General features: G+C 33.3%; 1 protein-coding gene across 1 annotated transcript; it reads left to right on the forward strand.

Moving 5' to 3' along the window:
* The first annotated feature begins 112,539 nt into the window (after window positions 1–112,539).
* LOC129226095 (visual pigment-like receptor peropsin) lies at window positions 112,540–238,473 on the forward strand. The gene is given in 7 exon segments (XM_054860693.1): window positions 112,540–112,731; window positions 215,337–215,499; window positions 219,780–219,807; window positions 219,809–219,908; window positions 227,253–227,349; window positions 234,499–234,724; window positions 237,971–238,473. Coding segments are annotated over 7 exon segments (1,038 nt in total). The 5' UTR covers window positions 112,540–112,598; the 3' UTR covers window positions 238,262–238,473.
* The last annotated feature ends 49,885 nt before the right edge of the window (window positions 238,474–288,358 follow it).

The raw sequence follows: 288,358 nt of genomic DNA on the forward strand, positions 1-288,358 counted from the left end.
AAATCTCTGAAAATAACGGCCAAATAACAAGTGATCAAAATGCCAATTTACCGTTGTACCTCATACCGGTACTTCTAGCTATTTTGTTACGTCATATTGACAGTTTCTTGAGGCAAAGTACCGACACTCACGATATCAGCAATAAGTAGTTTTTAAACCTAGAGTAAAAAAAAAAAAATACATAGAGAGGCCCCGCATACTAAGAAATTGAAGCCGGAAGTTGCACCGCTGTATCCCAAGATCCTTAGCTTCTTGCTAAATATCTTGAGATACATTTTGATTTAAAACATTCTATTACTGAATTTCAATCGGTTGTCAATTAAAACTCGGATATTCTTGCTAGCTTATGAAGCAGGTTTTTGAAATTGCATTAAAACATGAGTTAAATCCGCTAGCTACTTTATTCTATCTCTTGACGCGATTGGTGAAAACTGTTCTCGTGAAGCGATCATGTTATCATAACACCGCTCATCATTGCACCGCTGTATCCTATAATTCCGGCTTCAATTTCATCTCCTTTTTGCTATAGACGGGGGTCTCTATGTAAATTTCTTTACTCTATGGTTTTAAAGCAGTTCTCAATTTAACTTAATTCATGTACTGCTACTTTAAATGTGCCTTTAGTTTTCGATGAGGCATTACTAAAATAATTCAATTGATTTCCAAATGCGGCTTTTAAAACACAAATTATACGATATCAATTAATAAAAATTTGCGGAATAAATATAAAATGATATTTTCAGCAGTAGATGGTGTGATAAATCGCAGTGCGTTTTAATGCACCATTTGTTTTCCACTTACTTCGTCAGTCATTTAAACGTTTCGTATACGTTAATTGCAAGTATGGTGGCACCCCTGATTACCTTTGTAATCAAAGTTCAAGAACATTCTCTAACATTCCCAACTTAATGAATGTCAACTTACGTTATTTAACATCAATACAATATAATTTTTATTGAAAAATCTACCTTTATAACCAAATAACGCTATAAAAAATATCAACTGTTGTCAAAATATGGGTTAAGACAAACTTAATTATATTGATTACAAATTCTTTGAAAGTTAAGCAATTCATATTTTTTTAAGTCTTTGCAATAGGGTTGTTTCCTTCAGTCAAAAGTACTACTTTTAGTCACTGAAATTGATCTCAGAAAATACTTTCATTTTCAAAACAGGTATTTTTAATTTTTTAAAATGTCAGATTTTTCAAACAAGGCGTGGTCTTTATGACATCACAAATGATGCACTTTGGCGCATCTTTCTACCACGTTTCCAAGTTATGATAATCAAAAAGCGAATGAAATATTGCGCTCTATGCTTGTTATCAACCATATCGTTGCCAATACACGTGAGTAAAGATGCGAATTAAATATTTTGCTCTGTGAATCAGAGATGGGCAGATTCGTATTCGTAAATCCGAATCCGAATTTGATTCACAGTACTTTAACGTGTCAATCCGAATTCGAATAGATTCGTATTTGCAAGTGTGAATCCGAATCTATTCAGATTCAAACCTATGAATCCAAATCATTTCCGATTCACATCTGTGAATACGAATCCAGTTGGATTCACACTTGGATTCACTGAAAAATTCAATTCAAAAGCTCAATATAAATAAAGAAATGTCTGTCTGTACCTCGCTACAGGTCGAGTTTTGGGTGCTAGTGAATTTCTGAAGAAAAATGATATTGTTATGGATCCAAAAATTTTAAAAGTGAAATTCTACCAAAGTAATGTAAATTGAAACTTTGATTTGTTAACATAATTTTACCTTAGATATGTAAAAGCTAAAAACGAACAGTAACACAATAATAGGATTAAAAAAAAATTAATGACCGTTCTAAAAAAATAGGGAAAAGACCCGCGGACAGTTCGAATTGCGGATAAAACGACCGCCGATAGTCGGGAGTTAACTGTATTTGTCATAAAATTGCTAATTAAATGGAATTCATTATAAAGCAGCCTAATTATTGATAACTCTTAATTATTATTTGTTATTGTAAAATACCAATACACTCCTATTTGTGATTCTGAGTGTTTTTAAAAAAAATAAATGACCTCAGAATTTATGCATGAGTTACACGATTCATTTATTTTCTTATTAGGAAAAGAATAAGTACAGTGAAACCTGTGTAAGTTGACCACTCGCGGTGCAATACTTTGGCGGTCAACTTAGACAGGTGGTCAACTTATAAAGGGCGGTAATGATTGTTTTTATTTTCTGTCATTTCTTGTGTCACCATGTATTCATTTTTTGATGAATTCACCCTTGGACTTTCTGTTCAACTCACTTCCATTGTTTAACACTATAAAACACTAATTAAAAATACTATTCAAATATTTTTGTCATTTTTTCCTTGTTTTCAACCATATTAGACACTAATTCTAGAAATTCCATATGCGCCCAGCTAATTTTCTCTGGTTTTCTTATTTCTCAATTAATTTTCATATTTCATACTTTTTATTAATCCCAAGTTCAGTTAACTTTCTTTTTGAAGCCTTTTTATAAAACTTATAGCAAAAAGAGCAACAAGTTCGACTCTCCCAGTTAATAAAGGCAAAATTAAAATGTCCTATCTCTTAATCCCTTGCACCAGAAATATGTAACTTTACTCTTCAGCAGGTCCAGATCTGCGTACCCGCAGTGCGGGGTCCACGTCCTTAAGGGGGCTAACGGCGATAGAAATTGGAAAAAACGAGCACTAAGACTTGTTAACTTTACAAATAGACACTGCTGGCTACTAGGGAGAAACCCCACATATTTTGTTGCCAGGGGGCCCAAAATTTATAGATCCGGGCCTGCTCTTTAGCATAATTCCAGTGTTGTCACAACATATTGCAACTGAAAGAAAAGACTTTGCACTTTTGTACTCACACCTATTTTCTTTGAACAGAGAGTAGGCTATCTTAAATAGAACAACGAATGAAAAACAAATTTGGATAACAGAATAAAGAATAGCATAAGATTTATGCTGCGGTTTTATTTAGTTAGTAAAATGCTAGTCTGTTAGTAAAAGCATTAAAAATTTTCTTGGAAAGCTATCAGAAAAAAAAGATACATAAATAAATAATAAAATATAAAATTGCTGAAGAAAGTTTTGAAAAATAAACCAAGTGGTCAACGTACAAAGGTTTTTTTTTACAATACTCCAAACCAAATTTGGTATATATTAGTGATCAATATAGACAGGTGGTCAAGATAGAGAGGTGGTCAAGTTACAGAGGTTTTCTTTCAATATATAAGATAGGACTAATTCCGTTCTTGACAAAGGCGGTCAACTTGGACAGGTGGTCAACTTACAAGGGCGGTCAATTTTACAGGTTTTACTGTAATGTGTTTTACCAACAATTGTGTCAATAATTCGCATAAATTTACACCGAAAATGTTTTAAACTTTTTAGTTAATTATAAATCAGACTTTGTTTTCACTGTGTGTTGACATTAGAATCACACAGAGCTAGAACATTTAGACGCTCTTGACTAGTACTGCCGTGCTAAGCATAAAAGTCGTATCTGCAGCCGAGCTCAAAATAAGAAACTGCTTTTCAAAGTTTTACGAACATTTGATTAAAGTTCCACTTTTCCAGGACTTTCTAAAAGATATTTCTCATCCACAAATAATCCCAAAGCATTGTACGTAGGTAAAATAAGTTGCGAACCACGTCGTGACAATAACTCAGTTTTGATAAAATGTACAGATATGACTTTTGTGCTTATCACGACAGAGTACTGCTTCTTAAACTGGCCCTTACTCGTTAAATATTAAAATTGTCCTTTAAATTGCCGTCATAAATACTGAGTGAGTATAGCTAGCATGAAAAGCAGAAAATTTGAAATGGACGTAAAAATCGTAATTTTAGGCAATATTTTGTAATGTTATAGGGAACGGAGTTTGGGATGCCTTCCCGAAAGTTTTTTAATATTGAAGTCACTATTAAACTGTCGTGATATTCGGGAGTCAACAGCTTCATCCGGTATTTTTCTCAAAACTTAAGTTTTTAAAACGCATTTTTAGGTTACTTTTGAAGCCATGAGGTGAGAAGTGCTGAGTAATAATGCTCAGATTAGTATACGAAAGGAAAAAGGAATTTATTTTTAAGTTTGAAAAGGCATTATTTTTATCTGTTTTTTAAGTTAAAAACTTGAAATGTGTGAAAAGATAACATTCAAGTCTGATGGAACCCCTGAGAGAGCTCCGTGGAACACTAGTGTTCCACGGAACACAATTTAAGAAACGCTGTGTTACAGAATAAATTAATAGTTTTCTTGTGAGGCTATGTGAGTTGAACTTTGATGTATCAGTTTTATGGGTTATTTTTATAAGTTTGAAAATTAAAAAAAAAAATGCAATTTTTAAGTATAGACATAACTTTGGTTACCTACCCTAACTGAGCAGCATTAGTTTGAATTCGTTTCACAATTCATCTCGACTGTGTAGCTGTGTCTCTTTTGGGCAAATTCATTTGCACCCAACTAATTCAGTTGAAATCATTTATTCATAGATTTGAGAAATTGCAAATATGTTCCACACTTGGGACACTGTTTAAAGTTAACCATAGTTAAACCATAGTGTCTGTAAAGAATATTGGGGGAAAAACTGTATAATTGTATTAATAAAAGCGTATGGATACAAAATTTTATAAATTCAGTGATATTTTGATGACAATAAATATGTCATACCATAACAAGACAGAACAGTTGTCATTGGCAAAAAAATTTAAACTATTCATGAACAAAAGACGTTTCGTCAAAACAATACATTTGTAACTTCTACAAATGAAAAAGTCTCTAAGTATAGATCAGGCTAATTCATTTGAAGTGAATTTAACGTTACTATGAAGGAATGAGAAGGAATGTGAAATGATGTGAAATAAGGAACATTAAAAGCTAAAAATAAGCTGTGCTAATAATTATTTGGGTTTATCAATTGCTTTTATGTTTCCAAGAGGGGAAAGCAGAAATATTAAATTCAAAAGAATTAAGAAGGCAGATTAGACCTTCAATGTTTTCAGAGGCAAGTGTACATTCTGATCATCGTTAAAAGTTTACAAGCTCTTATTATTTCTATCTAATGATATTTTTTTCTTTATTGGGTTGTAAAATAAACTTCTTTAAAATGACAGTCGGTGCCCCAAACTATTATCTTTTGCTGAATACATGAAAGAAAGATCAAAATAAAAAGTGTCCCAAGTTAGGGAGGGAAGTCCCTAATTTGGGACAATGAACATTTTTTTGGTTTATTTTTAAAGGCACAAATCTACACACTTATCACACTGTCTTGAAGGGACGTCGTAAGGCATATCCTGAAAATAGAATACTTCGTTCGAATGGAAAACGTATGATTAATATGCTACTAAAGGTAAAACAGGTTCAAAACTCCTAAGTTTGGACACTTGACTATACAAAAAATTAACTGAAATTTTTAGCGTTTATGACCATAAAATCATGATTTTTAACTTTTTATGGACTTCTAAAACCTGGGTCCAGTCGTATTCGACTTGGGGCTCCTAATAGTAGGAAGTTCATTTTCGGGTCAATTACTTAGTTTGACGCCGATAAATATACATCCAAAAACTCGCTAACACCCAAAACTCGAACTGTAGCGAAGTACAAACAAACATTTATTTATTTATATTGACCTTTTAAATTAAATTTTTCAGTGAATCCAAGTGTGAATCCAAATGGATTCGTATTCATAGATGTGAATCAGAAATGATTTGGATTTATAAATCTGAATCCGAATAGATTCGGATTCATAGGTATGAATCCGAATTTCGTATTCGGATATACACTTGCAAAAGTGAATCTATTCGAATTCACACTTGTGAATACGAATGTATTCGTATTCGGATTGACACGTTAAGGTGCTGTGAATCAAATTCGGATTCGGATTTACAAATACGAATCTGCCCATCTCTGCTGTGAATGGCAGCAGTAAATGGAAATCCCACCAAAAACATTCTGTAAAAAACTAGCCAAGTCTCGATGGAGCTGTTTGTTTATCTCTAAAAAGTAATGAAATCTAAACAAAGTCATGACAAGTCGAAGGTTCCTTACTGCGATTTCTTTATTGTTATAGTTAATGTTGTGTGACTTGGCCGTTAAACATTCTTTATACGTTAGTGGGTACAAGTCAATTTTGTTTACACGTTTTCCAAGTGGCAATTTTCCATCGTCAATGGGTAGCGGTTCTGGCGACAGATTGGTGCAATCGTGTCATGGAGCACCTGTTTTTGTACCCTTGTGTATACTCTTTAACGGCTAAGTCACACAACATTAACTATAACAATAAAGAAATCGCAGTAAGGAACCTTCGACTTGTCATGACTTTGTTTAGATTTCATTACTTTTTAGAGATAAACAAACAGCTCCATCGAGACTTGGATAGTTTTTTACAGAATGTTTTTGGTGGGATTTCACTTCTTTTTGTAGAAACATTTAATTTGTGTGATGTTCGAGTAGACTAAAGTTAGGCTAGATTAAATTAGAAGATGTGTCCCACTACGCTAGACTTTCGCAATGACAGTCGATTTTTTGATGTACCAAGAGTAGAAGGGGGCATTACCATATCTAATACAGCTGAGACCAGCTGAGGGTTCTTCATTAGATACTTCAGACTTTCGATTTTTGACATCAAATGAAGCGGCCCACCAAGTTGAATATTTTTTGTAAAGGCAGTTAGCCTAGTTTTTATAGTTTTCCCTTTATGTAGTCATCAAACCCTAACTCTGTACCAAATTTCAACTCTCTGAGTTTATGGGAAGTACTAGTTCTATTTTGATGATCGTGAGTGAGTGTCATAAATGCGAAACTTTGCTTTCGCTTAACTTCGGAACTAAATGACCTACAGACTTGAAATTTCGGATTTCCAGTGTGTGATTATAGCTTACTGGATGACGAAAATTTCTGCGTTCTGGTCTCATCAGAAGGTTCTCAAATAGGGGCCTGAAAATGCGACGAAATGGTTCCAGTAAAGATGGTACGGCAGTGTTTGCTTCGCGCTCGACTTGGCTGGGGCACTGCCGTGCCCCTCGATTCATCATTTGTGATGTCATCGGCAGAAGCGTAAACAATGAAAGCGTACCGGTTAAAGTAATTTTTTTAAAAATATTTAACTAAAACATTTAAAAAATGGTCAGATCCTATGTTTTTTAAGCATGCTCTTTCAGAAAAAAAAACTTCTAAAATTTTGGAAACGACCCCATTGTGTTGTCTAAAAGTTTGTTTCCCTTTCAACACAAGCATTTTATTTTACACAACCGTTTTCATAGAACTCTATTTAGTTGTTTTCTTACTTTGCAACCTTTTCTACTGCAAGACGATACAGCAAACTCCTGATTATCCGCGAGTCAATCAAAAATAAAGAACATGTAATTTTGTAGCAAAAAAAAAAAAAAAAAAAAAAAAATCCGATAACTGTTTTTTTTCTGTCGAAAAATTAAATTAAAACTCGGTTGTTTTTATTTATTGTGCTTTCTTCCTAGTACATACTTTTTTTTTCTATTGATGTACAGTTTTGTAGAGCAAAAATGCAAAATATTTTTTATTTCGCAATTACAGTAATTCCGATATTAATTTAATCTAACCATCAACTGTATTTGATTATATTTTAAATATTTTTCTCAAATGTCCTGAATTTCTTGAAACAACTTTTCTGTTTGTATATAAATTTCATTTTGTTTTTACCGGTATTTGCTTGAAGTTCAATCTGACGACGTAGGTGCTTACTTGGTGCGACAATGTTTTGCTCTTGTTTAGTGCCTTGAGTCTATCTATACAGATAATGCATAGTGGACTATAAAATGTTTTCGGATATTAATTTAATTGTAACGAATTTTGGTACGAAAACGAATAAAAAAAGACAGATTCATCCAAGTATATCGTAATGGGGTTGTTTCCTTCAGTCAAAAGTAGTACTTTTTGTCACTAAAATTGATAGAATAAGCAAAAAAAAAAACCCAGAAAATACTTTCATTTTCCCCAACAGTTTTTTAATTTTTTAAAATGTTCGATTTTGCAAACAAAGCGTCTTGATGACGTCGCAAATGATGCTTTTGGGCGCATCTTTCTACAGCTTTCCACGTTATGATAATCAAGAAGCGAATTAAAATTTCGCTCTACGCTTGCTATCAACCATATCGTTGCTGATACACGTGAGTAAAGATGCGAATTAAATATTTTGCTCTGAATGGCATTTCATCATTTGTGATGTCATCAGACAGAAGCATAAACAATGAAAGTGCGCCGATTTAAATATTTTTTTTAAAATATTAGACTAAAACAAATAATTTAAAAAATAGTCGGATCCTATGTTTTTAAGCATGCTCTTGCAGAAAAAATACTTTTAAAATTTTGGAAACGACCCCATTCTCAAGCCAGAGGGTTAATGAAAAACGCAAACCAATGCTGGTCACGAGGCAACTACTGAAAACTAATGTTGGAAAAGATTCGTCACTCGAAGAGAAATTACAGCTATATATAAAGACAAAATTTCTACACACGATACAAATGAAACGTACCCTCGATGAGGGTACGTTTCATTTAGTTATTAGAGGAGGGATATGAGTTAGTGTGTGTTTGTACCTTAAATCAACAATAACAAAAACATTTTTCATTCTTTTCTCAAGTAATTTTGATAAAAGTTACAGGTTGGAATTCACTAATGTATTGATAGAGAAAAATCACGGTTTGGGATTTTTCTGGCCGTTAGTTTTTTGTAAGATCGCCTAAAGTGCTAAAAAAAGCAAAAATTTAAGATTTAGTGCATAAAAAAACTTATTTTTCTCAGCGTCTGTAAGAACTAGATTGTTTTACTAGGTGTCATTTTAAAGGTCTTTGAATAGGCTTTCATACGAATTATCACTTCACAAGGCTCTGCGATATCAATATTTGAAGGTCACGAAAAACATTATTTAACATTAAATGCTTTTAAAACTATATTTTTCAAAAATTAATAATGTTTTTCTCAGTAATGTGGTGTATGCGTGGTAAAAGTTTCAGAGTGGCACAAACACCTTTATTTATAATAAATACTCAGAAATTATTTACAAAATTCAGAACTCAATAGTTCTGTAACAGAAAAATTTGAAAGGATATTTCACCCACGAGAAGAAAAATGACCAAGACTTCAAACGCATAGAACATGAAAGCGTCCTAAACAAAGCTGCAGTTAGCTCAGTTGGTACTTTGTAGTAAGTTATCGGCCAAATCCAGGGCCAAGGCAGAAATACTTAAAATACACCGCCAGCTCAGTTATATCATTCGAGAACTGCAGTTTCGTGCTTTTTAGCACTCATCAGCCCGGAATAGGAATTACCTGAGCTGGAGGCGGAACAACCTCTTAAGGGAGCCAAGAGAGCCAAAAAAATTGGTAGCTAATGTAGAATTAGCACACCAGATGAGTGATCGCAGCAATGGTGCGGTTCAACTCAAAGATTGATGGCAAAGCATGGTATTTTGTAGTAAGTTACCGCCCAAAGCCAGGGTTAAGGCAGATATACTTAAAATACACTGCCAGCTCAGTTTTTCCATCCGAGGACTGTCAGTTTTTGAGTTGAACCGCACCATTGCTGCGATCACTCATCTGGTGTGCTAATTCTACATTAGCTACCAATTTGTTTGACTCTCTTGGCTCCCTTAAGAGGTTTTTCACCTCCAGCTCAGGTAATTCCTGTTTCGGGCTGATGAGTGCTAAAAAGCACGAAACTTCAGTCCTCGGATGATATAACTGAGCTGGTGGTGTATTTTAAGTATTGCAGTTGGTATGTTTCTTGAAAGTGCGTTGAGAGAGAATTGAATGAGTGTTCTGCATTAATGAGTGGTCTTTCCATCTTTTTGCAATTATTGTTAAAATAAGTATTTTAGGACATTGTTTTTTCTTTTTAAAAAGTTGATAGCTACACATTTACTCTCATGTGTATTCTACTGTTCAACATTACGCGCAAATTTGGATATTTTAAAACTTGTTTTTCTTGCGGGTTCTTGTAATAACATACTAATAAAAATTTTGGAATTCCATTACGAAGTTATTTTTAAAAAAAGGAAGGAAGGTTGAGTGAGTGTCGCAAATTTCGTTGGCGATGAGAAGCAAGCAAAAGGACGAAACATTTTCCTCCTGTGAAAAAAAAAATCTTGTATTTTTTACAGCACCACAAACCGAAGTTCCTTTCGTTTGGTCGTCTTAGCTTATACGTTGGATTTGGTTGGATTAGCCACAACTTCCATTTCTGTTTAGTCATCTCCTGGTGCCTGGTCAGTTTTCTTTGGCTTAGTCGCTTCTTAACCTAATTTAGCCATCATCATGGGACTTTCCATTCCTAGAAGAGATAAATGTATCTTAACAAACAATGCAAATAATTTGTAGTATTTGTTTTTGAAACAGTACAATAGTTATTAAATACTTCCAAGATGTTGCATCTCACGAAGAATTGCTGATACACTTTAGTTATTAGGCTTCAGATTAATGTATATGCCTTTCACAGACATGGAAAATTCTTTTTTAATCGTCTAGGGGGTAAAAACGAAAAAAAGCACGTTTTAGATTATATTTCTGCATATTTTAACGGTTTGTGTTAGTTTTGTTTTCCGTTCCAAATATTTCTAGTGTTGGAATGAAAGTACTGAAACTATGTTAAACAGAAAAGTCCAGTTAAATTTAATAGAGTTTTGTTTCAACTTTAAATATTAGAGAACATCATACGCTAAATACAAAAGCGTATAATCAAGAAAAAAACCCTACCTATCTCAAGTTTGGATTTTAAAATATTTTTTTAGTACCTGGGAGTTAAGGGCACTTAGTCAAAACAATCAGGAGATGAGTTTCAAGTTTTTCTTTCGTAATAATTTATAATAGGGTCATTCCATTTGGAACGGGACATTTTTCAATATTGTTGTATAAACACAAAGCAAGATAGAAATTTAATTTTTGATAGCAACAGCCAGAATATGTCATAAGAATTCCGTAAAACATTAAACTTATTGTTTTTAAATAAAATAATTGACTACGCAATTAAATGCCCGTGACGGAATGGAATGTGCCAGGGGCGGGTACAGGATTTCATGTGTGTGTGTGGGGGGGGGGGTCGTGTCCAGGGGGTGGGAGTAGATTCAAGTGATATTTTTTGAAGACACTCTGAAATTTTATAAAACTACAAGAAAGTCCCCTCCCCCGTTAAAAATTCAAAATTGCATACAAAAACTATTGAAATAATCATAAAAAAATTTTTAAAATAATTTTTTAGGTTTTAGAATGTGTTGCCAGCCCTAAATTTTCGGAAACGGCAACCATAAGTTAGTCTCACGTGAAACAATTTTTTAAAACTTAGGTCACATTTAATTGAAATAATAATCGAAATAAATCACTTGACTTGACCTCCAGGATTCATCTTGTAAAAGTCATGCAGGCATAGTATATTTCCTGTTCTAACGGTGAACTTAGAATTTGTGCTGAAAAAAAGTTTTAATTCTGATTAAATTTACGTAGCGACTTTGAATAAAATGGACATCTCAGATACGAGGTGAAAAAACGAAGAGGGCTTGTTTGATATTTGTAGTGGAACCCGAAAGTTATAGATCTTTCAGGGAGGATTGTTTAGCATAAAAGTTGTGATTAGAGATGAAAACAGTCGAAAAAAAAGTTTTTCCCGAAGGTTTCCGCTCCTGTCCGGAAAAAATTATTTTCAACTTTTCAGGAAGTTTTAATTGAAATTTTCAGCAAAAAGTGATAGAATTAGAAATTTCTCATACTTAAATTATGCCATTTCCTTCTCCCCCACCCTTTCCTCGTATGTTAAAATAATATCGAATTTTGATAATGCAAATTGTTTTATGATAATATAATTTGCATATAGTTCAAAAAACATTTATATATTTTTTGCACAATTTTTTTTTTTCACAAAATTATCTCAATGATATCAATTAGGGTAACAGTTAGAGGTGAGATGATTTTTATATCTATTAGGGCTGTGCGTGATGTAGGAATTACTGCACTGTGATGCATCGACAACTGTATAACACGAAGTAAGCAGTGATGTTCCCATTAATGTTTCTCAGGGTATACTACCTGATATCCACTACGCACAATATGTGTATGCGATAATATATATAATATGTCATAATATGAAAATTTTTGAAGCTTGAGGGTATACGCTGTATGTCTAAAAAATGTTTGAGAGTATACGGCGTATATGGAGTATACCCTATGGAAATACCAATTTATGTAAGAATTATTTTTTAAATTTTAATGGCTTTACTTATAACTGCTTGTTTAAACTTTTAATTTTACATAATATATTCAAGATGAAAAAATATAAATTGCGCCCGATACCATAAACAGATTCACTCATCGAGAAACTGTCCGAAAAAAAAAAAAAAACAGCATTGACAGTGCAAGATAACAGAAAATATTACATGCATGTGTTTTGAGTTTACAATGAACCTATTTTTCATTGCGAAAAGATGTGAGCTCATGGAAACAGTATCATCTGCTTGCATTCAAAGCTTTGTTCATCAACAAATTTTCCATCAAGACTTCCGAAAAATTGTATTTCCTGCAAGTTTTGAAAAAAAAAATGGAGGTCTTGGTTTGTGCTAATGATGCTTCCACACAAAGAGCTTCTATATACTGAACATTCTTTAGCAAAACAAATATCCTTAGTGAAAAATTTATTTTCCTTCATGAAACAAACAAGCATAACTTTATTTACAGAACTAAGTTTCTGTTGACTGTGCGAACCAAATGTATAACTATCGTGATAAGCACAAAAGTGGAATCTACAGTTGAGCTCAAACTGAGAAATTGCGTTTTAAAGTTTGGTTCATCCATATATTTGATTCAGATGTCCTGTTTTTTTTTCCAGATTTTTTAAAAAATAGTTCTCGATCAAATAACTCTAAAACATTTTATTTAAGTAAATTACAAAACAGAGAACAACTTGGTTACAATAGCTAATTTTTGTTCAAAAGCGCAGGTATGACAACTTTTATTACTGTGCTTAGCACGGCCGTATAGTTAACTGTAGGCTTGCCAGACGTCCCGGTTATCAGACAAAATCCCGGTGTCCCGGCTGGTTTACTTAACGTCCCGGAAAAAGATAAATTTAATTATAGGTGACCACAAAGTCTAAAAATAGTTAACTGTGAAGGGATATTTAGCGTAATCACTTTTGCATTTGTAACATTGACGCGTACAATTGACATCAGATTAACTTGTGAAGATTTTTACAACGAGGTTAAAACAAAAAAAAAAAAAAAAAAAAAAAAAAAAAAACTTTCTGAAAAAGTCCTAGCCAACAAAAAAGTACATGTGAATACCCTGATCAAACTTTAATTAATTTCAACTGTTTCTTCTTTCTTACTTATGGTGACTTACAAATATAGCATGTTCCAAATAAAATGTTTAAATATACATATGCTTCTGTAATTTATTATTGGTCCTAGTGTAGGTTCGTAATTAGTAACTATCTATCAGCTTTTAAAACTATCCACTAAACCACTCTAAAAACCTATGCTCTTGAAGGGGGGGAGGGGGGACGGACGACACTCCGTTGTCCCGGTTGAACATTTCAAAAATCTGGTAAGCCTAGTTAATTGGAACTCCAGTTTAAATTTTAGTTCAGTTTTCAAAGTCATTAAGCTGATTTGGTTTGGGGTTTCTGTTAGAGAGATAAAGAAAAACCAATTTAATTTTGATGGGGACTTAGACTGGATTGAAAAAGATTATAACTCAATAGCTTTCATTTTCAAACAGTAAAGTTATGTTGCAAGGAAGATAAATCGTACTTATTTTCTTTTCAGAAAATATCAATCATGTTTGAAAGTCAATAATTATTATTTCAAGTTTCAAATGCAATCTGAAATAGAAAATGTAATTGTTACGATTAAACACGCCTTTCCCAATATTATTGGTTGAACAACGATTTGACTTATTTCTGGTGTTTGACCAAAAAATTTCTAAGGCTATTTTTTCTAATTAAACTTGTATGTGTATTTCTGCCAAGCAGAAGATGTGTGGATTGCATACATTTTTTAATGCTTAACCCTTTATATGTTCCAAGAAACCCAATGCTATTAAATCCTATTTTTATTCATTTAAAAAAAAAATCCAATTTTTTCAGGGAAAAAACCCCGTTAAAAAACTGGTTTTATTTCAAACAATAAATATTTTCCGGAAATTTTAGATCTCTAGTTGTGATTAAACATTAACTAACTGACGTAACTAAAAAGTTATTGCACATTAATTATAATAAGTAGCTATTAACTTAATATTTATTTTATTACGGTTTCTGCTCTTTTTCATATTTTATGTACTGATATCTCCGTAAAGAAGGTTCATTTCATTCATGTATCTGATTATGACACATCTTGTATGCAGAAATATACGATTAGAATTTCACTTAAAAATGAGTCGAAAATCTAATTAAAAATTAAATATTTTATGAATGTAATTTAGACATTGATTAAAACTCACCGACTGATTCTTTTCGGTGGTAGAAAAATCGGAGGTGGACGTGAACTTCGCATCTCAGAGGCTGATACAGGATTTCGGGATATGTTTCCATCGGATTTGGGTTCATCAGTTTTTTTTTTAAAGTTTTCAATAAAAGATAAGTTTTTTCACCCGAAAACTTCATTGTTTTTGGTTATAGGGAGTCCTTTTCTAACAAAACGCGGCCGGTTGTTCGGGGTTGTTGATGTCCTTCACTCCGGGTTCGTTGCTGCTGACACTAGCCTTGAACTCTTCACGTCCAGCAATGTAGTCGACCGTTTCTGTAGCGTCCATTCATATTAGTGTAACCATAGGATCCTCTCAAGTTTCCAAAATCGTCGGCAATTTCTTGTTGATTACGGGGAGCCATCGAATCAGGAGATCGGTAACCGAATGCATGTGGTCTTGGCTTGTTCTTAAAGTAAAAAAAAAGTAGGAAGTTATTTTTCAGAAAGTAAAGTTTTCGAATTTTTCTACCGGGTTTTTCAGTATCAAAGTACAAAGAATCTACTAATTTGCATTATTTTACTAATCACTATTATTTTTCAATAATTTTAAAGCTACTTTTTCTGATATCTTAAACGAAAAATCTTAGTTTCATTTTTTATAAAAACGCTATCGAGTCTGTTTCATTGAATAAAATATGTATGAAAAGTAAATTCTATTTGATTTGTATCCTTTTTCTAAAAAATCTTTTACGCGTGCTCTACCAATGTAACAAAAAAGTCAATATTTAAATGAACAAAAGAAAAATAATTAATTTGAATTTTGACATCTTGAATTCAAATTATGTTTTTCGCAATCACGAGTGTGTGTGCGGGGGGGGGGGTATGTGTGTTTGTGTGTGGGGGGTATGTGTGTTTGTGTAGGGGGTATGTGTGTTTGTGTGTAGGGGGTATGTGTGTGTGTAGGCATGTGTGTTTGTGTCTGTGTTCTGGCATAAGTGTGTGGGTAGTTGTGTATATGAATATGTGGGGGGGGGGGGTATGTGTATGGGGGGGGGTGTAGGCATGTGTTTGTGTCTGTGTGCAGGCATGAATGTGTGGGTAGTTGTGTGTATGTGTTTGTGTATGTAAGTGTAGGTGTATGTATGTGTTTGTGCGTGTTTATGTGTATGTGTGTAGTTGTGTATGTATGCGCATGTGTGTGTGTATGTGTGCATGTGTGTGTGTAGTTGTGTATGTATGCGCGTGTGTGTAGGACATGGATGCAACCTGGAGACGGCTTTCGCTATAGGAGCAGCATCGTGAGGACCCGGTCGACGGTGATGGTGCGGAGGGTGGCCGGTGGGAAAATAAAATGATAGGACGCCAAAAACAATCAAGTGAGAACAATAAGCAATCGTGATTGCTCAAAAAACGTAATTAAAATCCAGTACTAAGAAACCATCCACTTGCGTTCATTTGAAATTTGACACCTTGATTTCAAATTATGTTTTACGCAATTACGAACTGCGATAGGACCCTACTTGTTAGATTTCTTGTATTTAAAAATGGCTACTATAGTGATCATAATTGAAAAAACATTTGAATTCAAGAAGTCAAAGTTCAAACCATTGCCAGGAGCTGGATGTTGCTTACTGGTTGCTGTTTTATCAAAGGATGATTATGCCAATCGAGAGGGTCGGGAATACGATTCCGGGGGACACAGAAGCGAATGCTTAGTAGAACCCGAGAGCGAAAGCCGGTGGACCTCAAAAGTGACCCGGAATGCCACTTACAATCAAGTGAGGACGGGTGAAAAAAATCGGCTTTTCTGATTTTGTTTTCTGCACGAAATGATTTTTAATTTATTCAAGTAATGTGAACATTGAAATGGTTTTTTTTTCATTAATGATAAAGCAAATTTGAAACTTAATTCTGTACCTCTAAGCCAGACGGACGTAAGTCCAAAAATTGCGATCTTCCGTTCATTAGTGCATTGTATGTAGAAGCTTATTCTGCATCGAGCCATGTGAACGTAAGTCTTAAAAAAAATACCAATATAAAAATTTTTACCAGGGTTAAAAGGCACAAATCCCATTCTTTGCATGCGCCAGAAAGTTTTCCTTTCTCCTGTAAAATTATCATACAATGTAACTTACGTCCTTCTAGCTCTGAGGCACAGAAATGTAAATAGAGATAGAAAATGCATTTTAAAAATTTATTAGACAAGAAAACTTAGTGAGCCTTTTCTTTTATAAAAGATAGAATAGAAAAGGAAAACGCAGCAAATTACTATTTAAAGATATAAATGGCTTATAATTTAGCACAAATATTTCCTGGAAGGAGAAGACTTAAAACAAGAAGACAAACTGAAATAGTCTAATATGTTTCTTGCAGGAAACTTTGTATCTAACGCTGATACCAGTTTAGAAAGCAGAGCAAAAATAGAGGAGTAGTTTCCGGTCTGGTTTTTTGTTTTTTATACCAGGAAGCGCGTTAACAAAGATGTAATCAGTGAATATAAGCTGAGTGTTTCATAAAAAGACCGACTAGTCCGACGCTGCTCACTGAATAAGAGTTCTAACCTGTTGAACACATTCTTTAACTAACCATGAAGTTATGGATGACCAAAACGACTGATATTTGGAATTCTTCAGAACCAATCGAGTCAGAAGACACAGACACAAGACCCTGTTTGGCTACTTATGACAACACTTTGTTCTGTTTCTATAGATCAGAACAGGACAGCCTTAACTGCATTAAAAAAGCAGAAAATGGGGCTTGGAGTAGTTCAATTTTGGTTACAACTCTTCATGGAAGAGATACTGAACTATCAGCAGCTCCGTTCAAAGACACATTGTTCATCTTACTTCGAAATTTTGACAACACGCCTCACATGATATACTACAAGGACGGAGAATTTAAATGGGACGAGAATCCGCAACTTCCGGGCAATTTTATTTTTCAACTAAACTTGGTGGTTTACAAAGCAAAGCTTTACTTTTTCGGTGCAAAAGAAGATTCTAAAGAAGTATGTTTTTGCAACAGCACTGACGGACATAATTGGTCAGAAGTCATACCAGTTAAATACGGAGGTAATGGCATAAACTCAGAAGTAAGTCCTCAAGTTGCGAGTTACCAAGGTATGCTGTATTTATTGTACAAAGAGGATAATACTGGGTACAACTGGATGAAATATGATGGGGAAGGATGGAGCCATCCTATTAAACTAACCACTGACAATTACGAATCCTCTCCTGGATTGGTGGTGCACAATGGACTGTTGAAAGCTATATTTTCGGACAAGTCAAGCGAGGATAGAAAAACCTATCAATACTCTTACGACGGCAATCGTTGGAGCCTCCCAACGCCAAGCACAGTGCTTAGAACTTCCAAAGGTGTTGGAGTTGCGTCTTTTGAAGGAAATCTGTATGGAGTTTACCTCGGAACAGGGTAACTTAATTCAACTTTTGCATTGTGTCCTTCCATTTTTAAACTTAAAACTAATAAATAAACTTCATTAGGCAGAATAGCTAGTTTGGAAACTGAGTTGATTAAAAATGTAATTGTTAAAATTTACCTTAATGTTTCATCGATATTTTTACTTCCTTTTCCAAAAAATGAAGTACTGTATTCGCGAAAAAAATTTCACTTAAAATTCGGCCTTAATTTCCATTTTGCTCACCCCCGAATTAATGTTGAGTTTTTTTTTCGACCCAACCACACGTGGATATATGCGTAGAAACGTACAGACACTCGATATATCCATTTTGACGACCCCCGAGTTAATTCGTGACGTCCGTATGTATGTGCGTATGTGTGTATGTATCTCGCATAACTCAAAAACGGTAAGTCCTAGAAAGTTGAAATTTGGCACGTAGACTCCTAGTGGGGTCTAGTTGTGCACCTTCTCTTTTGGTTGCATTCTGATGTTCCTAAGGGGGTCTTTTGTCCCTTTTTGAGGTGAAATCATTGTTAATTTCGGTGTAAACTCAAGTGGTGTTATAATTTGTCGGACACGGCGATATATCGCCAGTTTTTTGATCGCCAATTTTTGTCGCCAACTTGGCGACAAATTTGGTGTTTTTTTTTTAAATTTGGTTTCACTTTGGCCACTGTTGGTGATATTTAGAGAGTAAACAATTGAATCTTATTAAAATTGCCAAAAACGTGGAAATGACATTAAATTGGAGTAAAAGGAAGTCATGTGATGCACACATCAGCTCGTTAAACTAGAAAATCGCCGTCAAGGCATAATGAGTCAAAATTGCTTCTACCTTTGAACAGATCAGTTGCCTGTTTAGTGATATTTTGATAATTTACATTTTAACCGTAACTCCAGTGGATTAGCCCTAAACTCCAGTAGATAGCATTCATTGTTGACCATTTTTTCGCTTCTTTATTCTCCTAAAATTAGTCTTACCAGAAAGACAGTTAAGTTACCGGATCCAGTTCAGCCTTGTCCTGCATTTCCCTGTACGTCAAACATCGCCAAAAAATATCAAATTATAAATAACTTACTGAATTTTTGGTGCTTCAACAATGACAATGTCGTCACGCATGCCATGGCGCAAATTTCATTGTTGATGAAATTAGAGCGTTAGTGAATTGGCTATTATATATAGGAGGATAATATGCAAAATTTCATACAAATATTTTTAGCTGAACAAAAGAAATTGTTTCTACTTGTTATTTTCAAAATGAACTTTTACTGGATATTTTTTCGTCGGTAAGTGCATAGTTTTGCGTATAAAAAGAACGCTAGTATACATCGCTGTCCTACCGATTTGAAATTTTAATTTTGCTTTTATGATTTTAATGAGATAACCAAGTTGCTCTATCAACTGCTTGTAGACCAAAAGGCGTTATTTATGACTTATTTGTGAAGTATTTGTATCCGTATTAAGTGTTCAATAGATTTGAGTAAAAATCTTGTGTTCTGAAAATATGGCAAATGAATTTAATGTTACACTTATAATAGAATATGACTTTAATCGTAAATATATTCTCTTACAATGTTATTAGTAATGAAAATTCTAATTTTCATAAATCGGTTTTGTTGAACCTTGTTTGTAATTATGTAATATTTTTATTAAGGATAATACAAAAAGATATTACAAAGAATTCAAATTGAAAAATAAATATCCAAATGTTATAAAATGGTAAACTAAAATGTCCCGACCAACAGTTAAAGGATCGATGAAGAATTCATATTACCTTTCGTATGGTTTTTAAACATAATTTAGTATTAAAAAAAAATAGTCAATTAAACAAAATATTAGACTAGCCTCAAGGCGACTCGCACAGCCCACCTGTAGCGGATTGGTGTACAACTCTGTTCCTCCGAAGTATCTAAGTATACCATTGTAATAAGTTCGCCGCAAACCTTACAAAAAAGAAGCTATGATAAGCTCTAAAAACTTTTATTTCCAACATATTCTTACAAATTTCGTAAATAGTAATTATTTTTATGATTAATTTGTTGTAATCTGGCTAAATTTGGCGTTTATTCCATTATTTTTCACCTAAAATTATCTTAGTAACGTAACCTGTAAATTGTTTTCTGCAATGTACATACAACTCCCTAACATTCGATTGAAGTATACGGTCCCCCAATTTCTGAATGATAAGATTTGTGAATGGAATAAAAAGAAAATATAAGAAATTTGTGGAACATTGTAGGATTTTCTGGATGTTTCTTCGCTGGGTATATAACTTTGGACGTCTTGTAAATGGGAGAATCAGTTTGCTTTCTAACTACAGTCGAGCCCGCTTAATGGAATAGGCAATTTGCCAGGAAAAATTATTCTAATAAGCGGGATATTCCATTATCCGGGATAAAAATAACACACACCAACGGTGTAGTACATTGGAATTTAATTACATTAAGCGGTTTATTCTATTATTCGATATTCCATTAAGCGGGCTCGACTGTATGGAGTCTCGTTTTCAGTGTTCCGCTGGAAGTGTGTATTAGTCTTGCGCTGTGTTTTTACGTATTCTGGTGTAAATACGTGTGTGACCGTTGAGTTTACGGTGTTAATTAATATTTGCCTAATTGCTATGGTTAATTTAGCAGTTGCTAACGATATTTCTTGTACATAGTTGTAAATAAATCTCCTGTGTTTTCTCAAGAACTGTGTCGTCATTTAAAGAAAGTTTAAAGTTGCATCTGAACTCTTAATAATATTTTCAAAATCGTTGATATATGTTCTAGGTTACAGCCAGTAAGTTATTTTGGTGATACCCTGATTCTCGTAAGTTGAAAAAAATATTTCATAGCCTTTTTGAAGATTTTAAATGTGTTCTTACAACTTCGACAAACAACTAAAATTTTTTATAAAATGTTATGCAAATATTTAAAAAGATACTCGTTATTTTATTTTTTTTTTTTTTCAAAATGAGAAATAATAGAATATGAGTTACACAGGCACGAACAGCATTGTGTGTCTCCAGTCATAATGACTACACTGAGATAGCTGAATAAGTGCTGAACTTTAGTGTTGACTGAAATTATTACAATTATTAGTAGGGGGAATGTGGGGCAAAATGAAATAGCGGGGCAAAGTGAAATGGTGAAATATTTACTTCGCTTTTAGCGCCACTTACCTAGTAATATTTAAAAAATGTAGTAACACATGTAGTCTATTCCAGTCAGGAAAAAATTACTTCTGAAATTTAAAGAATACGATAATACAAGCAATTTTCCAAAATTGAAAAATTATTTTGATATTATCAAATGGTAAAATTCTCGTTATTAGCATTTTAAATTTTAATTGGGACACTCTAATATTTGATGTAGTATTTATTGAGTTAATATTTAGCTTATATTTGTTTTTTTTTTTTTTAAATATTTTTCACAATTAGTCAGGTGCATGTGGAACAAAGTAGATGGAGCAAGTTGAAATAGTTCCTTTCGATGACTCATTCAATCATTTATTAAATCACTTACGTATTCAATTATCTACTAATTTATTTAAATTCCTACATTTAATTATTCACTTATTAATTTATTCTTTCACTAATTTTTTTATCCATTAACTATTTTATTAGCTCATTTATTTTTCCTTATATATTAATAAATTAGGAAGTTCAATATATTTTCATTTAATTATCCTTTTATTTACTCATTATTTTATTCAAAAATATTTTTCCCAGTCGAATAGAAAATATTTCATTCGATTGATATTTCATTTTTCACTTTGCCCAATAGAAAAAAAAATTAAGTTCCACTTTTTTTTTGAAGGCTCAATTTTACTGCCAAAAATAAAAAAGTAATGTTTCAATGCAAGTTTAAAAAAATACAATGTTCTTTCTGTATGTACTGTAATTTTCAAAACGAATTTCTTAATTGTTCATTTTGAAAAAGCTCAGTCATCTTAACTATTTCACTTTGCCCTACATTCCCCTACTTTATGTCTAAGGGTTTAGCAAAAATAACAAAATTTTTCACTTATTTTTGTTTTTTCTGATTTTTCATGTGGTTCTAACGTGCGCCCCTTGGAATTTAAAAACTGTTTAACAAAAAAAAAAAAAAAAGCAAGAAAAAAACATCGTTTTATAAATTTGCCTTCTTTGTAATCTTGTTGTTCGAAAATTTTTATTAGATTATCTCACATAACATATCAAACAATTTATTTTAGAACGTAAGCTTTTTCATATTTATATACCTTTGATTTTGCACGTGTTAAAACCTGCTTCACATTCTCAACCTCCCGTGTTGATTTCAGTCGCACTATTTCCCGTCTATAAACTGTACATACTAGCGTTGTTCAGGTGTTAACTGCAAAAAAGAAAAAAAAAAACACAGTTTAAAAATTCTATAACATACACTAAAAATGTTCCGGTTGTTGACGGTTTTTACCTGTGAATAATGCACTTTTTGGTTTGCAGATAATGCGCGAACTTTTAGAAAATCCAATGAGAATCAATTATTAAAAGTTAAAACCGTTTTCCTTTGCACAAATTTAATATAATTCGCAACTCCAGAGCTCGAATACGCTACCTTGCGGTGATTAACAATACTAAAGAAAAAGGTAAAACATTTCATTCCACGTGTTTTCTTTGGAGTAAATTACAGGCTTCAGACAGTTTATGGTGTAATGTAATTTCAGAAGAATAGCAAAGAAAGCTTCCAACAAACACGATGAAAAATTACTGTCATTCAATAAGCGTCATAGCAAGTTATAAGTTACGTCATTTGTTTGTTTTACCTTTTTCATCCGCCATTAGACAGTGACTGCAGCGCCCCCTATAGTTTGGAGTTGCGAATACCTTATGTTCTACAAGATCAGACGATAAATTGAAAAATAGATTAAAAACCGTCATCTTTTTTTTCATGTAAACAGTTTAACCATTTTTATCATTTGCAATTTGCGCAGACAGCATGCGAAACAACATATCACAGCCTGACCACCGATTAAATGGAAAGGCAAACATCCGGTTTACAGGCGGGAATTGACGCGTCTATTAGTTTGCAACTTTTGCAGATATATGTTAGCCTCGAAATTAAGAGTCGTTTTCAAATGAGCGAAACACGCGCATCAAATTTTTTACTTTCTCGCTTTACTCAGATAGTCTCGTCTTAACTGGACGTTTGCCAATTACATATAATCCGTGACCAAACTGTATCTTATTCAGCCGAATTGCACCATTCAAGAGATTTTTTTGTGTCAAAAAAGTGATCGTTTAAAACATAAAAGTTTACTTTAAACTATTTTATAAGTATATAAAAATAAAGTAAATATTTTTATTTTCTTCCCGTTTTTAAATTGAGATGTCGAATTTTCGTGAAAATTATGCTGCTGGTGTATAAAAGTGCACCCACTAGTAGTTTTAAGCAGTTAGAACTATACCCTGAATTTTGGCAAGAAGCTCTAAAACTCGAGGCGTTTTATAATGGGGGTCGTTTCTAAAATTTAAAAGCATTTTTTCCTGAAAGAGCATGCTTAAAAACATAGGATCTGACCATTTTTTAAATAATTTGTTTAAGTTTAATACATTAAAAAAATTACTTAAATCGATGCGCTTTCATTGTTTACGCTTTCGTCCGATGACATCACAAATGATGAAATGCTATTCAGTGTTACCATTCACGGAACAAAATATTTAATTCGCATCTTTTCTCACGTGTACTGGCATCGATATGGTTGACAGCAAGCTTAGAGCGCAATTTTAATTCGCTTCTTGATTATCATAACGTGGAAGTGCGATAGAAAGATGCGCCAAAAAGCATCATTTGTGACGTCATCAAGACCACACCTTGTTTGAAAAATCGGACTTTAAAAAAAATTGAAAAATAACTGTTGGGAAAATGAAAGTATTTTCTGCGTCCATGTTTTTTTTTTTTTTTTCTTATTCTATCAATTTCAGTGACAAAAAAGTAAAAAAGTACTAGTTTTGACTGAAGGAAACAACCCCGTTAAAATTCTTCAAACGCATTCTTAAATATTATTCCAAAGATGCCTACAAAAGGAATTAAGCAATAAGCATCTGAAAAATAATTTTCTAAATTAAGATTAAGTAGTTGGATAAGTTATTTTTCAAAAAAAAAAAAAATCAATTGCCTGAAAAAATATTATTATAGATTTAGATCTTAACTTCATCTCTTGTGAACGGTTCTCGAGGGGTTACTACTTAAGTTAATGCTTAGTTCTTGTTCAGAAAAGGCTCAAATATTAATTTAACTAAATTGTTTTATGTAGACTAAAGTTTATCCGTCATCACATTTATTAAATTCAACGTAACCCGAAAACGCCGTACAAATGCGAAAAATTAAATTACTTTCTAACTTGGTGTAACTTGGCATAGCATTTTAAGCGAGTTATTTTTCATATTTTCAGTACACATAATTGGTTGTGGAGTTAAATTCAGTATTTTCTTTCAAAGGGCTTGCAGAAGTTATTAGCTATTTGATGCGCTATTTCGCGTTAATATTAAAAGCAAATGCAATATTTTATTTCCGTTGAAAATAGAAGACATTCGATTTGGAGGATTTTGAATGTATTCAATAGTAGAGAAATGAAACTTGCCGTAGAAGGAAAGTCGCAGTATCTACAAAAATGAGTTTTTGATTCGTTTGAAGATACGAGTTTTTGATTTCCCACAAACAAAGTATTGGAATTAGAAGTTCTTCAATGCTTCATTTCGGCGGAGACTAAACACGTACGTACAATAAAACCAAAGTAATATCGATGAAAAAATAAAGAGGGGGGGGGGGGGGGGGGTAGTTTTCAGATAAAGCTCTTTACCTTCCCACTGCAGAAAGCATGTTAAGTGTAGTATAAAAACAAAAAGGAACATGTTTCGTGTAAAAATTAAGTCACGGGTGCCCGCAAGGGGGGAGTGGGTGTATATTGTGCTATTGAGATGGGGAGGGGGTTGCGGGGGGTTCGTTTAAGGATTAGTTGTCTCATTTGAGGGGTTCTCGCTCTTGAAATGATGCTGAGGAGCATTAAGAGGCGAAGGTGTGGTATCGCGTTTGGGGGAATGGACACACCTGATTAAATTCATGGGTATCAAATAAATCCAGTTTCGTTTTGATCAGTCAAATGAAGACAATGTGATATTAATTGTGCTTTTCACCAACTAAACTGATCGTCCAATAAAACTTCCAGTTTTATTTATAACTGCCGATCTAAAAATATCTTAACTGCTCTAAACAGTTATCTCGCAAATTTTCCCAATTCGTAATTATTATTTTACTAGAAAATATCCCGTCATGGATTGACGGGGTAAATTTCCTTTCATATCAGATATTGACTATCAAATTTGATGCATTGCAATTAATGTATGGATGCTTCACCTGCCAAATCGATTAACTCCATAAAACAAAAAGCCGATAAAAGTGACGAAGAAGATAGTGTTATCTAATAGGAGTGAATGGGCCCTCGTGTTACATTTTCTGCCATCGCAAGATCAGAAATGTACTGAACCAAAACTTTAATATAAATTCACAGTCTAAGCATTGATTAAGCACTATTAAAGAAAAAAGAGGATTTTAAAAAATTTGGATTTAATCGATTTGGCGACCTTAAAGCCAGATAAATGTGTCACATTTTCCTACTTTTCAGGAGAGCGTAACGTTTATTAACTTCACTCAAAGATTGGGACACGCCAGTGTTGGGCATTAATCAATTATTTTTTCAATTGCCTTGTTAATTGATTAAAAAAGTAATTGCAAATTAATTAATTGCAGTTAAATTAATTGTAATTAAATTAATTGCGATTTAACTATTAATTGCACTTTGCAATTAATTTTATTGGATTAATGTACGTTAATCGTTTCTTACGATTAAAATAATTGCAATTTATTTTTTAATTGTTTTATGAAACAATTAAAACTAACAATTAACTTTGCGTATCAAAGGTTTAGCGCAGGGTACAAAGTCGAAAGTATTATTCGATTTCGTATTTTCGTTCAGTGCTGACTGCTCGATCGCCACGTGAACTAGTCTCGTGTTGGCAAGCTTTTTCCATACGTAAATGTTTGTACGGGAAAAAATATTTTTGAATTTTTAAATGAAATATACCTTTTCTGAGGAAATTTTGCTGGAGCCATAAGATTTTTTGAGAAAAGTCATATATTGCAGTAAATAATTTATTGCTCTTAATAAATTTATTGTTGTGCATTTATCTTTTATTTGTTGTTAACATGTGTATTTACTGTCAGATTATACAATACAGTATATTATACAAAACCAGTAATTTTTTTAAGAGTTAGTTTTAATTAAATTTAAAAACAATTGACAATTGTTAATTGTAGTAAACTGCAATTAACAATTAATTATTAACTGTAGCAAACTGCAATTAATTGTTAACTGTAGTAAACTACAATTGTAATTTTTCACAATTACAATTGATCAATTGTTAGTTGTTGTGGTTACGTTTACCAATTAATCAATTGTTAATCTTTAATTGTCCATACAATTAAAATTTGCCCAACTCTGGGACATGCGATCTTGTAACACTGGTAACTTAATATAAAGTTTTTTTTTTTTTTAAACAAAATTACGTTGTTACGGCTTAATGTGGAATAGGAATCTATTTATAAAACCATGAAATAAGCAACACATCAAACGTTTTAAATTTCTAAGCATTTCTGTTTTGAAATTACAATTTCTTATTAGCGGTTGTTTTTCCCGGCATAAACTCTGTCCAGCACCTCCATGGCTTTACCTGCCTATCCATCTAGATTTCCTTTTCGTCGTCATCCGTCGTCTTTTGAGATTGAATTTTCGTTGGTACTCCTTAAATAATGTTCTAAAAATTAAACTATGTCATGCTCGAAAACTAAAACATGAATAAAATCACAGTGAAAAAAAATATAGAATTGAAAAATTAGCAAGCAGTTTCAGAAATAAACATTTTGCTTTTGAAACAGTTTTTCAAAACTGTTTCTTATTAGTCTCTTGTCACTAACTTTCAAGAAAATCTAAGATGAAAATTTCTTGAAAGTTAGTGCACTTCTTCACTAGAATTGTTATACCATTTTATCTTTAACTTACTATACATTTTAGTTATTCTACTGAGTTCTTCTTTTTCAGTTCTTTCTTTTCTTTATGTTAGTAATTTTAATGTAAATCTTCACAAATAATATTTTATGAACTAGTAAATAATGTACTCATTTGCGTTTACTATTTAAGAGCTTAATGAAAATACCTAAGAATAAAATATATGGATCGTTGAGTACTGGGTACAATCTTTACTAATAATAAAGCTGAAAGTTTGTCTGTCAGGATCTCTCTCTGTCCGGATATGTCAGGATTTCTGTGACGCGCATAACGCCTAGACCGTTCAGCTGATTTTCATGAAATTTGGCACAAAATTAGTTTGTAGCATAGGGTATGCACTTCGAAGCGATTTTTCGAAAATTCGATGCGGTTCTTTTTCTATTCCAATTTTAAGAACGAAATTATTATAAGATGGACGAATAAATTGCGAAATTATCATAACGTGGAACCGTAACATAAGCACAAGCCAGTTGGCGAGAAAATTCACCATACAATATTTGTAAATATACAGGCGAATCAAAAGATCTTTTAATTTTCTATAACGGGCAAAACCATGCTGGTATCACTAGTTCAAAATAAAAAAATAAGCTGTTAACAGGAGGGAGGGGCCAACCGAAAACGTGAATCGGCAAAAAACTGAAATTGAGAGTAATTCTGAGTGTTGGGAGCTAGTCAGGCAATGGTTATAGCCTTTACTCCTATATACTTGATTGGGGAGTTTCAAATAAACAGGTCAAAATGTACTTATGCTTATTTCTTTTCTTTTATTTTTTTTTGAGAAATGCATTTTTGTTAAATATATTCCCCTGATTGAAATAAAATGAATTGCATTGAATTTGATACCTGATCTAATCCTACACAAGTTGATAGATTTAGGAAATTCAAACCGTCAATTTTTCACACGAAAGTTAAACTAAATGTACAAGAAAAAATATTGTCTCACCGCATGCACTGGTCCCTTTAACCTACTTTATTCAATCTTATTCAGTATTGTAAAAAAAGTATGCTTACTTCCTTTTCACAATACAGCAACGCGGATAAAGACACCTGCGCATAACTTAAAAGCATATTATACATTATTCATGTTGATTATTTTAATGAAATTCGGTAATAAAAGTCGCATATCACCCGGAATTATTGGTGAGGTTTTTTAAGCTGGGGTATTCGTTACAGGAAGCAGCGATTACATGTTTCTAGGGAGCGAATTCCTTGAGTTTGAGCTTCATGGTGTCTCGTTACCGTTTCCTCGAAGATTTGAATGGAAATACGATTCTTGATTGGAAATTGGATAATATAATGAATTCGATGATAATATGAGGCAGTGAGAAGCAAAGGGATGTAAGCGGACATTTTCACGTTTTGAGTAAAGCGCGTATAAAGGTAATTTCTTAGGTAGGCTTCCATTGATTTTTTTTTCTAAATCATGCTGTATAGTAACAACTACCAGGGCTATTCAGGTCTTCAGACCACTCTGCGGTACTTATGACTTTTACATTTATGAAGTAATTTTATTACCTTTTGCTTTGTGCTTAGTTGAGTTAAATAATGAAAATAATTTGATTGAATTAGAAATAAAGTTTAATTTAGTGAAAGTGTTGGTGAAATTTATAAATGATATGAATTGTATTCAGCGATGTCAAAAAGTCATGAACAACGCTTATATTTAACCAAACTTATGTGTTTAACTTAATTTTACGTAATGAAATGATCGTACTATCTTTAATGTTGTTATTGATTCTTTTGACCTGTGAAATTGGAGCATACCAAGTCAACAAGATATAAAGTCATAATTAAAGCAAATGGTTAGCCCATACTAATGTTCAAACATGCAACAACCATTGGATTTCCAAACTGCATATTAACTATATCATATATCACATTCATTTGCAAATGTTCGTGCCATTTAACATTGTTCTTCTGTATTGTGTTAATGCATACAAACTATATATTGTTGTATTCAAGCAGTTCATGTGCTACAAAGCATAACTGAGGCAATGAGAAACGAAGGGTACGTGGATATTTTCAAGTTCTGAGTAAAGCGCGTATAATTGGAAATAATTTCGGAATAATGACAGAGACGATGTTGTAATTCGAAATAGTTCGAATCTTTTGTGTGTAGGATTTTATTTCAGTGACTTAGATAAATAATTTGTGGAAAGTTTCCAAAAATAATTAATTTTTTCATGTTTATTCCAAATTGTTCAATTACATGTTGAATGTGCACGTGTTTGATGAGAAAGAAAAGATAAATTTAGAATTGTTTTTATTTACTTATTTTTTAATTTTTTGTCTGAGGGTGAAATTGTAACTATTATCGCATTTTAATGAAAGCTATTTTGAACACTGATATTGAGATCAGTAAACTTTAAGTAGTATTTCATTTAGTACACTTAAAAATATATGCTTACTATTTAAAAAGTGCTTACTATTTTTTCGACTGTAACACAACAATGTAGCATAGTGTAAAAGCATTTATTTTCGCGAGCAGTAGAAAATTTTGCGAAACTTTTATGAACTGAAAGTTGAAAAAACCCGCATGATGTATTTGAAATAACTGTTTCAAACACGTCATTTTTGTTTCTATTGCTCAAAAGATTGGATAACCTAAATAATTATTTGCACAATAGTTCTAACATAGTTCATGTTTAATCGTGGTATAGCAAACGTCGCTGCATGTTGTAAATTAGAACCTATGCTCAAAATGCAATGTATGAAAGATATGCGTAAATTTTTGTTACTTTGAGAATGTAAAAACATTTATCCATTCAGAAACCTTTTTTTGCAAGGCTGTCCAATACAAAAGCCAATTAGGAAACCAAACATCAATTGGTTTATAAAATAATCTTATATAATTAAAAACTGAGCGTATGTATCTATGTATGTACCTATGTATCTATGTAGTCATCCATGTATCTATGTCCAAGTTTCTTCTCCCGAACGACAGTTAACTGACCATCAATGCAGGTATCGATGGATTCGTAATCTTCCCATCTTTATGTTTGACTGTTTAACATAATCCTCCGATAATAATTAGCGGAGATATCAGTTAAAAACTATCAATTAGGGCACTTAGATTTCGACATAAAATCTCTATTTTTCGAAGGCTTTCCTCCATTCAAATTATTATTCAGTGCTTCATCTCAACTTTCCGCAACGGTGCTTTTATTAAAATTTATAGCGTGAAGAAAATCATTGAGACGAAAGATCTGTTGCCATTTTTTCTTTCGAATATGAACAAGTAAAATTCTTGTTTTTGTTTCAAAGGCTTTTCCTGTAGTCGGGGGATTTAAAATGTTTACTTTTTGGTTATTTTTCCGCAATCTGCCGCAAAAATTTTACTGTTTTTTTTTTTTTTTTTTTTGTTCAAGCCCGAGTGTTGAACTCGCGTCACTTGACATAACTTTTATTTTCGAGGTGGAACGTGCAAAACTGGGTGACGCAGCTAGTACTCATTTAGTTGTTGTTAACTTGAAGCAGGGTTTAAGCTGAACAAAAAAATATAAATGGTAAATCATTTTAAGTATGAAAAAAAAGTTTGAATTTTGGAATCTTGAATTCAAATTATGTTTTTCGCAATCACAAACTGCGATAGAACCTTACCCGTTGGGTTTCTTATTGTTTCTACTAATTTATTTTATCGCAAATATAATTTGAATTCAAGACTTCAAAATTCAAATGAATGTCTGGGGTTGAATGCTGGATTTTGTATGCAAGATGTCAAAAGAGAATTTGTAAAGTCGACAAGGTCGTTTTAATTCAATTCATGGCACATGGACGTCTGCATTATAAGTATAGGGAAATTAAATCAAAGGACGAACGTAATTAAACGGGCAAATGAAAACAATAAGCAATTCGTGATTGCTCAAAAAAAAAAAAAAAAAGAGAAAAATAAAGGAAGAAAAGCAGTCTGGTAACACTGAGTACTTTAATATACTTTAATAATCTTCACCTGCATTTCAACACAAGAATGGTTTTCTCAAAGCAAGGGAAATACCGACTAAAGAAATATGTTTCAAAATATTTTCGAAACAAAAATGACGAAAATAAGTTTATTTTTAAAGAAAATCTAAAACAACTGGAGAATGATTTAAACGAGAAATAGACAAATGAAACTTACACAAGCAGAAATGACCCTGTATGTTTCTCGTAGTAACGATAACTACAGCCACTGTTAGCTCAAGCCTTTTTATGTTCACTTAAACTATTTCAAGGCTTTAGTGTTGCCATTTTTGGATTAACATTTGGAGTAATTGTCGATTGAATAGCAGATATCATGCAAGAAGTTTTTCTCCCATAACTTTAATTTTGTGAAAAGCGTAAAATTCTAAAGAGTCAACCCTTAAAGTATCCAAATGTTTTACAACGAAAACATTTTAAACATACTCTTAAACAATATTCTTCCGATACCCATAAGAAATTGAATATTTGAAAAGAAAGTTTATATATATATATATATATATATATATATATATATATATATATATATATATATATATATATATATATATATATATAGATATATATATATATATACGGATTGAGTAAGTGTAGAATTTTATTCTTTGAGATAAAAAAATAAATTACATGAAAAAACATTTAAATGAATTTAAAACTTATTTTAATTCCTCCTGAGGTACTCTTTAACATAATGCCTAATTCTTGTCAAGGAAGAAGCTCGACTAAATTGTTTTGTCCCGACTAAAATTTGTCCTTCGTCACATTTATTAGATTCAGCGTTCCCCGAAAATGCCGTACAAATGCACAAAAGTCAAGGAAATTGAATTAGTTACTTAATGCAATTCGGCACATCATTTTAACCAAGTTATTTTTCATATTTTCATCATGCATAATTGGCTGTAGAGTAATTAAGTATTTTCTCTGAGGAGGCTTATAGAAGTTGCACGCTATTTTTTCATTAGATGTTGCAATAAACAAAAACCCACTAAAATCCTTTTGTTTATACCGTAGAATCTCTTTAATCCGGGCTAACAGGGGAGCCAGGTCGCCCAAATTAATGAAAATACCAATCAAGCAAAATAACCTATAGCAGTGGCATACCTAACACGGGTGACACCCGGTGCGGTAATGTGGGTTTCACCCTCTCCCTCTAGAAACGCAAAAAAAAAAAAAAAAAAAAAAAAAAAAAAAAAAAAAAAAAAAAATCATAATCTTTAGAAACAACATTTGTGTTGTAACGAAATTTAAAGGCTGATGTGCAAAAGACAAACAAAAACTGTGAACTCTGTCTATGTAACTTGTTCCAGAGATGTTCAGGCCATCGAGAGCTCGAAAAAGTAAGTGGCGTATGTAATATTGATGCTCCTTAACTATTTCAAACGTATCTAAAACACAGGGAAAGATAATGGTGTTTATTTTTGGCATAAGAAAAAGTCACTACTAGGTCTAAGTTTAGACAATACGAACCTAATCCTATGCACAGTATTCACTCCATTATTGGGGAGGGAGGGAGGGTCCGGGGGGTTATCTCCCGGGAAATGTCTTAATTTGTAGTCTTAAAAATGCATTTTAGCTTTATATTTTTCAAAAAACTTGCAATTCTACTTTGGGGTGACATCCGGGGCGGAAAACTAAAATCAGCGAACAAAGTTGAACAGTCGAACTAACCGTTACGCATCTTATATTCAAATTGTAAAAGGTGAATGTCTCTAAAATTAACAATTTATTAGTTCTGACCAGGAAACCATACGATAGTGTACAAATAAAACAATTTAATTAGTAGCATTTGAAAGAGTATAGTAACACATGTTTCTGGATGCATAAGCTATCAACCCTTGTATCCCCGTTATCGAAATATAAGATCTGAAAGCCTGCCGAAATTTTAAGAAAAGCAATCAAATTTAACGAATTTCGGTGAGTAAAGATAGCGTTCCTTCAAACCACGCTGATGTCCTGCAACATGCAGACGGTGAAATCGTCGTTGAGATGCTGGTATCTTCACATTCTCTCCAAGTCTTTATACTTGGTGCTTTTCTAAAAATTTCGGCAGACTTTAAGACCGTATATGCCTAGAACCAACTCCCAAGGGCAAATAATTTTTGTGTCAAAAAATGATTCAATATGCTTTTTAGATTGAAACCTTTTATATTACGCTATTCGTGGGGGTTTCCCCGGTGAGGAGATTTCTAGTGAATGAAGCTGGAAACTAGCTAGAAGCAACTTTACAATGAAAAAAAAAGAAGCAGAATTTTAAGAAAATAATACTAAACCCTCTCGATCTAATATTTCTGTGAGGCAAAATTTGAATTAAAGATCCAAGGACGTACACCAAAGAGCAAAGAAAAGACAAAACGAAGAACTTAGGAGTATGACAACGAAATAAGAGTTGGAATATTGGTAAAGTTGACTAATAAACTCCAATACAGAGCAGGTTTTTTCCATAGCACAACGGATATAATAAGCAAAAGAAAAGTCAGAAGTAGGAACTAAAGTCCAAGTCTATAAGATAGGTAGTTCTAAGAAGCTAGAGGCTGTCAACAGAGTAATTTGCAAGAGTAGAGGATTTAATTTTAACGAAAGACATTAGGGTACGTTTAGAAGTATTGAAATTAAGACAGTGTTTTAAGGACCTGTCAAACAGAATATGCAGATCAGAATCTAAGAGATGGCAACCATTAAAATTATTGACTTTTTGAAATTGTTTTCCATCGTCTCCATAGACTAAGCAGGTTGCGCTATTAAAATAATTTGAAATGTCATTGAGAAACAGATTAAAAAGAAATGGACCCCAAATTGAGCTATGAGGTACACCTGAAGGCCTTGAAAAGTTTTAAGCGCCAATACCAGTAAAATGAAGTTTTACAGCGATCTATGCGATAATTAAAGATCAGAGTACAGAGAGTGAGAAAATAAATTCTGGTATATTTATTACACATTTGAGTTGAAAAACCTGATATTTATGACCACCTTACCACACTTGACCCAATAAACTTTGATATTAAATACGTAAATCAAGGATAATCATTTTTAAATTAGGATTTTATCTATTACTAAGACTTTCGGAAGAGGTCATTCATAAGTCTTTAGCATTCATGTGCAACCAGAAAGTAACATGCATTGAGAGGATGTGGCACACATCTTTACTAATAATAAAGCTGAAAGTATCTCTGTCCGGAGGATGTCTGGATGTCTGGATGTCTGTAGGATGTCTGTGACGCGCATAGCGCCTAGACCGTTCGGCCGATTTTCATGAAATTTGGCACAAAGTTAGTTTGTAGCATGGGGGCGTGCACCTCGAAGCGATTTTTCGAAAATTCGATGTGGTTCTTTTTTTATTCCAATTTTAAGGAAAAAACCATCATCAATTACGAAATTATCATAACGTGGAACCGTAACATGGGCACAAGCCAATTGGCGAGATACGAAATTATCATAACGTGGAACTGTTACGTCGGTACAAGCCAATTGGCAAAAAAATTCACCATACATTATTTGTAAATATACAGGCAAACCAAAAGACCTTTATTTTTTCTATTACGGGCGAAGCCGTGCGGGTGCCACTAGTAAGAAATAAATAAATAAATCATTAGCATGATTTCCATATATAGAGTTTATCTTACACAAACATTGACGTCAGCAGTATCGCAAAGAATGAGTTAAAGTAAATTCTTCAAAAGTCATTCTCTTCTGTTACCTTGCAATGAAAGGAAGTGAAATGAAAACTATCATTTTCTACAAAAAAAAAAGTGACGTCATGGGTGTCAAGTTAGCCGTTTCTGTTGCATATGATTCAGCGGAAGTGTGACGGGTGGGGCACTCAAAAGAGAAAAATAGTGCGTTCATTTTTTTTTTCTTTATGATAATTTTAAAGAAGAAAAGTCGATTTGTTTTCACTGTAGGGCGAGTTCGGGAAAAAGGAAACAGAATCCCAACTTTTCAGCTTGGATACTTCTCTTTCTTTCGGAGGAATTGAGAGATAAAAACCAGTTTTATACTTTACACTGTTAGACTTGCTGAAGAGGAAACTATAAGACAGTTTAAAATCATAACTTTTTTTGTCCGTGACATCTTTAAACAACGATGGCACCTTCAAATTACACGAAATACACCGCCAGTTCAGTCATTCTAGCTGAGGACTGCAGTTTCGTGCTTATTAGCACTCTTCAGCCCGGCATAGGAAGTGACTGCGCAGGAGAGGAAACCTATTAAGGAAGCCAAGAGTGCCAAATGAACTGGTAGCTAATATAGAATTAGCACTGACCAGACGAGTGACCAAAACAAAGCGACCGTATCTTCGAGTTGAAACGAACCATTGTTTCGGTCAATATATCATATCAGCTACTAGTTTGTTTGGCACTCTTGGCTTTTTTAAGAGGTTTTCCACCTCCAGCTCAGTCCCTTCCTGTGCCGGATTGATGACTGCTAATAAGCACGAAATTGCAGTCCTAGGCTTGAATGATTGATCTGGCGGTGTATTTCTGCCTTAGCCCTGACTACAGGGCAGTAATTTACTGAAAATACCTTCACAATCGTTTGGAAAGATACAGAACTCACAAAATCTTTTCTATATGTTACCTAGTCTGCACTCACCAACAGTGAAGTTTTAAAAATGCCATTCGTTGATTATTGAGGCAAAATTCTTTAAGTTTGGAAAACAATCTAAGAAAAATTCAAAAGTATATTAAAATTTAAAATAAAATTGTAATATAACTCTCCATCACTCTACTGGATCTTCCCGGATTAGGATTTGTCAACAATATAGCAAAGCATGGATTGGCAGCGAAGGAAGAGTACAATAAACGTCACACAACTAACAAGAAACAAAAGCAATAATCTTGTTGCCGCTAGTGAAGCAATTTAAAAGTAACTATTCGTGCTTGCATTCATTGTCCTAAAAAGTTTACCCTTTGATTAGTTTCTGAAGTTAATTTAATGTGTTTTCTGATTTCATAGATTTCATTAATTTTAGGTTGTATGAAATAATTAATAATTAGAATCGTTCTGAAATTTGCTAAATTCTAATATTTTCCAAAAATTAAAAAGTTTCCAGCTGCAGTTGCGACTTTTAAAAATAGTCTTAAAATTTTTTTAAACAATTAAAAAATGCGGTAATTCTTTTTTATAGACTTGTTCAAAGCCACCTTGAAACCCACCTGAAAGCCAGACTAACGCAAGTCACGTAATTGCTACTTCTCAGGAGATTGAAAAAACCGTCGCTTGGTGCTTACAAAGGATTGGACTAGCGCTATTTTATTCCTGGCAAATTATTACAAAGGATTTTTTTTTTTTGAGCAATCACGATTGCTTATTGTTCTCACTTGACCGTCCTTGATGTGGTTCCTTTTTCAGCCTAAGCAGCACCACCACCCACCGGTGGCGGTGCGGCTCCTCTGGTCCTGAGCGCTGTCCCCCGGAATCCGGTGGCGTGCATGTCCTACGCACATACCCTCTCAACACTCACACAAATACACACGTCTACGTGCATACACATAGGTCTACGAACACACACAAGCCTACACACACACACACAACTATACACACGTAACCGTCCAAGAGGAGGGGCAGGCCAAGGGGGACAGGAGCCTTTTCTAGGAACCATAACCCTAATTAGTAGGGTCCTGTCGCAAGTCGTGATTGCGAAACACATAATTTGAATTCAAATTATTATTTTTTTTATAGCATTGCGTTCATGTGACTCGATGTGGAACAGGATTCTACGTACTGTAATATTATGAACTTACGTTAGTCTGACTCTGTGGTACAGATTTTTGGACCACCTTTTTGGCGATACCCCTAAACTGGAATTCAGTTCAATTTTTCTTCATAAATTTTAAAAAATCGAAATACGCTCCAGACTTTTTACACTGCTCTAAGGTCAGGTACAAGGACAGAAAAGGATCTACAAAGATAATGTCAGTGGCAGTAAAAAATGATGATTATTCTGCTAATAATACGTGTGCCATATCGTTACATGGCAGAAACGTTGTCATTGGAAAATTATATGAATCTTCCGGTAAAGAGAAAACGGTTTGTCATAGTGTTGTAAATGTTATTTCTGTACTAATGAAGATAAATTCCCAATTTCCTAGCATAAATGAGGCCAATTTATCTGTCATGAATTTTACGCAAGATGAGGGAACGAGACTTAATGTGGGAAACAGCTTGTAAAAGAGGTTATTGAAATTAAGAAATGAGAGAATTAAAGATCATCTGCACGAGGAGCTAATTTGGCTCACCAAATACTTTTATGTTCCCAAATGTAGAGTGCGACGCAGAAACATTTCATTCAAAAGAATAAAGAAGTCTCGGGAGCCAATAAGTACTTTCGGGGGCAAGTATACATTTCTTAAACCAGTAAAAGTCGACAATACTGTATTTTTTCCATCTAATATTAGTTTTTCTTATGTACAAGGTCTTTCCCGAAAGTAATGCAGTTGAATTTCCCGGGCCGCTTTTAATGATCGGAATGGAATCAAACTACTTGGGTTAGGTCAGGGGACCTTAAGATTTCCCGGAAAACCGATCTTGATGTTCTCCGAGCTGTGGAAGTGATTGGACGTCAGTTAATGTTAACCTCTGCGCACAGACCGTGTCACGGAAGAAATGGGACGCGATTGAGTTTTGTTGCTAAACCAACAAAATCTCTTGAGGAGACTAAAAAAATGATTCGTGAGGCTTACGGGGACTCTTCTCTGTCCTACTCACAAGTTTTGAGGTGGTTAAAGACTTGTAAAGAGGGCCGGGAAAAGGTTCAAGAAGAACAACTCTCTGGGCGGCCATCAAACCAGAAAAACCGACAACAATGTGGCTCGTGTTAGTCAATTGTTAGACTTTGACCTTTGATTGACCACCATGATGATTGCCAATGGACTGAACATGTCGTCTACTGCCGTGTTTTGCATTGTTACTCATGATTTAGTGATGAGGAAAGGTCGTGCCGAAGCCCCTTGCCACAACGCGCTGTGAGTTCGCACGTTCCTGGCTAAACACCGGGTGAAAACGCTGTCCTGACCCCCCTATAGTCATGACGTCGCCCTGGTAGACTTCTTTTTGTTTCCTCGTATTAAGGCAGACCTGAAGGAATCCGTATTTCATCCATAGAAGAGATCTAATCAGCCGTGCCGAAGACCTTGGGTGAGGTTCTAAAAAACGTCTTTCAGGGCAATTACCAGTCATGGCAGAGACGCTGGAAAAATTGTGTAGAGGCCCAAGGACATTACTTTGAAGAATTTTAAGTGTTTGTGCAAATCTGTTCAATAAATTACTTTAAAAAGAAATAATTGCATTACTTTTGGAATGGACCTAGCAGTTGTAAAAAAGAAAAAAAAAACTTCTGTAAGCAACTATAGGTGTCCCAAGTTATCTATTGTTGCATACATGAAACAAAAAGCAAAACGTTAAAAATACCAAGTTAGGGATGCAGATCAACTTTGGACGATGACCTTTTGCTTCAGATTTTAAGAGACACATTATCTGCACAATGGCACTTGATTGTATAGTAGACATTGATCGTGAAACACGGAAACTAGTCGCAGCAAACAACGAAGGGATAGGCGAGCAAAAGCTTACAGAAGCGTATCCCTCCCCAGTTAGTATTGGCCGAGTACCTCATCAAAATTTGGCCGATTACCGAGTATTCGGCAAATTGTCCAAGTAAGCCGAAGTACCGAGTTCTCAGTATGTCTCTAATTTAAGCTATTTTTTTTATACTTATTGACAAAAAATGAAAGACGTATGCAATAGGTTACTGGCAAGGGGGACCAATCTGATAATAAATGCTTCAGCTATGGTGTATACGTCTGCCTTGCTACGCTTTCACTCATTCTCCGCTTTGTTCTTAATTTCGGGTTACTTATTAATTAGAAATTTTTTACTTACATTCAAGTTTTCATTTACATTTTTCACTATATAGTCAAGTAACATGCGTCTATCTTTCCATGCTTGTCTACTTGCACATTGCTCAATTTATTTTTAACTATACATTTGATATTTGTATGTGAAATTCGTTTTTCTTTAGGTTACTTCTATGCATTAAGTTACTCACAGTCAACTGTAGTTACAATTTCGTGCAAATAACGCAATAAATAAAAATAATCATAATAAAAGTAAAAAGAAAAAACCCGAACATATCAAATAAAACGAACAATGTTTCAACTGCCAAAATACGCAATAAAAGCTGCACATGAACAAAAATGTGATTTTTTTCCCCTCACATTAATATGAAAATTAAAGCACAGTAGGGACATCAAAGACTCAATTTGCATTAAACAAAAACAACGAAATAACGAAGCTGAAAATTAAGTATATATCTAAAGAATTAACTAGCAATTAAAGCACGTGTTTCACGTTAACAAGCCCAGCGATTTGGCGATATACGATAGTAAAGAAATCACATGACAACAAAAACCCTGTAGAAAAAAAAAAACCCGTAGCGCAATTAATATGAGCAAAAGCAGTTTAAAGACAAAATAAAGCTTAAAATTATAATAATAGCGAAAAAAAATTGAATAAGCGAAAGCATGGAAGAGGCAAACACGTAAACAAATCGCCGGTCGCCGGTAAAGCTGCAAGCAAGTTCTCTTCACTTCAAGCCCGAAACTGCTTAGTATGGAGCAAAAAAAATATGAAAAAAAGTGGTTCATAAATCATTAAATTTAAAAAATCTACAACGAATTAAAAAAGAAAAAAAATGCAGCATTTTCGGACAAACTATCAGAATATGAACTAGTGTTGTATTAATTTTCATTGTCGTGAATTGCTTAGATTTTGCTGGATTCTAGATTTTGCAGTAGGACAGGAAAGTTATTGCGCAATCAAAAGTTAATTTCATTTATAGATAGGTTCTTTTATGTCAATCGTATCTTGTTTTTATGGATAAAAATGTAGAAATAGTGTTCAATTAGTATAATTTTAATTCAAAAAGTAAAAATCAAAATTATGATATCAGTTATAAAAAAATAATTTAAATAAATACTTGATAAAGAAAATAAGTATTTGCAAATTTCTAGTTTCAATCTTCAAAAACATCAAAATTGCATTGTACTATCACAGATTATATACTTAAAACCTAAAGGACACCTATGTTCACAATAATTTCTTTAACATCGAAAAACTCCATTCGACATCAACATTTAATAAAAGAAAAAAAAGTGTAAAATTTCCCAAAGAGCTATTTTATGACTAAAAATTTAAATTTATATAACTTTGGATTTCTTACTTTTTTTTTTTTTAGAAACTCAAAATTTCAGTCATTGTAAAAAAAAAAGTGTAAACATTCTGTTTCACAGATTTTCTGGCGAAACGCCCTGGAGGGTCTATATCCCCCCCCCCCAGCGCAAAGGGGTGAAAACCCCTCATGTAAACTCCTGAGCATTAAGAGCCTGTTTCATATTTAGCAATGATCCGATGCAAACTGTGGATTAGTATTTAAAAAACTCCATGGGGGCGACCCCCCCCGCCCCCCACATATGGGCGAAAATCCACCTATGCGAGTTCTTACTGATCAAAGGATTTCTGTGTCAAATTTGTGAAAGATCCGACGAAAACAGATATTGTACAAAGAAGACATCTCAATGAGGGGGTCGCCCCCCTCATTAAGGGTCCCCCCCTCCCACACAATTCGAGATTCACCTTGCGTAAATTTCTGAGCATTGAACGACCTCTGTTCAAATTTAGCAAAGATCCGATGTAAACTGAATTTTTATAAAGCCCCCCCCCATGGGGGTCGACCCCCTACAGGGAGCAAAAACACCAATATGAGCTCCTCCTGATCAAAGGACCTTGGTGCCAAAATCCCTTTAGATCCGATGAAAACTGAATTTGAATAAGAAAAACCTTTTTCAATGGGGGGGGGGATAATCGACCCCCCCCCCCAACTATAGGAATGAGAGGAATCCCCCTCTGAATTCTTGAGCATCAAAGGACCTTCGCATAACATTTATAAAATGAATTTTCAAAAAAAAAAAAAAAAAAAACTTTAAAATTTCGAAAAAGAAAATCGCAAAAATCGTTGTTTGTTCGATGTCAATGGTATCTGCAGATTTTTTTCAGATTTTACTTTAGCGCCAAATTGTTTTTAAATTTGTGTAGAAATTCTTGAGACAAATTTAGCAAGCTGTGAATGACTCTAAAATGGTTCAAAAAATTCTTGAGATATTTTTGAGGCAAAACAAAATCTTAAAAATATCTTCACATTTTTGCAGAATTTCTCAAGAAAGCGGCACTTTCTAGAGAAAATTTTGAGATCCTTTTTAGTGGGGAGGTTAAAATATTATTCCAAAGATGCCTACAAAAGGAATTAAGCAATAAGCATCTGAAAAATAATTTTCTAAATTAAGATTAAGTAGTTGGATAAATCATTTTTCCGAAAAAATTAATTACCTGAAAAAATATTATAATGGATTTAAATCTTATCTCCATCTCTTGTGAACGGTTCTCGAGGGGTTACTACTTAAGTTAATGCTTAGTTCGTGTTCAGAAAAGGCTTAAATATTAACTTAACTAAATTGTTTTATGTAGACTAAAGTTTATCCTTCGTCACATTTATTAGATTCAACGTTCGTCGAAAACGCCGTACAAATGCGCAAAATTAAATTACTTTCTAGCTTGGTGTAACTTGGCACAATATTTTAGGTAAGTTATTTTTCGTATTTTCCGCAGTCATAATTGATCGTGGAATTAAATTCAGTATTTTCTTTCAAAGGTCTTGTCGAAATTATAAGATATTTGATGCGCCATTTCGCGTTAATATTAAGAGCAAATTCAATAGTTTATTTCCGTTGAAAATAGAAGACATTTAATTTGAAGGATTTTGAATGTATTCAATAGTAGAGAAATGAAAATTGCCGTAGAAAGGAAAGTCGCAGTATCTACAAAAATGAGTTTTTGATTCATTTGAAGATAGGAGTTTTTGATTTCCCACAAACAAACAAACAAAGCAATGGAATTTGAAGTTCTTCAATGCTTTATTTCTGCGGAGACTAAACACGTACAATAAAAACCAAAGTAATATCGATGGAAAAAAAATGAAATTAAAAAAAAAGGGAGGGGGAGGGGTTCAGATACCGCTCTTTACCTTCCCACGGCAGAAAGGATGTTAAGTGTAGTATAAAAACAAAAAGGAACACGTTTCGGGTAAGAATTAAGTCACAGGTGCCCGCAAGGTGGAGGGGGTGTATATTGTGCTATTGAGATGGGGGAGGGGGTTGCGGGGGATATGTTAAAGGGTTTTTGGTCTTATTTGAGGGTTTCTCGCTCTTGGAATTCACAAAACAATTGACAATTGTTAATTGTAGTAAACTGCAATTAACAATTAATTAATTGTTAACTGTAGTAAACTACAATTAATTAATTGTAATTTTTCACAATTACAATTGATCAATTGTTAGTTGTTGTGGTTACCAATTAATCAATTGTTAATCTTTAATTGTCCATACAATTAAAATTTGCCCAACTCTGGGACATGCGATCTTGTAACACTGGTTACTTAATATAAAGTTTTTTTTTTAAACAAAATTACGTTGTTACGGATTAATGTGGAATAGGAATCTATTTATAAAAACGTGAAATAAGCAACACATCAAACGTTTTAAATTTCTAAGCATTTCTGTTTTGAAATTACAATTTCTTATTAGCGGTTGTTTTTCCCGGCATAAACTCTGTCCAGCACCTCCATGGCTTTGCCTGCCTATCCATCTAGATTTCCTTTTCGTCGTCATCCGTCGTCTTTTGAGATTGAATTTTCGTTGGTACTCCTTAAATAATGTTCTAAAAATTAAACTATGTCATGCTCGAAAACTAAAACATGAATAAAATCACAGTGAAAAAAAATATAGAATTGAAAAATTAGCAAGCAGTTTCAGTAACGAACATTTTGCTTTTGAAACAGTTTTTCAAAACTGTTTCTTATTAGTCTCTTGTCACTAACTTTCAAGAAAATCTAAGATGAAAATTTCTTGAAAGTTAGTGCACTTCTTCACTAGAATTGTTATACCATTTTTCTTTAACTTACGACACATTTTAGTTATTCTACTGAGTTCTTCTTTTTCCGTTCTTTCTTTTCTTTATGTTAGTAATAATTTTAATGTAAATCTTCACAAATAATATTTTATGAACTAGTAAATAATGTACTCATTTGCGTTTACTATTTAAGAGCTTAATGAAAATACCTAAGAATAAAATATATGGATCGTTGAGTACTGGGTACAATCTTTACTAATAATAAAGCTGAAAGTTTCTCTGTCTGTCAGGATCTCTCTCTGTCCGGATATCTGTCAGGATTTCTGTGACGCGCATAGCGCCTAGACCGTTCAGCCGATTTTCATGAAATTTGGCACAAAATTAGTTTGTAGCATGGGGTATGCACTTCGAAGCGATTTTTCGAAAATTCGATGCGGTTCTTTTTCTATTCCAATTTTAAAAACGAAATTATTATAAGATGGACGAATAAATTACGAAATTATCATAACGTGGAACCGTAACATAAGCACAAGCCAATTGGCGAGAAAATTCACCATACAATATTTGTAAATATACAGGCGAATCAAAAGATCTTTTAATTTTCTATAACTGGTAAAACCATGCGGGTACCACTAGTTCAAAATAAAAAAATAAGCTGTTAACAGGAGGGAGGGGCCAACCGAAAACGTGAATCGGCAAAAAACTGAAATTGAGAGTAATTCTGAGTGTTGGGAGCTAGTCAGGCAATGGTTATAGCCTTTGCTCCTATATACTTGATTAGGGAGTTTCAAATAAACAGGTCAAAATGTACTTATGTTTATTTCTTTTCTTTTATTTTTTTTGAGAAATGCATTTTTGTTAAATATATTCCCCTGATTGAAATAAAATGAATTACATTGAATTTGATACCTGATCTAATCCTACACTTGATAGATTTAGGAAATTCAAACCGTCAATTTTTCACACGAAAATTAAACTACATGTACAAGAAAAAATATTGTCTCACCGCACGCACTGGTCCCTTCAACCTATTTTATTCAATCTTATTCAGTATTGTAAAAAAAGTATGCTTACTTCCTTTTCACAATACAGCAACGCGGATAAAGACACCTGCGCATAACTTAAAAGCATATTATACATTATTCATGTTGATTATTTTAATGAAATTCGGTAATAAAAGTCGTATATCACCCGGAATTATTAGTGAGGTTTTTTAAGCTGGGGTATTCGTTACAGGAAGCAGCGATTACATGTTTCAAGGGAGCGAATTCGTTGAGTTTGAGCTTCATGGTGTCTCGTTACCGTTTCCTCGAAGATTTGAATGGAAATACGATTCTTGATTGGAAATTGGATAATATAATGAATTCGATGATAATATGAGGCAGTGAGAAGCAAAGGGATGTAAGTGAACATTTTCATGTTTTGTGTAAAGCGCGTATAAGGGGTCTAATGACCTTTAACCTTCAAAATTTTCGATTTTCTGGAAAAAATATATGTTGTGCATATATTAATTCGAAACGATTTGATACCTTATTTATTATCATACGCAAAAAACTTTTCAAGTTATCGTAAAAATGTGTAAACTTTCCCCACAGAAATTTATGTTAACTGCAGTTGTTTAAGCCTCTTTTTCTCAGGTGCCGGTTTCGGTTTTCTCGTTTTGCGCGCATGATATCTCAGAAAGTTTTTTATATATTTCCGTAAAACTTTTCATACATGTTTATTTAGTTTATTTTTGTGATCTGAACCTTAATTTTAACCAAAAATAAAAGTTAATACTTAAAAAAAAATTTTGCCCAAAATTTTGGAAATTTTCGATATTAACTTATAAAATTTCAAAAAAATAAATAAATAATTTTTAAAAAATAACTAAATTTAGGTTCAGGTCATAAATATTAACCAGATAAACATACATTAAAAGTTTTACGGAAATATATAAAAAACTTTTTGAGATATCATGCGCGCAAAACGAGAAAACCGAAGAATTCGGCACCTGAGAAAAAGACGCTTAAAGAGCTGCTGTTAACATAAATTTCTACAGGGAGAGGTTACGCATTTTTACGATAACTTGAAAAGTTTTTTGTGTATAGTAATAAATAAGGTATCAAATTGTTCAGAATTAAAACATGCATAACATATATTTTTTTTCCAGAAAGTCAAGTTCTGAAGGTTTAGGGTCCTTAGAACCCATAGAGATAACTTCCTAGGTAGGCTTCTATTGATTTTTTTTTCTAAATCGTGCTGTATAGTAGCAACCACCAGGGCTACTAGTACTATCTCTAGTCCCAAGACGGAGGAGAGGGTCACCTACCATTTGTACTGGTTATATCCAAATTTTTAATTTTGCCACTTACATCCCTTTTCTTCTCACTGCTTCATAAATCGTCGCAGAACAAGATTTTTCTCAACTTGCACTCGGATTCATCGTTTTCAGAGAACAGTTTTCCTGGAGGAAATAATTTCGGAATAATGACAGAGACGATGTTGTAATTCGAAATAGTTCAGATCTTTTATGTGTAGTATTTTATTTTTCGGTGACTTAGATAAATAATTTGTGGAAAGTTTCCAAAAATAATTAATTTCTTCATGTTTATTCCAAATTGTTCAATTACATGTTGAATGTGCACGTGTTTGATGAGAAAGAAAAGATAAATTTGGAATTGTTTTTATTTATTTATTTTTTAATTTTTTGTCTGAGGGTGAAATTGTAACTATTATCGCATTTTAATGAAAGCTATATTGAACACTGATATTGAGATCAGTAAACTTTAAGTAGTATTTCATTTAGTACACTTAAAAATATATGCTTACTATTTAAAAAGTGCTTACTATTTTTTCGACTGTTACACAACAATGTAGCATACCGTAAAAGCATTTATTTTCGCGAGCAGTAGAAAATTTTGCGAAATTTTTATGAACTGAAAGTTGAAAAAACCCGCATGATGTATTTGGAATAACTGTTTCAAACACGTCATTTTTGTTCTATTTGCTCAAAAGATTGGATAACCTAAATAATTATTTGCACAATAGTTCTAACATAGTTCATGTTTAATCGTGGTATAGCAAACGTCGCTGCATGTTGTAAATTAGAACCTATGCTCAAAATGCAATGTATGAAAGATATGCGTAAATTTTTGTTACTTTGAGAATGTAAAAACATTTATCCATTCAGAAATCTTTCATTGCAAGGCTATCCAATACAAAAGCCAATTAGGAAACCAAACATCAATTGGTTTATAAAATAATCTTATAAAATTAAAAACTGAGCGTATGTATCTATGTATGTACCTATGTATCTATGTAGTCATCCATGTAATGTCCAAGTTTCTTCTCCCGAACGACAGTTAACTGACCATCAATGCAGGTATCGATGGATTCGTAATCTTCCCATCTTTATGTTTGACTGTTTAACATAATCCTCCGATAATAATTAGCGGAGATATCAGTTAAAAACTATTAATTAGGGCACTTAGATTTCGACATAAAATCCCTATTTTTCGAAGGCTTTCCTCCATTCAAATTATTATTCAGTGCTTCATCTCAACTTTCCGCAACGGTGCTTTTATTAAAATTTATAGCGGTGAAGAAAATTATTGAGACGAAAGATCTGTTGCCATTTTTTCTTTCGAATATGAACAAGTAAAATTCTTGTTTTTGTTTCAAAGGCTTTTCCTGTAGTCGGGGGATTTAAAATGTTTACTTTTTGGTTATTTTTCCGCAATCTGCCGCAAAAATGTTACTGTTTTTTTTTGGTTCAAGCCTGAGTGTTGAACTCGCGTCACTTGACATAACTTTTATTTTCGAGGTGGACCGTGCAAAACTGGGTGACGCAGCTAGTACTCATTTAGTTGTTGTTAACTTGAAGCAGGGTTTAAGCTGAACAAAAAAATATAAATGGTAAATCATTTTAAGTATGAAAAAAAAGTTTGAATTTTGGAATCTTGAATTCAAATTATGTTTTTCGCAATCACAAACTGCGATAGAACCTTACCCGTTGGGTTTCTCATTGTTTCTACTAATTTATTTTATCGCAAATATAATTTGAATTCAAGACTTCAAATTTCAAATGAATGTCAGGGGTTGAATGCTGGATTTTGTATGCAAGATGTCAAAAGAGAATTGTGTAAAGTCGATAAGGTCGTTTTAATTCGATTCCAAGGCACATGGACGTCTGCATTATAAGTATAGGGAAATTAAATCAAAGGACGGACGTAATTAAACGGGCAAATGAAAACAATAAGCAATTCGTGATTGCTCAAAAAAAAAAAAGAGAAAAATAAAGGAAGAAAAGCAGTCTGGTAACACTGAGTACTTTAATATACTTTAATAATCTTCACCTGCATTTCAACACAAGAATGGTTTTCTCAAAGCAAGGGAAATACCGACTAAAGAAATATGTTTCAAAATATTTTCGAAACAAAAATGACGAAAATAAGTTTATTTTTAAAGAAAATCTAAAACAACTGGAGAATGATTTAAACGAGAAATAGACAAATGAAACTTACACAAGCAGAAATGACCCTGTATGTTTCTCGTAGTAACGATAACTACAGCCACTGTTAGCTCAAGCCTTTTGTATGTTCACTTAAACTATTTCAAGGCTTTAGTGTTGCCATTTTTGGATTAACATTTGGAGTAATTGTCGATTGAATAGCAGATATCATGCAAGAAGTTTTTCTCCCATAACTTTAATTTTGTGAAAAGCGTAAAATTCTAAAGAGTCAACCCTTAAAGTATCCAAATGTTTTACAACGAAAACATTTTAAACATACTCTTAAACAATATTCTTCCGATACCCATAAGAAATTGAATATTTGAAAAGAAAGTTTATATATATATATATATATATATATATATATATATATATATATATATATACGGATTGAGTAAGTGTAGAATTTTATTCTTTGAGATAAAAAAATAAATTACATGAAAAAACATTTAAATGAATTTAAAACTTATTTTAATTCCTCCTGAGGTACTCTTTAACATAATGCCTAATTCTTGTCAAGGAAGAAGCTCGACTAAATTGTTTTGTCCCGACTAAAATTTGTCCTTCGTCACATTTATTAGATTCAGCGTTCCCCGAAAATGCCGTACAAATGCACAAAAGTAAAGGAAATTGAATTAGTTACTTAATGCAATTCGGCACATCATTTTAACCAAGTTATTTTTCATATTTTCATCATGCATAATTGGCTGTAGAGTAATTAAGTATTTTCTCTGAGGAGGCTTATAGAAGTTGCACGCTATTTTTTCATTAGATGTTGCAATAAACAAAAACCCACTAAAATCCTTTTGTTTATACCGTAGAATCTCTTTAATCCGGGCTAACAGGGGAGCCAGGTCGCCCAAATTAATGAAAATACCAATCAAGCAAAATAACCTATAGCAGTGGCATACCTAACACGGGTGACACCCGGTGCGGTAATGTGGGTTTCACCCTCTCCCTCTAGAAACGCAAAAAAAAAAAAAAAAAAAAAAAATCATGATCTTTAGAAACAACATTTGTGTTATAACGAAATTTAAAGGCTGATGTGCAAAAGACAAACAAAAACTGTGAACTCTGTCTATGTAACTTGTTCCAGAGATGTTCAGGCCATCGAGAGCTCGAAAAAGTAAGCGGCGTATGTAATATTGATGCTCCTTAACTATTTCAAACGTATCTAAAACACAGGGAAAGATAATGGTGTTTATTTTTGGCATAAGAAAAAGTCACTACTAGGTCTAAGTTTAGACAATACGAACCTAATCCTATGCACATATTCACTCCATTATTGGGGAGGGAGGGAGGGTCCGGGGGGTTATCTCCCGGGAAATGTCTTAATTTGTAGTCTTAAAAATGCATTTTAGCTTTATATTTTTCAAAAAACTTGCAATTCTACTTTGGGGTGACATCCGGGGCGGAAAACTAAAATCAGCGAACAAAGTTGAACAGTCGAACTAACCGTTACGCATCTTATATTCAAATTGTAAAAGGTGAATGTCTCTAAAATTAACAATTTATTAGTTCTGACCAGGAAACCATACGATAGTGTACAAATAAAACAATTTAATTAGTAGCATTTGAAAGAGTATAGTAACACATGTTTCTGGATGCATAAGCTATCAACCCTTGTATCCCCGTTATCGAAATATAAGATCTGAAAGCCTGCCGAAATTTTAAGAAAAGCAATCAAATTTAACGAATTTCGGTGAGTAAAGATAGCGTTCCTTCAAACCACGCTGATGTCCTGCAACATGCAGACGGTGAAATCGTCGTTGAGATGCTGGTATCTTCACATTCTCTCCAAGTCTTTATACTTGGTGCTTTTCTAAAAATTTCGGCAGACTTTAAGACCGTATATGCCGAGAACCAAGGCCCGAGGGCAAATAATTTTTGTGTCAAAAAATGATTCAATATGCTTTTTAGATTGAAACCTTTTATATTACGCTATTCGTGGGGGTTTCCCGGTGAGTAGATTTCTAGTGAATGAAGCTGGAAACTAGCTAGAAGCAACTTTATAATGAAAAAAAAAAAGCAGAATTTTAAGAAAATAATATTAAACCCTCTCGATCTAATATTTCTGTGAGGCAAAATTTGAATTATGAACTTAGGAGTATGACAACGAAATAAGAGTTGGAATATTGGTAAAGTTGACTAATAAACTCCAATACAGAGCAGGTTTTTTTTCCATAGCACAACGGATATGATAAGCAAAAGAAAAGTCAGAAGTAGGAACTAGAGTCCAAGTCTATAAGATAGGTAGTTCTAAGAAGCTAGAGGCTGTCAACAGAGTAATTTACAAGAGTAGAGGATTTAATTTTAACGAAAGACATAAGGGTACGTTTAGAAGTATTGAAATTAAGACAGTGTTTTAAGGACCTGTCAAACAGAATATGCAGATCAGAATCTAAGAGATGGCAACCATTAAAATTATTGACTTTTTGAAATTGTTTTCCATCGTCTAAATAGACTAAGCAGGGTTGCGCTATAAAAATAATTTGAAATGTCATTGAGAAACAGATTAAAAAGAAATGGACCTCAAACTGAGCCATGAGGTTCACCTGAAGGCCTTGAAAAGTTTAAAGCGCCAATACCAGTAAAATGAAGTTTTACAGCGATCTATGCGATAATTAAAGATCAGAGTACAGAGAGTGAGAAAATAAATTCTGGTATATTTATTACACATTTGAGTTGAAAAACCTGATATTTATGACCACCTTACTACACTTGACCCTATAAACTTTGATATTAAATACGTAAATCAAGGATAATTATTTTTAAATTAGGATTTTATCTATTACTAAGACTTTCGGAAGAGGTCATTCATAAGTCTTTAACATTCATGTGCAACCAGAAAGTAACATGCATTGAGAGGATGTGGCACACATCTTTACTAATAATAAAGCTGAAAGTCTCTCTGTCCGGAGGATGTCTGGATGTCTGGATGTCTGTAGGATGTCTGTGACGCGCATAGCGCCTAGACCGTTCGGCCGATTTTCATGAAATTTGGCACAAAGTTAGTTTGTAGCATGGGGGCGTGCACTTCGAAGCGATTTTTCAAAAATTCGATGTGGTTCTTTTTTTATTCCAATTTTAAGGAAAAAACTATCATCAATTACGAAATTATCATAACGTGGAACCGTAACATGGGCACAAGCCAATTGGCGAGATACGAAATTATCATAACGTGGAACTGTTACGTCGGTACAAGCCAATTGGCAAAAAAATTCACCATACATTATTTGTAAATATACAGGCAAACCAAAAGACCTTTATTTTTTCTATTACGGGCGAAGCCGTGCGGGTGCCACTAGTAAGAAATAAATAAATAAATCATTAGCATGATTTCCATATATAGAGTTTATCTTACACAAACATTGACGTCAGCAGTATCGCAAAGAATGAGTTAAAGTAAATTCTTCAAAAGTAATTCTCTTCTGTTACCTTGCAATGAAAGGAAGTGAAATGAAAACTATCATTTTCTACAAAAAAAAAAAGTGACGTCATGGGTGTCAAGTTAGCCGTTTCTGTTGCATATGATTCAGCGGAAGTGTGACGAGTGGGGCACTCAAAAGAGAAAAATAGTGCGTTCATTTTTTTTTTCTTTATGATAATTTTAAAGAAGAAAAGTCGATTTGTTTTCACTGTAGGGCGAGTTCGGGAAAAAGGAAACAGAATCCCAACTTTTCAGCTTGGATACTTCTCTTTCTTTCGGAGGAATTGAGAGATAAAAACCAGTTTTATACTTTACACTGTTAGACCTGCTGAAGAGGAAACTATAAGACAGTTATTTAAACTGTAAGACAGTTTAAAATCATAACTTTTTTTGTCCGTGACATCTTTAAACAACGATGGCACCTTCAAATTACACGAAATACACCGCCAGCTCAGTCATTCCAGCTGAGGACTGCAGTTTCGTGCTTATTAGCACTCTTCAGCCCGGCATAGGAAGTGACTGCGCAGGAGAGGAAACCTATTAAGGAAGCCAGGAGTGCCAAATGAACTGGTAGCTAATATAGAATTAGCACTGACCAGACGAGTGACCAAAACAAAGCGAACGTATCTTCGAGTTGAAACGAACCATTGTTTCGGTCAATGTATCATATCAGCTACCAGTTTGTTTGGCACTCTTGGCTTTTTTAAGAGGTTTTCCACCTCCAGCTCAGTCCCTTCCTGTGCCGGATTGATGACTGCTAATAAGCACGAAATTGCAGTCCTAGGCTAGAATGATTGAGCTGGCGGTGTATTTCTGCCTTAGCCCTGACTACAGGGCAGTAATTTACTGAAAATACCTTCACAATCGTTTGGAAAGATACAGAACTCACAAAATCTTTTCTATATGTTACCTAGTTTGCACTCACCAACAGTGAAATTTTAAAAATGAAATTCGTTGATTATTGAGGCAAAATTCTTTAAGTTTGGAAAACAATCTGAGAAAAATTCAAAAGTATATTAAAATTTAAAATAAAATTGTAATATAACTCTCCATTATTCTACTGGATCTTCCCGGATTAGGATTTGTAAACAATATAGCAAAGCATGGATTGGCAGCGAAGGAAGAGTACAATAAACGTCACCCAACTAACAAGAAACAAAAGCAATAATCTTGTTGCCGCTAGTGAAGCAATTTAAAAGTAACTATTCGTGCTTGCATTCATTGTCCTAAAAAGTTTACCCTTTGATTAGTTTCTGAAGTTAATTTAATGTGTTTTCTGATTTCATAGATTTCATTAATTTTAAGTTGTATGAAATAATTAATAAATAGAATTGCTCTGAAATTAGCTAAATTCCAATATTTTCCAAAAATTCAAAAGTTTCCAGCTGCAGTTGCGACTTTTAAAAATAGTCTTAAAAATTTTTTTAAACAATTAAAAAATGCGGTAATTCTTTTTTATAGACTTGTTCAAAGCTACGTTGAAACCCACCTGAAAGCCAGACTAACGCAAGTCACGTAATTGCTACTTCTCAGGAGATTGAAAAAACCGTCGCTTGGTGCATACAAAGGATTGGGCTAGCGCTATTTTATTCCTGGCAAATTATTACAAAGGATTTTTTTTTTTGAACAATCACGATTGCTTATTGTTTTCACTTGACCGTCCTTGATGTTGTGGTTCTTTTTTCAGCCTAAGCAGCACCATCACCCACCGACAGCGGCGCGGCTGCTCTGGTCCTGAGCGCTGTCCCCCGGAATCCGGTGGCGTGCATGTCCTACGCACATACCCGCTCAACACTCACACAAATACACACATCTACGTGCATACACATAGGTCTACGAACACACACAAGCCTACACACACACACAACTATACACACGTAACCGCCCAAGAGGAGGGGCAGGCTAAGGGGGACAGGAGCCTTTTCTAGGAACAATAACCCTAATTAGTAGGGTCCTGTCGCAAGTCGTGATTGCGAAACACATAATTTGAATTCAAATTATTATTTTTTTTATAGCATTGCGGTCATGTGACTCGATGTGGAACAGGATTCTACGTACTACAATATTATGAACTTACGTTAGTTTGACTCTGTGGTACAGATTTTTGGACCACCTTTTTGGCGATACCCCTAAACTGGAATTCAGTTCATTTTTTTTCTTCATAAATTTTAAAAAATCGAAATACGCTCCAGACTTTTTACACTGCTCTAAGGTCAGGTACAAGGACAGAAAAGGATCTATAAAGATAATGTCAGTGGCAGTAAAAAATGCTAATAATACGTGTGTCATATCGTTACATGGCAGAAACGTTGTCATTGGAAAATTATATGAATCTTCCGGTAAAGAGAAAACGGTTTGTCATAGTGTTGTAAATGTTATTTCTGTACTAATGAAGATAAATTCCCAATTTCCTAGTATAGATGAGGCCAATTTATCTGTCATGATTTTTACGCAAGATGAGGGAACGAGACTTACTGTGGGAAACAGCTTGTAAAAGAGGTTATTGAAATTAAGAAATGATAGAATTAAAGATCATCTGCACGAGGAGCTAATTTAGCTCACCAAATACTTTTATGTTCCCAAATGTAGAGTACGACGCAGAAACATTTCATTCAAAAGAATAAAGAAGTCTCGGGAGCCAATAAGTACTTCCGGGGGCAAGTATACATTTCTTAAACCAGTAAAAGTCAACAATACTGTATTTTTTCCATCTAATATTTTTTCTTATGTACAAGGTCTTTCCCGAAAGTAATGCAGTTGAATTTCCCGGGCCGCTTTTAATGATCGGAATGGAATCAAACTACTTGGGTTAGGTCAGGGGACCTTAAGATTTCCTGGAAAACCGATTTTGATGTTCTCCGAGCTGTGGAAGTGATTGGACGTCAGTTAATGTTAACCTCTGCGCACAGACCGTGTCACGGAAGAAATGGGACGCGATTGAGTTTTGTTGCTAAACCAACAAAATCTCTTGAGGAGACTAAAAAAATGATTCGTGAGGCTTACGGGGACTCTTCTCTGTCCTATTCACAAGTTTTGAGGTGGTTAAAGACTTGTAAAGAGGGTCGGGAAAAGGTTCAAGAAGAACAACGCTCTTGGTGATCATCAAACCAGAAAAACCGACAACAATGGGGCTCGTGTTAGTCAATTGTTGGACTTTGACCTTTGATTGACCACCATGATGATTGCCAATGGACTGAACATGTCGTCTATGCCGTGTTTTGCATTGTTACTCATGATTTAGTGATGAGGAAAGGTCGTGCCGAAGCCCCTTGCCACAATGCGCTGTGAGTTCGCACGTTCCTGGCTAAACACCGGGTGAAAACGCTGTCCTGATCCCCCTATAGTCCTGACGTCGCCCCGGTAGACTTCTTTTTGTTTCCTCGTATTAAGGCAGACCTGAAGGAATCCGTATTTCATCCATAGAAGAGATCTAATCAGCCGCGCCGAAGACCTTGGGTGAGGTTCTCAAAAACGTCTTTCAGGGCAATTACCAGTCATGGCAGAGACGCTGGAAAAATTGTGTAGAGGCCCAAGGACATTACTTTGAAGAATTTTAAGTGTTTGTGCAAATCTGTTCAATAAATTACTTTAAAAAGAAATAATTGCATTACTTTTGGAATGGACCTTGTAGTTGTAAAAAAGAAAAAAAAAACTTCTGTAAGCAATTATAGGTGTCCCAAGTTATCTATTGTTGCATACATGAAACAAAAAGCAAAACGTTAAAAATACCAAGTTAGGGATGCAGATCAACTTTGGACGATGACCTTTTGCTTCAGATTTTAAGAGACACATTATCTGCAGAATGGCACTTGATTGTATAGTAGACATTGATTGTGAACTAGTCGCACGGAAACTAGTCGCAGCAATCAACGAAGGGATAGACGAGCAAAAGCTTACAGAAGCGTATCCCTCCCCAGTTGGTAAAAAATTATGTTTTTGAGACATAGGGTAGATCAACCAATGATTGAACACCCCTCATATAATTAACAGTTCGTAATATTTTTTAAAAAATTAGGTTTCCAAAGATTTTTTCTAGATAAGTTGTATAAGATAAATTCTAAGATAAACCATAGAATGTTTACGATTGCGCATCAATCATTTTCTCATTCAAAATAGTACGGCTGTTTTTGTATATGCAACTACTTTGATGAAAACTAATTGTATTTAGGGTAAATAACTGGTTATACGTGAAAAAATGCTCGTTTGCTGAGGAAAAAGAAAATGCAGGAAGAATTAATGACAGCCAAAAACTTGTAATGTCTGGAAAAAAAAGAAACTATCAGTTAGGGATATTAAATAGCGCATCTTTTCTATCGTCAGTAAACTTTAACAAAAGGCCAGTAAATAACATTAGCGAGAAAACAGTATCAACATTAAGATGCAAGAATATTTATTGATTGCAATTAAAGGAAATAAAATCATTAACGAGTTGCCGCCTTTTCGATCGACTCTGAACTTCTAGAAAACGTCCGCAAATTACGTTAGCGAAAATATAGAATCAAAAGTAAGATGAAAAAGAAATTATAGCTTTCAAAAAATTGATAGCTAAATAAATAAAATGTTAAATAAAATAATTATAACATCAACAATGATAATCAAGTCTATATTATTAGTATAAAATAGCTGTCTTTTTCGATTGACTGTAAACGACTGGGGGCAGAGAAAAGAAAACAAGATGCAAAAATAATTAATTAAGATAATGTGAAAATAGTCTCAAATAAGTAAACAAAATACAAAATTTAAAATAATCAGCATTGGAAAAAGTTTATCGTTTGTAGAGAAAAAAAAAGAACGTAAAAAATAAAATGAAATGGCAAATAAATAAGCACATAAAACAATGGATCAGTGTTTAAATAACAAAAAATGTGTGTCAACTCTCGATAGCTCGAAGTTCCATGATACCAACTAAAACGTTCGAGTTATTGGTAGTTCGAGTTACGAGAAGTTTTCACTACAGTCTCAAAAGTTTGGTACCCGATGAAAACTTTGAGATAAAGAAATATTCAAGTTATAAGCTTTGAGTTATCGAGATTCTACTGTACATCTTTTTACATATGCCAATGACCAAGTAACGCTCCTGACGTCATCAACAGTATAACTCTCACCACGGCATGATAATTTGATAATATGTTTTGGTAATGTTTAAAATGCAGGGAAAGGCTTTATTGTGTCAAGGCTGAACTGGATCTGGTCATTTAACTGTTTTACTGGTAAAACTCATTTCAGTGGAAGAAAGAAACGAAAAAGTGGGCAACAATGATCTATCTACTGGAGTTTAGGGTTAATCCACTGTAGTTAAGGTTAAAATATCGACTACCAAAATATCACCAAACAGGCATTTGCTTTGTTCAAATGTAGAAGCAACTTTCACCCGTCATATCTATTACGGGCGATTTTCTAGTGTAAACATAAAACAGATCTCAAAAAAAACTTAAAGTTAATTTTTTAATCGAAATTTAATATGTTCATTCACTGCTGTTCTTTTAATGGTTGAAGGTGTTCATTCAGTGGGGTGTTGTGCTACTTTTCCTTCAAACATAAAAAAGAAAAAAAAAAAAAATCGGGGAAGGGGGGGGGGGGGGGAACCTGCGGGAACTTAAACTGTACCGACCATTTAAGTTCCCGCATTTTTTTTTTATACATGTTTTCATAGGTCAATTAAATTGAGAGTCAGCCTCGGGCTTCCTCCGAATCAGACGTGCTTCCACACGCTCCGCATTCCATTTGCCATAGCTACAGAAATATAGCAGCTAGAGAGTATTTTATACCAATTCAAAGATCTTGTTGAACCCTTCCCGTAGAGTAGCTGCACACGGATTTTGGACCATCCATTCATTTGCAATCCGTTAATTTCATCTTTGAACATGTCCCCGCCGTGTTTTAGCATATTGTCTGACTGAATAAAGAATTGGAAAACATCGCGGGCCACCTTGATCCACTTCCTGTCATCGCACCACCACGGACGACCTGTCAATGGAAAGCTTATTTTGCAAGCTGCAAGAGGATACTGGTTATTTTGCCCTAGCGCCAGGGGCCTAAACAGAAGGACACCTTAAATTATCGTTGAATCGCTAACTGAACATTATAGTATTTAAAACTACTTAGATTTTTTTAAAAATGAAATAGAACTTAAGTGCTCAATCACTGGTCGGTCTACCCTACCCTATTTACACAATGAGCATTTGATTAAACTGTAAAATTTAATCGTGAAACATGAAAACTGGACGAATTCAATGGAAAGGGAATCAATCATTGAAGGGGTAGACGAGCGAAAGCGAATAAGACGCGTAGCCTCTCCTCTCAGTTAGAAAAAAAATCTTAAGGTGATATAAAACGAGCTGATGTGTGCATCACATGACTTCCTTTTACTCCAATTTAATGTTATTTTCTCATTACTGGCAGTTTTAATGTGATACAATAGTTTACTCTCCAAGTATCACCAACAGTGGCCAAATTGAAACAAGATTTAAAAAAAAAACATCGCCAAATTTGTCGCCAAGTTGACGAGAAATACTTGGCGACCAAAATGGGGATATATCGCCTAGTGTCCGCCAAATTATAACACTACTTAAGTTTACATCGAAATAAACAACCCCTAAAAAGGGGCAAAAGACCCCCTTTGGAGCATTCGAACGCAACCAAAAGGAGAAGTGCACAACTAGACCCCACTAGGAGTCTAAGTACCAAATTTCAACTTTCTAGGACATTCCGTTCTTGAGTTATGCGACATACATACACACATACGCACATACATACAGACGTCACGAGAAAACTCGTTGTAATTAAATCGGGGATCGTCAAAATGGATATTTTGGGTGTTTGTACGTTCCTAGGCATATATCCACGTGTGGTCGGGTTGAAAAATAAACTCAACATTCATTCGGGTGTGAGCAAAATGGAAATTAAGGCCGATTTTTGAGTGAAATTTTTTTCGCGAATACAATACTTCCTTTTTTGTAAAAGGAAGTAAAAAAGACAAAGACATAAAACGCAAGAAAATAAATGAGTATTATTTCTCAAATGCGAAACACTTTTTATTTTTGGCATTACATCGTTAATGACGAGAGATAGCATAAAAATTTAAGAGAATTAAGAAGGATTACAAGTCACCTTTAGAAGATGATTGAGTCGGATGTAACCGCAACACCATAATATTGTAAGAACCATAAAAACTAGGATTCTTTCTTCCAGATAAAAGTGGGAAATACGATAACACTCGGAAACATTAAGTTAATGATGTTATTTTATCCGACATTATTTATCGAAATAACTTGGGCTACTGTGTAGGTGTATAATAAAATATTTGAGCCTAATTTGGGTCTTCATGTTACAGAGAAAAACTCCTTTTTAGCCTACTTTCCCAGTAAAAGTCAGAAAAAGAAGAAAAAAGCATGAAAGAAGGCTTAATCCATCTTAAAAATATCCCGAAAAACAAAAAAAAGTCAAAAATAAATAAAATAATTAAATAAATATCGAAAAATTAAAAATTGGAAAGTAGGGTATTGAGATGGGGAAAAATGTCTGTCGGTCTGTCTGTCTGTCCCCCCCTAATAACTTTTGAATGAACAGTCCGATTCGAACAAACTTTTTTTTGTTCGAAAGATCTCGGCAAGGACACCTCATTCCCATATTTCGCTTTTTGGTTTGAACTATTTTTTGTTCAATTTTGAACAGTTCAAAAAAACTTAACATTAGCTCCTACGGGGAAATTCAAGGCAATTCCGAACTGTGAGGCGAATTTGCTTCAAACAAACTTTGTAGGAAAAAGCTTTTGATGAAAAACTTGTATATAAAATATCTTTTTGGTTTGAACAATTTTCTGTTCAATTTTGAACAGTTCAAATCCCTTAACATTAGCGCCTACGGGGAAACTGAAAGTCAATGTAGATTCCGTACTTGAAGGCGGATTTACTTCAAACAAATTTTGTTGGAAATAGCTCTTGACGCCGAACTCCATACTCCGACTCCGAGAATTTAGGGGCACCTGAATCCGAATCCGACTCCTGTGCCCGCCAAATAATCGGACTCCGACTCCCCGACTTCGACTATGACTTCCTAGCTTTGGCAAAAATTTATACACGGACAAATGACTGACTCCGATTCTTGGATATTCGACTCCGACTCCTTCATCCCAAAATTAGATTGACTCCGACTCCGACACTATGGTTTTAACTGTGTAATAATTATTGTTGATGTGATTTGTTTTTATTTTAACGCTAAAGTTTTTATTTAGGTATTCAGTTTTCGGTGAATAAACTCGAAGTCATTTATATTTCTACATAAAGATACGCGCAGACGATTTTTTTTTTTTTTTGACAATGAAAAGTATTTCTTTACGTTGACATTTTATTGTTTTTATTTATCTTGATAAGTGCATTAATTCATTTAAAAAATTATTTTTGGCAACGGGGGAAAAAGAAACGATTTTTTTTTTTGATAGGATGTATTTATTTTAATGAGCTTATTAATTTTTATTATTATTTTTTTTCGTTTTGAAAGCTGTTGAAGAATTTTTTTTTAAATGTAAAAAAGTGTATTAGCTGCTTTGTTTAAAAGTTGCTGCTATTTTATTTGTTCGTTTTGTCTTTTTTTTTCTTTTTTTTACGCATCTAACTTTTTTAGATGTGTGAGGAATATTTTATTCCTAGAAAGTAGCTTAAAATATTGGAAAAATATGTTTGAAACAATTTGCGATTTTAGCTATTTTGAGAACATTGATCAGGTACTAGAAAATAGTATGGGTATACGGGAAAGTAGGCTCGTCTAGTTCTAGACAGAACTTCTTGTTAACGGAAAGGAAGATTTTCCCACACAGATTAATTTGATTATACTTTAAAGAGTTTTCCAGATGAAACAGATTGTTTAATACCGTAATGTATTAAACTGATTATTTCAGCAGTTGAACATCTGACAGAACGAGAACGCCATTCAGAATTTTTTTTTCGATTGTTATGTGGAAGATGCTACATTGTTAAACATTAAAAAAAAAAAAAAAAAACTTTACTAAGAGGAGGGGGCACGAACTTTACTAAGAGACGAGTGAAACCCCGGTTCACCCGGGGTTTCACTCGTCTGGGGGGGTTACACGCAAAATGGAATTGCATGTTTTTGAAAAATATAAAGCTAAAAGGCATTTTTAAGACTACCAATTTAAAGCTTTTTCAGGGGGGGGGGAGCACTTGGACCCTCTTCTCCACCACTCCACATCATGAAGTAAATGTCATACTCAGTATTAGGTTCATATCGTCAATACTTAAACCTAGTAATGACTTTCTCTGAAACCAAAAAACTAAACCCCATTTTCTTTCATTGAGTTTGAGATGCGTTTGAGAAACGTAAGAGGCCATCAAGTTTATACACTCCCTAGCATTTTCGACCTCACGACGGTCCTGCATATTATGCGTCTAGGGCAAGTTTTATAAAAAGCGTTCATTGTTTTTTTTTTTTTTTGTCTTTTTGTACATTAACCCACTTAAAGTTTCGTAATTCTCATATGTAGTTGTTTCTGAAAATTGTATAAATTACAATATTTCATGTCCGCACATAACATTAAAACCTTTTTTATTTTGTGTTTGTAAGGGGGAGAGACACACCACCCATTCTAGGTACGCCACTAGTACCACTAGTAAGTGGTCATAGTTTAATAATTGCAAACAAGAAAGATGGGTGCAGAGCATCATGTAATTTAATTATTACACACGGTGTACAAATACTTTCAAATCAAATGTAAGTGTTTGCCGTAATCTTGACTGTGTTTAATAGTGCTCCTCTAAATATTTGAGAAAATAATTCCTTTGATTACTTCTGAAATTTATTAAGTTTTTTTCCCTAGGAGCTTTATTCCTGGTAAATTTGTGGGTTTTTTTAATTGAAACACAAACAGTTCCAGAATTTTTTCGTAACCAAAACTCTAGAGTTTCTAGGAGACCCTCTCCCCTGAAGCACTAATCTGTATCCAACCCTTCATATTACGAACACATTCTCAAGCATAATTTGGGAAATTAGGCATTAAATACTAATATTTTGCTACGATGATAGGAACTATAATAATTTGCTTGATAACGGAAAAATAAAAAATAAAAAGTACGAAGACGTAATTGCAATAAACGCAATAAATCTTATTTCTCTTATCAAATGACACAAGAGAAAAAAATATTGTGAATTATTTCCTCGTACGGAAAGCGTATGGTTATTTATATCTTCCTACATTACCGTTCTATTGACGATATTTCTGGCAATGGATATTTGCGAAAATGACGAAGTATTACGTGGTATTTTGTTGTGACTGTTCAAGGCTAATATTTCAAAAGAAAGATTAAAGGTAGGTTAATTACTTGATGGTATAAACGCCCCTGTTTCGGAAACGGAAGGGGACGTAAAAGTTACAGAAAATGTAACAACAATAAATTGTATACATTTGCAGGGAACTGCAGACGCATGTTTCGAGGTTTCAATGAAACCCTTTTTCAATGCAAAAAATGGGCTTTGGGTGTAAAGGTATCAGCGAGAATGAACAACGGACAGCTTTAATAGTGAAAATAAGAAATTAACTGTACAAACTAGACAAAATGAAACTCGGAGACGAAATATATTACATAAGTGAATCGTATCTAGAAAAAACCTTTAAGCAATAAATTTCTCAAAAAAGCACATCATAAAAATATTTTGCTATCCAAATGAAACCCCTGATTAATAAATAAGCAATAAAATCCATATTCAGTAAATTACCGCCCAATTAGCCAGGGCTAAAGCAGAAATACGTGAAATACACCGCCAGCTCAGTCATTTCCAGCCGAGGACTGCAGTTTCGTGCTTATTAGCACTCATCAGCCCGGCATAGGAAAGTGACTGAGCTGGAGATAGAAAACCTCTTAAGGAAGCCAAGAGTGCGAAACAAACTGGTAGCTAATATAGAATTAGCAGACCAGACGAGTGCAGTCCTCGGCTGGAAATGACTGAACTGGCGGTGCATTTCACGTATTTCTGCTTTAGCCCTGGCTAATGGGCGGTAATTTACTGAATATACCTTGCCTCGAGTTCAATCTTCGAGTTGAACCGAACCATTGCTTCGGTCACTCGTCTGGTGTGCTAATTCTATATTAGCTACCAGTTTGTTTGGCACTCTTGGCTTCCTTAAGAGGTTTTCCATCTCCAGCTCAGTCACTTTCCTATGCCGGGCTGATGAGTGCTAATAAGCACGAAACTGCAGTCCTCGGCTGGAAATGACTGAGCTGGCGGTGTATTTCACGAATAAAATCCACGTTAGAACATTTTTGTAACGAATCAGCTGTTACATCCAGAAGAAGGTAGAATAATTTTGAACAAGAGTTCATGGGAGTAAAATTTATGTGTTACTTGTAAAGATTGGATTAAACTTCAACATCTTTTCTTCGAAACAGTCGCGTTCGTTTTTTCTTTGTTATCAGAACAAAGCTCAGTGTATCGGGTGAATCATAAAAAAATAATAATAATAACAATAAAAAACTCATCACAGTTGGAACTTTTTTCATTAAAAAAAAATAAAAATCCACGTACTAATCTCCAAACTTTTGTACTTCGGCAAATTTGGATCGACAAAAAATCAGTACATTTTTATCCTACTTTCCCAGTGAAAGTCAGAAGAAGAAAAAAGCATGAAAGAAGGTTTAAAGCATCTTAAAAATATCGCGAAAAACCAAAAAGAAATCAAAAATAAATACAATAATTAAATAAATATTAAAACATTAAAAATAGGAAAGTTGGGTATTGAGATGGGGGAAAAATGTCTGTCGGTCTATTTGTTCCCCTTAATAACTTTTGAGTTAATAGTCCGATTCAAACAAATTTCTTTTTATTCGAAAGATTTCGACGAGGACATTTCATTCCTATATTTCAGTTTTTTATTTGAACTATTTTTTGTCAATTTTTAAATGGTTCAAAAAAACTTAGCTCCTACGGGGAAATTCAAAGCAACTATAAATTCCGAACTTAAAGGAGAATTTGCTTCAAACAAACTTCGTAAAAAAGTTTTTGAAGAAGAGCATGTATTGAAAATATCTTTTTGATTTGAACAATTTTCCGTTCAATTTTGAACAGTTCAAACCCCTTAACATCAGCTCCTGCGGCGGAACTAAAAGTCAATATGGATCCAGAAGTATTTTTTACGCATCTATGTCTTCAGAAGAAGAAGGAATATTTTATTTCTAGAAATCGGGTTAAAATGTTAAAAAGGGACGTTTGAAATAATTTGCGATTTTAGCTAACTTTGAGAATATTAATCAGATACTAGAAAGTTAATATTGGTATATGGGAAAGTTGGTTCGTTTAGTTTTGGACTGAACTTCTTGCTTAAATATGAAAAATAATCTTAAGCGAAAATTACAAAATTCAACGGCTTACAATTAGTAAGGACTTTAAAATCACTATTTTTCAACCAACATATTTGTTGTAAGATGAATTAAAGCAAAATTCAAATACTGTAGCAACTTACCACTTGAAATCTATGCGCTGTTGTAACGTTGTAGAAAACTTGGCTTGAAAGGGAACAAAATGGTCAACGAAGTAGCTTGTGCTTGGGGTTTTATGTTTATATTTCGACTTTTCCATGCCTCTCTCAGTTTAACTATATAGCGAAAAAAAATAAATAAAATTGAATACTAAATCAGAAATTTTAGAATAAATTTATTCATGAAACTTTTTTTTTTCTGTAATGATCATTATTATTAGCTGAGCCCTTACCGTTTTACCTTTTATTCTTAATGTTTTTGGAAGAATCCGTCTAGAAATGAAGCTGTCTGAAAGGTTTTCTTCGCTTTTCAACGGAAAATAAAAACTAATATTAACTGAAAAGTGCAATTTAATGTGTTTTAAATTTCCAAGTTTTACCTTATTAGTAAATAACATTCTATTGGATCGTCTGCTTTTTAATGTAGTTGTAATTTTTTAACAGAGTGTGCTGCAGTATCAAAGAATTTTATTGAAGTTCATTATGTCATTAGATTAGCCTTATTTCAAAAGCAGAAATCTACAGTTCCGGTCATTTCGGTTTAATAGCATTTTTTGTCACAAAAATATGTCTATTTACAAGATAGAAACAAGAATAGATATGTTACTTAATTTTTTGCGTTTGCATAAACCATGTTTAGGTTTTAAAGGCGTGTGAAAGATGTGTTTCATTGCTCACCAAAACTCCCTAAATTTGTCAACTTTTTTAAACTTTCAGCAGATTTTAGGACCTATTATTTGAATAAAGAGGACACGAGAACCAATAATTTACACGTTCAGAAATGTGTTTTGCTACGCAGTTTGACTACAACGTTTTTGATTTTTTTCACTGTCACACTACGTATGTTTTCCTGGTCAGAAGCAACTTCAACTGAAAAACCGCAATGAAAAATCTGAAATTTTCTTTTTTTGCCCAAATGTTTAACATTTTCAACAAGCTTCTTACACCAAGAAATGGTTCTTTGCATTTCTAAAACATGTGAAAGCAATTTTTATGGAAACTTGTCCTTATTTAAGTTGAATTTTTTTCAACTATATGTATAATGTGATTAACATTTCTGATTCATGGCACTTCGAAGAATTTGAAATTAAGCATCCACCTACTGCAAAACGTCTCATTTGTCAAAGATCAACAGATTAAAATATTTTTGTAATGTGTTGTTTGCTTTCAGAGAATAGGAAGCTAAATATTTATGACAGCGCCGTGTTGCATGCATTTTTCTTTTTGTTAGAGAACCGTAATTGGGGCGTTTATGGAACGAAATTGGTTCTAATTATGTGACGTTTTATCTCACTGCATAACGTCAACTGTTTCTTTTCACAATGAGTTAGACGACATAGCATGGTCGCTGTGATACGTCGATTTATTAACCTGCTTCCTCCTAGATTAATAAAAATGTTTCATGATATGAGAGAAAGATCCAATACATTGTCAAGAGCATAAATTCAATCAGGATTGATTTTTTAAAAATTGAGTGTTAAATGAAAGTAGGGGAATATGGGGCAAATTCAAAGAGCTAAGATGATTGAGCTTTTTCAAAATGAGCAAATTTTAAATTTGTGTTGAATACTACAGTACATAAAAAAATAGCATTGTATTTTATAATAAACTTGCATTGAAACATTACTTTTTATTTTTGGCAGTAAAATTGTTCCTTCAAACAAAATGAGGAATTTTTCACTTTTTTTATTAATGGGGCAAAGTGAGAAATGAAATATTTTTCGAATGAAATATTTTTTATTCGATTGTAAAAATGTTTTTGAACAAATTAATGAGCAAATAAAAGGATAATTGAATAAATGAAAGGATAACGAAACCATAAACTAATAAAAAATTTATGAAATGCACAAGAAAAAATAATTGTGTGAATAAAATAGTGAATGAATAAGAAAATAATAACTGTGAATGAATAATAAGATAATTATTTAAAGAAGGAATGCAAATAAATTAGTTAATAAATGAATACGGAAGTTACATAGTAAATGATTGAATGAGTTAACGAAATAAACTAATTTCCCTTTGTCCCAACCACTTTGCCCCACATGTACTTGACTAATTATGAAAATTATTAAAAATACTAATAAGCTAAATATTAACTAAATAAATACTGCACCGAATATTAGAAGGTTATTATTTAAAAGGCGAAAACAAGAAGTTTATTAGCACGATTTAGCATGATTTAGACAAAAAATCAATGAAAGCCTACCTAGGATGATATCTTTAAACGCGTTTTATTCAAAACTTTTAAATGTTCACTAACAGCCCTTTGCTTCTCACTGCCTCATTTGATACAGTAGAACCTCTCAATAAGGGACACTAAGGGGACTGGAAATTTTGTCCCTTAAATAGAGGTGTCCCTTCTTCGGAGGTACATGAAATTATGCATGCAATATATTGTTTCAGTATAACTTCGTACCAAACAAACTATTAGTATAAATCATTTTCAGCATTTTATTTAAAATAAAATGCTGAAAATGATTTATACTGAATGCAATTCAAAAGTAATTAAATTTCAAATGTTATTCCTTAAATAATTAAAATTTAATTAAAAAAAATGGCAATGGTATAGTTTTGTTACATACATGAATTATTTTGAAGTAATTCCATGAATGAATATGAATGTATATCACGAACTTTTCGATTTCATGCAATTTCAAATTTAACATGATATAAATTTCAATTAGAGTTGACATTTCAAGTTTTATTACGCGAAGCTATTCGTGGGTCGTTGATTATCCTTCGGCTGTTAGCTTACTTGAAAAAAATACTAAGAGGGGAAAACATGCATGCACATTTTAGCACGAAGTTCACAATACATCATATTTGTACACGTTAATCTCTAACTTAATTCCAGTAAATTCAATACTTTGTATGATGCATTTGTACATTTACTGCTGTTAGTTTTCTCTGTAACTGTCCCTTAAATAGAGTGTCCCTTATTCAGAGGTAAACACATGGAGGTCCCAATTCAAAGGGACTGGGACCAGAAAAAATGTCCCTTAAATAGAGGTGTCCCTTATTTGGAGGTGTCCCTTATTTGAAGGTGTCCCTTACAGGAGGTACTACTGTAATATCGAAATAATTTTTAACTTGCAACGCAATATTACCATTTGAGTATCTATTTTTGAAAATTTCTTGCATTATCGTATGCTTTGATTTTTAGAGGGAATTTTTTCTTGACTTGAATGGACTATATATGTTACTACGTAGTTAAAATATTAAATCCATGAGAGAGAAAAAATCCATCGGAGAGATTCGAGAAAGAAGAAATAAATGTAAAAATCTGAGCAGGAAAACACTACAAGGTAAAACTGAGAACGCTCTTCAACGAATTAAGAGAGATTACAGCCTCTACTCACCAGGCCACAATGATAGGGTTTTTAATGTTGAAGATTCAGAAGATGTCGGTCCGGCTTACAAATTTTAGGAAATTTCTTGGAAAAGAAATTTTGCTGTTGAAGAATGGAATGGCCTCAGGTTTCCGGAGATATCTGTTGACGCGAGAGAAGTGCATGGAAATCATCACAAGTTTTGAGTGTGGCAAACAAGTGAGGAATCGTTTGTTTTACAAATAGTATTTTGTTAATAAAATTATTCAACCTTTTAAAAGATGACTGTTCTCCGTCGACAACTCGTGAGACAATAACTCAATTTAATTTTTTTTTTAAACTTTCTTTAAGACAAATAAGGATGACTCAAACTTCATATGAAATGTATTTTATTTCTTCAAATAAATAGATTTTCGTATTAACATAAGCCTTTCTTTGGATCTAGTTAGTTATACAGTGATTTTAAATTAGGAAAACAACCTTGGGCCAAAGTAACCCAAACGAAAGAGTACTAAATAAAAAAATAAAAAAAAAAAAACAATGGAAACGGTAATAAACACTATGAACAAATGGTAACTGTTCAAAAATTAAATTGAGAGTACTCTAGATGAGTTAAGTTTTCACAACTTTGAACTTGGAGGAGTATTAAAGTTATTGAAAAAAGATTTAAAACAAAAAGTTCCAAAACGTGGCGCAAAGTAGGCCGCATTTACGGCATCTATCTGTCGACTTCGAATTTTTAAAAACAATTATGTTGGTAGACTTCTTACATTTTAGTCAAGAATTAGCTCCACAAAAAGTTCAAAAGGCAATTAAATAAAGAAAAGAATTTGTTTGTTTCAGGAAAGTATGTTTTCCGGAAAAAAAGAATGGATACAGGATTTATAAAACTTAATCCGTGGTATAAAATAACTCCCATCATTTGTCAACTTTATTATGCATTTCATCTTGGCAATCAAACCGAAAACTGGGTCAAATATCATTTTTTCCATCAAAGTAGTAGACTCCTTTTTTTGGAAACGTATCAACAATTTAATCCCTTTCACTGAGAGATATATGGCTGTATTTTTGATTTTTTCTCTCTGTTAGATCATTCAGTATACTGCTCGTGATTTTCTGTGACAGTATCATGGATAGAGTAATGTGGTTCAATCCAGTTCCTCTGAAAGGATCTCATTTCGAAATGTCAGGAAGGTTCACAATTTCGTTAGTTTTTATTAAAATGCTGAGAAACATGATTTAAAATGACATTCAAAACGGAAGAGAAGAAATATAATGATACATTTTTATTCATAAGTCTTTCAAAACTTGATGCATAACAATAAGCGTTTTAAAGCTACTCCATCTATGCATTTAAGGAACTCAGAAAAAAAAAATCGAACTGATGTGTGCATCATATGACGCCAATTTAATGTTAACAGTGGCTTGGAGTAAGCAAAGAAACACTAAGTATTTTCACCCCTAGTTTGTTGCAAACCGAAGCAAATAAACGTTTTACACAGATTTATTTTCCCATCCTTGGCAATTTCAATGTGATTCAATGGTTTTCTCTCTAAATATCACCAGTAGTGGCCAAATTGAAATCAGATTAAAAAAACGAAATAAAATCTTCAAATTTGTCTCCAAGTTGGCAACAAAACTTGGCGACTAAAAGCATGGCGATATATCACCAAGCGTCCGCCAAATTATAACATCACTTGAGTTTGCATCGAAATTAACAATGATTTCCCCCAAAAAAGGTGTAAAAGATCCCTTTTGAAACATCCGAATGCAACCAAACGGGAAGAGGCACAACTAGACCCCTCTAGGAGTCTACTTACCTAATTTCAACATTCTACGACATACCGTTTTTGAGTTATGCGATATACATACGCACAAACATACATGCGGACGTCAAGAGAAAACTCGTTTTAATTTACTCGGGGATCGTCAAAATGGGTAATTCGTCCGCCCATACATTCTTAGTTACATATGCACGTGCGGTCGAGTCAAGAAACAAAACAAAAAAAACTCAGCATTCATTCGGGAGTGAGCAAACTGGAAATTAAGTCCGATTTTTGAGTAAATTTTTTTTCGCGGATACAATACTTCATTTACTATGTAAAAGGAAGTAAAAAAAAATTTTTGAAAAAAAAAAATAGAACCGACTTCAAAATTGCTCTAAAAAGTGAAAAATAATTTTATTCTTTAAACACCATCGATAATACTTTTAAACATAATTTTTGAAGTTGGCACAAAAAACGATCGATAAAATCATTCACAGCCATAATTTAACTACATGTATAAATTTAACCACGTCTAGTTTCTTCACTACCACATGCATTATGCATTGATGACAGCATATTTGAGTAACGATATAAATGTTTCGTTCCTAAGTTTGGATGATTTTTTGATAAAAATATGAACGAAGCATGGTTACAATGGATTTTACTTTTTGTTTTTGCGCCAACTTCAAAAATTATGTTTAAAAGTATTATCGATGGTGTTTAAAGAATAAAATTATTTTTCACTTTTTAGAGCAATTTTGAAGTCGGTTCTATTTTTTTTTTCAAAATTTTTTTATATCATTCTTTTTAGTGTAAATGTAGATATTTCAGTAAAAGTAAGAAGTTACCTAGTAAGAAGTGCGGCTCTATATCACTGTATTGCTTTAGATAAGCCTTTATTCAAAATTATCATTACAATTAGTATTAATGTTACAGTTATATGGCACCAAACCTTTATAACAATGAGTTTCATATTGTCGCGTAGATGAAGATAGCGAAGACAATGTGAAAGCTAAATGAAGCGAATACTCGTTAGTCTCAACTCGAGATCTTTATTCAGAGCCACGAATGAACGTTACATCTCCTTATATACAACTTGAAAAAGTACTGGAGCTTTCCAGACTTGAAAAGATACAGAAATTAATAGAACATTCGAGAAAATACGGAAAACAGTCGAAACGAAATTTTAGTAAAATTCACTTTGTCCTAGTCGGGATTTGAACCCGGGTTGCTCGTGTGGGAGACGAGAATTCTACCACTGAGCCACCGTTATCCACATATGAAAAGTGCGAACTTCACTACAATATCATTTTAATCATTTAATAGGGAAATTTACTGTTTTTTGCCCATAACTTTTTCTCTAAAGAACAAATATGGTCAAACAAAGTAATGGGACCTAAGTTGAGCCATCCTCTATCCATTAAAAAAAGAATCATCAAAATCGGTTCACTAGGTGAGACGCTATGAGTGGACAAAAAAAAAAAAAAAAAAAAAAACATACATACGGTATGAACTGATAACCGCCTCCTTTTTGAAGTCGGTTAAAAACAATGTGACTCAGCTTTATTGAGCTAATGTTGTACCCCGAAAGTGTTACCGTTTATAATCAGCATACTCCAGCTTATTTTGAAAAAAAAGAAAAAATGAGCTGATGTGTGCATCACATGACTTCCTTTTTACTCCAGTTTAATGTCATTTTCCCAATATTGGCAATTTTAATGAGATTCAGTACAGGGTTGGCAAGTTTCTGCCGAGACGATTAAAATCACTGGTAGAAACCGGTTAAAACCGGCATGGCAAAAACCACTTTCTGCCACATTTGCGGCAGAAACTGGCAAAAACTCACAAAATAACAAATTAATTCTTGATATACAACAGAAAATACATGGAAAAAATAATTAATTGTTAACCAAAGCACTGTAATTTTATTAAAAAATTATCACAATTCAAAATCAAATGTTACATTGTTGGGACTCTGCAATTGCCTCTTCGAAAAGGTGGTTTCAAAAATCTAAACAGGTTCTCAACTTAATATGCACAAATGAGAAACTTTAGGATATTCTTGAAACAGAAGAGCTAGCAGACAATGCATCAAAGAGCAAGCAATGCTCTTGATCATCGCTGTCATCTATTGTATAACTGGTCAACCTTATAGTAACTGGGGTTGTGGTAAAAATTTGACTAGAAAAATAAGTTTTGAGAAATGGGGCCAATTTGTTTTGCAAAGCTGTGACATTAGGTACAAAATTCTAGGCAAGTAAAATTCTATCACTTTCTTTTTGTGACATGATAATTTCAATCACAAACAATTTAGAGGAAGCATATAAGTAAGCCAATTAGAATCAGTAATGCCCTTTTAATTCTGGGTGTCACTCCTCTTTCCTAAGCACCCCTGTATGATTTTTTATCCTTTGTTTAATTAATCCAAATACTCCGAGCCTCTGCAATTGAAAAGTGCCCTTTCTGAACTAAATCAAGGGCACTAGCATTGGATTTTATTTTTTAAAATGATGAAATGATGTTTAATTTTTTAGTTTACTTAAACAAATATCATTTACTAGTTACTTGAGCTATTAAAGACACTTAAGATTTTGCCAGTTTCTGCCGATTTTTACCGGTTATAACCAGTTTCTGCCACTGGCACGGCAAAAACTAGTTTCTGCCGGCAGAAAGCCAACCCTGATTCAGTAGCTTACTCTCTAAATATCACCAACAGTGACCAAATTAAAACCAGATTTAAAAAAATAATAATCGCTAAATTTGTCACCAAGTTGGCAACAAAACTTGGCGACCAAAAGACTGGCGATAAATCGCCAAGTGTCCGCCAAATTATAGCACCACTTTAGTTTACATCGAAATTAACAATGATTCCCCCCCCCCCCCAAAAGGGACAAAAGATCCCTTTAGAAACACCCGAATGCAACCAAAAGGGGAGGTTCACAACTAAACCCCCCTAGTACTAAACCTACGTACCAAATTTCAACTCTCTAGGACAAACCGTTCTTGAATTATGTGACATACATACGCACATCCGCATATCCGCACATGCATACGTACATACAGACGTCACGAGAAAACTCGTTGTAATGAACTCGGGAATGGTCAAAATAGATATTTCGCTTGTCTTTACGTTCTTAGGTACTTATCCACGTGTGATCGAGTCGAAAAAAAAAAAAACTCAACATTCATTCGAGAGTGAGTAAAATGGAAATTAAGGTCGATTTTTGAGTGAAAATTTTTTCGCGAATACAATAAAAGAAGGAAAAAACTGCAATTAAATTGTTGCAGTCTTTAAAGTATTATTATCCTGCTAGTTATAATTATCACGTTATATTAACTGTATACACGTATACACTCAACTCTCGAGAAGTCGAAGTCACGATGAACCCGCTAAAACTTTTGAGTTATTGGTAGTACAATTATGAAAGTTTCTATAACCTTCTCAAGAGCTTGATCCAATGAAAACTGCGAGCTAAATAAATATTCTAGCTATACGGGTTTGAGTTATCACGGGTCGACCGTATTTGACTTCGAAAGAAACAAGAAGATCAATGCTGCACATAGCTAGAAAAACTATAATGTAATTTTTTTACTTTCGATTTTATAAAATCAGTAGCAAACACTGTATCCAACTATCATAATTCATTAATTCTGTAGTTTTGTTTTGAGATTGACTCTTGAATGCAGATTTGAAGTTGTCAAAATCCCTCTTCATACATTGCAATATGAGAAGCAAAATAAAAACTTGTAGAAACCTGTGATGATCTGAAATACGAGTAAACTGGGGAGTTTTTAATCATTCAAAGTCACATTACTTTTTACAAATAATTTATTTTGCATAATTTTTCTCACGTTATTCAAAGTTTTCATTGGTGCCACGACAAATTTGAACCATGCTTATAACTTGAATTTCATTTTGCATCACTTATACAGGATTTTCCTGTTTAACCCGAAAGAATTTCATTTTTGAAAACGTTAGTCCGAGATGCATACTTCCAATTGCAAAAATGTTCAGAATCAGATACAGAGTTAAGATATTGAAAGCTTGAAGCAAAAATAAAAAATACAGTAGACCCCTCGTTTTACGCGGTTTCGACTGTACGCGGCTTAAGCTTTGACACCTTTATTTTATTTTACGCGGATGAGTTTCGGTTTTACGCAATCATCAATCTACCCAGTTTTGGAGCGATCAATATCTGAAATACTGATCACTCAATCAATATTATCCAACTCATCATTTTTGGCATTATATGCAAACAAGTGACGATAATTTACCTGTGCGAAAACGTTGACGAACACAAGAAAAAATATGTTTGTTCAAAATTAAGAGTTCATTTTGATTAAAATATAGTCCTCAACTGTTTGTATAATTACATTGAGATTGGATGCATAAATTATGACATACTGCGAGTACCACCATTAGTCACCATCATTTCCAGCACCGACGTTCGCCTCGGGCAAATCAGCCGCCTGATTTGTGCCCCACGCTTGATGGCCCAGAAAATAGAAGGCTGTACTGAGAAGGCAGAGCTGCAAATACCCACAGTATTTCGATACTAAATTGTTTTCAGGAATCAAAAACCGTAATAATGGTTTCAGCAATAGTTGATTTCTTTAATGTGGAAATTATTCTAATATATTCGAACTTTTCTTTAAGCGTTTCATTACTGCAAACATTGGACGAAAATTAACTTCTTCAATTTATTAACGTTCGGGCAAACATTTACATAAATTTTAATGAGCGATTCATTTTAGGAAAAAATTGGACAATTTTGCTAGATGGGGGTCAAAAAAAAAGGGGTAGGGGGGCGGAAAGGAGGAGATAACTTATGGCTTTTTTTCAAACATAAACGAAATAAATAATTTTGGAGCCCAATGACACATAAAAAGAGCTTACAAAAAAAAAGGGGGGGGGGGTTGTATGAATTTCATGTTTTTAAAATAGTACCAAAACTGACGAATTTTATTATTTTGAACTTAGAGTCAGTAAAAAGAGAAGCTACTCATGAAATAAATTAGAATAACTAACCATGGAAAACGCAAAATCCTCTTTCAAACCAAGAAATTATCATTATTTTTTCAAAAAAACTATTATAATTCATCTTCGTGCCGAAAGAAAATTAAATATTTATTTCAATGAAATTGGCAACGCAAAAGTGTTGGCTTGAGTACTAATTTGTAATTAAGTGCTTTTTCTCTGTGTCTTCATTAACATGTAATATTAATTACTTATGATAATTCACACTTTCTTTCGATGAAAAAAACAATTTATGTTTTATTCTCGTCTTGAATAACTAAACGGAAATATAGAACATAATGCAGTTAAATTGTATAAGACAGAAAAAACACTTTCTTGGTAGTCTAATACATTTCTTAATAGAAATTTCAACATTAATTTTTCAGTTATAGGTCTGATGCTTGGGGATTAGAAGGGGGCAATCGCGCCCTATCGGCATTCAGAAACAGAATGCATTTACGTATGTATGTAGGCTTTTTACTGTTTTTCTCAATAATATGTTTTGAGTTTATACGTCTTCCTCTTTTTTTGAAATGACGAACCTATTTAAGAAAGGGGGGGGGGGGTATTAGATTAAACCGTCGTGGTAGTTTTATTAATCCATATATTTGAGAGTGTGGGAAATGGGAATTCTTCAGTATAGAGATGAAGATAATTTACAAAAACAGCAAAATACAAAATAAATATAATAAGTAGCCGAATCTGGCATCCCTTTTTTTCACTGTGTGCTGATTCTGAGTTCTGCTATTTGAAATAATTTAATTACATAGTTACTGGCATAAAAAGATACTTTTGAATGTTTGTTGTACACAGGTTTTAGACTGAAATAAAGTCAAATTAGTCTATTTTGCAGGGTAGTTAGGATTTTCAAGTGGAAAAGAAAGATATTGTTTGAAATATTATATCCGATCGGCATTTCAGCTATTAAAGATAAGCCGGTGCGCACGCTGCTCCTACGCATTCCGGCCCCATGCCACCCCTAATGGTAATAAACCTTAAAAAAAACCTGAAAATTGGTAAAGTTTCCTCAGACTTTATTTTTTTCTTAAGGAAACTTTCTATGTGTGTGCTGGTTTTCTTTTCTCACAATCAAGTCATTTATTTCTTTATATTTTTTAAATGCCGCGCACTAAAAATAGCGTTTATGCCATTAGTGCACGTGCTCCCCAATAGTTTTCAACAATAGAACTAAAACCACTAAGTGCAGCGCACACGTCCAAATGTTTCGCGGTCATAGAAGGACCGGAGTCACAGAGAGAAATATTGGGGAAAGTCCAGGGGCGGACTGGGTTCCGCAAGAGGGTGCCAACCTTGGCCTCCAAGGGGAAGAAAAAAAGTGCAAAAAGAAATTAAAAGGTGCAAAAAAATAAATGAACTAAAGAAGGAAAAAGAAAAAAAAAAGATGGAGCACAGGTTTACTGGTTTAAAGAAATGAGAGAGAGAAAAAAAGTTGTTAGCGCAGAAGAAGAAAAAAAGGAATTTGCCCCAAAAGATAAAAAAATAGAATAATTTTTTTAAAAAATGCAAAAAAACAAATTAATAAAAGAGAGTGTGCAAGCTTGAGGGTGCATAGGCGGGAAGGCGCATCGGCCCGCGGGTCGATCTGGGATCCAGTCTGCCCGTGGAAGAGTCACCAATTCCAATTTTGTGAGGATGTGACCGCAGATAGTCATGCCCAGTTAGCAAGCAATCTGAAGGCAGCCACAGTTACCTTTCTGGGGGCTTCAGGGACACAAAAAGGTTTCTCGTTCACAGCTTCCCAGGACTTGCCTTTGATATCTTCAGAGCATCCTGTTTAAAACTTTCTCATGATCAGCAAAAGAGATGACTTAAAACAAAACACATTTCATTATGACACATAAAAAAGACATTACATTCACGAATAATAATCTACATTATACCAGAGAATCTTTATGACCTAACATGGATAAAAATCAACTCAAATATTTCACTTACAACGTTCGAGCACGCAGAGTGTTAACTAACATAAAAAAAAAAAATTTCTAGTAGGACATAGACTAATCATTTTCACTTTAGCTATCTTTCTTTCTCTCATGTCAATTAATCCCAAGGGCGATTCTCGAAAAAATGTCCCGTTCGTAACGAAAAGTTTTTGAACACGCTTTTATTAGCTTCATCTGTATGTATGTATCTTGTAACGGAATCTTGCAGCTCAAATTTCGCCCACTTCCTGCGATCGGATTCTTTTGAAATTTGGCACGCGACCTCAGGCCCGATGACAATGCAATATTCTATAATCAAATTAACTCTTTTAATTGTTAGTTTCCTCCAGTTTTAATCAATATTTTGTCATAAATCCAACAATGTGAAAAAGGAAAAATTCAAAAAAAAAAAAAAAATACATTTAAAAATGCTCGCAAAAATAATTTAAAAATATCTACAAAAATCTTTAATTTTTCTGCATCAGACAAAATTTGTTCCAATGTTCCAAGGTAATTAGAAGATGAAATATAATTGTTTTTAACTAATTTCATGCCAAAATTTAGGTGAGCCTTCAATCGGAAATTCATTGCTGATCAGGCCATTGTTAAACAAAACTTTTATTCAAATGCATCTCAAATTTTCAAAGTAACATAAATATGATTTCCGCAAATATACATTGATGACTCACAGTAGCTTCTCATCGGGGTGCCCTTGTCTTAACTTCAAAATATTACCTCGCACTCGTTTTATAAATAATTTCGCCGCCTGATAATTCTCCAACATAAGACTAAAAAACAGAAAAAATAAAAGAATAGATTAAAAAACTAAAAAAAACAGGCTTTCGTAGCAAAATGAACTAAAAAGTGAAAAATAATTTTTGGATGATAGTAGTTGACCAATCACTTAATTTTAATGTAATACAAAAAAACGTGAGGGGCATTTTATCAGTTGTCTTGAATTTCTTCCATTTGTTGTCCAAGCAAAAATGTAAATAGACAGCACCCCACGCTTTTTTGTATTACATTAAAATTAAGTGATTGGTCAACTACTATCATCCAAAGATTATTTTTCACTTTTTAGCTCATTTTGCTACGAAAGCGTGTTTTTTTAGTTTTCTAATCTATTATTTTATTGTTTTTTCTAGCTAACCAAAGCCATCAAAAAATAATGCTGTTGGGGAATAATACGCGCTTTAATATATTATCAAAGCATAATAGTTAATCGCATGTATTTAGTTTATAGTTACTTGAATAAAATTAAAAACTCAGCATTATGCACGGGAAAGTTTTTCGAGAATCGCCTCTAAAAACATTGTATCACCCCTCGAGCACATCTTATTAAAATCTGAAAACCACGAAATTCGCATAAAAGATGTAAAGTTACTGCTGCATTTCAAGTATTCAAATAAGGTTTAAATATTTCCAAAAAAATACGTTCAGATTAGGATCTAAAAACATTTCCTTTTTTTCTAACTTGATTCCTCACAAAGTACGCATAAATACTTAATGACTGACTAATATGAAAGCTGAATGAATGTAAGCCATAAGCTTTCTAGTGCGTCTTCTCTTGAAACATAAAAAAACACAGGTTTGTTTGTTTTTGGGTTGTTTCCTTCCAGGGCCCTTTACTTTCAAGGATCAAAGGGAAAATATGTTCGATGCAGCAATACTCCGTTTTGTCGAGTAGTAAGGCTCGAGTCAAAATTCAATGATCAAACAGGCGGAGGATTTTTTTTTCTTCAGGAAATCGAATTTTGAAATGCATGAATACTTTCACGGAAGTTATGTTTGTTTTAAATCCACTAAGAGAAGACATTTTCAGCTGTGCTCTCGTTTTATGTTGGTACGATGAAAATTTAAAATCACATCCACTTTGTATTTCTACTTTACTTCTTCTTTGAAGTTTAAAATACGTAATTCGCTTTTCTTTAGTAAATTGAAACAAACTTTTTCGACCTTTTTATTAAGTATTTACATTAAATATGAAGATAAATTCTCTGTCAATAATGAATGAGAAAAACAACATTCGCACTCTATCAACGGATTCAAATTTTTCTATTTATATTTTTTAGCTTTTGCAACTCCAATAAACTATAGGGGGCGCCGCAGCCACTGTCTAATGGCGGATGAAAAAGGTGAAACAAACAGATACCGTAACTTATAACTTGCTTTGAAGCTTAATGAATGACAGTAATATTTCATCGTGCTTGTGGGAAATTTTCTTTTCTATTCCTCTGAAATTACATTACACCACAAACTCTCTGAAGCCTGTAATTTTCTCCAAAGAAAACACGTGGAACGGAATGCTTTACCTTTTTCTTTAGTATTGTTAATCACAGCAAGGTAGCGTATTCGAGCTCTGGAGTTGCGATTTGCCATTTCGAAAAAAAAAGCAGACGATAATAAATTAAATAATGGGATATAAACATAAAAGCAATTCAGCATAATAGATAATATCAAACTTGCAGCCCTAGAACTTGCATACGTTACCTTGTGATGTTTTAAGAAATTAGTCAAATAGGTAAAACAGTACAACTTGCTGCGGCCAGGGAAGATTTAAGATTGGAAAAGTTTAAGTGAGTTAGTCTTTGTTTTACCCCTTTCAGCAACTATTGGGCAAACTGCCGTGCCTCCTATAGTATATTGGAATTGCGAATTGATAAAAAAATAAATGCACAACACAGTACACAATAAAGTCAGCAACTGTAGTCTCACTTTATCTTCTTACAATTTTATTTATCTAAACTAATTTTTAACAGTAATTTTTAAAATTTCATTCCCTTTCCTAAATTTCTGCAAATTTTTGATGTGTGGGATGGAACTTAGCTCTGCCGTTTTAACTTACATACTTCTTCGGATTTGTAATTCTGTTCCTCAAAGCCAGACTAATGTAAGTCACATTATCGCTATTTTGCAGGAGAGAGTAAAAACGTTTGACTGGGGCATACAAAGGTTGGAACTCGTGCTATTATAACACTGGAAAATAATAGCAAAAGATTTAAAAAAGAAAGGAATAACGTTGTTATGTCTCAATGCGGAATAAGGTTCTACATACAATGCTGTGATAACATAAAAATCTCCATTTTTGGACTTACGTTAGTGTGGTTTTAAGGTACTAAAGTAAGTTAAACAAAAAAAAAAAAAAAATAATAATTTGAATTTTGACTTCTTGAATTCAAATTATGTTTTTCGCAATCACGAGTATGTGTGTGTATGTAGGCATGTGTGTTTATGTGTGCGGGGTATGTGTGTTTGTGTGTAAGGGGGTATGTGTGTGTAGGCATGTGTGTTTGTGTCTGTGTGCAGGTATGAGTGTGATGAGTGCGTGGGTAGTTGTGTGTAGGTGTGTGTGTATGTGTAGGTGTCTGTATGTATGTGTAGGTGTATGGTATGCGTGTGTGTGTGTGTATATGTTTTAGTGTATGTATGTGTTTGTGTGTGTGTAGGTCCGTGTATGTATGCGTGTAAGTGTAGGATATGGACGCAATTTGAAGACGGTTTTCGCCATAGGAGCAGCATCGTGAGGAGCCGGTCGACGGTGATGCTGCAGAGGATGCTGGCGGGAAAATAAAATGATAGCACATCAAAACAGTCAAGTGAGAATAATAAACAATCGTGATTGCTCAAAAAATACAAAAAATTGATCAAAAGAATGCAAAACAAGAAGATATTTCGAAGAAGATTTGCTCTAAAAGAACAGGTGAGATAAAAATGCAGTAAAAAAGATAGTATATCATTAGTTCTTTAAAAATAAATCTGGATTCTGCTGGTAATAAAAAATCTTAATTATTAGAGATATAATTGATTTATCCTCGGAAGAATCATTAGTTAAAAAGCTCTAGCTGATTGATTTAAAGGGTTTGTATGTAAAAATGTAACCCTTTAAATCAATGTAAAATTAAAAGTTTCATCTGAGAAAAAGGTATGTTTCTCAACAGAATAGAAAAAGAACTACTTAAAAGCATTTCTAAAGCATTTACGAAAATAATATACTTTTTTTAACCAAAAAAAGTCTCCTGCATTAATGAATTCAAGCCTAAAGATTATTTTTGTCTGTGGGTATATTTGATCAATAAAAGTTAATTTTTTATGTTTTTGTCGAAAACATAAAATTATTTATGAGAATGAAATAGCATTTTTAAAGTCATTGTTTTGGCAACAGTTTAATTAATAGGCTACTTGGGGGAAACGAGAGGTTTTTGCAAGCCTTGAGATTCAAGTCCAGCCGTAACTTTCTGCATGTTACATTTTTTAATTTTTTTTTTTTTGCATATGAAGTTTTGCGTCTTATTATTAATATTGGAATTGAAATCATACATCTTAACATTTTTGAGAACTCGACTTTTGCTATTACTACTTTTGCTATTAGGTCCTAATCGCTTTCCTCCATGATTAGCGGGAAATAAACTATCTACAACTTCTTTCTAATAAACTTTAACGAACTTCTATCCTCAATATCCTAACATAAACTTTTTATCTAGCTATCCAGATAAGAAATAATTGCAAAAATATCAGTTTGATTCTTTTTTATTAAGAAGGTTTTAATTTACCGTTTCTTAAAAAGTACAACTATAATCAATCTTTACAAAAATATTCAAAATGTTTACTTCAAAACAGTAAAACCAGGTTTCCAATGTCTTCGTGAAGCGAAACAGATTACATAGGATAGACTTTTGAACTGCGTCATAATTCATACAAAGCTTTACTTGACACAAACACACGCACATACACATGACGTTTGAACTAAGATCTATTTAAAATTGTAACATACTGTTACAAATTCTGTAAATAGTAATTATTTTTACGATTATTTTGTTGTAATCTAGCTACATTTGGCGTTTATTCCATTGTCTTTCATCTAAAATTGTCTTATTAACGTCACCTGTAAATAGTTTCTCGTAATGAATATACAACCCCCTTACATTCGAATGTATACGGTCCCCCATTTCTGAATGATAAGGTTTGTGAATGGAATAAAAAGAAAATATGAGAAATTGGTAGAACATAGTAGGATTTTCTGAACCTCTCTTTTGCTAGGTATAAAACGCCGGTCGTCTTGTGAATAAGAAGAGAGTTAGTTTTGCTTTCTAAGTGTGGAGTCTCGTTTTAGTCGTTGCTTTAAAAAGTGTGTATTAGCCTTGCGCTGTGTTTTTACGTATTCTGGTGTAAATACGTGTGTGACCGTTGAGTTTACGGTGTTAATTGATATTTGCCTAATTGATATGGTTAATTTAGCAGTTGCTAACGATATTTCTTGTAGTAGTTGTAAATAAATCTCCTGTGTTTTCTCAAGAACTGTGTTGTAATTTAAGGAATTTCTTGAAGTGGCTGGACTCGTAACAATACATTACAAAGTGTAGTACCGTAAAGATGCCTTACCTCAATTGTGATGCAAGTGATTTTGTAGAATCAATTTGTTCGATCGAAACTGTAGTACAGTGAAACTTGTGTAAGTTGACCACTTGCGGTGCACTACTTTAGTGGTCAACTTAAACAGGTGGACAATTTTTCAAAATCATTTTTTGAAATCAGGAAAATTTTTACTACTTTTTGTTTGCGAAGTTCTCTACAGATTAAGGACTAAATCTAATCAATCCAGTTCTTTGGGTGGTATGATGAAAACTTATGACTTTCTTTCAACTAAAGTTCGTAGGATTTTACTTTAAAAAGCATCAGAACCAAAACCCAAATTTTGAAAAAATGACGCTACAACCGAGGTCATAATTTAAAATATATCGTTAAAAGCGAGATAATTTAGAGTTTTTTTAACGACTATCTGTCGGGAACAGATGTTTTTTTCTGATCTTATAATCGATAGGGACATAAAAGCGGTGTCGCTATGAACGAGTTCTACTGTATATATTGTGTGAGAAATGAAGAAATACTTTGAGCAGAAAAAAGAAATAATAATTTGAACTTTACATTATGAATTCAAATTATGTTTTTCGCAATCACGAGTGTTCAGCAATCACTTCTTTTGCGTTGAAAAAGGGGTTCCTTGTAACGGCGAAACGCGTGTCTGCAGTTCGCTGCAGATTTGTGTAATTTAATGCTGTAATATTCTGAATGTTACTAGATCTTTGGGAGCTTTCGTACGGGGTTGTTTTATTGAAAAACAAGTATTTATTTCGTTTTATATAGTTTAAAAACTTGTATCATTATTTAAAATTAATTATCCAAAAAAAGAAGGGGAAAAAACCAAAACATTCCAGCTTTAACTTTATTAAAAACTTACACACTATTAAGTTGTTTCAAATACCGAAGTACAAAGAGCGCCGGTAATTAACAACCCTATTTTAAGCAAAATAAAAATCTTTAAATATAGAGGAACTAAAATAACAACAAAAATTGCTAAAACGAAGATATATTTCATTTAAGTTAAATCAGAGAGGAAATTAAGAATACCAGAGAAATCGTTGCAAGCATAATTAAATAATGAAGTCAAAAGAACTAATGCAAAAGAAAGAATAATATAAGTTTCTTTTTAATGACTAAGAACCCTTTTCATTAATGTAGGAAATTTGTAATTGCCAAAGTTAGGCAACATTGGCGATAACTGGGAGAAAACATCAAAACAAAAGGGCAAGAAATTTTCCTTTGCTATACTCGTAAAACGAAAAGTTGAATAATATATTTTTATATTCTTTTTCTCTGATTCACTCGGCAAGTTGTTTTTCAGTATAAAAAATTGTGAAGGATTTTCCAATTTTTACTTGTTGATTAATAAATATGCACGTTTGTTTAATTTACGTCTGTATTTATTTGGAAGCACAAACTCATGCACCATTGAAACTTTTTCATTAAAATAACTCATGTAAAATGAGCGAAGGGAACATCCAAAAATTGTGTCACGCTTTGAAGAGGGTGTGAAAAAGTGACAAAAGGGAGAAATGGGACAATAAGAAGTATGACATCACATGTTTTTCTATTAAGCTAGGTCAATTAAAAATAGTGTGACATGTGACAACGGGAGGAAAGGAGGTAAGGTGAAATGTGACACTTTGTTACAATAGGAGAAGAGTTCAAAAAGGTTGAAAAAAAAAGTGTGACATCTTTTATAAAGAGCCCCTAAGACATTTTATTATTCCTTTGGTTCATATAAGCAACGATTAATTTACTATTTTTTACCTTTATTTTCTTTTGATTGGAAGCTGTTCGCTCCTTTGTCTGCAGATACTTTTTTCTTTTATTTTTTACTAGTGGTACCCGTACGGTTTTGCCCGTAGTAGAAAATTAAAAAGTCATTTGGTTCGCCTGTATAATTACAAATAATGTATGATGAATTTCTCACCAATTGACTATGTTCATTTGCTTGCCCATGTAACGGTTCCACGTTATGTTAATTTGGTAATTTACTCTTCCACCTTGGGATAATTTGCTCGGAAAAATTTTCTTAAAATCGGAATAGAAAAAGATCAAAATCGAATTTTCGAAAAATCGCTTCGAGGTGCACACGGCCATGCTACAAACAAATTTTGTGTCAAACTTCATGAAAATCGGCCAAACGGTCTTGGCGCTATGCGCGTCACAGAGATCCAGACAGAGAGACTTTCAGCTTTATTATTAGTAAAGATAATACATATGATAATAAAAAACAGCCAACGTAAATGACATCCTTTGTCGTGGACCTTATGAACACGAGTACTATATGTTTTTCATTTTCTCACCCATTTAATCACTGCAGGTTTCAAGGTTTGAAATCAGTTTAGTATATGTCACTGGTCACCGCGAATGAATCCTAAAAGAACTATGATTGGTTGTAAATCTAATAAGCATGTTAAAACGCGTCGAGTGCTTGCTTAAGGTTTGAGTAACCAAAATTGCACATTGGTTCCACTTTTACGAGGGTTGGCGTATTTTTTATTGCTTCGTGATTGATAGATAGAGAGTCACGTGATCCGTTTCTTTTATGTGGTAAGCGGTTCTTAGATAAGGCGATTTTATGATGTGGCCGTGTAAACAAACCACGTTTACTTTATTAATTTTTTCAGACGATAAATCTTTTCGAATCTCATTGATTATTTTTTCATACAACGTTATCTACGGACGTTTTGTTGAAGTTTACACACCATCGAAAAAGTTTTTTTTTTTTTTTTTTTGCTAATCATTAGCAGGTTTTATAAAAGATAAATACTTTCAGATCTCAATGATTCTTATTTATTATTTTTTTTGCTCACTTATGCGAACGAACGTTTTGCTTAAGTTTGCAGCTGACAAAATAACACGATGCTACTTTTTCTGCTCACTAATGGTATTATCTTTCACTGAAAAAAACTATTGAAAAAAAAAACTATTTTTCATTAAAAAAAATCAGTGCAGATATTTTTTTTTTTGAAAACTATGTGCATTATGGTGTAACTTTCAAAGCACACCTATTTTTTTTTCTGGTATAAATATCCGTTATGGATAAAAAAAACTGAAAAAGTAGTCTGAAATTTATGCAAAAGTAACAATTTTACAAACGGAGAATAACTAAATTCATAGCATTGAAATTCGAGAGAAAAAAAAAAGAACAGATTCAATAGTCAAATGATCAATAAATCATTTCAAAAGTAAAAGATCGTCAAATAATAATAATAATAAACTAGCCTCTAATGCGACTAGATTAAAAATGTTTTTTTTCCTGTATTCAACCAATTGAGGATTAATAAATTTGTACAGGCCTACCTCTTAGGCAATCAGAACTGGAAGTTTAGAGCCCTTCGTCCTCTACAGAGCTGAAGGAAGCCTTTAGACGGTAAAGAACCATAAGTGCGGGAATTTACAAAAATTGCTTTTAAGCAGTCTATAAATTTTTTTTCTTATTAAAGGCGGGTATATTTAACTTCTCTCATGTCCAACGATAGCAATAGGATTAAAAAAAAGAATAATCGAATATTAAACCCAAAAATCGGTTTTGATCAGCACCGAAAACTAGGGAATTCAATATTATATTTTTCAAAACACTCTACAAAAGAAAAAAAAAATGTCCTCTTACGTCCTCTTTAATCAGTCATAAATGGTCTGTAGAAAGACCCTGAAAAGGAATTAGCTGCGTAAATCTGCGAACTTTGGACGCTGAGCCCAAACAAATCGAAAAAACTCCATAATAACATGCCTGTGTAAAAAAAAAAAACAAACGTGAAAGGTTTTAAAACATTTTTAAGCACTTTTTGCCGTTTTCGCTCCACTGTGCGGCGGGTTGATGTTGCCGAATTTCACACAAAATTTCGCAGCAATTGCTTGCACATTCAAATCCGTCATTCTAAAATACTCGAAACAAAAACACACACACACATTACTAGCATCTGCTTACCTTATAAACAAATATTGAAATTTTGCAATCAATAAACTGTTTTAAAATCAGCTGATCTGTACGAACGTGGTGGAACACTTAACGGATTCAAGTGGAACTGACTGAGCGTGCGTGCGCCTTCCAAACTATCTACATATTTTTTGAAACAGGCCTCTTACAGAAGGTTATGTATACATTAGGGTGGGTAGAAAAAATCGAATTTCTGCTGAGCACTTAGCCTAAGTGTGGAAAATTTATGACTCCCTAACAGTAATTACAGTGCAAAATTTCGTGACTCTGGGTTAATCCCTGGGGGTCTTCTGGGTTAACCCTCTCTGGGCTGATCCCCTCTGGGTTGTCCTCTGCTCTGGCAAGAGACTTAAATTTTTGAGGTTTTTAGAGAAACATCAAATAAAAAGAAAATTCACAATATAATTTAAATTCCGATAAACTTTAAGCCTTAGTGCGGTAATTTTTTAACTTCCAAACACAAACCAATGCGTAAAATTGCAAGCGTGAGAGTTAATTATTTCTGCTTTGGCAAAAGGCCGGAATTTTGAGAATTTTACATAAAACTCCTTAAATACGAGTGACACGTTACAAAGAAGCTTCATACCTAATACCCTGCAATAATGTGTCACTCGTATTTGAGGAATTTTATGTATAAATTCTCAAAATTCAGGCCTCTTGCCAGAGCAGAAAAAAAAAAAAAAAAAAAAAAAAACTCACAGGCTTGAAATTTTACTCAGTAGTTTGTGCTAGGAAGTTAAAAAATTACCTAAATAAGCTTCGAGTTCAACGGAATTAGAATATTTTGTAAATTTTCTCTTGCTGACCACCATACCAGTTGGGAGAAGCGAGTGAGGAGAAATACGGTGTTTTGTGCTTCGCACTGTAAGTTACGTGGTGTATCAGTTGGCGCTGCAACCGTTTATTTTTTTCGATAAAATTTCTGTCAATATTTTCTGTACTGTAAAAACTCTATTTTACAGTAATATTTACCATAAAAATTTCCCGAATGTTTAACAGTGTTCACAAAAGTAGTTTTTGCCGACAATATGCACTTCGTCTTCCGATTTTTGAAAAATTTAACACAAAGAAAAACGAGCCGATGTGTGCCTCACATGACTTCCTTTTACTTCAATTTAATGTCATTTTCCCATTATTGGTAATTTTAATGTGATTAAATAGTTTACTCCCTAAATATCACCAACAGTGGCCAAATTGAAACCAGATTTAAAAAAAAAAAAAAAAAAAAAAAAAATCCGCCAAATTTGTCGCCAAGTTGGCGACAAAACGGCGACCCAAAAAACTGCCGATATATCGCCAAGTGTCCGCCAAATTGTAACACCACTTGAGTTTACATCGAAATTCACAATGATTTCCCCCCCCCCCCCCCAAAAAGAGCAAAAGACCCCCTTAGGAACATCCGAATGACACCAAAAGGGAAGGTGCACAAATAGGTTCCACTAGGAGTCTACGTATTGGACATACCATTCTTGAGTTATGCGACATATATACGCACACCACACATACATACATACCTACGTACATACGGACGTCACGAGAAAAGTCGTTGTAATTAACTCTGGGAATGTCAAAATGGATACTTCGGGTTTTAATACGTTCTTAGGCACTTTTCCGCGTGTGGTCAGGTTGAAAAAAAACAAAAAAAAAAAAACTCAATATTAATTCGGGGGTGAGCAAAATGGAAATTAAAGCCGAATTTTGAGTGAAATTTTTTTCGCGAATACAATACTTCCTTTTTTTGTAAAAGGAAGTAAAAAAGGTAATATTTTATGCAGTTTTTGGCATTTTTAACCCAGTAGAGCAGAACTAATTGTTGTGTTATTGTAGTATTACAAACACCGAAATTGAAGTTAACTAACTGCATTAAGTTTGTAACAATGAAGTTTTTCACAAGAATATCAGTTGTTAATGTTTAATTTTACTTTTAACATCTTTCAGTTGTTGTGCCCGCAAATATGAAAACACGGCAAAAAATCTTCAAAATTAATATTTATCCATTTTAGTACACTTGCGAAAACTAAAGACTTCACCTCGCATTGAATTTTTCTGAGAAGGAGAAATCTCTCGGGAATTAAGTACCGTAAAACGGGGGAACACTGCTCCGATAACGTTGCTCCAAAAAGTGTAAAAGTTATTTTACTGGATTTTCGAGGACTTCAGAGACGAAGTAGTTGGCAATGCAGAATTTCTCTCAAGTAGGTAGAAGATACCAGTAAACAGATGAGCGCCAATTCAAGACTGTTATCAGTGGTAGAATTACGTTTTTTGCTTCCTTAATCAGGTTGTACTGTTTTCGATCTCCTAAATTTTTGCACCGCTGGTTCACACATTCAAGCGTTTTACGTAAATACCTTTATTTTATGCTACCTTGTGACCTTATGACGATTTTAAGGACAGAAAGATGCCTATAAGTATTTATTTTACGTAGTCAATCAACAATAATTCTGACTAGGGTTACTTTGCTCCAATAATGACTTTGCTTCCGCAGTCGAAGAGGAGCAAACCCTTTGCGATTCTAAACTCAATTGTGCCACTAAACAGAGAAATATTTTCTGATAGATATCTTCCATTAATGATTTTAACGGTTCTATAAAGAAAAGTTTTTATAATGTTTTATTACCTATTTCATTTAAAGTTTAAAACAGTTTTGCATTACATAACTGGAAAAAATGTTTATATGTTTCTTATTTTTCTTTTTTTGAGGCAATGGTTATTAATAATGTACTTTTTAGAAAGTACTGGTGTATTTTTCCCTAGCATTTGATAACACTGCTCTAAATAAGATATAATAGTCATACTTACTCAGTTTTATATATTGGTTCAAAGTTTGCAGAACTGAGGGTAAAATTGCACCAAATTTAACAAATAAATAAATATTTATCTTAATATATAAAAATGGAGTTTGGTAAATTTGTTCCCTAAGATCTCAGAAACTACCCGGTAGATTTGGCTGAAACTTTCACCGTTTGTTCTTTTTGGTACTGGGGAGGTTTGTAGACCAGTTCGAAAAAGATCCGATTGTTAGTTCCTTTTTTATTCTAATATGTCCAAATTTTCGCATAAATGCCCCAATCTTAATATATAAAAATGGAGTTTGGTAAATTTGTTCCCTAAGATCTCAGAAACTACCCGGTAGATTTGGCTGAAACTTTCACTGTTTGTTCTTTTTGGTACTGGGGAGGTTTGTAGACCAGTTCGAAAAAGATCCGATTGTTAGTTCCTTTTTATTCTAATATGTCCAAATTTTCGCATAAATGCCCCAATATGACGGTGAAAAAATACGTGCACATATTAAAATTATGTGTCCATCGAAAGCGCTTATTTTTCTGCTGAAGATGGCATCTGTTAGAAAGTTCTAAGCTGTATGAAAAACGAGATATGAGCTTTTTTTGTTCCATGTTCGAAGGCTCTCCTGAACCTAATTCATTATTTAGTGTATCATCTCAACTCTCAGTTGATAGCTAGGATTTTTGCGTTTCGTGTGACTGTTCGAGGCTTTTTCTCAAGTCAAAGCTTAAAGTAACGTTTTTTCACAAGATTGGCTGATAATAAATGGATTTGGCTGATTATTTTCCATTTAAATGTAACTTTAATGAAATTATTGTTATATTTTTATTATTTGTGCGATCAGACTCATGATCCAATCTACCAGTAGAAATCTCGCCAAGCTCTTTGCAAAGATTTCAGTAGCTTATGCGAATACATTTGTGCAATTTTTTCAACTGCCGCTGTTAACAAAATATCGCCATTAAAGGCATCTTTAAAACTTTTTTCAAGATGTAAAATAATCCACCATAAACTAAATTAGGCAAATCCATTAAAGAGCACAAAAACATCCATAAATTTTTCTTTTTGCACATTTTCAAACAATCGCCAAATTTTACTATGCATTTTGGAAACATTTTGGATGAAAATGTTTAGCTCCATGTTATGGTGACTAGAAGTATCTCAGGATTTGGCGACAATATCTTTTTGACGAAAATTAGTAACAGACCGTTTTAACAATTTTTGTTAGCCGGCCGAAGACATGGATTTTAGCTGTATTAATGAAGATTTTTACTATTAATTTTAATGTAATGGAGATTTTTAGATGAGCCGTTATCGTTATTTCAGAATGGTTGATGCTGATGTTGATTTTGAGGGACTGACGTCGATATTCTAAGATGACGTTTCGAGAATTCATTGAAAAGGGAGTTTTTTGAAGCTATTATGCTAATTCTGTTGGGGTTAAAAAAGGGTGTCTTCCCAGTTTAGCCGACATTTCGTCCCCCCCACCCGTTTTCTTATTTAATCATACCTTTTGATACATTAAAATATTAAAGGCGGGAGGAAGTTTGAAATGTCGGCAAAACTGGGGATAAACCAAAACCAAAAACAGAATGTTGATGTTATTTTGAATATTTTTCTTATTCCGAAGGGAGGGGGGGGGGGATGACTACTTTCCTTATTCAGATACATATTTTTAGAGGGACTGTTAACGATATTTTAAAACTGAAACCCTCATTCTAACTCAAATCTGAACGTTTTTCCACTTCATAAGTATTCAGGTTTTGAACGTTTTATATGTTTAAAAGTATAGTAGCTTAGTCTTATTTAAAAATACTTGACACCCGTATTGTTTTTCATAATATGCAGCAATATTGAAAATTATTTTAATGCCGCCTGGATTGGTATAAATTCAACGCTGAATGGGACACTCAAATTGATATCAACCTTGCCAAAAATGTAATTATTTTCTTACACGTTCTGTTGTTGATATTTTCAAAATTTATGGAACTCGCTTCTTCGTAATAGCTTATGCGAATACATTTGTGCAATTTTTTCAACTGTCGCTGTTTTTGAAGCCAATGTTTCTCAGCTTTCACCATGTAAACAAAATATCGCCATAAAAAGAATCTTTAAAACTTTTTTCAAGATGTAAAATAATCCACCATAAACTAAATTATGCAAATCCATTAAAGAGCACAAAAACTTCCATAAATTTTTCTTTTTTGCACATTTTCAAACAATCGCCAAATTTTACTACTCATTTTGGAAACATTTTGGATGAAAATGTTTAGCTCCATGTTATGGTGACTAGAAGTATCTCAAGATTTGGCGACAATATCTTTTTGACGAAAATTAGTAACAGACCGTTTTACAATTTTTGTTAGCCGGCCGAAGACATGGATTTCAGCTGTATTAATGAAGATTTTTACTATTAATTTTAATGTAATGGAATGATAATAATATAATAATAATATAATGATAATCTATGTCTTAATATATAAAAATGGAGTTTGGTAAATTTGTTCCCTAAGATCTCAGAAACTACCCGGCAGATTTGGCTGACATTTTCACCGTTTGTTCTTTTTGGTACTGGGGATGTTTGTAGACCAGTTCGATAAAAATCCGATTGATAGTTCCTTTTTTATTCTAATTTGTCCAAAGTTTCGCATAAATGCCCCAATATGACGGTTAAAAAATACGTGCACATATTAAAATTATGTGTCCATCGAAAGCGCTTATTTTTCTGCTGAAGATGGCATCTGTTAGAAAGTTCTAAGTTGTATGAAAAACGAGTTATGGGCTTTTTTGTTCCATGTTCGAATGCTTTCCTAAACCCAATTCATTATTTAGTGTATCATTTCAACTCCCAGTTCATAGTTAGAATTGTTGAATTTTTATGTGTTTCGTCTGACTGAGACTTTTCTCAAGTCAAATCTTAAAGTAACGTTTTTTCTTTTTTCCCCAAGATTGGCTGAAAATAACTAGATTTGGTTGATTATTTTCCATTTAAACGGAACTTTAGTGTAACTAATGTTTTTTTTAATTATTTGTGCTGATCGGATTTTTTAATCATTATCCAATCTAACAGCAGAAACCTCGCCAAAATTTATGCAGAAAGATTTCAGTAGCGAATGCATTTGGCAGTTTTTTCAACTGTCGTGGTTTTTGAAGTCAAAGACTACGTAATAATGTTTGTCAGCTTTCACCATGGAAACAAAATATCGTCAATCAAAGAATATTTAAAAACATTTTTTACTGTAAAATAATCCAGCAACTAAATTATGTAAATCCATAAACAGCACAAAAACTTCCATTAATGTGACTTTGTGCACAAATTCAAACCATCGCCAAATTTTACTACTTATTTTGGAAACATTTCGGTTGAAGTTGTTTAGCGCCATTTTATGGTGACCAAAAGTATCTTAGCATATGGGCGACAATATCTCTTTAACAAAAATTAGGGGGATATTTCGATAATTGGGAATTTGGCGCGGTCGTCTCATTTTTGGCGTAAATAATTTTATTTTGGTAACCCTGCTGATTTATAGTAACCCTATGTGAATAGATATTTCCGATCTCTTTGTTTTGATTTGCAAAGAAAAATACCTCTCGCGCAGGCGCTGGAGCCAAAAATTAACGCCAATGAAGAAAGATAGCCAGATTCCCAATTATCGAAATATCCCCAAAATTAGTAACATACCGTTTTACAAAGTAAGGAGGGGGAGCATTATCCAAGGCATCCCAAAACGATTCCCGCAAATTCGGCAACATTTTAAATCTCACCAAGAATCCACAATAATTGAAATTTTCCAAAATAACTAAAGCAAGTTTAAGGGGATCAGGAGCGCGTGGCTACATTTTTTTTTAAACAGTTCGTTCTTCAATAGACATACAGAGAAGGTAAGACTCTATGTAAAAAAAAATAAGTATTAACTGATAAATCTTTTTAAACATGTGAAGTTTAATTTCATATTTCGGAAATTCTTCAAATTTGTATATGCTTAAATTTGTGTGTTTTCGTTTCTAAATGAATACTATTTTGCTCTTTTTACTTATTGCTACTTTAGTTTTATGAGGAAAGAAGAATCTAGATTTTAAATCACGTCAAAAAGGTGTGTTTTAAGTTCTTTCACTTAAAACAGAAAACAAATGCAAGTAACGATTGTTTCTCATAATTATTGCTAACCCAGGCAACGCCGGGTATTTTTGCTAGTAAATATACAAAAGTGTAAAACAAAGAGTCTCACAAATAAATTACACTATATTTGAAATCGGTTTTAGGTGACTAAAAAGACATTTCGGTTGGTAAGTCCAAATATTGATGTATAGTTCCCCCCATTTTACGATACGTTTAATGCTAAGTAGTTTGTCACATCTAAAGTGTTCGGTCTGAAGGTATTGTTTTGTGAAACATACAAGCCTCGACATTTGAGTTTGCAAATTACACTGTCATCGAAAATTGATTTAGTTACGGAAACCGAGAGCTTTATACATTCTCTGGAGTGTCGCCGTTGAATGGGCTCCACGCTAAGTGGCAAAGGGAGACGATGCTGCGAAACGGATGCTTTAATTGCAATTGTGGTTCAAACGTACGTGATTGAAATCAACGAAAGAGCATTTGAAAGAGCTTGTGTTGAGCGAGAGGAGCATGAATGCTTAAATAGGGTTTTAGGAAACTCATTTTGCAAGTTGTTAATAAGCAAATAATACATGAAAATGAAGCGGGAAGGTTTTCTAAGAAAGAACTTTGGAACTGAACTCGTTCTTGACTTCAAAAGGTTTTCTGGCAAGACAGGCTGAACCTGTATATCGTTCTAAATGAGAGACGTTTGGAACCAAAATCAGCTCTAAGCATTTTTATAAATTTTACAGGAAAGAAAAAAACATTTGCGAATTGAGCGGCTTTTTGAAAAAAAATAAAAATAAATAAAAATAAAAACGGTGCTTGTAATCGAGGGGGAGGGGGGGTCGACTTGATTGAGCTGGATGCAATCTAAATCGATTTGTACAGTGATACTTACATACTTTGTACAGTGATACAGTGCTGTACAAAGTAGTACTGAATCACTTTGTACAGCGCATTTACTAAGTTTTTACTAAAAAGCATGATGTTATGAAGGGGGGGGGGGGTCTGAAAATTCATGGACTGAACTGGTTGTGATAATAAACGCCTCAAATATGAAACTGAAGGAAAAAAATAAAAGAAACACCGAAGACAACATCCAGAATCCAGTTCCTGGCATTCATATTCATTTGATTTTTGACGTCTTGAGTTCAAATTATGTTTTTCGCTATCACGAATTGTGGTAAGACCGAAGACCCTACTCGATGTGTTTCGTGTTCCTACAAATGGAATGGAATGGAAATGGAGAAGCTATTCCAACCCGCCATACACTAGTGGACAAAATTAAGATATGGACAACATTTTCCCAAATATTTCGAGAAATACTGGATAAAAATAAATGAAATTTGGAATGGATATAACTTACAGCATTACAATAATGTGTGCAAAGCAAATATTAAAGTGCCATTCACTGGCAAGATTTATTGCACACAATCCAATGTGGACAGACTTTCATGATGAAAGATGGCAATAAATGTGAGGCTTGTATGGTGTGGCCGCCTCTAGTATGGTGTGTGGTCACCTCTGACAGATAGACAGACGAGTATGCATGCTGTTAATAAGCGGGTATGTTGCATGCCCCCTGCCCAAACCATCACTCCTCCACCAGCATAATGGTCCCTTTCCATGATGTCACTGGGACGGTATCAGGTCCTAGAATACCTCCGCATGAATATTCGCTGATAATTGGATTGTAGACTGAATCTGGAATCATATATGAAAAGAACATTAGCCCACTGGAGCTGTGTCCAGTGTTGGTGCTGTCTACACCATTGTACACGCCTTCATTTGTGGGAGCGAGTGAGTGAATGGGATGCAAATGGCGGGCTTCCTGGCATACACAATCCTCTTTCACCGAGCCTCCTGGCAACTGTCTTTCTTGAAACTAATGTTCGTATGGCAGCAGCGAGGTCCCTAGACAGTTGTGTCGCTGTTGACGTCCTCTATCGCTTGGCTGTAAGTAACAAATACTGGTCTTCATTGGCATTGTTGCTCTCGGATGACCTTGTCCTGGTCATCTGGACACTGTCCCCCTGTTTTTAAACTTATTCCACAGATTCGAAACAACGCTTAGAAATACGCACAATTCCCTAGCAACCTGAGCTTGAGACTTTTCTGCCTCAAGTCTATCCACAATTCTCCACCTCTTACCTTCGTCTGAACGATGATGTTTACTCCTTTCACCTAAAATCAACGAAAAACAACAAGATTATTCAGGAAACCCAACACAAATCGCTAATTTTAGGTAGAGTGGAATGAGCTGAGCAGCTGGCTGAAAACTTTTATAAAAGGCTGCGTCAGCAACGCCCACAAGAATACGTCAACTCATCTCAGCGTTACCAGCGCCATAGTGGAATTATATGACAACTAACTATTTAGGTTTTATGTGATATTTTCCGAGAGATGTGTAAAAATGCCTTCCATCTCTTAATTTTGTCCACCAGTGTATTATGACTGGCGATTTTCTAGATTCGGCAATTCGAGGCATATCAACATTTTAGGAGGCGGTAATAAAGATATGATAATTATGGCAGGTTTTCCCCCATGCATTTGTGATAAAAATTATATTTATAGTTTAAACCGTTATTGTAGTTTTATTTCTAACCAATTTTAAATGATGGGAATCAGTAATCTGGAAGTTTCGTGTTTTGATGAAGTTATGCTATTTTAAGCTCACATTTATATTAGTGTTTTTTTCCGAAAAATCGTGATTTTAAACGAAAACCTGCTTTTCAATGTAATGTACGTCTGAGTTAAGCCTTGAAAAGAAAAAGGAAATGATTGAACGCAAACTGCAGAAGATTTATAACCATGACGACGAAAACCAGTCTATCTAAATAAATATTAAAAACAACGAGCTAGACTAGTTCTTGTTGCCATGCTTAATCTGAAAAATCAAAGGAACATCAATTTCGGTCAAGTGAGGGTGATAAGCTATTTGTGATTGAATAGAAAGAACGAGCTGATGGGTGCATCACATGACTTCCTTTTACTCCAATTTAATGTCATTTCCCTATTATTGAAAAATTTAATATTTAACAGTTTACTCTCTTAATATAAATAGTTTACTCTACTTAATATTAATAGTTTACTCTCTACATATCACCAACAGTTGCCAATTTGATACCAGATTTAAAAAAAAAAAATCGCCAAATTTGTCACGAAGTTGGCAATAAAATTTGGCGAAAGAAATACTGGCGATAAATTGCCAAGTGTCCGCCAAATCATAACACCACTTGAGTTTACATCGAAATTAACAGTGATTTCCCCCCACAAAGGGGCAAAAGACCCCTTTAAAAACACGCGAATGCAACCAAAAGGGGAGGTGCACAACGAGACCTCACTAGGAGTCTACGTACCAAACTTCTAGGACATACCGGTCTTGAGTTATGCGACATACATACGTACAGACAAACGTCACGAGAAAATTCGTTATAATTAACTCGTGAATTGTGAAAATGGATATTTCGCGTGTCTATACGTTCTTAGGCAGTTATCCATGTGTGGTCGAGTCGAAAAAAAAAACCTCAACATTCTACGGGGGTGAGTAAAATGGAAATTAAGATCGATTTTTGAGTGAAATTTTTTTTGCAAATACAATACTTCCTCTTTTGTAAAAGGAAGTAAAAATAGATTTATAGACTAACCACTAACAAAATGTATATCCAACGGTTTCAAAACATATTCTATTTGATAAATGTAGGAAGAATATGCTGGCCAAATTATTCTTTCGCTTCCTCTCGTTGTATAGGTCGGCGTTCAATGGCTAGAAAGATAGGATTTGTGTGTTGTATGTATAGACAAGAGTTTTGTTGTCAGTACTTCAATGCAATGCGTTTCGAATTATGTTACTGGAAGTTTCAACAAAGCATACATTTCCTAAATAGCGATGTTTGTCCTGAAATAAATGTTATAACTATGTGTTTTGAGTCAGATAAATTCCTCCGATGTTCAGTTTTTCTCTTTTTAACACGCTTTTATTAGCTTCACCTGTATGTATGTATGTATGCATCTCGTAACGGAATCTTGCAGCTCAAATTTCGCCCACTTCCTGCAATCGGATTCTTTTGAAATTTGGCAAGCGACCTCAGACCCGATGACAATGCAATATTCTATAATCAAATTAATTAATTAACTCTTTTAATTGTTAGTTTTCACCAACTTTAATCAATATTTTGGCACAAATCCAACAATGTAAAAAAGGAAAAATTAAAAAAAAATACATTAAAAAATGCTCGCAAAAATTATTTAAAAATATCTACAGAAACCTTTAATTTTTCTGCATCAGACAAAATTTGTTCCCATGTTCCAAGGTAGTTAGAACATGAAATATAATTGTTTTTAACTGATTTCATGCCAAAATTTAGGTGAGCCTTCAACTGGAAATTCATTGTTGATCAGACCATTGTTGAACAAAACTTTTATTCAAGTGCATCTCAAATTTTCAAAGTAATATAAATATGATTTCCGCAAACATTAATCGATGACTCACAGTAGCTTCCCATCGGGGTGCCCTTGTCTTGACTTTAAGATATTACCTCGCACTCGTTTTATAAATAATTTCGTCAATTAAGTCCCAATCTGATTCAAATTTTCATATACCGCGCAAAAAAAAAAAAAACCTTTGTCTGATAATTCTCCAACATAAGACTAAAAAACAGAAAAATAGAAAAAAGTTTAAAAAACTAAAAAAAAAAACACGCTTTCGTAGCAAAATGAACTAAAAAATGAAAAATAATCTTTGGATGATAGTAGACCAATCACTTAATTTTAATGTAATACAAAAAAGCGTGGGGGAGTTGTCTTAAATTTCTTCCATTTGTTATCCAAGCAAAAATGTAAATAGACAGCACCCCACGCTTTTTTGTATTACATTAAAATTAAGTGACTGGGCTACTATCATCCAAAGATTATTTTTCACTATTTAGTTCATTTTGCTACGAAAGCGTGTTTTTTTAGTTTTTTAAACTATTATTTTATTTAATCATTCACTTAAAAAAGGCCACATGAGCTACAATAATGAAAATATTAACAAAACGAAAGAGTATGCTTTCACACAACAAAAAAAAGTAAATAAAATGCTTAATTAACTTGAAAGGGGATTATCACGGAGAATGTAATTAAATAATGATGCCAGGAAAATAACGCACAGAAAAAAAAAAGAATGATGCTATATTTTCGCTTTAAAAATTAAGCTTATTTAGAAAATAAAAAATATTAATATTGATTCGATTAGACCCAAACATTGTCAATAAGAAAAATGAAAATACGTTTCTTTAATGAGTAAAATAATGTAATTTATAGATAGAAATTCTTTTCTGTGTATTTTTTGAACCTATTTGTTTAGTGTTTAGTTAAAAGGCATGTTTAGGGAGAATGAAATATAGATTTTTTGTTTTTGTTTTAACTGTGGGGCTGATAAGTAACTCTGAAAATATTTTCTCAGAAAAAAAAAAGTTACAATTTTATGCGAGAGCTTCGTAACTTTAGTTTTAATTCGCGTAATTGTTCAACGTGTCCCGGAGGACGAAATATGGATTTATGTTAATGCGAAATATAATTCAGGGGTTGATTTTGTATTCGAACCTCATTAACATGAATTTGAAAGTAAAAAATATTTTATTATAAGCTAGTAAAATTTTTCGTCTGAAGTTCAGGATACCAGTTACTTCAAAGTCTGATCGTCGTCCAAACTTTAATTCTTTAAAGCTTGAAACTTTCTTTTATTTTAGCCGAAGTTTAATTTTGACAGTTATTCCAAATAATTTGAATCGAAGCGAAAGTGACAAAATAAATAAATAAAAAAAAATAATTTGAATTTTGTCATCTTGAATTTAAATTATGTTTTTCGCAATCACGAGTGTGTGTGTGTGTGTAGGCGTGTATGTTTGTGTGTGTGGGGGGGGGGGTATGTGTGTGTGTGTGTAGGCATGTGTGCTTGTGTGTGTGTGCAGGCATGAATGTATGTGAGTGTGTTTGTGTGCGTATGTGTAGGTGTCTGTATGTATGCGTGTGTGTATGTGTTTGTGTATGTGTTTGTGTATGTGTGTAGGTGTGTGCGTGTGCGCGCGCATGTGTATGTGTAGTTGTGCATGTATGCGCGTGTGTGTAGGATATGGATGCAACCTGGAGAGGGCTTTCGCTATAGGAGCAGCATCTGAGGAGCCGGTCGACGGTGATGCTGCAGAGGGTGCTGGCGGGAAAATAAAATGAAAGCACATCAAAACAGTCAAATGAAAGCAATAAGCAATCGTGATTGCTCAATAAATAAGTAAATAAATATAAATAAATAAAGAAAATATGAAAAAGGAGAAGAGAAAGGGGAAAAAAAGAAATTTAACTATACTGCATGTACAGTACAACTTCGTTTATCCGGTCTAACTGTCTCCTAAGCTAATTCGGGTACAGGAAATTCCGGATAATGTGCAATGTGCGTAATAAGCAAAACAAATTCTTAAAAATAAACGGATTTATTTTTTTTTCATTGCACCAAAAAAAAAAAAAAAAAAAGACAATGCTTTATTTATAACAAAATTACATAGAATCGCTTCACGTAAATACTTTATCATTTATAGCGGTACCTGCACGGCTTTGGCCGTAGTAGAAAATTAAAAGGTCATTTGGTTCGCCTGTATATTTACAAATAATGGAATTTCTCGCCCATTTGCCATGTTAAATGGCTCGCCCATGTTACGGTTCCACGTTATACAATTTGGTAATTTTATCGTCCACGTTAGGATCATTTGCTCTGTTAAATGTTCTTAAAATTGGAAGAGAAAAGGAACAAAGTCGAATTTTCGAAAAATTGCTTCGAGGTGTACAACCCCATGCTACAAACTAATTCTGTGCCAAGTTTCGTGAAAATTGGCTGAACAGTTCAGGCGCTATGCGTGTCACAGAGAGATATCCGGACTGATATCCACACAAACTTTGAGCTTTTTTATTAGTAAAGAAAAGAAAGTTCACTCACAGTTGCAGTGGTTCAGACTGCTTATCCAAGGTATGCCATGCACAATATGTTGTACGTTCTATGCGGGAGTTGTGCATTTAATCATAATAAAAGAGAATATTTTGCGTATTTATAATTCCGTTCTTGTTAACATAATTTAAAATTGCTACTTAAATGAATATCTTTTTTTCAAAACTATTTTAAACAATAATTATAAAATTAAATATAAAAAACTAGAATAAATTATAACAAATAACAGGTAACAATGTATATTTTTTAAACTATGCAAATTGGATCCGGGTGAACCAAAGACCTGGAAAAATGGGGGCCGGATGAACAAGGTTCTACTGTGCTTAAAAGGTACAGAGTGGTCGTACGCCCTTTTATTTTCAGCATTATGTCAGATCTGGAGGAAGATTTTTTTCCCACTTATTTTGAAGTTTCAAGATTCATAAACATCGGCAGAACACCATCCAAGTAGTAACACGGAATGAATGGGGTTGTTTTCTTCAGTCAAAAGTAGTACTTTTTGTCACTGAAATTGATAGAATAAGCAAAAAAAAAAAAAATAAAATAAATAAATAAATAAATAAATAACATGGACTCAGAAAATACTTTCATTTTCCCAACAGGTTTTTTTTTAATTAATTTTTTTAAATGTCCGATTTTTCAAACAAGGCGTGGTCTTGATGACATCACAAATGATGCTCATTGGCGCATCTTTCTATTGCGTTTCCACGTTATGATAATCAAGAAGGGAATTAAAATTGTGCTCTACGCTTGCTAGCAACCATATCGTTGCCAATACACGTGAGTAAAGATGCGAATTAAATATTTTGCTCTATGAATGGCAACACTGAATGGCACTTCATCATTTGTGATGAAATGCCATTCAGTATACAGAAGCATAAACAATGAAAACGCACCGGTTTAAGTAATTTTTTTAATTATTAAACATGATCAAATTATTTAAAAAAAATAGTCGGATCCTATATTTTTACGCATGCTCTTTCAGAAAGAAATACTTTTAAAATTTTGGAAACGACCCCATTCTGCTTCATGTTCTCGCAGATGCCTTGTGGAGTTTCGAGGTTTCGGAATTTTTTTGCGCAAAAACATGGCGCAGAATGCAGTTGTGTTGCAATATGGATGGTGTTCTGCCGATGTTCATACTCTTAAGACTTCAAAGTAACCGTTTATCATAAACGTTCCCCTATAACTAACATAATGTTGTAAATGAAAGGGGGAAAGCCCACTTCCGGCCCCCTCTCTGTCTGTGATCATCACATATATATATAATAGCCAATTCACTGATCGAGTAACGCTCTGACGTCATCAACAATAAAACTCGAGTCATAACATGCGTGACGGCATTTTTTCATTGTTGAAGCACCAAAAATTCATTAAGTTATCTTTATTTTATAGTACTTTTTGACAATGTTTGACATGCAGGGAAATGCTTAGTTTTGAGAAGGCTCAACTGAATCCGGTGACTTAACTGTTTTACTGGTAAAACTCTCATTTTAGGAGAATGAAGAAACGAAAAAGAGGTCAAAAATGAACGCTCTATGAGAGTTTAGGGTTAATCCACAGGAGTTAGGGTTAAAATTTCAATTATCAAAATATCACCAAACAAAAATTGGCTTCGTTCAAACGTAGAAGCAATTTTTACTCGTCATATCTTTTTTCTAGTTTATAAGAACTGGCAAAAACAGCCCGGCAGAATACCACTGCTTAACTTGTTGCATCATTTCCGCGATTTCGCTTGCAAGAAAAACCCACGTGACATACTTTATTATTTGCAAAGAGTTACAGAAACATAAATTCAAAATCTCTAACTAAATCCTCTAATTTTAAGATTACTAGGGGGCTATCGCCCCCTGCTCGCTATCGCTCGCCAACCCCCGGAACTGCTTACGCAGTTCCCTGTGGATCGCTTCGCGATCCATGCTCGCTTCGCTCGCTCGCTGTATGCCAATACATTAGCCTAGCTAAAATTTTCCGTAAAAATTAAAGTTGGTAATTGCATTTAGGTCACCATCCATTTAACCAATATGAAAATTACGTTCATAATGTTAATTTGTCTGCTTTAGCCAGATTTTCGACAGTTTAACTTTGCTGTATGTAAGATGACTGCCTTGGCAATGTGCACAACTTTACCATTATAGATACAAAAGTGTCTGTCATTGCTTTGGAGAGATTGCACTTCTACCTGTTGGTCCGCGGAAGGTATTTTATTTCCCTTCTACCACCCATTGGAAAACCAATGAAGGCATTCCCCTATCCGCCACCTGGGGACGCGCCCTCTAGGGGTTACAGGCTCCCCCGAGGGATGTATTTACATTATTTACACTCTTATATATTTACATATTTACACTCTTATATATTCTAATCTGAGAAAACTTCCTCATATACACAATTAAAAATGTCCCGTTTGGGAGCCACAACTGACACTGCTTCAAAAGATCTTGTTCTTGATAATGCCACATAGAGCTGGCCATGACTAAAAACAGGCTCAGAGAGCACCAAACATATTTTCTCAAACGTTTGTCCTTCTTGTTGTTATTCTGAATCCTTGCCACGTCACGAACAAAAAATGGTTTAACTAAAAACGCGAAAACTCGCCAAGGCTACTTTGCTTGCACAATACTAAAACTACTATAACCCTAAACAAATTTGGCGAAACCTTTCAGCTGAGAATAAAAGGAATAAAGTAAATTCTTTCTCGGTTATTCATTTTGAACTGAACTGTCGTACTGAAGCAGAGAACAGACGACGCTCAAAGCGCCTACGCGTTCAAAACAACATTGCCGATGAACATGATTGTGGAGCAATGTGTGAAGAATGCGAATTTTGTGGTGCTCTTTATTGGCAGAAAGAGCGTAATACTGCAAATAAATATACTAAATGTTGCCATGACGGAAAGGTGCGGTTACCGGCATTGTGTGACGCACCTGATCTGTTGAAGGAACTGCTGACTGAAAATTCCCCAGCCGCTAAAAATTATCGGCAGCGAATCAGAGAATACAACTCTGGAAATGGCTCGTCTTAAATTGGATTCAAGAACGGTTTCCTGCCTTCTTTGAGCTTTTCTTTGCTGATTAAGGTTGAAATGGGCCACAGCCCGACTCAAACTCATCTCAAAAAAAAAAAAAAAGTTCGTTGAGTATTCTGTGATTCAAGATTTCAAAACAACGTAGAAGTTTGTTTACATGATTTATCGGCGAAGTGTTGCCAACAGAGGTTTAGAAATTCACCCCTTCATTTGCCGGCACGTAAGAGAATTATATATATAGATTATTCAATAAAATGTAAGGAATAAATTTTTAACTTGTACTGGACAGCCTGTGTTGAATGCCCGATGCACTATTTTGACGAAAGGGAAAAGTGGATCGTCAGATTAAAGTTTTAAGTCATGAAAATTCAGCGTTTTACAAAATCTTCAAACTGGAATTTGAACTTGCATTTAATGAGATGAAAAACATATGGGCAATTATAAACACTGAATTTGGTATGAATACATTTTGTTTCAAATTGCATTATTTTTCACTCAGATCAGTTATTTCTTTGCACGAGAAAATCAGTGCGAATTATCTTCGTTGCTAAGAATTACATTTCTGGCCCTGAAATTTGTGCAACTTTTTTAGGCATCATTAAGTCACATAACAAAAATATGTGCAGTATTTTTACAATTTTCAAACTACATATACAGTTCTGGTAAAAAAAAAAAATTGCAGCACCCTCGCATTTTCACAACAATGGGATGATGTGATAAGTTTTGGTCGACCGATTAACGATGAATGTATGTGAAATTCTGCCAAACTTATGAAATAAACATTTAACTGCAGGAATCCGATTATTGTTTACATAGATCGGGGCTGTTTCTGGGCCAAGGCAAACTGCTGATCCCATGCTCATTTTTCCATTTCTGGGAACTACTTTGATATACCCCCCCCCCCCCAAATCGGAAATTTGGCGACTTTTTTTCTCGCCAAGCAAAAAAATTAATGAAATCCAAAAATTGTTGCCACAGAACTTTAAAAAAAAAAAACTCAAAAATGGTACAAAATACAAGAAAATACTAATTTTGGCAATCAGCAAAAACCTAAAAGCTGAAAAAACCTAAATTGGCAACACCAAAATAAGAAACAGCAACCCTAAAAAGTCCGTAGGGAGTGCCAGATTTGGCGGGTAATTTGGGGGGGGGGGGGTATATCAAAGTTATACCCATTTCTGAACCAACGTGTGAGTTTAAAGGAAAAAAAAAATACCTCACGTCAATTTAAGTCTAATGGCAGGAAAGTCTAATGGCAGGATAAAGGTTTGAAATTGTTACTTACCAGTTTTGTCCAATGGCACGGAGCAGAATCATCCTATAAAATGACGTTTGGGACGTTGGATTTGAAGTAAAGTGATCCCGGATAGTAGGAAGCAATTTCTCCTCCAAAATGTCAATATACACCTGAGCGTTTACTGTTCCTTGCACAAAGTGAGGTCCACCAGCTCCTTGATCAGAAATACATCCCCAAATCATCTGGGATACGGGATGCTTAACTGTGTGTTGAATGCAGTCGGGATGATATTCCTCTCCTTTGCGGCACGGGTGATGCAATTTTTTTTTTACCACCACTGTAAACTATTTTATAAATCGAGAAAATTTTCTCCGAAATTCTCAGCAATCCTTGAAATTTTGAGAGAGAAAAATGAATAAAAAATACGTTATAAATTAATCATAATTTATTTTGTTTATAGTCTTTAAAAATAATCGATATTATGCGGTAAAACATTAAAAATCTGAATTCATGATCTTTTAAAATGAACATGGAATGACAGGATTTTAATCAAGTACTTTTGGTCCACTGATTTTAAAAATGGCAAACAATGGAAAATAATAACACTAGGATACTAATTAAATGAGTTAAAATTATTCTGAAAACCCCATAATGAGGTAGTTTCCAGAAATTTAAAAGTATTTCCTTTTCTGAAAGATCATGTTTAAAAACATAGGCTCTGACCATTTTTTAAATAATTTGCTTAAGTTTAATATTTTTAAAAAATTACTTAAATCGGTGCGTTTTTATTGTTTACGTTTTATGCCGATGACGTCACAAATGATGAAATGCCATTCACAGAGCAAAATATTTAATTCGCATCTTTACTCACGTGTATTGGCAACGATATGGTTGATAGCAAGCGTAGAGCGCAATATTTAATTTGCTTCTTAATCATCATAACGTGGAAACGCTATAGAAAGATGCGCCAAAATGCATTATTTGTAAAATCATCAAGACCACGCTTTGTTTGAAAAATCGGACTTTAAAAAAAAAAAAATAATTAAAAAATAACTGTTGGGAAAAATGAAAGTATTTTCTGGGCCCCATGTTATTATTTTTGCTTATTCTATCAATTTCAGTGACTAAAAGTAGTACTTTTGACTGAAGGAAACCACTCCATTTTGATTCTATTTTACATGGTAATCAAATTTCTTAAAATGCAGTTTTATCATATTGCATATAGAAGTTCACCATTTGCGATGCAGTACTTCAGAGATAAACTTAGACAGGAGGTCAAGTTATAGAATTTGATCTAAATAATGTAAGACTAATTCTGTACAACAGATTTTACTGCACTTCTATTCTGAAATTAACTCCTAAATAAATCTTAAATTATATGGAATAACGGATATAGAGCATAATATTGCGGGGAGGGTCGTATATGCGTCTAAAGCAAATTTTGCATAAAATACGTTCATAATTTCTGAGAATCTCAGAGCCAGAAGGACCCAAAGGGTGTAACTTCAAAAGGTGTAAACTTCAAAATTTTTGACTTTCCGGAAAAAATACATGCTATGCATATTTTAATTCTGAACAATGTGATACCTTATTTATTACCATACGCAGAAAACTTTTCAAATTATCGTAAAAATGCGTAAACTTTCCCCATAGAGAATTACGTTAACAACAGCTGGTTAAGCCTCTTTTTCTATGGTGCCGGTTTCTCGTTTAGGGTGCGTGATACTCAAAAAGTTTCTTATATATTTCCGTAAAATTTTGCATGCATGTTTGTCTGGTTTATTTTAATGATCTGAACTTAAATTGTAACTAAAAATAAAAGTTAATATAAAAAAAAATATTTTCCCAAAAAATTTTTTGAACATTTTGATATTAACTTATAAAATTTCAAAAACATAAACAAATAATTTTAAGAAAATAAATAATTTAGGTTCAGTTTATAAAACGGAACCAGATAAACATGCATTAAACGTTTTATGGCAATATATAAGAAACTTTCTGAGATATAATGCACGTAAAAAGAGAAACCGGCACCTGGCTGCTGTTAACAAAAATCTCTATGGGAAAAGTTTACGCATTTTTACGATGAGAAGTTTTTTGCTTATAGTAATAAATAAGGTTTCAAATTGTTTAGAATTACATTATGCATAACATATGATGCAGTGAGAAGCAAAGGGATATAAGTGGACATTTTCAAGTTTTGAGTAAAACGTGTTTAAAGATAACATCCTAGGTAGGCTTTCATTGAATTTTTATTCTAAACTAGTGGTACCCGCACGCATTTAAGCATACGGTACTCGAATTTAGACATGTGAAGAACACGCGCTCTTCATTGGTCGAATCGTCTGTCAATCAATCGCCTTTCGCTGGAAGTGATGCGAGAACGTTAAGTCCGAATGTAAACATCGTGTTTCTGTTGTTTATTTTTCATTTTTGAGCAATAAATTGTTTTGCTATCTTTTTATGTTTCTCAAAAGCATAGTGGCCGCAATTTTGTTCTGATTTTAAAAAGAAGGTTATGTTTGAGTGGCACCTATTTTGTTGTTTACATTGTGGATTTCTGTTGCTTGCGATTCGAGTATGCTTCTTCATTACCTTTTTCTTTAATGAATTTTATGCATAAGTGGCGTTTTGTTTTACGCATGGATTGGATCATTAAGAATATTCATTGTTATCTTATTGTTCAATCATTGCTAAGGTGAAATTTGCTAGAAAATAATCTTATTATAATTGTTTTCCAACGTTACTACGAATCGTTATATCAACTGAAACTCGAGTGATACTATAACTAGAAGCAAACTTAAAAAGAGGCATTAAAAAGACGACGATTTAAAGGCCTGCAAAATAGCTGAGAAAAGTTATGTGGAATAGTTTGCTAGACATATCCTTTATAGTATACTTAATTTCTGTTCCACGCTGTCACATACTTTAACGCTGATTTAAAGCTAGAATTGTATCATCATTGTGTGTTAGTAGGGACTTGTGTGTATCCGCGTTTTGTATCCGAGGGGGCGGCAACAGGAGGGGGCCATAGGAAATGCCCCCCCCCCCCCATTGACCACAATACTATCCATCCCTTGTGTTGAAATATTTTATGAATAAAGTGTAAGCAATTACAATAATTGACTCAATTCATGAATTATATTAAGTTGTAAAGGTTGAAACTTTTTTATTTAATTGTTCATAAAATTCATTCGTAAAGTTATTTCGTGCCTTATTGCTAGCTGATTTGGTGCTTTTTACTGACACCTAAGCAGTTTCAAAAAAAATTTGTGGTCAAAACTCTAAAAATTTGTCAGCATCATCATCTACTCCCCCCCCCCCAAAAAAAAGGTAGTTAGTAACCGCCCTTGGGTATGTGTTTTCTGAAATCATGTGATTTGACACAAATGAACACGTTTTTTAAAGTAAATTCTGGTTTAGTTAAGCTTTGAACAAAAAAAGGCACGCAACCACAGATAACTTGTAACCATCCTAACGAAAATTAATCTCTCTGAAGAAGGATTTAAAACAAAAAGCTACAGCTATTATTATTATCATGGTAATTATTTTCATAGGAACATTTTTTTTCAGTCAAGCATAAGCAAAAAATAGCCACAATGGCTAAAACATAAAAAATAACTCCTTTTTCTGTTTTAATTGCATTTTATAAGAAATTTTATACGTAATTTTGATGTTTGGCTGTGTTTCCCCTTTGCCAATTAAAACATTTTGCAATTGATTGATTCAACAATAATTTAAAATATTTTAACACCAATGGCAAGTTTTGTACTAATACATTCTGGAATACATCACTCTGTAGTTTAACAGTTTAATTAATCAAAATTTACTTTGAAATATATATATACTAGTCGACCCGTGCGGAACTCCGCACTGTGCTTTGAATCGTTTCATAAGGTATTTCGCTCTTTAAGAATTTCAAAGGAAGAACATTATGAAGAAGAACCGAAAAAAAAAGTAAGCGTAGAAGAGAAGGCATGTAATTTAAAGACATCAGTAACAAAACCTCGTTAAATACAACGTTGTGATAATTTGATCATCGCTCACCTTTTGGTAGTACATATTTTCAATTCAAACATAAATATCATTAAAAGTGTGGCTGAGTAGTGACTCGTGAAAAAGCAATAATTGTGCATGTAGAAAAACAGGTTGTGGCAAACAGAGTCCTGCCCATGTGAGCATCTGACGGGAAAAAAAAGAAATATTAAAGAGATATTTATTGGCACGGATTCGAATTGGCACCATTCTGAGTAACAGCCCGACACCCCAACAAACCTAGCAATTGCGCCTTCCTTTTCGAAAGCTATTCATTGAAGGAATGTGTAGTAAAAATCGGCAAAAAAGCTTTTTGCCAATAATAATAATAATAATAATAATAATAATAATAATAAGATCATGCTTCTATGTTTTGTCATTAACCAGCATGATACGATTTAAAATTATTCGAAAAGCATGGAATTTGATTAAAGAATGACGAAGATCTCACGTAGCGATTGAAACGAACATTCTAGAGAAGTAATAAATTAGATTGAAAAAAAGTGTTTTTATCTTTGAATATTGAACTATTTCACATAGAAGGTTGCTTTAACAGTTACGGCTTAAATGCCCGCACATATTTCTCTTTTAATCGAACACTTAAAATTCAAAACCAAAACCAGTTGAACTGCGTCCGTTTTTTAAGTGTAATTTTTCGAACGTGGACAAAATGTTTTTTTTTTCAGCAGAAAGCAGAGGAGTAGAAAATGATTTCTTGCTAATGAAGTTGATAATAATTTTAATGCTTTATATCGTATTCGCGTGAATAAATAAAAAAATTTTGAAAAAAAAAAAATAGAACTGACTTCAAAATTGCTCTAAAAAGTGAAAAATAATTTTATTCTTTAAAACCATCGATAATGCTTTTAAACATAATTTTTGAAGTTGCCGCAAAAACAAAACGTAAAATCCAGTGTAACCATGCTTCGTTCATATTTTTTTCAGAAAAGCATCCAAAGTTACGAACGAAACATTTATATCGTTATTCAAATATGTTGTCATCAATGCATAATTTATGTGATAGTGAAGAAACTGGGCCTGGTTAAATTTATAGTTGTCGTTGAGTTATGACTGTGAATGATTTTATCTATCGTTTTTGCGCCAACTTCAAAAATTATGTTTAAAAGCATTATCGATGATGTTTAAAGAATAAAATTATTTTTCACTTTTTAGAGCAATTTTGAAGTCGGTTCTATTTTTTTTTTTTTTTTCAAAATTTTTTTTATTTCATTCTTTTTAGTGTAAATGTAGATATTTCAGTAAAAGTAAGAAGTTACCTAGTAAGAAGTTCGGCTCTATATCACTGTATTGCTTTAGAAAAGCCTTTATTCAAAATTATTATTACAATTACTATTAATGTTATATGGCACCAAACTTTTATAACAATGAGTTTCATATTGTCACGTAGATGGAGATAGCGAAGACAATGTGAAAGCCAAATGAAGCGAATATTCGTTAGTCTCAACTCGAGACCTTTATTCAGAACCACGAATGAACGTTACATCTCCTTATATACAACTTGAGAAAGTGCTGGAACTTTCCAGGCTTGAAAAGATACAGAAATTAATAGAACATTCGAGAAAATACGGGAAACAGTAGAAACGAAATTTTAGTAAAATTCACTGTGTCCTAGTCGGGATTTGAACCCGGGTCGCTCGTGTGGAAGGCGAGAATTCTACCATTGAGCCACCGTTATCCACGAATGAAAAGTGCGAACTTCGCTACAATATCATTTTAATCATTTAATAGGGAAATTTACTGTTTTTTGCCCATAACTTTTTTCTAAAGAACAAATATGGTCAAACAAAGTAATGGGACCTAAGTTGAGCGATCCCCTATCCATTAAAAAAAGAATCATCAAAATCGGTTCCCTAGGTGAGACGCTATGAGTGGACAAACAAAAAAAAGAAAAAACATACATACGGTATGAACTGATAACCGCCTCCTTTTTGAAGTCGGTTAAAAATTAAAGGTTTACTGGGTGAAACTCGTAGTTTTAATTTGGCGTACTATTTTTTCATTTGTACAAAAGGTCGAACACTGCTATTAGAAACATCTACATTTCAGCATACAATGAAAATGTTTTTCTGCACAAAAAAGATTTCCTTTTGGTAAATCTAATACTTTTTTATGCTTACATTATGCTGAGTGGTCTAGATGTAGTCAAAGCTTAAAAAAAGGAAGAACACTCTTCGATTAACAGTCAACTTATCCGAATGATAACTGTAGCCTGCATAAAGGAGTCGAAACACCAAGTAGCAATCCCACTGCATTTATTTTATTACGTTTGTATGTTATGAGTACATGTAATGCGTAATACTAATATAAATTTGATATTCTTTCGGACAGCCCAAACTTGCCCAAAGTTCGAATAGTTTATAGCCGAACGCTCTACCGAAAAAAACTTATCAATTTAACCGAACAACTAAGTCCAGTGCTTTTAAGGTTTATTAAAATATGAACGCACACACAGGCTATTTTTTTTTTTTTTTTGCCGAAAGCGACGTAAAAAATGGAAAACTGCATTAGAACTTTGCTTTTAAAAAATGCATAAGAACTACAGGCAGCATCAAGGTTTTGAAACAGCAAGGGGCGTTTTCGAAAACTTGATTTTTCGACCGTAAGTCTATTTTTCTTCATTAGCCAGCCTGATAAGTTTTAAAATGAGAAGGGAATAATATATAAGATAAGATATTGAAGAAACATTTTTTTATTCTTGAAAATTTTTACAATTTTTTACCGCAGGCTGCTTGAACCGTTATGACTTAGATGGCAGCACGTGTTCATCATTTAATAGAACGGTTAAAATACAAAATAAATTGAACTATGCTCTTTTTTTAAGCGTAGCTTTTCGAATGTAGTAAAATTGTGATAAGCTATTTGTTTTTTTGCAAAAAGAAGAAAAAATATATATTTTACCCTTCAATTTGAGGTAGTAATTTTTTTATTTGTACAAAGAGTCAAAAACTCATTAGAAGAATATATATTTTAATATACGATTTATTATTTTTTTTCTGAACAAAAAACAATTCTATTGTAGTCTGAAATCTTAAACCTGTTACTTATATTTTCGCTTACATTATGCTTTAATTTTCTTACCAGAGCCAAAGTTTAAAAAGAAAAAAAAACGTACAATTCCGAAGTAATTTAGCACAAAGTCACTCCAAGTTTCCATACCAGCAAGGACCGTATTCTTCTCATTTATTCTATTCCTTCATAGTCGTTATTCACTTAATTAAGTGTTCATGTAATGCGCGATATTGCTCTAATTTTTTGTTGCAGATTGTCCGGACGTGGGCCCGAACGCGCATTCTCCTGGTTACGAAGAGAACGCTCTGCCGATCAAGCTATTCAGCTCTGTCGGTCATAGCGCAAATTAAAGTTATAAGTTTAACCGAAAACCTCATTCTGGTTCTTTAAAACAGGTTTTTCGGCTGAAAAAAACAATTTTTAGACCGTGGGTCTATTTTTCGTCAGTAGCCAGCACCATAAGCTTTAAAATAAGACGTAAATCAAAGAAATCGATCAAGAATTGAGGAAAATCTGGCGTAGAAACCAAAATCAGGCTACAGAAATAATATATAAGGATATATATATATATATATATATATATATATGTATGTATAAATTAGTCATAAATAATTGTTTTTCAATCATTTATTAACATTACAAATCTATAAAAAACGTAGCTGCACAATTTGATTTAAAAGTTCATAACATGTTTAAAAAAATCTTTGAAAAAAAATCAAGGTATTGAAAGTTATATTAAGTATTTTAAAAAAAGGAAGAAGGCAAAAAAAAAAAAAAAAAAAAAATTACCAGCAAACGAACTTTTGACCAGATGGGCATGAATTTCTCGTGTTCCACTTAGTATTTGTTTTCTTTCCAAATTATTGGACTCAAGTATCTATGTCCACCGTGGACGTGACGTTGCTTGTTATTAAGAAATTTTCATCATTTTCTACAATAATATTGTGAAACTTAGCTGGTAGATAGATGTTCGCTTTTTATTTTCATGGAGAACGAGAGCGAATCCGTATCGGCCATCTCAGAACAACATGGCGCGCGTTTCAGCGGCGGTGGAGCGAAAGGCAATTGATTGACAGACGATTCGACCAATGAAGAGCGCGTGTTATTCACATGTCCAAACTCGAGTAACGTATGCTTAAATGCTACCCGCACGGCTTCGCCCGTAATAGCAAATTAAAAGGTCTTTTGATTCGCCTGTATATTTACAAATGATGTGTAGTGAATTTTCTCGCCAATTGGCTTGTGCCCACGTTACGGTTCCACGTTATGATCATTTCGTATCTCGCCAATTGGCTTGTGCCCATGTTACGGTTCCACGTTATGATAATTTCGTAATTTATTCGTCCATCTTATGATATTTTTTTCTTAAAATTGGAATAGAAATTTTTTTCTTAAAATTGGAATAGAAAAAGAACAAAATCGAATTTTCGAAAAATCGCTTCGAGGTGCACACCCCCATGCTACATACTACCTTTGTGCCAAATTTCATGCAAATCGGCAGAACGGTCTAGGCGCTATGCGCGTCACAGACATCCTACAGATATCCTACAGACATCCAGACATCCAGACATCCTCCGGACAAAGAGACTTTCAGCTTTATTATTAGTAAAGATCATGCTGTATATCAGCAACTACCAGGGCTACTAGTACCATCTCTTTCCCCAAGATAGAGGAGGGGTTCACTTGCCATTTGTACTGGTTGTCTTCAAATTTTTAATTTTGCTACTTACATCCCTTTGCTTCTCACTGCCTCATATATTATTTTCTAGAAAGTCGAAAATTTTTAAGGTTAAGTGTCCTTAGACCCCTTAAGTCTAAAAAATGCGATTTTCCGTTTATTAAGGCATTGTATGTAAAAGCCTACTCCGCATCGAGCCATGCGAACGTAATTCTTTAAAAAAAAATAAAAAATAAAATTAAAAAAAAACCTTTTCAATCTTTTAGGTGGGTTAAAAGAGCATGCGTCCCATCCTTCGCAAGAGCCAGAAAAAACGTTTTCCTTTCTCCTGTAAAATTATCATGATGTGATTTACGACCTTCCGGCTCTGAAGTAGATTTATGCTTGTGTTTTCATATAAACTTCGGTTGCAGAAATAAAATTTGTTTTTAAAAATTGCATGAACTTCATTTTCACATAAAATATTAAAAGCTTTTTTATTTGAAGGGAAGGGGTCATCACAAATTACCGCCCCATATGACGCCCGTGATAGGAACATCATTGATTAAGGGCACTTAGGGGCTGTCCACAATGTCACCCTTTTTTCAATATATTTGACCCCCGCCCCTCTTTATCAAATGTCACGCTTACTTTCATAAACATTTACGAAAAAATGCGAGGTGTCACACTTCTTTTTACCCATTCTCTCCCCCTTACGACAAAGTGTAACACTTTCCTAAGCACCCCCCCCCCCCTTTTCTTCAAAACATGACATAATTTGTGAACAGCGCCCCTCCTCTTGTGCTTAAATTCAGTTCATCCAAAATTTTGAGGCGAATTTATTGATTGAATTTTTCTCTTACACAAATGAATTATTCACAATAACTGTCACATGAGTAACAGGATAAAAGTTCATATTACGTAAAAGTTCAATATCCCCCGTGCATCTCTCCCTCGTAATTATTGGCGCCAAAAGAGGGATACTTGGCAACCCTTCCGCTGGCAGAGTTAAGTAGTCCGATCTGAGGAGGGACCGCTCATCACTTCCTCCGTTTTCGCGGAGGCCACAAGTTCTTCCCGCAACGAACAAAAGAACACCGGAAGGATACCTCTTATCTGCCGTTCTATATGCTGCCCCGAGAATGGATGACAATGGATCGACGATCTTGGGGGGTATTTCTCCCAATTTGGATCAAGATGTGAGCTCTTCGCGTTATCCTTACCTTTTTCCATCCTCAACGCACGTGTTTGTGGGATCCTATCTTATTCTCGTCGGTAAGTGGGAACTTTTAAGATAACTGTAGAGTGGAACCCCGTTACAACGAATTCCAATGCAACGAAATGTCCGTTTCAATGAAATACATTGTTTGTCCCGATTGTATTCTTATTACATGCATGAATTCAATTACAACGAAACTTTCGTTACAAGGAGCAAAATCTTCGGTCGCTTTAAATTCGTCGTAACGGGATTTCACTGTGTTTTGTATACAATACAGTGAAGCACCGTTTCTCTTTAAAACATTTTTAAATTCGTCGTAACGGGATTTCACTGTGTTTTGTATACAATACAGTGAAGCACCGTTTCTCTTTCAAACATTTTTAAATTCGTCGTAACGGGATTTCACTGTGTTTTGTATACAATACAGTGAAGCACCGTTTCTCTTTAAAACATTTTTAAATTCGTCGTAACGGGATTTCACTGTGTTTTGTATACAATACAGTGAAGCACCGTTTCTCTTTAAAACATTTTTAAATTCGTCGTAACGGGATTTCACTGTGTTTTGTATACAATACAGTGAAGCACCGTTTCTCTTTAAAACATTTTTATCATTTATACGTTCTTAAATTGGTAATTGCAGACCTATTAACGTACACCTATTATACGTTTTTCCCTTTATACCCTTTTTTTCATAAAGTATCTTCAAAAAGGTGTAAACGGTGCTTGACTGTATTTACAGTTGAATTTCTCAAACCCAAAACCAACTTTGAGTGATAAATTTAAATTTTTTTTGTATTAATTGATTCTACTATAGAAAAATACAGTAAATGTTCAAAAAATTATCGAAAAATTTAATTTTGAGAAAATTAATTTTCTCCTAAAAGAGTGGTACTAAAATAATGGTGTTCTAGAACATTAGAAGCTAGGTTTGAGTGCGTGATGGATAATCTTACATTATAAAATACAATATTTAAGGAACTCATCGGAATGATTAATAATTTTCTAATATAAAGGTAACTAAAAATAGGGATACTTGCCGATGCACTTGAATATATATTATTTTTTCCTTCAGAAAAGACTATTTTCATTTGACTGTCAACAAACTATGAATACAAGTCTGTCAATGAGATACCTTTTTTTAGTATTGTCGTCTACTAACAAGAAATTTAACTAATGCTATCCAACATTGACAAATTTCATTTACCTTGCGGCATTTTTTGTTAATGTGTCCTATACGTGATGCCGGAACTGTGGAAGTTAAAGATATATTCTATATATGCATTCTAGAATTAATCAAAATGCATCCTATTTTTCTCTTTTGGCAATGAATAATTCGATTAAAAATGAAAGGGCAATAATATCACATTTTTATTACACACATTTGTAAATATGTGTGTGTGTGTGAGTGTATAAACATAGAAAAAAAAATTGACGCCCCTACAAGCGGATTTTCACGCTTTATAACTTAAATAAAAATTTAGGATTGGAGAAAAAGGGGAGAAAAGGTAATTTAAATTCGAAGGAAAGAAAGTTACATTTGTATGTTTTTAAAACAAAATTTTAAATTCAATGTGTCAAACATTCTAACTGTTAAAAAATCAAAATAGTTCCCAACTTTTCTATCCCTCCTATTTTCCATCTGGAAAAAATTAGAAAGTTTTTTTCTATGGAATTGATCACTTCACTCAGAATGTCGAGGAATATTTTCAGGCCTTGAAAAAAAAACCCCTGCAATACCCTTATATATTCACATGTTCAGAAATCAAAATGGCATGAAAACAGCATAAATTAATTGTAAATCTTGTTTGTGTAAATCTTTTGTAAATCTAATGCCCTTTTCTAGCAGTCGAAATTAAATATCAAATCTTGAACCCTTCATAAACAAATTCTGTTATAGTGGATTTGATTTTACGGAAAAACATACCGGCACTATGTGTCTAATAAATTTTACGGAAAAGAATATCAAACACGAAACTGTGTGCCTTTTAGTTTCACCATAAATGTTCTTCAAACACATAACGTTTTCATTAAATGTAAATAAAATGTTTACCTTTGTGAGAAAAAGGAAAAAAAAATTACCAGTGTTAAATAAAATTAGGAAAATAGCAATAAGCATCGCATTAATTTCGAGACTTCTAACAGCCCTTTTTTAAATGCTTAAAAGAAAAAATATTGTACGGATGAAAATTCGTGCCATTTTTGGCATTGTAAAAATAGGCCTTTTGCAGCCTCGAAACATGTGGGTGAGTAAAGAAAGACAAAACAACGTTAGAAGAAGCACAAATTTGTAAATTACAGCAGACACGTGTTTCGGCGTTACAGGGAACGCCTTTTTCAATGCACTTATGGATGAAAAGACATCCGAAGCTCTTTTTTTTTTTTTTGCATTGAAAAAGGCGTTCCCTTTAACGCCGAACCACGTGTCTGCTGTAATTTACAAATTTGTGCTTCTTCTAACGTTGTTTTGTCTTTCTTTACTGTTCAGCACAAAGGTATTTATTAATACCATGTGGGTGAGGTTTGTATAATTTTTGCATTGTTGTAATGTTTTTCAGTTGCACTGAGTTTCTAATGAAATGTGTCTTCTTTTAAATTCCGATTTTTTATTTTCAGTATACTAATGTAGATTTTACTTTACTTCCATGTTTTTTCGAGAAGTGTTTTCCATCTCTTAAAACAAATTTTATATATATTAAAAAACATTGATCGTAAATAAATAACAATAAGTAGTCTTTCGGATAATCATTCAAGTTTAAACATGGTTAACTTTGCGCTACTTCAAATCCTTTAGCACGCTCGAAAATCCGAATTTCAATAATTCATAACGTCAAAAATTCGAACGCACATTTTAAAACTTTCTCAGTCAAAACCCAGAGACATTTCAAAATGAGTTAAAGTTTCCTTACAGTAAGTAATTCAACTTGCGAGATGTCGTAATTTCCGAAAGTTCTCCCAATTTTCTTTCTTTATAATTTTTAATTACCTTATAATAGTTCTTCAACGAGTACATACAGTACTGTACATATTTTCCCTTATGTTCAGCAAACATTGGGAGTGAAATAATTGTTCGAAAATATAATTACAATATGTGCAACTGCATTGTACAGTGTGTTATGTTCATGCATATTGTATAACCACTTTATTTGATTAAATGGCATACTGTTTTCCTAAACGCAATTTTCTTGGTCATTTTTGAATCCAAACAATTCGAAAATGCGAACTACCCACGATCCCAATTATACTGTAACGGATCCGGCGAGACTCCCAACTTTCTTGAAAAGGACGACACAGTTCTTGATTAAAAACACAGAGAAGTTATTTACACTATGTACAGGAAAGATCGTCAACAACTGCTAAATTAATCATCAGCAATTAAGCAAATATCACACCACACCGTAAACTCAACGGTTACACACGTATTTACTCCCAAATACGAAAAACAACACTGCGAAATGCCTCGCAATAAACAGAGCAAATACGCTCTCAGTTCGAATTCTCAATCGAAATTAACTTTTTATCACGCGGGACGCTTTTATAAACATCGAAAGAAATCTCTCAAATATTTCACAAGATTCCAAACGCTTCTGGAAAATAGTAGACCGTTATCAAATTTTATCAATGAACAAAAAAAAAAGAAATAGGGGGTCGTATACTTTAGCCGAATTTATAGGGGTTGTATATTCATTACGGGAAACTATTTACAGGCTACGTTACTACAATAATTACTATTTACAGAATTTGTAACAATACTATATAAATTTTTGGCGTTCTACTATATGTGATTTAAAATTAAAAGAAAAAAAAAACCGAGAAGGTTCAGTGCTGTTGTATCCAGTTTAGGTTATGAAGTAAGTTTTCCACACATCATTTTTTTTTTTTTTTAAAGTTGGCAATATTATACATAGCTCCTTATACCTTTCAATAATTCTAAAGAGACTGTTTGGAAGCTATTTTTTAAATTGGTAAAAATGCTCTTCTAACATTGTAACAATTTATAGAAATATCATAAACGATAGAAACCTTGAAATTTTGTAAAGTAACAAAGAGGAGATTTCAAATATATAAAATAATAATAACAATAATAATACTTTGATGCTTTACAATTGCACTGCTTTAATTAAAATAATTAATTTTGATGCTTTAAAATTTGCACTGCTTTTATTAAAATAATCAATTTTTCTGCTTTTAAATGGCACGGCTTTTATTAAAAATTTTTTTTTTCTGCTTGACAGTTGCAGAGCTTTTATTAAAATAATTAATTTTGCTACTTTAAAATAACACAACTTTTATTAAAATAATTATTTTTACTGCTTTTAATATGCACTGCTTTTAATAAAATAATTAATTCTGCATCATACTTTTAACGTGGCTCAAAGGGTGACCCTAAATTGAGGATAACTTTAAACCAGGCTAATAGTTAATTTTAAATGAATTTAATAATAATTAATACTTAACTTTGGTTAACTATACAAAATGTTAGGAGTTTTTCTGCTGTTTTACACCAACAAATAAAAAAAACTATTGAAATATGAGTGGAGAAATTTAAAATAAAGAAATAGTGTCTCAAGGTTACGCCGCGGATGATTGTATTTGTATTGAGAATGAATCTAATCCCCTGATCACAAGCTGGGGGGGGGGAGCTCTTTTTAAAGTTTCTTCTCTGTTGCGGATTGTCAATAAAAGCTTAAAAGGACATTCTCACGTGGATTTTAGCTGTCGTTAAGAACAGGAGAGCAAGGCAAATTGCCAGTGAAAATACGAAATTATAACGCGCGGTTAAAACTTACTATTTCACTTTATTTCATTGTTGTTGCACTGCATTAGGAGTTTTCTGCAATTTTGAAACAGGTTTCAGTAATCTTAATCTTAATACGGTGTTTTGCTGGAGATTTATGCTATCCGCAATGGGGTCGTTTCCAAAATTTTAAAAGTATTTTTTTCTGAAAGAGCATGTTTAAAAACATAGGATCTGACCACTTTTGATAAATTTGTTTACGTTTAATGTTCAAAAAAAAAAATACTTAAATCGGAACGCTTTCATTGTTTACGGCTTCTGCCGATGACATCACAAATGATGAAATGACATTCAGTGTTGCCATTCACAGAGCAAAATATTTAATTCGCATCGTTACTCACGTGTATTGGCAACGATGTGTTGGATAGCAAGCGTAGAGTGCAATTTTAACTCGCTGCTTGATTATCATTACGGGGAAAAGTAGTAGAAAGATGCGACAAAGTGCATCATTTGTAACGTCATCAAGACCACCTTGTTCGAAAAATCGGACCTTTTAAAAAAATAATTAAAAAGAAAAAAATTGTTGGGAAAATAAAAGTATTTTCTGGGTCCATGTTATTTTTTTTTTTTTGCTCATTCTAGCCATTTCAATGACTAAAAGTACTACTTTTGACTGAAGGAAACAACCCCGTTATATATTCAGTAAATTACCGCCCAATAGCCAGGGCTAAAGCAGAAATACATGAAATACAGCGTTATAGTAAACTAACAGGAGATGCTGCTGATGGCGACTGAAAGAGGTATGACAAATATAGAAGTTGTTATTTATAACCAGCTTTTAAGCTTCGTGAATGCCAGTAACTTGCCATCGTGTTAATGGGGTTTTGTCTTTTCTATTTCTTTTTGAATTACGTTACAGCGAAAATGGTTTGAAGAGTATGTTTTACTAGAAAAGGAAAAAGTAGGACGGAATGTGTCTATTTCTTAGGTAGTTTCTTAAGAATATTTTCTTAAAAATACTTCACGAGATAGCGAATTCAAGCTCTCGAATTGCGAATTAGAAACAAATTTCTTTCGGACTTCAAATTTTATACGGAAGCATTCGAATACTCAATATAAGGAGGGCTGCGTTTTAAGCGGTTTTTGCCTAAGAGAACACAGAACAACGATATATTTTAAGAATTTTTGTTCATTAACTTGCAAGACGCGAAGCGGGAAATATTTAACAGATTTATTTTAAAACAGCACAAAGAAAAGAAATATCATCCAAGAAACCGGTGGGAATCGAACCCATGACCTCGTGTACTGTGCGCAGGTCCGCATGGCCACTCGGCCATGGAGGTCCTCGAAAGCAGACTTGCTACACTCTAAAAACCACAATTTCAAAAATGACGGAAAAGTACTCAAATTTAAACATATCGCAGAGTCAAAATGACTCCGGCTATGTGTACTCAAATTTGAAACATTCAAATACTCGAATAAATAAGTGCTCATTTTTGAGGTATTTGTGTGCATTTTAGAATATGTAATAAATTTAAAATTGAGTATTAACCGAATTATGTACTCATTTTTGACAATGAAATAATTCAGTGCACTATTTGGAAACATGGGTACTCATATATGAAACAAAAGGTTTCAAGAAAATTTGAAAGCATTAATGTACTCATTTTTAAAAACTTTTTCTCAGTGTACACTGTAAAAAATATTTTCGCAAGAAATTGGTGAAAACCGGTGAAATCCCGAAACGTTCCATGGAAGTTACTAGTAAGGTCTTAGAATTTCTTTTACAATGTATGAGTTTTTTATTCTTTACTATCTAAATTTTCTTAACTGTCGACTAAATGAAAACCCGAATCGCGCGGTAATGAGTATGACATCTTTATTTACGGGTGCATTTCTTACGAACAAAAGATTTATAGAACACCTTAACTATTTGTACAATACCTTAGCTGAACTTAAAGTACTTTCTTTCTCAACAAAAAACGGTTCTCAAGGGAATTATTTTTCTTGATCTATCAAAGAAGTTTTAAAGTCCATCGCAAACTCATTTCATTTCGAATAAGTGGAATTTTTATTGTCCTGTTTAAACGAGTTCCGAAGCATTCACATTTCCTGGGAGTGGAATACTGATTGGATTTTCATTTAGCTGAACAGCATCCTTAATGGGTTTTCATTTACCTGGTAAAGAAAAAACAGCATCCTTAATTTCCATCTTCCAATTGGAAGAAATTCCTTTCATTAAACGAACAGATTGGTCCGAAAGTGGCAATACACCTCCTTTGCGTTCAACAATATGTTAGTTTTCGTTGAATGTTTGTCATCCATAGTTACTTTGAAGTCATAAGGGTCATAAATATTGGAGATTACTATCTATAACATAGCTGAAAAAAAGCTATGTTAGTAGCGGAACAAGGTGGAGGGCATATCGAACAATTAATACGTTTAGCAGTAAGTCACGGCCCCTAAGCCGGTGGGCCGCTAAGGCCCCTAACGTTGCCGCCCCTAAGGGCTAAGGCCCAGAACTACAAGCGATATACCAGATAGTCCAGTTATCACATCCAAAGACTGCAGTTTCGTTTTTATTAGAACTCTTCAGTCTGGAATAATGAATAACCAAGCTGGAGACAGGTGTCATCTCATTGAATCTGAGATTGCCAACAAGCTGGTAGATAAAGTGAATTTATCTCTCCAGCGAGTGGTCGCAACATGGTGCGGTTCGACTCGTGAATTGAAGGCAAAGCTTGGTATTAAGTAGTAAGTTACCACCTCATAAGGCACGTGCAATATACCAGACAGCACAGTTATCACATCGAGAGACTGCATTTCTTATCAGAACTCCTCAATCCGGAATAGTGAGTAACTGAGCTGGAGGCAGATGTCATCTTATTGAAGCTGAGAGAGCCAATAAACTGCTAAATTCATCCATAAGGCACTTGTTTCATTAAGCTCACCGTTCTCTCCTGTCACTTCTTCGCTATACTAATTGTTCATTAACCTTTGAAATATATTGTAGCCTTTTGATAAACAACATTTCCGTGTTCGTCTTGACAGCGCAATCTATCGGCACATTTTCGAACTATTTTTTCTTCTTAACTAAACAAATTCTCATGGCCGCACGACTGCTCTGGTGAAATATCAAGTCTTTTCCGAAGAGTTGTTAAATAAGAGCCCTTTTGGATCCGGGACTTTAGCTTTTATCACCTTCTGCATTAAAATACAAATATAAATTAAGAACGTATTTTATGTGTAGTTAGCTCAAGATGCATATGTAACCGTCCCCTCCTTGTAATATCAATTTTAATTGATTTATTTTCCATAGATGTTTTAATTTATTTATTTTTCCCAAATTTAAAAATATCATTCTTACTTGGAACTTTCCACTTTTTCTGGCTCTGATTCCCTAACGCATGTTGTGGTATTACTTTTCCTTACAAAATCAATCGGCTTTTTTAAAAACACTTTTATTGCTCTTACAATTTAAAAGCGATTTTCATTTCTTTTTGATTTCCTTTTTAATGTGAACAAAACATTACACATCATCAACTTTTTTTGATGTTATCGAATTAAATAAGTTAAAGATGCGCCCGTTTGAGAATGACTTTCGTAATAACAGTGTTTTTTTTTACGAATTTCATTCACAATAAGTTTTTCTCCCATTTAAATTGAAGCTCGAAACTAGGAAAAAAAAAACAGGATTTCGGAGAAATTTGTGAATTAGGGCACGTAAAATTGCCAAAATCTGATGAATAAAACTTTTTCGAAACAGTACATTTTGATTTCCGGCGTTTATCTTTATTAGAACTTGGTATGGTAATCTGAGATCAGTGTGCTAGCCTCAATTTTAGCACAAAAACACGCAATAACAATAATAACATACATAGTTATTTATGATTTATAACTGCGATTTTCAACTATACAAATTAAAATAATTTACAAGTATAAAAAAAGTGAATTTTGCGTTAACGCATTCAATTTTATTAACTAGTTAAATATTATCCTCTGTGTAATGTTAGAAATATATATAAGAAAATAAAACATGAAGAAACAAACACTTTGAGTGAAGGAATTTTTTGAAGCAGCAAAATTGTACAGATTAATATGTTTATTTAAATTCAGCACTATTGTAGAGCTTATTTACTATAGACAAGCGAAAAAAAAGAAAAAACTTTTGGAGACAATAAAATCTATGAACAAATACTCAATCTGCTGAGCGAAAAAAAAAAAAATTCCTTTATTTTCTTTCACGGGGAGATGGTATTTTCCCCCCTTAAAAACTTGTGAAACGTTTATTTCATTTCTGATTCGATATTCTTTTTTTCGCTTGGGAACTAAAAGACCATTTTTTTTAAAGTAGCGGTATGTCATTTTTCATTTTTAATCGAATTTTATTTTTATTCTTAAACTTTAAAATGCTACTATTTTACAAATAAAATTTTCTTTCCATTTAATTAAGACAAAACTAACTCTTAAGAAGTTATTTAACGCATTTACTCTTAATTGAAAGAGTTAACTAGTTGATGCTGTTTTAGAACACATATTCGTTAATTAGCGTAGTTTAAACTAAATTTCTTAAATTTCTTTTTTAAATCTCTTTAGTTAAAAATATTGTATTACTTTTAGCATTTATACAAAAAAGAAAAAATGAAACCTGCTTGAAAAAGCGTTATTAATATGTTTTTTTTACCGAAAATAGAATTAAACATTAAATAATATATATATTTGAGCAGAAAAAAAGTAGGATTGTGATAAAAGAAACATTAAGACATTTAAATGTGCAATTACAGTAGCAGCTTTTGTGTAACTTTTCTTACCTAGATTTTCTATTTTGATTCTTTTTACACTGATGTTATTATCTACAGGCGCCGCACTCTAAATTAAAATCGTTAATTAAATTACATGAGGCAGTGAGAAGCAAAGGGATGTAAGTGAACATTTTCAAGTTTTGAGTGAAACTCGTTTAAAGATAACGTCCTAGGTAGGCTTTCGTTGAAAGGTTTTTCTAAATTATGCTGTATAAAAGCACCTACCAGGGCTACTAGTACTATCTCTTACCCCAAGACAGAGAAGAGGCACCTACCATTTGTACTGGTTATCTCCAAATTTTTAATTTTGGCACTTACATCCCTGTGCTTCTCACTGCCTCATATTTTCTTTTCCATTTACGTTTTTTTCTTTATCTCTATCTCTCTTTTTTAAGACTATTATAAGAACAAATTATTATGAATATAATTAATTATTTTTTTAAAATTACTGCTAAAAAATATTCAAAATATATTTAATATTGGACGAAAAAGCATGTGTTTTAAACATTTATATAATTGCAAAGAAATATTCAAAATGGAAGCTATTTTATTTTTTTTCATTGCTAGCTTCATTGAAAATTATTTAAAGGTGCGTGTATAAACGTTTAAAAAATGTCGAAAAGACGCATACACACACAAAGGGAAAAAATTTTTTGTGAAACTAAAATCTTTGTAATCAAGGATTGAAGTTTGAAAAAACCCTTCGTTATTTTTTAAAGATTTGTTATCTCTTTTCGAATTTCAACGTTCTGTTGTGTATTACTTCGCGTTTTTAAAAGTTAATGTTTGTGTAAATTGTAATCTATCTTTTAATATTTTTATTATATCGTTCGAAAAGACCACTAATAAGTTGGAATATTTTAAAGGTCATATCATGATTTATGAAGCGAGCATTAAAAAACAAATTATCTATGCAGTAAGAAATGTGCCAAGTTGTAATATTAAATGAAACGTATTAAAAAAAAAAAAAAAACTGATAAATAAATAAAAATAAAACTTTTGAAATCTTGAAAAATAATAATGAAATCATTAATGTGCAGTAAAGACGTTTTTCTGCTGTAAACATTAACACAACGTTCGTTAATAGCTTTTGCGAAAAGAAAGAAAAAAAAACAAAAACAAATCAACAAAAGTGAGAAAAGATTTATTGATTTCAAAAAGAGCTTCCTAGCGCCATAGGTTGCTTTGCGAATCCATTGGAAAACGGCATGTATGTAGTCTGTCCAATAAATACGCGAACTCATACAATCTTGCCGCCATGATGCGGATTATAGTCCCGCTAACTGTCGGTGATAGTTGCCTGACGCCCAATAAGCTGTCAGGGCTTGGCAGATCACCAAGCTGCGCGTATGTTGCAAGGTATGTTAGTTTCTGTTGTCCTTGTTTTACTGTTCTTCGAAAATGGAAATTGTAAAATCATGGAGCAGTAAATCAATTAGAGCTTGAGAGATCATGTGCCTTCACCATGACAATGCACCAGCATATTCAGCATTGATTGTTCACCAGTTTCTGGCGAAAGATTCAATCGCAATCCCTGATCATCCTCCTTATTCGCCAGATCTTGCACCCTGCGACTTGTTCCTATTCCCAAAATGCCAAAATGCGACGAGAGGACATCACTGGAAAGATTTGGACTCAATAAAGCGAGAAACGGACGAGACAACTAAAGAGCCTAACTGCTGAGGGCTTCCAAAGGTGCTTTAAAGAGTGGAAAAGGAGATTGGATAAGTGCATAGCAACAAAAGTCAAAAATCGATGTGGACTACATTTTGCAAAATAAATTTTTTATGGCCTCAGTTCGCGTATGTATTGGACAGATTATGGAGTTCACTCGCACTTCCAAAAACAATTATTGCTGAGAGTCAATGAAAGTTATAGGTAGATCACGTGTTTCAGGTACCCCACAAAGAAAACAAAAATAGAGTATACGGTGATATAATAAATCAAGAGCTTACGGTGACCTTATATGAGCGCTAATGCATTGATTCAGGTAAATATGTACGCTAAGGGAAACGAGATGATGTGTGCATCAGATGACTTCCTTTTACTCCAATTTAATGTCATTTTCCCATTATTGGCAATTTTGATGTGAGTCAATAGTTTACTCTCTAAATATCACCAACAGTGGTCAAATTAAAACCAGATAAAAAAAAAAATAAAAAATCGCCAAATTTGTCGCCAAGTTGGCGACCAAAAGACTGGCGATAAATCGAAAATTGTCCGCCAAATTGTAACAACACTTGAGTTCACGTCGAAATTAACAATGATTTCCCCCCCCCCCCAAAAAAAGGGGCAAAAGACCCCGTTAGAAACAACCGAATGCAACCAAAAGGGGAGGTGCACAAGTAGACCCCACTAGGAGTCTACGTACCAAATTTCAACTTTCTAGGACAAACCGTTCTTGAGTTATGCGACATACATACGTACGTACATACAGACGTCACGAGAAAACTCGTTGTAATTAACTCGGGAATCATGAAAATGGATATTTCGCGTGTCTGTACGTTCTTAGTTATCCACGTGTGGTAGAGTCGAAAAAATACTCAACATTCATTCGGGGGTGAGCAAAATGGAAATTAAGGTCGATTTTTGAGTGAAATTTTTTTCGCGAATACAATACTTCCTTTTTTGTAAAAGGAAGTAAAAATGAGTACAATCTTTTTGACACGCGTAGATTAAAGGCTTAAATTTTGGAACAACTCAAACGGCTTATAACAGCCGCTTGGTACTCGGTAACTTTTATTGTCTGCAGAAAAAAAAAGAGAGAGAGGTCAAATTTTGCCCTGTGTAGCTTCCAAACTTTTATTGTTATTTTTTTCCATGTGTGGAAATGTTGAGTGAAATATACTGCGGAAATCATGCAAGAGCCCATAGTTGTAAAAACAACGAAATTTTATTTGTATAAAACATGTTAAATAATAATTCAAAAAAAGTAAAGATAAATAAAATTAAATGCAAAAAAAAAAAAAAAAATCAGTTGATTCAAAAATTAATAAAATTAAAATGAACATGACAAAACTAATTCCCCGAAAAACGTTTTTGCTATACCAAATCAGCAAACATATTTTGAATCGTTAAATATTCGTTCTTTCGAAACTGTTTTTCTTCTCTTTGTTATTATAATATTCTAAAGATTTTTTAATGATTATTTTCAGTATTAATTGAGATCTACTAATATTCGGTGCAGTACCTATTCAGTTAACATTGGACATAGTTTAATTTTATGTCAACTGAACGCGGAAAAAGTGAATGGAGCAAAGTTAAATAGTTCATTTCGTTCAATTCTTCATTAATTAATTAAATCATTTGCGTATTAGATGATTTATTGCACATTCATTCATTTATTAATATTTACTTATTTATTCTCTTATTCTCTTACTTTCTTATTCTTTCGCTATTTTATTTACTCATTTTTCTGATATTTTAATTAGTTAATTAATTAAACTATGCATTTATTGTATCATCATTTGCTCATTTATGCATTCATAAGTATATTTTTTCGAGCATTTAGTGAAAAATGTTTTCTGTAATCAAAATTACAGAAATGTTTTATTTTTACCTTTGCCCCGTGAAGAAGAAAGAATCCACTTATTTTTGAAGATACTGCAAAGTTACTGCCAAAAATGAAAAATAATGTTTAAGTTTTTCATTATAAAATACAATTTTTTCTTTGTGTATTTTAAAGAGTAAATTGTCAATTAGTTTATTTTGAAAAAAATAAAAAAGGAAACTATCTTTACACACACACAATTTCCCTTTGCTCCACATTTCTCTACAACAAAGATTATTAATGCCATACATAAAATTTTTTCTTTGAAATATATGTGTATTGACGTGAAATTTGTGCTACTCCACTTCTTAAAATTTATACATTTGAAATGGACTTGTATGCTCGTAATTTTTTTAAAACCTCGATATGTTCTCTCTATTAATATGTAATATAAAACTTTTACGGAATTACGCATTTTATATTCATCTCATAAATATTACAAATCGTAAGTAAGATTAAGGATTGAACCAGAAAATTACTTTTGAAAAGTTGTGTTACATTTGTGAAGAAAAATATGTTCCATTAACAGAGCAGAAAAATGATGAGGCAATAAGAAAAATTTTTTCCCCAGCTTTTGAAATGCTAAACTTGCATGAGCATAAAACAAATATCTTCCTCTGAAATTTTTATTAACGATGTTCATGATGAGATTAAATGACGAAGGTAAGTTAAAACAATATCTGCTTGCGATTGTTAAAAAGCTTTACATTTTTTGCGAGTAATGATTGAAATATGCTAAAACTCGTTTCCGGGAAAGGAAAAGTGAATTAAACCGTAATTTTAAAACTCTGGACGGTTAATACAATTAAGAATATATTTCTGGATAAAAAGGTTTTTAATTTTTATTTTAGGAAGAAAACCGGCAAAAAAGCTTCAAAGCGTATTTAAAAGGAAATGTTGCTTTTCTTGATTGCTTTATTAAAAAAAGAAAAAAAAAAAAAAAAAAAACGAGCTGACGTGTGCATCACATGACTTCCTTTTACTCCGATTTAATGTCATTTTTTCATTATTGGCAGTTTTAATATCATTCAATAGTTTACTCTCTAAATATCACACACAGTGGTAAATTGAAACCAGATTTAAAAAAAGAAAATTAATTTGAATTCTGAATTTAAATTATATGTTTCGCAATCACGAACTGAGACAGGACCCTACTCATTGGAGTTATTGTTTCTAGAAACGGCTCCTGTCCCCCCCCCCCCCCCAAGTCTGCCTCTCCTCCTGGGCGGCATAGTTGTGTGTGTGTGTGTAGACCTGTGTGCATGCACGTAGGCGTGTGTGAGTGTATGTGTGTGAACGTGCGTGTGTGTAGGACATGGACGCCTCCGACCAGGAGAAGCGGATAGTTCAAAACCGGAGCAGCCGCGCCGCCAGCAGAGGACGGTGGGCGGTGGTACTGCAAAGGCTTCTGGTCCAAGTTGAAAAAGGCACGGACACCAAAAACGGTCAAATGAGAACAATAAACAATCGTGATTGCTCCAAAAAAAAAAAAAAAAAAAATCGCCAAGTTGGTGACAGAACTTGGCGACAAAAAGACTGGCGATATATCGCCAAGTGTCCACCAAATTATAACACCACTTGTGGAAAATCTCGGTAAGTTTGCCTGAAGAGGGCGCTGGAGTAAGTTTTATTGTCATTCGAACAGTTGGCCTCGAACGAGGAAGATCGAAATAAGATTTGTGCATCTCTTCACTCAAATGATATTTTATGTTGTGTAATGATTGTGTCCGTGAATAAAATTCTAATTGTGCTGTTATCGACTATCGAACGTTATCCACTGAACCACAATTGCACTATCGAACCTGTCGAACATTTCCATACCACTTGAGTTTACATCGAAATTAACAATAATTTCCCCCCAAAAAGGGGCAAAAAAACCCCTTTGGAGCATACGAATGCAACCAAAAAAGAAGATGCACAACTAGACCCCACTCGGAGTCTACGTACCAATTTTGAATTTTCTAGGACATTCCGTTCTTGAGTTATGCGACATACATACACACATACGCACATACATACGTACATACAGACGTCACGAGAGAACACGTTGTAATTAACTCGGGGATCGTCAAAATGGATATTTCGGGTGTCTGTACGTTCCTAGGCATATAACCACGTGCGATCGGGTCGAAAAAAAACTCAACATTCATTCGGGGGTGAGAAAAATGGAAATTAAGGTCGATTTTTGGGTGAAATTTTTTTCGCGAATACAATACTTCCTTTCTTGTAAAAGGAAGTAAAAACACTCATAGTTTAATAATCAACAAATCAATTTCAAATCAACTTTCTTTTTTGTATTGTAAATCAAAAATAATTTTATGATATACCAATATTGGGAAAAAGATAACACTTGAGGCATTTACTATACCGAAACAAGTTCAATCCATTTTTTTAACAGGAGAGACAAGAAAAATTTCACTCTCTGCCCACTTATTTTTTCCAAATTAATTAATTTTCATTCGAATAGCATTGATGTACAATTTCATGCTTGTTATTTTTTTAAAAGTAGCAGCATTGTCTGATTATTTACGGATGAAAACAATTTGGATTATATTTGTTTTGAAACAAATTGAATTCATTTTCTTTTCAAATTCCAGTTAAATTCATGTTGTATCTCCATTTAATCTCATGTATTAGCCAGGAAAATAAAAAAATGTGAGTTGATTAAGCAACTTTTTTATTATTACCTTTTTCATTTCTATCTTATCTATTTATAATTATTACTACTATATAATGTTATTTTTTTTCTGTAAGTCAAAAAATACCCAAATTAAAAAAAAAAAACGTATTAAATTGCTACTAAAACCTAAAAACTTATCAATTTGAATAAAGGCTTAGATAACTAATTAATGAGTAAAAGTATAGTTTTTTTTTAACAAGGACGGGTTTTTGCAATACTTTAAAAATAAACTCAATAAAACACACCGTCAGCAATCCTTCTTTGCAAACTTTAAAATCTTTTGCAACTAATAAATAACTCTTTGAAATGGCGAGTGGCGACCGTTAATTTTGATTTTTACTCCAAAGTATAATTTTTTTTTTTTTTAAATCAAGGACGAGTTTTTGCAATATTTTGAAAAGAAACTCAATAAAACACTCCGTCAGTAACCCTTCGTTGCAAACTTTAAAATCTTCTGCGACTAATAAATAACTCTTTGAAATGGCGAGTGGCGACCGTTAATTTTGATCTTTAGTCAAAAGTATAGTTTTTTTAAATCAAGGACGGTTTTTTGCAATATTTTGAAAAAAATCTCAATAAAACACTCCGTCAGCAACGCTTCCTTGCAAATTTTAAAATCTTTTGCGACTAATAAATAACTCTTTGAAATCAATTAAAGAAAATTGCGTTTCTCTTACGAAGAAGCCCCATAAAACTATTACTTGGCTCATAATTTCCGTTAAGTCTTAGAAGCGGATATTTCTTAATCCTCTGGATCTCATTTCCATCTTTTCTAATGACAAAATATTAATTTTCTCCAGGGAAACTTTGAGTTTGTTTATGAGCTTAAAGTAGGCTATTTCCTTTCAGAATCTTCGACGATAGACGCATACTAATTTAATAAAACTGGGTTTTAGTACTCTAATACTACGTTCCACAAAATGTTAGGAATTACTCCTTCTTTTTCTGAATAAAATGATGAATTTGTTGTCTTTCGCTTGTAACTACATAACACAGAGTGGCAAAAACGCATCAACTTTTATAGTTACTTTTGATATAACTTAAAAAGCTACAGTAGAACCTCGATTAACCGAATTAACTGCGACTGCTCCACCTTCAACAAATCAAAATTTCCGGTTAAAAGAAAATACTTAAATATAAATTTTTGGAGACCGGAAAAAGGTTACTCTCGATTTCAACTTGTACAATGTGCTCATTTGCAAAACAACTATTGAATGATATTTTTTCTTTATTTAAAATAATACGAAGATAAGGTCGCCAATTATTGCCATTCGAAGCTCCAGAGCCTAATATTTTGCTCATTTATGATTCATGCAGATCCAAATTTGTTCATTCATCAAATAACTCTCAAAAAATATGAAAAATATCATTCCATATGAAAATATAAAGTACTCATTATGTTTTCCAGCAGTTTGACAAAAAAAAAAAAAAAGACTCGTTGGCGTTATTAGGAACGAAGAACCCCAATAAGGTCAACTCCAAGAAACGCTAAAACGGTACAATAAAACTTTAAAAAAAAAGGTCTTCATTATCAGTTTGAAAAGATGTTAAACCACATTTGATACACTCAAAAACATAACCAAAATTCTATATTTACTTCAATGAGAAGGATGAAAATCAATTGTCATATTTGAGGCACTAATAAGGCGCGTTTTCCTGTTTTTTGGCCATAATTTTTGGCCATTTTTGCAAAACAAATAATCATTTAATTAAAACAATATTTATGATCTATTGTAATGTTATCAAGGCGACCTGAAGTTCAATGCTTAAAACTAATGCAAAAGTCGAACGAAGTTGGAAAATCTTTTTAAGGTTTCAGTTGTTTTTGATCTTTTATAAGGCTTCTCATAAAAGGTGATTGAGGAAAATTGTTAGCAATCGTTCTAAATGAATTTTGTGAATTTCGTAACAGCATTACATTTTTCATACAGCCAACATTTTTGATAGAATTTTCCTCTGACGAAACTAGTTTTTAGTAATAAACGATACTTAAAACTGAAAAATTTCTGGAGTTCTTCAAATTAGTATTAAAAAGTTTGTAATTGGTGTTGATGCCCCGTTGATCTAAGCTTAGAATAAAAGTACAATATGAGTTAATTAAACAAAAACTTAACAACAAAATATGACTGCTAGCCGAACAAAAGGTAAAAATATACCAACGAAAACGTGTAAAAAGAAAACAAAACGTGTATAAGCTATAAGTTTAGAAGTAATATTGTTATAAGTTGAAACTGGCCGAATGAAAAATTCACATCATATAGCATATAGCATTCTTGCCCCGAGTTCTTCAATTATTTTTTACAGCGAATTTAAAAATGGAAACAAAATGATGTGAACATCAAGGAATATTCAAACGAAAATTGATTCCTTTTGAAAGCACAAAAAGGAATCAATTCATAATCACTTTTGAAAGTACGCAGGCAAAGATCGAAATACTTTTTGTCTATCCTGTACACTATTCAAAAATAGAATGACGTGATCTGAAGCTAACCACCCCATTTACAATCAGACTTTTAATACTCTTAGTTTTACATGTTGTAAAGTCTCAACTGAATGAAGTCTATCATTTATTAACTGTACTTGAATGGTAACAACTTTAGTTTCCATCCAGTAGTTAAAACGTAATTCATTATGCTAATTTACGAAACGAATTAAGTGTTGACTAAGTAATCCGATAACAAACTACGAAGGACCATAATCTGTTTCTGAACATTTTCTTTTTATTACTTGCTTGGAGAGTGTTGTTGGTTTTAGGATGAATGAACTTTACTCGGAGTGCGATTAAAGCAACTAATTAAAGGTATTGTGCACCTCTGGCTAGTTGAGCTGTGACCTTGACTATGTTTACCTGTTTAAGGGGAGCTTAGTGAAAAAGAGACGTATTATTGGCTCGGATTTTAGTTAGAATATTTTTCGAGAACTACTAAGAAAGTTTCTTAACTCAACTTAGCGCCAATTACCCCTCCTTATTTTTGGAAACAGTGGTAAACATTGTCAGAGTTGGAGCTCAACTTCTCAGAGCCTCACAATAGAGTAGACAGATCATTGATTAAAGAGCTTGTAATTCTTTCAAAAAACAAGGTGTTAAAAGTTGTTTCTCAAATAAATTGGCAGTAGTAACTTCTTTCTATACATTTACAAAATGAAAATGGCTAAAATGCTGCGTTTTCCCACTGGGTTGGGATATTCATTCACGGGGTTGGTGCTTTGTTTTTTATTTCAACCCTACAAAAATCTGATGCAGAACCGAAAAAGTTTTTCCAATGGGGGTGTTGTATTTCGATAAAAATTGTATTTCTGTATGTTTTGAGCTAAGCTTAGGATATACTTTATGGACAACTACAATGATAGAAGAATGGATTTCATTTTTTAAATTTGAATACAAAACGTACATGTTCCGTTTTGCAACTGTTATAAAAATACTAGCTGCGTCGCCCGGCTTTGCACGGTCCACCTCGAAAATAAAAGTTATATCAAGTGACGCGAGTTCAACACTCAGGCTTGAACCAAAAAAAAAGTCACTGAAATTTTGCGGCAGATTGCGGAAAACCCCAAAAAGTAAACATTTTAAATCCCCTGATTACACGAAAAGCCTCAAAACAAAAACAAGAATTTTACCTGTTCATATTCGAGAAAAAAAAAATGGCAACAGATCTTTCATCTCAATGATTTTCTTCACGCTGTAAATTTTAATAAAAGCGTTCATCCGGAAAGTTGAGTTGAAGCACTGAATAATAATTTGAATGGAGGAAAGCCTTCGAAAAATATGGATTTTATTTTGAAATCTAAGAGTCATAATTAATAATTTTTAATTGATATCTCCGCTAATTATTATCGGAGGATTATGTTAAATAGCCAAACATGAAGACGGGAAGATGACGAATCCATCGATACCTGGTTCGATGGTCAGTTCACTGTCGTTCGGGAGAAGAATCTTGGACATAGATAGATAGATAGATACTCAGATTTTATATGTATAAGATAAGTCTCCTTTATTGCATTAGTAGGAAGTCTTGATGAGCATTTAATGCAACAAGAAGCGTAAACATATTGTAGTTGGTAATTTAAAGTACTGATTTACGAGGAAAATATGATTATTTTAAATGTAGTCAACTTGCTCTATGAATAAAACTGGTTACAGGTAATTAGATAAATTGTTAAGTAAAGATTCATATATATATGCATTTAGAATCATTAAAAAAACAAATAAACATTTAATAGTTTTTAGTAAAATATCTTCGGAACTTCACTACTCGATTAAATAAAAAAAAAAAACTTGAAAAGCTTATAAATGTGTTTTTTAGTATTCACAGAAGTATTTTAGCTATTTTCAAGTTAAAATATTAAACAACTAGAAAGTCGCCCGTCAAGGTATGACGGGTGAAATTTGCTTCTACATTTGAACGAAACAATTGCCTGTTTGATGATATTTTAATAGTTGAAATTTTAACCCTAACTCCAGTGGAACTGAACCTTAAGTTCCAGTAGATAGCGCTCATTGTTGTCCACTTTTTCTTTTCTTAAGTAAAATAGTTAAGTTACCGGATCCAGTTAAGCCTTGTCAATAGAAAGCATTTCCCTGCATGTCAAACATTACCAAAAAATATTATCCAATTATCATGCCGTGGTTCGAGTTTCATTGTTGATGACGTCAGGAGCATTACTCGATCAGTGAATTCGTTATTATATATATTAGGATGTTTAATGAAACTGCCGTGGGAAGTATCTGCATTTTTTTCTTTTTTCCTTTTTTGTCATCTATTGCACTTTAGCTTTATAGTACAAGATTGTTAATTTTGTTTCTTTTGAAAATAAAGCAAGAAAAAACCGTCAAATTCTTTCATTCCCCTATTGTTAGTAGACCCTATTGTTTGATGCATAAAAGACGCGTTTCATAAAATATCTCAAAAACCCATTTCCACAGATACTGCGCTTTACCTTCCCTCGGTATTATACTACCTTCCTGTTGTCATTTATCCTGGTGAACAAAATTTTAACTGGTGAAATACTTAAATTATTTTTAGTTGAATGTTTTTTAAAAAATGAAATTTTATTACGTAATTTTTTCTGTTATATATGTTGACAAAATCCTAGGAAAAGTTCCATGAAAAATATGTATTTGTTCTCTACAAATCATAAAACGAGCGAGAAGATTTAATGCATATTTATTTGTCTTCCGAAAACAAAATTTAAAAAAAAAATGTTTTTTAAAAAATTAAATTAAATTACGTTATTTTTTCTGTTATACATGTTGGACAAAATCCTGAGAAAGTTCTAAATTATAAAATATGCATGACAAAAATGTACATGTTCATCACAAAATCATAAAACGAGGGAGAAGATTTAATGCATATTTATTTGTCTACCGAAAACAAAAGTAAAATAAATGAAATGTTTTTAAAAAATGAAATTTAATGACGTTATTTTTTCTGCTATCCATGTTGGAGAAAATCCTGTAAAAGTTCCAAATTATAAAATATACATGACAGAAATGTATTTGTTCTCCACAAAATCATAAAACGAGTGAAAAAGTTTAATGCAATGCATATTTATTTGTCTCCCGAAAACTGCATCGAATAACAACTAAAAAGTTATTAATACTTTGTAACACTAAATTTAATTAGAAGCATAGTATTGCATAATTTATTTAACAATGACATTTTGCCCTGAAATAAGAATGTGTTCTTTTACCTTATAAGATCTTTTATTTCTCCGTTATCTCATAAGCCCAATGCATGGTGATTTCTTTCTCCGCTAGTTAAGTAGTGCTGAAACATTTTGAAGCAAATATGGCAACTATTTCTTCCGCATTTGATCGAAGCGACGTTTTGTGAATTACTTATCTCCTTTTCACCATTTTCTCTACTATAGGATATTGCATATATGCATTTACTAATTAAAGAGCTCTCGTGCCAGCAAAATTTGTATCAATACTGCTAATGCATTCTAAATGCTGGTGATATGCTTATATTTCCAACTTCGTTAATTATTAAGTTATTTCGCTAAGGTTTTGTATCCCGTAATATATTAACAAAGGGTATGTATATGATGTCTGCTAATTTATAGAGTTTTGAATTTATGTAACGACTTTATTGTTGCTCTGAGTTCAATGCAATAAATATATTCTAAGGCTTTTCCAGCCATATCGCAGTCTAACATTACACGCTGATTGACTGCCGTTTCGTTTTCACTGACGATCGAGAAAAACTCAATCATTTAAATTTCAACTGATGCTATTTCATTGTCTCCCTAGTTTCGCCGATACGCCCCGTGTTTTTCAGTTTCAATAACTTTTTTTGATACATTAAAAGGGGATTGTTTGTAGTACAGATTCTGGGGTTTTTCCGGCGACAAAATTTTTTCAGCTTTTCCTTTTGATCCTTCTTTCGTTAATTAATATTTGTTAATGGAGCTGTCAAACGGTCGATAGAGGTTTTATTTAATTTTGGAATTTAATAGAAATTTCTTTTACGATTCCGAGGCTGACGTCCGAGTGTCTGTATTTACTTTGTGATTGGTAGGTAGCGTGACACACGATCCATTGCTTTTATTGCAAACGCGATAAATGAAATTCACGAAATGAAAATTATTAAAGGAAAAAATCGCGCGTCTAGTAATTAATCGTATCGTCTAATTTTTTTCGCATGTTAGAATAATGTTTTTCATTTTTTTATTTAATTAATTTTTGACATAATTCTTTCAAATTGTATGCATTTGTTATTGTAATTACTTCTGCATATTAATGGAATGCTAATTAGCTTTAAATTCATAGATATACTAGTTATTAATGCTTATTCTTTAAGTCATATCAAACTTAAGGATACTTTATACCAGGTTTAGCTAACCTATTTAGAAGGACTTTCTGATGAATCTTAAGAAAATAGTAACTACTTCCTGATGCAAAATAAATATGCTTGCCACTTTTAATTTTTACTAAACACTAAAATAGTATATTTTAGCTATCCCAGAACTTTCTGTTGCATATTTATGAATGCTTAGATCATGCTTAAAATCGTAACTAAGATTTGGTGCCTTTTGAGCGTTTTAAATTAACGCAATACTGCTACCAGGTTGACGCTATAAAGTGATCGTAGATGAATTTCTAATCTGCGTATAGATCTCAGTTAGAATAAGAATAGCATAGGAGATCTCTATTAAATTTCAAAATAAAATAGAACCTCTATCGACCATTTGACAGCTGCAAGGAACAAACAATAAGTAACGAAAGAAGGATTAAAAGGGAAAGCTGAAAAGATTTTGTTGCGAGAAAAACTCAGAATCTGTAGTACAAACAATCTCCTTTTAATGTATCAGAAAATATATTATTGATACTGAAAAACAGGGGGGAAGGGTTGTGTCGGCGAAATTAGGAAGACACCGAAATTGCATCAGTTGAAATTTAAATGATTGAGCTTTACTCGATCGTCTGTTAAAACGAAACAGCAGTCAATCAGCGTGTAATGTTAGACTGCGATATAACTGGAAAAGCCTCAGAATCTGTACTGTAAAAAAATGCTAGTACTTTATTTGTTGACTAGTGGTACCCGCACGGTTGTTGAAATTTAAAGGCCCGTAGTTGAAAATTAAAAGGTCACTCGGTTCGCTTGTATATTTACAAATAATGGATGACAAATTTCTCACCAATTGGCTATGTTCATTCGCTCTTCCATTCCACGTCATAATAATTTCGTAATTTACTCGCCCGTCTTATGATAATTTTGCTCCGGAAAATTTTCTTAAAATTGAAATAGAAAAAAAAAATTGAATTTTCAAAAAATCGCTTCGAGGTGTACACCTTCATGCTACAAACTAACTTTGTGTCAAATTTCATGAAAACCTGCTGAACGGTCTAGGCGCTATGCGCGTCACAGAGATCCAGACATCCTCCAGGCTGAGAGACTTTCAGCTTATTATTAGTAAAGATAAAGATAAATAGGAAAAATAGTAACAGGTAAAATTGGAATGATTGAGCTTTTCTCGATCGTCTTTGAAAATGATATTACAATGTGTCTTCGCGTATTGCTGTAAAAACTCCGACAAACTCCGTGCTACAGTGTGGGTCGCGTGCCGTAGGTTGGCAATTGCTACCTTACTACCATGAATTCATTTTACATATGTTTTTCATTTTAATCCTTTCTGCTTCAATATGTACTTGTCATAAACTTTTTCTTTTGATTTACCCGCACTTCATACGTATTTGGACATTTTGGGCAGTTGAAAGAAAAATACTTATTTTTAAACAATATATTACCTTGGTTGTGTATTTTTTCACTTCAGTAATGACAGGGCAATAATTTAGAGACTTTTATTTCAAGAAAATGGGAATGTAACGTCAATTTTTGGAACTCAGCCATATTTTAAGCTTTCAAAAGCTTCATTTCTTACATTTCTCAATTTGTTTTTCAGAGATTCGTTGAAGAGTAAAAATTTGTTTTATCAACCATGAAATATGCCTCTATGCATCAACCATACTGGCGAAGAACATTAATTTGTTCGTATTAAAGTATTTTCCCCGGAGTTTTTGCGTAAATCATGGAAATATTTTCTAAAAAAGGAGGTTTAAGTTGCTCAGAAATTTATCACACTTTTATGCTCTTCTCATGGCTGAAAACAAATATGAAAAATTATAGCGTATTATTAACTAACAGTATCCGTATGTTTTTTTTTTTTTTTTTTTTGCAAAATGAGGAAGAAAGGAGGAAAATAAGAGAATAGAATTATATTGAATATAATATGAATATATTATTATTTAAAACTATGCAAATAAATGTTTCAGGAATTATACGAAAACTAACTAACTGATAAATAAATAAATAAATAAATAAATAAATATATATATATATATATATATATATATATATATATATATATATGTAAGGATCTCGGCTGGTCTAGGGGTATTCTTCACACAACAAAGCATGATGATGGCATCGTACACTAATAAACATTTAATAATTGACAGCACAAGACGAATACAGGAACATAGAACAAGAAACATTAAAACATCGAGAACAACACATCTTCCATCACACCTCCCATCTTCCTCTTCAATCCGCCAAAACTGGTCGCGTCACGCACAATCTCACTCCGCGCGTAGGAATACACAAGAGTTCGAGTTCTTAATAAAGTGTAATTGACAAAATGTTAAGCATTCGACAGCGTTTAGTATAAAAAACAGCTCAATATGTACATCTTCAAACATGTCTTTTAAATTCGATACTTATTTCATGGTCGATGCTATGACGTCACAAAGCGATTTGGAAGGAATCCTTCTAAATCAGGTTGAAAACCCCGCTGTCAAAAATTGGTTTTATTTCAATACCAGCTTATTCCATACATCTACTGAACAGTCACGGTATTTACGTAACAACATTTTGAATCAACCCTCATTTTTTATTTTCATTCATAAAATTGAGATATCGGATGAATTTTAATAAATTTTAAAACGAAAATAAAGGGAAAAAGGATGATTTATTTCAAAACCAGCCCAAACCAATATTCCTATTTATCTAAACTATTAGAAGATACAATTAGTTTTTAAAAAATGAAGCGAATATTGATACGTGCATCGCAGGTTTTTCGCAGAAAAATTAATTCATTTGGAATAACTAAGTGGTCAGAAATTGATATGTTTTGTTTTATGTTATTATTATTAGCAATATTGTTACTTTATTTCTTCTGCAAAATTTTAAAAAATGGATGTAGCGGGATTCTACGCCTCATATAGAAAGAGAAAGATGAGCAAGGCAGGTGATTAGGTCATAAATTTTACGATTTCAAAATAACCAACAAATAAACAGCTTATATAATTGAAAACTGAGCGAATGTATCTATGTATGTACGTATGTATGTACCTATGTATCTATGTCCAAGTTTCTTCTCCCGAACGCCAGTGAACTGACCATCGAACCAGGTATCAATGGATTCGTAATCGTCCCGTCTTTATGTTTGGCTATTTAACATAATCCCCCGATAATAATTAGCAGAGATATCAATTAAAAACTATTAATTATGACACTTAGATTTCGACATAAAATTCCTATTTTTCGAAGGCTTTCCTCCATTCAAATTATTATTCCGTGCTTCATCTCGACTTTCCGCAACAATGGTTTTATTAAAATTTGTAGCGTGAGGGAAATCATTGAGACGAAAGATCTGTTGCCAATTTTGTCTCGAATATGAGCAAATAAAATTCTGAGTTTTATTTTAAAGGCTTCTCCTGTAATCGGGAGGTTTAAAAATGTTTTCTTTTTGGTTATTTTTCCGAAATCTGCCACAAAATTTTAATGTTTTTTTTTTTTTTTTGTTCAAGCCTGATTGTTGAACTGTTGAACACGTGTCACTTGACATAACTTTTATTTTCCAGGTGGACCGTGCAAAGCCGGGCGACGTAGCTAGTATAGTTTATAATAGTAGAGAGATGGAGCGGAAAAATAATACATATATGTAAGTTTTAATGCACGAATCAAAACTTTTTATCATAATACACCCAAACCTGTTTTTATGCGGAGGATATGAACCGCATAAATATCGCATAAAAATTGTTTGAAACTTTTACGAGTATCTATTAAAAGTTGTTTTCGCACCGCAGTTAAAAAATATTTTTTTTTATGCAGCCCCTATCTACCGCATGGAAAAAAGTCGTAGAAAATAACCCAAAAACTTACGAAATAACTAGGAATTGCTTCTTTGATTAAAATGAAAAGAAACCAAGTAATGATAATTTTGCCGAATAGTCGGACAAAAATTCCCAAATAAGGAAATTTTTAGAAGGTGACCTCCCATCGCCCTTGTCGTCACTTGAAGATACTACCTCGCACTCGTTTTATAAATAATTAGTCGTACTCGCACGGCTTTGCCCGTAGTTGAAAATTAAAAGGTCATTTGGTTCGCCTGTATATTTACAAATAATAGATGACGAATTTCTCGCCAATTTGCTATGTTTATTTGCTTGCCCATGTTAACGGTCCCACGTTGTGATAATTTGGTAATTTACTTGTTCACGTTGTGATAATTTGCTCGGTAAAATGTTCCTAAAATTGAAATAGAAAAAAGAACAAAATTGAATTTTCGAAAAAACGCTTCGATGTTCACACCCCCATGCTACAATCTAATTCTGTGCCAAATTTTATGAAAATCGGCGGAAGGCGCTATGCGCGCCACAGAGATCCTGACAGTCAGAAATCCAGACAGAGAGACTTTCAACTTTATTATTAGTAAAGATTTCGCCAATTGAGTCCCAATCTGATTGAAATTTTTCATACACCGCACAAAAAAAAAAAAAAAAAAAAAAAAAAAAAAAAAAAAATCGTAGAAAAGTCGCTATAACAGAGAAGAACTTCGAAAATCCGAACTCCTTGGGACCACAGGTAGTTCGGATTTTCAAATTGTTCCGGTTTACGAAAATAATCCTAAATATACAGTTTAAAAAAATTGTATGCTAATGCCATTTAATCAAAGAAAGTGGTTATGTATGTGCATAATATACAATGTAGTACATAATGCTACAATTTGTTATTGCATTAAAAAAAAATAGCTTTCACCGTTTGTCTGAGCATAAACGAAAAATATTTACAGTGTTTTATGTAAGTCTGTGAGAAACTATTATACAGTAATTAAGCGAAGAAATTTGAATAATCTTCTGAAAAATGCACCAAACTTAGCACAAAGATAGTCGAATTAATTTCAGGAATGGAAAAAAGAAAGAGCCTTACTATTAAAAAAGAGAAAAAAACTGATTTTGACTGAGAGAACTTTGAAATTATCTTCCTAGCTTGACGAGTCCTTCATTCGCTTTAGTAGTTAAAGTTGAGCTCGATTCTGACTATATTTCAAACCTAGCCAATTTTTTGCTTTTTCCGGTTACCCATGTGATGAAATCCGTACCATTTTACGAAGTAAAACACCACCTCTATTACATATATAATACGTACTTAGTTTTATTTTTTACATCCTTGTATGTAATTATTTATTACATGAAATGTATTTGTTACTTAGCAATCATCGAGTTTCATCGAGTAATCATCGAGAAATTTATTAAAACTTAACGGGAGTGTGTTTGGATTTTTCACGTTTCGGATTTTTGACGTTCGGTTTTTTGACATTCTACTATCCTTGTGATTTTGTCATTTAACTCACAAAATGCACTTTCGTACTTCAAACGATTTAAACATCGGGATCTTTTCATTTGTATGATAGTTTCCAACTTCTATGAATCTTTTAAACGTGCATAACTCATTTTCATGATCTGCTCCATTTAAGTAGTATTTAACACAAACAGTAGAATTTAACACAAAAATTTGGGGCTCGTCACGGATGACTTTTACGGGCCCCCTCCATACTGTTTACCTCTACGTCCCATTATATATTTCACTCCTTATTTTGAAAGTCTCAGGCTCCTTTCAGGTTTGGACCCGGGCCAACAGGTGTCCCTTCTCCCCCCCCTCATTTGTGCACGCCCCTGAACACAGACATAAAGCGTCTGCATTATTTATGGTATTTTTTAAAATTTATTTATTTTTATTTAATTTTATTTATTTATTCATTTATTTTTGATAAAATGCGAAAGGTGAAAATTCTCATAAAAAATGATTAAAAAAGAAATGTTAAAACGGAAAATTAACTGACAAAGCTTGAAGTCGCGAGTTTAGGAATAGCTTCATCGTTTGCTGGCGTAACAAACATTCCACCTTCTTAAATCGATCAGAAAAAATCTAAAGCAGCTTAATTTGATCCATTGATCGACCCTCTTTGGCTTCTCATTGAAAACCTCACTCTAAGACTTCAAAGGAATGAAAGATCTGAAAGCATGAGCAACTAAACAATGTGTAAATTTAAAAAGTAAGTGATAAAAGCAACGCAGTACAACGTATTGCAGTTTTTTTACACACGATTTTGACGAGCTTGTTTGCAGAAGGAGTAAAGTCAAACATTTTCTAAATTTGACTTTTGATGGAAGAGATATCAACTTCTATTTAACAATATTGTTTACTATAAGTACTTATATCTCTCCAAACTAAGTTTAGTCAAATTGAAATCAAAGGGTAAAAATCTTTTTTTTTATTTTTGTTATTTTCGAAAAGAATTAACCCATAAGTAAGTTTTGTGCCTAAAGAGATTAAGTCAAGTTGAACCCATCGCAGCTTTCTTTGAAATCACGTGGTTTATTTCACGAGGACGCGCGGGAAAAAAAGATATCCTCTCTCTGTTCACCTCTTCTGAAATCAAACCTAAACGCATTATGAAACAAGAAAAAAATAAATTACTTGAATGTTTCAATTTTTGTAAACCATCTTCTAACCCCTACCCAAGGCACTAAAAATAAGGGAAAAAATGATAGCGATGAAAATACAGTATTGCACACGAAGAATTGTTGTAACTAACTTCTAAAACTGTATCTGAAATTCATGCTGTATTTACACGACAAAAAAAGTTGAATAACTTTTAAATGGAAGTATGTCATTTCATTTCATTATTTGCTTGCACCTGTGCTTCCACGGATCTAAGGTAGAAGCTTCGCTTCAAATGCTGGAGGTTGCGGTTTCGATTCCCGCCGGTGCCCTGGGTGTTATTTCCTCTCTATATGCTGGAAATCTTTCTTGTGTTGTCTTGTCTGTAGATAAAGAAGTCCAACCTTTCGAGGCAATGGCACCAATCTTTCTGTAGTAGTGTGTTACGGACACGTCAACAACAACATTTGCTTGCATTAAAAAAGCGGAAGCCATACTATTTTGTTTCAAAAATGTCACAGTAATTTTTTTCTTCTTTATTTCTGAATAACTGTACTATCAGGATTTTATTGATCTTTAGAGTTATTATCATCTGTAGACTATTAGTAAAAATTTATCTTTTCCTTAAATTCAATATTAAATTTTTGTTCACAAAATAATAACTTAATATTGTAAATTATCTGATCAATGTTTACAAAAAAAAAAAAAAAAGTAAGCCCTTTTTCACAAGCTTATGCCAATTGAAAAATACAATCTAGTCAGCCGACATTACTTTTTGAGTGCAATACTTCGCTAAAAGTTTTTAGTAGTCTGGAGTCATAACCGTAACTGAGGCAATGAGAAGCAAAGGTATGTAAGTGGCAAAACTACAATACACTTACATCCCTTTGCTGCTCACTGCCTCAGTTGAAGTTTTAGAAAAATTATAACCAGACTTAACCCTTAAATTTATCGTGTTACCATTTTGCACCATACCTAGTTTAGTCTTTTAAATTACTATAAAAACTAACGTATTACCCCGCATTATCCGGCATGCCGCAAATTTCGGGGGTCACCAGATTTTTAATAACGCTTGCCTGGTCCTTTCCAGCATGCCGGAAAAATCGAGGTTAGAAAAAAAAAATAATACTATAAAACGTATTTGTTCAGCTTAAAAAGAGATGGTACTAGTAGCCCTGGTAGGTGCTGCTATACAGCATGATTTAGAAAAACTTTTCAATGAAAGCTTACCAAGGACCTTATCTTTAAAAAACTTATTTTACTCCAAACTTGAAAACGTCCACTTACATCCGTTTACTTCTCGCTGCCTGATATATGATGTTGATACATCATATTCTTTCAGAAAGTTGATACTTAATGATGATACACGATGGTTCCTTACATTCGAATAGATCACAAATAAAAGACAAAGTTTAAAATTCCGGGAATTAAGCGCAAATATACGCGTAAAAGTGTCACACCCGTGCAAATAGATTGAGAAAACAATAGGCTTCGAAATATCAACTGAAAATTTTTGAAACAATGATACAAACTTTTATGATATACGATAAAAATATTGGATCATTTTTCACGAGCTTCTAAGTCTCAAATCTACAATCTATTCCTATCTTCTCCGGGATTGCTAAATCAATCACTCGAGCGAAACCGAAGAGAAGTCCAATTCATCCGGGGCATTAGCTTGTCATTTGAATGACAGATATAAAGAGCTGAATCTGTCTGAGCGGTTCCATCTTTTTTAAAAGACCCTACAAATGATTCCTTTGTTGGGATTTCTGGCTCAGAAGAGCTTTTTAGCAATGAATAGAAGATAGACAGGTGGTTCAGAAAGCTATAGGAAGAGCGCATTTTCCAATAAAAATGGCATTATGTGGTCCCGTAAGCTCCATAAGATGAAAGAGAATATGGTGTGTCTTTGTCTGTAGAAGATACTTAATTTTTTTTCTTCGCGTGTCTGAGACTTTAGTTTTTTTCAGTTGATTATAAAGATAATGAATATTTTCGTATGACGGGGGGGGGGGGGGGGCAGTTTGGTGCAAAATGTAGACATCAAAAATAACGCCAATGAGTATATTGTATAAAATGTCAGCTTTTAAAGTCAGTTACGATTTCGCTAATGGAATAGCAACAAAGTTTAAAATGAAATATTTTTAAAGAATAATATGAATTTATTTATACTATGGCTTTGAGCAAAAAATGTACAGTAATGTCTTAATCAAAGTAGGATTTCAAGTAAACCCCCGTACTCATGCAATATACCAGTCAGCCCGGCTATTACATCCAGAGACTGAAGTTTAATTCTCGTTAGGGACTCATCAGTCTAGAATAGTGAATAAACGAGCTGGAGAAAGATATCAACCCATTTAAGCTGAGAGCGCCGGCCTGGCAGATAAAGTAAATTTATCTGACATAGGCAAATGGAGATAGAGCAGAATCTCCCATACTCACGTTTAGAAGTTACTTTAAACTTGTTTGAGGGTCTGGCAAAAGTTTTTAAATCCCCATTACACTCTAAAAGAAAAATGCTGCAATTTTTACAGTGTCAATAGGGTTGTTTACATTTTTTCAAAAATATTTTTTTCTGAAAGAACATGGTCGAAAACATGGGGTAATTACTTCTTTTTTTCTTAATTTTTACTTATTTTGTCGCTTAAAAAAATATTCTTAAACGACATTCTGCCGTTGTTTTCATTTTCACTGATGATGTCACAAGTGAGCAAATCGTTAGGGTTACCAGAGTTAAGTTTCAGGACACTGCCAAACTTCGCTAAATGAATATTTTATTTAACTAGCAATTCTCGTTCCCCTAATAAATTTCTTTCAGTAAAATAGAAAAAAAGAAGAAAAAAAACATTAAAAGACGATATCTTGCCAAAAAAAGAGATCCACGCACTCCGGTTCAAAATGGCTTTCATCCTTTGTGACGTCACAAAATGAACCATTTTAGTTCAAAAATCAAACATTTTAGAAAAATAATTAAAAATTAGGGTAACGGCACCATTAACAGACAGTCATAAGTTTGGATTTATAAGAATTTTAGGCGGGTAAAACTGATGCTGCTGTGACCCATTAATACGGTGCAACCATCTAATGTTGTCAGAGTGAATTTTGTGAGCCAGTTGGTATTTACAAGGCAGTGGAGGAAAGTTATGAACAGACACCACGAGGTCTGCTGGTGTTCCATGTTCATTTCAATTAATTAAGACTTTAGCTCTAAAAATACAGAACTTTTGCACATTTTGAAGAGAAAAAGGGAATTTTGTCCATTACTCATTATTTCCTCATCCCATCTGTTACTATGTATCATTAGATTTTTCGTTGTCTGTTACTAGGGGTCGGACATTTTTCGAAATAGAGCAAATAAAAATAGAGGTAATTAATTCAGGGCATCCAGAAGCAGCAACGTTAGATGAGATGTATTTGCATGAGAGAAAATAGTTCAAATATTCTAAATACATTAAAAGGGTCAGAAAATTGAGTTAACCGGAGAGCGATGTCTTAAGCATGTCTGTTACTGGTGGAGTTACAGTGCTGGTAAAAAAAAATTGCATCACTTTCGCATTTTCACAACAATGGGATTATGTGAGAAGTTTTGGTCGAACGATTAACGACGAATGTATGTGAAATTCTGCAAAACTTATAAAATAAACATTTAACAGCAGGAATCCGATCATTGTTTACGTAGATCGGGGTTTTTTCCGGGCCAAGGCAAACTGCTGACCCCATGCTCATTTTTCCACTTCTGAACCTGCGTATGAGTTTAGAGAAAAAAAATTACTAAACCCCATGTCTATTTAAGTCTAATGGCAGGATAAAGGTTTTTAAATTCTTACTTACCAGTTTTGCCCTATGGTACGGAGCAGAATCATCCTGGAAAATGACGTTTGGAACTGAAGTTAAGTGATCCCGGATAATAGGAAGCAATTTCTCCTCCAAAATGTCAATATACACCTGAACATTGACTGTTCCTTGCACAAAGTGAAGCTCCTCAACTCCTCAATCAGAAATACATCCCCAAATCATCTGGGATACGGGATGCTTGACTGTGTGTTGAATGCAGTCGGGATAATATTCCTCTCCTTTGCGGTGCGGATGATGCAATTTTTTTTCACCACCACTGTACATTAAATGTTGGGAAATTAAAAGTATTTTTTGGGTCCCTTTTTTTTGCTTATTCTATCAACTTTAACGACTAAAATAAGTACTTTTGACTGAAGGAAGCATCCCCACTACAACTTTTAAACGTAATTAATTGTGTTAATTTATTTTATCATACATCAATCGTCGCAATCTCATTTATATTTAAGCAAGAAACCTTATTACGCATATCTGTAGCAAATCAATTACTGGTATATCAATCGATACATCAATTTACGAGTTAGACTTCTATCCAAAGGCATCGGAAGGGTGGATATTGAATATGTCTCATCCTCATAATTAAGAGCTACGTAATTTGAGATTGCATTGCTCGATAAAATATTCCAATTCAATGATTTTAGAAACCCAGAAGTAGATTTAGATTTATAATAAACTAGTTATTTTCTTAACGTTAGTTAAAACTAGTTTACTCATGATGAAGTTGAGGACAATGAATGATTGATTATACAGCGATGTAATTATGCCATTTGAATCATTCAGTACTGGTTAGTTCTTGCTCGTAGTTATAAATGGTTAAATTAATTGAAAGAGGTGCGAAATATATTTTAAGCAGAGATATTAATGAGTTTAAACCTAATTAATACGTTATCTTTTTCGGTAGTACAAAAAAAAAAAAAAAAGATTGCTTTTTTTTCTTCCATGTCATTTGTTATTTTCTTTCGACTAGCTTAAACAATTGATATCTTTGAATAATTGAAACTTTTCGCTACTGTAATGATAATTTCTTAAAATTAAAATACAAAGTTAGCATAAAAGAATAATCTTGTTTTAAAAATTTATATTTCATAAACTTTTCCACTTAGCACTATAAATGATGCATAAAAAAAATAAACTGTCTAAGATTTTTTTTCCCATTCACAAATGTTACATGTGTACGACTTTCGTAATATAACGCGACAGACATCGATAACATACATTTTGAGGTCTTTCACTGTCATTTTTTCGTAATACTACACATATGCAATCTTTCAGTTCTTGCAATGTTGCACGCAATGGTGGTGTATAAACACTGTCTTTAACGAACCTTCATTAAAAATATTACATGGAGTTAGGTTTGGGAATCTGGCTGGTCAACACATAAACGGCGAAATTGTAATGGGCTGTTCACTTATCGGCCGTACACGTTCTCACCGAGTTTCTCCGTGCAAAACAGGTTTTCTTTGCTCTTTGCCATGGCAACAAGCCATTTTAGATGGGACCCGTTTCGATTAGATCTTGATATCTGACGGCCGTCAAAAGTAGGACAGCATTTCATTGGTTTCCGCAGAGCAGCGAGCTCTTCTCTCCGGCGGTTAATTCAGTCACGTGATTGATGCACAGTGACCATATGTAAATGCTACTTTGTTTTCGTCGGCAGTCCGTCACGTCAAAAAACGGGATGGACGGGACGGACGGCCGATAAGTGAACAGCCCTTTAATCATCATCATCTGCACGACCAATCCAGCGTTGCGGAGCATCAGTGGTGCAGCGAAGAGGGGGGTTTGTGGGTATAAGAACGCCCCAGAGGCTTTGGTTTTAACATTGTTGCTAATCCTAATACAGTAGTAAAACACATGTAAGGACTGTTGTGACCAAAAAACCTCTTCCGGCTGAGCTAGTGCAGAACGTGCACGTTTAAGTAGTTACTTGCGTTCAAAAAAAAAAATTTTTTTTTTCAGAATGTATCTTTATTTTTATCTATCATTTTATAGTGTAATAGTTTATGAAATATAAATTTTAAAATCGGGATATTCTTTTATGCCAACCTTGTATATTCCGTAGCAAAAAAATAATAATAATAAGGCAAATCCATTAAGGTAAAGTAAGCATCGTTAAGCGAAGGTTAGGTATGATAAGCAGCGTTCATGAATGTAAATAGTAACTGTTTACAACAAAATGGAACATGGAGCTTTTTATAAGTAAGGAAGCGAAGTTTAACGAAAACAAAAGGTATTTCTCCCAAGCTTTTTAATTATTTAAAGTGCTATGAATTCCAGCGTCTTTTTTTTTTTTTTTTTTTTTGTTACTTTGTAAATCTGGGAACAAAGTTGGTTATACCATGAGATGCAACGGACGTCAATTTTGCTGGCTACCAGACATTTAACATAAATTAAAGCTGGGTGTCCGGTTGAACTATCATTTTCGTTGTCTCTGTTAGTATGACTTTAATATTCAACTTTCTTTTAAATATTTCTTCAGATTTACTACGAATATTGATGATTTGATATCAATTTCATTTCAGTACAATTATAGCAATTTCATAATTGAGTCTCCATTTGATTAAACAAAATAATAATCAACAACGTTTTAAAACACAAAATTAGTAGATCACTGCAAACACGTGTTTTTGGGGTTTCAATGAACCCCTTTTTCAATGCAAAATAATGAGCTTTTGGATGTAAAGACGTCCGGTAAAAGCTTTCCCCGGACAACGTCACCAGACTTCCTACATCTATGAGGTAGGAAGTCTGGAAGTCATCCTCTCATACTATGTATCTATACATAGAGTAGCTTTCAAAAATTCAAAAAGATATTGATTTTTTTCCCTTGACGTATGACATCTGAAATTGCAACACTAAAAAAGTAAATAGAACGAATAAAAGGAACAAATTTTCAATAGAAGCTTTCACCGGATGTGTTTTCACCCAAAAGCTCACTATTTTGCATTGAAAAAGGGGTTCCATGTAACCCGAGAAACGTGTATGCAGTAATCTGGTAACTTTTGTGCGTTAAAACGGTGTTGATTAATATTTACTTCTCTGTACAAAGGCATTAATTTATTTTTTACTCACGTAGAGGCTTGCTTTGATAGTTCTAAAACCTCTGCTTGATGAGTTTTTTTTTACTCTTCTGAAATCTATTTTATTTTTAGTTTTATTCACTACTAGCTGCATTGCCCGGCTTTGCCCGGTCTACCTTGAAAATAAAAGTTGTATCAAGTGATGTATGTTCAACAATCAGGCTTAAATAAAAGAAAAAAAAAAGCATAATGGAAAATTTCCCTTCAAACAATGATGACAGATATTAAAATACTTTTAAGGAATTAAAAGAGAAAGATGGATTTAAAAAGCTTAACCATGGAAACAAAAAATAAAATAAGTAAGAAATTGAAAAGAGAAAGATGGAAAGAATTAATGGATTTAAAAAGCGTAACCTTGGAAACGCGAAAATAAAATTATTAACAACTTGAGTAGAGATGAGATTTTTCGATCTTGATCTAAAAATGCCTGTATTTTTTTATCCTTTCAAAATAGAAGCTTAGTTTTTGACCAAAAGGGGAAATCTGGAGTAAAAAATGTCGCTTTTTTCCAATGGTGTCAAAAAGAAAACTGTGGGACAGTTCCTTCACTTTTTATTGATATATTTAATTGAGGAAGTAGTGCCCAAATTTCAGCTAAGCCTAAAACAATTAAAGCTAAAAAAGCAAATAACTTCCGCCGTAATGAAGTTAGAGCATTGAAACAAATTGCGTAGAACGCAAGAAATTCTACTCTTTCCAACGATTTATAATGTTAATATGTGCGAGTAATTTTTCACCCCATATTCAGGAATTTATGTGAAAATTGGGCCTAAACTGGAATAAAAAGAGAAAAATTTATTGATTTTTTTTTCGAACTGGTCTGCAAACCTTTTCAGGACTTAAAGGAACAAACTGTGAAAATTTCAGTGAAATCGGCCGGGTAGTTCTCGAGTTTTGCGAGTTTAAGCATACAGACGCTTTTTAGAGATTTCATTTTACACTATGTAGAGAAGAAGAGATGTCTCTAGTTACTCATCCTCTTAGTTTCTTAAATTGCCTTTTCAGAGGTTTTCATTGTGAGCCAGCAAGCAGCTTACATCATTGAAGAACAAATCATAATTTTTAAATGTGGCAAAACTGCGCAACTCAAATGCTTGCCGAAAAAACTGTTTTACAGCAACGAAAGTCTTCCTCTTCATTAGCGTTTCTAAACCTTTTTTGATCCGATCAAAATTCGTGAAAAACTTTTGCGAACTAGTGAGGGTATTTTGATTTTTTTTAAAGAAAGAAAAACTTAACTAACCAATAAATATTTGTTAAATAAGTAAACTAAGATTTGTATTATGATTCTCTTACAATGATATTTAAATGTATTAAATATTTATCAAGTAAGTTAGTTGTTAATTTTGCATTATGATAACCTTACTATGGTATTGAAATGTCAAAAAGCGCCGAAATGAATGAATCTTCTAGAAAAATCTCAGAAAATTGTGAAAACTATTCATAATATTATCATAAAAAACGACGAATATAAATGTGATATAAATAAGAGAATTTTTTTTTCATGAAGACGACTGAAAATATTCCAGAAAAGGTCAAAATTGTCTGCTAACCAATCCTGGTCCACCGGATCACCAGATGGAAATCTCTGCTCTAGGATGAATTTCACTTTTTGTCTCCCCCCCCCCCTCCTCACTTATATTATGTAGTTAAAAGCAACGAAATATTTCGATACTTGGGCATTACTACAGTCAGGCGAAATTTGGTTACTTATCATATTATAAAATAAGTAGAACTGACGTTTTATCAGATATATTATATATGTGATAAATATACATTTTATGATATACTAGTGGTAACCGGCACAGTTCATTATAGATTTTAAAAGCAACAAATTTAAAAACGTTGATAATCCTTTGATAAAATCAGAAAGCGTGCACAACTAAAAACATAAAAACATAAACTTTGGCATCCATATCCATTTTTATGAAACTTAATTGTTGATTTTGAAGCTATTCAAACTGGACGTATTTTGAAAATGTGATTTCGGTACGTTTTTTAAAAATATTTTCTCTCTCTGCATATGCGCGCGCGCGAGCGTGTGTGTGTGTGTGGTGGTGGTGTGTGTGTGTTGTCTTTACTAATAATAAAACTGAAAGTCTCTCTGTCCGGAGGATGTCTGTAGGATGTCTGGATGTCTGGATCTATGTGACGCGCATAGCGCCTAGACTGTTCGGCCGATTTTCATGAAATTTGGCAAATAGTTAGATTGTAGCATGGGGGTGTGAACTTCGAAGCGATTTTTCGAAAATTCGATGTGGTTCTTTTTCTATTCCAATTTTAAGAACAAAAATATCATAATATGGACAAGTAAATTACGAAATCATCATAACGTGGAACCGTAACATGGGCACAAGCCAATTGGCGAGAAAATTCACCATACATCTTCTTTACTAATAATAATACTAACAATAAAGCTGAAAGTCTCTCTGTCCGGAGGATATCTGCAGGATGTCTGGATCTCTGTGACGCGCATAGCGCCTAGACCGTTCGGCTAATTTTCATGAAATTAGGCACAAAGTTAGTTTAAAGTACACCACCAGCTCAGTTTTTCCATCCGAGGACTGCAGTTTCGTTCATTTTAGCACTTATCAGCCCGGAATAGGAATCACATGAGCTGGTGGCGAAAATCCTCTTAAGGGAGCCATGAGAGCCAAACAAACTGGTAGCTAATGTAGAATTAGCAGATCAGATGAGTTACCGCGGCAATAGTGCGGTTCAACTCAAAGATTGATGGCAAGGCATGGTGTTTTGTAGTAAGTTACCGCCCTAAGTCAGGGCTAAGGCAGAAATACTTAAAATACACACCAGCTCAGTCATTCCATCCGAGGACTGCAGTTTCGTGCTTTAAGCACAAGGCAGAAATACTGAAAATACACCACCAGCTCAGTTATTCCATCCGAGGATTGCAGTTATTTGAGTTGAATCGCACCATTGCTGCGTTCACTCATCTGGTGTGCTAATTCTACATTAGCTACCAGTTTGTTTAGCTCTCTTGGCTCCCTTAAGAGGATTTTCGCCACCAGCTCATGTGGTTCCTATTCCGGGCTGATGAGTGCTAAAAAGCACGAAACTGCAGTCCTCGGACGGAATAAGTGAGCAGGTGGTGTATTTTAAGTATTTCTGCCTTAGTCCTGGCTTAGGGCGGTAACTAACTACAAAACAAAGTTAGTTTGTAGCATGGGGGTGTGCACTTTGAAGCGATTTTTCGAAAATTTGATGTGTTTCTTTTTCTATTCCAATTTTAAGAACATTTTCCGGAGCAGAATTATCATAAGATGGACGAGTAAATTACGAAATTATCATGACGTGGAATGGGAGAAAGAATGAACATAGCCAATTGGCGAGAAATTCATCATCCATTATTTGTAAATATACAGGCGAACCAAATGACCTTTTAATTTTCTACTACGGGCAAAGCCGTGCGGGTACCACTAGTTGTAACATAAAGGTATAAAAGTAAAAGTATAAGCACTCCAAAAGCAAAAAGAGTGCAATTTGCTTCATAACATGCGTTTCGTAACGTATGTCTTAAAAAGTTATACAAAAACGGCTACAAGTAAAACTTATACAAATATATGTTCAATTTAAATTTTGATTTAAAAACCTAATATTGTTGATGAAAAACCTTTTTTTTTTTTTTTGAAACCTAATTTTTAAAATTATTTGCATTAGTTCAAGCTTCCGAAAATTTATTTCTGATTTAACTTTGTTATTTTTTCAAATGTATTGACGCAAATAAAAACCTGCACGGATGAGAAATGAGTATTGATAAACATTGTGTCTCCAGTGTTTTTAACAGTCACCTAAGCATTAATTCCTTGCTCTAATACATATAATAATTATTTAGAACTGAAATAAATGCAGTAAGTGCTTTTGATTGTCTGAAAAGTTGTGATAAGCGGTGGAAAAACTCAGCTATCAGTCTCAGTGCCTCTAGAAGGTCAATCATCAGAAAACTTATTTACACCGCATTTACCAAACAGCTTCAATTTCTTACTCACTGCAGAAGAATAGTTAAATGCAATTAAATATTTACTAAAAATAAACTTAATTTTAAGAAGCGATTACTAGTAGAAAAAAAAAGGAAAATATAAATCTGCCAGAAGGACTTGATGTAATGAATAAAAGAGAGACAAAAGATTTTCTCTAATTCGGAACTCCAGCGCTCGAATACGCTACCTTGCGGTGATTTATAAAACTGCGAATGTAACTAAAACTTTGCCACGTTGCGTTCCATGTGTGTCTGTTGACGTAAACACAGGCAGTTTGCTCTGAGTATTTATTAACGCAATCGATGTGTCTTAGTTTGCTTTCAGCTACAGAAATTAATTCGTCCCTTAGTAGTATTCTCGAGCTCCTCAAAATAATGTTAGTTTTCATTATTTCCTTAATAATAGGTGAAAGCGAAAATTCTGGATTAACAAACTTGGATAACGTTCTACAAGGTAAAAATTTTTATTGTTTTGTATGAATTTGTAAGAATATGGGAGTTTTTTTTAATCTTAAATTAATTAAACTTACCATATTTTACAGCAGCATTTAGTTGGAATGGACAGTATGCAAAATATTTTCTTGAATATATTATCGTAGAACAAAATGAATAACCGAGAAAGAATTTACTTTATTCCTTTTATTCTCAGCTGAAAGGTATCGCCAAATTTGTTTAGGGTTATAATTTTGGCATTGTGCGAGCAAAGTAGCCTTGGCGAGATTTCGCGTTTTTAGTTAAACCATTTTCAATTTTTATCATGAGTGGAATAAAATGGTAGTAAGATTACAGAATTCGATAAGTAAAAAGAAATAATTGTCAATCAACTAAAAAGAAAACTACCACCATATATCCGTGAGAATTTTGTTGATGATTTGCATAACATGACACAATTAAATCGTAACTCAGAAATTAGAAAAATCGAAACAGAAAATTTTTAAATTAACCGATTCGGGAATTCAAGAGAAATAGCTCAGCTACAAATGGAAAACAAGCGCTAGCCAAAGCAAAGCAAAGAAGTATCATCTTCTTTTGGTAATAATTTGTAATGTCATATTAAATTTTCTAGCATTAATTGTTATTCTTGTCAGGCCACAATTATTATTTAGTTTTATCAAGAATTGATAAATATCGAATTCAACATCGTGAAAATGGCTGCTTAGAACTACGAACTACGTACTTTGCATTAATGTTTGACGTTCAGTAATGCTTCTTGAATTCTCATTTCTTTCTACGTGGGTCAGAATATCAACAAGACTTTGAAAATTAATTTAAAAAGAATAAAGCGAAACAATCATACGTACGAACAAAAATCACAACACTTTTAGCATTTTCTTCGTTACCATGTGCGTTTGTTTTAGTTTTCAATTCCGCCATTAGACAGTGACTTCAGTGCCCCCTATAGTTCGTTGGAGTTGCGAATTAAATCGTTCCTTTTTTACAAAACTTCGAAAATAATAAACATTTCAGATCATACGTTAATAATTAAATATTCTCGAATTGTATGTGCTTGGAAATTTCAGTGATTTTCGTTGGACTTTTATTTTTGTATTTGCTAATAATAAATTTCAAGTAAAAAATCATTGAAATAATTGAAAACGGTCTTTAGAAATATCTTGTCGTTGGGCAGCAGCTGGTGTATGGAACAGTTAAAGTAATCAGTTGTAGAATAAAGCATTTTTCGTGTTTTAGAACATTTTGAAAAGATTTTTTTCTGCATTGAAAGAAAAATTGTTTGGTTCATTGTCAGCAACATGTGGGTGAAAGTAATTGGATTTAAAATTACTTTTACTGTGCACTGTGGGATTGAATAAACAAGATTTAATACGAAATAAAATAACTTGTTTTATTAGTTTAAAGGGGGAAAACTTAATCTTAACAACGTTAAGGTTTAAAAACAAAAGTTAAACAATCCCAATAGTAGCATATCACAGAAATAAAGCAAATGATTTCAAATTATTCTTCCAAAGTTTTGCATATCTTGTGCGTAATCATCAAAAACCACAGTAGTTATTTCGTCGTCGTCGTCATATCTTTTTCAGAAGAAACAATTCCCTCGGACAACCTGAACGGCTGGAACGGACGAAGTAGAAGCTAGCAAGACTATAATATATACAGTCGATTCCGGTTAGGACCACATTGAGACGAGGTCATATGGTCCTAATAACCGGCTGGTCCGATTAAGCGAACGGGGCCAGTGTAGCTTGACCGAACATGCTATACACGAAATATTTTAATGCCCTTATAATTATTGCGAGTCCCATACGCATGGTGAGCATACATAGAAGACAAATTTCTGTTTACGAAATTGTTTCATTTAAAAAATAAATTAAAATAAAGCAAAAAATCTTTTTACGCTGGTTCAACAACGTGTTCAGGTCGATACGGTTTTAATTATTCCTTCCAGTCAGCGCCTATTCAATTCAATAACCTGAACTAATTAAAAATGTAAGCGTGAAAAAAGCAGTGATAAAGGGTAGTAATCGGTCATTTAAAATTCCAATAAAATGAAAAAAATACGTATTTTACTACTAACATTTTTTTTTCAAATTTACATATTTTTGAACGTGATAACTGAATTAAAGAAATTTAAAATCTTATATAATTAAAAATTTAGCCTATGTACCTATCTATTTATGTCCCGAACGACAGTGAACTGACCATCGAACCATCAGGTATCGATGGATTCGTAATCTTCCCGTCTTTATGGTTGGTTATTTAACATAATCCTCCGAAAATAATTAGCACTGATATCAATTAAAAACTATTAATTATGACACTTAGATTTTGACATAAAATCCCTATTTTTCGAAGGCTTTCCTCCATTCAAATTATTATTCAGTGCTTCATCGCAACTTTCCGCAATAATGCTTTTATTAAAATTTGTAGCGTGAAGAAAATCATTGAAAAGAAAGATATGTTGCCATTTTTCATCTCGAATATGAACAAATAAAATTCTGGGTTTTGTTTTAAAGGCTTCTGTAATCGGGGGATTTGAAATGTTTACTTTTTGGTTATTTTTAAGAAATGTCTCAAATTTTTACTGTTTTTTGTTCAAACCTGATTGTTGAACACGCGTCACTTGACATAACTTTTATTTTCGAAGTGGACCGTGCAAAGCCGAGCGAAGCAGCTAGTTTCACTGAAATTTTGATTTTTGCTTTAACAGTGCTACAATGCAATGAGAGAGATTTGTTAACCGTTTTTTTCCCTACAAATATTGCTGAATTTAATTGAAAGTTACAATGATTCATTATTAATTTTTATTGCACTAACCATTAAGTTCATTGACGCACATAAAACTCGTTTCAAGCGGGCGATTTTAAATTTTTTTCCATTTTTTTCTCATGTTCCTTGGTCCGATTAACCGGATTTTTGGTCCCAATAAGCGAATAATATTAGGCTTGTGCAATGGGATTTGTTTTGGTTCTTTAAGATTTGATCCGAATAAATGGCTGGTCTGATTAAACGGTGGTCAAATTAAGCGGATTCATATGAAAATCCAACCTGGTAGCTTCATAATGCTGTGTATTCTGCCTCGTAGTGTTCTGCTTAGCCTTCACAACGTTGCCAGGTTAGCTTTTCCCTAATCATAGAGTAAACATTGTTTCATCCCCAACTCAGAATGATTTCATCAATTAATTATATCTTACTGCTGACAGTTTGCATTAATAATAAAATGCAGCACTATAATTTACTGTGCAGTAAATGCAGTAGTTATATTTCTAACTTAAAAAAATGAAGATGATGATGATTAATGCTGCGCAAATAGATTGCTATCAGTCTTCTTTTGACAGCACATACACAACAATCAGCTTTTCAGAAGAGGAAGAAGAAATGCAGATGAGTTGATCAGCTTTCCGGAGATATTATTCTGCAAAAAATTTTCGCGTTGTGGGCGAAGAATTTGCGTCCACTCTGAAATTCGTTACTCGTGAAAAACTCGCGTTATAGCCATTTCGCGTAAGTCGAATCACGTTGAAGCACGAATGCACTGCATAACTGTAATGACTTGCACAAATAATGACTCTTTTTCTGCAGTAAATATTCTGATTTCTTTTTTTTTTTTTTTTTTCTATTTTTATTTCGGACAGCTGTTTCGGAGTTAGCTGTTATCCACAATATTTATGTTTGTTTTCAAAAGCTGCATTATATGTTTACAATCTTTCTTACTTATAACGATCTTTAACGAACAACGATATTTGTTCCTTATAATTAGGCTTGCCAGATTTCTGAAATGCTAAACCGGGACACTGGAATGCCCCCCTCCCCCGCCACAGTGTCGAGGGTATTCAAGCGGTACTCATCGCTGACTGGTTTTTAGAGTGTAGTTTTTTTCTCAATGCTATGAAAAATGGTCCTAATAATAAACTTAAATTACGGGTTATCATAAATGACACAAGCATATGAATTTAAACATTAATGTTTTACAAGACAATATTCTACAAATTACTTAAACAAGAAGCATTTAAAATGAGGAATTAAAAAAAAAATTAACAATATTTTTCGTTGGATAGAACTTTTTTCAGGAAGTCTTTTTTAGATTTAATCTTATTGTCAAAATCGGTACAATCCAATCCGATTTACATGTCATTAAGCCATTAACCGTAGATTCCTTCACCATATGTGCAGCGAAATAAATTTCTTCTGGTGCTAAAGCTGCACCTTTCAGTGCGTAATATTGGACATTACAATTTATTAGTAGAATATCGCTCTTCTAGAGTTTTAATTTTTCATACAGTGCGGTGAAAGGCAGAGAAAGTAAATATTCTTCATAATCCTTCTTAGTTATAGTTATTATTTCAAAACATTTTTTTTTCGTCTTTTCCATATAAATTTTTTTTGGGGGTGCCAAGCAAATCGGCTGGGACACCGGGATTTTGTCTGAAATCTGGGACTGTCCCGGTCAAACCGGGACGTCTGGAAATCCTATACTTATAATCGAGTTTATGCAAAAAATCCTTAAAATTCATATATATATATATATATATATATATATATATATATACTTTTTTTTCTGAAACTTATGTACAGTGACAAAGAAGTTAGTCAATTTGTATTGAAATATATTATTATCTCTATCTGGGACTTTTATTTTAAAGGAATACTCATGTCTGACAAACATCGTCATTCCTGGTTTCGAAACACGTTTTAAAGTTTTTCTGCGCATCAAAACTCATCGAGTTTGTTAAGAGCTATTCACCTTCAAATTTTTTACATTATCATCGTCGTTTTACTTTTTTTTTCCATCTGTATTGGTTCAAACTTGAGTTAAAATACCCTCGAAGGTAATAATATTAACTAATATGAAACTTTCGAAATAAATTGCTTTCGGTTGACTTCAGACTGTCAAAAGAATTTCTCCAACAAAGAATAAGCCGAGCTTTAAGTTAATAAAAATTTAGTGAATCACAAAATTATTGCTCGCTCTAAACGGAGTTTGCTCGCTAAGAGTAAATCGACCTGACATTGTACTAACCAAATTTTCTCTAAATTCCTCATTAAACCCGAAATCTCGTTACATGAGGACTCGTTAAAAACAAGTTCGACTTTTAGCGTTTTTTTTTCCGATTTTCAAAGAATTTAAAGTTAGCCATAAAATTGTATTTCAAAATAAAGATTAAAAAAAAACATTCAGAATATAAAATGAACTCAAAAACTTTGAAACTCAAACCATTTTTTGCAAACAGAAAGAAATTTCACGTTAGGTCGAAGACTTTATTTTCAATTTTAGGTAAGAACGATAAACTAGACGAGTAAAGCAAAAAGAAGGGGAAAAAGCTCTTTGCTTAAGATACACAAAAGCTTCGAAAGTAGAGTTTCCTAACAAAAATATAGCTAGCAAAGATAGAATCTTTGTCACTATTATTTCTTCAAGAACCCAGACTAGTCACTATTTAATAAAAAAAAGAAAATGTTTTCAGGATTTTCAATGGTAACTTTTCTTTTCTTTAAAATCATAGCAGAAACATTTTTGTATGCCTTACAGCAATTTTATTCATATAAAAAAAACCCCTAGTTCAGTTAGTTCTAATAATTTTGAACGACTACTCTGTGCTTCGGACAATGATGACTAACTCAATGACAATGATGACTCTTCCTCATAAGGTCGAAATATTCAGAGAGATCAAAATTTACATTATCCCTCATTGTACCTCCGTCCAAAGCGTTAAGGGATCAGTTAACTTTAGCTTAGAATAATATAGGGGTCATTCTCCAGCAAAGGTAACTCTTAAACGCAAATATTTTTCAATTTCGAAACTTTTTGTTTTCTTTATTTTTTCATTCTTACATGAAAGTGTTATCTACTAGAAATAACCATAAACAATAGCAGAGCTAAGTTCCAATTATTTTACTCAAATAAAAATAAAAAATGCCTTGTTCACGGAAATAAAAAAAGAAAAAAAACTTTTACTATTTAAAAAACGAGGCCAATTTAATATCAAAGAAGTAATTTTGCTAATTGCGCAAGAATAAGATATTTTAGTGTTTAGTGGGAATATTATGGTAAGTTCTCATAATTAAAGTACGGCTGAATTAGTAGTTTCAAATGTATGTTAAAAAATGGTATTTAGTAAATTTGAGGATAGACTGGCAATTTATAGTTTTGGTAGAATGCCTGTTATTGATGTATTTCCCCTCCATTATTTATTTTCACCTCAGAAATAAGAACATTGATAAGGTCTGTCACGGAGGAAAATTTAATGAACCGAAATGTACAAAAGTTGAGCAGGAAGTTCCGTCCAAAACTAAACGAGCCAACTTTCCCGTGTACCAACAACGACTTTCTAGTATCTGAACAATACTCTCCTAATTAAGACTGCAAATTATGTAAAACATGCCTTTCGAACATTTAAAGCCCCCCTACCCCTGTTTTCTAAAAATTAAATATGCCTCTCTCACATCTAATGAAGTAGATCAGTTGATCTTAACTTAGAATATTATAGATTTATTTCCAAAAAAAAAAACTTTATTCAAAAAACCTCATCGGCAAAATTTTAAAAATTCAAACATTTTTTGTACTAAAGAAATTAATTTGGGGTTTAGTTGCCAATGAATGGTTAATTTTAAGAGAGTAGAAGGGCTGTAAATATGTATATTAAGATGATTTCAGCAATTAATGTAGCGAGTAAAGTGATCAAGGTCCGTTTGAGTAAATCTTTTAGCACTTTGCAACTACAGTAAACTCCCGATTATCCGTGGAATAGGGTGGCACGGTAACCGTGGATAATCCGAACAATGGGTAAAAAACTATACAATAGCTAAAACATATGAATAAAACTCAAACATACATTTAAGTTATAGCTAAAAACATTGCTACATTGCATCTACTAACACTGAATGTAAAAAAAAAATATATAGGCATTTAAAGCTAAAAACGAACAGTAACACAATCATAAGTTTAAAAAATATTTAATAACCGTTAAAAAAATTAATAAAATAAATTGTGAAAAATCCGTGGATAAGCCGAGCCGTGGATAATCTGAACGCTGATAATCGGGAGTTCACTGTACTAAAATTTTGTTTTAGTTTTAAATTTCAGGGACTGCTCTATTTTATAATGCGTGTTAGAATTTACATATTCAGATGTAAGGGCTAGTATGTTAGATAACTCATTTTACCGACACACAAAAGTTAGAAAAATAACATTAGTATTTGCAACTTAATTACAAGAAATATGAGATTTCGATGTTTTCCAGCGTACATCGTGATTAGACGTTTAAATGCTTTGCAGAAGTCAATATTTTAAATGCTATAATTCTTCCCCTTCATAAGTGTCCTGAAACGTATGTAATTCCTTTTTATGAGAAATGTTGTTTGCTTTCTCGCATTTTTAAAACACATTCACACGGAAATGAGCCCCAGACACGAGCAAAATTTCTTATTTTAACCCTGATTACAGACCGAAACTTGAAGAACCTTTTTGGCCAAGGTCCAAGGAAGGTATTTTTAATGTTTCTTTCGAAGTGGAATATTTGATTTTCTGAGTTGTTTCCTGGAAATTGCTATTTTCCGTAACTGATATGTATTTGCATTCAAAAAAAAAAAAAAAAAAATCTTTACTAATAATAAAGCTGAAAGTCTCGCTGTCCGGAGGATGTCTGGATCTCTGTGACGCGCATAGCGCCTAGACTGTTCGGCCGATTTTCACGAAATTTGGCACAAAGATAGTTTGTACATTGGAGTTGTGCACCTCGAAGCGATTTTTCGAAAATTCGATGTGGTTCTTTTTCTATTCCAATTTTAAGAACAAAAATATCATAAGATGGACGAGTAAATTACGAAATTATCATAGCGTGGAACCGTAACATAGGCACAAGCCAATTGGCGAGATACGAAATTCTCATGACGTGGAACCGTAACATGGGTATAAACCAATTGGCGAGAAAATTCACCATACATTTGTAAATGTACAGGTGAACCAAAAGACCTTTTAATTTTTCTATTACGGGCAAAGCCGTGCGTGTACCACTAGTAGTAATAATAAATGAGTAAAACAGAAGAAAAAGAAATAAAAAGTTTTTATTATAATATAGTTTTAAAAAAGCTTTTTAAAGTTACATAATTTGTGATTCTGTCATCCAATAGTATCGTTTTTATTAGAAACTAGTGGTACCTGCACGGCTTTGCCCGTAGTTGAAAATTAAAAGGTCATTCGGTTCGCCTGTATATTTACAAATAACGGATAACGAATTTCTCGCTAATTGGCTATGTTCATTCGCTCTCCCATTCCACGTCATGATAATTTCGTAATTAACACGTCCATCTTATGATAATTTTGCTCCGGAAAATGTTCTTAAAATTGGAATAGAAAAAGAATAAAATCGAATTTTCGAAAAATCGCTTCGAGGTGCACACCCCCATGCTACAAACTAACTTCGTGCCGAATTTCATGAAAATCGGCCGAACGGTCGAGGCGCTATGCGCGTCACAGACATCCTACAGACATACAGACAGAGAGACTTTTCGCTTTATTATTAGTAAAGATTAACAGATTGTAAACTGGCATTAAACCCATTTATATCATGAGAGCAGATACGTGCAAAATATTCTTGATCCAATATCACTAAAGCACAAATCATCGCCTCAGAGCAACACTATGACGTCTTCTAATCCCAGAAATAACACTAAGATATACTAGTGTTGCTCTGAGGCGACGATATGTGCGCGAAATATCCTATTCGTTATGACAGAAAAGCATGCTTGTCATTAGCGCAATGTCAGTAATTTGATTTGATTGAACTTCAAATTATTATTTCTTTCACACCATTTGGGGTCTTTTTAATTCACTTTAAATTCACTGGGTATTATAAAAAAAAATACGGTGATTTCGAACAAAGTGTTAAAAAGAGTACAGGGTGTCCGAGAAAGACTCGTACAACTTCAAAAATTTATTGAAAAAGAAACAATAGGGTTACAGCGAAACTAATTAGTACATTAGATAGAATAACTCAAAAAGTTTTTTTTCTGCAGTATGTTTCTGACCATATATGGCGCTATGTGTCACGCGAAGGAATATTAAAGCATTTTAGTTATTTCAATGAAGGATCGCGTGAAGAAAGCTCAATGTGTTGCGTGGTTTATCGAAACAAAATCCGATACGCAAACACAACGGAACAAAACATCCAAACAGCTGTAGATACTGTTGATGTTAGCATGCTGAAACGGTCGTGGATGGAATTGGATTATCGTTTTGATGTTGTTCGTGCTACGAAAGGGTCTCATGTAGAAATTTCCTAAGGTAATAACTTAAGTTACAGGAAAAAAACTTTTTGAGTTATTCTATCTAATGTACTAATTAGTTTCGCTGTAACCCTATTGTTTCTTTTTCAATAAATTTTTGAAGTAGTACGGATCTTTCTCGGACACCCTGTATATAAACTTACTTTTGCAATTTTAAAGGCATTTCAAATGATCTTCTTAAGGCATTTTACAAGCCATTTCTCATAAGTATTAAATGTAAAAATAAATTATTATGATTATGATTATTTTATACTGATAATAATCATTATTGATTGCAATATTTTCATAAAATTCCATAAAACAAAAACAACAAAGAACATACTATTATAAAACATAAATTTTATCAGTTGCACTAATTATTTTTCCAATATTAGTTTCATCAATGAAAATCCTTTTAAACTTTCTAAATTTTCAAATAGCATACAATGGCTCACAAAATCGATCTAAAATTTCGAAGTATAAAAGTTTTTTGTTTACGTCATTTGTTCGCTGCGTGTCCAAACCAATTTTGTTTTAGGTATGTAAACAAGAACGATAAAGGATTTTTTTTTCTAGTGGAACGTTTGATGACTCTTTCTAAACTTCTTGTGACTAAAAAAAAAGGCAAATAATGAAGTATTAGAATCAGGTGTCTGATAGCAGTTTTTTCTTTTTTGTTTGGTGAACGGGAAAGGTTTTGTAGGAAAACCCATTGTTTACACATAAATAGTTAGGAAAGGGAATAGACGCACGCTTTTAAATGACCGACATTTCACTCAAAAGACAGCTAACGTTTTACTTTCATCTGTACTTGTTTGCTTAATTTATTTACATTTGATTTTTTGTAATACTAATAATGAAGTTTTTTTTAATCTACCTCAGATCGTATTCATTTCTTGAACATTTATTAATGTTCCTTTCATTATTATATATTTTAATTCCTTGATTTCAATTTGAAATGCGTAGTGAAATATTTAAATGTTACCAAAGTAAAGTGACCAAAGTACTGATATGTTTTTCATAAGAAACAATTGTGATTCCTAAATCAATCCTCCAATTTGTGTGGAAAATTAAAGTTTTATTTCTAACTACTTTCTCAGTATCATATTCCTTAATGAAGATTGATTATCCTTCAAAAAAATGCTTTTAACAAACTTGATTTTATAATGCGATGAGAATAACGAAACATAAAAAACAATAAATTAAAGGGGAAAAAACGTATGGAAAATTATGAAAAAATACAAAGAAACTATAATTTCTTTTATAGCGAGCAGAAACCAGGTAAATTAGTTGCTGACACATTACAAGAATTTCTCCACTTTAGGGTAACTGCACCAGTAACAGACAAGGGTACAGTAACAGACCGTCATTAGTTTGGATTTAAATAACAAGAATTTAAAGTGGGTAAAACTGATATTGCTGCGGGGCCCATGAATACGGTGCAACCATCTAGTGTTATCAGAGTGAGTTTTATGAGCCAATTGGTATTTACAAGGCAGTGGTGGAAGGTTATGAACAGCCACCACGCGGTCAACTGGTGTTTCATGTTCATTTGAATTAAATATGGTTTTACATGAAATACACCGCCAGCTCAGTCAATTCCAGCCGAGGACTGCAGTTTCGTGCTTATTAGCACTCATCAGCCCGGCATAGGAGTGACTGAGCTGGAGGCGGAAAACCTCTTAAGGAAGCCTAGAGTGCCAAACAAACAGTCCAACCGAACCATTGTTTCGGTCACTCGTCTGGACATTGCTAATTCTGAATTAGCTACCAGTTTGTTTGGCACTCTAGGCTTCCTTAAGAGGTTTTCCGCCTGCAGCTCAGTCACTCCTATGCCGGGCTGATGAGTGCTAATAAGCACGAAACTGCAGTCCTCGGCTGGAATTGACTGAGCTGGCGGTCTATTTCATGTATTTCTGCCTTAGCCCTGGTTAATGGGCGGTAACTTACTGAATATAAATATGGTTTTAGTTCAAAAAATAAAGAACTTTTGCACATTTTGAAGAGAAAAAGGGAGTTTTGTCCATTACTCATCCTGTCCTCATCCTATCTAATACTGGATATCATCAGATCTTTCGGTGTCTGTTACTAGGGGGTCGGATCATTTTCCGAAATTGAGCAAATAAAAATATAATTAACTCATTCAGAGGATACAGAAGCAGCCAAACGTTAGATGAGACGTAGTTGCATGGGAGAAAAACAGTTTTAAAATAAAAAATACATTAAAAGAGTCAGAAAATTGAGTTAACCTGAGAGCGATGTTTTAAGCATGACTGTTACTGGTGCCGTTACCCTATATGATTTTTAGCTCTTATACAACATATCGTAACCGAATCATATAACATAACATAACCTAGTATTCTTAGTTTCTCAGATCTTCGGGTCTGTATTAATTTATACAAATTAAAGTCAACTTGTGCAGATTAGCTTTTTAAATGTTGTCCTTTTTAAACAAATTTAGAAAAAAAAAATACTTGCACTTATTTTGTATGATGCATTAAGTAAAATAAAGTAAGTAAACCAACGTTAAAAAAAGCACAAATTTGCCCATTACAGCAGACACGTGTTTCGGCGTTACAGGGAACGCCTTTTTCAATGCAAAAAGTAATGAGCTTTTTGTGCTTTTTTTAACGTTGTTTTTCTTACTTTACTGTTCAGCACAAAGGTATTTATTTATCTTATTAAGTAAAATGTTTAGATGGAATGACGAATTTGGTTACGAAAATTTTTAGTACCTTTCAAAATATCTCCGAGTTCCTGAAATTGAGTAAAATTAGACTATTTGGTGCTACATGATGTAGAACCGGAGAATAATATTACGAAGAGACGATAGATGACACTTTTTATGAAAATGCTGGAAACCCAATGCTTTAATTGCAATTTCCAAAGAAATATTTTTACTTCAACAATGTAAAATTTATTGAACGTAACAGACGGTGTTTTTATTGGAGAAAAAAAATAATATATTTAGTAATTAAATTTTTTAGCAGTTAGAAGATTCACACTTCTTTACTAATAATAAAGCTGAAAGTCCCTCTGTCTGTCAGGATCTCTGTGACGCGCATAGCGCCTAGACCGTTCGGCCGATTTTCATGAAATTTGGTACAAAGTTAGTTTGTAGCATGGGGGTGTGCATTTCGAAGCGATTTTTTGTAAATTCGAAGTGGTTCTTTTTCTATTCCAATTTTAAGAACAAAATTCTCATAAGATGGACGAGTAAATTACGAAATTATCATTACATTGAACCGTAACATGGGCACAAGCCAATTGGCGAGAAAATTCACCTTACATTATTTGTAAATATACAGGTGAACCAAAAGACCTTTTAATTTTCTATTACGAGCAAAGCCGTGCGGGTACCACTAGTATGTAATAAAGCTTATCATTTCACTACTCGATGTATGATTGATATGCTTTTTCATAATTTTCTGAACTAAAATCTACACTGTGAACATAATGAAAGCTATTCCTCTGATTATCGTGTAGAATTAGGAATTGTGCCGACAAGAATACTACGATTCGTTTACAAATCCATTAAATAAACGTTGTATAAACGGAAACGAAAGATACTATTCTTAACAGACATCATTCCACACACGAAAATCAATAGTGATAAATTATATGCAATACTTTCGTCTTGGTAGAGAAACTAAAATGTAATTATCTGTGACACCTCCACGGGAAATAATGTTAATTTGGTTTCTCGCACACACGCTGGGGAGAGCTAATTCCTTGATAATTATTAAACCTTTATTTCTTTCTCGTATTTCTTATTTTAGTATAAAATTATTTTTAAACATGTCAACGAATGCACGCTAAACGGATATTATTGGCAGGAACATATTTTTTTTTTTTCTATATGCTAGGTCTGGAGATCATGTGTGCTTTTGTTTAGATTTCTTTCCTTTTTTTTTCTTTTCTTTTTTTTTTTTTTGGCGGAGAAAATTTAAATTCCAGCTGTGTTACATACACGTACTTCTAAAACAAAAAGGTCATACCATATATACATGCGACCAATTTCTAACCAAACATATCACACATGAGCTTCCACGAAGAGAATTTTTATTGAAAGTTGGTCAAATTTGACTTTTTTCTATACATAATACATAGAATTAATTTGCGGATTTGCGGAAAATTCCGTATGCAGAGTTTTGACGCATTTTCACCCTTTTTGGTGTGCTGTATCATCACTACCTACAAGAAGGCCTCATCAGCGATTACCTTAAATGAGCGATGACGTACTAGAAAACTGCCGAGCCAAATCCTTATTTGCCTGTTTAGCGCTCTCAGCACTCGCCAACGCGAGCGCCAATCTCAAATTAAGTTTCGATTATTTGCCATTTTGTTTTCACTAATGCTACTGTACAGCAGAGTTCACTCTGGATTTAGTAAAACTCCTTTTTATAGTTAAATTGATTATACAATTATAAAAGCATTTTAGTAATGTTACATTGTAATGAAGAATAAAAAAGAAATGAAAACCTTTGAACCTTAATAATCTATAATGGATATAATTTACAACATAAAAACAGGTAAGAAATTTTTTCTTCCTTTTCAAGCCATCAATGGCTCGTTCGTTTTCGCAAATTGCATTTTGCAATGTAAGAAATATTTACAGAACTTTAACGTTTTAGATATTTTTTAACATTTTGCATAAAAGAAATTCTGATCACTAAATTTTTTGTCATCATTTCAATAATTTTAATAGAATGCAGCCACTAACTTTCAAATATTGCTTTCTGTTTCGCAAAATATTCATTTGATTACTGTATGTTGCACATAGTGACGCATTATTTACATAACTCCCATGTATATTTTCATATTTATGCAGAATGCATTTCATATTCAATTATACATTTTCTATAATACTTTATTGTGATAGCCATTGCGTTACTAAGTAGAATGCTTCTACGATAGTGGATGGGAAAATTTGAAGTATGTCGTTCTTGTTTAAATATGAGTCTATAATTGTTAAAATTTAAATTTTTCATTTATGTTTACTTCTTTATAATATTGATAATTAAGACAATATTTTTTGAATCTAACAAGACTCCTTAAAAATCATACGGATATGATACAATGTATAGAGAATTTTGGTTACTGTAATCTTACTATTCCCTACGTTCTTTCTCATATATTTGCTCAATTAAAAGAAAGAGCGTTAACTTAGAAAATAAGCGTGTGATTTCTCCTTTGGTGAACTACTGTTCTCAAAATAATAGCTTTCGTATGTTAAGAGACATAAATTAAAGCGATTTCCATCGGGAAATTTCCTCTGAATCAGCCTCTTTCGGTCACCTGACGAAACCAGTGATATGGCCTTCTATGTAGGAGGTGGTGGCTGTATCCCTTTGGACCATTGTTTCGAAAAGTTTGTCTGTCTATGTATATGTGTGTCTTTAAGTATTGCGCATGACCGGTTTTTGTGATATAATTCTAGCGCAAAATTGCTGCTTGAAATTGAACAAGATTTGGATGTAAATTGGTGCACATTAGTTTCAAATTTTGTCCGTCAATACTTCCAAGGAGATGGAGCAATCAAATGTTTTCTTTGTTATGCGTGACTGCAATATGATGGGGACAGGAAGTAACGGTTGGCGTAAAAAATACTAAAACAAAAGAAAACAAAATGCGTCCATAAGGTGGACCTAAAGGGTACCGGTGCCAATTCACTTTTCGTGCCAATATTTCAAAGGAGTGTTGAGCGATCATATGTTTTTTTTCGTTACTTGTGACTGAAATCTCAAAAGTAACGAACGGAATTAAGCAAAATATGGTCTACAGGTAGAATCTAGTGGGTACAGAAGTTGATTCGATTTTGGCGCCAATTAGTGGAGGGGCTATGGTAGAAAATATAGCCGGAAACTGCATTTTGGGATAAAATCATGAAACTTGACATGCATTTAGACAATGTACTAACAAACATTTTTGGAAGGGGAGGCAATCCAAAATCCCCCCTAAAACCCCCCTGGCAGCCATTTTTGGTCAAAAATTCAAAACTACTTTTCTTTTTTATTTTTGGAAAAATACCCACTGTATCTTCTTTTGGGAGTTTTATTATGCTTACTAAAGCGTAAAATATCACCAAAATATCTCTAAACCTTCTCATTTTAAAATTAATTTTAAAAATTTGATTTTTTTAAACAAAACTTTAACTAATCAAAGTCTTTAACATTTCTTGAGGGGTCGTTTGGCAAATGTTCTTTTATGCATTTTAAAGCACTGTGCTAAGGTAAATCAATTCATTTACAGTAGAACCCAATAATCCGAACCCCAGAAATCCGAAACATCAGAAAATCCGAACGTATATTTTAAAGTTTACTATTAAAAATTTATTACAAAACTAAGAATAAAACTAGAAATTTAAAACCATAAACAAAGTCAGTAATTTTTCAAAACTTGAAACAAACATTTGAATTATTGTTTAAGAATAAATACAGCACTTTGATTAGTTAAAACGAAATCAATTTTCATTATCGGCGAAGAAAAAAAAAAAACTTCTAACACTTAAATGAAGTACGCAATTTTTTGGAAGTTTCACTCACATTCTGCAGTTTTATCAGTCATATGTACACTTGAAATAAGGGGGGGGGGGCATGGACGTTATTTTTACAGAACTCCAATCTTTATTATAATTAAACGCTTTAAAACAGGTCTCAAGTTTTTTCTCATTAGACGATTTGAGGCGTTTGTTCTATGTTTTAAACGATGTAAGAGGAAGAAATATTTAATTACTACAATAAGAAGTTTAGTGCTATGTTAATAAAGCTAGCAATATTTTTACTATTAATAAAATTGTTATTTATTGAAATGTATTTCACTGTTACAAAAACTACAACTAAAATGCAATACAAATCTGATTAAGCGATGCATACAACGATTATATAGAAGGTAATTTAAACCATTTGAAATTACAAGTAATTTACACAAGTACATAACATTTTCCATTGCAGTATTTACACATAGATGTTTAGATAAGTCCATTTTTGAAGTACCCACAAGTTACTGAAGAGCAGTTTTTTTTTACACTTGCATAACGTAAATTGACTTTCAGCAAAAACTTGAAACTTCGGGCAAACCCGAACAAATAAGAACGTGCTTTTCATCAGTTACTGTAAAACCCCAATCATAAATTGAAGTTAAGGCTAAATTTTTGGACATACTGCGCCACTGATGTCCACCTTGATAAGCATTAAACAACTTGCCTTAGGGCTTCAGCTGTGGGTGGTAAGTTATTCTTTGATCATTGTTCGCTGGTGGAGAAACAGTTTCCAGCTTCATTTACGGACGGCAAGTTGCATGCAGACAAGTAGTAGCAAAGATTAATGAATCACTAAGATATTTTAAATTTTTAATTAGGTGTGCATTTTTTTAGGTTAGGATATATATATATATATATATATATATATATATATATATATATATATATATATATATATATATATATATATATATATGAAAATACACCAATAAAACATCAGGATAGTCTTTTCATCATTTCCACATCGTCACTTTTTCCAACCTGCAAGAAAAGAGGTAACCATGAGAGTTCCGCTGAGAATGAGTGGATTTCTCTTAGAACAACTGATTTTGGCTGACCGAATTTGTACGCTAAGTCTTGGACTAATATAAGTCGAAAGTGTTTTCCAGCTCCAAAATCTTCTTTATCCCCTTTTTGTACAGCTGATGGAAGCATAATTGTCAACAGTTCCAACGAATATGCTCATGTGTCCTCTTATTGCAGCATGCAAAACATGAACGAAGATCCAGAAATTAGATTCCTCGTGATTTTATGGCACTAGAGATGTCTTATTCGATGAAAATCACCGTCACATCATTAAGAGCAAACGTAAAATCATATAGCTAGTGCAATCATGGAAAACAATTCTGTCTTATCTGCGTTTCGTAGAAACTGAACCATTTCTTAGAAAGCAAACCATTTTCTCTAAAATGATATCTTTCTCTTATTCCTCTTATATATCTTACTTGTTGTATCTTGAAAAGAATGCAGATACTCCACCGAAAAATTTTCTGTCCTAGGTCGTTTCATGTGAACGATGAAAGAACCATCATAGACAATGGCGTCACAATGTATCTCCATTGCACTTATTTTAAAATTAGCATTCATCATTTACATCTTCATCATCCCATCTTAACTCGTTTTCTTCTTCTCTCGAGTTGTTTTCATCAGTAGGAATACTATAATTTAACTGATTGAGCAGGACTGTTATTGACCAGACTTATTTCCCGTTCAAAGAGCTCCATTTATTGAACTCGATGGAGGGTGAGGTTGATTATCATAGAGGAGAAATTCAACTAGGTTGAAATTTACGGTATTGCAAATAATGAAAAGCTTTGAAAACGAATCTGTATCGGATTTTAATCTTTTCAGTAACAGAGCAGACTTACTGATTTTTCTGGAAAAATGAAATGCTAAAAAGTTATTGCTTTTCTACCCGTGAACATAACGTGACTTTTGAGTCACAACTCTTTTCTCTATAAATTTGTTGCACTGTTTTTTTTTCCTCAACTTGCCCAATCTTCATCAATTGATCCACATATTCTTCGTCTACTGCTACATTCGTCTCCAATGAGAACAATTCTTTCGATGACTCTAAAAATGGATTTTCATATTTAACTATTTTTCTTCAAGACCTTTTTTGAGAACATGCTTTGGAAACTTAACATTTCTTCATTGCGCATATACAGCGTTTCTTTAAATCAGTAACTTTTTCAAACTGTGTAATTAAATCGATATTTTGAAGACCAGCCAACATCCATCTTCTTAACGCAGTTGGATCTGTGAAAGACCAATAGCCCCACCATCTCTTTTCACTATCGCATTGTTTTGCTAAGCATGATCTGATTCAATAACAGAAAACACGTTCATTGTCTTTTTTACAAGAAACTTTCCTTTTTCAAAGGCTTTGTGTACGACTGGAAGGTTTGCGGTGGGTTAAAGAAAAAGATCTTGAATAAAAACTGGTAACCACCCAGCATAGTTACCATACCAAAGTATATGTATAGCGTATAGCAATAAAATGCAAAAAAAAAAAAAAAAAAAAACACACAAACACACACACAAAATCAACTCCTTCAAAGTTTCAGTAAAGATACTAAAGTTGGTTGAAATCTATGATCTAATAAACTTTAATTTTAAAAGCACCAGCTTTACTACGGTGCTCCAAAACTTGAATTATATATATATATATATATATATATATATATATTTATGTTTTTTTTTATAAAATGAGAAAAAGCTTACTGATGATCAATTCGGTGACGGAGAATTAACAACAGCAACAACAGTAACAATAATAATGGACAGAAATTTAAAATTCAACTTTAAATTTCTTTCTATTAGAATTATGTTGTCTTGAAATTAATTTATCCCTTTTTTCTCCAAGTACTTATTCTGTTATACCATTCGCAATTAGTTTTAATTATGCGTGCGCAGTCATTTAAAACGAGGGGCATCATGACCGGATAATTGGATAGTTCGGTCAACTAGAGTTCGGATAACTGGAATCCTACTTTGATATAACACTAATGTAATGTATCTAACTTCAGAAACCTGTAATTCTGTTATGGGGGGGGGGGGGGGAATTCACTTCAGGGAACTCACAATTCAAAAATATCAATTTCTTTTTTAAAAACCTATTTTTGTGAAGTTATTTCTGAAATTAGACATTTTTTGGAGTTTTAAACAGTAAATAATGCAATAGACATCCATGGAATGACACAACCAATGATTTAAAAAATTCTAATAACGAAAATTTTAGAAGAATCGCCGTTTTTGCTTTTTGACCAAAAATGGCCGCCAGGGGGGGGGGGGGTTAGGGGGGATTTTAAAATGCCTCCCCTTCCTAAAATTTTTGTTTATACAATGTCTACAAGCATGCCGAGTTTCATAATTTTATCACAATTTGCAGTTTCTTCCCCCGTAGCCCCCCGACTAAATAGCTGTAAGAGGGTGATGCATTTGAACTATTTTTCTCTCTCATTGTGATTGCTATATCTCAAGAAGTAATGCTACGATTTCGATGAAATTTGGAATAAGTGAACCTCCGCAGAAACAGGCACTGATTCAATTTCGGCGAGAATCGTTCTAAAAGGACTAATTTAGGTCATCTTTTGAGCGAGCTATACAGCTTAAATAAATCAATAATTTGAAAGATAAATATAAACATAACTTCTCACAGATAAGAGATGAATCAAATGTGAAAATAATAGCTCTTTGAATTGTAAGTCACAATAAGAAGTATTATACGTTATACCTTAATAAAATGTGAGAATTGCTTCAATAAAATGCATAAATGAGGCTGTGAGAAGCAAAGGCATGTAAGTCCAAAAATTAAAAATTTGGAGATGACCAGTAAAAATAGTAGGGGAACCTCTCTTCTTTTTTAGAACAAAAGATGGCACAATTAACCGTAATGGATGCTGCTATACAGCATGATTTAAGGAGAAAAAAATTAAAGCCTACCTACCGTATTATCCCGCATTATCCGGCATGCCGCAAAATTCGTGGGTCACCAGATTTTCCATAACACTCTCCTGGTCCTTTCCGGCATGCCGAAAAAATCGAGGTTAGGAAAAAAATAATACTATAAAAATGTATATGTTCAGTTTAAAAATGAATATACGTTCTATACATATCTTATTAGTATTAATAAACAGTTTAATTTTGTAAAAATATTTGCTAACAATATCATTTGTTATTTTAAGAAGAAAAATATTGTTTAATAGCGAATAATTTTATAAAAATTAAATTAAATCTAAGAAAGCAAACATTTAAGCAGTAAGTTACCGCTACTAAACCAGTGCTAAAGAATTTACCTTAGCTATTCAATAAATAAAAATTAGACTTACCTCTCTAACAGAAACCTAACCTAATTTATTTAAAAAAATTATGAACAAATCACGGTAACGATGATTGCTTCTGATGTGATTACTATGGGCATATAATTAAATCCATTAATAATGACCTGCCACAAATATCAAGCTCGCATTATATGAAATACTTATTTTATTTGAAAGAAGGTTACTTTCAGGATTGATTTATTTTTTTGCTTACAGTGGTTTGCTTTCTGATTGGAACTGAATGTGGAAATTTACTTTTGCTTTGTTACAAAATAAACCTTGAGTTATCCGGCATGCCGGAAAATTCGAATTTCCCGGCTTGCTGGTTAACCTCACTTTTTTCCGGCATGCCGGATAATGCGGGGTAATACGGTAGGATGACCCTGACTTTAAGCCTCTACCTAAACTTTAAATGCATTTTACTCGAAACTGTGAAAAGTTTTCTTCCATCCATTTGCTTCTCACTGTCTCAACTACAACAAGTACATGTTCTCCCAAACACAAATAAATTTTGACGTAAATGACTATTTTTTTTACACTGTTAGAATGTAATGATCCGGGTGAAAAATTCCCTTCAAATGATTATATTTACTAACTAATGCATCCTTTATTTCCTTATCCATGTCGTGAAAATACAGTTAATGGTATTTCTGCGTTTTCTCTGCCATATATTATAAACCACTAATGGCTCATGAACTTCTGCCAGTTTCTTCCGCTCAAAATATGCTTTTAATGATACCTCATCGCCCGGAGAATAGAATTGCGAAATAAGTAAGACACTGACGTCAAATAAAACCTATGCCTATTAGATTTCGGTTTCTTTCAAAAAGTTCCTCAGTTTAATTGCTTTTTCGATACTCTCAATAATTAATATCCGTTCTTTCAACTCATAATGCATAGCTCGAAGCCATTTGAATTAGAGATCTGCAATGGGGATGCGCCGAGTGTGGGAGGCTTGAGTAATGATTTCGGTTCTCCTGAGAGATTGTTTAGTTTCGTTGTAATCTAAGTAATGCTGCCGAATAATAACACTTAATTGAGAATTCATTCAAGTACGGCACAAAAGCATTCTTTTACTTATCAGTGTAGTATTTTATGTTAATTTTACCAACTCATATTTTCTGCATTTGTAGCAACAAGTCATTTATCTCGTCCCTTACCATCCATAAATTAGGACTTTGGAGGAGTTTTAATTCGAAGTAAAATGCTTGGACTATTGATGGATATGGTATTTAAATAGTTTACGGTACACATGATGCTAGTGACATGCATAAATGAGGCTTTAAGTTACTTTTAAATTTAAAAGTAACTTTTAAATCGTTTTTGTTGACATGGTGAAACGCAAAGAGGAATGAAAATTACTAAACGAAGAATTACAAGCATAGCATATACTGACACCCTGGCTGCGAAATGCCTTTTTTCTTCTTCTGTTTTCCCCCTTTTCATTTTTTTTTCGGTGTCATAAAAACTCTTGAACCTGTGAAATATTATGGTGCAAACGGCAAATTCATACGACAGTTTGTTGGTTTTCTATGATTTTTTTTAAACGTGTCAAGGACTTTTCGGACACCCTGTATATGGGCAACAAGATTCGTACTAAATTTTCATATAATGTTTGTACAGGACAGTTTTCTTGTTGAAATACTTGAGCTAGTTGATCCAAATTAGGAAGTTTCTTTAGTATTCTAGTGAAAGTATTTTCCACTTTTTTAAACAGCGCAGACGTTGTGTCACAGCCACTAAATGCGTGCAGAAATAAAATATGTTTTTTTTTTAAAGCGATGATATTTATCAAAACTTTTGGAGGAGTATAATTGAGTTTTAACATTTCCTTTGCCAACTTTTTAAAAGAAAACTTTTTGTTGATGTGGCTGAGTACTCCCAATTAAAAAGGTGAGTAAATCTATATCCTCCCCTATTATGACAGCGATCTTTTGACATTTTTATTCTTCTAAAGCTGTTTCAATGATAAGAACATTTGCATCATCCCTGGCCTGTTTTGTAGTGATATCAACTGCTTCTATTTTCTCAAAAAGCATATTAATAATTTTTGTTTTAAAAAATTCTCTTGACTATATGGTACGATTATTTTTTGGTCGAAACAAACTTCATATGATTTTGAAAGAGCAGCAGACCTTCTTAGCTGTTTCATTGCTTTCATGTTTTTATTATAGTCCGAGTAACCGTCAAACACAACAATTCTTGAACCACAATGTGTTTGCAAATATCTTACGTATTTATCTAAAACTAGCTGTACCCGACGCGCGTTGCTACGCCAACAAAAAAATACATCATTATACTGATTTTCATGACAATCGGTTGAACGGGGCAGAAGTTGTTACTCTGTAGTGCCACCTGGTGGCGAGTGGCTTCAATGAGCATATTATGCACCTTCTCCGTGGAAAAATACATATACATAGCAATTTTCATAATAATCGGTCCAGGTATCAAGTGAAGCCGTGACTATACTCAAACTTTGTACTCACGCAGTTTGCAAGATCAATCAATCGCTAAAAATATCAAATAGAAAAAGTTTTAAATCCCCCCGTTGCATGAAAAGCCATAAAACAATAAAGAAAGAATTTATTGTTCAAACTCAAGAAAAATGGCAACAGCTAACTTCTTATCAATGAGATCTTTCACGCGAATTAATTTCTGCAGCCGATAATTTTATTCGTATTTATCCAATGGATTGTGACTTAAATTGGAATAAAAAAGGAACTATCGATCGGATTTTTTTTCGAACTGGTCTATAAACATTCCCAGTACCAAAAATAACAAACGGTGAAAGTTTCAGCCAAATCTGCCGGGTAGTTTTTGAGTTCATGGATGACATACAGACAAATATTCATTTTTATATATATAGATAATCGAAAACGTATCATCCTTGCTCCAAACAACGACGCGATGACAGGTGTCTCACTATCGTATAACGTCCATTTCGTGGTTTCTCAGATTCCAACATTGTCAAATAAAGGTGTTGGATACGATGGGCTTAGCTCATAATGAAGACATTCCTCAAGGTTTTTTTTCAAAAACTGCTTGCTAACCAGTTATTCTTTGAAAGTGTAGCAATGGATCTACAGATACTCTGCAGTCGTTAATCTTCACAGATTTGTTGAAAATTGAAACTAGTAAAACTTTATCAGAGCGTTTTAACTTTATTTCATTAAATTTTAGACAAGTTGTCATAGTAAGTAAACCAGCCATCATCACTCTAAGGGCTGCGTGTTCTCTGCCCTCTACCTTAAAAACTGTAAAATGTAAAAAACAAATGCATTGAAAACAAAATGTATAAACAATTTAAGTACACGAATAGGTAAGTGTTATTAAACAAGTATATATTTGATTAATGAAAAACAATAAATATGATGTAATAAGTAATAAAAAATGTAAATCATCCATAATTATAGAATTTTTGAAGTTATATAGACTTTAAACGGCGTATTGTTTATGGGGAATAACGGTTGACCTTGAATTATGCTGAAAATGCGTAAGTGCTGCGCGATCTTCGGCCTCTATCTCAAAATCAGTTAATGGTACAAAAAAAAAGTTTTGTACAAAAATTGCAGAGAATTTTATGTTCTACAATATTTAAAATATATATTTATAACATTAAGCCTATAGGAAACGAGATATTTGCAAAAAACTGATTTCTGTGACCTTTGACCTTGAATATCTAATGACGAGGACAAGAGATTTTATGAGACTTTTGAGACAGCATTTAGAATGCCTAAAATGAAGGAATATACGAATTTACAACTTCTTATCTCGCATTCCGATGTGAAACCCCTAATATGACTGGGCTACTTCGTCCTCAGAACTGAACTTTGAAGCAAAAGATAAGCCACAAACCATGCCCTGGGAGCAGACCGTTTACGAAACGAGAGGAGACTAATTGCCTTTATTGGGGGCAATAAAAGGGAACGTTTATATAAATAAGAAGAACATTGCTTTTGCATGTGAAAATATTCATGCAAAATCACTTCTTGATTCCACATAATTTATTTCCATATTGCTAAAACATTGTTTTGGAAAATCAGAAAACAACAGATGGGCGCCTTTCGAGAGGGCGCCCCGGGAAAAGTACCGGTCAAGTCTATGGTCAGACCCGGCCTGATTACTATTGTTACTCTTTTGCACAAAAGAATTCATTCAGTTCTTAGATTCGATTTGCTAATTTTATATTTATATACGTCGTTTACTATTGTTACTTTGTTGCACACGGTTGCTATTAGGATGACTTAGACCCCTCCCAATCCGATCACTACAATATTAATCTCTCTTAACTATACGACACCATCCATACCTTATATTCGCGTGGAAGCATACATATACAAGTTTTTTAGCTGAATATGTGACACAATGAGTAGGGGAATGTGGGGCAAAGTGAAATGGCGAAGATGACTGAGTTTTTTCAAAAGGAATAAATCCGAAATTTGTTTTGAAAATTACAGTACGCAAAGAAAGAACATTGTACTTTATACAAAACAACTTGTATTGACACATTATTTTTTATTTTTGGCTGTAAATTTGAGTCTTCAAAAAAAAAGTGGAAAATTTTCACTCCTTTTTTTTCACGGGTCAAAGTGAAAAATTAATATATTTTTCTAAGGAAATATTTTCTATTCGATTATTAAACATATTTTTTATCAAAACAATCAGTAAATAAAAGGTTAACTGAATAAATGAAAACTATAATGAAACAATAAACGAATAATTAGATAAATAAATTAATGAATGAATAAAGAAAAATAAATGAGCTAGTAAAAGAATAAATGAATAAGAAAATAATTGAATAAATGAATAAATTAGTGAATTACTAAACGAAAGAATGTAAATGAATTAATTAATAAACGAAAAAGTCGGTGATTTATATTAAATGATTGAGTGAGTAAATGAAACACACTAATTTCACTTTGCCCCATCCATTTTGCCCCGCATGTACTTGACTAGTTGAACAATTTATTTAAAATACAAATAAGCTTAATATTAGCTAAATTAATACTGCATTGAATATTAGGGAGTCTCAATTGATACTTAAAATGTTAATAACAAGAACTTTATCATTTTCTAGTAACAAAAATAATTTTTGGCTTACAACAAAATATTACAATATGAGTATCAATTTTTCAAAATTGCCTACATTACCAAATGCTTTAAACTTGGTATTTTTTTCCTGACTTGAATAGACTACATATGGTACTATATATTTAAAATAATAGCAGATAGGTGAAGCTAAAAACAGTAAATATTTCACCATTTCCCTTCCTCGCTATTTCACTTTGCCCCATGTTCCAATACTTATTCAGATTTTGAGTCATCTTTTATTCTATCTCGTTTTCCACAACGGAAAACAAAACGCATCAGTGAACAAAATATTTCTCCACACTAGGTGCTCTCCGATAACTAGCTTCATCGCATCTAAGAAGCTGTGAAAATTTTGTTTTTCGATCGTTTGGCTTTCTTTCGAGAACTCGTGACTGGAACTTCAATTTGCCCTCGTCTTAACCTGTGGTAGATTTTGACCACTTAAATTACATATTCTTCCAACATTTATAGCAGTAAAAAAGAGTAATGAACTGGATTCTGAAATTCATAAAATATTTTTATAATTTATAGTTTTTTTTTTTTTTTTTTCAATCAGAGTTACTACCGTGACTTCCTGATATTTTTAGAGGAGTGAAAATCACGAAGAATCAATTCCATAAAAAGCTTAACTTTTTAAGGATGAAGTGGCAGACGATAGGGAAACGTGTGTAGTATTTTGATTTTATACGTTCAGAGTGTTTGACATTCTGGACTTAAAAAACAAATCAAAACACTCACACGTAATATACTCAATAACATTTCCCCCGGGATTTTAAACTTTGGCTGTCAGCTGCTTATTCGAATGTAAAAACCAATTATATATCATCCTATGAAGTAGTATCAACTTTCTGAAAAAGTGTTCTTGTACTCAACAATAATGATTTGCACGTGCTGCGGGTTTGACCGTACTGTCACGCTACTTCCGGCTATTCGAATAGATAGGTGCGTTGTATTACTATTTTTTCAAATTTTCTCCAGTTATTAGCCCAATTTTCTCCAATTCCGATGAAGTTATATTTCATCGGAGTGAAATATTGAGCTTTGGATGTAAAGGCATGGGCGTCTTTATATCCAAAGCTCACTATTTTGCAGTGCAAAAGGGGGCTCCCTTTAACCACAAAACACGTGTCTGCAGTAACCTGCTATTTTTGTGCGTTAGAAAGTTGTGGACTGCCGTTTATTCTCTCATAGTCTAAGTATTATACTAACCGAAAAGCGGCAGTCATTCAGGGTAGTTTCGATCCACAATTCCTCTAATTTAAACTGACTCAGTCATACTTTAGTGTTTTTATTATATTCGTTGATAGAAAACGGAACTAACATTCCTCAAGTATTGTACAGTAGGGATATGGCTTTCATGAACTTAAGCACTATTTCACGTAAGTTTATATTCTGTTCTTCATCTCTATTATTATTTTTGTGGCATTGAGAGTAATATGGAGGACGGCATTCGTTTTTTTTGAGCAATCACGATTGCTTATTCTTTCATTTGACTGTTTTTGGCGTGCTATCATTTTTCCCACCGGCGCGGCGCCACCCTCTGCCAGCACCACCCGTCGCGGCGGCCGGCCTCACGATGCTGCTCCTCTAGCGAAAACCGTCTCCAGGTTGCGTCCATATCCTACACACACACGCATACATACACGCACACACAAACACATACACACACATACACATACACACACATACACAAACACCACCATACACACACATACCCCTACACACATACACACACGCATGCATACAGACACCTACACATACACACAAATACAGACAACTGCCCACACATTCATGCCTGCACACAGACACAAACACATATGCTTACACACACACACATACACATACCCCCCTCCCCCACACACACATATACAAACACACACTCGTGATTGCGAAAAACATAATTTGAATTCAAGATGACAAAATTCAAATTAATTTTTTTTTGAGATAAATTTTCTAAATTTCTGACGTTATGTCAATTTCTTTTTTTCTTTTTACAAAAATAACTTTTTAAATTTGTACCAAGCTGGAATCGGCGGGCAATTTCTGGGTTGGAAAACAGATATCTTATCCCTCGGTCACCGAGAAATGTCTTACAAAATGAAGAATTTACTTTACACATCTATATTAATTGCTGTATGCGTTATACATTGTATAATTGCTTTATACATCTATACCAGAATAAAGTATTTTTGATTAAAATTTTATCGGCATATTATCTTACTACTAGCTAATTTTAGGTAATTTCTCTTTAAAGAATATTAATAAAAGAATGAAACATTTTCAATGTATTTAAGTGACTCTTGCAAAAAGATCAAAAGCATCAAATTTTTAATGAACGATATCGTTAAAATGAATGAGTCCAACAAACGGGTAAAAAAAAAAAAATACGGTCCACTGATGAACGGATCATTAAAAAGAACGATATTGTCCATCTCTACAGTACGGTTTACTAAAACTACGCATTAATAATTATTAAATCCAATTAAAATGAATTATTAACTTCGCTAACAATCAGCCTGCCCTCAGGGTACCTTTGAGCCACATCAGAAATGGAATGCAAAATGAATTACAGTAAAACTTCAATAAGTCGAAGTCGTAGGGAATGCGAAAAAAAATCGAGTTATCGAATTCGATAACAAAACCATAGAATAATATAAAATACCATCACTGACAACCATTAAATTTATAATATGAGCAAAAAAGTGATAGAATAATGCATGAAATGTAATATATCGCGCCTCAAAGCACCTGTAGGATATTTTACTGTTATTCCTAGGATTAGATGGCTTATTGTTGTCCTGAGGCAACAATATATACTTGACCTAATCAATGTATAATATGATGCTATGAGTTCTAGAGTTTGAATAAGTTAGAAAACCAATTTATAAATTTATATTACGATTGTAACAATTTTTGCTTACAGGGAAAAAAATTCTGTTATCAAACATTGCTTTCAGCAGAAATTTGTTCTTTCGTTAAATAGTCCTTGGATACTTTTAAAAGCATCAAAGAGGGAGGAAAAGCATCAAGGAGAGAAGACCGACACTCGAAACATTTTTTTCAATTTTTTTAAAATGGTTGAAAACTTAGAGGCACATCAAATTTTAATGAAATTTCACTCTTATTTGCTACGCTACAATCGAATAAATTCAAAAAATTTTCGTAGATTTAAATTTTAATTATTCTATAAATTTATTTCAAAGTTCAATTCCAAAAGTTCAGAAATAAATGAAACGGCAACAAACATCAGTTTTTTTTTTTTTTTTTTTTTTAAATAAAAGCAGAAGAAAAAAGTCAGTCTTGGAAAGACCGGCCGACAAATCCCCAAAACAGCTTTGACAATAATGATTTTATAGCAAAAGTTGCTCCCGCTTTGACTAAATGTGGGATTATTCTATAATCCCAAATATACGCACCCCTCTCTGTCATTTTTAAGTTCCATTTTCGGGATGTACTTCAAAGCCTTGGTTTCCCTCATGAGCTGGTTTTTCTTTTCTATGGAAAGAAATAAGTCAAACAATAATTCGAAAAAAAAAAAAAAAACTTGCCAAATTATGTGCTAATAATCGACTTCAGAGATTTATTTGATCCATTTTAATTAGACGCCTTTTGATGCAACGCGATGGCGCCAATTTCTTTCTTTATGATCATACTTTTTCAGAAAAAGAAAAAAAAAAGAAAATATTTCGGCTTATAGAGTTACGTTAGCAAGGAAACTTTGACGACAGTCAAGAAATAAAATTCCATTCATCGAATATTTCAATTCAACGAAATTCGTTTTATCGAAAATAAATAACATTAGTTCTCCATTCAGTTAAACGAGAATGAATATTCACTTTGGATAATCGAAGTTTTCGACTTACCGAAGCTTCACTGTATTTCAATAAAAGTAGGGCATGTTCAAAGCAGAAAAAAAAAGAAAAAACAATTTTTGAAAATGATTAAAAACTCCTCTTGTTTACTTTACAATATCACGATATTTCTGTCGTTTACAATATAGCGTAGAGTAGAGCCCCTTGAAAAGTACAGGCTGACTTATCCGACATTTTGGTTCCAAGACAAAATTAGATCCAGCCTCGTTTCTAGTATTTATAAATACGTTATGATATTCACTGGTTGCTATGCCGCAAAACAATTGATGATAAGTTGAGTAAAATGTCACTTTTAAGGTGAATCTAGAAAGATAATCTAGTTCATAAATTCAACAAAAATGTATCGGGAAATGTTTACTGTAATAAACCTCATTTTCACACCTTATTTGGTTTTAATTTGTATTAATTAAATCGTCTTCATCTACAGAATAAAATAATCAAACATCAATCTGGCAACACATCTAAAGCTTGGACACCAGTTTTCTGCAATGAGACTTTTGTACAAATTCTATTTTTTTCGCCCGACAATTTTGGAATCAAAGTGTCGGATAAGTCAGCTCCCCTTATACAGGATGTCCCAAAAGGTCGTTTACAAACTTAACATGCTGGTCTGTCATATCATGACTAACAAGATTTACATAGTAACATACGTTCGCAAACACAATGCTGGTCACTACATACACACAAAGTCAGACACTAACGGATGCACACATGTCGCATATTTATTACACAAAAATGATTTTACGCAACATTTTAGTTGTCAAGGAAGGCTAATAGCTGTTGTTGAAATTTGTTGCCTTTAACTGCCATACACGTGTCGCAACGACAAAGTACCGACCGTCGTAATAACGATCTATTCCGACAAGATTTCACCGATAGCTGCGTTGTCGTTGCAACGTGATTATGAGAGCTGGCGGGTCGCAAATTTTAGCAATTGCTTCAAGCTTTCCATAAAAACTAAAATTTTGTGTAAAATCGTCTTTGTGTAAGAGATATGCGACATGTCGTGTATCCGTTATTGTCTGACTTTAGTGCATGTAGTGCGCCAACATTGCGTTTGCAAGCACATGTTCCTATGTAAATCTTGTTCATCATGATATGACAGACTTGCATGTTAAGTTTGTAAACGACCTTTTGGGACACCCTGTATAGGAGCCTTAGCGTAGAGTACTGTGATGTAGGAGGAGCAATTTTACAAACTCAAAAATAGCTTCCAAACAGCAACTTCCGAACTATCCTATCCTATTCAGAGTCACAACTGACTACAACTGTATTTATGTCGAGGACTGCATACTAAGTGCCTTGCCTCCATTATTTTATATACCGATAGATGGCAGCACCATCACCGGATCGAACAGTTAATGATAATTTAGAACTAGTCCAGGAGCTAATAGCTACCTGGTGCTAGCACCCCCAGAGGTATCGTTTCACTTGGAGGACATTGAGACCACGAGCATATTTAACGTCGCCCAGTCCCCTTTAATGACGACGGTGGGTGTTCGACCATCGAGGTTCGATTTCAGGACCCTCCGGCCCCGAATATGACACTCTACCGATCGGGCTACCACGGCCCCAACTTCCGAACTATTGACTGATGAAATGAGCTGTGTACGATATTGCCAATTTGCTTTTGTAAATAGAGTGTAGGAAACATATTTCATAACCTTTTCCTGGAAGTGATGGGTTTAGCAAGTCGCGATCGCAAACGTCACTATTGCGGTGGGTCCCTACGACACAAAGTCCCAGTAAGGGTTTATTGCACCTGTTTCTCAAACTGTTATTTTAAAGTGATGGACAAAGGGGGAATTAAAAATACAATACAAGTGTCCCTCGTATAGCACGGTTAATTTGTTCCGTATAGTATCGAAACTGTGTTATACGAGACTTTTTTTTTACTTCCTTTTACAAAAAAGGATATTCGCGAAAAAAATTTCACTCAAAAATCGACCTTAATTTCCATTTTACTCACCCCCGAATGAATATTGCTTTTTTTTTTTTTTCCTCGACCAGACGTGGATAAGTGCCTAAGAACGTATAGACACGCGAAATATCCGTAATGACGATTCCCGAGTTAATTACAACGAATATTTTCGTGACGTCTGTATGTACGTATATGTATGTATGTATGTATGTATGTATGTGCGTATGTATGTCGCATAACTGTAGAACGGTATGTTCTAGTAAGTTGAAATTTGGTATGTAAACTTGAAGTAGGGTCTAGTTGTGCACCTCCCCTTTTGGTTGCATTCGGGTGTTTCTAAAGGGGTCTTTTGCTCCTTTTTGCGGGAAAATCATTGTTAATTTCGATGCAAACTCAAGTGGTGTTATAATTTGGCGGACGCTTGTCGATATATCGCCATTCTTTTGGTCGCCAACTTGGCGACAAATTTGGCGATTTTTTTTTATTTTTTTCATTTTAAATTTGGTTTTAATTTGGCCATTGTTCGTGATATTTAGAGAGTAAACTATTGAATCACATTAAAAATGCCAAAAATGGGGAAATGACATTAAATTGGAGCAAAAGGAAGTCATGTGATGCACACATCAGCTCGTTTAAATAACATTTTTACTTATTTTTAATACTAATTGTGTAAGTGCATGAGAAAAATCAGGTTATATATAAGATGTATCGTGTTATATCGAAACCGTGTTCCGTGTTACATCGAAACCGTGTTATACGAGACTTAGAAATAATGTAAATCAAGGGATGTGTACCGTGTTATATCGAAACTAAGTTTCATAAAAACAAAGTAAAAACTTATTACGGTTATCAACCATTAACAGAATGTACTAAACAAAATGAAATTCCATCTATTATAAATATAACATTTGACTTATATCAAAACCATGAAGTATTAAATTCAAGTTTCGTACCGTCTAATATCGAAACCGTGTTATAATAATCGAAATTTTGGTACCATGTAATATCGAAACCGTGTTGTACAAGAGTACCGTGTTATACGAGGGACGCCTGTACTGCGGTCCCCCAAACGTGTAAATATGCCTCTGTTCCCATTATGTAAAAATAACTCCGAAACGCTCCTGGAAAATTATGGGCAGCTTATGTGAACAGTTTCTGTCAGTAACATATCGTGCAAAAACCTTTCTGAAATATTTCTGAAGAATTCAGAAATTTCCTGGTAAAAGCCAGCCATGCCTATGGAATCTTTAGAGAAAACGTAGGTGTGGGTTTAAAGTAATAGCTCGACACTTTCCTGATTCATCAAGAAGGCTCTTAATGCATTATTGCAGCAATGGTCAAAGCTAAGGCATATTTGCAAGTAAGTAGCAAGCATTTCACTCAACTACAACGCTTGCTAAACTACGGAACCCAGGCTTGCATTTCGCTCTTATTGAAAGCTTAGTCAATTTGTACTGGGCGCAATCGAACTGAAACCGATACATTTTATAAGTACGCTCTGTTAATCTTTAAACTGATAACTAAAAATATTTTTCACGACAGTGAGAAGTCTGCATTCACGCAACTTGTAGCAAATTCAGGAACCTTCTTGACAAAGTAACTTTATTTTCTCCGGAAGTGGACAAAAACCTGTTAAATCCCGAACGCACGGAAATAGTCACGTTTCGGAATTTTCTTACAGGGCAGGTAAGAGCAGCACAGTTCTTTCTATCCCCCCCCCCCCCGAGTAGGCATTGGAAGGAAAAAATAGCTTTCATTGTTGCATCAAAAACTGTTTGTGTGAAAAAATAGTTTGGTTCATTAGGTAGTTTTTACACGGGGGATTAACTTATAAAAATTTGAATTCTTTGCGTTTCGCGAGAAGTGACTAATCATGCATTTTTGAATAAAAATTTATTCATTTTCGCTTTTAATACAACTTCATTAAAATATTTTTAGAACTCTGAATAAAACATCAAGAAGGAGATCGACATTTGGCCTAAGGCATGAATGTCCATAAAAACTTTTTGTGTAATGTTACATTTATGAAAGAAAGCCTTCATTTCACTCGCATTTAAAAAGTTGAATTATTTGCAGGTTTTTAACATTTAGTGCCGTTTTATATTTAAATATTGTTTGTTTTATTCAAATTCTTTCGCAATGCTACACTGAGAAAAAAGATGTTTTCAAAAATAAGTACATTCACGCTTTCAAATTTTCTTGAAACCTTTTGCTTCAAATATGAGTACTCGTGTTTTCAAATAGTGTGCTGAATTATTTCATACTCGAAAATCAGTACATAACTCAGCTAATACTCAATTTTAAAATTATTGAATATTCAAAAATAAGCAAATACCTCAAAAATGAGCACATTTTGATTTGAGTACTTGATGAGTATTTGAATGTTTTAAATTTGATTACCACATAGTCGGAGCCGTTTTGACTCTGCGATATGTTCAAATTTGAGTACTTTTTTGTCATTTTTGAAATTGTTGTTTTTGGACTGCAAGTATGATCGCTATCTTCTAGACCAATTATGGCCTTCCCTAACTATTCTAGAATCCCATCTAATTAAAAGAAAAGATTTACTTTGAAGTTTTACCTGAAATAGAGTCTCACGCGCAACGATGCATAAGAGTACTACAGTAAACGAAGATTTTTCTCAAGTAACAATAACTGATATCTTTATAATGACATAATTTTACACATCATCAAAAGAAGCGAAACAACTCAAAAATGTGAAAAAGTAACAATTTTGTTATTTAAAATCAAAATGTAAAGCTCTTTCTTACCACAAAACTCGCACAAAGGTAGTTTGCTTAATTGGTACTTAGTGTCATATATACTATATGCTCAGCGACACATCATTAAAATTTCATAATTTAGAAAAAAAAATACAATGTTTTAAGTCTACACTGTTAATTTAACCGCAAAGGCTGAAAATCACCAAGAGAAGAGTTATAAGCTTATTTTAGGAAGAGGAAAATCAATTTTAAATCGGAAATTTATCGTCTGCGGCGAGGTCAGTTTTAATTGGAGTGAATAAAATCACTGAGAAGAAAGATCTGTTGCTCTTTTTTTTTTCTAGAATGTAAACAAACAAAATTCTTCCGTTTGCTTTGAGGCTTTTCCTGTAATGGAAGAATTTAGAGGTAAAAATTTCCCCCTTCGAATATTTTTTGGCCATTTATCTTTTCTTTTTCCAGCAGAAGATAATCAAGGAATTTAGTTGCATAAATGGAGGGTTGTGTTAGATTTTATTGGAACTTATAGATTTACCGTTAATGTTATATAAGAATGGTTGTTGCTAATGTGGATTTTGAGGAACTGATGTCGTTATCATAACGACAATTTTTAGAAAGGGATCATTTTTGATGCTATTCTTATTAATCTGATTGGGTTTAAAAGATAATGTTGAGATTAGTTGGAATTTTTTTCTCGTTCTGAAAAGGGTATTTCGAGCTATTTTACCTATCCAGATAAACATTTTTTAGGCTTGACGTTATTTGAAAACTATAGCCCTTATTCTATCGGGAATTTTTGGAGACTAATCTCCACATTTAAATGGGGATTTTTAACGATTATGGTCTTTTTATTTTGACGGGAATACAGTATTTTTGTTTTCTTCTGCTATTTTTTAAGCCCAATTGCTGAATACGCGGCACTTGACATAACTTTTATTTTCGATATTTTTGAGGTATACCATGCAAATCTGGTCGACGCGGCTAGTAATGAATAATTTCATCAAATTTAATATGCTGAAAATGCTTCTTGGATACTGCTTTTTGTAAAGTTATCATCCTCTGTGTTTTACGTTTAATACTTATTTATTTATTTATCGTCTACAATGCGCTATTCTCATCTGCGCTACCTATTGTTTTTTTTTTTTTTTTTTTGTAATGGCAATGGCAAAGGAAATTTAAAAAGTTGAGATGGTTTGATGCGGTGTGAATGTTGTATTTCTCGCCCGTTGTTGGGGAAGAATATAATCTCACATTTTTACATAAACATGTAAATAAAAGGCTTTTCTTATGAATATGGAGAGTTCTATTTTTCTTTTTAATTTACTTGAGAGAAAAAAATACATTTATATTGAAATAAAGGAAGTGAAAAGGAACAAACACTGGAATTAATTGAAAAGAAATTGATGTTTTGAAAATAGATTAAGAAAAAGCTTTATGTTACGGATTTCTTCTCTTTAAACTGACTGAGAAATTTTGAAATTCACAATTTAATCGAGGAAACCTATTTATTTTGTCTTGATGACTTGGAGAAAAATGAAATACACTTAAATTTTTTTTAAAGTCATCGCGACAATACTAACCGATTGAAGAATAGTTGTATTAAATTGAATAACTTAGTCGCTCGTAGTACTAAAGTACGGCCGGGGTGAATTTATTTTTGGCAATTCTCTTTCGGGTTTTATTTAAAAATCAATTTCATTCTCTTACGGATGAATAAATATCTTCGCATTCCATTGAATTGTAAGAAGAAAGTAAAACATAATAGATGTTGGCAAAAATCTATTCTTTGAAGAAAAGTACAAAAATAAGCTGGATCCATGTTCGACACGTGCCAGAAATCAATGAACATTTCTTTTTGAAAGGTGCCTAACTATTCGTCTTTTCTCCTTGAACATGCCTTCTTGATTTACGCATTTTATTGGTTTAACACGGAACTATTATTTTTATTGAAATGTTTTACTATTTCTCAGTTTTTTCTTGATTGAAGGACCTACAGTGCATTAGCAATGTTACACAATGTTGCGGTTGATTTTGATAGTTTTTCATTTTATTGGTTTAACACCGAACTATTATTTTTATTGAAATGTTTTACTATTTCTCGGTTTTTTCTTCATTGAAGTACCTACAGAGCATTAGCAATGTTACACAATGTTGCTGTTGATTTTTATAGTTTAATAGTAAACTTTTATTTTAAAAAAGATACTCAAATTTGCTGGTGAGTTTTATCACAAAATTTTTTTACCCTTCAAAGACCATTTTGTAACAAAAATGTCCTGTTAGTGCAAATTTATTTTATAAATTATCCAATGCAAATAATTAATAAATTTTATACAAGGGCTGTAAAAAAATTAGCCGATTTTTTTTTCTCTCGTAAACTAGATAGATATGTGAAGAATTCCAGGAAAAAGGAGACATGACACTTGAATTTTAAAAATTAATATTCTGTCACTTGCCATACACCATTCTCTTCAGAAATAAATGAATTTCTTGAGTCTTACCCTGTTTTTCCCAAACAATTTGATGACTTTCAGAAAATCAAGTGCAAAGTCAAGTTTCTCTTTATGTTTTTACAGAGCAAAAAATCGCTGTTTTGTTACATACTGTAATTAAAAAAACCTTATTATCAGCACATAATATTTAGGTTAACTTTTATCTTTTGAGTGTTTAGTTAAACTGTTTGGTAAGTGATTTCAAATTTCTTTTATTTCAACCATAATATAGGTTCATTTACTGGGGTAACAATTTGATGTCCTTTCGTTACCGAAATACTACATCTCAATTAGTTCACCAAGAACCTATGGGGTATAGAAACTAATGTTTTTCTTTTTCTTATACAAAGCAGAACTTTGTCCCTTGTCAAGGAGGCATAGTTAAAATTTTAATAGATATTTAATTTATATGATTTTTATTGGTAACGGAAGGACATTTATCTATAAGCCGATACACGGTAATATTTAAGAATGCTAGTAAAAAACAAACTATTGTTTAAAGTTAGTAGTCACATTTAAAATATATATAAGTAATATTTGTAGTCACATTTAAAATATATATATAAGCAATATTTGTATAAAAATTATAAGTGCGTTTATTTGAAAAATAAACTTTTATTTAAATTTTTTCAAAATGTTTCGTGATTTTATTTCTTCTATTCTATGTGACGAAAATCACGAAAACTACATTTAAAAATTCCTAGGCATGTGAAATTAATTTTGGTATGACATGTTTGTGATGTGACAAGCCATTTCAAGCAGAAACATTTGCTTACAAACTTGAAATTTATATTGTAACAATACAATATTAAAACTGCTTTCAGATTTGTTGTTACGAGTCACAAGAAAGGACTGTTTAAAGCATTGGTTTAACTGCTAAACGTACTACGAAGAGATCAGTAAATTCAAAGATCTACCTTTAAAAAGATGGAGTAATATCCATTCTCATCCTGACACACAAAATATGCGCAATTTGAACCCCGTAACAAGTTATGTTATTGAATATAGTAAGTACTTCAAAAAATCAAAGGAGATTTCACTTCAAAGTCTACAGACTGAAGACAGTTATAAATAATGTTGAAAATTAAGATACAGCTGAATCAAAATCACCATATCATAAAAATATACCAAGTGATTCATTAACGTTCAGACAAGTTTTTTTAGTTGGATGGAAGGAAAAGAACAGAAGAAAGAGCATTATTGAACAGGTACTTCAGTCGGAAGATAAAGGAGTAGAAATAGCTTGTTTGAGAATGCATAATAATGTGGAATGATCTTTGTATTTCATGAGAAAGAAGATAAATGTTCTATGGATTCTGATAAAACTATTGAGTATTTAAAGAATTTAGAATTGGTAACAGATGGCTCAGGCATTCGATATCATTGTTTCAGACTGCTGTATTAGCTGAATAGATGTGTTTAACATGTAATTTAACATGTTGAATTGCTTTGGACATGTCATTCCGTTACCCTCAACAAATGCATAATTTATATGCGTGAAATAATTATATTTTAAAAACTAGAGGTGAAATTGTAATGATTGAACACTCCCGTATGTGCTCTCGTTTTTATAGAATTTTCATTTTTATAGTTTAGCTGAACTTTTAGGAAGAACATGATAGCGTGATAATTATGTCACAAAAATGTCTTTCCGTTATCGATTTTTAATTTGATTAAAAAAAAGTTGTTAACGAAAAAATCTTGGCTTTGGCTTTTTTAGCAACTTATTATGATGTGTACAAAAGTCTATGCATCGATTTTTGAAAAAATATGAATTTTGATATGTTCACAGACCATAGATTTTTTTTTTGTAAAAATCGTCCTTCCGTTACCGCTGGAATTCACCATGTATCAATCGTGCTTTCATGTACTAACCTTGAACCTTTGCGCACAAGCGTGAGTTTTTTACTCGTCTGTCTATAACGTCAATCGCCGTCAAACACTATTTGACTCAGGTAATGTGTTGTGCTCTCGTCAATTTTTTTCTCTTGAAAGTTCAAAGAAAATAACGACTGCATCAAATTATGCTGGAAACCAGGTGAAAGCCAAGTGAAAGCTATTCGAAAGATGCAGATGGCTTTCGGTGATGATTTTTCAGCACATTTCTCGCACTTGAGTCGGACCTTTTTTTCGCCAAAACTCAAACTCATCTAGTTCAACAGGCTTCTTACTCCCCAGATATAAACCTGTAACTTCTGACTGTTCCCCAAACTCAAAAGACAATCGAAAGGAACATGATTTCAAACAAGAGAGGACATTATGGCTGCAACAGCTCAGCCGAGTTAAACTTTATTCTGAAGTGAGCCTTCTCGGAGTATTTCCAAATAGCAGCACCGGTGGCAGAAGTTTGCAGAGTCCCAAGAAGACTATTCTGAGGGTGACTAGGTTTCCAATGCTCCATGTGTACCAGTTTTTTTTTTTGGGAAAAAGCTCGTGTATATACAGGGTGTCCAGCAAAGGATTCTCTGGTTTCAAAATGGACGATATTGGAACAAAATAAACGGTATTTTATTGTGAAACCTATAAAAATTATATACAGGAACTTGGAATTTAGTTTTAAAAATTGACAAAAGCTGGCGCTGCCAGCGGTGATTGCAGTAGAAGTCTCCATAAAAAGTGCTGCGAAGAGGTTGGACAGTAATTTCTAGCGTATAATATGTTCGCATAACTGAGAATCTAAAATACTGCAGAAACAACTAACCTCTTCGTAATAATATTTGTGGAGACTGTTAATGTAATTATTGGGTGCAGCGACACCAGTCGGCAATTTTTAAAACTAATTTCCTAGTTCTTGTCATGATTTTTATGGGTTTCGCAGTAAGCATACCGTTTATTTTATTTCAATATCGTCCTTTGTTTTCAAGATATTTAATTTTGAAACAAGGGAGCCCTTTGCTAGACACCATGTATATATGTATATATATATATATATATATATATATATATATATATATATATATATATATATATATATATATATATATATATATATATGACGCTATTAAGGCGTCAGAATTTTTAAGTAGAAAAAATTAATCGTTATTGCTAATTTTCTTGTTCTTAAAATAGCTCATACTTCTATAGACCTCTTTAGAACTGATAGTTCTGAAATAGCTAAGAATTAAGCATTTACTTAATTGCAAGCAAGAAATAGAAAAGGCATTGACTAAAATTCAACACAAAACATCAGGAAAAAATCCAGTCAAAAGCGGGGCTAATTATCAATTGAAAATTGACAATATTGATTAACAAATATGTATTTAATTACTATCCATAACATAAGTGTCAGTGCTTCTATTTCGCTAAAATTCAATAAATTCCATGCAGTTCAGGAGAAAAATATTTATTTACTTTATTCTGAGAATCGAATCGATGTCGATGAAAAATTCTACTCTTTGCTAAAGACCTGTATTTATTTCTACATGTATCTAAAATCAATAATTTTCTCTTGCTGACAGTAACCTACTTAATGCGTTCTTTTTATATTTATAAAGAGTATTGCTATTCTAATGCAAGGGCGGATCCAGAAACTTTCTCAAGGGGGGGGGGAGCGATAGATTTTTATTATTTACCCCTTACTAGTTAGCGTCTTATCCTGATTTGCTCGTGCATACACAAACATTATATATATATATATACAAATACAAATATGATGACCAGCAACAGGCTCTGGGACCAGTTAGACTGGTCCTAGTCTATATACTCCTAATATATATATATATATATATATATATATATATATATATATATATATATATATATGTGTGTGTGTGTGTTTGTGTGTGTTTGTGTACTATAACAACTGTCAACAACTTTCGTAGGTTTCACATTTTCCAAACTCGCATCTGAAATAATACAAGGCAAGAGGAAAATAAATATGCTGGAAAAAAATAAAAGTTTTACGCATTTAGAAGTAAAATATGCCAATTTTTTGAAGAACCATTCTTTCTAAATCATTAAAATTAAATAGTAAGCCAAAGCCGACCCAAAATCGTATGGTTCCCCAGATAAAAATTGATCGAGTTGTTTTAATTCATTGATAATATTGGAACAAGCTGTATCCGATTCAGAAAAACAAAATGTATTTCGAACGACATCGAATGCTAGGGGGTATGGGAAATCTTTCATCCCGGTAATAGGCAATAATTGTGAAATTCCTGCCTTAAAAATTAATTACAAAAAATCTAATTCGAAGTTTAAAACATAAAACCCCAGATGCAAACCCTGAGGGGAGGAGGCTCAAAGTAATTTTGTACAAAATTTCAAGGTTGTAGGTGCTATGGGGTCTTCTGCACGCAAGCCCGCCACAGACTTCCTTTCATTATTTCTTTGACCTTGCTTTTTTTTTAACACATAGAGAAAATATAAAACTGACCCCAGCTAGAGTGGCCCTAGTCAATTTATTCAATTTTGTTTTTTCTAATTTAATTAATTTTTGATAAATATTATAATCCTGGAACTTCGTTTTTGTGTTTTCAAAGGCTACAACAAGCCTACAAGGCTACAGCAAGGACTACAAAGGCTACAACAAGGTTTTCAAAGGCTTAAAACACAAACCGTCAATTACAGTTCACAATATTTTCGAGCCGTCTTTTCGATTTTTAATGCATGTGTTTATGAGGCGTTAAAAATATCTATGCACGCACACTCACATACAGACCAAAACTTGTCGAACCAGAAAAAGAAAAAACGAAAAGAAAATACAAAATACATAGACGTACCTTGTCTAACAACATCTGGTAGCTCACCTTTCTTCGTCTTCTTCTTCAAAAATCTTAATAAATTGATTTGTTTTCTTTTGGACATAGTCAACAAGATGATTACATGAAATAAGAAGTAAGTCTTCAAATAACTAAAATAATTCGCCAAATAAAAAAAAAGTTCAATTCAAGTGTAAAATTGAAGCACGAAAAGCAAATATTGCAGTGATTTCAGAAGCAAGAAAACATTTCGTAACCTTGAAAAATTTTCAATTCAACAATTTTGCAATTTTGGCTTTTAATAGCATCGTTTTCAACTTTTTTTAACTATGCTATTTTTCCGCATTCATACAGGATTTTGTAACAGGAGTTACATCTTTTTTTCAGCAGACTAATGCTTGAAATTATTTCAAATATGAAGTTTTGAAACGTGTTCTTTAGATGAGTTTTTAAAACAACTATCTGAAAAATATATGCATATATTTATTTTAAAAGAAAACTATTAGTTAATCATCAAAATGATGCGAAACACATTTTTTTAAGTGGTCTTAGTAGTCTTATTTTAATAAATGTTACCTATCAAGGGTCATTCTACGGAAAACGGTAATTTTGTCCCGCACGTGACGCTTCATACATTTCATAAAAAATAACAATTTAAAAGGATGAACAAAGTGTTGTTGCTTAAGAAATCACAAACGCAAGTCTGACTTAAGCAAAAACATTCTTGAAAAATTATTTCTTTTTTATGAAATAAGGAACCGTCACGTGCGGGATAAAACGACCATGTTCAATGGAATGAGCATGTACATATTTTTTTCAATGGTTTAAATAATTATTTCTAAACTAATGTTTCCCTTACGTTGGAACCATAGCTTTCAAAATCTACAATTTGATTCGTTATTGCTGTATTAATAGAGCAAAAATATTAACTTATTCATAAGCAAGTTACGAGAGGTTGACTTTGAATGCTACTACTTTTTTGCAGCTAAGATGATGACAAATTTTCCTGTAAAATACATGGAATTTTCTTTCGCGTGAAACATAATCAGTCTTTCTTTTTCTTTGCAAAAGAAAAAAAATGCACTTTTTCAAACTTAGGAATTATTTAAAAGAGGATAATTTAATTTTTTCAATTAAAGACGCAGATTGATTTTGAAAGAAAGTGCGTTTTTATACAGCACACTTCTGCACTATGGAGTCTGCATAGAAAAAATAAAGTATATTGTTATCAACAGAAAAAACTGAAATAATTAAGAGCTGGGTTATACGTCTACCAAGTTTAAATAATCTATCAATACAGTTTTTTCCTTTTTTTTTTTTTTTTGACATTGAACCAGAGTTTCCCGAAGTCAATTATTTTTCGTTTATATATCTGTATCCTTTTTTTTCCTAATCAAGGAGTTAAATGCAAGAAGCTTCAGTGATTTATCATTAGATCAAATCTCTTGAGGAGAGAGAGAGAGATTATGAAAAAAACTGCATGTTAAACAATTTGAAGAAGCCTTTTATGTAGAAGAAGATTGATAACGGTTAGAAATCAGAATAATAGACAAAGGAGGTGCAAAAAATTACATACTAGGAATTATTTAAAGGAAAAATTATTTAAAAGAAAAAAATAGGATTAAAGAAATAATTGTAAAACAAAAATTGTAGTTCCTGGATGTTGTCACAAAAAATTGCATTTAAAAATTATCTGAATGAAGGAAATGCTTTGTTTCTTCAAGCTGTTGACGTATTTACTTTTCCTTTCATATGCTGAAATATGAATGAAAAAAAAATCTCTCATTTAGTGATTGGCAGAGTAGACCGAATAATAAATGAACATTTCCCAATGAATAAACAGCTCGCAATCGTTAAAAAATTGTTTTTTTTTGTTGTTGTTGTTGTTGTTGTTGTTGTTGTGGAATTGCAGTAGACATTTTCTTCCATTCATTTCTATAAAGGATGGTTAGAAAATGCTGTGTTTTAATGGTTTGGAGTGCGTTTTTTTTTTTTTTTTTTACTGATTTTGTGCTTTTGTATTTTCATTTCAACTCTTTCCTCGAAAAAAAAACTTACACGGAATCGTAAAAAATATTACATTTTTTAAAAATTAACTAATTTATATCAATTAAAATGTTTTTACTATCATGCGATTTTCTGCTGCCTAAAATTCAGCGACTAGAACCAGTTTTGAACCTGTTCATTTTTAGCGTAACAGGTTAGAAAATGCTGTGTTTTAATGGTTTGGAGTGCGTTTTTTTTTTTTTTTTTACTGATTTTGTGCTTTTGTATTTTCATTTCAACTCTTTCCTCGAAAAAAAAACTTACACGGAATCGTAAAAAAATATTACATTTTTTAAAAATTAACTAATTTATATCAATTAAAATGTTTTTACTATCATGCGATTTTCTGCTGCCTAAAATTCAGCGACTAGAACCAGTTTTGAACCTGTTCATTTTTAGCGTAACAGGCCGACGTATAACTATTGCGCCACTCTTCCATCGTTTATTTAATTGAGAGTATTCATATTTCTGACATTTAGAATAATATCTAGTTTTTAAAAAAAATCATGCAAAATCAGAAATCTTTTATGAGGATGAATCAGTTTTTTGAAAATGTGGAGAAAAACTTAAGTGTCCGCATAAATTTCGTCGTTTTGTAACGAAACCCAACATTAGTGTGTTCAATATTTGTTGATCGTGATAGGAACGATGAAAGTTTCAGAAACCTTCGTAATTGCTGATGGATTGATTTTTTTTTTAAATTTTATGTCCCTTACAGTAAAGTCATGTACAAAACCTATCTATTCTTCATATGCAACGAAATATTTCAATGAACATTCGCTTTGTTTTTTTTTTCCTTATTTGCATACAAAATAAAACTTTTTCTAAGAAACTCATAATCCTCATATTTTTGGTATGTAAATTTGTTTCAAACTTTTTATAGAGCAAAATTCAACTGAAAAACGATTTGTTTTTTTATAATTTATTTATTTATTTATTTTTTAAAGCTATGTTTCTTATGGGACTTTTTTTAAAGCTATGTTCCTTATGGGACTTTTTTTTAAACTACGTTCCTTATGGGACATTTTTTCTTAAAGCTATGTTCCTTACGGAACCCTTTTTTTATGCTATGTTCCTTATGGGACTTTTTGACTGCCGAAGTAAACTGAAAAAAGGAACAAAAAAAAAAGAGAGAGAGAAAACGCTCCATTGATCGATAAAGTTCAATTCTCAAAATTTTTAACTGCTCGACGGCGAATAGAGCCATTGTAGCTCAGTAGTCTAGCACTGGTCTTGGGAATCAGGGTAGGCCCGTCATTTCACCTTTTTCTGGGGGGTGGGGGGGAGCAAAAAGTGTGTACTCAATGCGAATTTTATCGGGTAACATTAAAAACCACGTCCACTTATAGTAAAACCATTAATTTTTCAAAACCAGGCAGAGCCAATTGACACCCTTCCCACTTACCCCTCTAAATGTCGGACCTGTATCAGGGGTCATGATTTCAATCCTCACTGGTGGCTGGGAAAACTTTTAGTATTAAATAATGTCTGCGAAAGGCAGCATAATTTGCAAGCTGTTACATACGAAACAAATCGATCAAAACAACTCGACAGAAAGGGAAATGGCAATCTCGATACTAGCCGACAGAAGCTATGTTTTTACCATGTGCTATTGAATAACAAAAGCGGATAATGTTGACAGTATGTTGAAATAACAAATCCAGTACAGATTCAGTTAACACAGTTAAATGAGTAAAAAAAAGTGATAAATTTAATTTCATTAACTGAAACTTAATTCGATTTGTTGTTTCGGTTTGCATTCAACATTATAAGTTTTACTTATAGCCCTTTGTAAAGGCATAACTTACGTCGGCCAAATTGTGGTAAATTTAATTGTATTAACTGAAACCTGATTCTACTTGTTGTTTCAATCTATCTTCAACATTAGAGGCTTAAGATATTTAATAATCTTTTGTAAAAGCATAACTTTTATCTACCAAATTTCAATAAATAAAATTTTATTTACTGCAACTTGATTCGATTTGTTTTTTCAATACAACTTCAACATTATAAGCTAAGTAATTCAATAACCCTATGTAAAAAACATTGCTTCTGTCGGCAAGTTCTAGGGCTGTTACTTTTTTTTATACTTTGACAAAATTTTATTAAATTACTTATTACTGCTATCATATATATATGTATGTATTTTCACAGTATGTTAGTGTTAGTACATGACGACAGACACATACATACAGACATACATATTCAAAGTAATATCTCCAACGTCAAAATTTCCTGGATCTCCAAGTTTAATATTTCGAGAGGATAAATGGACCTCAGAAGCTGCAAAATTAGTTTTCAAAGGATTAATTATTCTTTAGTGTTTCACCATACGTTACCTTTAACAATAAGCTTCAGGCGGACAGGGAGGCGGGGAAAAAATCTTTACTAAACAAGGAGAAGGTGGAGGAAACAGCCATCTGCTTTTCCGTCATATTCCCACATCCACCTCTGTCTCTTTCCCATTCATTTTAGCGCTACTTTAGGTAGACGACTGTAAATAAAATTTAATTTTTTAAGTGATTTGATTGCTATCCAAACTAAAAGGTAAATAACTTTTTCTCAAGGATTTTACTTCCATGCCTGGGTAGGGCTTAAAAGCTCCTTCCCAATCCTTTCCCTTCCTCAAGCTCCTTTCTCCCAGACTTTAGACTGGGGGGTTTTCTTTTTGCTGTAATTGTGATGGATGTTTTAAGGGACTTTATTCTTATTGTAACGGAGTCTTTTATTACTGCACAGAATACGATTGGCAATTAGGTTATGCTATTTGTGCATATTTTAGTTTTAGAAAAGTATTGCTTTTACTTTTAGGAAAGAGAGATCTTCATTTTGTTACATTGTAATACGCATTCTAAATAATTTCTCTGTCTCCCGGGGGGAAGTTTATTTTATTTTGTTGCCTCAATGTGTACGATCCCATTCAAGGGAGCTTATATGAGGGGGCAAGTTGGGGCTCAAGCCCTCTCCCCCCTTGAAATTATTACTTCTTTGCTTTTAGTAGTTTTTTCTTTGAAAAAAATTTAAACATTTCTTCTCCAGTAGTTAATGTATAAGTTATTAAAAATCAAATTTCGATAACTCTAATCTGTACTGAAATCGGTTTCTATGGAGAAAAATATCCTGCTAAACTATGGAGAAAATATCTGAGCCCCCCTCCCCTTAAAATTTTGCGTATTATGGGCACCCTTGATCCTATTGTTGATTTTTCGTATTAGTTAGTTTAATCTAAGAAACAAACTTGATAGCTTTCATTGTACATTATTTTAAAATTTCTTTAAGCAACCACCGACGCATATGCAATGAATAGTTCTTTTCTAGGATGGTTTAATAAAGAAATGAGTAGGACATCAAGTCTAATGCCATTGTTGAGAGTTTAAAAAACGGTAATAATAACAATAATAATCCAAACTCAATCCTCATGTTTGTGAAATGTGCTTTATGATGATACATTTGTAAAGATTGGTTCTCTGCAGGGAACAATTCTTTCAGCGGAAGATCAAATTTTTTGTTATAGCCAAACGTGCGGCAAAAGATTGCTTTTAACAATGGTTAAACGAGGCAGTGAGAAGCAAAGTAAAGGGATGTAAGTGAACATTTTCAAACTTTGAGTAAAACGCTTTCAAAGTTGCAGTCCTAGGTATGCTTTCATTGAAAAGATTTTCTAAATCATGCTGTTTAGCAGTACCTACCTAGGCTACTAGTGTCATCATCTCTTGCCCCAAAACAGAGGAGAGGTTCATCAACCATTTTTGCTGCAGATCTTCAAATATTTAATTTTGGCACTTAAATCCCTTTGCTTCTCATTGCCTCAAATGTGAATGGATCACCATAACAGATCATAAAAGTTCACAATTTTGCCTCTTTTAATTAATTGAATCAAAGAAAGAAGCTTTGAAAGTAATGGAACAAGCTGGAATAATGATAACTGCTAGCCAAAATTGTATCTTTTATCCCATTTTATTTATTAATTTTTATAATTAATAGCATTCCAAAAAAGAGAATATTACTCCCGCGAGCAGTTTAACGGTAGTAACTGAAAAATTTTCATTTTTCTTTTCTTTTCTTTCTTTTTGTTTTTCAATTTTGTCATATTTTGTAGGTTAGTTTGTTGTACAAAAGCATGCTTATTTGGTTTCTGCTGAAAAAAAACGCCCTATTATAGCATTTCCATATTGTTAGTAGGGTATACCGGGGTATGTTTACGCAGTGCCCTTTTTTTACAACGAGTTATAACTGGAGAGCCAAGAGTCATAGGAGATTGATGTTGCTCCCTAGCAAATATCCTCACAAGTTTTTGAGCATCAGTCGAGCTTCGGTTTAGAATGCAGAAAGAATAACATGTTTTCTACTAAGTCGAGTAAATTTTGAGTTGAACGTTTTGAAGCTTATTGTGAATAAATAATACTTAGTTAAGAAAGAACAAATATATAAAAATTAGCAGAATGATATCCTTTTCTGAGAATTGTATTTGTATGAACTGAAATGTTATTGAATTTTTTTTCACGGTAAAAATAAATCCAAACTTGGCGAAGGGGCAAGTTTACGCGTTGACGTCTGAGCACTTTTATATACGCACGTTCTTACTGTGTCTTACTTCTAAACGTGCCCCGACTTTTTTTCGTTCCGACCTGTCTCAACATTTTTTAGTCTTTTCAGGCTATTTAGTTTTGAAAATCAACATTTAATTTTCAATTGAGTAGAAATTGTGTTCAAAACACTAACAGAACCACGTTAGGTGTCAAAATAAATATGCGTAAACGTGCCCCGTGTCCGAGGCAAGTTTATGCAACTGACTTGGACTCAAGAGTAATTTTTTTAACGGTTAAAAACACAAACTGAAAAACAACTGAAATACCAATTTTGACTCCATTAACTGTTTTATAAAACCGCATGGTTTAAAATTTCCTAAGCTAAAACATAAAATTTCTAAAATTCATTGAAAAAAATCCGCATAAATTTGCCCCTGTCTACCCTGCTGAATCCCAAACGCGTTTCTTCAAAGATCCTGAATACTCATTTCCACAGATACTGCCGTTTCCCTGCCCATGGCAAAATAGATCAAAACTGTCAACACTTTTCTCATCACTTACCGGGATCGGGACTGGAGTTACGGGAACTAATATGGTGTACTACTAAAGTTGTATTCTCATTACTAATAATATTCTAAAAGGTAGTTTTGACAAATCAAAACAAAGATTTCAACAGGGAAAAAAGAGCTGTCGGGTCTTAATATAATGTTCCTACTTCATTTAATAAAGTAGCTTCGATCAACTGTCACGAACGACTGACGATTTTACAAATGACAAATGATTTCAAAATGTGTCTTCTAATCTTCAATCATGCAAAATAAATAAGCTTCAGTTAACAATGAGAGATCAGCGAGTTTCCAGACGTAACTCTTGTCAAGTGTTTATTAAATTTGTCTCAGCTCTCTTCGGTAATTGAATTTAACTTATCAATTATTCACAGCTATCAAACGATGAAAATTTCTCTCTTCTAAATGCTTCTACGTGACTTATTTAGCACATTTTAATGTTGAAAGTGTTACATATAAAGATTACCAGACTGTAGAACGCCTTTATTTTTCGAAAATTTCAAATTGTCTTTCTTTGTGATAAGCACTTTAAGAGGAGCATTCAGAGCATTCAAGTACTTACAGTTCGCGTTTGAGAGGTCACACAATGTTTTTTAAATAAAATGAATGAAACAATAGTGTCCTATAGTTTTGTATGTTAATAATTTTAAAAATAATTAGTACAGTTTCAATTGTAAAAGCAATAATTATTGAATGATTTGTTATTTATGAAAAATGAAAATACGAGGGTCATTCAATAAAGAGACAAACTGACCTGGAGAAAAGAACCGTTTATTTCCTTAAAATAATACATCTTCTACTTTTCAACGTGCACCCTATCCACATTTATGCACCTGTCCAAACGGGGTAAGTTTTTTTTTTTTTTTTTTTTTTAAATACCGACTGCAAATATAACAATTTGTCTTGTTTTCGGAGCCAATATCCCACAAATTTCTCAATATCCTCGCTTTCCTGGAACTTCTTCCCATGTGATGTCACCTTTTAGTGGCCCAAACAAGTGAAATTAGACTGTGATAAATCGGAGCTGTAAGGTATAAGGGAGATGAGACAGTACCTCCCAGCCCATTTTTTTCAATTTTTTTCGCATTTGCTGAGCAACGAAAGGACGTGCGTTGTCTTGCTGGAAAATCACGTCTCCCTCCTGAGATCCACGAGGTTTCTGTTTTATGGCGGACTTCACCTACTTCAAAAGTATATATGTAAAGAGCAACAGTAAGATATCTTAGTATTATTTCTGGGATTAGATATCTTACTGTTGCTCTGAGGCGACGATATAAGAAGTATTGGCTGTTAGTTGTACCTCTACAAATCGAGTTTGAAGGAAGGAAGTTGAAACTTCAATAGGACGGCCAGAACGGTGTTCGTCGGACACTGATTCTTGACCACTTTTGAACTGTTCTACCCACGCCTAAAAATTTCCATTGCCAATTTTGGTCATACAACTTTTACCATGCACTTAAGTTATTCTATAGTATACATTAGTTGGTTTTTTACCTTCAGCAATCAAAAAATGAATCACAGGATATTGTTCAACCAATGTGGAACTTTCAAGACATGACATAGTTGAAACTTAGTTTTGAGGTTATAAACAGAGCAATGTTGATCCATCAACTAATTAGAACTCGTCCTAGTGATGCCAACTTAAGATCCGAATTTATCCAACAAATACTACCTTATGTCTCCCTCCCCCCCCCCCCCTGCTTTTCTTTTTAATTATTGAATGACTCTCGTTTATAAGGTTGAAGTGTCTGCGACACGTATTGTGTTAAAACTCGGGGGAAAATTGAAGATGATCTTAAGACGTACAGTTACACCTCGTTTACCCGGATCTCTGGTTTATCCGGATCACATTTGTTAAGTTTTAAAAAGATTTACATTCACACAAGTAATAATCTTAAAATAACTCCTGCACAGATCGCGCAATAAAGTATAGCTATTTTATCATCATGGCATACTTTTTGGCGTGTCAGTCTAAAACCACTGCAGCTAATATAAAGTGCGGATTGCGCGAAACAATCCTATATAATTTTGTAACAAAGCATTGTTTTTCGCTGCAATAAAAGGTATGGTAAAACCTGTGAAGTTGACCACCCTTGTAAGTTGACCACCTGTCTAAGTTGACCGCTTTTTTCAGGCACGGAATTAGCCCTTATCATATAAATCAACCTCTGTAAGTTGACCACCTGTTTAAGTTGACCACTAAGTGACTTAGACCACGAGCGGTAAACTTACACAGGTTTCACTGTATGTGTTTATTTAAGAATTTTTGCTGATTACTACCTGGATTAACTAGATTGCCTTTGATATCAGTTAATCCAGATAAAATAGGTTCTACTTTCTTTCGAGTTAGAGACTGTATTGCGAACAATTTTATGCAAATCAAGAATGTTTGTCTTTGACAAAAGGAATACGAGTATTTTAATCGTCTCGTATATAAAAATTCTTCAGATTTTTAGATTTTTTCATGTGCTGAGCGAAAGCATTCTCTTATGTTTCAAACTTTTTTACCTTTTTTTTTCGCTTTTATCACTTGTTCAACTAATAATTTAATCCCAAATGTGAGCAGCAAGCGGTAAAAACTCTTATCGTCACACAATCCTTTAAAGCATGAGCATCAAAAAAGAATTTCAATGTAGTGCACCGAAATTCCCAGTTTTCAAGCTTAGTCTTTGGTTTCCTCGAGGATTTTATTCTCTTCTACCACATTTTTTAAAACTTTTGTTTCCTCGGATGAAAACCAACTCCAACAGTTTCGAAGAATACACTCCATCCTTCTCTGTCTCCGTTCAATCGATCATGCACACGCTATTTGGCGTCCTTCGGCTTTACTGTCGATAATCATTTGAATCGAAGACATTGGGATTGAAAGTTGTAGTTTTTGTGTCAGTAAGGGGAAAGAATTTCTCAACAAAGGTTTTCAAGATTCAGACGATAAACTGGAATTTATAGTTTTCTGAAATTTTTAAATCGACCGATGGCTTATTTTACTGACTACTTATTTTACTTAGTAAATGTATGGAACATGTCAAATGTTAGAGTGCTATAAATGCTATTTAGTTGTTTAGAATTCTTCTAAATTCAAAAGCAATCGAATGTATTTTTTTATACTACGAAATTATGCTTTAAATTATGGAACAAAACAAAATGTTAACTCTGTCATTAATGTCACCGTACAGTTTCAAATTTACCATATTACGTGTCATTAAAATTGAATTGTACTTTCTGTTTTGTGGTACAAGGGCTTCGGACTGTAATTGTTTGCGTTACAGTTTTAAATCCGGTTCAATTTAAAATATATACATCGGTTCAGTTCCGATTTTCGTTCATTAATAACGGTTTTCGATTTTCAGTTCAGTTTCGAAGATTAATTTTATTTTATGTATATTCTTCTTTATATTAAAAATACAATTTCATAATAAATGTAACCATGTTTTGCAATGATTATAATTACATGGTTGAAGTTAAATTAGAAAATACAGTAAAACCTGTAAAATTGACCACCCTTGGAAGCTGACGACCTGTTTTAGTTGACCGCTATTTTCAGGCACATAATTAGATCTATACCATATAATTCAACCTCTATAAGTTGACCATTAAAGTAGTGCTCCGCAAGTGGTCAACTTACTCAGGTTTCACTGTATTGATAAGTTGGTTGGAGCCAATATAAACCGATATTTTCCCCCGGCACAGGTTCGGTTTCTGTTCCGATCAAAATAACGTCCCCCCCCCCCAGTTTTCGGTTTAGTTTTGGTTCGAAGCTTTGTGCGTTTCTTTTATTTTTCTTCTTCTCAAATTTGTCCTATAGAAATTTTAACATGATTAAAACCATCCCGTTTGCAATTACATTGTAAATTTCCACATGCATGAAAACAGAGGAAAAGTTTCCGGGACCTTCCAACAGCCATTTTGTTGAACCCTTTTTCATCCTGCATTTTCGATTTACCGAAAATGGTTCAATTCAGATCACTTTGGTTAATCGAGATTTCACAAAGTTTGCAGTTCAGCGATGCAAAATTTTTCTTGCTAAAACTGGCGCACCAAAAATTAAATGCCTCCATTATAAACTGAACAGCTATGAATGTATAATGAAATGCTTACACAAAATCACTCTTCAAAATGACTAGAGTATATTGACATTAGCCTTTTTTATTGAAATTCTGAATACATCGCAAAAAACAAGAGAAAAAATTCTCTTACCACTTTAAAGGGACACAGCCGCGTCATATGCAAATTTTATTTAAGTACTTTTCCTTAACTTTTAACTTACAAATTTTTATTGCTTTTTGATGTCACAGATTTTTTCTTACTTTTCACGCATACTTATCTATGTTTCAAGTAAATGCAAATAAGTTTTTAAACTACATGCAATATATCGTTTTGATGGAAAGCTTTTGTGTGATCGAATATAAATTGCCTTGTCGCCTAAATATTTAAAATACGGAAATCAAGTTGCGTGCAGGTCTAATCATTCCGTCGATGGCTCCTTATAAAAGATCTTTACTGAAGTTCCGCATTTTCTCCAATAAACATATTTTTTTCTAATCTTTTCGATACAACATGATAAAAATATTTCCCCTTTCTCGTATTTCAAATACACCAACTCAATGAATAAAGAAGATTTTTTAAATATTTTGCAATGAATAAAACAATACCGATTACTGTCTGTGATTTATACTAAAAGTATAACTAAACCAAATGTTTTTGGGCTGCATAAGAGTTTGAGAAGAGTGAAGGAATTTCGTCTTACCCCTCCAGACAGAGCTCTTCAACGTGCGCTTTCCAAAAAAATATAACAATAATGTGTGCGTCATATTACTTTTTAAACGTACAGCTTTTAACGCGCTATTTTTTAGCTTCACTTGTATATTTGCGAGTAACTCTCCTTTGGACTAAGAGCTAGTGGCTTGTTACTGTTAGTACATTCCACCACTTTATGAGCGTTCATGGCCGAGCGCTCTAAGGCGCGGGTCTTCGCCTGACGTATACCTCCGGGAATCATTGAGCGTGCATTCTAATCCCGTCTACCCTGACATTAAATTTTTAATCTTGCAACTCAATTTTCGCCCACTTTTTGTGATCGTATTCTTTTGAAATTTGGAATGCAACCTCAGACCCGATGACAATGCAATATTCTATAATCAAATTAATTTATTAACGATAAGTTATTAGTTTATTCTAATTAACACACTTTTATTAGCTGAACTTGTATGTTTGTGAGTCCAATTTTCCTTTGGACAAATAGCACGCACAAAGATTTCATTTAAGAGTTACAAGTGTTAGCAATATTTAGTATCTAAATCTTATTTGAAAAAAAAAACAGTAATAAGGACTTTATATTTTTCAGAAATAAAAATAATTGCATAAAAAAACTAAAAAAACACGCTTTTGTAGCAAAATGAACTAAAAAGTAATTAATAAAATATAATAAAATAATAGTTTAAAAAGAAAAGAAAAAAAACACGGTTTAGTAGCAAAATGAACTATAAAGATAAAAATAATCTTTGAATGACAAGTATATAAAGTAATTGACCAAACACTTACTTTATTGTAATAGAACAAAAAGCGTGGGGGGCTTCTTATCAGTTGTCTTAAATTTCTTCCACTTGTTATCCATGCAAAAATATAAATAGGCAACCCTCCCGCTTTTTTTCTATTACAGTAAAATTAAGTGTTTTGTCAATTACTTTATATACTTGTCATCCAAAGATTATTTTTAACTTTTTAGTTCATTTTGCTACTAAAGGGTGTTTTTTTAGTTTTTTAAACTAATATTTTTATTTCAACTCAATGGGAAAAAATAGTGCAGTTACTGAATTTTAACGTCAATTTTCAGTATCGTTTAATCTTTCCTATGTTCTGTTCTACGTGCAGAAAACTGTTTCTCTAATATAACTTGTTTTCTTTAAAAAGGGCAAAAAATTAACTAGGGCGCATGTCAGTTACCTTTGCGCAAAACGGGAGAAAATTAATTATTTTTAAAGAAAATAAGTAACAAATTTTCAACGTCTCACGAGAATCTTTAAAAAACATATATGGATGACTATAATAGAGCCTTCATGATAAAACATTGCAGTGGATATAATGATTGTTTTCGCAAATCCTTCATAAAGTTGTTTGAGTTTTCACGATAGAAAATTTTTTCAAGTTGAGATCAGTTGTTTTGCTAAGGTAGAGTTAAAAACCAAATAATATTTCCAAAAAAAAAAAAAAAAGAGAAATTTATGGCAAGATTTTTTCTCCATAGTAAAACAACTTCTTTTATTTCCAACTAGTGGTACCCGCACGGCTTTGCCCGTAGTTGAAAATTAAAAGGTCATTCGGTTCGCCTGTATATTTACAAATAATGGATGACGAATTTCTCGCCAATTGGCTATGTTCATTCGCTCTCCCATTCCACGTCATGATAATTTCGTAATTTACTCGTCCATCTTATGATAATTTGGCTCCGGAAAATGTTCTTAAATTGAAATAGAAAAAGAATAAAATCGAATTTTCGAAAAATCGCTTAGAGGTGCACACCCCCATGCTACAAACTAACTTTGTACCAAATTTCATGAAAATCGGCCGAACAGTCGAGGCGCTATGCTTGTCACAGGCATCCTACAGACATCCAGACAGAGAGACTTTCCGCTTTATTAGTAGTAAAGATAAAACAGAAAAGAAGAGTACTTCAGGCTGAAGATTTTGGAAAACTCGAAGAAGAGGCTTTAAGATCATCAGTTTATTAGATCATGAAATGCTTTAGGGGAAGGGCATGAATTTTTGGGATTGGCGCATTAAGGGAGTTTTTTTGAATTTAAAATTATAGTAAATTAGTAAATAATTGTCATTTTTGAAAAATATTTATTCATGTTTCTGCTGTACGTATTTGCGCTATTTAGATTTAATAATGCTTCAAAACATGATTATTTATTGACAAAATAGAAGGAAAAAATTATAATAGTTTTTTATTAATATTTCTCTCTTAGATGTTATCTCAAAGATATTTGTAGAGAGGAACTAAATTATTATTATTATTATTTATTTATTCATTTTTTATTTATTATTATTATTATTATTACTATTTTTGAATTTTTATGTTTTTTTAACAGTTATTCCATTTTTGATTCATTTGTCAGAATACTAACATTTTCCCTTCAAATAAAAACAAAGAAAAAATACCCTAAGCGACAAATTTTACTCCGAAGACGATCAATTGTATGCTACTCGACTTTTTGAAGACTCTATAATAATGTTTATACAATGCAAAGTCACCGTAGATAATGTTTACATAAAATGCTGAAAACATTTCACGGATTTTCAGAGTTTCTAATGTTTATCCTTTTGTGCATAAACGATAGCAAAAGCTTCATTTAAACCTAGAACGCAGAAAAGATTTCAGAAACAATTTAGTGTAGGTTTTTTTTAACATGATGTTACTCTTCCTATTATTTATATCACCCTAACCTTAAAATGCATAATTTGTTTTTTTTTTTCGAAAAGGGGATGGAGAATACCAATAAAATGTATTTTATAAGTAAAATTACCGCGCAGTGAGTTATACATCTCTATTTTTTATTTTTCTCTTCAGTACAGATATATTTCCCGTCCTGGCAGGGAAATGTTCCCAGAATATTAGCAATATTTCTTATGCAAAAATCAGGGCTAGTGAAAAATGCCTTTCACATTTTTTTTTTCTGTAGAGTAGAATTCAAAACCTCGCGCATACATTATGCAACCAAGTTTTGCTTTCAGTCGAACCGCACGGCTGAAGTGGGTTATTTATCGAGCGATATAAAAATATGAAAATTTGCGTAGCATTTTGTGCTATAAAAATATAATCATAATATTTTATTTTGAGAAGGTTTTTATTAAAGTTTGAAAAAATTATGAGTCAGATTTTTCTGAATAACCTAATATTTTACTTTCTGAATATCTCTTGAATTTTGATAAATATATGGCTGAAAATAAACAGGGGAAAATGAAAAAGTCATTATTAAGAGCAAAGTTTCAAAAATATTGCAGACACGTGCATCGAGGATAAATGTGCTAGAAGTTTGAGAAAATAGCTTTAAAAATAACACATTTGGATCAGAATGAATGATTTCAGGTTGCCACAGAATAGTAATTTCTTAAACTTCTGGAAAAATTAGTAATTCTTCTTCTTGTTCTTACTTATCTCTTTGTTCTGAATCAGATCAGATCCATGAGGTTGTTCGCCTTAATCAACTTCAAGACAGAAGCAGGTCTCTTCAGTAGATCCTCGCTTACCAAACCAACACAAAAAATCAAATGTTGTGCAGTGGCCTCTTCAGTATGACATTTGGTGCAAACTGGGAAAGTCCTATTGCCATGGGAAAATCTGAGAGTTTTTAGATGACCTGTTCTCAGGCGAGTCAAAGCATTTTGATCCCTCCTGTCACCCTCATTAGTAATTAGTAGGCAACACTACTAAGTGTAAATCCACCCCTAATTGAAATCATTCATACAGCAAGCAGAATCTTCTCTCCAATGCCTTCTTATTCGCATAGAAGAGGTAAACCATGATTGAGGCTTACAGATCAGTACAATTCCTGAATCTCATAAAATCGAGTCACTAATTCGCTGGCTCTACCACCGACATTTTTTTTTCTTTTTTCAAATTACCCCCCACCAACGTCCTCTCGGACCTAAGGCGTCTTGCAGTCCAATACAACAAAGATGCAGTAGCAGAGCGGGGAAGCTCCCTGAAGTCGACATCCTTCAGCATGTCGAGAAGAACGGGACAATCAAAAAGATGCTCCCCTGTCATTTGCTTAATCCCTTCACATAGTGCGCACAGCGGGGAACTGGCCAGTCCGATTTTAAAAAGATGGGCTTGTAAGTAGTCGTAACCAGTTATGAGACGAAAAGATGTAACCCCTTCAACTCTAGGGAGAAAGGAAAGTTGCAGTCTAGTTTGGTCTTCTAGAAGACAAGCCCAAGATTTTCCGCTGGCAATGCCACGGAGAGATGAAATTCTTTTGAGCCTGATATTGCTCCCAAGATGTCGCTTGGCGTTTCGAAGAGGGATTGGGAGGGATCACCGACATGAATCTTTTGAATAAACCCTCCACTTCTCTCGTCTTTATGACAATTTCATGGTTTCGTGCTAAAAGTTAGGAAGTACCCACCACATTTCTTGTTTATTGTAGCAATCGTAAGGATCCGTGCTAAAAGTCGGGAAGTACCCATCACCTCTCTCGGTCACTGTTACAATTCTAAGGTTCCGTGCTAAAAGGTGGGAAGTACATACCACCTCTTGCGTTCATCATGGCTATCTTAAGATTTCGTGCTAATTGGTCGGAAGTACCCACCACCTTTGTCGTTTATTGAAGCAATCCTAAGGATCCGTGCTAAACGTCGGGAAGTACCCATCACTTCTCTCGTTCACTGTTGCAACTCTAAGGTTCCGTGCTAAAAGGTGGGAAGTACATACCACCTCTTTCGTTCATTATGGCTATCTCAAGATTTCGTGCTAAAAGTTATTAAGTACTCACCACCTTTCTCGTTCATTGTGGCAATCCTAAGAATCCATGCTAAGAGTTTCCTAGATTTTAAACTAGGAGCCTCTCTCATTCATTATGGAAATCTCAAGATTTCTTGCTAAAAGGTAGGAAATACCCACCACCTCTCTAGTTCAACACAACAATCCTATGGTTTCGTATAAAAAAGTAAGAAGTAGTACGTAGCATTTATCGCCTTCATTATGGCAATCCTAAGGTTTCGCGCTAAAAGGTAAGGAATTGGTGGATATCATGACGTATTCTTGAATTCGGCTGTCAAATGTCATGACTACATGTTGCACCTTAGCAGAGTGACCGTAGTAGCCTCATCAATTAGATTAAAAGGATTCCCGTTGCTTGTCTTCCGCAGGACAAGCTGGGTCGTTCCTATGGCGAACACATGAGAGTCACGGGTTCAATGTTTTCTAATCGAAGATAATCTGTGTACGCTAATGGAAACTGGTGCACCTTAAATCTGTCGTGGTCGCGAAGTTCCTTATTTCGAAAATATACCTCCGGAGCATATATATATAAATACTGCCGTGGACAGGTAAAAGGCAGTAACTGAAAATTTTTCTTTTTCTTTTCTTTTCTTTCTTTTTTTAATATTGTCATCTACTGAATGTTAACTTTTTCTGTGCAAGCTTGCTTAATCCTTGTTTGACTTCCACTGGAAAAAAAGCGCGAAAAACATCTAATTACAACACTTTCCTTTTGTTGGAATTGAATCTAAAACACGTTTCTTCCAATATCTCGTAATTTCATTTCTGCAGATTCTGCCTTTTACCTACCCACGGCAGAATAGTCCTTAACCCATTAATAACCATTGATCAGAAGTAGAATAATAAAGTTTGCACAATTTTTAAAATTAAATTACATCTAAATTTTTGAGCAACTTTTTTTTCTTGCGAAAACTGAGATTCTGATGCCTCAATAACATACAGAAGTATAATTTATAACTCATTTGTATTTTGTTTACTAAATCATTTGTATTCGATTTTATAAAATATATTTTCAACTTATGGGACACAGATTTCCCATAAAAGTCCTTAAAGGGATGAAAATAGATTATTCATGCTATTGAACTTTCTACTTGTAATCAAACGGATTTACGCTGAACTGATACCTCCCAGATGCGAATATTTCTCTCCTGGTCAATAAGATGCAAAAAGGAGCTCAAGTTCGATGATCGTAGTTTGGGGGGGGGGGGGGGGGGCTTGAACAAAGCTGTCAACGTAGCTAGTTTGTTCTAGATAACTTGATCGTTCCAGTTCGACTTTAAAGCTTTTGTCAAGAAGTCAATTAAGAAAGCTTGCAGTTTATAGCTATTGAGTAGACTAACCCAGCCTACTGCACCTGATGAGTATCCTTCTCCATCTCCTTACTACTGCGAGAATGTTTCAGAAAATAATTTCCGGTTGAACGGCTTCAGTTGTCGTAATCTGCCTTAAGTATTTGGGACTGATATTAACTGCGACAAACGTAATGGTAAAATACGAGGCTAATGTACAAACACTTGGACTTTTTAGACTTTCTTCTTCCTTTCTTTCTGTCTTTTTTTTTTACATTTATTTTTTGAGAAGGTTTCATTGTTTTTGTTTACATGTCTTTCTTACTTGGAATTATTTTCATCAGAGTTATTTAAAATCAGAATTTTGACTCAACAAATTATAAAGATCAGTAGAAAAATATTGTGAAATTAATAGAGTGCATTCCTTTGTATCCTATGTAATAGAATGTAGCTTCTTACCTTCATCTGCTTCATTTTTACATTATGCAGAGATTTTTCAAGTAACTTTCGCTTTCACATAAGCCCTTGAATTATTTCAATTATTTCAGTCATAAACAAAAAATGCGCTAAAACTAAACGAGCCTTGTCATCTGTGTAAAAACAATACAGAACACGATGGTTCTATATTGTTTCGCAACATAACTTATCAATCGTTCGACTGAAAAATTATTATAAAATTAATATATTTCTTTTGTTTTAACAGTTGTTTCGAAATGATTATAGCCTTATGTTTAAGAACTTTTTTAACATTGTAGAGTTAATGGTGGTGAAACTGATAAAGACAAGAGCCCATACTTGGGACAATAGCCTAACTTGAAACATTTTGATAAATTTTGTTTTGAGTACTTGTACGACTGTCACTTTTCCACTTGCAAGAAGTAGTGTTACAGGATAAACAAAAAAGTTATCTTTTGAGATTATGTGAGTTAAATTTCAATGCTTCAAATTTTAAGGGTAAGTTTAACTATGTATTTTGAAAATGTCTACAAAATCTGGGAGAACGGCAGCGATTAGGTAATTTTATAGTCAATCGGAGCTCGGTATTTAGTAAAGAACACAAGATATGCAGAAAATGACGACGCCGTAAAATTTGACAAATGCACCGATTAGCAAAACCTATCGAAACAGATTGTTTTGAAGAAGTAAGTACGAGGATGTTTTGGTTTTTCCAAGATACAGGAAAAGTTCGATCACTGGGATTCTTGGCAATTTTTCTCATTGTCGCCAATTTTCTCGACACCCAAATATTAAGAGCTAATGGCTATTCGGACTATGTTTTAATGACAGAATTAAACGGAAAAATGTCAAGAATTTGGGGATTCCTCCAGAATAACACTGAGAAAAATACCCTTATCTGATCGCTCTGGTCTTTTGTAGGATGTCTTGTCATCCATAAGCTCATTTCTTTTGCATCGAAAAAGACGTTCTTTGTAACGCCGAAACACGTGTCTGTAGTAATCTGCAATTTGTGATTTCTGACGTTGTTATTTCTTACTTTACTTTTCAGCACAAAGGTATTTATTTATATTATCCCCTTATCTACTTCATTTCCGACTGATATCCATCGTATTAGTAAGTACTACCACAAAAAGAAATAAAATCGCATCAAAAAGAAAAAAAATGTGCAAAAACGCAAGACTCACTTCCACCATAAGAAGTCGTGAGAGCTCATGTAAAACCAAGTCAAGGACATCTTCCAGACAATATTCCAAAAAGGGGTCATCCACAAATGATTCCATGCTTTGAGGGGGGGGTGGATACTTCGTGAAATTGTGACAGTTTGTGATAAAGGGCAGCGAAGAGTAACAGGAAGTGCGACATCATATTTTAAAAATAAAAATATGCTTATGAAAACAGCGAGACATGTGACAAGGGGAGCGAAGAGGTTACGATGAAGTGTGACACTTAGTGACAAAAGAGGAAAGGGGCCAAAGTTGTGGAAAAAGTGTGACATCCTAAATTCCTTTTATACATAAAAGGAAAGTGCTGAAAAAGGCTACATTTCAGGAGAAAGTGAAGAAAAGCATTACCTTCTTCTTTACTAATAATAAAGCTGAAAGTATCTCTGTCTGGATATCTGGATCTCTGTCTTTCTGTCTGGATGTCTGTGATGCGCGCAGCGCCTTCGGCCGATTTTCATGAAATTTGGCAGAAAGTTAGTTTGTAGCATAAGGTGTGCACCTCGAAGCGATTTTTCGAAAATTCGATTTTGTTCCTTTTCAATTCCAATTTTGAGAACATTTTACCCAGCAAAGTATCACAACGTGGAAGAGTGAAATACGAAATTATCATAACGTGGAACTGTAACACTGGCAAGACAATGAACATAGCCAATTGGCGAGAAATTCATCATCCATTATTTGTAAATATACAGGCGAACCAAATGACCTTTCAATTTTCAACTACGGGCACCGCCGTGCGAGTACCACTAGTTTAAAAATAAAAATATGCTTATGAAAACAGCGGGACATGTGACAAGGGTAGGGAAGAGGTTACGGTGAAGTGTGACATTATGTGACAAAAGAGGGAAGAGGTCAAAAGTATGGGAAAAAGTGTGACATCCTAATTTTCCTTTTAATATAAAAGGAAAGCCTCTAAACAGGCTACATTTCAGGAGAAATTGAAGAAAAGTATTACCTACTTTTTCACATAAATTTGAAACTAAAGTGTTTTTCTTTTTTCACAAGACTCGCACTGTTTTTTTTTTTTTTTTGCTAGGACCAAACATTATTTGTAACTAGTGGTTCCCGTACGGCTTTGCCCTTAATAGTAAAATTAAAAGGTCTTTTGGTTCGGCTGTAAATGTACAAATAATGTATGGTGAATTTTCTCGCCAATTGGCTTGTGCCCATGTTACGGTTCCTCGTTATAGTAATTTCGTAATTTACTCGTTCATCGTATGATAATTGTATTCTTAAAATTGGAATAGAAAAAGAATCACATCGACTTTTCGAAAAATCGCTTCGAGGTGCACCCTCCCCCCCCCCCATGCTACAAACTAACTTTGTGCCAAATTTCATGAAAATCGGCCGAATATCGGCCGCTATGCGCGTCACAGACGTCCAGACATCCTCCGGACATCCAGACATCCTCCGGACATCCAAAGATCCTCCGGACATCCAGACATCCTCTTGACATCCAGACATCCTCCTGACATCCAGACATCCTCCTGACATCCAGACAGAGAGACTTTCAGCTTTATTATTAGTAAATATTATTTTTATTTTCTGAGATTCATTTGGATCATTATATGCATTTTAAAGTAGAACGATACAGCTCGAACACACATTGGTAATATTGTAATTCATAAAAATGACATTGAAATCGGTGCTGAAAAATGCAACTAAATTTACATTGCATTTCATAAAAACCCGAAGAAAAAATTAATATTGTATTTAAATATTGTATTTTTTTCTTTCTAGGGATCTTAGGCACCATAGGTAATGGAGCGGTGGTGGCCATGTTCCTGAGGTTCCGCGTGCTTGTAACGCCCACATCCTTGCTGTTGATTAACCTGGCCATTTCAGACCTCGGGCTCATCTTCCTGGGATTTCCATTTTCTTCGTCTTCCAGTTTTCATGGAAGGTGAGTACGACTAATTCTAACCGGGAAACCACGCGAGGGTGTAATAATAATTTTAAAAAATCTAAACAAGTAGCAATGAAAAGAGCATAATAAAACGTGTTTTCACGTTTGTCACAAAATTGTTTGTCTTCGTGTCCCCGTTGTCGGAATATGGTGTCCTAAAGTCTGTCAAAAATTTAAGAAAAGTCGCCAAATTTAGCAATTACCGTTGAATAATGGACGATATATTTCACACGCTTTGCAGATAGATGCTCTGACACATGCAAACAGTGAAAAGTAAAAAAAAATTTTGGCGCTTTTCTTGAAGTTTCGGCCAAATTTAAGACCACATATCTCGAAACCTTGAGAAAAAATAATTTTTTGCTTTAAAACTTTGTCTGAAGATGCTCTTTTGATTGTTATCTTTGATCTAAATTTTTTTATCATTACACTATTTATTTTACACATTTCACTTACACACCCTCGTAAGAACATTGAGGCACATAAACCACCTTTTAAAACAGTATCATCTCATTTTCAGCCTGGAATGAACAGTTCTAAATGTTTATATGCTATTCAAAAGTTATTGACATAGATCAATATCCTTTAAAAAAATTGTCATGATCTCAAAATCAAAGTCTTTTTAGCTCTCTTTCTGCCCCATACTCGCTTCTACCAGTTTTTAAGAAAATAACTGATTAATTTAGTGATAGTCCCTTTTAATAGAGGCATCAATCACAAAACGCCTAGCAAAGACTCCAAACATGTTGATCCTTGCTTCATTTCTCGATCTTTAAGAATAAATAGACTCCATTTCTATGTAAGGCAGTTAAATTTTGAAGATTTCCACAAACAATATGTTTTGACTCAGTGAAGGTCCTATCTTGCGAGATATGTCCCTTACTAAGCAGTTTAAATATTAGTTCCGGAAATCTCAAAATGTAGTTGTATGGGTATGTTATAGTTACTATCGTCGGAAGGTAAGAAGGCAGTATCTACAAAAAAGAGGTTTTGATGTATTTGATGAAACATGTTTTTGATTCCTCTCAAACAATAGTAAAATTTAGAAATTTGACGTTTTTTTCGTGGCTTTATTTTCAACCTTAACCAAATACACAAGTTTGTACAATAAAGCTAAAGTAAAATAAAAGTTTCTAAGGCGAAATAAGAATCTAACATATTTTCAGCCTTAGATCCGTCTGTAATCGTGGAATTGCTTAGAAATGAATTAGTGAATTACCAACATATTATCCATGTGGACAACAGGTTACAGAAAAAACCTTTTAAGCATTGAAACGATGTACATTTTGTTGAAAGTGATAAAAATAGTTAAAGAGTTGTATTTTTAGTTTTTGTAATTAATTTCATTTTGTTTGGTTCAAGTTCACGCCTAACTTTAAACACTCAATACTCTGAACTTATCAAGAATTGATTGTTATCGATTAAGCATTTAAATCTTTACCATACTTGGAAACTTTCCAAAGCGAAGACTGAAAATAATTTTGTTTTTCTTCGAGTTGAAAGAAGAGAGTCAGGTAACTGTAACAACACTTCTGTAACTATCAATCACATTCAATCAATAACAGTGCTCTTTTTGACAAACCCATCTTTCAAAACTTAAATGAGGCTTAATGTACCGTGAAAATATCAATGAAAAGAAAATAAGTCAAGAAAAAAAAAGAAAGTCATCAATATTGAAAAATACAAACATTGAAGGTAATTAAGACAAGCATATGTGCTCCAATTTAGGGGCGAACTAGGTCCTCCAAGAGAGCGCCAACCTTGACTACCAAACGGCGCATTAAAAAAATGAAAGAAAAGGAAAAAAAGACGAAGGCGCAAAGAATAAACTTATTAAAAGAAAATTGTATTATTGACATTTTTAATTCGAATTATTTTTTTTCGCAATCACGAGTGTGTGTTCAGGCGTGTGTGTAGACGCAGGGGCGGACTGCTCCTGCCCAAAAGGGGCCTACATTGGCTCCAGGCGTGCGAAACAAAAAAATGGCGCAATCGAATCCAGGTTCGAGAGCGCCAGAGAAAAAAAAACGAAGTCTCAAAGGTTTGTGGGAGCAAAACAAACAAAGGCGCACAGGTTCAAGGAAGCAAAAAAAAAAAAAAAAAAAAGTCGCAAATTTGATGGCGTAAAGAAAAAAAAACAGAATGCGCACAGGTTCAAGGGTGCAAGGGGCACACAGACGGAGGGGGGGGGGGGGGCTCATCGGCGAGTGGGTAGATGGGCCGGCGGGCAAGTATACCCCTGCTTCGATCTGTATCTGTCTAACCATCACCCCCTTGTCTCGTCTTCAGGCCGTTGCTATTGCGAAGGAATAGTGGTCAAAAGCGTTGTCATGTGAACAGATAAAATATAACAACAGCGCGCACTCTTAAAAATTACCTTAATTAATCTTGGCTATGTAGGTACATAGATTATATGAGTTATAATAAATTTTTTCTTATGGTGAGCAGGTTCACTAATAAGTCACTTATGATCCGTGAGCTCTGAAATAGAATGAGACGATTTTTTTCTTTTTTTTTTTTTTGCACTTTCACTTATTTTCACACAAGTATTAGGTTTTCGATACTTTTCTATGTTGGTAGTTGTTTTCTGCGAAAAAGTTTCATTTCAGGAGCTTTCAACTTTTTTTGTATTTTAAGTGAAAATCATTTTTAACTAAATAACTTGTCTTAAACGTTACAAGAATTTGCAGCTTTAAAATTATACCATTCACGTTAAGGTACTATAAAACCTTCATAAGAACCTGAGTAGTGATACAGCATTAGCATACTAAACAGAAAATCTGTAGTTCTTACTTATTTTGGAGAGATTCTGGGGAAAGTACTTCTCGACTCCCAGTGTTTAAAATGATTATCTCACCTCCCCCCCCCCCCTCCTCTTTTTTTTTTCTTCTTACGCCAAATATTATTTGGTGTTTAAATTAAAATAGAAATTGAATTTTTGATTTTAAATTTTATCTAACTTTATAAAAAGTTAACAATTTCTTTAGTATTTCTATAGCTAATGAAAAAAATTTGCAGTCAACCGTAGCTAAAAAGAAATCCGCAGAAAATCTAACAAATTGCAATTTAACTATTTTTTTTTTTTCAGTCTTAGAATTTGAGCTTTAGTTAAAAACAATTAGTCTGAGTAATCTAATTATCATGCATGCTTCAAAAACAAATCTCATTTGGAACGGTTTTCTTTATCTCTGCATAGCATAAAATGAAGTCTCCAAAAAGCGTTTGTTTGTTTGAACGCACAAAACTAGAAAAACTAAGCGGTAAATTCTCTGAAATTTTCACAGTATCTTTCTATCAGCACCTGAAAAGTTTGTGGACCAGTTCGAAAAAAATTCGATTAACAGTTTTTTATTCCAATTTAGGCCCAATTTTCAAATAAATTCCAGAATATGGGGGTGAAAAATTTACACATATTAAGATTATGTATCGTTGGAAAGGGCAGATGTTTCTGCGTCCTAAGCAATTATTTTCAACTCTCTAACTTAGTTACGGCGGAAGTTATTTGCGCTTATAACTCTATTTTTTCAAGCCTTCGCTAGTCTTCAGGCATTACTTTCTTCATTGAAAACATCAATGAATAGTGAACGAATTGTCCCACAATATTCTTTTTAACATTATTGGAAACAAGGACTTTTTTTGCTCCAGATCCAACTCGACCTAAGGTCGAAGATTCAACCCTCTATTTCAATTCGAAAAAATAATACATGCAAATTAAGTGACGTTCATAAATTTCTTCTCCATTCAAGTTATAACCGTTTTACTTTGTGTTCCCCCCCCCCCCCATTGTTTACGCTTTTTAAATCCTTCGTTTCTTCCTTTCTTTCTTATTTCAATTTCTTAAAAGTATTTTATTTTGTAGCGATCCACAACCCTGCCATATTAACTAGAAAAAGGGAAAATACCTTGGAAGCCGGGGGGGGGGGGGTATTTATTTTTATAGTACGAGCAGAGCTGTGCGGGTATAGCTAGTCCTTATATAAATTTCCTAATGATGCGTAAATTTGTGATACATTTTATAGTTAATTTTCTAATAAATCTTTCGCATCGATCTACAAATGAGGGATTATTTATATCAGTGATTGTTAACCTGTGGTCTGTTAGTAGCTGGTGAAAATTAATCCGCAGTCTGCATTATTGTCATAGTTGTAATTAAATTTATCAAAGGAAACTTTTATATACATCTCATTTCCGCTAATATAGTTGTTGTAAAAAGGTTTAGAACCACTGATTTGAATCGATGAAAAATCTTTGTTCAGACTTCATTTCTGTCTCATTCGCAGGTGGTTGTTCGGCGAGGGAGGATGCCAGCCTGTATGCTTTCCTCGGCTTCCTGTTCGGCTCCGCACACATAGGCACCTTAGCACTTCTGGCCCTGGACAGGTACCTGATCGCCTGCCGGATCAGCCTGAGTAAGAATCTGATGCTCTACCTGGCAGCGATTCTCACCCTCACGACTGAGTTCTATGAAGGACCCCATAGAGTCCAGGGTGGGATATGCGTTCATATCCAACATAGTGTTTGAGGGGGAAGTAAATGAAACATTTTTATTCACTCACTCACACACACACACACACACACACACACACACATACAGATTGGTTTTCATTTAGGGACATTCCACGGAAAATGGTAATTTTGTCCCGCCAGTGACGCTTCATATATTTCATAAAAAATAATAATTTAAAAGGATGATGAACTGTTGCTTAAGAAATCACAAACGCATGTGTGACTTCTTAAGCAATAACTTTCTTCAAAAATTATTTTTTTTTCTATGAAATATAGGAGCCGTCAAGTGCGGGACAAAATGACCATTTCCAATGGAATGGGCAGATACATATTTTTTTTCAATGGTTTAAATAATTATTTCTAAACTAATGAGATATGTTTCCTTTACGTTGGAACCAGAGCGTTCAAAATCTACAATTTGTTTCGTCATTGCTGTATTAATAGAGCGAAAATATTAGCTTATTCATAAGCAAGCTACCAGGACGTTGACTTTGGATGTCCCGCACGTGACGCATGTAAATAAATATGATTCTAAATAACAAAATTGTTTAAAAAAAATATAACGGCATCAAGACAGTAAGGAGTATTTTTGTATCTAATGTAAAGATTGAAACAATTGCTTACCATTGTTTCATTAAAATATTAAGAGATATAACGAACTGTTAATGAAATTTAAGCATATTTTTGACCCGCACGTGACAGTGGAATGTCCCCTTAATAGTTATTGCTTTTTTCTTGCCATCAATCAATCTATTAGTTTCTTGGAAAGTTATGTATACGTACTTCAATTAATCTGCAGAACCATCTGGTTAAACTTTTTTTCTGCAGGGACTTGAACAAAGAATTGCTATCGCTGAAGACAAGAGGGATTGATAACCGTTGGCAATTTGCATCGCCTTTTTAAATAAATAGATGCAAAAATCTTGATATACATTTTGAAAATTTATGTACATGCAGTATACTTTCTACAGAACAGTGGAGGGCTGGAAACACCTTCGAATTGGTGGTGTCCTTGAAAGCTGCAAATATTTTATTTGAAAAACTTGTAAAACTTGTATATTTCTAAAATAAAAAGCAGCACGTGAATATTGCTTCACTGCAATTAAGTAAAATTTTACAATTTCACATGTGCAGTATTGTGTGATCAAGGTTTTAACTTTTTTTTTCTTTCTTAAATCTAAACTTAAAGAGGTAAAAGAGTAAGGGTTTTGTTAATAAGCATCTGCTCGTACTACTACAATTTTAATCTATTTTTTAATATTTGAATGATTTTTTCAGAAATGGCTTATTAGCTTTGTTTTGTTCAAATTCTTAATGTTATTTAAAAAATATGCTCTAATGATTCACTTCATATCATGAGGCGCCTTTGAACTAAAAAGTTTGGGCACCATGAAACAAATAAAATACAAAAGAAAAGAGCTATAAATGTATCTAAAAACTATTATCTTATTTTGAGTATAAAACAAAATTATGAAGGTAAAGAATTACAAGTATACTTAATACAAGTTACACTGATATGGTTTGTAGTAAAACACGGTTCGCATTTTTCCATCTTCCAGAACTGCTTTCTCAGAAGAGTAATTTTGACCTCTGTTTGTAAACGGTAGACCATTGCTTAACATTTCATCCTTTGCAGAATAACCAACACATAATAACAATTTAAAAAATAAAGTAATTTCACAAGCTTCAACTTCAACTTATGTTACTCCAAAAATGATACTACCGTATATGTAAAGAGGTAAAAAGCAAAAAAAAAAAAAGTCGAGATGGTTGTAAACGATGCAGAATACCGACATTGACCACCGAAAAAATACATCAACTGAATCTAACCTTTAAAACCTGTTTAAATAACAAAAAAAAAAAACTAAACGTTTAAAAACATAAAACCTGTATTATGAAAACCAACAAATTTGATTAAATTATAAAATTTTTGCGATTTCAGTAACTGTGGTGCAATTTTATTTTGAGCAATTAATAGTCCGAATAAATATAAAGTTTTCAATCAAACTCTATCTGATTATCATTTTTGCTTTATTGTTCAAAGATCTTTATGTGTATCGAATATTTTTAAAGCTTTACATTATATATAATTTAATTTAATTGATTTTGAGCTTGTACGGTGAAGAAATACATCATTTTTTTCATCTAAAATGATAGTCATGATCTTAAGAAATATGTAGTTTTTCGAAAAAATTGCAATCCCTATAGTGCAATATATTGGTGTATAGAAATGCGATATACATTTAAATTAAAAACAATTATGGCGGATCTGATATGTTTATGACACAAATAAGAATTTTAAAAAGAAATCAAACCATAACATGTAAAAAATGCGTTCTAAGACGAGAACGTTGAACATTTTTAAATATAGAGAAGAACCGCTCCTCGAATTGTGATCAAAGAGAATTTTTATAGTTAGAAGAAAAAATAATTATTGCATTTTCTTTCTTTTACCGAACGATATATATTTTTAACGGAATTAGCATAGCAATGGATAAAAAATAATAACCGTTCTTGGGAAAAAGATCTTTTTTCAGATGAAAAAAATAACAAAAAGTATCTTTCATCTGAAACGTGACTTATACTACATTGTTCAAATTCATGGTAAAGACAAAATATTTTCGTTATAATTATATTTCTGCTGCAAAATTTTACCCTATCACAGCAGCATTAAAACTCTTTTTTCTTTCTTCCTTTTTTTTTGAGAAATAAGTGTCGAATGGTAACCGCTTTCATAATTTAACTGCTATTTAATCAGGATTTCATTTTTCTGAGAGTAACAATAGGCTTAACGATATTTCATTAAAACAAATTGCCATGTAGCAAAATTATAAAGTACATTGCTTTAACATTACATTGCTCCTCAAAATTCATGGTATATAAACCGTTTCATGAAAAGTGATTCAATGTTTTCCAAAACTTTAAAATGCAAAGTAGCAAATGTGTTTCCATATACTGTTTCAAGATCTGTTTTCCATACAGAAAAGTTCTATGCAATTCTCTGTTTCTTTTTATTTTGTCGCCAGTTGCGTGACGACTGTAAATGATGAGTTCTCTCATATTACTACATATCACGTGTCTACAAACGAGAAGTTTTTTGTCACACAAAGGTAGGAAAGAAACGGAAACGCTTTGAGGAAGGCGTCATTTCCCTGTCTCATATAATGTAGTACTTTTATTATATCTCTCTCTTTTGTGTCAAATTTTAGCCTTTTGAACAGCTATATTCTTTAAAATAGCGAAACGTAATCTATTCATTATATACTACTGTAGTTTCTTTCTCATTTTGCGCTAGCAAAGTATTATTACTTTTAGCAGAGAGCAACAAAGTTTTGTTAGAAAAAATCCATTTAATCTTTTTTTTACATAAAAAAAGAGCTGATGTGTGCATCATATGACTTCCTTTTACGCCAATTTAATGATAATAGCGCCTTGGAGTAAGCAAGGAAACACTAAATATTTCCACCCCTAGTTTCTTGCGAACTGAAGCAAAAAACGTTTTACATAGATTTATTTCCCCATTATTGGCAATTTTAATGTGATTCAGTGGTTAACTCTTTAAATATCACCAACGTTGGTCGAATTAATACCAGATTTTTAAAAAAAATGCCAAATTTTTCATCAAATTGGCGAAAAAACTTGGCGGCCGAAAGCTTAGCGATACATCGCCAAGTGTTTGAGAAATTATAACACCACTTGAGTAAACATTGAAATTAACAATGATTTCTCCCCAAAAAGGTATAAAAGACCCCATTAGGAACATTCGAATGCAACCAAAAGGGAAGGTGCACAACGAGACCCCACTGGGAGTCTACGTACCAAATATCAACTTTCTAGGACATACCGTTTTTGAGTTATGCGAGATACATACGTACATTCACACATACATACGTACATACGGACGTCGCAAGAAAACTCATTGTAATTAACTCGGGGATCGTCAAAATGGGTATTTCGGGTGTCTGTACGTTCTTAAGCACATATCCACGTGTGGTCGGGTCGAAAAAAAAACAAAAAACTCAACATTCATTTATTCGGGGGTGAGCAAAATGGAAATTAAGGCCGATTTTTGAGTGAAATTTTTTTCGCGAATACAATACTTCCCTTTTTTGTAAAAGGAAGTAAAAACCACACACACCTTTAAACAGAATTTTGAGAAATCACTCAAGTTTTAAATCATAACATTTTAGTTGGTAAACATATTAAAAGTACGAGGAGAAAAATCTTTCTACAAGAAATGGATGTTGAAAAAAAAAAGTGCTTTGTCGCAATTCAATCCCATAACTTGGATGAAATTATCCAAACATTGAGGGTTCGTTTATAAAGGAAATGCAATGACTCTGCTTTTTGCTGGGAATCGGGATTTTCAGTAGCTCCCGCTTACGTAACAACCTGCAACTGGCCAATACCGCTGCTAAACCATCCTAATTTGTACCTTAGTTTTCTTGGAGAAGTTTTAAAGTAATTGCTGCAGCCGGCTTTTTTTTTTGGAGCAATCACGATTGTTTATTGTTATCATTTGACAGTTTTGAATTCCTATCATTTTATTTTCCCGCCGGCACCCTCTGCCAGCACCACCGTCGCGTCGACCGGCCTCACGATGCTGCTCCTCTTGCAAAAACCGTCCCCAGGTTGCGTCCATATCCTACACACACACGCATACACACACACACGCCTACACACACACGCCTACATACACACACACGCCTACACACACACGCCTACATACACACACACGCCTACACACACACAAGCCTACACACACTAATACACACACACACTCATACCTGCACACAAACACATATGCCTACATACACACACACTCACGAACGCCTACACACACGCGCGTAAACACACAGCACTGCATACACAACACGCACACATATGCATACATACACACATACACACGCACCCACACACATGCGCCTACTCAAACACACACGCGCATTCATACACACACACGCTCATGATTGCGAAAAACATAATTTGAATTCAAGATGCCAAAAATTCAAATTAATGTTTTTTTTTTGGTTAGTGTAAACGCGCTGTGAGAGGAGAAATAACCGAATGCATTTCAAATGAATTTACTTGAACTACGTGCTTTGTTTACTTTAATTACTTGCTTGTCATTGGCGATCTCAGACCCTAAACTTTTGTAGCCTACTACGTTAATGTGTCAAAGCTATTGAGAGAGAAATTGATGTCTTTTATTACGAAATTATTCTTGATTTTGAAATATTTAATCCGTCAAGGACAGATTGAAAAGTTTTCTTCCTGTAATTTATTCTGCGTACGAAAAAAATGATATTTTTTAACTCCATCTTTTGCTGCTAGCACTCCTGAAGACCCTATTAATCTAATGCATATGCAGAAAAGTAAATGAAAATTAAAAAAGAGAATCAGAGAATTTCACTGGCAGTGATATTTTCCCGGTAAACACTGAATGGACTCAAACAAAGATAAAGTATCACTCAACTTTAAATCATTTATTTAAGATTCTTTTAAGTTAATTTTAAATTTAAGACTCTGCTCAAAGAAATACTTTCAACCCCTTTTATGATCAAAATAGACATTTCAATTTATCGCTTGAATACACTTAAAATTGCATGATTAATTGCAGCCGGAAAGATAAGTTCTGAGACTCTTTATTTGACACAAAGTTTTCAGAATCTTTAAATAGATACACTAGATTTAAATTAATGATGGCATTAAATTAAGGATTTAATTAGGGGTGACGTCGCGTAAAAATAAATTTGAATACAGCATTGAAATTTCAAATACGTTTTCTTACCTGATTAGTGTTAAAATGCTTCGAAATAAATTTCTAGTTTTTTAAACTTTTATTCTTTCTTTCTTGACATTAGAATATTGATTTTTCCCCAAAATTTAAAAGACATTAAAACATGCAATCAATCTATGACATTTTTGTTACTGCATGTTTGCTATTCAAATACTCAATTCTTTGCAAAATTCAATGTTTTAAATTGCTTGAAATGTACTGCGCAAAATTTAAGTTTCTTATTTTATTCGTAATACCCTGCATGAATTTCTTAGTTTAATGATCCCCCCCCCCTAGATATTCCAAAGTCAAACACAATAGAAAAAGAGTTACAAGTACCTACGCATTCGTGCATAGTTGGATACATTCCTACAATGGGATCGTCCACAGAAATTATGTCACGCTCTGAGGGAGGGAGAAGTGTCTGTGAGATTGTGAGTTCGTGACAAGGGGAGGGAGGGGTAACAAAGGCTACCCCGTACTTAAATTTTTGAGAGGTGTAATTTCTCAACCTTCCGAATGGAACTCCAAAATTTCCCGAATGAGTATAATTTTGCCGGATCGTCAGACTCAATGTGCCAAATTATCATAATTTTGACGAATTGTCAGAAAAAAAATTCCGAATAAGGAAATGTTTGGAAGGTCCCAGTGACCTACCGTGACCTAAAATCGTGGTGCCTTTGAAAATAGTGTGACATCATGCATTTTTTATAACTATATGTTTAATTAAGCAGTGTGAGATGTGACAAGAAGAAGGGAGGGGGAAGTTGAAGTGTAAAATTTTGTGATAAAGGCAAGTTTTTTCAAAACAAGTGACATCATTTTTCGGGAGCCCTAACTATACTTTTCTGAATATTGTAAGATAACTGGTTAATAAAGTGTTAACATGACACGAGGACAGTGCTTTTTAGACAATAATTTAAACGTGCAGTTTTCTTCATTTTTCGAAAAGCATTCGCTAATTTAATTTCATTTTTAAAATAAAGAAAGAAAGAAAAACAAGGAGAATGAAAAGGACAAAACACAGAACAAAAACTTTTACAGAAGATTAATGGTAAAGAATTATTATTCCGTAAGGTAACTTGTTAATCATTCATACTACAATGCGTTACTCTTATTGCACCACGAGGAGGTAGATTTACGTTGCACTTCATTGGAAGGCTAGGGCCATTATAAACTAAACATGATAATATTATGTGATTCCTTTCGTTTTCCGTTGTGTTTCTGTACCAAATTTAATTCGGCTTCCCATTTTTTTTCCATCAACTGAGCAAGTTTATAGTAGCAGACGCATGAATTGTTAAACGAAACACTCTACAAAGACCTCTTCAATGTTAGATCCTTGTTTTATTTTATGAACTTTATGAAGAATAGGTACTATACTTCTCAACAATGCAAAAAAAGCAAAATATCTCTAAAATTTGAAATTCTTATTCAATTTCGTTTCAAAACCTTTTCTTCGTTTCAGGGGTCAAGCTTACTTATCGAAGATATTGCCAAATGCTATCCGTCGTTTGGGGCTATGCCTTCTTTTGGGCCGCCATGCCACTTTTAGGATGGGGAAGGTAAGGAATTTGGTTTATTCTTCAAAATTATGTTACGAAGTACTTAAATCCCCACAGAAAGTTTTATAAAGGTAAGTTCAAACTGCTGTGTTTTTAATCTGTCTGTACATCTATTCTGATTTATTTTGAGTAGTACTTAATAATATTTGGATTGTAATGGCAAACGAGAAATACTGCCGTAGGCAAGTTAAGGGCATTAACTGCAAATTTTTCATTTCTCTCTCTCTCTCTCTCTCTCTTTTTTTTCATTTAAGCCATCAATCGTGCGTTAGCTTCATTGCACACTAGTGGTACCTGCACGGCTTTGCCCGTAGTAGAAAGTTAAAAGGTCAGTTGGTTCGCTGGTATACACTGGTGTGCAAAAATTAAGGACGAAGTCGAAAAATTAGCATATCAGCTGAACGAAGAGGCAGAGCGGACAGAAAGATCAATCAGGAGACTAAGTAAGGTGATGTACGGTAGCACATGCGCAGATATGCAAACAGACGTAATGGGGGAGTGTCTGAGTAGTATAAAGTATGTTGTCGGTGTAAGATCAGTATTTCTGGCAAAGAGATTGCACGCCGTATAGTAGTTAAAATCACACAGAGTTGCTGCCTCAGCGAGAAATGGCGAATAATCAATCTGTTAGACGACATCTGGATGCTTTTACCCGAGGTCGAATCATTGGGAAGTTGGAGGAAGGCCGCAGTGTGACAAGTGTGGCTGCAGAGTTCGGAATTGCTGACAGCATCGTTTCACGACTTTGGAGACAATTTCAAACTACAGGAACAGCTATCCGGGGGTTCAGTAGTGGTCGTCCACGAGGAACCACACCCGCAGATGACCGGTATATTGTCCTACAGGCCAGAAGAAACAGGCGGCAGACAGCGGGAGAAATCGCTAGACACACGACACAGGCGACTGGACGACCGATATCGCGTTTTACCGTGGCCAGAAAACTGCACGGTGGTGGCTGTTTGCACGACGCCCTATACGGTGTGTACCTCTAACGCCTGCCCATCGGAAAAGGCGTTCTCTGTGGCCCCGGAACACCGGAATTGGAGATACAATGAATGGGGACGAGTACTCTTTACAGATGAGAGCAGATTCAGTCTGAGTAGCGATTCTCATCGCATACTCATCTGGAGAGAGTGGGGAAGCCGCAATCATCCCTCGAACATCATTGAAAGGGACAGGTATGGAGGTCGTGGTGTTCTCGTTTGGGGAGGCATCATGCTTGGTAGTCGTACAGACCCTTCACATCTTCGACGCAGGTTCAGTCAACGGGAACCGTTATTGTAACGAGATTCTTCTTCCATATGTGCGTCTTTTTAGATGCGCTATGGGTCCGCAGTTCGTTTTCATGGACGACAATGCACCATGTCATCGCACAGTAGCTGCCGAACAGCTCTTAGAGAGTGAGGATATTGAACGTATGGATTGGCCGGCACGATCATCGGATCTCAATCCCATCGAGCATGTATGGGATTTTCTAAGCAGACGCTTGGCAGCTCGTACCTTACCACCAGTAACGATTCGGGAGCTTCGATTGGCGCTGCAAGACGAATGGGCAGCAATGACTCAACAACTCATTGACACCCTCATTCTCAGCATGAGCAGACGCTGTGAAACCTGCCTAGCAGTCGGGGGAGAGCATATCCCCTACTAAAGACCGAATGTTTCTTGCTGGACACCCATCACAGGGATGTTTCGGCTTTCAGCCGCATTGCGCTCCATGCTACTTTTTCAATAAAGCTTCTTTTTATCCCTCTGATTTCTCTTTTAGTAAGTGTTGCTTACATTACACATGTCCTTACGTATTGGGGATCTTACGGTATTAAATGTGTTGATTTGGAAAGCTTTTGTACATATGTTATAAGTTATATTGAAAAAACCGTCTCGTCTTTAATTTTTGCACACCAGTGTATTTACAAATAATGGATGATGAATTTCTCGCCAATTTGCTATGTTCCCGCCAATTCTCTATGCTTGCCCTTGTTACGATTCCACGTTATGATAATTTGGTAATTTACTCGCCCAATTTGTGATAATTCGCTCGGTGAAATGTTCTTAATGTTGGAATAGAAAAAGAACAAAATCGAATTTTCGAAAAATCACTTTGTCGTGCACACCCTCATGCTATAAACTAATTCTGTGCCAAATTTTATGAAAATCCACCAAACGGTCTAGGCGCTACGCGCGTCACAGAGATTCTGACATCCAGACAGAGAGAGACTTTCAGCTTTATTAATAGTAAAGAAGCTTGATTATTTGGTTTCCGCTGAAAAAAAGGCACGAAAAAACGTCTAATTCCAACATTTTCCTATTGATAGCGTTGAATTCAACAAGCATTTCTTCAAATATCTCGGAAACTCATTTCCGCAGATACTGCCATTTACCTGCCCACAGCAGAATAGTACTGCTGATTGTAAGAGAACCACGTAAATGTGTCAACATTTGGTGTAGTTTCTCAAAGAATCGTCATTCTTTTAAAAAGTGAATGTGACCACTTCGTTACGCTTTAATTGTAAGCTCTCTTTTTTAACCAAGTTGCAAACATAAAGAATATACAGGATGTTCCATTTTAACCTGCAAGACCCTTATTTTCGCAACCGTTAGTCCCAGATGTATACTTCCAATTGCAAAAATGTTCAAAATCAGAAGCAGAGTTAAGGTATTTGAATTAAAAACAAAAAGAAGTCGAAAAATACAAAATTTAGCTTTTTAAACGGGCCCCAGATCCCCTAACTTATGTTTAGGGAAATAATCTCCATTGAAAAATAATTCCAACACAAGAAGAGTGAAATTAGTACGACCACTATTCACCGAGATATGAAACGAAGCGTTTTGTGACTTATACCACTTTTCACTCGCCGTCAATAACAGTTTTTGGGGGAAATATAGTGATTAGCAAGTGTTTAAATTATATGTGTGTAAAGAGTGTGATTTTTTTTTCAAATTGTTCGAGGTTTTGTAGTGTGTTTTTGCGTATCGCGTCATAACATTTGCATTTATTTTTGAATAGCAGTGAAAAATATAAATACTTTTTTTTTCTTACTTTGACGACCTGTCACTCTTCTGAAAGGGCAATCAGTTCCAATCTCATCTTCTGTATGGTCCCTTAAAACTTTAAACTGAAATATCTCCTTGAGTTTTGGTCGCACGAATGTCAAGTTTTTTGGGTCAGTAATGGTTTTCAATGGGGATTATTTCTTTAAATATTAGTTAGGGAACCTAGGGCCCGTATAAAAAGTTACATTTTGTATTTTTTGACTCATTTTTATTTTTGCTTCAAACTTTTAATACCTTAACTCTGCATTCGATTTTGAACATTTTTGCATGTGGAAGTATACATCTAGGACAAACTGTTGCGAAAATAAAGGTCTTGCATGTTAAAACGGTCCCCCTGTATATAATGTTTAGTACAGACTATTAGTTTAACATAGGAACAAGAAGTTTTATTTTCCAAAGCTAGAATTTACAAGAAATTTCTACACTGTTAAAAATTCAGGAAGATTTTCTGGAAATTGTTACTGTAAAATTGCATCGCCGACGCATCGCTGATTTTTACGGTAATTTATACCGGAGAAATAAGCGATCCCAGCGCCAACTGGTTGCGGTGGCCTACCGAGGAAACCGTAAAATTTTACAGTAACATTTGATTTTTACGGTAATAGTTACTGGCAACATGGATGCCAGTAACAATTACCGTAAATTTTCCGGAAAATTTTTAACAGTGTACGAACTAGAAGAAGGCTCATTATTATAGTATTTTGTTAATATCAAACCTAAGCTTGCAAGCCTCAGGAAATTACTTTCTTCATGGCCTCTCTTGATGAAAGCGATTTTTCTTCCTTTTTTTCTTTTGAAAAAAATACATTTTTAGAAACCATTAGAATATTTTCCATTTTCGAGCATACCTAACTTAAGAATGTTATCAACTAAAAATTTCCATTTGATCTCATAAGAATTTTTATTACAAAATTATAGTACAAGATTTTATTAAAGATTCAATCAAACTCATTCTTTAATGTTTATTCAGTTACATTTTGAAATCCAATGACCATCGTATTGAAAGTTGCATAGTTCAGTTTTTAATATATTTCTACTGAATCATTTCTTACTGAACTTGCTTTATTTTTAGGTTTTTTCTTTAATATTATTCGATTGTAATTCCTCTAAGGCAGCTTTTAATGGAAACGTAAGTATTTCATTACAAAATCTTGAATATCTCCTTTGCTCAAAATTAATGAAAGAAACAGAAGCCTTTTTTTCTTTATCAATTTTTCATCACCGGAAGCTTAATTGTTATTTCCATTGCATAACCACAATAATTTGCTTGTTGGTTTCATGTTCAGTACTTCAAGATTTATGCTTTCATGAAAAAGAAATACAGTTATTCTTTTTGAAAAAAAAATTGGTTTCTGAAGAAACAATTCGTAATGAAATTATGTTTCTGCAATATTTGTTAAAAGTTCTTTTTTCTCCATTCTTTTCGAAAAAAAATGAGCTTTTATTTAAAATATGAATTTAAAGTGTTTTTAACATTTTGAAAAGAATATTGGTTTTCATCAACGTCTTTTAGATACTTTGTACAGCAGTTAGCTATGAATGAAAATGCATATTGACGTACGATTCGCAGACATATACAGGTAGTTATCAAAATAATGGAAACACCTGAGAATAAAAGTGACATTTTTGAATGCGCTATGTAAGTAATAAAGATTAAAATTAGATATGGTTTTTTTTTGAGCAATCACGATTGCTTATTGTTCTCACTTGACTGTTTTGTCGTGCTGTCATTTTATTTTCCCACCAGCACCTCAGCAGCACTACCTTCGACGGGCTCCTCACGATGCTGCTCCTAGAGCGAAAACAGTCTCCAAGTTGCGTCAATATCCTACATTTACACGCATACATACACGCACGTACACACACACACACATATACATATATACACCTACACACACAAACACATACATACACATACACACATACACCTACACACTCACATGCCCACACTCATGCCTGCACACACAGATACAAACACATATGCCTACACACACATACACCCCTCCCCACACACCCACACACATACACACAACTACCCACACACTCATGCCTACATACAGACACAAACACACTTGCCTACACACATACACCATACACACAAACACCCCTCACACACAAATACACACGCCGACATACACACACACGCACACTCGTGATTGCGAAAAACATAATTTGAATTCAAAATGACAAAATTCAAATTATTTTTTATTTTTTTAATAAATAGCAATGTACACATTCTGGTACTATTTGGTGGTTTAACGGGAGTTCTGGAAGTATTGGATTTTTTTCAAACACGTAAACTGTCGGACCTTTCAAATTTTTAAAGAGGTCAAATTGTTGGAGCACGTCTAGCTGAAGTAAATGTAACGGAAACATTTCAACTTTTTGGCGCATCTAAAAGTACGGTATCTAAAGTCATGATAGCATATACACAGCGCGGTAAGACAAGCTCGGCAAAGCAATCAGTGGGCGGAAAGAGAAGCTCAGTGAAATAAACCGAGGGGTATTGAAGTGGATTGTAATGTCTAAAAAGCGAACAACAGCAGCAAAAGTGACCACAGAACTCAATTACCATATAGAGTCACCAGTGTGAGCTATTAAAATAGGAAGGGCACCTTTATAAACAGAACATTTACGGCAGAGTAGCGATCCCCAAAAAAAAAACTGTTTCCATTATTTTGATAACTACCTGTATAGATAATGCAATGTTTTGGGAATAAAATATCAAATATTTCGGAAAGACGCCCCCCCCCCCCCCAGTTACAGCACTGTGCGTGTGTACGTAGTTAATAAAGTAGTATACCCATTTTTTTAAAGAAATTTATTTAAAGCTATAAGTAAAATGTTCTTACAGATTATTAAGTCGAATTTTAAGAATCTGAGAGTGGCGTTGTATTTCTTGAAACTTTTTACATTTAATTTTCAAGTCATTCAATTTACTCTTTTGAATCTTTTATGGAACAAGAACTAATAAAAACTGTTGAATCAGAAAATGATTTTACGATAAACGATCGGCTATATCTCCTCCTCTCTCCACCAAAAATAAGCTGACAATTCAATAAACCTTTTGTTCGATTAAGGATTGAAAAGGAAAGCTGAGTTAGCAAATCTTTTCCTTTTAATGGAGTCAAATTTTCTTAATCATAACCATAGCAACGGCACTAGCGGATGGCTGATGCAAAACTGGATCAGCAAATAAGACATTTAAATGTTTTACTCCAACATTGTTAATACAGGAAATGTTTAAACTTTTCTTTCTTCAAAACGTTTTAGTAAATTTGTGTTTTAATTTTTCCTAACTCCTGTCAAAATAATTCAGTTTTTAAATAACCTAAATGTAACAGCTCCGCCTTGCTCAGAGAGGTATAAATCAATTGCGTTTTAATCTTTTCTAACTCCGGTCAAAACAATTCAGTTTTCAAATGACCGAACCTAAATGCAACAGCTCCCTCAGAGAAGTATAAATTAAATAAAGGGCATCATTCCAAAACTAATGTGGAAGTTATAAAGGCAAATATGTCTGAGGAATTTTTTAAAAAAGCTATTAATATTAATTAAATTAATAATTATAAAAATAACGTGTGGCAACTGTACATTAGGGTGGTTCAAAAAAATTTTTTTTTTCAGTTAGAGTCCAGGAAACCTCCTACGTTTTTTAGACTTACTAATAGTATTATGCTGTAAACGTTTTAGCTTCTTACTCAAATTATAAGAGGGTGCTCAATGACCCCTTAATTAAACATTTGCCATACCGTAGAAAACGTCACAAATTTAGAAACATTTAATTTCCCCAGCTGTTTTTTTATAAATAATTATTTTATTGCAATGTATATGCATATTGCTAGTGTATATTATAATATGTAGCACTGATTTTTCAGTTCAATGCATTTTTAACTCCCCTCCCCATCCTAATAAAATTTGGGGGAGGGGGTTGAGCACCCTCTTTCAGTTGAAATAGGAAACTAAAATTCTTCCAATATATTACTATCCACAAGTCTAAAAATACTGAGGGGTGTCCCGCTATTTACGAGAAACTTTTTTTACATGTATTTTTGAACCACCCTACTATACATCGCAACTATTTCTCACGGACAGGTACGGGATGGAGCCCAGCATAACGACATGCACCATAGACTGGCAGCACAATGACTCCAACTACAAGTCCTTCATTTTGGTGTATTTTGTGCTCGGTTTTGTGGTTCCCTTGGCGATCATTGCTGTGTGCTACTGCGCCATCGCAAGACGCGTCCGACGGAAACCCGGATCCAAGCAAAGAGGAGCCGTCCATGATCAGTGGACAAATGAAAATTCCGTCACTTGTGTGAGTAGCTGAGTTTTTTCGTCCTCCAGTTTTACCAAAGCACCCCAATTCTATTCTACCGAGCTGCATACTATATTTTTTTTCCAACTACTATTCCCATTTATTTATTTATTCATTTATTTTTCATTGTTAAATATATGAGAGAATATATATTATCTTCTTATATAAATAAATCATCTTATAAAAATAAATAAATCTTATATATATAATCTTCTTTTATAAATATCATTGTGGACAAATAAAAATTCCGTCACGTGTGTGAGTAGTTCAAATTTTTTCGTCCTTCAGTTTTACCAAAGCACCACAATTCTATTCTACCGAGCTGCATACTATATTTTTTTTTCCAACTACTATTCCCTTTTATTTATTTTGTTCATTAAGTTTATTTATTTACGTATTTTTATTGCTATTTATTTATCTATTTATTTCTCATTGTTAAATGTATGGGAGAGAGTGATTTTTCATAGAAATTATAGCAAAATCAAAACCATTGGCCTTTGCTTCTTTAAAACTAAGCAGAATATTATTTATATAAATTGAAATATTTTATTAATTCTTAAATCATGTTTTAGTTATGGATATTTTTAACGTATGTTATAATAGTTGGCCAGACCCTATAAACTAGTCCTTAATGACTTGTGTGTACCGTGGAAGTCGGACGTCACCCCAAATTACGGTACAGTTGGAAAAATGAAGCAGCGTACCCCAAATTGCTAGCCCAGTTGGCACAGGACTACAACAACAATTGGCAAAACTCAAAACAATTTCTGTACCCTGTACTGTTTTCAAAATTTAATCTCAGCGTATCAATTACATTTCAAAAATCACTCATTTTTGTTACCCTACTTTCCCAGTAAAAGTCAGAGAAAGAAGAAAAAATCATGAAAGAAGACTTAATGCATCTTGAAAATATTACAAAAAACAAAAGTAATAAAAAACAAAAAATAAAAATAGAATTAAATAAATATCGAAAAATTAAAAATTGGAAAGTAGGGTATTGAGATGGGGGAAAATGTCTGTCGGTCTGTCTATCTGTCCCCCCCCCCTCCTAATAACTTTTGAGTGAATAGCCCGATTCGAACATTTTTTTTTTCGAAAGATCTCGGACAGGACACCTTATTCCTACATTTCACTTTTTAATCTCAACTATTTTTCGTTCAATTTTGAACAGTTCAAAAAACTTAACATTAGCGCCTTCGAGGAAATTCAAGGCAATTCCGAACTGTGAGACGAATTTGCTTCAAACAAACTTTGTAGGAAAAAGCTTTTGATGAAAAACTTGTATATAAAGTATCTTTTTGATTTGAACAACTTTCCGTTCAATTTTGAACAGTTCAAATCCCTTAACATTAGCGCCTACGGGGAAACTGAAAGTCAATGTAGATTCCGTACGGATTTACTTAAAACAAATTTTGTTGGAAATAGTTCTTAACGACAAACTCCACACACCGACTCCGAGAATTTAGGGGCACCTGACTCCGACTCCAACTCCTGTGCCCGATAATTAGTAGGACTCCGACTTCCCGACTTCGACTCTGACTTCGTAGCTTTGGCAAATTTTACACAGGGAGGAAAAATGACTGACTCCGATTCTTGGATATTCCACTCCGACCCCTTTACCCCAAAATGAGATTGAGTTCGACTCCGACGCCATGGTTTTAACTGTGAAATAATTATTGTTAATATGACTTGTTTTTATTTTCACTCAAAAGTTTTAATTTAAGTTTTCGGCGAATTAAACTCGAAGTCATTTATGTTTCTACATAAAGATATACGCAGACGGTTTTTTTTTTTTTTGGACAATGAAAATTATTTTTTCATGTTGACATTTTATTGTTTTTATTTATTTTGGTAAGTGCATTAATTCATTTAAAAATTATTTTTAGCAACAGGGGAAAAAGAAACTTTTTTTTTTTTTTTGATATAATGTATTTATTTTATTTTAAATTTTAATTATTATTTTTTCGTTTTGAAAGCGGTTAAAGATTTTTTTTTAATGGAAAAAAGTGTATTAGCTGCTTTGTTTAAAAGGTGCTGCTATTTTATTTGTTCGTTTATATATTTATTTTATTTTTTTACGCACCTAATTTTTTAGATGAGTAAGGCATATTTTATTCCTAGAAATCAGCTTAAAATATTTAAAAAATATTTTTGAAACAATTTGCGATTTTAGCTATTTTTGAGAATATTGATCAGGTACTAGAAAGTAGTATGGATATACGGGAAAATAGGCTCGTTTAGTTCTAGACAGAACTTTTTGTTTAAATATGAATTCATTAAAAAAAAACTAGAAAAAATGGTTCGGCAATTGAACCTTGAAACATTGTAAATGAAATATTTTTATAAACCTTTTCATCCATGTTTTTTCTCATCTAAGCTATATGTATACTTTTTCTCTCTCATTTGCTAAAAACCTTGGAACCTCAGATTAAGTTAGATTGGTGAGTAAATAAATACTTAAGCACAGTTTAATTTTCAAAAGGTGAACATATTGACACATTGCAGTAAAAAAGCTTCAACCTATTTATGTAATCAGTTTTAGAACATTAGAAGAACTTTTGTGATTCGGCGTTAGCTTCTTTGAGGGATGAAACAAAACAAAGTGCATCAAACCAGTAAAAGAACACTCCCAACCAGTAGACAAACACAACTAGTTTTTAGTTGTTTTGTTTTTGGAAATGTAAAGAAGGAAGTTGCTACTGCCATATCATAAAATTATCTCTTTTGAAACCGTATTATCACTTTTCTTTTACAAATTACGAGCTATTTACTCGCTGGTTGTTCATCCCTTTACGCTATTTCAACTTAGCAACGTTAAAGGACATATTTTAAGTGTTTTTCATAAAACAAGTGTAAGTAATACATGAAACACACCGCCAGCTCAGTCAATTCCAGCCGAGGACTGCAGTTTCGTGCTTATTAGCACTCATCAGCCGGGCATAGGAGTGACTGAGCTGGAGGTGGAAAATCTCTTAAGGAAGCCTAGAGTGTCGAACAAACTGGTAGCTAATACAGAATTAGCACTGACCAGACGCAGTGACCTCAGTCACTCCTATGGCGGGCTGATGAGTGCTAATAAGCACGAAACTGCAGTCCTCGGCTGGAATTGACTGAGCTGGCGGTGTGTTTCATGTATTTCTGCCTTAGCCCTGGCTATAGGGTGGTAACTTACTGAATATACCTAGGTGTAAGTAGTCTACACTTTTTCAATGCATCGAAGAATTCATTTATGTCTCTTTATTCCAGATGGCTTTCGTTCTCATTATCGCCTTCATAGTTGCTTGGAGTCCATACGCAGTCCTATGCTTGTGGACCATCTTTTCCGAACCAGCAACTGTTCCACCCTTCCTGACGCTGATCCCTCCTCTCTTCGCCAAATCTTCTACCGTCGTCAACCCCTTCATTTACTTCTTCTCAAACCCAAGACTGAGGACGGGGATCATTGCCACCCTTATGTGCTGCAAAGAAACTCCCGTGGAAAGTATAGAATTGCCTGAATCTCCCGAAAGGGCACCAGCAAATGTAGAACCTCTTTAATGGTGGTGTCAGAAATTGAACTGTGATGGTGTGGTGAAATACAGCGGTACTTGTCTTCCAATATCAGGAAATGAATCGAAGTCACTCATTCTATTTAACAATTTCATTTTAATTCTGATTCTCACTCGTAGAAAATACCCAGAGAAGTTTTGTCATTCGATAAAGTAACTAATTTCAGATTTTCAGATATTTCATTTGATTTTCATGTCAGATTAAAGTGCTCAAAATCAGTTTCAAAGTAGACAGCTTGAAAAAAAAAACAAATATTTAAAGCATTGCCAATTTTCTATACTAATTTTGGAATGAGTTTTTCTTTCTGTGTAGGAAATACTTTCAATATTTGTTTTATTTCAAAATGCCAACTTTATAAGAACTGTTTCTTTTTTTTTTTCGTTTTTTTTTAGGGGAGGAGGGTGAGTGTTTGCTTTACGGCACTTTTTCTTATTTCCCTACTTTTTTCTTTCTTTCTTTTTTTTTTTTTTTTTCAATTCTTTGATGTCTCAGAGTCCTTCAGAAGTTATGATAAAAACCTTAACAACATTAAACTAAATGAGCCTTAAAAAAAAAAAACACCAAAGAAATTGGCGTCAGTAGAAACAAACACTTGTAAAAAAAAATTTTTAAATTTGATTATATAAGTTTCATTAACAATTCATTCATCAACATTACTCAAATCTGTTAACGACCTTACAAAGATTTGAGTCTTGTTATGCTTTACTTTATGGAAGCCACATTCTTAAAAAATCCATAAATTGCATCTATTTAAAAATGGAATGTTAACATTCATTATTCTAAACTTACTTCTCTGCTTTTTCTAATTACCATATGTATATTATATTGATAAGTATTTCATTGTGAAAAACAAGAGTAGATTTAACCTAATCATTAATTAAATGCTGTTTATATTTTCAAAGAAAAAAGGTTACGAAACAAGCTTATTGTAATTGGGATTCTAAGTCTTCATTAAAGATCATGCACTTCGAAAAGTTAAAGAGAAATCCCTTATTTACTTCTTTTGCTAAAAAAAAAAAAGAATCTCAGTAAATGCAAATTGAAGCTTAAAACAGTCAGAAAGAAATTTTTCAGCTTTAATTACCAATTACATTTGGTCAGACTACCGCAACCTGCGATTGATTCGGCGATGTGTGCGAAAAGTTTTTAATTCTTCGGTAAACTTCAGTATTTTATTCATTCCGCTGTATTTCATTCTCACTCGAATGTCTTTTACAAAGCACGAACAGAAAGAGCTTTCAATATCTGCCAGTATTTTAACTTTATGCTTACTTTTTTTAAAAAATGTGTACTTTGTTGGAAATTTTCTGTCTGAATCACAGAGATACCAATAGATAGAGCGATCGAAAAACTAAACGAGGATACAAAACAAACCACTTGACTGTTAGAAGCTCGATCTTATTCGTGAAACAAAGTACAGTCTAACTCACGTATAACAAGCAGGGTTGGCCGGATTGGGCCCAATTGGGTTGGACCCAATGGGGTTTTTTTAAACCATTTTAAAAAAAACCATTATTTAGCCCACTTTTGGGTTTTTTTAAATTTTCCAAGAAGTTTTTAAAAAATTAATTAATTTAAATACTTTTACAATTTAAACTCCTTTTATATTTGTTCTTTACCACAGCAAATGGGCATAAAAAATGAATTTTGAACTTTAATAGTATTTCTTCACTCATAACAGCATTAAAAAAATACTTCAAAGATTTTAAATAAATGTATTTAACTTTTTTCTTTAACTGGTCAATAAATAACTCAAATTATTTTGACTAAGTCCTGTCATGTCTGATTTTCTCAATATTTGTAGATTGTTACAGAGGAAACTACTCTAGCCGAAAGGCTTTCGTGTGAAATATTTTCTGGAAACAAACACGTCACAAATCTCGAATAAACAAGCTATATTTTTTAGAAATTAACAGGTTTTACGAATTGTCGAAGAGAAAACAGAATAAGATGTACAGTATTTTCATTATCTTACAAAAAGTTTAATATTTCTTACTCAATACACAGAAATAGAAAAACTGGCAACATAAAATCAAAGAAATGTCTTGATTAGGCTGGAATTCAGTAAAAAGGGATTTAAACTACTTGAGGTTCTACAGTAGTTTTGCATAACCAAATTGAAATACAATAAAGCAAAATAAAAAAAAAATGTAGTAATTACAAACAAACAATAATTCTTGGGTTTCGTCGTCTTTTTTACTTTTCTTCAGAAAACGCTGAATTTTCCAGCTTTTTTTACCCCAAGACAATTTTTTTGTTTTGTCCATATACTTACGCTACAATATGCTACAAGTACCCCACATTTTCCCTAAGAAAAGACAAAAAAACTCACATTTCTTTTTTAAAAAAACCCAGCTTTAGTTGGGTTTTTTTAGCTTTTATTTAAAAACCCAAAAAACCCTGGGTCATGGGCTTATTAAAAAAAACCCCGGGTTTTTGCCAACCCTGATAACAACCCCTGATTTAATGAGAACTCGGATTTAGCAAGCACTGGAAAAAATTGGTGTAACCTTACTTCGTAAAATAGGTGGCATCTTAAGTAACTAAAGAGCAGTGGAGGCAGTTAACTGATATAACTGGTGCAAAAATACACATCACCTGTGGAAGGTTACACCATGGTAATGTAACTATAGCGTAACGTCTCACTAATTTCTGCGTATGGTTACACCAGTATTTTCTGTATGCTTACAGAGAAATTGCTTGAAAAGTTACACATTAGTAAAAATTAAGACTTTTATAATTTTTTGCTTGTCAGAGAAATTGCTTGAAAGGTTATATATACATTAGTAAAAATTAAGACTTTTACAATTTTTTGCTTGAACTCGTTTTTTTACGAGCACTCGGTTATAATAAGAAAATATTGCGGTCTCTTTTGCACACGTTATAAGCAAGTTCGACTGTAGTAAATTTGAGAGCAGTACTAAGGAGACTCTGAGGAAAACTGATATTTCTACCGGCAAATAACAGCCCATATATTTCATTGAAAATAACAATTTAAAAGAGTTAGAAACAGATTAAGTTGCTTAAAAAATCACAAACATTTTGTACGATTTCTTGCGCAAAAAATTATGTTCTGGGTTGATCGACGGGGTTGCTGTAACTGGCAATACCTACTATAGCAACTCTAGAATCCCTAAATTTCACCCGGCTTTGAACTGGACTCATACAAAGACAAAAGCCTACAATTCTGAGTTAGACTGTAATAATTTTCCATCAAACACCTTCAGTGCTTAGGTCTTGTTGCTAAGCCTGTTATTATAATGTTCGCTCTGTCTATTGAATCTCATTGGTCCAAATCTGGAAGTGAAGTGTGGTGGAGTATGTTTATACAATGAATGTAAATGTAGTCCATGGTATCTATGTAATGTTTACTTGATCACTATTTTCGGTATTTTACCGAGCGTTCGGACATTAGATCAAAAAAGGATTTTAAAAGTGAAAATGTTCAAATAAGCATCATGGACACTACTACCATATTTATAAGTATGAACAAAAAAACCTGGATATACGTGTATTTCTATATTTGAAGTCTTAGTAAATGATTAGTTTATGTATGAAACTTATATTTTATATATAAAAAACCTTTATGTTTGTTATCAATGATTTTAGATAAATAAAGTTGAAACTAATGCATGCACTTGAAAAACATTTTTAATTAGTAAAGTCAAAAATACGAAAATAAGTTAAACTTCTTACAGGTTTTGTATCGAGCTTCCACATTTCAAAAAATGATACAAAAAATACCAAATGTAAAATCTGGTTGATTTTATTTCCCGAATTTTTACTACTTAGACTACTTGCGTCAAGCAGATATTTATTTGTGGGTTCCAGTATCGATAGTGTACACTGCCGTATGCAGGTAAACGGCAGTATTTGAAGAAATGTGTGGTTTTTTCAATACTAACAATAGAAAAATGTTGGAATTAGACACTCTTTTCACGCTTTTTTTACAGCGGAAACCAAATAAGCGAGATTTTACAGTACAATAGATGTCAAAAATGCAAAAAAAAAAGAACCATTTGCAGTTACTGCCCTTTACCTGCACACGGCAGTACATTCTACCACACTAACGATATTTTTGTTATGTATTTAGCAGTATGACATAATTCAAGTCCCAACTTGTGAACATTGATCCTTTTTTACAGCTTAGTTTTGAACACAACCCATTGCATGAAAAATTTATAATAACAAAAAAAAGTTTCTACAATATTGAATATAGGAAAGGAGTGTCATATTTACCATCCATTAATCTCATTTAGCATCTACAAAGATTTTTAAAAATTGCACACACAAATATTTTTATCCAAATAGTCACATTTATTAAAATTTCATTGCACTTGATCTTTACAATGCATGTGAAAGCTTCTAAGTGGAATCAAAAAACATTTATATTCCTCTTAAAAATCCCCCCATCCAGCCCCTCCCCAATTTAATTTACTTTTAAACAAAATTAAATCCTAAAATACTATTCATAGAATATACGGTTTTCAACTAATTTTGGCTTCAAACTTATAGTTGCAATTCAAGCATATTTACCTTTATTTTAAAATGATTTTAAGTTTAAAGTTCTATTTTATGAAAATGTGTTTAGATAGAAACTTAAAATTATTTTTTTCGAAACAAGCCCATAAAGAAGCTATTTGGATTTCTTTCAAACTAATGTCTATAATTGTTCACTTAAAAATATTCGTTTTAAAAGTAAAGTGAAGCAAATTTTTTAAACTCCAAAAGAAAATATTTTTAGTTTCCTTTACTTATTTTAAACATATTTAAGTTCTTCTTTAAATAAATTTTTCCAGAATATAAAATATCAGTTTTCAAAGTATATATGAATCAAGAAAGATTAACCATTTAGTTCGTTTGTCGGATAAGATCGACTAATATGCTACCTACTACTTTAAGTTGGATAAATATCACCTCATCCCTTTCAATTATCAACCGTCAGACGAATCATAAAGTTTAATGATTCACTTTTTATCGTTATCAGTAACTAATACTGAAAATACATCATCATCATAAAAATATACTTTTCGTGCATGATTTTTAGATCTTTAAATGTTTAAACTTATAGCATGATATGCATTTTTTGCATGCCCTCTCCCCCCCCCCGTCTTTCTATTAGATAATATGAAAATTCCTATTAAACCAGCAGATAAGAATTATGTATTTATTTTTTAATATTCGTGTGTGTGTTTTTGGTATTTTTTTTTAAATAAAAATATCCGTCGATGCATATCTTACCGATATTTTATTTTTACATCAGTTAATTATTTTAAGGGTTAATGCAATTTCTTCTATCTTCCTCACTCCATTTGAACAGATGAGATATTTTTACGCATATATTTGTAATTAATTAACGGACTTTTAAACTTTGGCTTTTAATTTCAACATATTCGAATAGAGTTAACCGTTATGTATTATAATATAAAGTATCGGGCGTGACCGCACAACACGTCCCAACCGCCACATGAACGTATCCTCATTTTTTAAGAACAAGAATTACATTTTAGAAAGTTGAGACTTCATTATATAATACGTAGGTCAGTCAGACTACAGTCAGTTGCACTAGTTCGTAAATATGTTTCGTCGAAGACTATTTTGATGACACTGTGGCAACACTGCAGACTTGAGACATGTACTTTTATCGTGTAACGTAGCGGCTTCCCCGAGGCAAATTTAGTTTTCCTGATAATCAGTCGCAAAGATGTCTGGACATCTGCAAGTAGTGTCCCAGTTGGAAATGCGTGCAGTGATTCGTTTTTTGTGGGGGAAAAAGTGCAACTGCACTGAAATTTATGGGCAGTTGCATGCAGTGCATGGTGAAAATGCAATGTCATGTTAAGGCATTGTGCTCCCGCATGACAATGCAAGACCGCAAGCAGCAAAAAAAAAAAAAAATTGGTGGGAAGTGTGAGATTACCCTGTTTACAGCCCAGATCTTTCACCTCCTGACTTTCATGTTTTTGGTCCCATGAAACAAGAACTTTCAAAGCGACACTACCATTCGGATGACGAAGCAAAAGCTGCAACCCAACAATGATTATTTTACGTTGGACGAGATTTCTTTGCAGAAGGCATCAAAATACTGTACCACGCCTCAAAAAATGCTTAAAAAACGGAAATGGTTCGTTGAAAAGTAGATTTTGAGTGCAACTTTAAGACACCAATAAAGTTATTGTAAAATTCCTACCCTGTTTTGTTTTCTTGAGCAGTGCAACTAATTTTTTGACTAATCCTCGTACATAGTGGTTAATTATATTTGAATATATTGAAATTAAAAGCCAAAGTTAAAATGTCCGGGAATAAAGTGAAAATAAATGCGTAAAAATGTATCACCCTTACAAATGGATTTAGCAATCTAAATATATTCATTTCAGAATATTAACTAAAGCATAGATTAAGAGAAAAAAAAATGATTGAGAGTTATGATCATTAACGATGAAACATGTAATCAGTCAAATTCTTGAAAACATGTTTTATTTATTTTTGCATACCATTAAGCGATTTTCTGATTAAAATGTGTTGTCGTATAGTCCAAAGTATAAACTAATTTTTCAAGTTTCCTTCAGAGCAGGAAGTATATTAATGGTTTTCATTTTTAACAACGGTATTTTTTTTTTAACAAAACATTAAACTTATATAAGCTTTTAACACTTCATGGAAATTTTACACTATCATTACTTTAAAATAAAAACTGTGACATCTATAGAAAAGAAATGAATAAAACTAAGTTGGCAAAGGAAAATACTCTAATATTTCTTATGATCAAGAAAATATTTTTTCAAACATATGTACGAGAGTGTAGTTATTTTTATATAAACTAAAAAAACACATAAAAATGGAGCTTAAAAGTTGGATAACGAATGAGTTTGTGAGGTAAACTAAATAACTTAAGCTACACACAATCAATGCACTTAGAACCATCGGTCGGTGCGTATGATAAGTTATCGGTACGTATGATTTGGTGCCAAAACACAAACTGAATTAATGATGATTTAAAATAACTAAAAAAAATTGGGGTAAACTGGTGCTGTTTTTCTCTGTCGCACGGAATAAAAAAAACCTAAAATTTAAATTATTCTTGAAACATCAGAAAGAATTTGAAAAAACAGCATATTTTTTAAAGGCAGCTATTTCAAAAAGAAGGATTTCAAAAATAATTTTATTCTAACAGGCATTGTGACAATGTTTCTTCAAAAAATATTATTTCAACTTATTTCTGACACTTGACTGCGTTTTGACAAATTACACAATTTCATTCATTTAAAAGAATGTTTTTATTTATTTTTTTAGAAAAAGATAAAAGAAAATAATTCAGAATCTGGGTATAGTACAAAAAGTGCAGTTTAGCTTCAATAATAAAATACTTTAAAAACATAAAAGACTCTTGCAGAAAGAAAGAAAACTCAGAGAATTTTTCATTGTAATAAACAAGAAGAAATAAGGATGAACAAAGAAATGTAACTCCTAAGAAAACTAAAATATTTAATCATGTTTAAAACTTCCGAAAAATTCAATCCTCAATGTTCAGTCTTGAAACGATATTTTAAGCGCAGAAAAATAATGGCTTCGAAACTTTAATTCCTAACAGGAAACAATATCAAAAGTTAAGTTTGTATAACTGATTTTATAAAAAGAGGAGAGAAAAAAGTCATGTCAGCTGTGTGTGAAAGATTTGGGAAGGAACGGGTGTGAAATATAGTTGCAAAAATCGAAAGAAAAGAAACTTAGAAATAGGACGATGTAAGAGTCAAGTTTGAAAGAAACATTGACGAAATTTAATCGACAACAATAGGTGAATATAAAGTTTAATTTCTAAAAGTGGGCAAAATGGGAATTTAGTTGCGAAAAGGATTCAGTGACATTCATTAATTCCGATGGTGTAAGTAATAAAATTTAGTTTTCAAGAATTCTAAAAAAAAAAAAAAGTGTCTTCTCTAAAAGGGTATAACTTATTTCCATTCCAAGAATGGTGACGTCCATTATTTTGCCAGAAATGACAAAGTTTAGTTTCAAGAGCGGTACAAATGAAGCTTGTATTTTATGAAGGAGGTGACTGTAACAATTGGTTAGGGAGGAACATTGGCCATCACACATAAACAGGAGTTGGAAAAAAGGTGGGGGGACGGTGAAAATTAAACTTTTATTTTCTGAAAGGATCCAACAGTAATTTCCGTTTATAAGAGGCATGAGTAGTGTTACCGTCAGGGGCGTGCATAGAGGGGAGAATGTTCATCTGTTGACCCGAGCCTGAAGGGGGCATGAGATTTTCAAAATGAGGGGTGAAATATATGTAGGGACGTAGGGGTAAATAATATGGAGCAGGGCTGTCCAACTGCAAAGAGCCCACGGGCCAGAATTCTGGTCACTGATCACATAGCGGGCCACAGTTTGGAAAAGTTGAACATTAACCTCTTACCTCTTATGCAACAACAATTAATAGTTGAATTATTAATTATAAAACAATGAAATGGAAGGATTTTAAAACAATTTGCTTACATTTTAAGGGGAAAACAACACCTGCCGCTACTGTCAGACCACTGAGTGTATGGAAAGATTATTATCCGGTTTAGAGGCGGTAATGGATGCATCTATTAGTTTGCTGGGGTGATAGTTTGTTTGCTACAGATGTGCGCTTTTGCCTCTCTTAATTATTTAGACGCACATTTGTACAAATGACAATTCGTTCACGACAATCATTTTTCAAATCTAAACTATATTCGATCTATATTCTTACTACAAAAATTTATATTATTTTTTACAACGTAATTTTGAGCTTACCATTTTAATTTTACATTTTTTGATGAAATAAAAACATTTTATTATCTTTTTGTTGTTTCCATAGAAACTCTGTTTCCTCTGTTTTTCATCTTAAAGAATGTAATAAATAAATTAGGCACTAGTGACATTATAAATCACGAGCATAAAAATCCCATCGTCATTTTTCCTTCTCTCTGCTGGTTCATTCAGATGGAATTGTTTTAACTTGGTCGATTGCCAAATTACATACAATCCGTAGTCAAACAGTGTATAGATGCAGCATTTTGTTTCGCCAGGGTTGCCAGATCGGCCGTTCTTACTTCATACCCTGAACTTGATTGTCACAGGTTGTATTTGCACTTTACACCCGGAATTTCATTCTCGGCTTTTATTTATTTATTTATTTATTTATTTTATATTCGAATGTAAGGAGCCACTATGTATCAAAATATGAAGTATTGAACTTCTAAAAACTTTTCTTGTATTTAAAAATAGTGATTTGGGTATGTTTCGGGCATGACAGAGAAATCAGACACACAACACATACAAATCGTTATCTTTCAGGTGCAAAACAACTTTTTAAAAAGTTGATATACTCCATATTATGATGATACTGTTTCCTAACATTCGAATAATTAAAAATTTAAATCCAAAGTTGGAAATTCAGGGAATAAAGAGAAAATATATGTGTAAAAATGTCACACCCGTGCGACTTGATTGAGCAAGTGGTCGAAGGAAGGAATGAATGGGAACATTTCAACAGAGAGTTGCTGAGCGGACTTGTTTAAGCAATATCACACCAACGGCATAAATCCTGGAGACTTTTTTCTTAAATATATTTCATGTTTGTCTGGACCTAATATAAAGACCGGGAGAAATGTTATTTTGCTTACGTGTAATTAAATGACAAGTAAAAAGCACACTTTCAAATATCAGTTTTTAAGTAGTAAATATCTGGCCAGAAATTTCATTCTCATTTGAGGCAGTGAGAAGCGAAGGGATGTAAGGGGCAAAAAAATTTGGAGATAACCAGTACAAATAAAAGGGGAACCTCCCCCCAGTCTTGGAGCAAGAGGTAGAACTAGTAGCCCTGGTAGGCGCTGCTGTACAGCCTGATTTAGAAAAACAAATCAATGAAAGCCTACCTAGGACCCTAGGACGTTATCTTTAAACGCATTTTACTCAAAACTTGAAAATGTCCACTTACATCCCTTTGCTTCTCGCTGCCTCATTTGAAATCACCGCCAAACGTACTCAATCAAATTTGAGTACTGAAAAGTAGAATAGCTACTGTATCAATTTTTCTTCAAGTGTACATTTCTGTAGTAAACACAAACTATTAAAAAAAAGTCACACAATACACATTCAGGTGCCTAAAATTACAAAACCTGTTTTTATGAAAAATGTTAATGGTCGCGTTAGACATGGAGAAATTTTATAGTTACCAAGTGTGGGAATGATGCAATTCAGCTGTCAAAATTTATGGACATGAAGTTTATTTTCAAAAAAGGGACCGCCTTTTAATTTTAGTTCCTAAAAAGAACGATGGAGGCGACAATAGTTTTTATCGCAGAAAAGGAACTGACAATATCAATTATTGAGGACCACTGACTTAAATGTGCCGAGGAAATATTCGTATCGAAAAAAAGTGTTTTTAAGATCAAATCATATACATTATTTCTCAAGGGAGTGTGTGCGTGTGTGTTTTCAGTACGCTGTAATCTTCATCAAACTTCATACATCCTTTTTAAAAATATATTTCCCTGCTATCGACGAAAAATTTAAAAAAAAATTAGAGAACAGCCAAAATGTAATGTATTAATTTATTAAAAACGTATTTTTGATGAATTGTGCTATCATTTTTTAGTGTAGTTTAAAAAGTAAAATAGAAATTGAGGTAGTTAATGTTCATCATATATTTGTGGGACTTAGCAAAAAGCACTATATTGTTATTCTGCTTCGCTAAGTTACGAAGTTGAATTTTCTGCATTGTGGTTGGTTGAAAACGTACAACAGAAAAAAATTCATTTCATCAGGAGTAATATTTAACATAAACAGTACTTGCTTGTTAAAAATTTTTAAATTTTTGGCACATTTACATCGATGTCGCGCAGTGTACTTGGGAGACTACACCACCAGCACAAACCGTGTACTGGACTGTGTACATTCCAAGTACCCACAGTGTGCTTAAGGTAAGTGTACTTCGGGCATATTCAAGCGCGAATGCTTCACAAGAGTTAGATAGCACTCATAGAAAGAAAAAAAACGAAAATCATTTTCTAAAAAGAGGCACTAAATTTATTTCTGAAACAAAGAAGTTATTGCAACGTGTAACAGTAACATGGGCAAACCAATTGGTGAGAAATTCATCATACATTATTTGTAAATATGCAGGCGAACCAAAAGACCTTTTACTTTTCTACTACGGGCAAAGCCGTGCGGGTGCCACTAGTTTAAAATAAATCGTGAAAACCAGAATCCATGAAGGAGACAATAGCAGTATCCGATAAGTTGAGTCGGCACGCAAACACTAACTCCAACCATGACGAGTTCATGGGGAAAACTAAGTCGTTAAAGTTATTAAATTCGTAATTTCAAATTAATTCTCCTCCATAAATAGCAAAAAATCACCTGTTATCTCTTGTAATATTGTTTTAACATTTAACATTAAAATACTATCATTTTATAAAAGCAATATTGATATTCATGCATTTATGGGTTCGTAAAACACTACTTATTGATTTTGTTTTGGAAGAGAACAGTAGTAAATAAAATCTTCCCTTTCCATTCTCATATATAGAAATGATTCTACTTTTCCTCCTTCATTCTTCCTTCTTTTGTAACCTGGGTAACTTCTTTCTTCAATCTATCATTTCTTGATCACTGCAGAAGTCTTATGATTTGCTCCATAAGTCATCGGAAAATGATATTCTTTTGGGAACATTTCCTGTCGCCATTCTTTCACAGACACGTACCTCAATATTAGAGGGTAAAATTTTGTTTGTTATTTTCCATTCTCGACCGTTGTTTTATTTCACCTTTTCATACATGCCCTTTTTGTGCCAGAATTTTATCTCTGGTTCTTAATAAAGAAGAATTGTTCACTCGTAGATTTCTAGCAAAGGTTAAAAAAAGTTTCTCTTTGTTTTTGAAGAGTAAAATTTAGTTGAAGTTTATACTTTCTTTGCTCTTGATTTTCATACTCGTCTGTAAATTTGCTGCCGCAATCGGCTACAAGGTGAAAATATGAAAAAAAAAAAATGGCGAATAAAAACCATCTGTCAATTGGTGACCTCAAAAAATAAGTTAATAAGAGCCAGAAAATAAAGATTATTCAGAACTTTTTCTAAAAGGGGGGGGGGGTGCGATTTATTTTTAATACTTACCCCAAGTGAATTTCAGAACTGAAGTTCCTTCTCTTGACGCAAAAACGAGATGACCTACCATTTTTCGAATTTTAATTCTGGAAAATTTTCGCTGAGTGAAATCCGGAACTTCCTTTTTTCTAACATCGCCGAAGATCAAGGAAAACTGCGTTTTTTGATAGTTCAGTACTAAAAATCTGCCGTTGGAAAGCTATTTTGGGCAAACCCATCATTTGGGTGGATCAGAAGGGGACAATTTACCTTTATGATTTTAAGAAATCAATATATTTTCAAACTTATGAATGTGGTTTCGGTGTTTTTCGATGTAATATGCACTAAGTATGTTACATCGATGTAACGTGCACTTTAAATTCCTTTCTGGTAAATTTTGAAATGAAAGTCCTGGATTTTCTACAATCAATGAGAGGGCGATTGCCCCACCCTTGCATTGGCTCTTGTAAACTAATGAACTTATATTGTATAAGAGGTATGAAGCAATTGGTAAAATCAATTTTCATCAAAGTTAAAACTCATTCTTTATGAAATAATTTATTAAATATATTTATCACTTTCCGTAAAATAAATGAGCTTAGGATTATCAACTTTTACCAAACTAAAAGTATACATCCTTTCCCAAGGAAAGTAAAATAGTGTCCACTATCTAAAACGTGGCTACTAATGAAATTGTTACTACCAGCCACTGGGGATAAAAGAATTTCTTCTTTATTCCTCTGGAATTTTCGAAGCGGAAGCTACGTCATATAAATTTATTTAATTTCCTTCATAATCCCTCCTCCCACGAAACATATGGTCATTCCTTATTGATATTTCATGCAAAAAACATTTTTCCCGGCCATATAAAGTGTGCTCTGTTTTTCGTCAAAAGAAAAACATATCTGTAAGAAATAAATACCAGATGTTTGGCCTGCAGATTTTTAGGTAAAGCAGAGTTTGGATGAAAAGAAAAAAAAACCATATTATCATAATGATTGTATTATCATAATGAAGAACCCAGACATACTCATTTGATGTTGAACAAACCGCAAATCAAAATAAATAAAAAATCATTATCTGTAACTCATTTGTTTCTGCTATGGAGTATCAGTGTAGTTATGAAAATGGTTGGAAATTTATTCCAAAAGCAGATTTCGATTACTTGGGGAATGGTTGGAAGGATGCCAAAGGAAATAAAATCATAAGTTATCGCGGCACGTTTATATTCATGTAGTTCTTTTACTGAGATACTTGTTAACGATCATGATAACTATCATAAATTAGGTACAAAAAGAAGTAACTATAATAATTTTTCTACTTTGGTGACATATGCACTTTACACATCCATGCACATACATATATATATTCCTTGAAAATTTAGTACGATTACTTTGAAGTCGTTAAATCCACCATCAAAACATTTTGTAATTTAAACTAATACCACACGTGTTGTCAGATTATTAATTTCATTGTTTTTTTTTCCTTCGCTCTCTCTTCTATAAAAGAATATTAAACAATGTTCTTTTAATTTTTAAATAATTAAGGTAATAATTTTGTGGTACAACACTTTATCTTACATACAATGTTTGCATGCATTTTTAAACAGCTATTGTTATCTCAGTATGGCTATTGCTCGTTTTAATATTTCAGTTTCAGACTAACACATTTGGGGACCCAATGCAATTTTTGGGCCCCCTTTGTCTATGACGGAACCATGTAAAAGCTTTAGTATGTGCATTTCTTTGCCCTACAGATCCCCTAAGGTCACGCTGGCCCGTAGCGACACTTTTGATATGCTAAATTCGCCATTGATATTTGTTTATAAATATATGTGTGATGAAATTTGCTTTTAGAAGTTGTAAATTACAGCGGATTTAAGATTCGAAACCATGTTGTGGCGTTTATTCGGATTGTTTTATCTCATTACAGGTACTCCACTTTTGTATGTAAGTCACCTACTTTAAACTCCTTGAACAATGTAACATAAGCCAGTTTTTGACTCTGTAACATTTAGTGAAAATCGTTCGTAATTTCCCAAAATTAAAAACAAGTTCAATTTTAAAAAACTTATTTTAAAATTTACTTTTTTTATTCTGAAACCAATCAAATAAAATAAAAATCAAGAACTCAGCAGACAAACAAAGTGAAAATATTCAACAAATTCCAACTTAAATAACTTTTTTCTCTTGCAATTAAGCGTGTAAGCGCTGAAAAACATAAATGATCACTTAAATTCTTCTAAAGATTTCGAATTTCAGTACTCCATAGAAATGGTTTGTACGTTATTTCAATTCAATTGTTTTATAGATTATTCTATTTAGAAAAGAAATATTTTTTTACATGTTTTGATAGGTAATTTATCTTAGATAAATTTATCATAAATAACATAACTAAATATTATTATTTTGAACAAAACAAGAATTGTCATTAATTTATACAATTACGAGAGTCATCTCGCAAATCTTCATTTTATTTGACGGCTAATACATTCTCTTTTTTAACAATTTTTATCGCAAGTTAGAATAACGTATTCTGAACGATTTTAGTGGACTTTAGCTCGCAATCTTTTTTATGCTCCCATAAAACTCAGAGAAACGACTTTCAGTTTCATTTTCATGTATTCACATAATTTTTCCACTTTTATATATTTTACGAGTACCTGCGTTTTCATATGTTAAATTATATGATGAATATAACTTCTATCACTATATCCTATCACAAATATTCTTAAATGTTTTATGGAGAAAAAAATCTACAACTAAAGTGTTGACCTATAAAAATCGCGAACTGAGTCGTAAAAAGAGCCTTTCTTCTTTTACAGAGTACATCTTTTGCAAATTATTTGACATTATGCGTAAAACTGTATTCATTTGTCGAACCTTTTAACTTTTTCAAAGTTACAGGCAGGTTGCCAACTGCTCCGCAAAAATGACGAAACTCCGCGGCTCCGCAAAAAGGTTCTACTCTGCATTTCCCAGCCGAACGCTCTCAAGCTAAATTTTGCTACATTCAAGCCACCTAATAGCGGACCCGTCAGTACTAAAGTTTTTGTCCGTTAACGGGGAGTGTCCCCCATTGGGGAGTCTAAATTTACGATGGCATTTCAATTTTGTATTTTAAACCTACACATAGTGTATAGTTCTAAATTAAATTAATGGGCATAGCTTATGTAAGTGAACTTAACTAATAAGTAAATAATCCGCTGAATCTTTCGGGAAAATAAAATGGGAAGGCATTTGTGTAAATTGTTTCATCTAGCAGAACAAAACCAGTCAAGCCCAATGGAATCAATGTCGTTGATTTTTAGCACTTTTTTTTTGTTTTAGATTGTAGCAAAATACAGCGCAATCGACTACTTTTCACTTAATCTGGCAATACTGTGCCAATCCCTCATCAGCGTCTGGTGGAAAAGGAAGCGGAGCTGACAATCGTCTTCCAAAATCTAGTAGGGAGGGGGGGGGATACCGTTAAGTTGCACGAGAGTATTTTTTCTCTCCCATACAAACTGATAAAACAAGGTACTGTGTAAAAGGAGAATTTTTTTTGTTTTGTTTTCGATGAATTTCGCGAATGAAATGAAAACAAAACTTTCATAAGCTTCGACTAGAAAATTTGACTTGAACGGCTCCTGTTTTAGCAAAGGGGTGATAACCCTTTTATCGGTATTGGTTAGCCCCAGAACATCGTAAAGGAGTAGAAAAAATGCTTGCCACAAAAGCAGTGCTGAGCAAAAGCTTACCAGACATAGAAAAATAAAACGAAACTCAGCTGATTTACTGTCCGCTAACGAGGAGTAAAATACATTATACGCCAATCTCGAGGGTCTGAGGATTCAGAAACTGTCCGCTAACGGGGAGTGTCCGCTACCTGGAACTGTCCGTTAAGGGAGGTTTGACTGTATTATGCCGTAATAAAAATGTAAGTATGGGAAATTAAAGATGCTTATACTCAAAGATTGAAATAGTGTTTAAAGCTGTTTTATTAATTTAAAAATAATTATTTTTATACAAGTACTTAAAATGGTTATTAAAGCTCTAAAACAATTTTATTTAAGTGTGGTTTTAGTTATATTCTCATACAAAATCCCGAACTGCTCCGCAAACCTTTAAATTGCTCCTCAAAATCAGCACAGGTGCTCCTCAAATTGTTTCTTCAAGGTTGGCAACCCTGGTTACAGGTATTCATCGTAAATTTTGAACATTCATAACATTCAACCCTTTGATCGCTTTAACACTAAATTGATGGCAGTAAATGGTAAATGCAAATACATAGAATTTGCTATGATAATTTATGCACTTAAAATTAAATTAGCTGTAAAGTACAGCAGCAATTTAAGCTGTTTGATGTCAATAAGTTCACGTGAATATTCGTTATTTTTTTTTTTTTTTTTTTTTTTTAAGGAATGTTGCAGGTTAATCATAGATTCGTATAGTAGTTTACCAAACACTTAGTCCATTAACTATTAGGTGTGAATTAGTTAATGCTATAAATGTTATGTGTTTAGTAAATATGTTTCTTTGCATTTAATTTATCAACATATGTTTACATAAATAATTAAGAAAAAACCCTCCATAAGGTGAAAATAAGTATTCGATGTTTAAATGAAGAGCAATGAAAAGTACAAACTATTTTTGTGTATATGTGTATCGTGATGCAGCACTGATGTATTTAAAAAAGTAAAAAAGAAATAACAGCGTATTTCCGACAAAAGCATTTATCGGATGTCTTTTCATCTATAAACTCACTTATTTTGCATTGAAAGCGGTTCCTTATAAACCCGAAACACTTCTCTGCAGTAATCTGCAATTATTGCAGTTAAACGTTGCTATTTCTTTTTTACGTTTCAAGCACATGGGTATTTATTCAACTTTTTTTTGTTGATTTTATTATTTTTAAAGCTTTTTTTTTGTGTGTATGTGTGTGTGTGTGTGTGAAGACGATTTGAGTTTTCTAGAAGCAAAAGGGAGTAAGTTCCAAAATTTGAAAAGTTGGAGATAACTAATTCAAATGGTAAGAAAAACTATCCTCTGTTTTGATGCCAGATGGTACTAGTAGCCCAGGTAGGTATACTGATATAGGGGAGGGTGGTCCAAAGCGGGTAGGCCTTCGGATGCCCCCCCCCTCCCATGGTGTGTAAACGGTATATGTATGTCGTGTTTACATGAACATCCCCGAGTTTTAATCCGAGTTTTAATCAGTCCCAGCGAAGCAGCAGGGAAGCGGCATGACGCAACCAGGCTTAAAATTAAAAAAAAATTATACATTTCTAAAAAAAAGGTGAAGTTTTGTAACTTGTAATTAGTCGAAGACCAGCTTTTTTTTTGTCAATAATATTACGTTATTCTGACACCATCCACCTACAAACTATGATAGTCATTTCGTTGGTTTCTTTTTTAAATTTAAGGTTATTAATATTGAAAAAAAAAAGCGTGCCTTCGGGCAAAGCAGGTGGAGCAAAGCGGATATAGGATTTAATCACATATTTATTTATAATTTCTTGACTCGCGTGCTGACTCAGATTTGCTATTTCAATACGATAAATATAACTTTAAGAAGAATTTTTTTAGGATGGCAATTAATTAGTCTATTAATTTAATCAGTTAGTTCTTTATATTTTATAAACAAATGAGCTGACTTTAAATTGGATAAGTACATCTGTTTAATATATTTTTTATAATTGTAGGTAGCTAGTCAACTGTTTCAATCATTTATAACTTCATATTTTATTGGCAAATGTACCAAATCACAATTAGTTAAGCTTACTCGCTTTGGGCTCCCTGGTAGGGCAAAGCGGGTTTTTCAAATGTTTGTAAAGTTTGATAATTGGGTTTTAAATAAAGTAAAAATCACTTTTTATTTTAAATTTCAAGAGCCCTGCTAGGAAATAAAACCGAAATTGTTGCGATAAAATACCAAAAACTACAATTTTCGGGAGTTCTTTGAAAACCTACCCGCTTCTAGCCACCCTCCCCTACAGCATGATGTAGAAAACAAAATTCAATGAAAACCAACTTTTCTAGCTCTTTACTCAAAATTTCAAAATCTCTACTTACATCCCTTTACTTCTCACGGCCTCGTTTGATAATTTTTAAGAACATTAAGTAGAATGTGTTAAGTGTTATACATTTTATATATTGAATCGAAGTTTGCAACATTTATATTAGATTGCTAGAAAATATTTGTGAGTGTGAAAGAGAGTTGTAACAACAGAGCTTCCTTTGCTTTAATTTTGGTGGAAAATAACTGCATCGAAGTGTGATGACTTTAATCAAACATAATAACTGAGAAAAAAAAACATATTGAAATCACATGCTAATTGTTGATCTTTCTTGCAAGACAATTATTGATAGAACCCGTTTTACTAACATTAAACAAGATATGCCAACCAATGTTTCTTACAATGACATCTAAATTGGTCAAGAAATACCCATTATTTTTTTATACCTACTGTAAAGTGGATTTCAAAGAAACAGTTAGCCCCATTTCTTTTTACCACCGACCAATTTTCAAGATTCTTAATACTATATTCTATTAAGTGCTATAAACAAGTTCTGACAAATTGACTAGAAATTTTTGTAGACTGAAAACAAAAAAGCTTTGGTGACTAGTCCTTTCAGAACGGGAAAAAAAAAAACAACAATATCTCTCTATTGTCCTTAATGCTAGAGCACTAATAAAATTCTAGTGTACAAGTAAAGAAAAAAATTGACACTAGGAAAAGTATTTTCCGATCGTCAATATATTTTTTTTTAATTTAAATAATGTATTTTTAATGGCGACATAATGTAAACTGATATAAAAAATTAAAATAAATTGGTAGTTTAAAATTGAAGAATTTAGTTATTTAGTCACCGTATTAAGTCCAGAAAGATGTTGATTTACAAGACACAGAATAGTGCCTAAATGTGTATAGTAGTAGAATTTTAAGTATTTCTTGAATTTTTAAATCGTTTTTATTATTGCTATTATTTTCAATAATTAAGGTTTCCGAAGAAATATATCATCTTAATTGTTCAATCTATTGATATTTTTTTTCTGCTTCAGTTTTTAACTTAGCCGACGCCAAAAAATTTTTCCTTCCAACTAAGATTTTAGTTTTTATTGAACCCTCGCTTTAAGTATTGTAAAAGCTTAAAATCTGAAATGGATAACATTCCCAGAGTCTTCTTGTCATAACGACCACCTAAAGAGAGCAATTTCTATAGGTTATGAATAAATTGCATTATAGAACTTACTGCGTCGGAGAAATATATTCTGAATTTCTTGAAAATTCATGCCTGTCTTTTGAAAAGGTGTAATTAAGTTAGTTTTGACAGTCCTTGTTTTGAAGATCGCTAGTGAGGAGTGAAGACATAAGAGATATTATGCTTGCAAGAGAAATAATTTTTGTGAAATTAAGTGGACCTTTTTCAAAAAGCAACAGTAGCTATAGGAATTATGTTAAAAAAAGCATACGCTGTTAAAAACTCGGGAAAATTTTTAGGCAAATGTTACTGTAAAATGGAGTGCTTACATAACGCAAAAGTTTTATCTTTACTAATAATAAAGCTTAAAGTCTCTCTGTCTGGATGTCAGGAGAATGTCTGGATGTCAGGAGGATGTCTGGATGTCAGGAGGATGTCTGGATGTCCGGAGGATGTCTGGATATCTGGATCTCTGTGACGCGCATAGCGCCTAGACTGTTCGGCCGATTTCCATGAAATTTGGCACAAATTTAGTTTGTAGCATGGGGGTGTGCCCCTTGAAGCGATTTTTCAAAAATTCGATGTGGTTCTCTTTCTATTCCAATTTTAAGAACAAAACTATCATAAGATGGACGAGTAAATTACGAAATTATCATAACGTGGAACCGTAACATGGGCACAAGCCAATTGGTGAGAAAATTCACCATACATTATTTGTAAATATACAGGCGAACCAAAAGACCTTTTAATTTTTCTATTACGGGCAAAGCCGTACGGGTACCACTAATATTAAATATTTCCGGAAATAGAAAGCGATTACATCTCCAATTGGTACAACAGGGATTAATAGTACAAGGCATATAGTCCCCCATTCCCGCTCTCCCGCCGAGTCCCATTTAGTATAGGGGAAGGTGCACCGTTTTGCAAATAATATGAAGGCAGGTTCGAACCCCACTACTTGCATCTTGTTCTTTTTACTCAGCGCAACTAGCCACAGCGTTTTCGTTTTTCTATTGTAAAATTTTACAGTTGAATAGAGTTTTACGGTAAAATGAACTGACAGCAGAGATAGCAGTACTTTTTACCGTAAAATGTCAGGAAACTGCTTTAACAGGATAGCTCATATTAAATCCCAGTAAATGTTATCAACTGTTGATTATGTATGATTAGGGAAAGCGTACCGCTTTGCAAGAAGTGTGAAGGCAGGTTCGAACCCCACCACTTGCATCTGGTTCTTTTTACTCAGCTCAACAATCCACAGCGTTTTCGTATTTCTACTGTAGAATGTTCCATAAAATAGAATTTTTTCGGTAAAAAGTACTTACAACATAGATTGCAGTACTTTTTACCGTAAAATATCAGGAAAATGTTTTAACAGTTGAACTCATAATAAATTTCTGTTAAGGTTATCAGTTGTTGATTAGGCAGAGATCATTGGGAAAAAAATCAATACGGTCAATTCACTTCCAAAATTCAAACTGGTTTCTTTCTCGATCATTAAAATATCAAAAAATGTAAACTTCGTATTGAAGATAATTTTTAAAATATGGTTAGGAAATACAGAGAAAGTATAGAAGAAAAATAAACTGTTGTTATGCAGTTTACTATCGCAAGAATCATTAAAGCAAAAATTTAAAAAGTGAGTCTCTATTAAAGAGCAATTTAATAATTAATATCAAATCATAGCACAATTCAAGTAACTCAAATTACATTTTTTAGTCTTATTTTACGTGTAATTTTGTGTTTTTATAGCAACGATAATGTAACAAAACTTCTTTTATCGCCGTCGCCACTAAGTATTGGTGTACTTGTCTGCTACCGGTTGCTATAGAATTGGAAAACGTTCAATTTAGGCGAGCATGAAATAAATTCTCTGCGTATTCCAAACACTGTATCTAATTTGAAACTCTAAATAAAATAATCTGAAAAGTCTTTAGTCATTCAAAATTCATGTCAATGAGTAAACAATAAGTTTGTTATCAAAATATATATTCCAATATTTAGCATATAAATGTGTGAAGAAGTGTTAAGTAATTTATTTTCGCAATAGCCCAATTGGAAATGTACCGATTCAGTTCAAAAACTATTGAACGTTACTAGGTTCATCATGTACTTTTTTCAATGTATTATCATTGTTGATATACGGTTGTTTTCTTAATTTTTCTTAGATACCTTAAATAATGTATTAAATTTAACTGTTATTGTGTAAAATGTTCTCTGTCTGTGCTGTGCTGCACCTTTCTTTCGATTTGTCAACATTTATATTTTATAACAATTGTTGTCTGATATGTACGTTGAATATATACTTATATATAACGCATTTATATTTAATGTTACATTGAAAAAGAGATCTATTCTCAAATTAAGGCGACGGTTTCTGGAAATAAATTTTTGCATAAAAGAAGTTACTTCTCTATTTGTTCTATTTATTCTTTCTTCTTTTCAATTATTTACTCCGGCGTCACCCTTTTTATTCCTAACCTTTTATGTTTCTTTAATCCATGCGTTTCTAGGACAAACTATAAAATTAACGACTATGTCCGAAGAAAACTTAAGAGCTTATTAGCGAAAAACAAGCTTAAGAGAGAAGCATTTCAACGGAAACTAAAAAGAAATTTGAAAATTAGTTCTTAAAACTGCAACAAAACAGTTTTCCTACCATTATTCCCACAAGTTTTGGGCAAGTATGATCAATAGGATAACAAATGAGTTTTTTTTTTCTGTTTTGAGAAAATAACATTTGGAGTCGAAACAAGTTTATCAATTTTGTGTCTTTATAAGTTGACAGTCCGAATTGTTTTTTTATTCTATGCAAAATTTATGGTTTTCTAGTAAAATGGTTTTGCTATCTATTAAATTCTTTACAATAAAAGACCTTGCTTTGCAATTAGCTTAACGCAGTGAGAGATGCAAATCGAAAAATTAGCACAGAAACTGTTTCTTTCTTTCTTTTTCTCGATAATTCATTGAATTTAAAATAATTAGTTTTAGTCTGTAAAAATAATTCAATAGCGCTCCTGGAAGATAATGAGCAACTAGTGTGCGAAGTTTCTGCTAGCAATATATCTGGCAAAAAAAAAGAAACACGCGGAGTATTTCTTCGTCTAGCTAGTGGACTCGAAAGTTGGGCAGTTTGCTAGTCAAGCAGTTTAATGTGCGTAAAAGGGCGGTTTGCTAGTTAATCAGTTTAGTAGGGTGGTTCAAAAATACATGTAAGAAAAAGTTTCTCCTAGATATCACGACACCCCTCATTATTTTTAGACCAGTGGATAGAAATATACTAGAAAAACTTTATCTTCTTTTTTCAACTGAAAGAGGATGCTCAACATCCTCCCCCAAACTTCAATAGTATGGGGAGGAGGATTAAAAAAATACATCGAACTGAAAAAAAAAAACAGTGCTACATATTATCATATACATTAGAAATATGCATATACATTGCAATAAAACAATTATTCACAAAAAAAAAAAGCTGGGGAAATTAAATATTCCTCAATTAGTGGCATTTTCTATGGTACGGCTAATGTTAAATGAAGGGGTCATTGAGCATCGTCTTAAAATTTGAGTGAGAAGCTGAAACTTTTACAGCATAATACTATTAGTAAGTGTAAAAAAAATAGGGGATGTCTTGGACTCTAGCTGAAAGAAAGTGTTTTTGAACCACCCTACAGTTTAGAGTTTAGTGTGAGTGTAAGAGGCTGGAGAAATTTTTCTCCCACTTTTCAACTTCACATCCCAGCTGTTGAAGTGGTGATGACTGTTGGTGTCATCTCTCGGAGATTAAGCAAGTTATCGTAGGTATCGTTGAGAACAACGATGACCTTTCTACTGGCGCCCATTTGCAAATGAGCATCAATTTCATGGCATTAAAAAATGCTGGTTTGGCATTAAGTCATCTAAAAGATATTTTAAAATATTTTTTCCCGCTACTACCCTATGTGAGCTTATTGTGAAATTTTTAATTTCAACTTGACAAACAAGCGACTTCAAGGAAAGTTGTGCAAGGAGACGTAACATTATGTCACAATCAAAGACATTGTTCAGAGAAAAACATCTTCCTCTAGTCTTTACAAAAATCATTGCAATGTTTACAAAATAAATAAAGCGATTTAATGTATTTTTCTGGTAACTATCGTTTTCAACTAACTGCTCTCGAGTTCAAACTTCTATTTAAAAAATCTTCCTATTGATATAATGAAAGTTCTGTAGAGTTAAAATTTCAAACATAACAACATAACAAATAGAATATCCTTTAATAATATATCCTTTTATGTACGAAAAAATTTATTAAATGCATGCAATGAAGTACTCTAGACAAAACGCAAAATGCTCAATAGTTTTTAAACAAAATAGACTTATCTTTGCATTACTGTCTTTTAAACGATTTTTACAATAAATGTAAAAGCATAAGTAAATTAATAGTTTAGCAAATGTCCGTTAAAATACGGAGAACCAACAATTTGCATATTTTCTTAGTTTAAGTGTTGAAACATACTCATTTACTGAATGATTTTTCTGTTGTTACCAATCAAGAGAAGTTCTTTCGTGCCGGAAGGGTTTCATTTTTATTGATTTATTCTTGACCAAACATGTACAAGCTTACTCAAAATCCCAAACGTTCCTGACGTAAAACCAAACCAGCGTTCATATACAATGCGTCCCATTTTTGAAGTTATACTGAACTAAGCAAAGTTCACAGAATTTGTGACAGACTTTTCCTTTTGTAACTAAAACATGTGACCGGTGAAAATTTTATTATTTTCTATTTCTTTAATGAACCACACATTTTATTTTCCTGGGTCATATAAAGTTCATGGGAAAAGCGTAATTTGTTTAAATTGACTTTGAGCAGCAACAATCAACCATCAAGTTTTATGTTAAATACTTGAATCATTAAAATAAATAAAATGCAGTCACATCAAAGTTTGAAATCGATTTACAAAGTTATTTTTACAATGTTCTCTTTTTGTTTAATATTTCAGACCGCCAACAGAAAGAAATCGACAAGAACTGTTGTGCACATCCTTAACTTATTAATAGTCCTCCCTGGGATACTATTTAACGTGATGTATGTTGTGCTGTCTGAAGGATACCCAATGGCTGTTGCAGATACTTTGTTATTTGCAATATTAATTGCACATCGCTTGTGTCTTTGTTCAAAATTGCACAAAATAATATTTATTTCTGACACAATGAAAATAACTGGTGATTTCTTTTCATTAAAATTGTGCGTATACGCAAGCATTACAACGCTTGTAATAGCTGTAGGTTTAACTGCTCATCAGTTCTTGAAATTCATTATCCCAACTGATTTTCCTCTTTCATATAAACCCAATTTCCCCCCCTTATTTTCGGTTATAGAAATTGTGATATACATTTATACTTTTCTCTTTGGTTGTCTACTGACTCCTATAAATTTGTTCGCCGTATTATACGGACTTATTTGTTACCATGTGCGACTTTTCTTGAAGCTTGAAATGAAAAAGTACGTCCAAGAAACGTCTCCGAACAAACTGTTGCATTTTTACGAATCCGTTTTGAAACTGATTTGCTCCCTTGATTCAAATCTTGGCTTTTTAATGTTTGCCTCATTATTACGCAATTCAGGATCAATATATTATATTTTTTCTGCAATTGGCAGCAATGCGAAAAACCGTGAGCTGCAACTTTTGCCATTTGCTTGCATTTTTTCCGTTATACATGTTACAACCATTTTGGGCATGACTGTAAACGCTGCATTTGTAAATGAAACTATAAAAGAAATTCGCTGAAAGTTAAAAGAATCTCTCAAAGATGAAACGATATCTATTCGACGCGTCGTTTTGTTATGTGGAGCTGAAGAAACTGGTTTGACAATATGGAAAATGCTCCAAGTGAAAAGAAGTATTATTTTAGTAATACTTGGCTCAGTTTTTACATATAGCATGCTTTTCCACAGTATATTTGAAAATTAGAATCACATAAATTTTCTTACATTTTCTAATTTAAAAAAAAAAGTTTTTCATCAAACACTAAGCATTATTTGCTTTTTATTTTTCTCCCTTTTTTAAAGTTTTCAGTGCTAATATATATTGAAGAATTTTACAGATGGGCACTTCGGGCTGAAAAAACTAAAATTTCGTTCTTGTATGCAAATGCTTGTGTAACTTATAATTAAACCTTTTTAAAGGTGTGAATTTCAGCTGTTTAATTAACTGTATATTTCCTCTTTTGAGCGGAGAATAGTGTGATGTACAGTAGATCATCTCAATATGAGGGACACTAAGAGGACTGGACGAGAGAGGTGTAGAGATGCTTTTGAAACTAACCTATGCAAATTTTCAGCTTCCTAGATCCAAATCTTGAGGACCTAGGATCTCCGAAAAAATAAGATCCAAAATGGCGGATCAGATTATGGTGCCTAATTGCCAACTTTAGACTAAGTTTACAGAAAATTTTATTACACTGGAAGCCTGAAACTTTAGGGGCTTAAAGCACTTTGAGTTGTCAAGACGTTCTAGTATTTTTATGAATTTGAGTTCATTAACTTTTATGTAGCACACATGCAAAGTCGCAAGAAAAACGCAGTGGAGAAACTTTTTCCTGGATTTTAGAATGTCATAAATTCTGAACAAAAAATCATTCAAAAGTTCGTGCTTTGTTTCTATTGTCAATCTACAAGGTTTTAACGGATTATAGTTGCAGAGCGCTAATATTGATTTTCTAAAAGATATTGGCATCCAAATTGGCTGTCAAAATCCTTAACATAAAAAATAGTCTATTTTCAATACGCTGTAGATCAGGTTTATCACCTTGCATCTTCTTTTAGTTGGCACCATTAGAAAGAAAATATTTTTTTCCTATAAAAATGTTTTTTTTATTACTATGGTGTTATTTCAGATAAGCGTAAAAAAATGAGCTTGAAATACTGTTTGTCGTTCGCAAGAAGTCTCGCTCTACAATAAATAAAGAACGGTGAATGCTGCGCACACGGATTAATTTTGTAACTGTTATTAGTCAGAAATAGGTTTTTAATTCTCTTTTAGAAAGTTCTTTTGCAAATTAAATATGATAGAAACAGAAAAATATCCTGTTCTGTAAGCAGACTGATACATCAGACAGAACAAGATAATTTTCTTTTTCTTCCATATTTAATTTGCAAAGTATATTCTTAAAGGATAAATGGAACACAATTCTGACTTATAACAGTTGAAAAATAACTATTAGTCGGTTTGTACGGCATGCACCATTATTTATTGTAGAACGAGATTTTCTGGCTAACGACAAACTGTATTTCAAGTTAATTTTTTTACGCTTATCTAAAAGAACATCATCATAAAGAAAACCTTTTTTTATAGGAAAAAATTTGTTCTTTCTATAGGTTCCAACGAAAAGAAGATGCAAGGTGATAAACTTGACCTACAGGGGAATAAAAACAGGCTTTTTTTCAAGTGAACGATTTTGATAGCCACTTTGGCAGCCAACATTTTTTATAAAATCAATATTTACGCTCTCAAACTACAATTCGTTAAAAACATGTATATTGAGAATAGAATTACAAAGTATGAGCTTTTGAATCATTTTGTTCAGAATTTATGACATTTTAAAATCCAGGAAAAAGTTTCTCTATTGCGCTTTTCTTGCGACTTTGCATGCGTGCTACATAAAAGTTAATGAACTCAAATACATAAAAATACTAGAACGTTTGGACAACCAAAAGTATTTTAAGCCCCTAAAATTTCAAGCTTCCAGTGTGATAAAATTTTTTGCAACCTGCTCTTAAACATTGCAATTCGTTACGACAGCCCAAATTTTAAGCTCATTTTTTAATCCTTAAACGAAAGAACACCATAAATAAACTTATTTTGACAGGAAAAAATATGTTCTTTCTAATGGTTTTAATGAAAAGAAGATGCGAGGTGACAAACTTGAGCTATAGCGCTTTGGAAATACGCTATTTTTTACTTGAACGGTTTTGATAGCCACTTTGGATGTCAATATCTTTTATAAAATAGATATTTAAGCTCTGCAACTACATCCCATAAAAAACAAGTATTTTTACAATGGAATCTTGACGCATGAGCTTTTGAATTATTTTTGTTCAAATTTTATGACAACTTAAAATGCAGGGAAAATTTTTCCCGCCGCGCTATTTCATGAGTTTACACGCGTGCTATAAAAAATCTTAATTTCCAAAAATAATTGAATGCATTAACAGCTAATTGTACTTTCAGCACCTGAAGTTTCAGGCTTCCAGTGTGATAAAATTTTCTGTAAACTTAATCTAAAGTTGGGAATTTGGCACAGAAAGTTGATCCGCATGTATTGCAGTTTCTGGCCGCAAACTTAATCAATCGCTTTAAAACTTTCTCAAGACCTAAAATGTTGTGTCAAATTGTCTTTGAGTGATAAATTTGTGACTTGTTTTGCATGCATCAGTTTCTGGCTTTGTGTGCATGTACGCGTCAGAATTGTGTTTGTGACCTTATGTTCCTTATGGTTCTTGCTTCTTATCTTTCCATCTAACACCTTTTAATGATTTGCCCAAGAGTTTAAACTCACACTGTATACTTGTACATCATATGCTTTTATGTAAGTGTCTATTCGAGTACGAACGCGTATATATGTGTCTCTCTGAGTATATGCGTGTTCGTATATATACGAGTATACGCGAGTATATACGTGTATCGTCGAATGTATATCTGTATAGATAAACGAGCTGATGTGTGCATCACATGACTTCCTTTTACACCAATTTAATGTTATTTCTCTATTATTGCAATTTTAATGTGATTCTCTCTCTAACTCTCTAAATATCACCAACAATGGCTACATTAAAACCAGATTTTTAAAAAAAAATAGCCAAATTTGTCGCCAAGTTGGCGAAAAAATTTGGCAACAAAACGGCTACCAAAAGACTGGCGATATATCGCCAAGTGTCCGCAAAATTGTAACACCACTTGAGTTTGCATCGAAATTAACAATGAATTCCCCCCAAAAAGGGGCAAAAGTCCCCGTTAGAAACACCCGAATGCAACCAAAAAAGGAGGTGCACAACTAAATCTCACTAGGAGTCTACGTACCAAATTTCAACTTTCTAGGACATTACGTTCTTGAGTTATGCGACATACATACGCACATACGTACATACAGACGTCACGAGAAAACTCGTTGTAATTAACTCGGGAAACTTCAAAATGGATATTTCGAGCGTCTATACGTTCTTAGGTACATATGTACGTGTGGTCGGGTCGAAAAAAAAAACTCAGCATTCATTTGGGGGTGAGCAAAATGGAAATTAAGGCCGATTTTTGAGTGAACATTTTTTCGCGAATACAATACTTCCTTTTTTGTAAAAGGAAGTAAAAAAGAGTCACCACTGAGCTGAATATATGTTTTTTTAATCTCATTCTTATAAAATAACAAATCAGGAATGGCTAGGTATATTTGGCAGGAGAACAATTAATTTATAAGAAGCACAAAAAAAAAAAAAATCGTCGCCAAGTTGGCGAAAAAACTTGGCGACCAAAAGCTTGGCGATACGTCACCAAGTGTTTACCAAATTATAACACCACTTAAGTTTGCATTGATATTAACAATGATTTCCCCCCAAAAAGGTGCAAAAGACCCCCTTAGGAACATCCGAAAGCAACCAAAAGGGGAGGTGCACAACTAGACCCCACTACGAGTCTATGTACCAAATTTCAACTTTCTAGGACATACCATTTTTGAGTTATGCGAGATACATACGCACATACGCACATACGCACATACACACATACGCACATTCTTAGGCACTTTTCCGCATGTGGTCGAATCGAAAAAAAAACTCAACATTCATTTGGGGGTGAGCAAAATGGAAATTAAGGGCGATTTTTGAGTGAAAATTTTTTCGCGAATACAATACTTCCTTTTTTGTAAAAGGAAGTAAAAATACTTGAAGATACCATATAAGTATTTATTGGTGCATTTATGTGAGTACGTCTATATACGTGCCTACACGAGTATATGCGTACGCACACGCATATACTCGTACATTTAACCACGTTTACTGTAAAAACAATACATATTAAGTGAAATTAATATTTGATTTATATCTGCCTTATACTTAATGATAAAGTGACATTAGAAGAACAATATTCGTTAAGCCAAATATTATGACCACTTTACCCCATCTTACTTCTATTGTTTTAAAATATTATCTAAAATAGATTCAGCTAACTGCTAATGAGTAAGAGTTCTTGAGACATGCAGGAAGCTTCCTGTGCAGTCAACCTGTTCGTAATTCTAACAAACAAAATTTCCCAATATAGCTAAAAAGGGTGTTTAGATTTAAAAAAATTTCATATTCGCACAAAATATTTTTTTTTACCAAATAAAATTTCGCAATTGTAAAATTTTGTATTCAATATGTAGTTTCTAACTGCCCTACTCTAAAATAAAATTTTCAGATTTATTCGAACATTTATTTCCAAGCTATAGCGATTTATTTGACATATGACCACTTTACCCCCATTGACCACTTTCCCCCAACTACACCCTACTCAGCTTAGTAAAAGAACGAGCGAACTCATTATTCTCTCTTGTTTTACAGGTGTTCTATATTAGATTATCACATTTAATGTAAACGATCGGCAATCGACTCTTATCATTTGTTAAATATTTTATTCTTGCTTTTATGCGTATCTCATAGTGAAAAGTTTAATTTCGCTTTTATTAATTTATCATCGATTATGAGAGGCCTATAAGGAAATGTAACCTAATGGCCGAAAGAAACCACAATGTTTAGAAAAAAATACTACACTTTAAAATAGTCATAACAACTTTTACAAAATATACATTTCGAGTTTATATATTATCTGCTAACTATCGTTTCTAACTAACCCTAACGTGGTTCAAACTTCGTGACAATTCAGCTAACTATCAGCATATTGTGAAACTTCTTTCTCAATAAATTTCAAACTTGAAAAATAAATCAATAATAAAAGCTCCAATTGTGAGGGGACAATTTAACTTATTTCATGCAATGAAAGAAAAAAGAAAAATTCAATAACTAGACTCAGTAATCAAGTAGCTGGAAAACATATCCCTTTTTATTAATCTCATTCGGACGATTTTTGCAATGAATGTAAAAGCAAAAGCAAATGAATAGTGTAACAAATATCCAATTTAAAAGGGGGAACATTGTCAGTCCGTACGTTTTTCTCAATTCAAGTACTAAACACTAGATGTGGTTTTTGTGCAGTACTAATCAACTATATTGCTTTCGTGTGTCAAAAATATTTTTTCATTGATTTATTTTTGATCAAACTTGCATTAGCTCATTCAAATAACGCTAAATGCTCTTGAATAATAACCAAACTACCGCCGTTTATACGCAATACATTTCATTTTTGAGCTTATGTAGGTGTAGCTAGTAAAAATTAAACTGAATTTATGACAGATTTTTTTTTATTTACGACTGCTTGTTTTTAATTTACGACTGTTTTTTTACGACTTTTTTTTTATTTACGACTGATGAAAACAATTTATTTTCTTTTCTGTAAAACGTATGTTTCATGGACTGATTTTCTACAGTTCGTTAACAGTATCTTGTTACATGGTGTACCAAACAGTAACAATCATTAGGTTTTAAGTGAAATGCTTTATTTATTCAAATGAACAAAATGCGATCACATCAAAATTTAAAGCCGTTTTATAAAGTCATTTTCATTATATTCACTTTTTGTTTAATATTTAGAACCTCTAACAAAAGAAAATCGATTAAAATTGCTGTGCATATCTTTAACCTAATAATATCCGGCCCAGGGATATTATTTCATGTGATGTTTGTGGTGTATACGGAAGGATATCCAATGGCTGTTGCAGGCATTTTGTTATTTGCAGTATTAGTTGCACATCGCTGCTGCCTTTGTTCAAAACTGCACAAAATAATGTTATTTTCCGACACAATGAAAGTAACTGGTGATTTCTTTTTATTGAAATGTTACGTCTTCTCAAGCATTACTGTATACTTAATAGCTGTAGGTCTTACTGCTCATCAATTTGTAAACTATATTTCACTTTTTCAGCAATTTTTTCTCCTAAATGATCTTCGGTTTAGGGTCATGGAAGTTTTGATATACAGTTATGCTTATCTTTTTGGTTGTCTACTGACTCCTATTAATTTGTTCGCCATATTATACGGACTGATTTGTTACCATGTGCGACTTTTCTTGAAGCTTGAAATGAAAAAGTATGTCCAAGAAATGACTCCGAACAAACTGTTGCATTTTTACGAATCCGTTTCGAAAATGATTTGCTCCCTTGATTCAGATCTGTGCTTTTTAATGTTTGCCTCATTATTACACAACTCAGCATCAATATATTTTATTTTTTCTGCAGTTGGGAGCAGAACGGAAAGCCGTGAACTGCAACTCTTGCCATTAGCTTGCGTTCTTTCCGTTCTCCATATTACATCGGTTTTGGTCATGACTGTAAACGCTGCATTTGTAAATGAAACTATAAAAGAAATTCGCTCAGAGCTTAAGGAATCTCTCAAAGATGAAACGATATCTGTTCGACGCGTCGTTTTGTTATGTGGAGCTGAAGAAACTGGTTTGACAATATGGAAAATGGTTCAAGTGAAAAGAAGTATCATTTTAGTAATACTTGGCTCCGTTCTGACATATTGCATGCTTTTCCATAGCCTGTTCAAAAATTAGAAGCACTTTAAACTAAGTTCAGCTCATTTTGTAATCAAAAAATTACTTTAGATAAATTTTATTATAATGTTTTGAAGTTGGAAGAATGTCCAGATTTTGGGGAAGCTATGACACATGGCAATGCAACTGTGGAAAATAGATTTGCTTTAACAAGTATTTATTTAAGGATAATTCTTGATTAGCCTGAGAACAGATGCTATACGCTTTTAAAATGAAGTCTTTTATGTTCCAATTTCAAAACATTTACTTTAGTATATACTGTAGAGATATAAGAATCATTAAGTTTCACAGAAGCCTAAGAATGTTCAGGAAAAAGAGTCAAGCAAAACTAAAGTAGCATTTCTGATTAACAGGATGTAAAGGAAAATGAAACTAATGACTGTAAAGTCACAAAAAGTTTTTTAATTAAGAAAGATGTATTTAATGTGTAAATGAATCAATATTTTCGATCTAATATCTTTGTTTCACTTGGTTTTAACCAATGTTAACCTTTTTTCTGCATTTGAATCCATTAAGCACACAAATTTGATGCGGATTCAACAAAGAAACTGCACCCGTCACACCATGAGGGGGAATTTTCAAGTATTGAATAATGATTATTAATTTAGCTTAGGGGCCGTCTACAAATGATGTCACGCTTTAAGGGGGAGGGGTCCGTGACAGTTAGTAACGAGGAGGAGGAAGGAGGTAACAAGAAGTGTGATATCACACAATTTTTTAGTAAAAAATATGTTTCAAAAAGATGGCGGAACATGTGGTAAGGGAGAAGGGAGTTATGTGAAGCTTATGGCACTTAGTGAAAAACGCGAAGCGGGTCAAATATAGTTTTAAAAGGGAAACGTCATTTATGGACAGCCCCTTATGAATTAATGTTTACATATTTGGCAGAAATGTTCAAATCTGTTACTGTAAATTAGCTTTTCTTATTGTAATACTTCTGCAACAGGAAAGCGAACTTTACTTGTTTTCTTTGCTAAACTGAAATGAGGTACGCAGAAACAGTTTATGATGAAGCATCACGCCTGAATCACTGTGAAATAGTTCATATTCCAATATTTATTTTTAGCTAGCAGTACCCACACGGCGATGCCCGTGCTAAGAATTTAAAGGAAACCAGTTAAATAAACAAAAATCCAATCCGCAGGGGGGGGGGGGGTCCGCGAAATTTGTAATTTTTCTGGAATGGTTCGCGGACGTCTGAAGTTTGGAACCTCTGTTACAGCCTCGCCTTCCTCAATAAAAGGACTATGCAACACAAAAATAATTTTTTAATTCGAACCAGTAGTTCTTGAGATATTCCCACTCAGGGCACCAGCGAGTGCAGACGCGAACCGGAAGAGCTCCTGCTTTTTTGTTATATTTAACCGATTTTGTGCCGCAATCTGTGAAGTTTCTGAGATCTTTGGAGGCGTTCGAAGGAATACATCGTTTTGGTGAGAAAATTTTTGAAAATTTTTGAATTCGGCCAGCTTAACAGGCCATAAACATTCCACGCAACTAGGCCTAACTAAGCAAACGGTTTGCCAGCGTTTCCTCTTTGCTAAGCCAACAGTTTCCAAGCATAGTTTCGCACACAGCTGCAGCTAGTTTTCGCCACCCTTTTGGAAGTTTTCTGAAGTCGTAACATTATCCTTCCTAAGGCTACAGCAGAGTAACGTTTTCTCATCCCCCAACACCCCCGAAGCGCATCGCAACGAATCTTCCCCTCTTCACTCATCAGATAAGGGATCGTTGAATTCTCCCCTTCATTGCGACCCCTCTACTGTTGACGTCGACAGCGCTTCCCTGCAGCAGCAAGAAAAGAGCCTTACTCGTGTCCGTTTTTGCGGTTTTCTCCCTCGCTACAGTAAAAACAGTGATATTCTGTTGGTTATAAAATTTGTTCTCCGCTATGCCCAAATTGACCCCAATCAAGTCTAATTATACTTCTTTAGGGAAGGTAAAATTAAATCGAACTTTATCACCTATTTTACCCTCCTCCAGAAACGTTCTCCCTATGTTACAAGACACTTCCACCCAATCTATTGCTTTATCAGAGCTCTTCTCTGATTCCACTAAGCCTTCCTTAGATTTTCCTACAGCGGAACACTCTTCACTGCAACTTCTGAAATGTCTCCATCAGATGATGATGGGGGCGCCTGCAGGCAGAAGAACAAAAAACTTTTTCCCCGAAGATCTGAGAAAAATAGCTACTTCCATTGTAGAAGTCCTACGCAAGAGAATGGATAAGTACGACAAGTCACATCCTTCACAAGGGCATACCGATGCCTCCACGATGACAACAGAAACCTTTAAACTGTCAAATGACAAAACTCCTGCTATCAAAGACGCAAATACGTCAACTTTCGATCTTCCTACAATAGTAAACTCCATACACGGTTCCATTGCTCCATGTGATACTCACCAAGTCATTTCTAAGGAGCCAAGCTATGCAGAATACCTTCAGAGGAGTTCACCTGAAACCGCCTATTCTAAGCACACAGCTCTTTTGTACCCAACTGAGGAAAAAATCAGCTCACATGACCTTATGAATTTATTGACGTCCAATCACGATCCTTCTGAATATGGCCTTAGTATTAAACGGACCAGATTTATAAGGAATGGAGGTCTAGCAGTAGACGTTGCAAACAAAGAGCAACTCTCTAAGCTCTTAACTTCCCTCAACTCTAACAAGTATCTCGCTGAAAAAATAATTACTCGGATCCCGAGTCGGAGATTGCCTAGGATAATTGTCTACGGAGTGCACGCAGAGGCTTCGAAAGAAGAATTAACAAGAGCAATTCAAACGGAATATGACCTTGGAAACGAAGACTTTGAAATTCAGTTTCGTCTAACAGGACGTAAAGGAAAGATAAATTGGGTCGTTCAATGTCAACCTTCAGCGTTTCACAAGCTCATCTCAGGTCGTTCTTTGAGTCTCGGTTGGAAAATGCACCCTATTAAAGAATTTCTGAGCATAACAAGATGCTACAAGTGCCAAGAATTTGGCCACATAGCAAAAAACTGTCAAACGGGAAAAACATCATGCCCAAACTGTGCAAAAAACCATCACGGCAGTGACTGCAATAGTCAACATCTGACGTGCAGTAATTGTCATAAGGCAAACAGCGTCTACAAAGCCAATTTTCCCACCGATCACTCAGCTAATGATACAAATTGTTCAGTTTACAAGCAAAAAGTTGAAACAATCCGAAAGATAACCCAATACGAATCTTAGGCAATATCCCATTTCATCTCCTCTCATAATTTTTCTACAGCTTAGTTATGTATTCAGTATCTACTCAGGCCAATGATGTTTGCTCTTCTGTTGTAAACAACTTTAAAATTATACAAATAAATTTGCACCGTAGCTACGCAGCAACGTCAGTTCTAGAGTTTTTGGTAAAAGAGCACGACATAGGACTATTCGCCCTTCAGGAACCGTATGCATTACACGGAGCAGTGGCAGGCATTCCAGGGAGTTGGACGCAAATCGTGTCAGACAGCTCTAAAGCAGCAATTGTGTTCCCCTCCTTATTGCCTTCCTCCTTTGTCACACAAGTTGGCATGGACTTTGTAGCCCTAAAACTCAGCATTAATAACTCGACAACTACTATTATCTCTGCTTACGCTTCACCTAATGAAAATATTTCATTGTTACTTACCCCACTGAGTGATCTCCTACAAAAAGTAGCTCTTACTCCAATTATTATAGCAGCAGACTTAAACGCTCACAGCCGAGTCTGGGGTTACAGGAACGAAGACTCTAGAGGCCGAGAACTTTTAGGTTTTATTTCTTCGCATAATCTAAGCATCGCTAATACATCTAATGCTCCTCCCACTTACACCAAAGACAAAGCAGAAGGCTGGCCAGATATAACTCTTATTAGGAATTTGCCATTGACGCTTACTTGGGAAGTTCTGGCAGATGAATCACTCAGCGACCATAAGTACATCCAATTGAATCTCTCAGCACCATTGACATTCCACCGCTTTATCCGTTTTAAATCAAAGTATAATCCAGAAAGATTCAAGCGAAAAATTAAAGCGCAAATACCCTCTATTTTCACCAATCTCCCACCTATCAATGACTGTGCCTCTTTAGAAATTTTCACTGAAGAATTTATTAGAATATTACAATCATGTGCACTCCAGTCCTTCAAAATAAAGTTTCACTCTCCCAAACCTTCCCTTTCTTGGTGGGACCATAACCTATCAATGCATAAGAAGCTACTGCTCGCCAAAAGACGACGGTACCAACGATGCCAAGCGACAGACACTCGTCAAAGCTTCTACATTTCCTATAAGAGGGAACTTGCCTTGTATAAAAAACACATCCGAACAGCCAAACGAGCCTCCTGGAGAAAATTTTGCCCAGCCTCTAGCTCCACTTATTCCAAGCCGTACAAAGTTACGTTTGGAAACACTGTGCACCCTTCTCTTCTTTACGAAAGAACGGCAACCGATGACGACGCTAAAACGTTTTACACTAAACTCCTACATCATTTTTACCCCGAAGATTTTCCCACAGCCATTGATAACCATGTCTCCACTTACTCTTCTTCTGTAGAAAATGCAGATTTTACCTCCTCAGAACTCAGCTTCGTCATGAAAAACGTTTCAATGAAAAAAGCTCCCGGAAGAGACGGATTGGACAACTACATTTGGAAATATTTCTTCGAAGTTCACCCAAATTTTCTTTTAAACTTCATGAACAAGTGTTACAGACTGGGTTTTTTTCCAACTTGCCTTAAAGAAGGAGTCTTAATTCTTTTTCACAAACACTCCAAACCGCTGACGTCATTTGATTCATATCGTCCTATAGTGCTACTTCCAACTCTGTCAAAAATCCTGGAAAAGCTCATTGTTAACAGACTTCAAAGCTTTCTTTCGGTTAACAATCTTTTACATCCCCTTCAATTTGGATTCACACCAAGAATTTCAACTGAGCATGCACTTCATTCCCTTTTAACAGAAATAGACCAGAGGATAAATTCAGGTTTCTTAACCATTTTTATCTCCATAGACATAAAATCAGCTTTTGAAAATTTACAGTGGCAAGATATTTCGTCATCTCTAGCAGCAACTGGATGCGAAAAGGGCGTCTATAATCTTTACAGCAGCTTCCTGAATAATAGAAAAATTACCTTGATATCCCAAAACGAAGTCCTTTCTACCTCACAGTTTAAGGGATGCCCGCAGGGCTCCTGCAGTGGCCCACAACTATGGAATTTGGTTATAACATCTTTACTTGCAAAACCATGGCCGGATCACACTTTTGTTCAGGCTTTTGCAGATGACTTAGCTTTCGTTGTACACGGTTCAACAACAGCTCAATTACAAAACTCAGCTAGAGAATCTCTTCAAATTCTCCACATATGGCTGACTGAACATCGCTTAGAGGCATCGGAGGGCAAAACAAGAGCAGTTATCTTCAATAAACCAAGGAATTTAGTGAAAAAACCAAGTCTAAAATTTGGAAATTTTTTTATAAAACGTGCGGACGAAGTCAAATACTTAGGAATCATCGTTGACAAAAGTTTATCTTTTGTGCCACACGCTGAATTTTTAAAAACGAAAGCACTGAGGAAAAAAGCACTTCTACAACGTCTTGCTGGTCCTACTTGGGGCATGAACATATCACAACGGAAGCTGATCTATTTAAATGTTGTAGAATCTTCAATTCTATACGGATCGGCTGTCTGGACGAACTGGATGCACTGCAGAGCGTTAAAGAAGATACAAACAATACAAAGACTTCTTCTCCTAACAGTGACTGGAGCATACTGCACAACCTCCCACGCCGCACTCCATGTTATCGCTGGAATCCCTCCAATCGACCTTACGATCAAGTCAAAAGCTCTAATGTCAAAACTTTCCCTCACAAGCAAATCGATTCAAATTCCTGGCCACAATTTCAGCCCTAACGACTTAGAAGAAACTGCCAAGAAGTGGGATAGCCATCCAAGCATCCAGTGTACTCTTCCTAAGATATGTTTAAAGGGAAAAACTCCCTCACTGCAGAATCTGGAGATATACACGGATGGCTCCAAAACAAAGTGTGGAGTAGGAGCAGGCTATGCTGTGCTACGGGATGGGGTCCGCATCCAAAACTGGTCCGCAAGACTCAATCCTTCAAACTCAGTATTCCAGGCAGAGCTTATGGCTATTTTTCAAGGCTTGTCGTATCTGGAAATAAATCACCCTTCTTCTGCCGCAGATCTATACTCTGATAGTCTCTCCTCCTTGGAAGCACTGCTGAATCCCATACATCGAAATCCCCTAGTAAGAAAAATTCAAAAAATACTCAAAGGCCAGAAGGATATCTCATTAAGTTGGATTAAGGGTCACGCAGGACAGGTGGGGAATGAAGCGGCAGACTTCTTAGCCAAACAAGCAGCAAACGACTCATCTACCCCCCTTATTCTAAACATGCCAGTGCCAAAATCCTTCATAAAACAAAAATTACAAGAACATCTAAAAGATAGTTGGAACACACGTTGGCAAAGTGAAACAACAGGCAGAAGGGTACATTCCATCTTCCCAAACCCTTCTTTAAAAACCAGGATCAAGAACAGATCTGACACCCTCTTAGTAACTGGGCATGGGCCCTTTCCAGCATACCTCTCTCGCTTCAAAATAATTCCATCTCCCAACTGTGCATGTGGACTCGTAGGTACTCCAGATCATTATCTTTACTCCTGCCCTCTCACCTCTCAATTTCATCTAAAGATGAACAATAGTATCACAATACCCGACAATATTCGTCAAGCTCTTTCGCACCCATCTGGTTCAAACTCCATCCATAATTTAATTAGCGAACTGACCATCCGCAACTACGAGTTCCAAGAAGTTAGCTGACTTTCCAGTCTGTTTCCAACGCTTCCAGGTGTGTATTGGTAAAGGATGTGGACTTGCGTTTCTGTTCAAGCCGAACTCACTAAGACGTTTCCTCTTCATTGCTTTACATGATTGTGTGTCTCAAAAATGCGTGCTATCAAGAATTTTAGCTGGGGTATCCTATTATTAACCTCGATTTTTTTTTAAACTTTGTATATATAATGTATATATTTTACTTTATTACTGTCATTACTATTATATTTCAAAGAAAAGGGAGAAAAAGAGAAAGCCCGTCGTAGTATCTCGAGTACTCTTGCTACAACCGGTTTGCTCTTTTACATAATATGCCTTTTATTGTAACTCTTTTCGTCACTATTATATTATATTATTCCAGTTTTACATACTTAATTTCCAAAATGAAAGCCAATTTTTGGCCTTTCTTCTCACCCTCTTCAGTAAACATCGGTGGAAGAAACAAATACGCGTATTAGGTTTCACTAAGCCGTTTCTCCCTCTTTTTTGAAAAATGTTGTTATTAGGCATGTTTACAGTGGGCCGTTACCAGGCATTTCAACTTGGATGCATACAACCTTTTAACCAAGAGTCTTTTTACTATAAGTATTTTTATATATTTACTTTTCTGTTAATATTTTTATTTTATACGAGGATATAAATGTAACAGTATTCTCTCTCATTAATTCCTAGTTACTTGGCCCCAATATCGCATTTTGAACCTATTAACTTTTTCAAGCCATTTCCCTCATATATATATATGTTTTTTTATGTATTTGTGTATATATATGTATGTATGTGTGTGTGCATGTGTGTATGTATGTATGTATATGTATATGTATGTGTATGTATATATATATATATATATATATATATATATATATATATATATATATATATATATATATATATATATATATATATATATATATATATGTATGTACAGTCTGGGTGGGGACTTTAAGGCCAGTAAATTTTTTTCAGAAATTGGCCATGTCTTAAACTGAGGATCAAAACATAATTTGAGTGATAATTATTAACCTTAAATACAAGTAAAAAAAAGACAAAACAATCATTTGTAATTATTTTATTAACAGAAAATTTTACAGATCAATATTTGAGCCTGAGTAAAATCTTTAAGGGCGACATAGAAAAAAAGCATAGGAACTAAAAAATACAAAGATTTAGAATCTTGTGTAGGAGCCATTTCTTTGAATAACTTCAAATATTCTTGTTTGCATAGGTGAAACTAGTTTTTGACAAAGTTCAGGATCTGTTTTGTACCATTCATCTTCGATAGCAGATTTCAGCTCGATTGATGAAGTAAAATGTCTCCCATTTGCATAAACCCTTCTTACTAAGTCGCCCCATAAGTTCTCGATTGGGTTGAGATCTGGAGACTTAGCTAGCCATTTCAAAGTTTCAACATTGTTGACTTTTAACCAATTTTTTGTACTCTTACTCGAATGAATGGGTGCAGTGTCTTGCTGATATTTCCAATTTTCTCTAGCAATGAGTTCAGCATTTGGTAAAAGATGACTTTCAAGGACATCTTGATCATTTTACCCGAAACAAACGCAATTGAACCCATACCATTGTAAGAAAAGCACCCCCAAGTCATGACAGAGCCTCCACCTAATTGACACTTGGAGAATATTTCTTTTTCTCTTCGTAAATCATGCCAATAGTACTTCCACCCGTCTGGTCCATCCAAGTTCCACTTCTTTTCATCAGAAAAAATTATTTGTAACCATTGGTTATCCCAGGTCATGACTTTCTGACTCAAGTTCAAACGCTCTATTTTGTGCCTATTCAGTAACTGAGGCTTAGCCAATTTTGCCACGTAAATAAAACTTCCACACCTTCTAATTGTATTGTATATCGTTTTTTGACAAACATTTAAACCTTTGGCCTGAATAAGTTTCCTGGTTGAGTACTTTCCAGTTGATGTAAATTTGCAAACTCCTTTCATAACGTAATGACAAAGCTCTAGGTCTTCCTCCGGTGTTTTTTTTTACCGTAATTGTCTTTCAATCTTAATACATTATTGACCACAGTCTCCGATCTTCCATTTTTTTTCGCAATAGTATGGCTACTCATCCCCGTTGAAGAAAAAGCATCAATCTGCCCTCTTTCACGATCAGTTAACTTCTTACCTATCGGCATCTTCAGAAAGAGCACCAAAACTTCGAAGAAATTAACGAAAAAACTACAAGTTGAAGGGTTTCCACAATCTCATTAACTGCTGTGATATTTATTCCAGTATATATACATTTAGTAGTTAAGAAATACTGGTGGCCTTAAAGTTGTTACTCAGGCTAAAATACTAACTTTGAATATACTACTAATTTTCTGGTAATTGCATACTTTAAAAAACCAAACTGTTGCGTTATTTCTTACAAATGAACATTAATAATTAATAATTCAATAAAATTAAAATCCCTTTAATATCATTTTCCCGTTTTCTCAATTTTTTTTTACTGGCCTTAAAGTTTTTACTCAGGCTGTATGTATGTATATGTGTATGTATGTATGTATGTGTATAGGTATGTGCGTATATGCGATATGTATTTCAAGTTTTCCCTTCAGTTTCTTTCCCTCCCCCTCAACCACCATGGTACCCTTCACCGGTTAAGCTAGAAATGGCAGGTACGAAGGTATCATTGGTTTAAAATAAATAAAAATAAAATAAAATAGTTCTTGAGATTAGCGCGTTCAAAATAAAAAAGAAAACTCTTCAGCTTTATATTATTAGTATGGATTACGGGGTAGGTAAATAATGTTTCAACTATTTCTTACTGGCATTTCCTCAGTGTATAATTAAAGACAGAGTGAGCGAATTTCGGAAGTTACAAACGGAAATTAGAAATGACTCGATGGCAAAATCTCAAATGCTAATTTTTGTGAGAAATTGAATAGAAAAGAATAGCGTGACGCAAAAAAATAGATAAATAAATAAATAAACTAAGCATGCGTGTTTTGGAACTTTAAAGAATTCTTTTATCCATGCAAAAAGATGCATTTTAATTTTTATGAGTCACTTTTTTCTCTCGTATTTAACTGACGGTCAGTTACATCAGCTACATTCATCCTAAGGCTTGCCAAGCTTTTGAGCGTAGCCTAAAAGAGGTCGGTCACAAAACTTTACAAATCACAGTGTAAACTTATTTTTGTACAAATGCGCTTCAACAAGTCCTTTTCTTTTCACATTAGTAATTTTCACTTTCAAATTAATTACTTCAATTCAAATAATTGCGTTGTCAACTACATTTTTTTATGTCAACGCACGACTACGGTATTTGAATTGAGTAATAATGGTTTTAATGTGAAACTGAAAGAGGACTTCAATAGAACTAAATATCTAACATATCTAATGACTTGTTTATAAGACCGTAACAGCAAACAGCATTTACCTTGTTTCTCACTTTATTTATTTATTTTTATTTTATTTTATTTATTTATTTATTTTATTTTATTTATTTATTTATTTAATTTTATTTTATTTATTTATTTTATTTATTTATTTTTTTTGTGCCGTAGTCGGGTTTCAGTTAATTCAACATTTTTTATTGTATTTATTTCAAACAGTGAATCTTACTTTAATTCACTAATATTTTGAACTGAGCATTTTAGATAAATTGAAGCAGATTTTATTTTTCCTTTAAGATGTGAAGCATTATGGAATGAAATTAGGAATTGATTAAACGAAAAATTAATATATGATCTGCTGCCGAAACAAAAATTAAAAAAAACATACGAAAGCAATTGGTGACTTTCAACTTAAATTTTTTTTAATTGGTATTTCAGTTATAAATGCAGAAATATTAAAATGTTTTAACTTTCTCATAAGTTAATTCACTTCACTAACCAAACGAGATGAACAATCAACTTAATTTGAAAGAGAGTGTTAGTTTCTTTTTCAATCAGTGGAATTAGTTTATAATAAAGAACGACTCTATAAAGGTTATAAAGCCTCAAAATGTACTAATTTTATGAAACAAAACTTGAATATAAATCAAATTATTTTTTTAAGTTTTCGTTTACTCTTTAATTGGTTTGGAAATAAAATCGGACTGCGATTAGTTCCGAGAAATTAGTTGAAGAACTTTCTTTTATTAGTGGTAAAGTTGTGGAAATAAACTATATTGCAGAACAAGGGTAATTTGAATTTTGCTACATTTTAAAATTTTTTCATCGTTTAAATTAAGAGTAGTCTTAATGAGAAACCTGTTTTTTGATTCTGTAATTGAATATTTTGCTGCTAATGACTGAAGAATGGAATTCATTTATAAATGAACTGTTAAAATAAATGCAGTATTTCTTCTAAAAACTCCAAACTTGGTTTTCTTTTAGCAGTATTTTAAATTGCTGCAAATTTTTGGCCCCAGTTTCAGTCATTATTTGTTTTCTTAAAGTGTTAATAGCCCTTTCTAATTTTTGTGTTTTTGTATATACTCAGTATTACGTATTACATATTTATTATTGCTGCAGAAAAAATGCAACATTCTACATGACAGTTACTAGAAATAACACGTTATACTCAGAAACATGAATGTACTATAATCAAATATAATAAAATATACGCAATTATATGTGGGAATTGGATACATTACAGCTGGTTGGGCACTCGCTTGGATCACCGCACATGCGTGTATTATATACTAAAATGCTAAAATCTTACTATAATTGAAAATCACTAATGTGATTCCCAAGGGCGCCTATATGAGGGGGGCGTTTTAAGTACTTTTTCTTTGCAAAAATGTAAAAACATTTCTTCTCCAGCTAAAATTAATGAAAAAATTATTAAAAATGTCAAATTTTAATAATCCAATCTGTACTGAAATCGATTTCCATGGTGAAAACATTCTGCAAAACCATGGGGGAGAAATTTTGCATATGGGCGCCCATGGTGATACCTATTTTCCGCAGTCAATTATACGTATATGGGCAGGAATAAAATACAATTTTGAACAAAAGAAAATATTCCTTTATATCGAAGTTAGCTTCTAAAACAAAAAATAAAGCCCCTCTACTTGCCCCATGGCAAGCATGAAAAGTCTTCTCGTGTTGCTAGAATTCTACGTTTTGCTAACGGAGTATATCCCATTAATTACGTATCGTGCAAATAAAACATTTGCATCTTCCAGAAAAAGAAATTTTTTTAACTATAGTTGGGGCAAACTTATCCTGGCAGACTACGCAGATCATAATTACAGCATTACGACGGTGCCAAGTTAGGTTTGCTCCAACTACATCAAAGAAAACACTGTGAATTACACAAAATTAACTTCAAAAAATTTTATCAACCCCATTGAAGGGATTACTTTAAAAATGACCTAAGTCTAATCAGAGTGTAAAATTAAATTGTAAGTTTGCTAAATAAATGAAAATTTGAAAGGAAAATGAATTTTTAAAATAAATATTAGATTAGTTAACATTAACCGTTATGTTATAAACTGAATGAATAAAACAGAAAACAAAGGTTTAATCAAAAAATGGGTTTAGGTCATTGAGAAGGAATAGATGGAGAAAGTGCAACCCTACTATCCCGATACCGCAACAGTACAATGTGACTTGGGGAGCAATTTCGAGTTGACCGTAACCGCTGAAGAAATTTTCATTAGCTGAAGCCATGCATGATAACAACCTTTAACTGTAGAAGGGAAAAATTAGATTTATAGTAATAGTGCAGTATTCTAGCATTGTAAACTGTGAGGAAAAAGCCACACCAGGAGGTCCAGTAACTTTTCCCTAGCATGTACGAATGTTTTTTACCTCTAAATAAAGAAAAAATAACATTTATATGCATTCAACGAGTACATATTCCACAGTAGCCTATAATTTTTAAATTTTCGTACTCATTTTATCTATAAAAGTTATAAAACATTGTATATCTTGAGTGCAAATAACATTTTAGTTCCATAAAAGCACTTTTTACTTAACTAGTAATTATTTTAACGACTCTAAAGCATTTTGTGTACATTTGCTTTGTTGGCGAGTATCTTCTCGCCAAGCTCCTGTGAACAGCAGATGCGCAAGAATAAAGATTTGCTATTTTTATGCTTCAATTTAAATACTAGTATGCCTGCGTATGAAATCATTTCAAAACATTAATTACAATACATATGAATCCATAACTTTTCAGTCAATAACAGAACACTTTATGTACATGCCCGTCTATTCAGGGAATAAACATCAAAATACATGAAAAATGCAGTTACATTATATTTTAAAATACGGAAAGAAGTGGGGAGAAGGAGTTTGAATGATAGGCCTGTATTTGTATCCGTTATTTATTTATTTATTTATTATGCAGTAAAAGAGTTGGAGCCAGAGTTGCTCTGATTTGTAGCCCCGACTTCATAATAAGCGCTGTCGCGTCGTCTGAAAAATATTTAATGTCAAAAGAGCGATTGCGTGCCAAAACGCGACAACTTCCCAGCCAAACAAGTCACCTGACCTGGGAAACATTGGGTCCCAAGCTTATTTCACTAAGACATTTGCTATGACTCCCTCCATTAGTATTCCTTCTCAATGGTTTAGGTCGCTTTTTCAGTGGACCATAAGCTAAACTCATTTAAACATTCCTCATATAGCTATAAATTCATCATATTTGCTATTAATAAACTGCATATGAGTCATTCTCCAGAAAACTTAACTTTTGAACGCAAATATTTTTCAATTTCGAAACCTTCGGTTTTCTCCTTTTTTTTTTTTTTTCGTTCTTACATGAAAGTGTTGCCCACTAGATGTAGCCATAAGCAATGGCCCAGCTAAGTTCCAAATATTTTACTCATAATAAAAAAAAATTAAAAAAATGACTTGTTCATAGAAGTAAAAAAAAAAAAGAAAAAAAACTTTTAATATTTAAAAATCGAGGCCAATTTAATATCAAAGCAGTAATTTTGTTAATTGGTGCAAACAATCAGCTATTGTAATGATTAGTAGGAATATAAATATTAAGCTCTTTTAATTAAAATACGGCTTAATTAGTAGTTTCAAATGTATGTTAAAATAGTTTTTAGTAAATTTGAGGATATACTGGCAAATTATAATTTTAGTAGAATGCCTATTATTGATATATATCTCCTCCATCATTTATTTTCACCTCAGAAATAATGATATTGATAAGGTCTGTCACGAAGGTGAGGAATTTTTCATTAATATAGGCCTAGTAGATACTTTGTGCAGAGTATTTTTTTTTCTTCGTTGCTACAATCTGCACACGTTAAGCGTATGAAAACATGTTTACTTCTTTTTTTACATTAATTTACATCCCTGAAATTCAAGTTCACGGAGGTGAGAAGTCAGAAGAACTATACTAATTTTTTGAAGCAAAATCTATCTTTTTGTTTTTCGACAAAAATCTCACAACTTTAATTATGGCTGAAAATAAACAAGGGGGCTCCATTGTATCATGGAAAATCAAATTTGATGTCATTACTGCTACGTGTTAATGAGAAATGGCATTTTGTGTTTAGGTAACGAGGTGAGAATTTATTGTGCGACATGACTTCTTGTCTTACTAAAACGAACTAAAACACAATATTAAAAAATTAAATACACTTAAGCATTTAGTATTTGAAACACTTGTGAAAAGAATGATCAGTAAATAAGTATATACTTTTAATTAAACAAGGTTTTAAGCAACATAAATAGTCACACAAGGTGTGTGACATGCCACGGAGGTGAGAATTCATACATGTTCGGAACCAAAAATATACTAAAATAAAAAAATTTATTGAAAAATTGTTAGCAGGTTTAAATAGATATATTTTTGATGAAATTAAAAACCATTGTTAAATAAATTGTTCCTTAAAGTTTTTACTGTCAAAGGCGCGTGACAGCAAAGTAACACTTTTTGAAGAATGAGCCATATAAGCCTCTCATGAATTACTTAAATTATATTGCAGATCATACAGATTATGTAGTGTAACTACCTCGGAATCAAGCATACAGAACCTCTGCATTATTAAATTCAATGCCGCCGTAAGATTGATTGACGCGCGAAAACGGTGACATTAATCAACACAGACACTCTTGTCCTGCCTGAATGAACTTCAAACTAAATGGAAGGCGATGCTTTGAAATAAATGCATTAAATGTAATTGCAGTTCAAATGAGCTTGAATGAAGACCCTAAATAGAACTTCGTTGAACTTCAAACCACATGAATAAAGTCTAATGAAGCACGAATACTGCCCAAGTTATCGGGACATTATTTCACTAAAAGCGCTGTATAAGAGTGGATCATTGTTGTAAAGAATCAAATTGAGTTAAAATTATCCACAATTTTAATATCACTTTTTTTATGATCCCATGTTGGGTATTTACAGAATAAACAATTGCTACAGTCCCACGATATTATTTTCCTATGACGGTCATACTCACTAGCTGAATTGAAAGAGAGAGTCATACACATTAACTGCCGCATGAAACCTTCTTATTAGTTAAAAAATTGTTATTGCAATTGGTAAATAATTACAACTTTATCGCTTCATTATTTCAATACTAAGAATTACGAAAGCTTTTCGTAAATATGTCCATATGTTTTTGAAAGAAAAAAAATACAAATAAAAATAATTTAAAAAAAAAACTGATATCGAGCGTACTCTTCTTCGTTCCGATTTGAACTAATTCAAATAAATAACTAATTTAAACTCATGTTTCGCATTAAATTTTACCTTGCTCCTTACTTTAAAATTGCCTTTCATTTGAATTTTTGAATTTTTTTTCCAGAAAATTCGAAATCTAATCAGCGTTATGCTACTAATGGTGACAACGAAGTGACTGCAAAAGGAGAAATAACTGAAAAATGTTATTCATGTTCTCACAGAAAAGATGATTTTTCAGACGATAACGATGACGAAACTATCCATAAAAGGTGAACGACTACAATACCTTCTTTTCTAAAGCCTCGAAAATGCGTCAAGTCTTAGATGACTTGACTCACAAACCAACGTCAGTAGTGAATTTCTTCATCCCGTAGATGACATTAAGGGGTCTGCCTACGTTCGGAGTGTTTTTTTTTTTTTTCAAAACAATTCGAATATTGAGTAACTGTATATTTTTTTTAAACTAAAGAGTGATTGAAAGTTGGAAAATAAACAAAAAAAAAAAAGTTTCTTATAAAATTTTGAAAAAACGAAATTTAAGCAAAAAAAAAATCAGCTAATTTGCAGTTTACGCCAAACACTTTATACTCGTTTCAGTTTAATACACAGTAAAACCCTTCCTAACGGACACCCCTCAAATGCGGACACCCCTCTTATGCGGACAATTTTTAATTCCTCGATTCCAAGGCAAATAACATTATTAAACCTCTGTCCCGTGGACACTTCTCTATTGCGGACAAAAAAATTTGTCCCGTTAGTATCCGCATTAGAGGGTTTTTACTGTATATAAAAATCCTTTCTATTGTAAGTTACTATATTACTTGCTTGTGTTATGAACTAAAAGTTTCATATCAGTCGTAAAATTAAGAAAAATATGGCAATTTTATTGAAATTAATAGATTTTCTTCCGAAAAACCCTCCGCATTTCACTATTAAATACCCGTAAAATTTTACAATACTTACATAGAGATTATATTATTGTTCAAAAACATAGCTAGTAATATGAGAAACGTTACTTGATAAAGTCAGGTTAATAGGTATAAAACTTTTCAAGTTATGAGATTTGTCGTAAATGAAAATATCGAAAAACATCAGAAAAGGCATTTAAAGGTTTTCCTTATTTTAACATTAATGTTTTCGATAGTTTTCGGGACTGAAATTCTAAATGTCAATAGCTAATATATTCTTTGACCATACTTGTCTATATTTTTACTTTTTTTTTAAAGCCTTTTTTTCCCCTGTTTTTTGGGGTGTAAGAGGTTTTTAAATTCAACTTCTTAAGATATCACTTTCGGTGTACTTAATTGGCTACACTTAGTATATAATTATCGTAGAAACTAAAAATATATTTTTTAAAAAAATACGCAAAACAAAAAGCAATTGTTTTTGTCAAAAGGGCCATTTTACAGCAAGCAGACCCCACGATTTAATGAATGAAGTAAAATTATGCAAAATGAAGCACACGATTCACACATTAGTAGTCACACAATCTTTAAATGACTCCGAGTTGAAATTATTGTTGCGAATTTGCACTTGTATGCCACTTAGTTGCTCTAATGGCGAATATATTTAATTAATTATTTTTTAAACTTGTGTTTTTTTTTTTTTTTTAACTATTTGTAAGCAAAGAAAACTTTAAAAGATGTGTTGGTAGTAAGAAAACAAACATTAAAATTAGTTTCTTATTTCCTTTTATTCCTATAGTTGAATATTTCACTTTCTGCATTATAACAAAAAAACTTTCATAAATTCGAATTTTGAATAGTTAAAACGTCTTCCATTCATCTTTGAGGTCGAATTATTAGTAGTCGACTGCATAACGGTTTTAATTTTGCAGAAATTGCAACTGATACTTGTGACACAAAATTAAAAGCACACTAGTAGCTACTCGATACAATATAGTTTTGTAGTAGGAAAACTAACTTAAACATTACACAGGGTGTCCGAAAAGTCCTTGACACATTTTAAAAATTCAACAAACAAATTATCGTATGAATGTGACGTTGGCACCATAATTCTGCACAGGTTTTAGAGTTTTTTATGACACTGTAAAAAAAATCATTATTAAATAAAAACAAAAAACTCGACTGCGTAAAAACCAAAAAAAAAAAAAAACGAAAAAGAAAAAGAAAAAATGTTAGCCCAGTAGTTTAGAATGTCACTAAGTACTACTAAATTACTTCACCACTGAAATAGTTTTATAATCGATATACACATATAAGACAAACCATAAATTCAAAAGCAAAATAGACGGATCAAGAGTCGGGGCCCATTCCTTTTTGACCAATCAAGGAACCAATAAAATTTGAATGGGCTCCAACTGTTGGTCCCTCTATTCTGCTTTTGAGTTTATGATTTGTCTTATGTGTGTACCGATTATAAAAATAGTTCACTGGAGTAGTTATTCAGTAGTACTTAGTAACACTTTCTAAACTACGGGCTTATATTTTTCTTTCTTTTTGGTTTTTACGGTGTCGGTTTTTTGTTTTTATTTGATAATTATTTTTTGTTTTACACTTTTTAGTTAATTTTCATTGACTTATTTATTATGATTATAAGACGGTAAATTTCGCAATCTTGTCATTTTATTGAGGTAGTTTATATCGTGAGTACTATGACGTAACTTGTGGCGGTCAAAACTACTGGTTATTAGT

This window comes from Uloborus diversus, chromosome 1 (genome assembly GCF_026930045.1).
Source record: "Uloborus diversus isolate 005 chromosome 1, Udiv.v.3.1, whole genome shotgun sequence".
NCBI lineage: Eukaryota > Metazoa > Arthropoda > Arachnida > Araneae > Uloboridae > Uloborus > Uloborus diversus.